Genomic DNA, 248008 nt, shown 5'->3' with positions numbered 1-248008 from the left:
AATAAAATCACGCTTTCTTCCTATAGGGCTAGGCAGAGACCAGAAAACATAGGAAGTTTGTAAGGCTCATACATCAAACTCATCTATGTATCAAATTATATTAATACTAGCGACTAACTTTTACCCGCGGCTTCGTCCGCCACCTGAATTTTCCCATGGGAATGCGTCATTTTCCCGGCGTAAAAAGTAGCCTATGTCCTTTTTCGGGTATCAAAATATCTCCATGCAAATTGGTTCAGTAGTTTAGGCGTGATTGAGTAACAGACAGACAGACAGAGTTACTTTCACATTTATAATATTAGTATGGATAGTATAATATAATATATAGTATATAGTATATTATAGTATATATAGTATGGGAGTGTGGATTTGCCGCTATCAAACACTAATAAAGGAATTTTTTGTTGAGAAAAGCTAATTTCGGAGATTAGTTCTATCAAACAAACAACGGAAAAACTTATTTTTTTAATTATAACCTCACTAATTAGTAGGAAGATAGATATAGATATAAAACTAACGTCTAATAGATATTTCTAGCAATATCAAGTAAATACCTTAAATGTTAACTTATCACTCGACTAGTACAAATCTTGAGTGATTATCGCTTTAAACGGAACAGATAATTAATATTAAACACATAGACTATGAAGTAAGGAGAATTTTTCACATCTAGGCAAAGGTTTTTTCCTACAAGGTTTCAAAACGATGTTCTTAACCAAAGTAGAGTTATAGCGCAACTTATGCCCGGTTTCTAAGTACATTTAGCGGTAGTTTATCTGTTCAATTGAATAGATAAACTACCGCTAAATGTACCTCAGAAACCGGGGGTTAGAGTATAATATAAAATGCCATAACGTCTCTGTCTGAATTTTCGCGATGAATGCAAAATTTGGTGCGCTAATTTTCAAGTCGTTTTTACCAAAAGCTAGAGCGGGTTAGAAAGAACGAACGAAGACGAAGTAGAAGTAGTATACCTAAGCATAATTTTGTATGGTTTTGTGTAAATTGTGTTCCATTTTAAGAAGGTTTGTGAAGATACCAATGTAAATAGAAACGCTGTGGCCAGGCCTCGAGTTTGCACTTTTCAGACTGCAAAAAAAAACGTAATTAATTATTTTAGGGCTAAGTCCTCCTTTCCAGGCCGAAAAGCGAGAATTCAAAATAAAAATAACTCAATATCAATCAATAAATATCAGATAATTTAATTGTCGAGCTCCACTCAGATAGCGATCGTCTTGAAAACACCTTTATCTTATAGATAACTCATAATCAGTAACCGTGTTTCACTTATTTCATAGCAAGGCGTATTAGTCACATTGTGTTCACAAACTTCTATAGTGTTTTGTGTTCGTTGTTATATAAAATGGATGTCCATGTGGTAGACGGTGATGGTGGTGTACAGGTATTCTTTTTATTTACATTTAATATTATATTAAACATAGTATAAATAATTATCATTTGTTCCAACGGCGAAGGAACACATCGTGATGCAACCTTGCATGTCTGAGAGTTCTTTAGAACAGTTCTTGAAGGTATGCAAAGTCCTCAACCTGTACTTGGCCAGCGTGGTCCCACTGCTGGGCAAGGGTCTCCTTCCGGATTTAAGGAGGGGTTATGCTTTGAGTCCACCACGCTGGTCAAGTGCGGGTTGAGGACTTTGCATGCTGTCAGGAGCTGTTCTGAAGATCTCTCAGGCATGCAAGGTTGCATCACGATGTTTTCCTTCACTGTTGTAACAAATGATAATTATTTCTAATACACACACAACCTCGAAAAGCGGCGTGATGTCTCGGGTTCGAACCGTGGATCACTAACATGGGTGCCAACTTATACCACTGAGCTATCACTGTTTTTTTAACAGTCTTACCCCCGGTTTAAGCGGTTTTAAACTTATATAAAAAAACGCTATTGAATAGATAAACTACCGCTGAATGTACCTCAAAAACTGGGCATTATAAAGCAACAATAATTAAATAATTTCAGGTTGTAGACGGCGTAAACGTAGTCGGGGGTGACTATGGGGTTACAGTTGTTGATGGCGACTACGGCGGCGTTCAAGTAGTTGACGGAGATGGGGGTGTAAATATCGTTGATGGGGTGCAAGTTGTTGAGAACGACTACGGGGGTGTAAACGTCGTAGACGGGGTGCAAGTGGTAGAAGGAGACTACGGCGGTGTCAATGTTGTTGAAGGGGATTACGGGGGTGTAAATATTGTTGATGGGGTCCAAGTCGCCGAAGGGGATTATGGCGGTGTCAATGTTGTTGATGGGGTGCAAGTTGTTGATGGTGTGCAGGTGGTGGGGGGAAGACCCCCTATGTACTAATGTGAGTATTTAAAGCTATTTTATCTCCCGTCTAACAGTCGAAAGCCAGTTTCAGAACGAACTTATTAAGGACTTCATCAAACTCGCAAGCGCAAAAATGCATACCTACTTGTATTTAAATTACGTTTAAGTTATGAATACTTATTTTAAATGTTGACACTTTTGGTAGGTTGTCGTTACAATGCCTGAATCTACCACTAGCTCGGAAAGGGGGTAGAGGGTTATGAGAAAAACTAGCAAGACACTCACGGTCACTTTTTTCAATCGCCTTATTGTTCTACAGACAATTTTTGACGTTTAAGGATGATTCATGATAAACAATATTGATGATGATATTTTTATCACAGTGATACTGAAATGTCACGGCTGCAAATGCAATTTCGAAGACGATTCTTATCTTATATTATTACTAGCTTTTACCCGCGACTTCGTCCGTCACCTGAATTTTCCCATGGAAATGCGCCATTTTCCCGGGGTAAAAAGTAGCCTATGTCCTTTCTCGGGTATCAAAATATCTCCATACAAAATTTCATGCAAATTGGTTCAGCAGTTTAGGCGTGATGGAGTAACAGACAGACAGACAGAATTACTTTCGCATTTATAATAATAGTATGGATCATGGAAATGTAAACAGTTACATAGAAATACGAAAATTAGGGTGTGTGTTTCTTTTCAAAATATTTACTAAGCCCTTGCCAGAATTGGGCTTAGTCCTTGGCGGTCTTAGGAATGGATGATGTACAATCTGTTTAAAGGAAAATGTCTAAAGGTGTACTTAAATATAAGCTATTAAAAGTCTAGGTTTATAACAAAGAATCAGATTACTAGAATGTTTTGAATCAGATTATTGGAATGCGTTCTTAATTTATAGTACACTAACGGACACGACAGACGTTGTCCTGTCTACTCGTCTTTAATTTGAAATTTTTTTACTTTTCTTAATAATCTAAACCATTCTCAGACCCCCTTGAACACACACAAAAAAAATCATCAAAATCGGTCCAGTCGTTTAAGAGAAGTTCAGTGACAAACACACTTACAGAAGAATTATATATATAAAGAAACTAATACCAAATTAATTGTTGCAGGTAATCTCAAAGAATCTGGAGGAAGAAATATAATATTTTTACTTTTTAAAAGCTGTTTTATTTCTACCTAGATTTCATTTTCAATCAATAAAACAAATTACAGGCAGACCTAATCTAGACCTAATCTATCTATATTACTAGGTAGATACTTATTTAGATTCGATTATTTTGATCATAAGGGATTTTAAGCCCGTATGTTCAAAATACGACAAAATATTATGAAAATACGACAACTACCAACGATGAAATAGTGGCCAGACGACATTAAGTGTCCCACAAACACCATCTTTAATATCTAAAAGCATCAATTTAAACCATTAATTATACAAATCTTACGCCACCAATTTGTTATTATAAATCTGGAGTTATTACGATTTCGTAAAGCATAAACAGAGTTAAATATATAACCTTATTTTATTAATAACTCTATGATTGCAACATACGCAACAGGAGGAACTGACATGGATCCAACCGCAACAAATATCAGTGAGATTCATCATTATTCTATTGAATTGTATTGTATTAACAACATTTAAATGACGTAAGTAGGTAACACATAATTTTTCTAGAAATATTATCTAGAAAATTTGAAATAGAAGGATGCCGAAAAGAGATTATATTATGAAGCGCCTACAAAATAAAAATAGCAAAATGACACTCGTCAACGAACATAACAATTTTGTCAGGCGCTATTGTAGAATATGAACAAAATTCTTCACATGGGAGATAACGATCTTTTTCTAATTTAAATCTGTTTTAGTTTTGATGTAATGGTGTATAATTCGCATGTTTATATATGCTGAATTATCGCGTGGCATTACAAAATAAGTGGAACCATGACTTCTTGGCCATACATTGTCTAACATAAGATCGGGAGAGACGCTATCATAGCTTTACAAAAATCTAGAAAACTATGCCTTGTGCCCATTAAAGGCTGAGCTTCCATTAAAAATGTCTAGCCAAATAAAGCAAAGACAAACTCTACTAACTAAATTATTTGAGTTGTAACCGTAGCATAATGTTTTTAAGAATCGCTTTTATTAAAGGACACATGTTTGGATACACACACTTATTGACACGAACAAAAGAGTTCAGTGACTTTTACTTTTAAAGTTTTACCTAAAATAAACAGATAATTATAATAAAATTCTACTTACCAATAACCAAAAAACTCGGAGAGATCCATACAGTCGACTTCCCTGCGCTGTTCAGTGGATAACTCGTCGGCGATGCCGGAATCTACGTCCTCTTCCGAACTTGACGCACTTTCCGTGTCTGTATCCGAACGCGCTCTGCTCATCTCATAGACAATTTGACGTTTTAACAAAATGGCGGGAGATTTAGTGATCGTTGTTCGTTTACGTTCTTTTTTATTTTATTTTCTTTAACTTCCTGTAATAATTTTTCAGATCCTTTGTTGCAATCAGGAAATCGAATTAAAAATTTCGTTATTAGAGTTAAATTAATTTCCCTGATTTATTTATAAACCATTTCCTTTTGCGAGGCAAGCAGTGTTTATTTAGGTACCTTCACCCCTACAGGGTGATCTAAGTTTAGGTTTTTCTCACGACGAAGTTTCCCAGAGAAATAAATAAAGTTATTTTATTACAAATCATGGGTTTCAATTACCTACTATGCTTTATAAAAGCCCTGCATTCAAACTCCTATCCATATGTCAAACCTAGTGTCTACTAAACGAACTTTAATGTAGTTTTCACCGATAGATAACGTGATACTCGAGAAAGGTTCCTCTACACATGAAACAATTATTTGTGCGATCAACAAATAGTTATATTAGGTCTGGTTGAACTTTGTGTTTGCTGTTTGTATGTTTGTAAAAGTCCCAGCGGCACAAGAGTAAACCTTAGTGCGAGAGATGTCTTTTAAAACACAAATTGCAGGCTGAAATTCATTTGAGAAAGTTGTCCTGAAAAATTATGCCTTTTTCAGGTTAATAAGTTCGGGCAATGTTTGTGTCAGTCTGACTCATCTAATAAGACTTCTACTATCTATTGCCAATAAAATATTGATCCTACGCGTTATTAATATAATACTAATTGCACAATGTTGTTTAATACGAAAGCTATAATAATTAGGCCATCGGCCAAATATATTTGTGTCAGTCGTTTATTTGTTGCTATGTTGATAGATGACACTATCAATTATTACTGCATTCATATTGTGACTGCCATTAGATATACCCCCGGTTTCTGAGTACATTTAGCGGTAGTTTATCTATTCAATAGTGTCAAAACTCATATAAACAAACACTATTGAATAGATAAACTACCATTAAATGTATTGAAACCGGGGGTTAGTAGTCTTCTTCTTATCGTATGGTTAGTGGTCAACCTAGTGTCAAAGTTGTTCGATCCCGAAGGACTTTGACGTGGCTTAACGACTGTTATCTTGATTGACAACAACCGGGACCGACTGTAAGCACAGAGACGCCCAGTTCAAATACCACTTCGTGGTTACCATCTATGGAATGACCGCGCCCAAGGTGCTTAACCCACAGATCTTTTACTTACCGGTGAGCGCAACTGGCTATGGGCCTATACCTACCTATTTTGGTTTAATTAAAATGAAGACATTAAATATTTTAGTCATTAATATCAATTAACATTATGACAGGTACATAATTATCGCGATGTAATTTGTAAGCAGGTGTTATAATTTACAATTGCAGCATTAAAATATCTGCCAATATATTAGGTCGGGGAAAAAGTCTTTTCGCATTATAGTATGCATGAACTTGTAATAAAATCTCTTTGGCTTCAAGAATCACAAATGAGTACACGGTTCATTAGGTTTCTTTCAGCGAGCTCGTGAGGTACCCAAATATCGAGCTTTTTTGTGTAGAGAAAATATTTTATTACAAGTTCATACATACTACTTATAATGCGAAAAGACTTTGCCCCGACCTAATATTATAGTCATTAATATCAATTAACATTATGACAAGTACATAACTATCGCGATATAATTTGTTAGCAGGTGTTATATTTTACAATCGCAATACAAAATATCTGCCAATATATTAACTACAAGGATTTGAAATAACTAATTAGTTTATTTATTATTTAAATGAGACGTAGTTTTATTCGGCATTCCTCTGTCATGTCAACTAAAATTGATTATAGCGATGCATGTTATTAGGTCTTAGGGAGCCATTTTTTTTCTGTTACAGGAAAGCGTGAGAGATGATAAGCTATTAGCAGAATCTTGTCTGTTTTTAGGTAAGTACTAATTAAACAATTTAACTAAACATTTTCTCATTCTTACGCGGCTGTAAACCGCTGAATAAATGTGTCCAAAAACATTCAGTGAAACGTGAATGGAGCTGAATAAATGTGAGTAGTCCCTTAAGCTCCATTTAACAATATCACGTTGTTCTGAAATTGGAACAAAATTGAACTGGTTATGTTTAAAATTTAGCTAACAGATAGGTACTTAGTATAGAACCTTAATTAATATATGCTAACGCTTCCCCGAGAAATCAAAAGTAAGTAGGTACCTACTTACTTATATTTCGAGATTTGGACTTCACTTATTTAAACTTTTGATTAAGAATTATTGGGATATAAAAGTGAGCCCTTCTAACGTCTACAAATCATAAAAATCGCCTCTAAACAAATATGAATACACAAGCATTCTTTCAGCCAAGCCGTCTCTCTTCGCCGTGCCCTCAAAATTCGATAATTCTATTTATCTGGCTGGCATCGAGCCGCTGACATTTTGGTTCGACGCTGCGGCCAACATGCATGGCCTGGGCATTATTTATAATGACCTACTTGCAACCATTGTTGAAAACTTCCTGGTTGATCGATCGACTATTGAGGTTCTCATCGGTCACGCATGCTACGATTCGCTGTTGCATTTTCAAGACTTTTTTTTGCGGTCGTTATGTAATGATTTTGGTTGCTTTTGTTTATTTACATAAGCTTGTTTATATTAGGTCGGGGAAAAAGTCTTTTCGCATTATAGTATGTAACTTGTAATAAAATCATTTCTCTTCACAAAAAAGCTCGATATTCGGGTACCTCACAAGCTCACTGAAAGAAACCTAATGAACCGTGTACTCATTTGTGATTCTTGAAGCCAAAGAGATTTTATTACAAGTTCAAACATACATACTACAATGCGAAAAGACTTTTTCCCCGACCAAATAAATAAATGAATTAATGTCCCACTGCTGGGCAAGGGTCTCCTCCTGTTATGAGGGAGGGGCTAGGCCTTGAGTCCACCACGCTGGCTAACTGCGGTTTGGGGACTTCGCGTACGTTCGAGAACTTGTCTATACTGAAAGAAAGGAAGGACTGATATACGCGCAAAACTTTATAAACAAGTAAGTATTTCAGTGCAGACTTTAAGATGTAACGAAAAATAAAGAATATGATAAAAATTTGATTAAAGAATGGAATTTAATAGACTTCAATTATTGAAATATTGTGGTGATGGTATTAGCAAACGAGCGCGTATGAGACACAATTAGTAAGTGTGGTAAAAGTCAAAGAAATTGGTGTTTGTAGTTACAGGTATCTAATCTATGCTTATTCCTTTTGTTTCGTAGGTTAATTTAAATCTACGGTGACTACGGACACTTAAAAATATAGCGAGAAATGGTTTTTCCGATATGTTACTCGCAAATCTCTTCTACCCTCTATTTATTGCTGTATTCCGACACACAAAGTAAAACGGCGCGTAATAACTATAAAAAGGTGTTTTATTATGTTTTATGTATGTAAGTTTCACAAACTGGTTTACATAGTATCGTTAGTACAAACATCTGTAAGATTTCTCGCATCGGTTGCATAAAATTAGATTCAATTATACTTGTAAGAGCGTTTACACACTCGCTATAAGTGACGCGTATAAACTCTTATTTTTAATGCTCTTCTGATAGGTACATACAACGCAACTGCGTCTTGGTATTTTACGCAAAAGCTAACAAAGAAACGTACCTACTTAACTTTTAAACTTAAATAAACTGTAAACAAATTATAAGCTGTAGGTTATATAAGATTCAATCTTATGCTAATCAAGCAACATTACCTAATACCTACTAGTATTTTCGCGGAGTCGGTTTCCAGTCTCACTGGATGCAGCTGTATGCCAGTATTTTACATGGAGCGACTGTCTATCTGACCTCCACAACACAGTTACCTGGGTTAACACGATACCCCTCGGTAAGACTAGTTGTCAGACAATCTTCTGACTACTGGCAACGACTGTCAAAGATCTTTGTAAATGACAACCGAGACACACAATTTAACGTGTCTTCCGATACTCGGAGAATCTCGGAATGTCTAATATGGTCACCCATCGACAAAACAATCTAAATCAAATAAAATCAAATAATTTATTGGTGTGATTTCGGGTACAGTAAGGCATTTTGTCTTTCCAAGAACCTGTCAATGGGCTTACACACCTAGCACATGATAATTATGAAAGAAAGAAATTAAACTAAGCAAAGCTTTCTTTCTTTCAGTTTGTATCAATATGGTGTTTAACAACGAACTAATGTTTAATGTATAATAGAATACGGGAATTAACGCGAACACGCGTCAGCCTGGGACCACGGCGAGTGCAACCTGCGCCGAAACGTTAGGCATTTTAAGGTAAAATGCGTGTTCGCGTTAATTCCCGTATTCTATTTATACATTAAACATGCAACGCGAGAGTTTAAAAGTAACGATCTAATGTGTAGTGTAAATACTCTACGCGTGCAATATGCAGTCATTTTTCAATGTACCGCAACGTTTCGCAATGTAACCCACTGAACTATTTAGCGCGCAAATAAATAATTCGGAGATTAGGGGCGGTAACAAATTGAAGCCGAAATGAACTAAAGACTTAAATATACGGGTGAAAATAATGCAGGTAACTAAGTTACTGATTGGTCTGTTTAAGTATGGTAGGATACTTGAAGATTTGGTATTTGAAATTCGTCATAATCCCTGAACATTTAGGTAAAAATTCACTCCTATATTAGCATTATGTAACTAAAACATAGTCTTTAAACCTAAGTAGGTAGTATTCAAGCCCACTGTTGTAAAATTGTAAAAGAAAGTTAAGGGTCTTTGGAACCGAATTTACACCTAAGCTTTTGTTTTTCTATTAGAAGTCATTAATTAGTCATCATTCATGACATTAGTAGGTAGAACTAAGTGCTTCAGAATTGTGACTTTTATGAAAACTCGTCTATTGATAGTTGCAGGATGTTACAGGATGCAAGAGTGGATGCATCAGCATTACTTAAATTTACCGATTGAGGCTGCCTCACAAACGTTTACTATTACTGCTTACAAAACAAGAATTAAACAAGCTTTTGCATATATTTAAAAAAACGTTTGACCTTCTCTGTAAAACGGAATGTATTGACGTCTTGTTGTACATTGACGAAATATTTCTGACGATGTTTTTAAAACTTCAAGGAAATGTTCTCCAAAAAAAAAAACCTACGACACTATATCTTACGATTGTCTTAAAAAATAACCGTTTGTCTTTATTTATTGTTAAGTACACAGAAAATCCAACCAAATTAGGTATACCGCGGTAACACATTTTTGCAATATTATGAATTATTAATGAAGTGTTGCTTTTTTTTAAATAATAGGTAGGTAGTTATAATATTATGTAAATAAGCATTATGCCTAGCTAATTAAAGGTATACTTATCTGTCTGATGACTGAAACATAACAATTGGAAAGATATTTAACGTCAATCAAAAAAAAAATTATTGTTTTGTTTCGAAAATATATTCGCTTACCTCACGATAGAAAATGGCGTGATGATAAAACTTAAAGTTACATGTTTCTTTACAATATTTTACACACTTTATCTTGACGTGTTTACGCAAATACTAAAATACCTACATAATAAATTAGATAAATAAAATATTTAATTACCCTCAGATATAGTTATTTCGATTGTTTACGATTTCACTGACCTAATTATTGCACTGCACTATTTTGTCACCATAGAGTACTTTTAACTTTTTTTTTAAAGAAAGCGCGGCAAAATTAATCAAGTTTTTTACAAATAAAAATTTTAAATATTTTTTTGTTTTTTTTTTATGATTTTTCATAACTAATATTACATTTTAGCAATATTATTATGCTCGTTTTAAAAAAAATCTAGATCTAAAGTAAACAAAAACAGCGTGTTCCCAAAAATAGCATGTGCTATTTTTAGAAACAATTAATGTTATTTTGTTATTATTTTTGGTGCGTTATTTTATTTTTGTTATAACGTTACGCGTTGGTTTTGTTAGCGCACGGTCTCATACTGGCTATGTTCTTCGTTTTACTTTGACTACTCGACGAATGGGATGAATGGAGTCGAATTTATTTTTCATTCATCATAATTTTTGCCACAACCGGGCAAAAACCTCCTTATTTCTTTGACAATGGCCCAATTATCTGCTTCTTACATATCTAACACTTTTTAAGCACTATAAATGCTGAGTCTGTTTGTGTTTCTCACAGATTTCTCGTACAAAAACACATAGGGACAAACTACCAAAATCTTTTCCTGAAAAATACACACCCTCGCTCAAATCAGCTTTGTACGTTTGAGTTAAGCTTGGTCATACAAACTTACACACGGAACCAATAGGTACAAATGCCTATTAACCCCCGGTTTTTGAGGTAGGTACATTTAGCGGTAGTTTGTCTATTCTATAGCGTTTTTTTATATGAGTTTAAACGCTATTGAATAGATAAACTACCGCTAAATGTACCTACTCAGAAATCGAGCATTAGTCTGCTTAGTTAAAAGCCTTGAATATTTGCACAAAGACCACAGATTAAACTCCAACTAACATCGTCTGCACCCCTTTTCTACTCTTGTCAACGCCAAGCGCGGTCTATTCTTAACATGGCCAGTTCGCCGCACTCGATAGTCATCTATTTTCTTTAATGTACCTGCACCTTTCAGGACATTATATGCAATAAATTAAGAGAGATTAAGAAATTGAGTTTAATTTGTTTAGTTCTTTGTTCTCTCTACTTGCTTGTCTAAATATGGCCAGACATTCTAGGTTAAGTTACTAAATAAAGTTATGTCGCACAATCGAGGAAATGTCTTGTCAAAAAATATGAAAATAATTAAGTTAAGCCTTGAGTCATTCACAATGTGCTAGAGTGAGGTTAAAGTTATCACTCTATCTCGCAAGTCATAATTATTCTTAAGTAGAAAATATCTACCAAAATAAATCGTTTAACCTATAGTTTTGATAGTTTGCTAAGGCGATTTAACACAAAGCAGTTTAATTTAGGCTCTAAATTGAGTCGTAATAATCAAATCCTCTGAAGCAAAGTAGTATATATAGCACAAGAACTTATAAAACTCCATTTTGTTACTAAAAAAATTGAATAACAATATCAGTAGGTGGACTATGAAGTATACTTAGCCAAAATTGTTTACCTATTTACGAGGGTTACCTAACATTAGAAAAATATTTGAACTATTTAACGCGTTAATGGATATCCAATGTCGAGCTGTCATCAGCCGTAGTTAAAAAGATAAATATTGAATATTGGCTTTCTAGTTATTTTTAGTAACCTGTCTTTTTCAAATAACTGAAATCTGGCGTAATGAGTTTTTGTACTGTAATTTTATACAAAAAGATACCTGTTTAGCGACCCTGCCAGGATTCGAACCTGGAATCTTCTGATCCGTAGTCAGACGCGTTATCCATTGCGCCACAGGGCCTAGTGTTCCTAAACGTTAAAGCTACTCCTAAGTTGCATTGCAATTGTTCGGAAACGTATCGATTTTTAAATGACATACCTAGCAATTGGCTTTTTCTCTAATGCACAAATTCAGGCATTGTTCGAGGGTAGACAAGACTAAAAACTTTTTACAACGATTTTAACAATTATCTATCTTTCGATTTAAAAAAATAAGGTACCTACCCTATTTTTCCGATAATGTGGTTCTTTCAATACCAAGGTTAAAAAAGCACCACATTATTTTTAAACTGTTATTAAACAGCACCCGCTATAAATAACTATAACGTAAATATTTTGATTAAACAAGATGTGTACCAGATACAGGTTTTTAAGATGCAATAAGCTATTTAGTTTAAGCAATATAAAATACGTAATAAAAATAAACTTTTCATTTGCTCGAAGTCGTATTGCATTCATTGCCAAATTACTGTTTTACGGAGACAGTTAAGTATATAATATACTTATTTACTTTGAACATTTTGTCTTTATTTTTATTTCTCTTTATTTAATAAAACAAAAAAAGATAAGACTTTTATATTCAAGTAATAAAACCGGCCAAGTGACAGTTGGACGTCCATTTGGAGGGTTCATTTAGTACCATTATTTACCTTATATATTTATTTATTTACCATAAAATTACGTTTGTTGTATACAATTTCCCTTGAATACTTTTTTCTGTATCTATTTATTGCTATAGCGGTAACAGAAATACAGCGACAGCGAAGACGGGTCTAGTTCTTTCTCCTTGGGTACGGAATTCTAAAAACCAGAGCATATTTTATTATTTTTTTGTGGGAATCGAATCAATGACCACTTATCATAGCCACTGCAGCACATACGCTATCTATAATATACATATAAGCTTACAGTTAGTAAATTTATCAAAAATAATTGATGTTGTTTTATCGTGCATATAATTATTACACAGGTGAAAACATAAACAGCTTCCTAATAGCTCATAACAAAGCTATAATTATAAAAGATAAATTATAAGCCCAGCTGTTGAGTTGGATCGCGGCCATTTTGTTACAATACTATTACTATTACGTTGTAATCTAAATACGGCTAAATGAAACACATTGTGTCAGGTGATTGCTCCTGCGTTGTGGCGAAAAGTAATCAACAGCGAAAGCCATTTTGGCTAGCCGCCGAATACTTAAAACCATATCTTTAACTCGCTTCTAAAATACTGTGACTTCGGCATGTTGCTTATTTTCTCATTATTACACCAAGTAAAATTAATATTAGTTAGTAATACGTTCGGGGACTGCATTTGGGTATATGCATGTAAAGACAATCTGGTCTATTTTTGAGTCAACTATATATTATTTTTTTTATTTATAAAGTTGGCACACTGTTTACTGTCGATTAAAAATCGAACATATTATTTATTACCAAATTATTAGGCAAAATAATTATGACTGCCGAAGTTTAAGAGATTGATAAACATACTACGAAAGCGTTTAATAAACTTGCAATAACAACACGAAACATCAAAATTGACAGATATCAACTGTCAGATTTCATAACACAGATCCTAACCTCCAAATATTTATAAAAGCAAGAATAAACGTAAAATCACAATTATTTACATAAAATGTCGGCTAAGAACTTGTTTTTGGCCTCCGGCTTCGTCCGGGCACCTTTACAGAACGGTGTCGGACGATACGTGGGTCAGTTACAGCGAATTGTGTTGAAATTCTGCAAAAGTAATGGATCTAGTCGAGGAATGAGGTGCGTACAACTATTTTAATATTATGTAAATAAAAATGTCCAATTTGATAGAACTCTTTTCCATTAATCTTTCTTTATGAAAGAGAGAATACAGTTTACTGTTTACTTCTCCGATAACTTGTAATTCAAAATTTTATCGTCCATCATTGTTTGAAAAGTTGTAAGTCTTAAATATTTCATTTGTAGACCAGAGACTTTATCATTCTATTGTACATTGCAGGGATTTCATAGAACAAGACCTAGTAAGCTTTGCTGAGCAGAACCCTGGTGTTGTGGTATACTTGAAGCCTAGACGACACAGGGGACCAGTTGTAGTCGGCGAATATCGTAAGTGTTGAAACATCTTTAGCTCTTACAAATATATAGCTTCTAGTTTCCATTAGTTATATTTTTGTTGTATACAGTTCGAAAGCTCTTCATTTATTGAATGGTTATATAAGGTATGATAACATTACAATTAGTCTGAAATGTATGTATGTAACATAATATTACACCTTTTTCCCAATGGTGTAGACAGAGAACTAAGAACGCCACTTTGTATGAAATCCTTACAAACTTCCCTTGCGTTATACACATACAAACACCTTGTCATACAGGACCGCGTTACGAGTAGTGCTCACCTAGTCTAGTCTGAATTGTGACAAATGAATTAACCAATGCTGCAGTACTTGTTTAGTTCTAGATTTACCTTTCTTTAGACATAGCTGTAAGTTAACCTGTTTATCATCTGCAATTGATACTATACCCTAGCCTCAATAATACATTTATATCTTATTCATTCCAGTAAACGGTGACCGAGTCTGGATGAGCATGCACAACAAAACACAGGCAGAAATAACCAAATGGATCGAAGTACTCCGCACACAACAAGGTGACGTGTCCGCAACACGACTCCGCAAATACCAGTACACCGATCACCCATCCATCCAAGGACCTTGGACACCATTCACCTTCAAGAATCCCGAGTTGAATACCGCAGAGTTACCAAACCCTGCTTTCGGAGCTAATGATAGATTACCAATGTCGGCTACAGAACAATTGAGGTTATTGTTTGAGAAACAAAAGCTAGCGGCCAAAACGGAAGATTTGAAGACTGGAGAATGAATGCAATAGTTTAATTTAGTTTTGTATAGTAATAAATTGTTAGTAAGTTATTGAGGTGTCTTATTTTTAGGAAAATAATATTTAACTGTGGTTTTAACAAGTATAAGTAGGAGGAATTAACAATTAAAAGGATTTAACAATTGTTTCCATCCCTTTGCAGACTCCTTATCCAAATACATACATACCTCATATCACACCTAACCTTTTTTTTCTAGGGAGAGATAAAGACCAGAGAACGCCACTTGATACAGTCCTCACCAACTTCCCTTGCCTCATTCACATCCATACATCTTGTCATACAGGACTTTTGATTACACACCGAACCTTTTTGAACAACAATATGATTAGTGTATGTCACTTTATCTACGAGGTAGACAATCCGGCACTTATATGTAGTGAAACTAGCATTCTCATTTGATACATAATACAGACAATATTCAGAACAATATTGGGATTTTAGTTAATAAATAAACTCATTGGTAAAATAATGAGAGGTCTTATAATCAGTATGAGACTTTCAAAGTCAACACTATTTTACGCATTTATCTATAGCATTAGTAATACTTAATAAAACATATAAGCAGAACATTTTACTTACTTCGACAGAGTAAGGCTTAAAAATAATATTTTCCGAGATATTGTCTCCTAGTTTTGACACAAACATATTATATTTCAGTGCAGTAAGGCCAGAAAACTATATCCTGCGGTCTCAGTGATAATATTTACAAATTATACGGGGTTTTAAGTCTCAAGTCAAGATAAAAGTATCATCTACAAGTAACTGGATACTTTTAGTATTTAAAATGCAAAGACATACTTGACAGAAAATAGCTATAAAAGCTGCCAAACAATTTGAACTGTTTTCTACCTAATATTTCAATAATAAAATAATATTTTTAACAATTAAAACACATAGCAAAACATCTCCTAATACGGGTTATTATTTGCTTACAGATTGGATTGAAATAATCATATTATTATTGTATTAAACAATCTTTAGGTAAAGTAATTGCAGAGTACAATAGCACAGGCTAATTGTGGTTGGGTAGTCTGATTTTTACAACAATTAACCAAGTCTTCTGCACTAGCCCCCGGTTTCTGAGTACATTTAGCGGTAGTTTTTCTATTCAATAGCGTTTGTTTTATATGAGTTTTGATACTATTGAATAGATAAACTATCGCTAAACGTGCCTCAGAATTCAGGGTTAAGTCTACATTCAGTTGGTTATCTAAAACACCGATGTACTTGTTTTCAAGTTTGGCGACACCTATGCTTAAACTATGTTATTTACCACAAACATGGAAACTTTATAATATATACACATTGACCTATAATATATACTATGGCACATTTAATAACACTTATAGTATGAAAATATAATATGGAAAGAGACATTTTAGAAACTAATAACACAAATGATTGGCAAAGCAACATTATGTAGCTATAGAGTGCAATAAATAATCAAATTTCTTTTCACTTATTAATCATATCAGCTTTTAAAGACAGGCATTTGTGGGTTCAATTAGATAGATCTCTCTAACTGTCTAAACAGCACTATACTTTAGAATGTTAACATATAAACACTGCAATGTTATGCCTATTACTATTTCAAAATTACTTATTTGAAATCAAGTCACCTTAAAACAAGTAGTAATAACTTTTAAATCTTATAACACTAAGCATATAACAGAAACATTGACACTTTGATTGAAAATAAAATACTGCAATACTCAATGCAGTTGAGTTTCTATCTACTTTCCAATATTTATACTTAAAGTAAACTTTAATCATTATGTGTCAGTTATACACATTTTATAAATGTATTCCTACAATTGTTTCAACTGAGGAATGTATGAAAAGTATTATAATAACAAATAATATTTTAACTCTAGTACTTAAACTATAACAGTAAAATAGATTACTAGTCCTTAAAACTAAACAAAAATAAAACATACTCCTAAAAATATATTTAGTCTTCAGCTCAGCATTTTGAAGTCAGAATATTTGTTCTAATCATCCCAATTTTCATCGTCAGCATCAGTTTTGCCAAAAATATCATTTTTAAATACAGGTGTTGGTTTCATAATCTTGCCTCTTTGAGAAAAATGATCATTGATCAGTGCTTCGGGCTGATCGGGGCACTTATCGCAATGGGCCCTCAATTTGTCCGCCGGGAACCGGTGACTGGCATTATACGGACATATTTCTAATTTTGGATGATTCTTCTGACATTTGACGATGTGCATTTGAATCCGACTGCGCGGGACTCGGTGAGAGGCCTCATAAGGGCATGTTACCCATTCGTCGGACATTTTCTAGAAAGCGAAATTAATAATAGATTATTCTGTTTTGTAATTACTTACGTTTTATGGCGTTTGCCTACTCCTTTAGGAAGCAGGCGAGATATTTTTATGTATGTATATAATATATAATACCTATAAAGCTTACTTGTTGAATATGTTTACAGAAATTGAAAGTATCAATAAGTAAAATAAATCTTTACACAATTCAATGGTAGGTAGGGATCATTGTAAGAACATACAAACGACATTATCCAAAGAATAACAATTAGTCTTCAATTAAGAAATGTTAATCAATTTCAATGAAATACGAGACGCGGCGAGTTTGCCGCTCTCAAATAATATTGTGTTGACTGCGCTGTCGTGCGCTTTTCTTTGTTGTTACTCCATTTTTTTCCCAATCTGTCGCCTGTCGGATATTATAAATTATTTAAATGCTTACCAATCAAAATGTATACAGCTCCTCTTCTAGAATTAAATGTTTCAAATTTTAATACAAATTGAAAAATATGAGCGCGCTGCGCTGAAAAAACTATTTGACAACTACACTTTCGTTCGGTAATCGTAGACAAGATAATATAATATTATTAAGCTTACACGATAAATACTATTTCAAGATTTTTCTGTAATTTCGGTATAGCATTAACCTTTTCACCGCCACGGACGTTAAGAGACGTAAAATTGAAAATCGCTCACGACGCCATCGACGTGATAGCACGTCAAAAATATCACTTTTTTATAGTTCAAAATAAACATACAACAATACGTTTCAAGTGTTTTCTTTCTCCTGTTATTATTACCTAAACATATTTATTACATTATTACACAAAGACATATAATAATTAGACAGTTGTACCTGAAAAAAAAACAAAGTAAATCATCATGCAAAATGTATAAATTTAGCCCGCAAATCCACGCCACAGACGTGAAGACGCGTCAACTAGTGATGTGCAAGGAAAAGGACTACAATCTAAACACTTTATGCAATATTTCGAAAACAAATTGAAATACTTCACTCCTTTCTGAAAAAAAAATTTTTTGTCTGATATGTTTTAAATTAGATTCAATACAAACCTAAATATGTAATAAAACTACCATATCTAGTGATAAACTCATGACTAAATAAGTGCAAATCGATCATTTTGTGGCAACTCTCGCGCATCTCTATTAGCGGAATCCCTTACAGTGCTTCGTACGCCACTGACGGAATGAGACGGCGCGCTCTGACGTCACCCGCGCTGCTGGACACTCGTAGTGTTGTTGCAATACGTTATTAATAATAGGTACATAAATTCTTGTGTATAATAAATTTTTCGTACACCATCTGCGCCACAAAAATGTCTTCAAGTCAAATGACGACAGAAGAGCTGTTGAGAGTGTTAGAAGGTGTAGAAGATGATGTTACATATTCTGAAGCAGAATCTTTAAGGAGTGACGATTTAGAGGTAAGTTATTGTTTGAATACATTAAACAAACAATAAAGGTATTATTAATGTTGTAGGACTAACAAAAAAACACAGTTATCATGCCAATACGTACTATCTATGTTTATTGTACCTTTTAGGTATAGTTACTACTTTTGTCGTTATTCAATATTAGAAATATGTTATCACTACATAGTATATTTGTATGCTTAAATCGTTAAAACTACGCAACAGATATTGATGCGTTTTTTTAATAGATAGAATGATTAAAAAGGAATGTTTTATGTATAATATTACATTCAAGAAATAGTGGAGAAATATTGTTATTAAATACCCGTGCTAAGCAGGAGCGGGTCACACTGGTACATCTCTAATATAAGGCGGCAAAATTTGAAATCGCAGCGCTGACCACGCCAGTGGCGTTTCTTAACGTCAAAAGGTGTCGTCACAACTGGGATTAGTGCTGTGACTTTTTGAATAAAATATTTGAATTAAGTACTTTTTTTATGCAAATTGTTCGTGTATATCATTGTTATTTTTGGGTAATGAGTACTGAGTAGTGTAAAGTTGACACATGGGAGAAATTCAATAAAATTTTGTGGTACTTTTATGCAATTTTTACTCATAATATAAGAACACGTAAAATTAATCGAAGTTTTATCGATATACACTTTTCCCGTGACTATTATTTTGTAGGTATAAACGAAGGAATTTATTGCTTGGCGTGGGGAACACCGATTTTCAATATTACTCTGGCGGTGAAAAGGTTAAATATAAGTAAGATTTAATAATAATTAAGATTTCACGACTAATCAAATAGATTTGTAATTGTTTTGTGTCAACGTCGTTTCGAAGAAGTTCGTTCAGAAATAATAAAATGCCGCTTATGGCGAGAGAATCAAATCTTGGCGCGAAACTTTTCTCTAAATAATGTATTGTATTTCAAATAAATAGTAAAGGGAAAAATTAATAATAGATAATTCAATAAATAATACTTTATTCATAATAAGTACGTTATACTCCTTATATACAAATAACAAGCGCTTACATTTTATAAAATATTGTTGGAAATGTCAGACATTTGCATTTCCATACAAAATTAAACAAATTAAAATCACACGCAAGCTTTAATTAAATGTGACAATACAACATTCCTGAAACGATTTCTACTTTTACTTAGATGTTACAATGATTTCTTACTTCATGTGTTACAATGGATTTTATTTACATCTTAGAATTCTCTCGCTCCAAAAAGTCTGTCATTTCCAACAATATCTCAAGATATGTGCGAAATAATAGCAGCAATAGTGCGAATTATAATTAAATATTATTTTATTTGCATTGGTTATAACAAAATTTATATAATATTTTATTTAAACATTTCATTTATCAGACTGACTTCAATACCTGCTATATTTTCCATCGTGAACTTAACAACAGCTATCAAATTAACTTGACTAATATTACCAGCAGATGTCATCTATACTATAAACATTATGATATAGCAGACAAATAAATCAGTATCTCCATACATTAGCCCCATTTGCACACACTCTATCGCGTATGAAACAACAATCGCGCGTGTAAGGGGAAAGGAAAGACCACGCGCCGCGCTCATCTGTCAAGTCCGCGAAGAAAATCGTGAGCGAAGAGCGCGCTGCTTTCCCGTGCGTAATCCTGTACGCTCCTAAGAACGTCCGATAGAGTATGTTTGTAAAGGCGGCTATTGTTACAGCATGCTTCATGTTTCTAGCTTGTCATGATTTCGTTCGCATAGTCCTTCATTGTAGGTACCTAATAAATTCTACACATGGATTTATGCCCGGTTTCTGAGGCACATTTAGCGATAGTTTATCTATTCAAACTGTCACGTTTATTTCAGCTTAAGCTCAGCAGGCAGTCGCTCCATGTAAAATATTGATATTCAGCTGCATCCGGTGAGACTGGAAGCCGACTCCAACATAGTTTGGAAGAAAGACTAGACTGATTGTTTGTCAGATTAAACGCTATTGAATAGATAAACTACCGCTAAATGTACCCCAGAAACCGGGGGTTAGTATAGCAATATCATCAAGCATAGTCCTTCGCAGGGTTAGCAGAGATATTTATTTCAATTTCGATGTCTTTTTCATGCCAGAATTTGTCATTAATAAATTAAATATTAATGAGAATATGTGGCTTTTTGTATCGACTAACAAACTGTTTTACTTATAAACGTGTTGTAATCTCTGATTAGTTATACAGTGTACACTTTCAATCAATTTTGAAACTGTATATAAGTGACAGATCTTTTTCTTTTAAAAGACAACTCCCGCTAGAATTGCTTTTGTGTCGCGGGGTCTTTTACAAACATACAAACAACGGACACAAAGTACCAGACCCGAAACAATAATTTGTGGATCGCACAAATAACTGTTCCGTGTGGGAATCGAACTCACGACCTCCTAACGCAATGGTAGCGGCGTGATGACAAACCACTGCGCCACGGAGGCAGTCTAATGTTATAAAACACTAATCAGAGCTGACACCACGTCTGTCAGTAAGACTAAAATAATAATCTCATTTTATACTAAGACTATTACTTATTAAATTAGTAAATTAAGCATGCATTTTGTTCTATATATTTTTAGTAGTATCCATGCTTCTTTTTTTTTATTACCTCTATAATTTCCTCAAGTAGATTTTGTCCAGCATTGGACATAATTATCATTTCATCTACAACAAGCATAACAGAAAAGAATGTGTACTATTTGTCCATATCTAAGAGCCCAGCAGTGGGCAACCGTAAAAGTGGACTTATTTCGAGTTTGATAACACTAATATCTCATTTTTAATACTAAAGCAAAGATTTTACATTCTAATATTTCAATTTAAGATATATTTTTATTTATATCAGTAAAAAATATGTTTATAAGCATTACTAGTTAAAATAACATCCTTAATTTCATTGAAACCAACTGTGCAGGACTTTGTTTATAGTGTCGTGTGTACAATACACAGGTACACTCTCTATTCCTTCACTCTCATAGTTTGGTGGGACGGATAACCGACACGACCAGTGAGAGGTCAGGCACAGGACCGACGGCGACACGTGCTCTCCGAGGCACGGAGGTCTACGATTTCAACTTCCCAACTACGGGCAATCTCTCAGAAATTTTCAACACAAAATCTTGGAAAATACTTTTTGGCCCGACTCAGGATTCGAAGCTGAGACCTGTACATGTACCATAAACTAGTGGTGGTTCTTACGGAAAAAAAATAGTAAGATAAAAAAAATCATGAGCCGGCTTTTAGGCGATACAAAGATCCCTAGGTCAGCTAGTATAATAGTAATAATAATTTTATATTTAACAATTTATCTACCATACTAGCTTTTACCCGCGACTTCGTCTGCTACCTGAATTTTCCCATGGGAATGCGTCAAGTAGCCTATGTCCTTTCTCGGGTATCAAAATATCTCCACACCAAATTTCATACAAATTGGTTCAGTAATTTAGGCGTGATTGAGTAACAGACAGACAGAGTTACTTTCGCATTTATAATATTAGTATGGAGGGATTAATAGTAATAATCATTTCATATTTAACAATTTATTTACCAATGTATATTGGCTATGGCGAACTCTCCTCGTTTAATAAAATATAGTAATCGTAGCTATATAACAATATTTTATTGATAGTAAGAAGTAGTAAGAAGATAAATTGATATATGAAATGAAAATGACTACTAATTATAAGTATGTCTTTGGAGGAACTAGGATGGCTGGACCTAACCTAACCTAAGTATGTCTTTCTCATTTATTTTACGTATTGTTAGCAAAAATGTGTACTAGTGGTCGCCCAGTGGTTAAAATTCGACCTAAATAAATTAACGTTATAATAAAAACTTCCTTTCTCATAAACACAATTGATAAAAGTGCAAAACTAAAATGAATCTTTATCAATTGTGTTGGTTTCATATGAAAAAATAATCGAAACTAGTTCAAATTCCCACGTTCAATGTTACCCAAATGATTCAAAGTTACCCAAGTTGACTGTACATCAAACAATCCTATTAGTTTCACTTTAAACTAGCGTTCAATCATGCGCTAGTTTGGTAGTTAATTCCGAGAGAAACCTGATCACTAACAACAAGAGTTTTCAATTTAATGTTGGACATAATAATATTTAACTAGTAATGCCTATATACGGGATAAATTTAGTACATATAACTAAGTTAAGCGGCGCACACAGTGTGGTCTAGTGGCCGCAGTTCCAGCTTTACATCGTCGGATTGCAGTTCGTTTACCAGCTCGCGTAATCTGAAATTAATGGATAACATTTAGAAAATACTATGTACATATTTATGTGGTATTGAAGTCATTTAGGGCAAGTTATGAAACATTAAAATTTTTAATTGTGACGTAAGTAAATAAAAAGAAAACCTTGAATATTTCTGTTATCTTATAAAATATCCCGTAGTGATTAAATTATTAGAATTATATATTATTTTTATTGAAGTTTTATTTTTCTACATAGCAATATCGGACCATTCATTAGAGCCCTATTGAATCTTGATCTAGACCGAGTAACCACTAGGTAGTCTGTCAAAAATATGACCAATTTTAAAAAATCTTATATTTTCCCCCAATTTTGTCATCTTCGACAACAAACAAATAGTTTTAGGGATATTTCCTTTAAGAAAATCTTAGATTTTTCTTGCATTGGATAACTTGTATAAAACTCAATATTTTATTTAGAATACTTACTTGGCTAGTTGTGTAGGTGTAACGAATATAGTGTCTTCGGCCGCTCCCTGCGTCGGCGCCGGGTACTTGATAGTGCCGATGTCTACCGACTTCGATGATAACACCTACAAACAATACAAATATCAGTATGAATTAAGAAATATTATTAATAGCAATATACTAGGATAGAGAAGTATTTTTGAAGTTTTTTTTTATTTATCGTTAGTAGTTTGCCATGGCTATTTCATGTGCCAAAACTGCTTCAGGGTGACAAATCAACATTGGGCTATGCTGCGCTATGGCTGCGCTGTGCTATGTTTGGTCAACTCGCTTGTCTAATATTTTAATGAGGATACAAACAAACCAAGCTGTGCTACGCTGTATGAGGCTGCGCTCTGTTTAATACAATCTCAAGCACAAACATAGCACAGCGCAGCATAGCTCGATGTTGATTTGTCACCCTCAATCTGTAATAATTATAATTTCATTATTTTTACCAGTAATATTTACATAGCGTGAGCATTTAAAATTAACCTTTTACGAGTACACGTTTGATAATTTTACAAGTCCATTTTTTCGGTAACCCAGTCTATTACCAAGTTCTTAGTTCGTGAGTTGCCATTAAAAAAATATAATAATGGTACAGTCAATCTGGGTAACTTAAAGTAACTTTGAATCATTTGGGTAACATTGACAGTGGGTATATGTTTAGTTTCGATAATTTTTTTCATATGAAACCAACACAATTGATAAAAGTTTGCAAAACTAAGATAAACTTTTATCAATTGTGTTGGTTTGTATTCCCACTGTCAATGTTACCCAAATGATTCGAAGTTACCCAGATTGACGTTGGATATATTAAGACTAGCTGACCCGCGCAACTTCGCTTGCGTCACATAAGAGAGAATGGGTCATAATTTCCCCCGTTTTTGTAACATTTTTTTTACTACTCTGCTCCTTTTGGTCGTAGCGTGATGATATATAGCCTATAGCCTTCCTCGACAAATGGGCTATGTAACACTGAAAGAATTTTTCAAATCGGACCAGTAGTTCCTGAGATTAGCGCGTTCAAACAAACAAACAAACTCTTCAGCTTTATAATATTAGTATAGATAATAAGGTTGTTTATCGTATCTTCAGTGTGTCTTGGAAGGAAATCTGAACTTTGAGTGTTTATTCGCTACTGACTGTGTTACTCGACACATTGACGGATGCAACACTAAGATAATATTTATTCTTGAAAAAGCTACTGAAGTTCTGGGAGGAACTAGGATGGCTGGAGTGAGGGTGAATCAACGCAACAATGTAAGAGGGTAGATACACGCACAAAGGCCCAATTAGGAGGCTAAGTGCGGAAAAAGCCTAGGAAACCTAACCTAAGATAATATTTAAGGTCTTACCGCAGCTAATTCGGGAGCTGGGAACTCTGCGAAGTCAGCTTCAATACAGCGCCATGGACGGTGAACTAATAGCTGTTGTTTCACTTCAGCTTGTAAAGTCGCGAGGCGAGTCTGTAATAAAATAGAAAGTTTGGTTATTCGTTACTTATTTATTTATTTTTTAATAATTAAATTTTTCACACGGTCATTTGATGCCAAACTAAGCAGAGCTTGTACTATGGTAACCAAATAACTGATAATCATATACTATTAAATACACACTTATCTAATATATAAAATTCTCGCGTCACAGTTTTCGTTGCCATACTCCACCGAAACGGCTTGACCGATTTTGATGAAGTTTTGTGAGCATATTGAGTAGGTCGGAGAATCGGCCAACATCTATTTTTCATAGCCCTAAGTGACACTATTTTTTTTTATATGGCAAAACAACGTTTGCCGGGTCAGCTAGTGTAGATATATTAACAAGCAGGCTCAGAACAGATACTCGTGATCCTCACACAATTATTTGTCCTGGGTGGGATCCAAACCCGCCACACGCATAATATGTTGTAATAAAATAATAACTACCTCTAATTGTCTCCTAATCTCCCTCTGTTTATCCTTGTGCAGCTGCAGTGCGCGGGCATACTGTCCCGGCTCTGAAGGGAACTTCACCAGCCCGGAGCGCGCCACGAACAACGTCCACTCCTGAAATGTGTAAAATTTACAAATATAATTGATGTCACAAAGAGACAAATATTTCGTTATTATTCAAGGTAAATTAACCCTGAATAAGATTTTTTTTCCCCGACTTCGAGATCGATATTTTAAATCAGAAATCACCCAAAATATGTAGTTTTGGGGATAATAGTTAGATTATTAACCCTATTTTGCTGCCTTTCGTTTTATTGTGTCGATTGTTTGGAAGTACAATCGCAATGCAAAAGCATGACCTCAATTTCCGAACTTAAATACTGAGAACCCGGGATTGGAGCCCGAGACCCCAGCGCGGCAGTCACAGTACTAACCGTGCTGCGAAGATATGAAATATCATTATTATTCTCTTCCGCGTTAAGTAGGGTCGGTAAATATACAAAAGTAAAATAAAGTATGTATGACTGACGTAGTCTATTATGGCTCAAAGTCTCTAAAAATAAAGAGAAGTAAAAAGTATGTATATCCTTACCGACTGTAACTTGGCGAGGTCCCTCTCGAGCTGCGCGGCGGCGTGCCTGCGGGCGAGCGCGGCGGGCGCGGCGGGGTGCTCCAGCGGCCGCAGCGCGCGTAATGCAAAGCGCTCTGCCTTGCGACACGCCGAGATACGGGCTGAACGTTCGCGGTCCACCGTCCTGGAGGATAGAGCATACAATACAAGGGCTTACTCGATCGGCAGAAACAGAACAAGTGCTTTGAGTTCACACTCAAAATTTGCTATGAAGATACCTTAGGAAGTGTAGAAGCGCTCTAAGAGAGGATTAAACTCAATTTTTTGGAAAATAAAACCCCCCTCCGAAGAGGTTGAAAGGGGGAAAAACTTGATATGCCTTGCAAGTGCCACAACATTAGGCTGAGTGATCAACATTGTTTTTGTGCAGCTGCGAAGTGCACCTTACACTTTTTGTTTTTCGTTTTGATCGCAGGCATGATCACCTCGCCTGGTCGGACGATCCTCCCTTTGTGTTAGAGGAACATGATCACCTCGTTCCTCCACATCCATACATACATAGTCACAAACCTTCGCACTTATAATATAGTAACTAGTTCACTCACCAACTCAACACTTTAATCTGGTGCTGCAAAGCCTCATTGACCTCTCCAACCGGCGCGCCCGCGGACACCTTCACCGGGGTCTCCTCTGTCATACAATGTTATATGTTATGCTATGTTATATTATGTTGTTACTTCATGTTAGTGCGGTGAAAGATCGAACATAGCTAGTGAAACAACTTGTACATAAGTGTTAAGTAAACTCTCTCTCTACTCTTGAGGTAGACTGGCAGAAAATGCCCCTGGCATTAAGCCTTTATACAACTTTGAATATCTAATATATAAAATTCTCGCGTCACAGTTTTCGTTGCCATACTCCCCCGAAACGACTTGACCGATTCTCATGAAATTTTGTGAGCATATTGAGTAGGTCTGAGAATCGGCTAACATCTATTTTTCATACCCCTAACACACACTATTATTTTTTATTTGTATGGCAAAACAAAGTTTTTCGGGTCAGCTAGTAAATCAATGAATAAATAAGTCTACAATCTCTTAAAAATTTTATGTAGCCATTAATATTTCGATCTTTCACCGCTGAATGTCAATGTTATTGCACAGCATTCACGTATAAATGCATGATAAGCGAATATTAAAGATGTTACAATGATAGTACTGTTTGAGTTGAACAAGTAAATAATGAAATACTTGAACTGTAGTGAACAATAAGTCACCAGAACAAAACTAAATTGAAATCACTGCATCCGTTCGGGAGTTATGATGCGACAGACAGACACGTCAAACTTTTAACACACTTATTTTTGCGTAGGAGGTTAAAAATAAAATGTATAGTTCATATTATGTTTACAACCAAATGTGTTAACTTTTAGGGTTCCGTACTTAAAAGGTAAAAATAGGAACCCTATTACTAAGCCTCCGCTGTCTCTGTCCGTCCGTCTGTCTGTCACCAGGCTGTATCTCATAAAACATAATAGTTAAGAAGCTGAAACTGGGATGATGGCTAATTTTGTTTTTTTAGTCCTTATAGTTGATTGAGCAGTGATAGCCGAGTGGTATAAGTTGACACCTCCTACGCAAGTGGTCGCAGGTTCGAACCCGAGGCAACACACCAATGACTTTTCGAAGTTATGTGTGTATTAGAAATAATTGTCACGTGCTCCAACGGCGAAGGAAAACATCGTGAGGAAACCTTGCATGCCTAAAAATTTGTTTAATACATTTATTGAGGGCATGCAAAGTCCCCAACCCGCACTTGGCCAGCGTGGTGGACTCAAGGCCTAACCCCTCCCTCATTACGGGAGGAGACCCTTGCCCAGCAGTGGGACAGTAATGGGTTAAATTTATTATAGTAGATTGTGAAAAATAATTACACACGTATTTGTCATTTTTGGACATAATCAAATTATTACCGCGATACATTGAGTTGAAAAGTCGCATGACGTCACGTTAGAGTACAAAATGTACAACACCGTGACGTCATTAGCCCCAACTCCATAACTTTAATGCTTTTTAAATAAGTCACTTTATTGGTTTTTAATGAAAAAAATAATACGTGTCTTATATTTTTATATTATATGACTGGCGGACTAATTAAAATTTCTGTTCTGTTACCTATTTTCACAAATTAAGTATTTATATAACAGGTTCAATTCAAACAGCACAATTAAGACGATACAATCATGCATAAACATGATAACACTTATAAAATAAAAATTAAATAATATTAAAAAACAATTAGTCACATTTTTGTTTAATTAAAACAAAGCTTAGGACGCATTCCCTTCACTATACATAAAGACGGATTTATTTTTGAACCTGAATTGTATTTTCAGTTACTTTTTTATTAGTTATGTTAGATAGTAATTTAAAGTTTATAATTAACTGTTAAAATATGAAGGATTTATATTTTATTAATACAATTTAGTGTGAATAAGTTGATTCTAGGACTATAGATTGCTTTTGTTTCTTAGGGTTCGAACCTCACGACTTCTTGGTCGTAAATTAAGTATTTTAAGTAGTTTAATGAAATTTTCTTCTTTTACTTAAAATATTACTACTCCTACTGTACTTTCCATAGAAAACTACTCAATTTTATTTTAATACCCACAGTAAGAATAATAATATGTGTGCATTTAAAAAAACTGTAGGTCCAAACTGAGAATCAAACTCAGGATATATGATAAAAACTCGCACTTGTTACGATATAGGTATTGTTCTCCATCAACCGAAAATATATTAATGAAATTTTTTCACTTGAAAAAGTTAGTAATTTGATTATTAATTCACAATTCAGGTCCAAAAAAAACTAAAAAAAAATCTAAGAAAAAAAAAATCTGTAATTTAAAAAAAAATCTAAAGGCCATGCTACACGGAATGATATAATATAAAACATATCTTATATATATCTTACGCATAGTCTCTTTGGGCGCGGCCACTGGCGTCGCCACCGCTAAAATATTTTACATTATAAACTTTTGATATCAATTTTGACAATTACAGCCCAATTTTTATTACCAATTATTGTGTCTTCTTTGCTTTTAAAATTGAACCAAACTTAATAATTGTTAGTTAAATTATTTAATTTTAAGTTTCTAAGTTCGCCTTTTGACGGACTATAAAATTGCACATCACGTACTAGCAGCCCGCCACGGCTTCGTCCGGTTTAAAATGTTTTTTTACCAAAAAACTCGCGTTTTAAACCCATTTAAAATTATTATTATTACCGCCGGATATTTTTACAATACCACATACACGACTAGGTTATGAGGCATAAAGTTCAAGCTTAGTATCTATACTAATATTATAAAATTGTAGTTTGTTTGTTTGGTTGAACGCGCTAATCTCAGAAACTACTAATGCGAATTTAAAAAAATATTTTACTGTTGTATAGCTTATTTATTGAGTAAGGCTTATAGGCTATATAACATTATTCTATGACCAATGAGAGTGGCGTAGCAACGAAAAATTTTGCACAAACGGGGAAAATGATGACCTATTCTCTCTTATGTGACGCAGGCGAAGTTGCGCGGGTCAGCTAGTATTATTATATTGCAGTTTGTCATGCATGTGCTCATTCGACATACATTTTAAAATCGGATAGCATGCTATAGTGCTTATGTTAATAGTAGGTGTATATTAGACCTAGGCTTAGAAAGTAAATTTTTGTATTTAAGTTTGGCTCAAGTTTTAAACGTTATGTTTTAATAGAGAATAAAAGATTAGAGACCCGAGACCCTGGGCGCAAAACAAGAACCAAAGAATATGAGATCCAACTTAACTGTATTCAAAGAAAACGATGACAATCTCAATATTTTTTTTTTTACCTTCGTTTAATCACTTTACTTTACTTAATTTTTTGAGATACTTGTCAAAATACCTTTGTTGCGCACCTAAACATTATATTTCAGTCACTCTATTTATTAAAAAAAAACGCAAAAAGATCTAAGCATACATACAGACAGGGACAAACGAGAGTAGCGACTTTTCTTTATACTATAGCCCATAGCCAGTTGCGCTCACCGGTCGGTAAACGATCTGTGGGTTAAGCAACCTTTGGCGCGGTCATTCCATAAATAGGTGACCACATAGTGGTATTTGTACTGGGCATCGCCGTGCTTGGGCACGTTAAAAATTAGTCCCGGTTGTTATCTACTACGATAACAGTCGTTAAGCCATGTCAAAGGTCTTCGGGCGGCTTGAACAACTTTGACACTAGGTTGACCACTAACCATACGATAAGAAGTAAGAAGACTTTGTAGTGATATAGCACCTTAGTATTATGAATATTTTCCGTCGTACATTAACTTGCCAAATAAGTAATTTCCTTCGATCTTTAATAAATTTAGAAAAGTCACGGTTTTATCTCAGGTTACCTAGGGTCTCAAATCTCGGTTAAATCTCTATTATACAAAGACACATAGGTCCCTATATTCACGACATGTATTTGTTAAAGGGAGTGCATGCTTGTATATACGCTTACTGTAGTCTCGGACCGCCGGCGGCGCCACGGCTGCGCACACACAACACACTTTATATTGTGTTTATATTATCATCGATAAAAAAGGAGTTTTTAACTTTATATAAATCTTCATATATTTATTAAAACCATTACTGTCCCACTGCTTGGCAATGATCTCCTCCCAAAATAGGGGATACTATAAATAATAATAATTGGACAATCCACACACGGTCATCTGATTCCAAACTAAGCAGAGCTTGTGCTATGGTAATCAAATAACTGATAAACATACTTATATACTTCTAAATACATACTTACATAGATAAATTAAGAAGCAGGCTCAGAACAATACTCGTGCTCATCACACAAAGATTTGTCCCGGGTGGGATTCGAAAAGATTTGTCCCGGGTGGGATTCGAACCCGCCACAGCAAAGTTTGTTTATCAAAAGTAACAGCCAAAGTATAGGGGTAAAATCAAGTTAAGTAACAGTGAAGGAAAACATCGTGACGAAACATTGCATGCCTAAAATTTGTTTAATACATTTATTTATTGTATCCAAAATCCCCAACCCGCACTTGGCCAGCGTGGTGGACTCAAGGCCTAACCCCTCCCTCATTAAGGAGGAGATCCTTGTCTTATGGGACAGAAATGTTTAAAATTTTACAATACAGTTAAAAACTCCTTAACATATTAATCTCATAGCATGTTATATTTATTATAACACACTGAAATCGAAGCCAATACACATTCTCTGTTAAAAATGGAATATTCAACTATTATTTTCAATTTTTCATGATTTATAAATCAGGCAAAATGGACGAAATATTTAAGTTGCAGTTTTTTTAATGCAGTTTGCGAGTTGAATAGAGTCATTAATGGAAACCAGGTTTCAGTCCTAAGCGCAGTTTATGAAATAAAAATATGCTATTAAAAATGATTATTATTTTCCGTTATTATTCTTATATTACCCTTAATATTATTATTAAATTGTTTAATAATATTTGTGTTAAATATCCATTATTAACATGCTAATTTCATTATCGACTTACTCAAAAACTCCAAATCTATAAGAGAAAATATTAATAGTTATAAACTAATTATAATACTTATAATTATTTTATAATTATAATATAATATAATTGTAATATTTTATAAGATTTTCAGTGGCCTGTTGACGAATAATTTATCTGACTTCAAAGTGAAAATTGGCAATATCTTTTTAACTCTATATAAGTATGAAATGTAACTACTTTATTTACGTATACTTTTCAACAAAATAATAATAAAATAGCAATTTTACGACAATACATTCTAAACTAGCTACTAATAAACGGCATATATCAGTCTAGCCTTTCTTCCAACTATGTTGGAGTCGGCTTCCAGTCTCACCGGATGCAGCTGGATACCAGTGTTTTACATGGAGCGACTGTCTATCTGACCTCCACAACACAGTTACCTGGGTTATAACACGATACCCTTTTGTAAGACTGGTTGTCAGACTTTCAAGCTTCTGACTACTGGTAACGGCTGGCAAATATCATCGAAAATTACAGCCGGGGCTAGGGTTTCTCATCGAGAAATCTCGAAGCGAGAATTCCCGGGAAATAGGGTTCTAGTCTTCCAGGAACAAAGAACATTCGAGACAGAAAACTCTGTATGTATAATATGGTTACCCATCCACTAACAAACCTCGGCAAGCGCAGCTTAACCGGTGAGGTCGCTCCTTATTTTTCTTAACAAATACACATACACATACGATAGATGCCTTTTTAGGCAGAGACTAAGAAACGCCAATTGGTACGTTTCTTATAAACTTCCTTTGTCCTTTACATTTATAAAAAATCGGTCCCGTTTGTTGTCTATTAAGATAATATAGCCACAAATGTGGTAACAGATAATTTTACTCGCCAAGCTTTCAAGCTTGTTGGCGAGAATACGCTCTTAACATATATATATAAAACTAAAAATTAATACCTACCTACTTAACAAACATAAGTATCTAAAATGTAATTCTTCTTCTTCTTGTCGTATGGTGTGGTCAACCTAGTGTCAAAGTTGTTCAAGCCGCCCAAAGGCCTTTGACGTGGCTTAACGACTGTTATCTTAATTGACAACAACCGGGACCGACTTTTTACGTGCCCTCCGAAGCACGGAGACGCCCAGTTCAAATACCACTATGCGGTCACCCATCTATGGAATGACCGCGCCAAGGTTTGCTTAACCCACAGATCGTTTACCGACCGGTGAGCGCAACTGGCTACGGGCGCCTCAAAAAAAAATGTAATTATTATAATACTATACTTATATCTATGACATATTTGAGCACCGCACATATAATGTAACGAGCTGGGTGACTATCAGTCTTATACTTATTTATTTTATGGCACTTTTCTTATGTTTTGAGCTGTGATGAGCCTCACTTATAGTGGGGTCAAAGGTCTTCGGGCGGCTTGAACAACTTTGACACTAGGTTGACCACTAACCATACGATAAGAACAAGTTATTCGTCAACAGACCACAGTTATATAATAAGTATATAAGTAACATACCGTGGTGAGTGCCTCCCCTCTTCGCGTACAGTTTGAGTTTCTCTCTAAGGGCCCCTCTTTCACTCTCTAGGGAGTCAATGTCTTGTTGCAAGTGGTCCATTGTTTCTTCAAACTCTTTCTCCTTTCTGAAAGAAATTAAATTTACTTAAGTAATTGTTGTATGTTATTTCTTATTAGCTGACCCTCTCGATTTAGCGTGTCGCATTTTTCGTTGCTCCTCCGCTCCTAATAGTACGTTATATTATATAGCCTATAGCCTTCCTCAATGAATAAACTATCTAACACAACAAGAAAGAGAAACGGAAGCCGGATTGATTGTAAACATCATTAGAAAAAAAAAACTTTCCCATAGTTTGAAATTATGAGCATTTAAGAATAACCTAGAAATTTGGTCAAGTAGTGCATTTCGACTGTAATTCTAGAAATTTTATTAAGGATTACGGTAAAAAGTGGAAACCTATTATATGGATACCTCCGTAGTCACCGTAGATACATACTGAGTCACCAAACAAATACAGGTTTTTTTTTATATAAACGTATAATAAACCATGATCTAAATATTCGTTATTTTTTTTTTATAACTATAACGTCAGTTGACTCATTACACTTAGGAGGTATCTATATGAAAGATCAACAATGAAAATGTTATAAAAAACGGGAAAACTGAAGACCACGTAGACAAAGTCGCGGGCGTCTGCTAGTTGTAAACAATATTGAGGAGTCAGCTAATTATTTTTACCTCTTAAGTTGATTATGCGCGTCCTCCAGCCTCCGCTGCAACTGTTCAGCTCGTAGCTCGGCGTCCCTCGCGGCGGCAGACAGCTTCCTCTCACCCAACTCGCGACGGATCTGCATCTCTGATAGCTCCTCTTGTTTAGCCTGCAATATGTTATAGTGAGTGATGTCATATATATTGAAGGGAAACTGCATTAAATAAATAATAATGTAAGTAATGTCCTCCTAGCCGATATACGGCTACGGCGGTCAGTTTCATTGAAACTGGCCATCTGTAGGACTTTGTTTATAGTGTTCAAGTGTGTGTACAATACACAGGTACACTCTCTATTCCTTCACTCTCATAGTCTGGTGGGACGGATAACCGACACGACCAGTGAGAGGTCAGGCGCAGGACCGACGGCGACACGTGCTCTCCGAGGTACGTAAAATAATAATAATAATAAAGACTCAAGGCCTAACCCCTCCCTTATTACGGGAGGAGACCCTTGCCCAGCAGTGGGACAGTAATGGGTTATGTGTTTATTTAAAAAAATAAGGAAGAATCAAGTTATTTGATAAAAAGTTGCGGGTCGATTTGCGTATTTTTTTTATCTGCCTTTGCAGATTTTTAGTCATATTTTAAAAAAATAAATATATTTTTTTTCAAAAGATTACGAAATAATGATTGTCTTTAAACCAAAATTCCTAATATGGTAGTAGTATAGTAGTTATTTCATAAAAAGTTGCGGGTCGATTTACGTAATATTTTTATCTGCATTTGCAGATTAATAGTTATATTTTTGAAAATAAACATGTGTTTTTTTTTCAAAAGGGTACGAAATTATGATTGTCTTTATACCAAAATTCATAATAATAATATTGTGTATATCATAGGTGCCTAAAATGACAAATGGTATAGGATATAATTTTATATTTTGAGTTATTTTTTCAGTTGAAACAAAAAACTAAAAACTGTATGTATATCTTTATATATATAATTCTTCTGTAAGTGTGTATGTCACTGAACTTCACGACTGGACCGATTTTGATGAAATTTTTTGTGTGTGTTCAAGGACAATGTTTTTTTAATTAATTTAAAATTTATTAGACAGGATAACGTCTGTCGGGTCCGCTAGTTATACTTAAGTTAGTGCATAAAAATAATAAACAAAAAAAAACACTCATCTCCGAACTTCAGAACCCTTTTTGCAATAAAAATACTAAATAAACACTATACCTTGAGTGCTTTCCTAAGTTCCCTGATATCAGCCTCCTTGTTCTCAAGCTTGATGGTCAAACTCTTCGTCTCTTCCAACTGCTTCTTCACGAGTTGAGCGCGAATCACTACCGGTGGCGTTGGCTGAGAATAAAACATAAATATGGTATTTTATTTCTGCCTTATGTCTTAAAATTTGTCTGTCTGCTTGTCTATTGTGTTTTTATAGTTAAATTAATTAATGAACCGATTGAGCTGAGATTCTCATAGTCCGGTGAGACGGATAACCGACACGACCAGCGAGAGTTCAGGCGCAGGACCGACGGCAACACGTGCTCTCCGGGCAATTTTTATGAAAGCCTTAACAGAAAACCTCAGATAATAATTTTTGGCCCTACCCAAGATTCGAACCTGAGACCTCCGCGCGCCAATCGTATCCACTACCGATCGCGCCACAGAGATAAAGTACACATAAATATGAATCAATAAACCTAGAGCACTATGCTTCAAACGTGTAATTACTTAATAATAATAATAAATTTATTTATTTCAGTAACGATACATATGAACAAAACAATAATCGTGGTTGAGGTCTCCCTTTCGGCAAATAATGCTTGTGTTATGAGACCTCGCCCTTCCTAACCAAATGTAACCTAAATATTACAACAAATTATTGAAATTTGTTGTAGTAATTAAATTAAACATCAGAAGTACATACATACAACATTTAGGTACTGACTACAAATATAAGTAAAGAAACTTTAATGAGAGAAAAAATTAAAGAAAATGATATACATAAAACCCGATTAGAAAACAAACAATAATGTATGGATATCTATACTAATATTATAAAGCTGAAGAGTTTGTTTGTTTGTTTGATTGTTTGTTTGTTTGTTTGATTGTTTGTTTGTTTGTTTGTTTGTTTGAACGCGCTAATCTCGGGAACTACTGGTCCGATTTGAAAAAATCTTTCAGTGTTAGATAGCCCATTTATCGAGGAAGGCTATAGGCTATATATCATCACGCTATGACCAATAGGAGCAGAGTAACAGTGAAAAATGTTACAAAAACGGGGAAAATTATGATTATCTTAAGTGACGCAAGCGAAGTTGCGCGGGTCAGCTAGTTATATGTATAAAATTATTGGCGATATGTTATAGGAACATAATTTATATAATTATTTTTTCATAGTTACCTTCTCAGACTGCACGTTGGTGAGCGACATCATGTCGTATTCCTTGTCTTGGGCGAAGGTGGCCAGTTTCGTGACGTCACTCGTCACTTGAGATAACGAGTGTTTGATCGTACGCACTGGGCCGTGGTCGTCCTGTAGAAAGAATATTAATATTAATAGAAGATATTGAGAAGGAAAATGAAGAAATAATGGCTAAGGTTAAGGTTATTTGTATTTTTATACTAGGGGACTGAATCGACTTCGTCCGGGGATAGTACAATTTTATCTCGTCTCGAAATTTTATATCCAAAAAAGGCTAATAAATTTTATCTATTACTTAGTGAAGTGTTTCCGTAGATATGCAAGTTTAGATTTATTTAAATTTTTCATTGTTTCACGAATATTCATCGTTTTCATTTTAAAATCGAGTTCTTTTCTATTTTATTGTATGTAGTGTGACTTTCCCTATGAGACCGACATAGCCTTTTGTTGGCTAAAGGCCTTGCCAGTCAACTTCACTTCGCCCTATCTTTGACGCATTCCTCAACCTCGCTTGCTTTCATATCACGCCGTAACACTTCTGTCCACGTGGTCTTGGGTCTCCCTCTCGGTCTTTTTCCGGGAACGGACGGTCCCAGTACTTGGTTCTCGACGTAATTGGGTGGTCTCTTTGTAACATGACGTGAACAGCAATGTGGCGGGGCACAGCTAGTGTTAGTACATACTAGTTATATATTATATATTACCTGCTGGTACACCTTGTCGACGGCGGCGGACCACAGCTGCAGCAAGGTGGCGTGTGGCAGCGGCGCGCCGTCCCCGCGCTCGCCCGCCGTGGCCGCGCATGCGCAGGCCGCGCGGGACGCGAGCGACGTGGCGCGGGCGCAGCGGGAGAGAGATGATGCACAGTCGCCGCGGATACGTTCTACGAGCTGTAGGGGGGAAAATATGGGGGTGAATAGGTGTTTATAGTAAAAAAATCTTTAATTTCTTTAATTACTAGAGGGATGTAGCGCAGGTGCAACGCGAGAGACGAGATACAGTCACTGCGAATATGTTCTGCTAGCTGTAGGGGGGGAAATATGGGGGTGAATAGGTGTTTGTAGTAAAAAAATCTTTAATTTATTTTATTGATAGAGGGATGTAGCGCTGGCACAGCGTGAGAGACGAGGTACAGAGGTACAGTCACTGCGGATACGTTTTACTAGCTGCAGGGGGGGAATATAGTGGGTGAAATGGTGTATATAGCTTAATCAAAATCATTTATTCACTTAGGTCCAATATTGACCCTTGTAATAGTCGTTACAATTACTGAATCAACCACTAGCTCGGAAAGGGGGTAGAGTCCTATGAGAAGAGCTAGCGAGAAACTTACGGCCACTCTTTTTAATCGCCAAAAGTTTTACAATGTGGTTTGATACAAGTAAAGCTGTGGAAGTAAAGGTAGTGGGTAAAAAAAACCCATCAATATCTTTAATTGCTAGAGGGATGTAGCGTGGGTAGGTACAGTGTGAGAGAGATGATGCACAGTCGCCCCGAATACGTTCTACGAGTAGGGGGGGAAATATGGTGGTGAAAATGGTGTATATAGCTGTAGAAGTAAATGTAGTGGGTAAAAAAATCTTTAATTTCTTTAATTGCTAGAGGGATGAGGCGCGGGCACAACGCGAGTGAGACGAGGCACAGTCGCCGCGGATGCGTTCTACTAGTTGTAGGGAGGAATAAATAATAGGTGTCTTTACACACACGCTCTTTCGCGTGTAAAAGAAAAAACAAGCCAACTTTGTTGAACATGCGTCTGCGTCGTGACCATCTTGGCCACTTTCCCATGTAATATTTATTTTTTTAAAGCTTTACCCGGGATGATATCGACATTAGGTGCCTTTACACACACGCTCTTTCGCGCGGGAAACAACAAGCACACGCCGCGCTCATCTGTCAAGCTTTTAAAAAATAAATAAATGATGTAAAAGTGGTCAAGATGGTCACGACGCAGACGCATGTTCAACAAAGTTGACTGGTTTCTATGAAACTAGCCGGCGTAGTCGAAATCGGCCAAGACGACATGGCTTTCGATGTCGATTTCTGCTGCGGCGGCCAATTTCAATGAAACGGCCAACTGTGCAGGACTTTGTTTATAGTATCCAAGTGTGTGCACAATATACAGGTATGCGATCTATTTCTCCACTATGATAGCACAGTGAGACGAACAATGAATATGATCAGTAAGTCAGACGCAAAACCGACGGTTTTACGTGGTCACCGAAGCACGTAGATCTACAACCTCAACATATTGACTCCGGGCAATCTTAGAGAAATTCTTAACAGGTACGGAAAATACTTTTTGGCCGGATCTTAGGTCAGGTCAACCAGACGAGATAAAAAACGTAAACAAGCGGACCGTTACTAAGTTACATTGCGATAGCGGTTATTATCTCTGTCCTTATCACTCGTACGCGCAGTAATGGCGACGGCAGATGTTGTTGTGTGTTTCGTGGTACAGGAAAGCAGTCAGTACCGTAGTTGTCAACATTTGATCCGCCATTTTGTGAACAAGTTCATTCCTTTTTGGATTGCGTTCGAAGTGACACATATTTTTTCGTCTTTGTATTAACTTGGCTTTTTGTTTAAAGATTCGAACTTTATAATAATTTAATCAAATAAAAATGTTTTCAACACCTGAAACTTTGTTTACATTCTTTATTTCGTCTGGTTGGACTTACTTTAGAACCCAAGACTTATATCGCCATAACTTTTTTCACACAGTGATTTGAAATGAGAGAAGAGAGAGAATGGGTCAAAAATTTCCCCGTTTTTGTAACATTTTTCGTTGCTGCTCCGCTCCTAATGACCGTAGCATGATGTTATATAGCCTATAGCCTTCCTCGATAAATGGGCTATCTAAAATTGAAAGAATTTTTCAAATCGGACCAGTAGTTCCTGAGATTAGCGCGTTCAAACAAACAAACAAACTCTTCAGCTTTATTATATTAGTATAGATAGATTATAAGATCTTTCTAATGACATATATCACGTCCTTATTGGTATCAAGGACCGTTTTGTCCGGTCCTCCTTTATATAATTAAACGTAAAACTTACACTTTATATTATTGAATACCTGTGGTTCCAATACAGCATGCAGCATAACACCGGGAGGTAACCGTCTGCGAATACTCTTGAGCTGCTGCTGCAGACTTGCCGTGGAAGTGCAGATCGCTTCGTGAAGGAGACCTAGTTCTTGTTGGCGGTCTGACGGCTGAAACAATAGAAGAAATGTTAGGTTTGAAGGTGTAGATGTGAGGTTGAGTATAAAAGGTGGGTGGATTTGTTATCAAAGGGAATTTTTAAGGTATATTTTAACTGCTAAGTTGTAATGATAAACTTTGATATATTTAATCTTTCACGCGGACTCTTCCGTTACCGACTGACTGATTGATGTACAGCGTAAAGAAATTGCAGCTTTGCCCCGGTGAAATTTCAACTTCTTCTGGGTGTAATTTTCAAAAATCTTCTCTTAGTGCTCCTCTACACTTTTTAAGGAATCTTCATAGCAAATTTAAAGTTTCTACGCTCAGTAGTTTCGGCTGTTCGTTGTCCATCAGTCAGACAGTCATTCAGTCAGTTAGCCAGTCAGTCAATCAATAATCCTACCTGCAGTATATGTGTGAGCGCAGACGAGTCCGCGTGCAGTGCGCGTGCGAGCGCGTCGAGCGCACTGCACGCGTGCAGCACAGGAGCGCGCGCCACGCAGTGAGTAACACACAGTAAGTGACACACAGTAGTGATCCTACCTGCAGTATATGTGTGAGCGCAGACGAGTCCGCGTGCAGTGCGCGTGCGAGCGCGTCGAGCGCACTGCACGCGTGCAGCACAGGAGCGCGCGCCACGCAGTGAGTAACACACAGTAAGTGACACACAGTAGTGATCCTACCTGCAGTATATGTGTGAGCGCAGACGAGTCCGCGTGCAGTGCGCGTGCGAGCGCGTCGAGCGCACTGCACGCGTGCAGCACAGGAGCGCGCGCCACGCAGTGAGTAACACACAGTAAGTAACACACAGTAGTGATCCTACCTGCAGTATATGTGTGAGCGCAGACGAGTCCGCGTGCAGTGCGCGTGCGAGCGCGTCGAGCGCACTGCACGCGTGCAGCACAGGAGCGCGCGCCACGCAGTGAGTAACACACAGTAAGTAACACACAGTAGTGATCCTACCTGCAGTATATGTGTGAGCGCAGACGAGTCCGCGTGCAGTGCGCGTGCGAGCGCGTCGAGCGCACTGCACGCGTGCAGCACAGGAGCGCGCGCCACGCAGTGAGTAACACACAGTAAGTGACACACAGTAGTGATCCTACCTGCAGTATATGTGTGAGCGCAGACGAGTCCGCGTGCAGTGCGCGTGCGAGCGCGTCGAGCGCACTGCACGCGTGCAGCACAGGAGCGCGCGCCACGCAGTGAGTAACACACAGTAAGTGACACACAGTAGTGATCCTACCTGCAGTATATGTGTGAGCGCAGACGAGTCCGCGTGCAGTGCGCGTGCGAGCGCGTCGAGCGCACTGCACGCGTGCAGCACAGGAGCGCGCGCCACGCAGTGAGTAACACACAGTAAGTGACACACAGTAGTGATCCTACCTGCAGTATATGTGTGAGCGCAGACGAGTCCGCGTGCAGTGCGCGTGCGAGCGCGTCGAGCGCACTGCACGCGTGCAGCACAGGAGCGCGCGCCACGCAGTGAGTAACACACAGTAAGTGACACACAGTAGTGATCCTACCTGCAGTATATGTGTGAGCGCAGACGAGTCCGCGTGCAGTGCGCGTGCGAGCGCGTCGAGCGCACTGCACGCGTGCAGCACAGGAGCGCGCGCCACGCAGTGAGTAACACACAGTAAGTGACACACAGTAGTGATCCTACCTGCAGTATATGTGTGAGCGCAGACGAGTCCGCGTGCAGTGCGCGTGCGAGCGCGTCGAGCGCACTGCACGCGTGCAGCACAGGAGCGCGCGCCACGCAGTGAGTAACACACAGTAAGTGACACACAGTAGTGATCCTACCTGCAGTATATGTGTGAGCGCAGACGAGTCCGCGTGCAGTGCGCGTGCGAGCGCGTCGAGCGCACTGCACGCGTGCAGCACAGGAGCGCGCGCCACGCAGTGAGTAACACACAGTAAGTGACACACAGTAGTGATCCTACCTGCAGTATATGTGTGAGCGCAGACGAGTCCGCGTGCAGTGCGCGTGCGAGCGCGTCGAGCGCACTGCACGCGTGCAGCACAGGAGCGCGCGCCACGCAGTGAGTAACACACAGTAAGTGACACACAGTAGTGATCCTACCTGCAGTATATGTGTGAGCGCAGACGAGTCCGCGTGCAGTGCGCGTGCGAGCGCGTCGAGCGCACTGCACGCGTGCAGTACTGGAGCGCGCGCCACGCCCGCTCCCGCCAGCGAGCTCAGGTTCAGTGCCGACCACATCGCACATAAGTATGTCCATACACGTTCGATACCTGACGGAGAGAAAATCAATGAAAATGTATTGTAGAATCATATAATTTTTTAAAGAAAGCACGTGTAGCGGATCGCTACATACAGCGACATCTACTGGGACCAGCGCACAACCAACCACCACGCACAGTGTGACTGATGTCACAAGTCCTGAATCGCGCTATCGAAGTTTGCACTGCAATTGACAATATATACAAGTTCCCGACTACAACAGTCGGGCAGCCTAGGCCCACCAGGCACGATCACCTCGCCTGGTCGGAGGATCCTCCCTTTGTGATGGAGGAACATGAACACCTCGTTCCTCCACACACACAATTTTGAGGGAAATTTTTCATAAAAATGTGTCGTAAATCAACATGTTTCAATAGTGTGGTACGTACCGTCGAGCGAGCAGTTCTCGTCGAGCTCGTTGGTCTTGAGCAGGTGCGTGAGCGCATCCAGCGCGCGCTCCTGCTGCGCGGCGTCGGGCAGCGCGCTGGCGCAGCGCAGCAGCAGCTCGGGCGCGCACGAGTCCAGCGCCGCGCTCCACATGCACACTATACACTGGGGGGGACATACATGATCATCAGTCTTCGGTTTCCACCGCGAATAATTCGTCTCAAAGACTATATCTTACATACAAAATGTCCATGTCACAATGTTAATTACCGTACTCTTCCGAAACAGCTTGACCAATCCTCATAAATTTTGTGAGCATATTGAGTAGGTCTGAGAATCGGCCCTAAGTGACACTATTTTTTATTTTTTATAAAAAATATAGCGTCACTAGCTGACCCGGCAGACGTTGTTCTGCCATAAAATTAAAAAAAAAGTGTCACTTAGGGGCATGAAAAATAGATTTTGGCTGATTCTCACACCTATTAAATATGCTCGCAAAATTTCATGAGAATCGGTCAAGCCGTTTCGGAGGAGTACGGTAACTAACAGTACAGTAACATGATATTTTATATATAAGATGACAAATGTTCTAATAAAAACAGCAAAATCCATCAATTAACTTGTCGAAAAAGACTCGGCCACATCCTACTGAAAATGCACAGTAATATTGTTAAATGCTACATCATAATATTATGTCGGGGAAAAAGTCTTTTCGCATTATAGTATGCATGAACTTGTAATAAAATCTTTTCTCTACACAAAAAAGCCCGATATTTGGGTACCTTACGAGCTCACTGAAAGAAACCTAAAGAACCGTGTACTCATTTGTGATTCTTGAAGCCAAAGAGATTTTATTACAAGTTCATACATACTATAATGCGAAAAGACTTTTTCCCGACCTAACACAATAACTTACTTGTATCATATGCAGCTGGTACTCCAGTTGACAACGGAAGCTGTACTGCACGGCGGTGTGCGTCTTCGTCACCACTTCCCGGTCCCACACGTTCACTGGTGGGAACCTGGACAAACGAACATTAAATTATGTTAATTTTGAGCTTCTTTAAAGACAACTCCCGCACTAAGAATTGCTCTAGCGTCGCTGGGACTTTTACAAACATACAAACAACGGATGCAGAACACGACCAGACCCGAAACAATAATTTGTGGGTCGCACAAATAATTGTTCCGTGTGGGAATCGAACCCGCGACCTCCCGGCACAATGAAAGCGCAGTGGCGACTTAAACCACTACGCCACGGAGAGAAACATTGAAGGAAATATTGTTTTAGACATGTAACCGGTACCAAAACGTCGTTAGCAAATCGACGCGAAAGTCAGAAAGTTTTAAAAGAAAATGGTTTATTTTTACATTTGAACATAGGTAAAAAATATAACTAGGTTTATTTAAAATTTAATTTGTGTGGGAATCGAAAATACGAGCGTGTTTAAATTTTTGTTGAATAGTTCTTACCTCTCTCTTATTTGTCCTAGTATGATATCTGCCTTAGTGTTCAATCTTTGCAGTAGAAGTATCAGCAGAATAGCATCGTGGTCACCTGTGAACAAAAAAAAATACAAATTGATAAATGTTATTCATGAAGAAAATTAAAACAAGTTTCTCAGTGCAAGTTTTTAATACTCATTATGAGGTAATTAACAGAAAAAGAACACATAGTCGAATTGAGAACCTCCTCCTTTTTGAAGTTGGTTAAAAAGTGTAGACATTAAGTATCCCGTCCATTAAAGTAAGTTGACCAGTCAAATCAGCTACTTTTTATGAAATATCAAAAACAAATTTTAGTATAGAAATACGGTGTTGTGACGTCACAGTTTTGTATTTGGCCAAAATCAAACTCAAATCATTTATTCATTTAGGTCGAATGCTGACACTTACGATAAGAGTTAAGTATCACAAATGAGTACACGGTTCATTAGGTTTCTTTCAGTGAGCTCGTGAGGTACCCAAATATCGAGCTTTTTTGTGTAGAGAAAAGATTTTATTACAAGTTCATACATACTATAATGCGAAAAGACTTTTTCCCCGACCTAATATTGGTACATTACCTGCACTAGTCATGAAGTGGTCAGGCAGGCAGGCGGCCAGCATGTCGGCGCGGGCCCTGGCCTGGGTGAGCTCCAGCGCTCTGAGCTGCAGGTCTATGGAGCGGGTGGAGGCCCTGGACGCGTGGACCAGGGACCCCAGCTCCACGGCCGGCGAGGAACGAGCTTGGACCGGCTCGGGAGTTGATTCTTGTTCTGATGCTGGCGCTGGAGAACCTGAGGAAAGATATTTTTAAAGTGATAGCACATAAAAGTTGGTACCTCCCACGTAAGTGGTCGATGGTTCGTACCCGAGGCAACACACCATTGATTTTTCCAAGTTATGTGTGTATTACAAATAATGATTACTTGTCCCAACAGTGAAGGCAAACCATAGCAGATTTGCCGATATATGCATTTTAAGAACTTTTCAGTATTACAAAGAGAAGTAAGAACTAACGACGTTAAAGTACATATAGCAGAATATACTATCTTTTACTATATTTCATTTATTATCTTCTATGATAGATCATATACGAAGAATCTGTTTATTTGTACGATTGTCGCAGTGGTTGACGTGGTTACCTCGCCACAATAACCGTAGCGCCGCGTGTGGTGACTTCGAATCCCACCCGGGACAAATCTTTGTGTGATGAGCACGACTATTTGTTCTGAGCCTGGATGTTAATGTATCTATATAAGTTTGTATTTAGAAGCATATAAGTATGTTTATCAGTTATTTGGTTACCATAGTACAAGCTCTGCTTAGTTTGGAATCAAATGACCGTGTGCGAGTTGTCCAATAATATTTATTTATTTGCTATACATACCTTGTTTAGACTCGAGCTGCGTTCTAATCTCGTTGTACTGTTCCGTCATCTTCTGGACCAGTTCTCTAAACTTCAATATCGTTGAGTCTCGGTCCATGATCGTTTCTAACGCCGCCTCTCTTTCCCGTACCGCCTAGAGAAATAACAAAAAAAATAAAAAATTATAATTCGCACAAATAATTTTTCGTGTGGGAATCGAGCCCACGACCTTACGACGCAATGGTAGCGGCGTGGCGACCTAAAACATTTCAACGTGTTTTTTTTTCGTAATTGGCACCACCACAGCATGCCCTCAATAAACATATTGTAAATCATGTTATTTGTATTATAAGAAATAAAGATCTTTAGTATAACTTACCTCTCTGGTGTTAGCGTGTGCCATCTCCAACTCTTCACGAAGGTCCATTTCCAACTCCCGGTTGGACTCCACCAGCTGTTCGTGGACCTCTTGAAGAGCTTCTAATTCAGACACGTCTTGTTTTAGTTGTTCCACCTTTAGAAGAAAAAGAAAAACATTTTATAATGCTGAGGGGATAATTGTTCAAACTGACGAAAGTTAAAATTATTGAGGGAAAATATATTCAAAAAGGACTTTGAAACCGCCATTTTTTTATATTATGAAAATATATTGCATGGAGGATACTATTAATAAAAATTATAATAAACAGAAGTTCATTTACCGAGTTCAGAAAAGAAGGAGGTTCTCAATTCAAATGTAAGATTTTATAGGAAATTTCTAAGACGCTAACTCGCACCGATTCAGTGGTCGGTACTCCGCGCCACACCCCGTTCCCCGTAGGGATGCGTGTGTAAACCATCACATTAACCAAGTTACCTGGTCTTCCAAGGCCATCTTCTTCTCGGCGAGCTGCTCCACCATCTCCTCGGCTCCTAGCACGGCGTCCACCTGCTCCCTGAGGTCTACCACCAGCTCCTCAAACCTTGAGGACAGCTCCTCTTAATAATAAATCAAATTAACCAAGTTACCTGGTCTTCCAAAGCCATCTTTTTCTCAGCGAGCTGTTCCACCATCTCCTCGGCTCCTAGCGCGGCGTCCACCTGCTCCCTTAGGTCTGCCACCTGCGCCTCTAACTCCTCAACCCTTGAAGACAGCTTCTCTTTAGTGCGAGATAATTCTGCTATCTCAGACTTGTACTGTTCTAGGTCCTGGAACGAAGAATAAATTTAGTGATATTTGTTTATTAAAGGCGCCTATAGCCAGTTGAGTTCAGCGGTCGGTAAACGATCTTTGGGTTAAGCAAACCTTGGCGTGGTCTTTCCATAGATGGATCACTGCACAGTGATTCAACTAAATCTATATCTATACTAATATTATAAAGAGGAAAGGTTTGATTTTTTGTTCGTTTGTTTGCAATGAATAGGCTCCGAAACTACTGGACCGATTTAAAAAAATCTTTCGCCGTTGGCAAGCTACACTATTCCCGAGTGACATAGGCTATGTTTTATTTTCAAAAAAAATAGGGATGCTTACTAAAACTTGAATAATCTAACCCAAGGTGTAAGTTGCGCGGGTCAGCTAGTAACTTATAATCTAAATTCCCCGGACTAAGAAAAAGTTGGGAATCTCTAGTCTAGTTAATCAAACTTTTATGTGTATTAGGTGTAGATTTACCTTATGCATCTTCTGCATCTCATGCTTATCATGCGCAGACAGGTCTCTGAGTCGCACGAGCGTGTCTCTCAGGCGCACGTTCTGCTGCTGCAGTTGCCTCATCTCGTAGCCCGTGGCGCCCGCCTCTGCGTACGGGTGCTCTGTTCAGGGCACACACGCACCGACCGTTATATGATGGTGGGGCCTCTGTTAGTCTGTCGTGTGTCAAGGGGAGGAGGATATTTTTGCGAAAGAGGGTAATATATTTGTAAAAGTAGGGGTATTTTTGTGTAAGAGGGGGAAGTTTTTGAGAAAAAGGGGATTATTTTTTTAATTAGGGGATTTATAGAATGTTTAATAATGCTTCAAAGTTTATAAAGTCATGGTTAGCGTGGTGGACTCAAGGCCTATCTCTCAGAGGACACCCTTGCCCAACAGTGGGACAGTAATGGGTTTAAAATGTCTAACAGTCGATCGGAAGTTGTTAAATAAATATAAATTTTACATCTAGAGGATTATTATTTTACAGAAAAATGGTGGAATGACCGGAATGATATTTTGATGTTTAAATTGCGGAAAAGGGCCACATTTTGCAATTGTTTGTAGAAAAAAACAAATATTGTTTATTGTTAAATGAAATTATGATTTATGAGAGCATTTTAAAGGACTCATTTCTTCAAAATAAATTATGTACTTAACGGAAAGAAAGTACGAGTCAAAATGTGCTCAAGTAAAATTTAGGGGTAATATTTCAAAGGGGTAGTTGTCAAACGTCATCGAGGGTTTTAAACACAAAAACATAAAAACAAAACAAAAAAATCATGCAACATTAAACAATATGTACAAAGACTTAACACATTCACAATATTATGTTTACTCAAAACATATTGTTTTGTTCAAAATATCTTATATTTCGTAAAATTCTTACAAAATATTTGAAATAGTCGTGTATTATATTTACTTAACGGCTAGAGGCTGTGGTTACAGCTAAGTTATGTAATTTAATTTACTTTTGCTATATATAAGCAATATATATGAAATGTATGGGAGAAAAGAAATAATAGGGCCCAATTTCACCCACAAATTCTCTTAAAAACTCATCAAATTGAAGGTTATTTTTATAGGGTACTTAACTACCAGTCAAATCAGCTACTCTTTATGAAATGTCAAAAACACATTTTAGTATAGAAATACGACGTAGTGACGTCACAGTTTCGTATTCTCTCGTTGGCATCAAATAAGTGTCTAATAAAATGTTTCCGTCTGTAGTAATTGCGGAGCATTTTAGATGAACCTTTTAGTACAAGTTTATATGAATAATCATCAGGCAGAACTTTGACAGTCGTGTTCCAACATTTTACTGTCATTCATTCATATCGTATGGTTAGTGGTCAACCTAGTGTCAAAGTTGTTTGAGCCGCCCGAAGACCTTTGACGTGGCTTATACTATCACTATATCGATATAAATATATACGATCAATGCCGACTATAATACATACATTACTTGGTCGCAAAATATGTTAAGAGAATCAAAACTATCTGTAATGGGTGAAATTGGGCAAGGATCTAAAAGAATTTTGCAAGATATTTCAATTTAGCTTAGTAAATAAAAGCCGAAATACTCAATCATTTTGTAATTACTAAGTAATTTAGTGATTACCCATTTTTTTTGTTTATAGAATAAATTTTAGCTCCAACATAATTTGGTGAAAGCTGATTTTACCCAGTCATTACCCGAATTACCCAAAGCAGTGAATGTGCCAAGTTCATGCTCAAAATCAAAATATAATGAAACTAAATGTGTCATATTAAATATTAATAATAATATATACATATAATGTTACTATATGTAGAAAATAAAATAAATAATTGAAAAATACGTACACACTTTAGCTGTGTATGTAATTCTATAATAAAAATAAATATATTAACTATCTTACTAATAAACGTATTGTAAGCTGTGATTAGTTATACAGTGTTTAGTCACTATTCATCAGTCTAACCTTTCTTCCAACTATGTTGGAGTCGGCTTCCAGTCTCACCGGATATGAATATCAGTATATTACATGCAGCGACTGTCTATCTGACCTTCACAACCCAGTTACCTGGGATATAACACGATACTACGTAAGACTGGTCGTCAGACTTTCAAGCTTCTGACTACTGTTAACGACTGTCAAAGATCTTTGAAAATTACAGCCCACAATTTAACGTGCCTTGCTAAACGCGGAGTTTGTATGTATAATATGGTCACCCATCTCCATACCGACCTCGGTAACCGTAGCTTCACTTTAGAGATCGATCCGCGCGGCTGTTGTTAACTAAGCCACGAGTTTTATTGATATACAGTTTCAAATATAAGTGACAAAACACTGTATAACTAATCAGGGCTTACAACACGTTTATTAATACAGAAATAATATATAAAAATAAATAAATATGTGTGATAAATGGCTTTCAATCTACGAATGCCCTGTTTCTGAGTACATTTAGCGGCAGTTTATCTATTCAATAGCGTTTTTTTATATGAGTGATAGCCGAGAGGTTTAAGTTGGCACTTCCCACACAAGTAGTCGTAGGTAATCCGAGGCAACACACCAATGACTTTTCCAAGTTATGTATTAGAAATAATCATCACTTGTTCTAACGGTGAAGGAAAACATCGTGAGAAAATCTTGCATGCCTAATACATTTATTGAAGGCATGCAACGTCCCCAACCCGCACTTGGCCAGAGTCGTGGACTCAAGGCCTATCCCTCTCTAGTTTGGGAGGAGACCCTTGCCCAGCAGTGGGAGTAATGGGTTTAAAAAATAGATTAACTGATAAACCGTAGGTTGACTGGTAGAGAATGCCATTGGCATTAAGTCTGCCATTATGCAACGTTTGTATATCATCAAGCTTAGCTATTCTTCCAAGCTATGTTGGAGTCGGCTTCCAGTCTCACCGGATGCAGCTGAATACCAGTATTTTACATGGAGCGACTGACTATCTGACCTCCGCAACACAGTTACCTGGGATAACACGATATCCTTCGGTAACACTGGATGTCAGACTTTCAAGCTTCTGACTACTGTTAACGACTGTCAAAGATCTTAGAAAATGACAGCCGGGACCCACAATATAACGTGCCTTCCGAAACACGGAGGAACTCGATATGTTCAAGATGGTCACCCATCCACAAATCAACCTCGGCAAGCATGGCTTAACCTCAGAGATCGATCCGCGCGGCTGTTGTTAACTAAGCTAAACTACCGCTAAATGTACCTCAGAAACCGGGGGTTTATAATGTAGATTTGTTGTGTGTGCGTGCCCTGTTATTGTTAGGTCTTTGCATTATACACATTGACTGGTCAAAAAGATTATTATAAATAGAAATTTATGATTTAAATAACAATTATTTCAAATTTTGTAGGTTAATGTGGGGCATAAAGTTGGCTTTAGCTCTATATAATTATGTGGGTAATGGGGACTTTGCAAATTGACCGGCCAATGTGGAATTATTAAATACTTATTTTATATTTGTAACATTAGAGTATAGATTAAGATTATGAATATCAATATAGGAATAAATAATGGTAGAAACTTTGTATTAGTTAAGTATTATAGATTTAAATATTGTAATTTTAATAGAAATATGCTTAGAATTTTTATATAATAAGCAGATTATGTAGTTTAATTTAACCAAAAGTTTGGTAATATCGTTATTTTTTGCCAAATTATATAAAAGGTCAAGTTTTATATGCCGTAAAAGGAGATTGAATCTTCAAACTTGTATAACCTGGTTCAAAGTGATCCTACAGGTTCTGTGCCATAGTAACTATTGCTTAAAATGGCTACCTTAATCGATATATGCCATTATTTTTTATGTTGGCCGGCACTTTAAAAAAAGGCCCATAATGGATGATCTCCTTTCACCAAGAAATATCCAAAAATAAGTAAGTTACAAATCTTATACAACGCTAACTAAACATACTTATTACAAAAGTTATACTTTTACAAGTTAGCGTAGTAAAACATCTGCTATCGAAATATTTTGCATGGCAACTGTAAAGTAACCAAAAATCATCCTTATACTCATATAAATAAGGCTCAAACTCACGTATATTCCCTCCAGCCTCCATCTCGGCCTTCATCAGCTGCAGGTCCAAGGTGGCCTCCTCTAACTTCTCCCTGCACTGCTCTAACTCCATCTGTAACGCTTCAGCTCGCTCTTCAGCCATCTCCTTGTCTAGAGCTGCCATTTCAGCTGCTTCTTGAAGTTCGGCTGTTTCCTCGTTGTGGGCTTCTAAGGCTTCTTGGGCTTCGCGGACCTGGGAGGTGATGGGTAGTATATTGTTATAGATGAGTATAATAATCGTATTTATAAAAAAATCATAGTCAAAAGCTTAAAAAATGAATGTTTTCCAGACCCGGAATACAGTATAACTCCCGCACGGAGTATTGCTCTTGTGTCATCCGGACTTTAACAAACATACAAACGACGGACACAAAGTGCAAGCAGACCCGAAACAAATATTCGTGGATCGCACAAACAATTGTCCCGTGTGGGAATCGAACCCAACATCCCGACGCCATGGTTGCATCGTGGCGAAATAAGCCACTGCGCCACGGAGGCAGCCTAAAGCCTTTCATTTAATCTCTGCATCACCCCAAGGTAGACTGGCAGAAAATGCCTTTGGCATTAAGTCCGCCTTTAAACAAATTTTATATAAGAAGTTTAAATAAATAAATAAAGCCCCAAAAAGCCCTTACTCTGTACATTAATAGGTCACTTATTTATCTTTATCTCACCTCCTGCTTAGCCCTCTGCAAGTCACGTTGCAGCTGCGCCTGAGACTCCATGATCTTTGACTTGAACTCATTAGCCTGGTCCAACTGCAGACGCACTCGTTCAAACTCTCTTAGTTTCTCTCTATCCTCAGCTCTGCGAACTTTCAGCGTCTCCAGCTTTTCCTTCAGGTCTTCCACTTCGGCCTTCAAGTTTGTTATCTGGGGGTAAAAAAAGATTTTTTAAGTAGTTGAAACGTTGAACAATAATTTAGTTTATTTAAGAAGAAGACAACTCCCGCATTAAGAATTTGTCTTGTGTCGCGGGGACTTTTACAAACATACAAGCAACGGACACAAAGCACAACCAGACCCGAAACGATTATTTGTGGATCGCACAAAGAACTATTCAGTGTGGGAATCCAATCCACGACCTCACGACGTAATGGTATCAGTGTGGCGACTTAAACCACTGCGCCACGGAAGCAGTCAAAAAGTTGCAAAAATATTTAAGTAACTTGTACTCGTAAAAGGTTCATTAAAGTCCTCATGCTATTTTTTTTTTGCTATTACTTTTGATGAAGAAACTGGCCTTTATATAATAAACATGCAACGCTAAAGTTTTGATAGACGAACTCTTAAAAAACAAATCTTTCATCTCATTCCTTCTCTCAGTATTTTACATACATAAGTAAGAGAGAACCGATACCACTCACCTCTTGCTGCGCTTGAATGTTGGCTAACTTATCCTCCATGGTGGAGGAGGCTGGCTGCGGGGACGTGATGCTCTGACCCGGCGTGTATTGAGGAGTCAGGGTCTCTACGAAGCCGGTCTGCAAGAACACACAGTTAATAGTATTTTTTTATTGATATAAATATTATTCTGCCGTCCTCTAACTATAACGCCGTTATCTACAAAAACAATGTTTCGAGATATTCGTGAAAAGGCGCGAGAAAAGTAAAATATTAATGAGTTCTGTACTCATTAAGACAATTTTTTTGATACCTTTAAGTCCAACTTATAGCAGATAGTTACAAAACAGCATTGCATAGTGGTATTTAAACTGGGTGTCTCCGTGCTTCGGAGGGCACGTTAAAAGTTTGTCCCGGTTGTTGTCTATTAAGATAACAGTCGTTAAGCCACGTCAAAGGCCTTCGGGCTTGAACAACTTTGACACTAGGTTGGCCACTAACGATACGATAAGAAGAAGAATATAATTAATTAATTTTGGGTACAATAAATTGTCTTCTAAAAGGTATATTTGTCTCTCCAAGAAACCTTGTCTAAATAATATTTTTTTAATATATTGTAATGAAAAAAGAAAAATGATTTCACTAAGAACAGTATTCAATCTTTTCTTGATTCATAATGAGGTTGGCCACTAACCATACGATAAGGTAGACTTACTTCAACAAAAGCAGCTCTCTTAGGCATATCGGGCGAGGCGGCTCGTTCAGTAGTAGGCGACGCGTAAGACGTGAGCGACTGACGGCTGCTCGCTAGCGACGTGCGAGAACTGTAATAGTTGACAGTTGTTGTTGAATGTTGTTGTAGTGTTGTTTGTGTTGAGTGATGGGTGTTGTTGTAGAACGAGAAAGATTTTGAGATTCTTTGTTTGCAATGGAGTTTTTTAAATTACTTTGATAATCTTGATATGGGTTTAAAGATAGTTTCAAGATGCTTTTGCTTACAAATTTTTTTCTTGTTTAATTGGAAATTATATTAATTAAGAGCTATAATTTCAACTACCTATCTGTTGACTATAATTCATGTAAAACACTTATATTCAGCTGCATCCGATGAGACTGGAACCGACTCCAACATATTTTAGGAAAAAGGCTAAGCTGCTGAAGAAACTAATTTCTATAGCATCAGAAAGTAATCTAATAAAAAGAAAATTTCTTTACAACTGATACACTTTTATTCGTCTCCTAAATACAGATTTAGGAACTAATAAATAAATAAAGTTAAATAGATTTTGGTCTCCTTCTAGAACATTCTACAACTTCGAACACCCATCACTACACAAACCACCTGTATACAACATAACCAAATAAATACACATACAAATAAGCACATAAGAAGCCGGACAAACAGACAGACAGACAAGCAGGTACATTGACATTCACAGGTATACACATCAATGTATTGAATAAACAAAAAAACATTTTACCATAATATTCTAATAGTCTGTTTTGGAACAACTAAACAAGAGTCGCCATCTATTGGGGACATTGTTAAACTTTTCTTCTAAACCATTACTATCCCACTTCAGGGTAAGGAAAGAACTCTGCTGGGCAAGTTAAAGAAAGAAACATTCCTAAACGAGGGAGGGGTTAGGCCTTGAGTCCACCACGCTGGCCAAAGGCGGGTTGGGGGCTTAGCATGTCATCAATAAATGTTTTAAACTTTAGGCATGCATATTAAAATTTACAATTAACTGTTTTAAAACCTATTTTAATGTATCAAAGTAACGAATAGGTATCGAGATATTCCCCTTTTTTGCCAATATATTATCAAATCCCTCATTTGCTTGTCCACAATATTAATTTAATAGTGACTAATAATCGTATAAAGTCACTTGTTAAAGAGTTTATCCAAAACAGACTATAGAATTAAACATAAAACATATCACCAAATAACTAATTTTTACACATTCACCATAACAAATACAATTATAATTATTAGATAGTCAACTGAATACATTCTTATATGTATTGTAATTTGTAATATCTTTCAGAATCCAAGATATTCTCTCAATAAGTACAAGTCTTTCTTCTCCAATAAAAAAAATACTTAAAGATTTAAAATTCAGCTTCTTTTAAAAACATGATGGTACAAATTATAGTCTTACGGGAGAAAGCCCAAGGTAACTTAAATATATTCAGTTGACAATCAATTAACTGATATTGAGAAAATGAATTAATGTGTCGCAATACAAAATCTAATTTTATCAATAAGTATTGACTTTTATTTCGTAAGATATCTTATATTCAAGTAGTATTTTTTACTCCCAATTCACGAAACATTAGAATCCAACTTACTTACTTCCCCCATAGTAAAGAGTATAATTTTAGATAACAGATTTATTATCAAGAACGTCAGAAGTAGTCTTCGAATTTACCCATCTAACAATTTATAAAATTGGTTCAAAAGTAATACGGTCACATTATTTCATTTTCTTCAATATCTATAAAACAATAAACCTTTTATATACTAAACATAACTAACACATAACATATTAACAATATAATGTAAGGTGCTGCGTGAAATGCTGTGTAATACTTAAAACTAAACACTCTCCCTCTTATTCATAAAAATATATGAAGTTATAAGAGGCTTATAAAGTGTTTTGTTTCTTTCACTCCTTAGCGAAATGATAGAGAGAAAACATATCTTAGTAGTTGTTTAACTAAAGTAGGTTTATAGATTGTTTATGAATAAGAGGGTCTTTATATAAGGTCTTCTTATAATAGCTGGTGATATTTAAGGAGGCGATACTGTCCATGAATCTGATCACGATTATACGAAAAAATATCAGATTTATGGGCAATATGAGCCTCCAATATATCACTAGTTATTATGAGAAGACCCCTATATACACTCAATAACAGCATCTCTTTCTTACATAAACGAAATGTCATAAGAAAGAGTGAGACAGAATATAGATACTGAAAATACTGTTATTTTCAGTGTATATATGAGTAAGAGTGTATGCATACAAAATAGCCTTTTTTAATGACCAAGTAATAATTTTAACGAAATAATACTTGGAAATTATAAACTAAGGCTAGAATGTGTTCTTAAACTGTGATATGTATACAAGAACAAATGAATTTGGCTTATTTGGCAATAACACAATAAAAAAACCGTAAAAAAACCAAGTTAAAAACTCAGTTTATTCAAATTCATGCTAAAAACAACACTCTATATACAAATCACAATTCCAAACATCCCTTATAACAATGTAAATGCAACACAAACTCTACCTTAAAACCAAGATAAAAATTAAATACATTTTAATTACTACCATTCATTAAGACTTGCTACATACAGCTATCCGATTCGGCAATAAATTGGACGTAGTTTGGCAAAAAGGACTCAATCCACACTTTGACCACAATGGAGTTAAGCATGCAATCATTCTCCTGAGGGTCAAATCTATACTAATATTATAAAGCTGAAGAGTTTGTTTGTTTGTTTGTTTGTTTGTTTGTTTGAACGCGCTAATCTCAGAAACTACTGGTCCGATTTGAAAAATTCTTTCAGTGTTAGATAGCCCATTTATCGAGGAAGGTTATAGGCTATATATCATCACGCTACGACCAATAGGAGCAGAGTACTGGTAAAAAATGTTACAAAAACGGGGAAAATTATGACTCATTCTCTCTTATGTGACGCAAGCGAAGTTGCGCGGGTCAGCTAGTCTATGATGTAGTGAAATCCCTATTTTTAAAATGTACTTGGAAACTACTTTTCCTACTACGTCGACTCAACCCACAGTATGAAGAGCAGACAAAATTTACCCTCAGGAGAATGATGGCATACTTAATTCCATTGTGGTCAAAGTGTGGATTGAGTCCTTTCTGCTTAACTACGACCTATTTATCGGTATATACCCATTTGTACCCTCTAACACTGTCCCCCGGAGTGACAACTGGGAATAAAGGTAGAAAGAAAATTCCCAGTTGTCACTCCGAGGCGACAGCATTGAGGAGACAATGGGAATATACCTATTTATCGAGCAACAAAACCGACTCGACTCACTTGTTCGGCTTGTGCCGATCGGGTTCATCTACACATATTCGGTTTTGTCGCCCGGCTAGACCGATTTATGCCGATCCAAAGTGTGTAGCAAGTCTTCCACATTCAATTAAAATAACATGCAGTTATATTGAACAAAACTAATAATATTATCATTAACTTAATTGTGCAAAATATATAAAAAAGAAACGTAGAATTTGTGCAATGTTCATAGTAAAATGTATAATTACCGAGCGTTGTGTTTAGGAACTAACAGCTCAACTGACAACTGTCAATTTTGACAGCTGTCAAAAGTGACAGGTGTCATATTTTATCATAACCATTATTGTGAAAACACAATATTATACTCGTACTATAACAAACATGAGAACTTCGTCATGTAATTATATAGCACTTTGTAATGGCACGAGAATAGAAATAATTGGACCTAGTTAGTTCCTAACACACGCAATAAATAATTTAAAATGTAACAATTTATATAACAAATAAAATCAGTGATATACACATGATCACACAACTACATATCTGACCAAATAAAAGTTACGCTAAGAATTGCTCTTGTATCGCGGGGACTTTTACAAACATACAAACAACGGACACAAAGTACAACCAGACACGATACAACTATTTGTGGATTACACAAATATTTGATGCATATGGGAATATAACTATATTCCGAAGCGCCCATAGCCAGTTGCGCTCACCGGTCTGACAACGATCTGGGTGAAGCAACCGTTGGCGCGATCATTCGATAGATGGGTGACCGCATAGTGGTATTTGAACTGGGCGTCTCCGTGCTTCGGAGGGCACGTAAAACGTCAGTCCCGGTTGTCAATTAGGATAACAGTCGTTAAGCCACGTCAAAGGCCTTCGGGCGGCTTGAACAACTTTGACACTAGGTTGACCACTAACCATACGATAAGAAGAAGAAGAAGATTTTATTCCCTTGTTTGTAATGGTATGGGAATATAACTAACTAAGCTGGTGGTGGCGTGACGACCTTAACCACTGCGCCATCGAAGTCTTCATAACATCTAAAGAGATTTGGTCAAATAAGTACGTGTATGACCCGTGTTGTAACAATTGATCGCAAATGAATGTACAAAGTAGAAGCTGTGCTAGTTTATTATGAAAAGTGAGATATGGTTTCTATGATGTGTTGGTTTCACTAGCGTGGCTAGAGGTTTTCTGACCGAATTAGAGGAAAGATCAATAGTTAACGTTTTTAAATTTTCACGACTTGTCTTCGATCGAATCGTCGGGTAAACAAATAGGGTATACTAACCTTTAATTTTCAATCGCGTTTAAGACCCGTTACATTATAATATTTATAATATTATGAAGATCAATATCTAGGTTCAGATTAGGATCATGACAGTCAAAGAACAAGTTCACAAAGGGAAATACCCCTTTTTTATATTTTGGTTAAATTATCTTCTAAATATTTAAAATTTAGGACATATATTTAACTACTCATTTAGATAAAATCCTTATACTAACTAGAAAAAAATAAGGAACTGCAAGGAAAGGAATCTTTTGAACGGTGGGATAAAAACGGTAACTAAAATAATGTCCCGATAGCGAAAGAAATTTTGACTCCTTTAGTAGACTCCCAAGAAAGGCCTATGCCTTGCAGTGTGCGTAACAAATATTTATATAATACGCGATAAGTGATTATAAAACCAAAGAAATAATACTTAAACTAAAAACTTTTTTAGCTATTTGTTTATTATAGAACAAAAAGGAAAACGGAAATTCGTAAACAAATTTTGTGGGAAATCTGGTTTTAAAAGCATTTAAGAACTTGGTCAAATCGGAGAAAAACATCGCCGTATTAGTAGTAAACATTTTGAGATAGTCCATCTAGAGCACCCGTTGGAATAGCACCTTGCCTAGTCCACGAAAAGAACCTATCATATAGGTGTATAACCTAATATAGGTGAGTAAAGCTTGTGGGGGAATCGGTCAGAAACCTCGCTGTTTTAGTAGTGAATACCAACAAACCGTAAATAACTATGTTACATGTATCGTTACCTCGACATAGAGAGGGTGCCAGCTTTGGTCTGCGCCGGCGACGGCTTGCGGCGCACCCTTTATAACCACCGTCGTTAGTACATACTTGTTATGTGATTCACTTTTATTTGTAGGAGAAGTGATGGAGTAAATACAAATATAACTTTAAAATTCTCTAAATTTAAAATTCTGCATGTTTAATGTATTAGGTCGGGGAAAAAGTCTTTTCGCATTATAGTATGTATGAACTTGTAATAAAATCTATTTGGCTTCAAGAATCACAAATGAGTACACGGTTCATTCGGTTTCTTTCAGTGAGCTCGTGAGGTAAACAAATATCGAGCTTTTTTGTGTAGAGAAAAGATTTTGTTACAAGTTCATACATACTATAATGCGAAAAGACTTTTTCCCCGACCTAATATAAATGTAACCCATTAACGTCCCACTACTGGGCATGGGTCTCCTCGCGTAATGAGCGAAGGGTTAGGCCTTGAGTCCACCACGCTGGCCAAGTGCGGGTTGGGGACTTTGCATGCCCTCAATAAATCGGACTCGACTTTAATTTACTCGATTATTTAATTATCTCGACGTATTATTAAAATATCAAATAAATAAATAAGTCGAAGACTTGTCGAAAGAATTGACAAAACCGACTTTTTAACTTGTTTAAAAACATTGTTTTTTCAGGCATCACTTCTCCTAAACACATACAAAATTAACATAATATTAATATATTATACAGTTTAAATAAATGACAATGGCTACAGAATTAAATACAATAATTTTAATCTCAAATATATTTTAGCCATTTTAACTTATAAGATCATGCAACACAAGTTACATTAGGACGAAAATCTCAAAACTGATTTCTTTAGCACACTTACAGAATATTGAAACACAACTTAATTTTGAGTAACACTTACATATTTCCATAGTACAAGTTTTAAAGGGACAGTACTAGATTTAAGGGTCGGCGCAAACGGGCCACCGACCACAGCCACTGGTGGCCAGCGACACCCACTTAACACGTTTTTCCATATATTTAACTGCACGTTTGGCGCAGTGGTTTAAGCGGTCACCTCGCCGCAACAACCGTAGCGCCGCGCGTGGTGGGTTCGAATCCCACCCGGGACAAATCTTTGTGTGATGAGCACGAGTATTTGTTCTGAGCCTGGATGTCAATTTATCTATATAAGTATGTATTTAGAAATATATATGTATGTTTATCAGTTATTTGGTTACCATAGTACAAGCTCTGCTTAGTTTGGAATCAAATGACCGTGTGTGAGTTGTCCAATGATATTTATTTATTTATTTATTATTTTGTATAGACACACCGCACACGTGTAGCCGGTGGCGGCCACTCGCTACAGGATACAAAATATATGGAAAAACGTGTTAAGTGGGTGTCGCTGGCCACCAGTGGCTGTGGTCGGTGGCCCGTTTGCGCGGACCCTAAGCTCCTTTAAAATTGAGAGACATTTCAAGCTTTAGTTTAGCGTATACGTGCGTATACGTGCACGTATGTTCACCCGTATTTGTTAAATTAAAGTAAAAAAAAAAGTGAAATATATCTACTTATTATTATGAAATATACAAAAACGCATTTTACCTTAGAGGAGTTAGAGGCTAACCTTCTTATTCATAAAAATATATGAAGTTATGAATGGCTTATAAAGAGTTTTGTTTCTTTCACTCTATAGTGAAGTGAAAAAGAGAAAACATTGTAGTAGTTTTTTAACTAAATAGGTTTATAGTGTGTTTATGAATAAGAGGGTAACTCTTTATTAGTTATATAATAAAAATACAACGCGAAATTTCAAAGTTTCGATAAAAAAATAAATAATTATTCTATTCTATTCTAATAAAAATGTGCTAAAGAAATCACAGTTTAGATTTTCAATATAATTTTTTTATTCAAATTGCGAAGTTAATTATTTATCTTAAGTCATGAAATTATTTACAAAAGAAACCCAGAGCCTTAGTTTATATATTCAATAGCATATTTTGTATGAATTTAAACGCTATTGAATAGATAAACTACCGCTAAATGTACCTCAGAAACCGAGGATTAGACAGTTAGTATTTAAACCCACATTTAGTATCAATAACTTTTAATACTAAGGGTTAAATAATATAGTATTGTAAAAAAACACCCCGAAATAATATTACTTATGCCGGTTTCATATAAAAATAAAATTAAAAACTAACTACAATAATAGAAAATAATATCTATTTGTATTTATAAATGATATAGTACTTTAAATAACGTAGTGTAAGCGCGGTTCATGTTGCTGAATAAATAAGCTTAACTACTATGCTTAGAAAATGTATAGTTTGTAAGAAAGTATATAATTTTATAGTTTATACATATAAAGTATAAAAAAGCAGAACGGATCCAACGAAAAGGGAAATAAGATGTTTTCAATACAATTTATAATAGAGAACAAATATAAGTCAAATAGAGAACCTCCTTTTTTGTTGGTAAAACTGCAAACTGCATTTAAATCGGTTCAGGCAAACGCAAATAATCGCAGACAACAATACATACAAACTGGTCACCAGAGAACCTTCATTTTCGTCGGTTAGAATACGAAAACTGTATCCTAAGTATAACAAATACTTTTCTGAAAATCGCATCAATATCGGTTTTGGCAAATGCGTGTGATAATCTGACTACCATGCAACAGGTCAAACAAAGGACCTCCTTTTTTGTCAGATAAAAAATATTCTGCTTACAGCCTTGTTACGTGTTTTTATAGATAGAAATTTCATAAAAAGAAGTAGATCCATCCAAAGTGGATCTAGAAGTAGTAGTTATAAAATATATTATGTGACTTAAAACTCAGTTGTTTTAGAACTGAGTGAATAAAAATATTCTTAGTACTTAGTTATTTTAGATCTTAAAGATAACTTCGTTTCGTATATTATGGATCCGTCCTTAAAGTTTATTGTAAAAGAGCTATAAGCATTATAAGCAAGTACATTGCTCCATTGCTTACTGCTTGGTAGTTTTAAAAACTTTTGCCGTATAGATGTGAAGCAAAGCATATTACAGAGTAGTCCTTAGACTTTTATGAAGACGGAAATGCTTTTATTTATACAGAAGAAAGAAAAGCAAAAATGAAGACAATAAATGGTATTCTTGAAGCAGAATTAGGCCGATAGTTCAAGCACATAAAGTTTGCGAAACGATAAAACAGCCAATTTGCGCGTTCCCTCAAAAAATATCAAAATGGTAGACCCCCACATCAGATAACGTATACGTACGTATACGCACTGCGTATACGCAACGCAAAACACACAGTTCTTGCACGCTTACCTACGTATAGAGTATAGATACAGTTAATAAGATATTTTTGAAAATGTTCAACTAATCAAAACTACTAACCCCGGGTTTCTGAGGTACATTTAGCGTAAGTTTATCTATTCAATAGCGTTTTTTTTATATGAGATTTAACGCTATTGAATAGTTAACTACCGTTAAATGTACTCAAAAACCGGGTGTAAGTCAGAAGAAATTAAATTTATATGACCCAAATAGCAGCTATTCCGCGTCGATTAAAGAAATCTAATCCGAACGGTACAACATAGCGGCCGAATTGAATACCTCTTTCTGTTAAAATCGCTTGAAAATTCTATAATTATTCAATTCCTCAAAAGTTCTTCAACAGGCCGCCAGATGGCGCTGTACTAAAACCCAACAACAACATGAACCGCGCACGCAGAACATATAAGTGCAAGAAGCGTCTACGAAAGCGGTGCGTTACTACATGTGCTTACTCACGTCGTAGGCCTAGATCTCTGCGCCACAGTAATACTAGCGAGGAGAGAAACACACTGTCAGTTAGGCTATATGGGTTAACGTGTTCAGATGTAATATCGACCTAATTTTGATAACAATAGAGTTGGTATTTGCTTGTGTTGTGTGTGGTACTTAAGTCGTTATAGATTTGAGATAGTTAATAGTATTTAGATGTTATATGGACCTAAAGTCATGTAGTAATAGAGTTGATGTTAGGTTGTGTTGTGTGCAGTTACTTAAGTCGTTATAGATTTGAGATAGTCAATAGTAATCAGATGTGATATTGACCTAAAGTATAGTAGTAATAGAGTTGATGGTAGGTTGTGTTTTGTGCTGTCACTTATGTCCTTTTAGACGGAGAAGGTTTAAAATGTTGACTTTTATTATCAACTTAAATATACTCAAAATATAGTTGAATTTTGCTTGTGCTGTCTAAGTCTAGTATGTAGATGTAATAACAATCTAAATCGTGTACAAATTAGGTTGAATTTTGGTTGTGTTATATGCTGTTACTTATGCCCTTTTAAAGTTAAGATAGCAATAATTATTGTTGATATTATCAACCGTAATAACGTAGTGATAAAGGTGCTTTAGTGTATAACCTAAGTGAAATAAGTTTATTTCAATAAGGCTGTATTTTGCTTACAGTCTGTGCCGTTATTAAACTTTATTAAGGTCAGCCTGGTGTGTCTTAAAATAAAGTGATGAATGTGGATGTGAAATATTGAAGATCTTAAATTATGTGTTATAATTTTTTTTTTATAAGACACCTCCCACACCTGAAATTACTTTGTGTCGCGGGGACTTTTACAAACATACAAATAACGGACACAAAAGTACAAAAAAACCTGAAACAACTTTGGAACACACAAATATTTGTTCCGTGTGGGAATCGAACCCACGACCTCCTGACACAATGGTGGTGACGAGGCGACCAGCTTAACCGCTGCGCCACGGAGGCCGACAAATAATGGCATATATTAAATTATGTGCAAAAAAGTGGTTTTGTGTAAGACTACTTATAGATGTAGACTTCATTTCAAAAAAGCTGAAGTCCTTTTACAATCTCGTATTGGTTGATTTATACTTAAATAACTAGTAGCGAGGCTGAAATTTGCGTGTCGTTTAAATATGAATCCTATTGCTCCTTGCAGTATGATTGTGATGCGCTCGTGTTATTGTGAAGCAGTTTTTCAAATGAATGTGATGATCAAAGTATGTTAAAGTTTTAATTTGGTTAATGTTTTATAGCTAAAGCAGTTTTTTAATGATATAAGGTCTAAACTCAATATTTCGATGTTCTGCCAAAGTTGTTTTCTTTTAAAAAATCCTTATGTTATTTAATTTTATCCTACATTGCTATTGTTTGTTGAAGCTTTTTCATGACGCTTGTACAACTTGAAAAGCTTGAAGTAGAGGACTGTAGACCATTTAATCTACTACATATGGTATCTTCGCCGAAGCATTTAGTAAAACCATGACTAACTCTTAACCGGCGGTCCTGTATGACAAGATGTATGGATGTGAATGAAGCGAAACTTGTGACTTTTCTGCCTACCTATATGAGGAAAAGGCGTGATTTTATCTGTTTTCATTAACCAGGACCCATAATATTATACTCATAATTCGCCAAAGCGCTTTTTAAGTCTGACAACCAGTCTTACCGAAGGGTATCGTGTTATAACCCAGGTAGGGTTGTGGAAGTCAGATAGACATGTGGAGGAACGAGGTGATCATGTTCCTCCAACACAAAAGCAGGATCCTCCGACCAGGCGAGGTGATCATGCCTGGTGGGCCTAGGCTGCCCGACTGTTGTAGTCGGGAACTTGTATATATAGTCAATTGCAGTGCAAACTTCGATAGCGCGATTCAGGACTTGTGACGTCAGTCACACTGCGCGTAGTGGTTGGTTGTGCGCTGGTCCCAGCAGATGTCGCTGTATGTAGCGATCCGCTACAGACAGTCAGCTTCCAGTCTCACCGGATACAGCTGAATACCAGTATTTTACATGGAGCGACTGCCTACCTGACCTCTACAATCCTACCTGGGTTATAACACGATACCCTTCGGTAAGACTGGTATAATTGAAATGCTAGGCTTTATATGATACCGCTCGTGTAAGCAAGCTTCAATAAGCTTGTGATAATATACGTCTTTGAAACTCACTGTGTCGGCCTAGACTTCGGCGCCGCTGTAATACTAGCGAAGAGAAAACACACTGTCAGTTGATTGGTTATTATTCAGCATGTTCAGATGTAATATCAACCTAATTCTTATATAAATAGAGATGAATTTTGTAAATTTGATTAGTGTACTTATGACGTTTTGAAGTTAATGAGTTAGAATCTTAGTAAAGAACATATCAACTTAAAGTGTATAGAGTTAGAGACGAAATTTGATTGTAAGTAACACTGCTGTTACTTATGACGTTTTGGAGTCAAGTCGGTTTGAACTTTAGTTTAAAAACTTATATGCTATAGAATTAGAGATTAATTTAGATTGTGGTGTGAGGTAACTTATGACGTTTCAGAATTTTTTAAAAATGATTTTAATGTAAGCTGACGGGTTAGATTTCAGGTCGCCTGGTTCAGAAAAGGATGAGATGGGCATAATGTGTTGACGACCAGAGAGGCTATTCTCTACGAATAGCTACGCTACTTGTGTACCTAATACGGAACTCCTTATTACTCTTAAATATTGTGTAACAGAAAGCCTTCTTCTGGACAAGTTTTGAATTAGAAATATTAAAGTATGATTTTTTTTTATTACTTAAGACGTTATGAATTTTAGTATATTGTACAGGTATTTGAAGAACGGTATTGACTTCTCTTTATGCTTATTGAAACAGATAAGACCAGATCATTATAATACTAAGATCGTGTTATGTATTATAAGTAAATTATTTAAAAGCTACAGATAAAAAGAAAACGGGCCCTAGTTCAAGGCTTAATAGCCATGCTGAGCGATGAAATACATCTAGAACAGTGGTTCCCAACCAGTGGTCCATGGAAGTCAAAATAATGGTCCGCGAATGAGTTTAAAATTTTAAATTTACAGGATTATTATTGCACTTTACTTTAATTATACTGACATAGTGGTCCCTGCTAACAAGAATAATATTAAAGTGGTCCCGGACTAAGAAAAGGTTGGGAAACCCTGATCTAGAACATTTACTGAGCATTTGTAAATTATTTTACAAATAATATTTTGAATACGTAGTTTTATTAAAAAACGTAACTCTTAAAAATATAACATTAAATTACTTGTGAATTAAATGTAGAATCGCTTCCTTTTCCATATTTTGGAAACTTATTTAATAATATTCTTGTGAAGTATTCTGCCAAAATTGACAAAATTAATAATGTGATGCTTGTGTGAAACTTACATCTGAACACGCGCTGAAAATACATCATGTTTTTGGAAAACTGATAAAAATATACTGCTTTACCCTGTAATTTTCAGGAATACCTACTCCTTTTAACTTTTAAGTTCGTTATACAACTTTTTCATTGCTTTGCAAACTTAATTTAGTAAAAGGATTATAAAACACATTTTTACATCATACTGATTGGTGATTCTGTACTTTTTTTAACCCATATTTGTCCCACTGCTGGGCAAGGGTCTCCTCCCAAACGAGGGGGAGAGATTAGGACTTGAATAGGACCACGCTAGCTTGGAAACTTTGCACGCCCTCAATAAATGTATTAAACAAATTTTAGACATGCAAGGTTTCATCACGATGTTTTCTTTCACCGTTGGAGCATGTGATAATTATTTCTAATACACACATAACTTTGAAAAGTCATTGGTGTGTTGCCTTGGTACGAGGTGCCTACTTAAACCATTCGGATATAACAGTTCTTATTTACTTATTCTAAGACTAGTAACTACTTAAAAGTAGCAAGAGGCAAGGCGGAAATGTCTAGTAAAACGCCTACTTAAGACTATAAAAGAAATTTTGGATTATTTATCAGTCTTCTAAAAACATAAGTCTTTGTAAATGTGATGAAAATTAGTATCTATCACATCCACTCAAAAAAAAACAGTGTTACTATACTAAAATATTGTCACTTACAACTATTAACTAATAACTACTCCTAATCCCCACTTAATTTATAAAAAAAACATGCCCCATTTCTCTTAAAAAAATCCAGTGCGAAAAACCTTTACCATATCTTTTTTGTAACCTAGCAACATTATAACAACCCTAGCATATTTTATGCTAGCAACATTTTTTTTTTTTTTTTTGTAACTGGCAACACTATATAAAACATTATTTATTACTTGCATTCTATAGCGTATGTATATTTTGTAGTTGTACCCATTTAACGGCTTGTGGGTTTGCTCGGGGCTTGGGCTTGAAGTCACCAAAATCGGACTTAAAAATCATTAGTATAGAAAATTTGACATATTATTACTAATAGACCAAAAAAGAAACAATTCTTTTTGTATATTTTTTGTTATTTCTATTCAATTATATTTAAATACATTTATTTTTCTTGAAAATCTATCTTTATTTAGAAAAATAAATGAAAGTAGATATAATTAATTATATAAAAACCCTAATAATTACTAAAAGATCTAGTGTTATTTTATTCTAATGTATTTTCATGCTTAACCCAGTTATTGCACACACCTTACTAAATAATATTATAGTGAAAAAAACCCACTTAAATGTACTATTCTGAAATTAAATTGCTTGTTAATTTTTCACACAAATTCTTAGTAATTACTGAGATATAATGATAGTACCAATATTATAAAAATCATCTCGACTTAAGACTTGTATACAGTAGTAATTCAAAATTCAAATTCCTAATTCTTTAAACCCTGGTTTCTGAGGTACATTTAGCAGTATTTTATCTATTCAATAGTGTTTAAACTCATTAAAAAAACGCCATTGAATAGATAAACTACTGCTAAATGTACCTCAGAGACCGGGCATTAGCTATCTTATTTAATCAGACTTGTAATGTGTTAATATCTTTGAGCAGATGGAAATCACATTCAATAAAAGTATATAAGGACAGACAGAAGAACCTTGTGCTATCTCTAAACACATAACAATTTTACAGGAACAAACATTTACCCAACATTTTTACATACCACATTCTTTTTATATATTTAAAGGTTATTCCCATATAATTTGTCACATAATATACAGTTAAGAAATCACCCATAGTTACTTACTGTCCACAGGAGTGGAGCAGAGAAATTAAACAAAAATAATGGTACAAATACACCCATTCTCTTCAATAGTTCAATACTTTTGGTTTATATTTTTCTTATTCTCTGCACCACAGTCACTGCTCTGGTGGACAGGTAGCCTATTTTACATCTAACTAATAAGTATCCAATAGGCTATTCAACAGACGAAGGGACAATTAACATTAGTTGTAACCTTCCTAGAGTTTATTTCAAAATAATAATTCATACCTTTATTGTCTTAATAAATTCATATTAGTAGTAGTTTTCAACCAGTTTGGACTACATACCCCTACACCCTTCTCATAGAAAAAATAAATTTCAGTGCCTCCTTTTACTCAATATTTATATAAATTTTAGGTGTTTTTGTTATTTTTTATTTGTCTTTGAACTCACTACTGCCCCTTACGAAATACTTCAGTGCCCACTAAGGGGTAGTATCTGTTAGGAAGTGATATGTCAAATGTCACCCTTATAAGTTTTGGTACTGGCAGGTTTTATTGTAACATAACATTACTTAGTTTGAATTTAGGCAGTTGTTTTAAAAAATAAAGATATTTCTTAACAGTATTACGTACTTTGATAACCTATGTTTAAACTATCATTATATCTCAGTGAAACACTCAATGTACACTTCAAAACGTACCTGCTTAATCGTCTATTGTTAGCTGAAGTCCGAGATTCAGACTCAGACGGTGTAGTCATGGACGTCTCCATCGGATTGTCTTCGGAGTCCAACAACTGTATCTGTGTTTGACGGACAAACACACCAAAGTTGTCTTCACACTGAAATTTGCAGAATAATGATTTCAAATCATTGGTGAAACAGATTTGGTCTTAAATTATTTGCTATGCTGTATACTTAAGTTCTGATTTAATAACTGGCCTCTGCTCACAAGTTTGTCGGTATGAAAAGATTTCCTGGGGTGAAAAGTATCCTATGTAATCTAGGTTATAAGCTACCTGTCTATCCTTCCATACTTGCAAACTTTCGCATTTATAATACTAGTAGGATAGGATTGGCGTTACTTTGATAGTTTGTTCCATTAGTTGTAGTAGTAACAAAAAATAATAAAAATTCACTAATGCTTAATTTAGGTTCTTAACTGACACTCTAGGTACATATTATTTCATGAATAATAAATGTAAACATTAAATTTCTATCTCAAATCAATGCACATAACATTGAACTTATAAAACAAAATATGTTGCAGATGAAAACAATGACAGATACTTTAATTACGTAGTCTATAATATAGTATATTTATCTTTAAACTTACAGTAAAATAAGCATGTCCCCGAACGGTACCATTATTCTTTCCCTTCGCCTCATCCAAAATCACTCCAATCCATTTTCCGGTGGCGAAGGTAGGATAACCGACGTAAGCAACGGATCCCTTCACGTCCTTCCCTACCACCATCACCCGCTGACCAAGAGTTAGCGGCTTGTTATCCGACATTTTTAACTCCTTATTCACATAAAAACTCTAAAACATTACATAAAAATAAAATAAGTAACACCAAAACGAATGCAACTTGCGAAAGTAATCACGAAAACTATTCTTTCACCTATTTCAAAAAAGGAATACGAGTTTTCAGTTGGCTATCTTTTTAATAAATTATAACATATTTTTACAAGCAAACAAATTTATAAATTTAGTTAATTTTTAACGGAATTTATAGAAATTAAATACTGCAGATGCAATGCAGAAATCCCGAATTTGTGTTGTCAATTTGACTGTCAAATTGGCAAATTGCTCATCGACGCGACGTTTCGTTGTTGCTTGTAACGAATAACAAAATCAATAACGAAACGCTAATGGCAATAATTTTAAGCAATTTATTATTTATGTTTTATAAAACTTTTAAAGTTTTATCATCATCTACAATAATATGACGTTACATTAAAGTACTAAATTTGTCCATAATTTATGAGAAATGCCACCAAACGATTAATCTTCAAACATTTTATTGTCATAGACCATTTTTAATGAAAACAACAATAAAAAAAAATTACAACTTGTAAGTAATTATATTCGTATAGGTACTACGTACCCAGTAAATATACAATATTTCCTCATGCAAATACTTTATTACGCCTACATATCAGACAAGACTAGTTCAGCACTGCAAGCTCTTTGTTCAACCATGATTCATTACAAGTCGATACTTATGTGTTTATTATAAATGCTTTGATTACTTCTCAAACGCACCCATACAAGAGTTAAATCATATAAGCAGCATCTTTATCAATCGGTAGAAAGGGGAGAACGTGAAGCTGAATAAAGTATTCTGTGGGCGAAGCTCCAATTTAAAAAAGAGAAAAATCTATTTTCTATTTCCGCTAATCGTTTTGCTATGTTTAATATGTCATGGTTTTAGATGGGCATTACCGGCGGTGGCTACTGTGAATTTCACCGGCGAAACTGACTACTAAGGTTCCTTATATTTGTATGATTAGAGAATCAACACCAACTTTACCAGCAATTTGCGCTCAGCAATCACAGATTGCTTGACTGCGTGTGAACCACAGACGTTCATAAACTTTAACACCTAATCAAAGTAAGCAAATAGGTAAAAGGAATCTGTAGCTAATTTGTACCTACCTATAAGATTGTATTCCTGTATGACATTATGTATGGATGTGAATGAAGCAAAGAAAGTTTGTAAGAATCGGATCTTACTAAGTAGCGTTCTGTGATCTCTGCCTACTCCTATGGGAAGAAGGCGTAATTTTACGTTTGTATGTAAGATTGTATACATTAGCTAAGGTGATGAAGATCTCTATAATAATATAATAAATGCGTCATCAGCTATAAATAAACAATTTACGTAGATGGTTATGAGTTTGACGTTTCACTGATGCAATCATTTACCCACTTACCTATGTATTCGTTTGCTGTTTATATTTTGAAAGTGTGGTGCAATATTATCTTTCTTGTAAGCAATCAATATGTAGGTCTAAATATTTACTTGTTATAATAATATGACTTTTCTTACACACGCTCTCGAAATATCAAGCAAGGAAAGCAAATTATGATTTTTTCATTACTCCACCATAATACCTTCCAGTAGGTAGTCTATCTTGTTTTTTTACCTGGCTAATGCAAGCATCTGCCTAATCTTTTGCTAATAATATATTTTGATAGTTCTAACACTTATTAAGTACAAAAGGCCTGTTTTCTCTTCTACTAAGCATACCTTAAATCCAGATTTCTACGTACTAAAGTCTTTCAAAGCAACTTTGAAAACAGACTCAGTCTTGCAAGAGTTGCAGAATCCTTAACGAAGCTCACCTCACCCTATACTGACGTCGTATCACAGACAATACGAGGTTTAATGCCACCATATTGAATTATTAGAGGTTAATGTCCTTCATAGTGCAAGGTGGCTTTGCCACACGCACCTTGGTTGATAAATATCATGTACGTCTAGTAAGTTATGTTTTCCTAGACTATTCCTACCTACCTAGGTATAAGTAAAAAAAAAAAAATAAGCCATCGTACATTTCAACCAAAGCGCTTGGAAGCAAAGGACTCATTAATTATTCATAGTATCAGAACTATGACTCATTACCTACAAAATATTATTACCTACAAAATATTATAGAGATTACTAAAAAATATTATACCTACCTAGGTATAAGTAAAAAAAAATAAAAATAAAATGTACGTCAGGCTGGTCCGGCCCCATGGAATTTAACCATCGTATATTTCAACCAAAATGCTTGCAAGCAAAAGACTCATTAATTATTCATAGTAGGTATCAGAACTATGACTCACTACAAAATATTTCAGAAACCTTACTAAATTGAATATCATCAAAGAATGTCCAATAGTTACTTAAATATAGCTAGAAATTCCAGTATAATGTCTATGCCTGGCCAGGAAACAAAACCTGAATGTAATAAAGCCCTATCACAACTAAAATAGCACAAGGATCGACGCAAACGAGTCCCCCTAATTTCCTCTATCTATTTCAAGGGTCACCCAACAACTTCCTAATATCATAATTTAAAAATTAGGTCTCAATTATTCTACAGTTAAACGGTAACTGATTCAAATGATTTTGTAAGGCTTTGGATTTTAAATGTCTATTTTGTTAAAAAAATTGGCGTAAACGCATTATAAACTAAACCGGCAAATTGCCTATTTTACCTACCGACCTATGTATTTCGATTATATACTTACGACTGCAAGAACAGGAAAGAAAGTATCAAAATCTTAATTTGCGATGCTGGAAGCTCGCTGACAGAATCCAACTTATTTGTTCCAAGTCAACACCAAACTGAAAATGATTTTATATGCTATATAAGGAAAAAAAATGCATCTTATGCCTACGAGGTATCTAGAACTACCTACCTAGGTATCTATTACTCTAACGTGTGCCGTAAGTAATAAAAGTACCTAATATCTTTGCTGTTTTATTTTATTATTCCCTCTTCTTTATTTACACCCCTCTTTCTTATGCCCTGGGATTATCTAGGTTGTCTTTGAACTCCTGCCATTTCGCCCTTAGTTCAAAGAACCTAGGTCAAACATTGTCCTGTCTAGGTCTACCTGAGTCGTGATAATGTAAAATTTATCTTATTACCGCGCAAGTACCTACCTACTCATCAAATATTCAAAATAAATAATGATTGAATGAATTCAATAGTTTAATGAAACAGACTGATATCAACTCGGAATGACCGCCAAAACAAACCATGACCTTGCGTTTAGTCCTACGATATCTTTTCATTACCTCTATACATTACGGTGTCTATAAAATGGTGGCCATTTAGTTACCTATTATAAATACAAATTAACATACAATATTATTAATTTTCACTTTATTTAGAACAGTTAGCGCCGTGGTGACCTCATGGTAATTCTCAATAGCCTCGCTGAAGGCGCAAGGCGCGCTAAAATGAGGCCATGACTCATTCCTATTCAAACTTTTCCGGCATCACACCGATAACCTTTATTACAACTAAATAAGACTCATATTGACAATTATTATTAGTAATAATAAATTCCAAGATTCCTTCCTCGTCTGGAGCGATATTCTCGATGTGTTATCAATAGTTTGTTATACATTACCCGGTTGGTTTGAAACGTCATGTTTGATAACGACAAGACAGCAGGAAATGTAAATAAAATTAAGCTTTTTATTGCAATAGAGAGCAGACTTTATTACCTGCGATAAAACATAATTTACTGTAAAATTACTAATTAATAAAGTCGTTTAGGTTAGTTTTGTTCTTTCCTTATACGTTTACAGATTTATTAGTCATCTCGTTCTATGACAATCGATTGTAACTAGTTATGATGCTAAAAAACAGAGTGTAGGAAAATTACTGACTCCGAACAAGCGAACAGGTGTGTCTAATGCAAATTGATCAAGAATATGGAATGCAAAGCAATTATAACGGGGTCGCACATGTTTTCGCAAATTTCGCCGGTAAACCGGACTGCATTACGAATCCACGAAAAGGAATGGCAACAACTCAGCAACCCGCCTACTTTCACTTACTGTAGTCTCGGCTGTCCCGTTATGCCTGTGCCACACAAGCACAAAATTTAGACGAAAAAAAAAACACCACATTTTACAAAAACATGTTTATCGTTTTATTTATTAATTGAATCATTACAGCAATTTAAAAAATACAATGTCGTAAAAAACAAAAAGCGATTATTTACTATTTCGATCAGAGTTTAATTGCAACTAAGGACGTGAGACGGCGTCGATATAATAGGTATATAAACTTTATACATGGGAGTTGCAAGGCACAGGGCGCGAGAGGCCTATGTGGCCGCGTAATCTCTTCTCTGTAAACGTCTGTGCTTTCTAAATACATATTCGATAGGGTATTACAATAACGCGCACGTTCTCTCATAATATAAGAAGACTATGAACGGTGTACATGTTACGTGTTTGCGAGCGCAGGCCTAGAAGCCGTGCACCTTCAGCTGCTCGGGCTTTACAAGGCCCGACTTAGTCAGCCACTGGCAAATGTTCTCGCGCTGGTCGCCCTGAAGCTGCAGCACCTCGCCGTACTCCGGGTGCTCCACGACCGTTCCGTTGCACGCGAACTCCTTCTTGCATGCCCGCACTATCTTCTTCAGGTCATATTCCGACGAGAGGCCTTGCACCGTTGTCAGCGTCTTACGCCCGTTCCGCTGCTGGATTCGGACGTGGACTAAACCATCTTGTACGTCGTCTTCCGAGCTTTTGATAGCATCGGCGAATGGGTCGAATGTGTTCAGATTCTGGATGGACATACGATTGAACGTAGGTTCTCTTTGTTCCACGAAACGCTGCGATACTACGCACGTACACGAATCAACTGTCACTGATAACGCGCGGTGGTGTGTGCTCGCAGACAAACGACCAATTTACGGTAACTCCAAAATGTAATGGCGGACACGACCGAAAAATGGAAATGTCACGCGGAGGCGGAAATTATCGATCGCATCCATAGACAAACGGATGTTCACAGACAAATAAAGCACTTTATACACTCTCACTTTTGACTTTTATCTAGCAAATAAATAGTAATAAATTATTAAAATAAACATTTTATCCCTTTAGTTTTGCGTATAGCTTCGGTACATAGTCATCGTATTGGGCAAGATAAAAATTACCAGCAACCGGCGTGCCAAGTTTATGTTGCTCTGCGAATTTAGCAATTGAAAATTTGCCTCTCTTGTCTCCCGAATTGTTAGGCAGTTTAGGTACTTTGGAAAAATCACATTTCCCAGTTTGCTTATAAATCAAGTATACGTAACGGTGCAATCCTGTTCCTTTCGGAGGTCCGGAACCAATATAGTCAGACAACACCTCACCTTTATTCATATCTGAACCTAGAATATTTCCAACCAACCAATGATGCCACTCACGAAACTTGGGACTCTCGCGACTTGGAGCATCAGGATCTACCATGGCCAAAGTATAGTATTCTTCTTCTTTAGCGGCCCATTTTACCGTAGGTTTGTCTTTCACTTGGGTAGGAGTCAATTCTTTACCCATTGTAATAGCTACACCACTTGGATACTGAACATTCAGTAACTCAGATGGTGCTATTTTGACTACATCGGGAACGATACAGTGTTCTTTGAACAAACTTTGAATATCCGTCATAATTTGCGGTTTTATATCAACGTTGTTTATGAAGCTTGGTCTTTCGTAATTGTAATAAGAATTTAGTGAAAAATACCTTACAGCTTTGAAGGGTAACGCCGATTTTATGCGGATGTTCACAAATAACAATATGACTTTACCGAAAATCATATTATCAACAATTTCGTCGTGTACGGTTGCTTAGTAACCATTACTATTAAAAGACGAAATATTTGTTTTTTTTACAAAATTCATTAAAAAATACATAATAATTGCTCAAAAATTCTTGAAATTATAAGTTAAAAGAATCTCCTAGTAAAAAAATGATTTATTGCAGTTTATTCTTACAATAATTATTTTGTAATCATTTACCAATATGTAACATGTAAAAGAGGCTTTATTTAAAAAACACTATTCATTTCTACTAGTCTATGACCAAACCGGAACTCAGATTAAAAATAACATGAATGACGCATGTCAGATTAACGTTTCGGTTTACGCAAGGCTAATACATATTACTTTAATTTTACAAAAATAAAGGGTTCTCCAAGCAGTAGTTACTTCTCCTATCAATACTTATAATTGATTTACAAGTACATAAATTAAATAAGTATATTAGTTGAGTTGTAATAAAAAAAACTCTTAAACGATTATGGTGTGATGATATACCTCAGTAATCAGTATAAGATTAGTAATTTTATTAGTTATTTCTGCCATACTCTAGGTTGCTACTTGTTATAAAACTAAATTAAATGCATTCTTTCGTAGTACGTTATGCCAACATCTAAGTTTTAAAGCTAAACCTATGTTTCACTTCAGTTGTTCACCAAAATACTATTATCCTACTCAGTTAAAATTTTTAGATACACTAAGTTCAGTACTTTCCTACAGTATAGGATTGATTTATCTTTATGTTGCAAAATTCTTGAGTAAAGATCTTTATTATATTTTTCTCCAGAAACCCTAGAAAACCAAGACCGCCTAATTTACTTTCCAATTAATAACTTTATAGGTACAGACAATATTTAAAGGCTTCTTTGACTTCATCAATGTCATGTCAGTAAAAGGACACTGTGCTTAAAGATATTGTTATGCACAACAACCCCTCTTTGGCCTCTCTTATCTAATAGACTCCAGTGACCATTTCAAAGTCATTGGTTCAACTTGCAAAGGCTATATCTTACAATAAAATTGGCAGTAGCTGGTTCTATGCTTCAGTAAAATCCTTATTTGTGTCTAAGTGCTGTAGGGACAAGTTAACACCAGGAGTGGCCATTGTGAGGCACCTAATTCAACTTTCTATTGTGCAAGACTTAACTTACTGTTATAAGATGTAACCGAGCAACCAATGAGGCATTTCAACTATAAAGTATGCACTATTTAACTGAAGTGTGTTTGCGGCATATGTAACATAGATGGCATCCCTCTATCACCTAGTTATTACCAAAATACGTTTGGCGCAGTGGTTTAAGCGGTCACCTCGCCGCAACAACCGTAGCGCCGCGTGTGGTGGGTTCCCACCCAGGACAAATCTTTGTGTGATGAGCACGAGTATTTGTTCTGAGCCTGGATGTTAATGTATCTATGTAAGTATGTATTTAGAAGTATATAAGTATGTTTATCAGTTATTTGGTTACCATAGTACAAGCTCTGCTTAGTTTGGAATCAAATGACCGTGTGTGAGTTGTCCAACAATATTTAAAAAAAAAAAAAATCTTGTAGCAACATTAGACTTTCGCAACAGGTTGTTGCTATTCTCAGCAAGGTTCAAGCTTACAATACTTTGTGAGTACCAACATCGACAAGTAGCTGCCTACTTGTCGATGTCTGTCTCATGCAGACGTCATTCATACTCATACAAAGGAAACCTTCTATATATTTATTAACTCACTGTACCTACAGTTGAGTATAAGCCGGTCCCGCAATACACCATTTTATTATGCTCCTGCACTTGTCCCATCCATTATATATAAAAATAAAGTTGTTGGACAACACACACATGATCATTAAATTTGAATCCTAACTAAGCCGAGCTCGAACTATGGTAACCAAATAACTGATAAACATACTTATATACTTCTATAAACATTCTTATAGACACATTGACAATCAGGCTCAACAGTTACTCATGCTCATCACACAAATATTTGTCCATATTTGTGTTTTATTTAGTGTGCTACTCTATATTAAAATTTAAAGAACATTGCTAGAAAGGCCTAGATCTAGATGGTTATGTGAAATGTGTAGACCTGCAATAGATGAGACAAGTACAAGACTCAAACCAAACTTAGCAATAAATAACTGAAACCAAATAACATAAAACACAATACATAAGTATATTAAATTAAATCTATAATATAATTACTAAGACTACAGTTTCTTTGACTTTGCTTTAGCCAACAAAGCTTCAGCTGTAAGAGGAGCGCGCAATTTTTTCCCGACGCCATCTCCTTCCAACTGTAAAATGACATCTTGAGTGTTTTTCAACTTTCGCCGCAAATCTTCAATGCGTTTTTGTTTCTCAGATATTTCGACGAGAAAGTCTTCTAGATCCTTCGATTCGTCGTCGACACTCGGCACAGCGTTCTTAGGTTTGAAACGATAGTTTGAAACAGTTTCCACTTGCAAATTCAACAGTTTGTTTTCCATCAGTAATATTTTTTGGTCGTAGTCTACGCATGTTTTTCCGAACCGTTTTCGGGATTCCACGACTATGTTCATGAGGTTTTCACATTTAGATTCTAATGAGAGGTCTCCTGTTTCTGAAATATTAAAGAAACGTTTAATATAATATTTTTTTTACTCGAAAACAATGCTTGCAAAAGTAAGATGTCGTATGTCGCTTTAACTTACCCATTTCGCCGCTCAAGTAGACAATTTTATCAAAACAAGTGTTATAAAATAGAAACCCCGGTATCCTTTTCACAGTAACAATAAATACAGATAAACAAACAGTAAACCTTTTACAATAATATTCAATTCAATGTAACAGTTTGTGAGAGAATCAAGAACAACAAACATTGAAATGTGACAGCCAGTAAAATTTTAAAATTCAAAATAAACATATCGCGTTCCAAAACCCAAATATTCATATTTCAAGCATAAACCTTATGTAGTTAAACTTTTTTTCTATAAACCCTAGAATTTTTAATTTGTGAAGATAAATAGTTTTTAATTTGTATTTTTTATATAATAACTTCAAAATAAAATAATTCAAATTATAAATCCAATAGAAATCCAATACAAAAGTTGCAATGTGAAAATTTATTTTCTACCATTTTAGTACAATAGAACAAGAAGACGAAAATCTTAACAAGAATTAAATTACAATACACAAAAGTACAATTTATAATTAAATTAACATGATAAAGTAACGTTTAGTAATAATCTATGGAGTAACAATATGCACTGAGTTTTTAATCATCTTCATAAATTCTTGCACGTTGATCTGAAACAAAAAACAGTCTAAATTTATAGGTACCCAATATTTGCACTGTATATTTGCAGATTTTTCTGTTTTATGAGTAGTTTTACATGGCAAAGAAAGTTTGTAAGGATCGTACCAAGTGGCGTTCTTTGGTCTTTGCCTACTCCTATGGGGAAAAGGCGTCATATTATGTATACATGCTTATTATCGTGTTAATCTATACTAATATTATAAAGCTGAAGAGTTTGTTTGTTTGTTTGTTTGTTTGTTTGTTTGTTTGTTTGTTTGTTTGTTTGTTTGTTTGTTTGTTTGAACGCGCTAATCTCAGGAACTACTGGTCCGATTTGAAAAATTCTTTCAGTGTTAGATAGTCCATTTATTGAGGAAGGCTATAGGCTATATATCATCACGCTACGACCAATAGGAGCGGAGTAGCAACGAGAAATGTTACAAAAACGGGAAAAATTATGACGCATTCTCTCTTATGTGACGCAAGCGAAGTTGCGCGGGTCAGCTAGTCTATACTAATATTATAAAGCTGAAGAGTTTGTTTGTTTGTTTGTTTGAACGCGCTAATCTCAGGAACTACTGGTCCGATTTTAAAAATTCTTTCAGTGTTAGATAGTCCATTTATCGAGGAAGGTTATAGGCTATATATCATCACGCTACTACCAATAGGAGCAGAGGACCAGTGAAAAATGTTACAAAAACGGGGAAAATTTTGACCCATTCTCTCTTATGTGACGCAAGCGAAGTTGCGCGGGTCAGCTAGTGACTTATAAATAGTGCCTTACATAGCCATCAAAATCTTTGTCAGCATCATCAATCATTTCTTCTATTTCTTCATCAGTTAGGTAGCAACCAAGGATTTTCGAAACGGCCTTCACGTTGTCAAAGCTAATGTGCTCTGAAAAAAAAAACTTGTTATGGCGGTTCAATGGGCATCTCTATTTTTTTTAAACTGTGAAATAAAATTTGTGGGAATTTTGACATTTAAAGACACACAGTTATTAAAAAACCTGATTTATTTTATTATTCACTGTCTGTTGCACAATTTATACAATAATGTCTGCGACGGAAACTGTAAATTATTTATACCATTCATATAGTTGTTAAGCAACTTTGCTTATAAAGTGGAGGGAACAGGCAGTTAAAAATTTTGTTGCACCGACTAATTCGCAAATAAGAGTAATAGTAGCGTGGCGATCTTAACCACTGCGCTACGGAGACAGACTAAGTAAGATAGGCATTATTTCGACAAAATTACCAGTATCATCAATATCAAAAAGTCTGAAACTCTTCATAATATCACCGTCAGTGTCTTGAGACATGATCTTCCTCATAATGGCGGTCTCGAAGTTCTCAAAGCTCAGTTTCCCTGTATCACCTTTATCTACGGCGTTTATCATTTTCTGAAGCTCCTCTTTCGTTGGCTCGTAACCTGTTTAATAATAAAATAAATAAATAAATATTGAACAACTCACACACGGTCATTTGATTCCAAACTAAACAGAGCTTGTACTATGGTAACCAAAACTGATAAACATACTTATATACTTCTAAATACATACTTATATAGATAAATAAACATCCAGGCTCAGAACAAGTACTCGTGCTCGACACACAAATTAGACCCGGGTGGGATTCGAACCCACCACAATAAATGAATAAATAATAAATGAATGCTTTACAAACACACACACTCTATCGCACGTTCTTAGGAGCGTACAGGATTACGCGCGGGAAAGCCTACGCGGTCTTCTCCCGCGATTTTCTTGCGCGGCGCGTGGTCTTTCCTTTCCCCTTGCAGATCCTTTATACGCGCGCTCTTTCAAGCAAGACACGAATTAATACTAACCATTTATGGTCAGAAATGAAAAGTATTCATTCGTCTTTTCTGAGCTAATGAAATTAAGATATAATAATTCTAAGTAATCAGATAATCAGTCTCAATTATTAATGTAATTAAGTAATCTGTAAGTATCTACCTACTAGAGGAGAGCATACTAATAATTATCTCACTTGACGAAAATATTTCAAATACAAAAACCGGATCCGATGGACCGGATTGCAATCCCTATTCACGAGCGATAAAATGTGTGTGTAAAGCTGGCTAATGTCTTTATTCAAATAAAAAGTATACAATTTACTATAGTCTAGTCTTACCTATGCAAAAATCGGTGAGAAACATTAGCAGCACTTACCAAGAGCTTTAATAGCAACACGAAAATCTTCCGACTTTATCTTCCCTTCGCCAGTGTAGTCGAGAAGGTTGAACGCTTCAAGCAAATCGCTTTGCTGTGAATTAAAACGTATTATTTAACTTGGCTCATCTATAATTCATAACCCATTGCATGTTTGTACGAAAACAACACCCATATTATTATTCGCGTTGGGATTATTTATAATCACAGTGAACCCCGAAAAAAAGCAACTGCGTATCTGTCGTAGGGCTATATTTATTCAAGTAGAAATCGAACCTACGGGCTCCTACACGCACTACTACTCCTTTCTACTCCCTAACATGTATTACATTACCTAACTACAAAAAACAGAAATCGTAAATTAATTTTCTCTTTGTCCCATTAAATTTTTTCCCATTCCGATTCAGATTATTATCATCAAAAATCTGTACACAGAACATCTTCAAAACACCAAAAAAGATAATAAAAAAAAACTTTACATATTTTTGTAGCTTCAATCGCAGTAAAAAATCATCATTACCATAAATTAATTTTAATTTTCAACTACCTGTCTTTTAGTCAACACCAATTTTGGAACTAAAGGGTTCACAGTCGCGGGTTCCGCCGGTTTCTCCTCCACTACCTCTTCTATAACTTCCTCATCTGAATATTCAGCAGATCCCGACCAAGTGCTATCCATTTTGCAATAAAATACAAACTATATGGCTTTGATTTAGATATCGATCTAACAACCCTTTAGCAACCCCTTCGCAATTAATGGCTGCATAAAAAAGCCATAAAGTTTTTTAACAGGTTTATTTAGATAGTGTTGCAAGTTAAGTTTGTTAGTTTTCCCTTCTTTCGTGTCCAAACAGACGCTACTAACTAAAGCAATTTTTCGAGCAGAATTAATTATAGGATATTCGCTGCTGTATCTATATCGCTAAAAGTTACTTATTTGTAGGTTTCAGTTTGTGCGTAGAATCTCAAGATGTCTTAGTAGGTAAACTGCAATATTCGGAACAGCTATGATCTAATATCAATTCCGTTCAGCTCTAACAGTAAGCATAAAGTTATATAAAACAATTAAATACTAAATTACAAATATAATCTACTGTGCTTTTTGTATAGCACCACGTTATGTATCTATGGGAAAGTTGTGCAAGTAAATTGGTGTTAACTATTTTTCAAATTCCTCTATTTCCTAAGTAATGTTCAAATTCATAAAAACAGAATAGACTGACTTGTGTTTTAGTTATTTACCTGCTCATCGGTAAGGACTAGTCTAGCAGAGACAGACTTTTCTTTTTCGACTTGTGTTTCGGCGTTTTCGTGCTGTGTTTCTAGCGTTCTATCCAAGCTTTCTTCAAGAAGTACGGTGTTTTGCATTTTGTTAGCGGTTAAATGTAATTAAATCAAAATATCGTAAAATAATAACAAGTTCTGTAAAATCAAGGCAGTCGTAAATCTTGACTTTATTGTCTTTGATGTTCTATGTTGAATCTTCTTTGAATTACTCCTCAAAAGAGATTGAACATCTAATACGGCCAGATTGTCACAATTAAAAAAAAATATTATTCTTGCTTAACACCTGTAAATACTTTTATTTTGTAGCAACTTACATGATTAATAAATAGATAAAACAAGGACATATTTATTTATTCTAATTTAATTGTAAGATGAATTGATAAATAATTCCTTTTTGTTACTTTTGGTAGAATTTCGAGTTTATAGGTCTTGCAACACTGTACCACAGATATTGATTGAAACCCGCCATCATTATTTTTGTTTAAAGAATTTGAGGTTATATTGGCGACTGACGCCGCCGCTTATTCTAAATATTCCAAAGTAAATAGTATTAGAAACCACTAAAATGAAACTCGTACGTTTTCTCATGAAGTTAAGTCACGAAACAGTGACGATTGAGTTGAAAAATGGCAGTGTTGTGCACGGTACAATCACAGGCGTCGATGTCGCTATGAACACACATCTAAAAGCAGTAAAAGTAACACTGAAAAACAAAGAAGAACTACAGCTGGAGACATTGAGCATCCGTGGGAACAATATCAGATATTATCTGCTCCCAGACAGTCTTCCATTAGAGACACTTTTACTTGATGATACACCAAAAGGCCGAGGAAAGCGGGAGGGTTTCCCAAGAGGTGGTGGTGCCCGTGGTGGTCGAGGAAGAGGTCGCGGAGGCCGTGGAGGACCTCGGGGAGGCCGTGGTGGACGTGGTCGTGGTCGTCGTTAGATTACAATTTAGTGTTAAGCTCCAATATTTGTGATTACAATATTTTTTTAAGGTCTGAATGGTTTTATTTTTCTGTAACCAGTGTTTGGATGAGTTAGCTCGTCTGCCAGTGACAGGGCAGGTGCAAAGCAGTCATTAGTGTATCTTAAGTCCTATGTAAATTTCATTTTATCGTCAGCATCATTATTATATTTTCATGTAGTTTAGAACATTATTCTTAAGTGCTGTTTTGCCTTAATTAAGATAATGTGTCAATATAATTCCTTGGGATTTTGAATATAGAATTAAATGTGATTTAAATATGGATTGCAATGACTTCCATAAGGCTGCGTTTCCACCAGAGATGTGCGAGGATGCGTAGCGAGGGATGTGTTTGTAAAGAACCAATAGAATCGCTTCATTTACCTCGCCTCGGTCAGCACAGCTCTGGTGGAAACGGCTCAGCGGAGCTAGATTTTTGCGCATACAAAACAAGCGAGGAATGTGTGCGAGGGATGTGTACGAGGGATGTGTGCGAGGGATGTGTTGAGAAGGATGTGTTGCGAGGTTTGCGCATACTGTACCAGCCAGTCCACAGACGGAGTTTGTTGGAAGTAGAAGTGCGTAAAATAGATATGGATAATTGGAAAAAGAAGATCCTTTTATATTTAACAATCGCAACGCATCCTCGCACCACACATAATGCGCATTTTCCCAGCTCCGCTACACATCCTCGTAGACACATTTTCATCGCACAGCTTTGGTGGAAACACCCACACATTTTCACAGCACAGCTAGACATCCTCGCACGACACATTTCCATCGCACATCTCTGGTGGAAACGCAGCCTAAGACTGTAGCCACAGTGTAACATTATAAGCTTAAAAGCAGTATGGCCAATATGAATGAACACTACTTTCATCTAAACAAGCTTCTAACATGAAGCTATTTTTGTTCATAGTTTCTGTGCTGCTTCTAACATACTGTGTAGAGTAGTATTTTACTATTAAAACTTTTTCTATCAATGTACTTTTTGTAGTATACTATAAGTATACATACTCTGTGACTATATATCAGTAAATTTATTGGGACTAAGTTGCTTGTTTGATTTCTCTGCTAACGCATCATTTTAGCAGCTTAGACAGTCTTTTAGTAATACAGCATGAGTCGTAGCTTAAACATTTCCCAATTTTAGTAGTATTATAAATTAATTGGAACTACCTACTATTTATTCTTTCATGAGCTGGCGTTACTAGTAGATGATAGTGTGCATTTATTGAAGTTGATTTCAGATATGATATGTCTAAATTTGGTAAAAGTAACAAATAATACACACATTACAGCTAAATTTATTAAAACATTTACCAAACATTGATTTATTACCAAGTCAAAATCTCTCAGTAATTCCTACTGCTCATGCAACACAATATTGTGTTTTGTTTGATGCTATACCATACATAATATTGTACATATAACAACTTCATCCCATAGAGGTAGACAGAGACTGAAGAATGCCACTTGGTATGATCCTTAAAAAATTACCTTGCCTCGTCCACATGCATACATCTTGTAAAGCTATAATTCCTATATAATTACATTATAAATTATGGTCTTACCTTATTATTATCTTGGATCTCGAAGCAAAGCCCTGATTTTACTAGGAACTTAAGATTTCGTTGTTGTTTGGGCTATTGTAGTGGATAGTAAGGCTCAATGTGTGCTCTAAAGTGCTCTAGCTGAAAAAAAAATTAAATGTTTTATTTTTTTTGTAACTAGATGTCGCTAGTTGCAATAGTTGCAAAAACTTCGCAGCAGTTTGTGGGAGTATAAAGATGTTTACCTACTCAAAGTAAAACTTTTTGGCGCCTAAATAAAGTAGGTAGGTTCTTAGTTTATGCTCAGCGATGCTCAGACAATGACAATCTGACAAGCACTAAACAACATCGGTCAAAGAAATAATTACTGTCAAAATTCTAGTGAATTTTACACAAAAAATTTTCGAAAATATTTAAAAACTGTAAAACATGATTTTTATTTTCATGTACAAATAGTATTTATCTTTATTTCGCTGAAAAAGCGTTTGTTTAATAACATTGGGAATGAGAATGCCTAAAACGGTGTACTGCGTCGCGAAAGAGCCCAATAATATAATAGAAACTTTACTGGATATCATGGATAAGGAGGGTCCGGAACCGATGAGGAATATGAAGCCAGCACAGGTATATAAGATACATAAAATAAAGTCTTATTTCTAGGGTAAGAGAGACTAATAGGTACTAAATGCACGGCATTTTGATTCTTACAATAAAATGTGGATTGTGTTATTTTTATCGGCGGATTGTGTTAATATTAACAAGTAGATAGGTGGAGATAAAGTAATGTCCTAATAACTTATGATTTTTGCCCATTGTACGAAGTCCTGATATTATGCAACATTGGTTTGGAACCAATTTGTTGTATTGTAGATTCGGTTCCTGCACAGATCAAATTCATTTGAGCCTAAGGCTTGTAAACGATCTCTAAACGAATTCCTTTGTACGGTTATTGCTGAAAAGCTAAGATAATTCCAGTAAGTAACATATACTTTTGCCTAGAAACAACGTACTGGCGCCGAGCAGTTCCAATCAGACCATCAAGGCGAGTACGAGGCGCGGGGCAGACAGAGCGGTGACAAAGTGAACCGCGTGCTTATGCACAACACCGCATATCCCAAGATGCATGATGAATTAGACAAGAAGCGCTCTATGGGAAAGGTTTGTTGAAAAAATACTTATTAACTAGCTGACCCGCGCAACTTCGCTTGCGTCACATAAGAGAGAATGGGTCATAATTTTCCTCGTTTTTTGTAACGTTTTTCGTTGCTACTCTGCTTCTAACGGCTGTAGCGTGATATTATATAGCCTAAAGCCTTCCTCGATAAATGGTCTATTCAACACGAAAATAATTTTCAATTGGAACCAGTAGTTCCTGAGATTAGCGTAGAGTGAATTTACCCTATAGGTGTCAGGCGTCAGCTGACGGTAATGTTATATAGTTACCCTCAAATTATATTTATTTTCAGCCCAAAGCGTTTACAACGAAACTGAGACTTACCCCTTCGGATTCAGGATCTTACTGCCCCAGATGTTCAAAATTATTGAAAGAAAATCGTTTGGCGCCAAAATTGTCCAGCCATAGGCGAAGCCATAAATATAAAACTTCTGCAAGAGTTTCTAAACCTAAACGATCAGTGAGGCAAAGACAACGCACTTCAAGCCGACTTTTTAAATTCTCCAGAATTAGGACGAATAAGTGTTGTCAGTGCACTAGTTATCCTAAACCGGTGCAAAAAAGAAGCGCGTCGACTTGCAATGACTATGATTCGATGCAATCAATTCATGAAAGAAATTGTAATACTGTAGATAATAATGATAGAAAATATACTATACAAGAAATACACCCGCCTAGGCCTATTAAAACTGCTTCTCCTAATAATGGAGAGCGAAAATCTGACGATTCTCGAAGCGAACAGACGCCAGAGCCATCTGTTAGCAGCTATAACAGTTACGCGTCTTTGGATCATGAACCAATGGTGGAATAATTCCCGCCTTTTTGCAGGTTTTTTTTTTTTAATTGTTATATTAATTTTTTAATTCTGTTTCCTTAAGCTCTATGTTTGATTATCTGTATACCTAAATAAAAGATTTGTGTTAGTAATATTGTAATCTTTTATTTACAAAAATATGTACAACTTAGGTGTAATAATGTTAGTTAAATTAACAATAATATTATAATTGATGATGTTTTTTTTATCGCAAAGTAAATAACTAAATCTAAAGTATTAATCTAGGAGTCAGAATATTGTGGTGAATCAACACTAAATTAATATTTCCCAATTTTAATAAGTGGAGTATTCTTTTCAAAGTATTCTTCATATTAAGAATACTAAGCTTTTGGCTCTTGTAAACACAAACACATACTAATTTGATAAATTCAGCAGATCTGGTTTAGGATCAGTAGGGCTTGCTACCCACATATTCGGCATGTCTGGTTCAGCAGTGGTTATCGAACAACAAAACCGACTGAAAGCAGTTACTGCACCTTTTCGGCTTGTATCGATAGTTCCTTCGGGTCCGATCGTTACAATTCGATTTAAATATTCAGGCGCGGCGATGTCGAGCGGCATTTTTTCGAACATTCCTCTACAATTCTACATAATTATAATAATATGCGGCTTTGCTATGCCAAATAATGGTAAAACGAATACATGCGTAGCAAGCCTTATTTACACAAAAGAAATTGTATCATTTTGTTGAAAGAGCAAATCAACAGCCAATACTCTTTCCTTCATAAAATACAATAAATTAGTAATATTTATCTTTACCAAGGTTCACACAATTCATATTTTTCTAAACATTCAATCAACCAGCCAATCGGCAAAGCTTTTAAATGTTGCATATTATACATAGGCTCGTACATATCTTTGAAAATTATATAATGTGAACAGTTATAAAGCTTGCTGTCTTTTCTCGCATGGTACGGTACAAGCTTCTCATTTTCCGGTATTAATTCTGGGTTGGGGACCCTTCGTAACACAATTCCACCTGCATCTGTTATCAATTTTGATAAAATTGCTTTATTAAGTACCAACGTTTTAGAAATCTCATATTTCGTATTGAAATTGTGTAAATAGAAGTGACAGCCGTTGAAGATTCCTGGTAGCTGTCTGTATTTATTATATCTTGAGTTTCTCGGACCGTTATTTGACTTAGCACCAACACCGGCAACTTCATACGGGTTGAACGGTTCAAGTTTCTCTTCTGAGGACTTAGTGACCCATTCTGAAGATATTATCCATAAGTTGGTGACGATTCCTTGCAAGACATCCAAGCTTGTTGAACAAACTCCATCTTCTGCGTCTACAATCATATGCGTCACTTTTTTTGTGAGTTTCGGTTCAATATGTACATTGCTGTGATGCTTAGCTAGTATCTTAAGTTTGTTAAGGACACTGCGGTACTGAGAAACGCAGTAAATTCGTACATCTTCAAGTCCTAGTTCTTCGTACAAAGCAGATATATTGTTAATGTTGACGCTTTGAGTATGTAGTATATTATCAGCCGCAGCTAGTAAAGTATTCTTCATATCACTTGATGCAAGCTGATACGGAGTTTCTCCCTTACAATTTCTTATATTTATATCAGCACCGTTTTTAACCAGTTCTTCAGCTATTTCCGCATGGTTGAATCGTACAGCTTCATGTAATGGTGTCTCATTGCCTTGTCCTGGTACATTAATTAATGTGTTGTACTGTAAAAGCAGTTTGACAAGGTCTAGACGTCCGTTTTGAACGACTTCATGAAGCGGTGTCCAGCCAGCATTGTCTTTAGTGTTCGTATTAGCACCCGAAGCGAGTAGTTCTTTAACTTTATCGATTTTACCGAGACGGCAGGCAACGTGAAGCGCTGTTTCACCTTTTAAATTGCGTTTTTCATTATTTTTGACTGAATTACTGAAATTTGAAGCTAAAGTTGAATTTAAATCGGGCCTGGAGTTAGTTTTATCTGATAGAGGCTTTTTAGCACTGGTTTTAACGCTCGCAGTCTCGGCTTTAGCGCTTTTGACTGATGATAACTCTTCATTCTTCTTAGGACGTTTGCTCGTAGTAGTTGTCACGGCTTTCGGCCTTAATTTCTCGAAAACTCGATCTAATTCTGTAGTGTACTCTATGCAACGTTTGAGGCGGTCGTCGACGAATGTTCCGCAGTCCTCTAAAGGTATCTTACAGTTCGGGCAATTGTTCAAACCCTTGTGTTCGCCGCAGATCCAATGAAAACACTTTTTTAACACAACAGGATCTTTGCACATGTTTCCGCAAACGCCACATATATGATCCTTCTTAGCTGCATCCAGCGCGTTCAAAAAGTTCTTTAAATCTGTCGCAGTCATATTTATAACAAAACTTTTAAGTTTTACGAAGTTTCGAAGCTTTGTCGCTTGTCGCGGGAATTTTCAGACATTTGACGTTTGACGTGACGTTGTTTGACAGATTATAGAAGTGACAAACAAATTTCAATGTTGCCAGTATTAAAAAGCATGTTTAAGTGACGTCCACCAGCTATGTTTATTAGGTAGGAACCTACCTACATAGACGAATAGCAAATATTTATTAGATACTAGCTGTCCCACGCAGCTCTGCTCACACATTTTTTCTATTTTTTTTATCCTGTATTACTGTGTCTAAAATACAATTGGTTCAGCTACTGCACGTCAGATGTCGCTACAACTTGTAAAACTTAAACTTTGTCTACGACCCGAACATTTAATTTCAAAAGATCTCTTTGTAAGTTACGCAAGCCAGGTACCTTTTCTAAATGTGTATTTAAGAAAGAATAATATCAAATGGATTGTAAAGTGTTTTTTTTAATTTATGGAAAGAAACGGTGGCATTGGGTAGACAATATTTTAAGTCCCAACCCAGGATTCGAACCCGAGATCTCCATGCAAATTCTCTATTCTACAGAATCACCGAGTCTTGAGTCAACTTAAAAAAACCTAGTGTCAGTGTGAGTCGGAGTCCTCTAGTAATAAATAGTATTTAAAGCGTTTAAGTCCTTTCATGAAAGGGAAATTGAAAATGGATGTAATAAAAACACATAACTTTTATAAAATTAATAAAATCATTTATTCCTTTTTTATCACAAATACTTTCAGCCTGTTTCATTACTTTCTGATAAGTACTTTTTAACCATTTTAAGTTTATCTTTTTACAAAAACGCACTAGGAATTGCTCTTGTGTCGCGGGGACTTTTATATACATTTGTATGTACACAACGGACACAAAGTACAACCGAGACAACTATTTGTGGATTGCACAAACAATTGTTCCGTGTGGGAATCGAACCCACAATCTCCCGACACAACGGTAGTAGTGCGGCAAACACCTTAACCACTGCGTCGGTGAGACCATCGAGCTTATCTTTATATTAAAGTTGTACCAATATACAGCATTTATCCGAAAGTTATGAAACACACTTACATACTCTTAAAATTATTCAGGCCCTACTTTTTCATCATTAGATAAATTTATTTAAAGTTACCTTAACATTTACAAATAATTTGTAGAGATTTTGTCAAAAAGGAAAGGAAATTTGTATATATAAGAATTATCTAAAGGTGAAAAAATCGGGCCGTAATCAAATTAATACCTATTTATTAAAAACGCGACTAGAGTTATCATCAGAACGACAATAGATGGCGTTACTTTGACACCAAAACTGCAAGTTTCATTCAAATTCAATTTTTCCAACGTCAATTCAAAATTATAAGGTATTTTATCAAACGGATGATGTTTCAAAATGGCGCTTGTAGCCAAAGTTTTAGTATTTGAGTGGAATATTACTTCCATTTCGTGGTTATATGCGCCATACATTGAGAACATAGCATTATGGAAGGGAGGATGTTTGCCAAATATTTGATCCATCTTTCTGAAGACGTTTATTATCTCGTGTTTGCGAACTTCTGTGATGTTGTTGGCTGCAAATATATGGCCAAGGTTTGACCAACTGATGGAGCAGTATTTCTTGTTGTCTTCAGGGCAGAGTGGGACTGTCTTGTTGATGTTTGGTGATTGTGATTGCGCTGAGGAAAAGAAAATAATTTAATACACACATACATACATATATAAAAACACGCCTTCTTTGGGTAAGCAAAGACCAGAAAACGCCACTTGGTACGATCCTTACAAACTTCCCTTGCATCATTCACATACATACATGTTGTCATACAGGACCGCCGGTTACGAGCGCAGCACCTGACCTTTCTGCAAGACATCAACGATATGATAATAGAATAATTTAAGTGAATAGTTAGAGTAACTTAGAGACTCTCTTAGAGTTCTAACTCACTCATTTATAAAAATATATGAAGTTATGAAAGGCTTATAAACAGTTTTGTTTATTTCACTCCTTAGCGAAATGAAAAAGAAAAAACATATTGTAGTAGTTTTTTAACTAATCTAGGTGTATAGTGTGTTTATGAATAAGAGGACTACAATATAGGTAGCTAGAAGAATAAACTGGACAATGACATGTTTTCTGTAGCCATGAAATCATCATCCATATTTATCACCAGATTTTTTAAATTACTTTCACAATAAAGGTAAACATTGTGCGCTTCGTAGCCATTATAGCCAAATACATTTAGTAAAATTGCCCAGAAGTTTAGGTTTAAGAAATTACAAATAAAATTGTCCAGTAGTTGCACAGGATTAAAGAAGTAATAATACAAACTTACTTTTAAAAGAATTGAAAGTATTCATGCTGACAAACGCGACATCAGTTTTGCCATCAACCAGCCATTTTAGTGCCTCTTCTTCGCCAGCCTCATAGCACTTCTTGCCATCCATTCCCGGTGCACAAATCTCTTTAAAATAACTATTTATATAGTTCCCACAAGTTATATTCTCTTTCTCAGTGACATAGCGTTTAACGGAATGCCACGCGACGCCGTCGTAGCGCGGGAAAGCCGCACGTTTCCCGCGCAAATCCGCCATCTTTGTGAGTTTAGCGTCACTGTTCACGTATGCGACTATTGTGTTTGTTTTTTCAGCGATTTGCGTTATTTCGTGTAGGACTGGAGTTAGGGACATTCTGAAAAGAGAAATTGTACTTTAGTAAGTTCCTATTTACTGATATTGGATCCTAATGAATATAAACTTTTGCCTGCAGCTTCGACCGCGTGGTTTGTGACTTAGGACAGAATTGTCATACAAATTTCATGCACTTGAGTGTAGAATATATCAAACTCCTAGCGGATGCCTACGTCATAACATGTACCTGCATGCCAAATTTCAGGCCGATCCGACCTGTAGTTTAGGCTGTGCGTTGATAGATCACTATGTCAGTCAGTCACCTTTGAGTTATGACTAGCTGACCCGCGCAACTTCGCTTGCGTCAAAAGAGATAATAGGTCTTAATTTCCCCCGTTTTTGTAACATTTTATACTGGCACTCCTATTGGTCGTAGCTAGATATTCTATAGCCTATAGCCTTCCTCAATAAATAGGGTATCCAACAGTAAAATATTTTTTCAATTCGCATCAGTTCTTGAGATTAGCACGTTCAACCAAAGAAACAAACTCTACAAAATTAAAAGTGTAGTTTAAAGTAAAGCCCGTAGCCAGTTGCGCTCACCGGTCGGTAAACCATCTGTGGGTTAAGCAAACCTTGGCGCGGTCATTCCATAGATGGGTGACCGCATAGTGGTATTTGAATAGGGCGTCTCCGTGCTTCGGAGGGCACGTAAAAAGTCAGTCCCGGTTGTTGTCAATTAAGATAACAGTCGTTAAGCCACGTCAAAGGCCTTCGGGCGGCTTGAACAACTTTGACACTAGGTTGACAAGAAGAAGAAGTAAATAATTGTCTCACCTAGCAGCAGGTACAAGGAAGTCACTGCTAGCAACAGCGACATCGGCGTGTCCCGCCGCCACAGTCGCCAGACACTCGGCCGCGCTGTTCCGGAGCGCGCACTGCAGCGCCGGCGCTATGCCGTACACGGCGGCCGCCTCGCTCAGCCACTCGCATTTGTTACGAGCTAGCGTCGATGTTGTGCATAGAGTGATGTGTCTGGAGAAATAAATACGATATTAAGATTGTCTAATTATATTAGCCTTTTTTAGGGGTTTATACCTAAAAACGGAACCTTATGATGATCCTCCAACACAAAGGAAGGATCCTCCGACCAGGCGAGGTGATCATGCCTGGTGGGCATAGGCTGCCCGACTGTTCTAGACGGGAACTTGTATATATAGTCAATTGCAGTGGAAACTTCAATAGCGCGATTCAGGACTTGTGACGTCAGTCACACTGCGCGTGGTGATTGGTTGTGCGCTGGTCCCAGTAGATGTCGCTGTATGTAGCGATCCGCTACAAAAGCCTACCTTGGTGGATCACATCCATTCTGACTATAAGCCTCCCTGAAGCCATCAGCTCGTGCCAGATAGTCAAGCGCCGTCTTCGCAGGCTGCAGGGTATGAGGCAAGGCCTGGTTGCACTCCAGCAGTGCGGCCAGGGCTCCACGCCAGCCGTGGTCTACCGTCACCGTTCTGTTGGTCAACGATTCTGCTAGGCGGCTTACTGCTTCAGCTGCTTTCCTGAAAAGTATGAAAATTGTGAAGAAATGGAGTCTTGAATGGATTTTCTGAAGGCTTTTACGCTGTGATAACCGAGTGGTTTAAGTTGCACCTCCCACGCAAATGTCGGTCACCTTAGTCAGTCACCTTCGAGTTATATTAGGTAAGTAAAATCTCTTTGGCTTCAAGAATCACAAATGAGTACACGGTTTATTAGGTTTCTTTCAGTTAGCTCGTGAGGTACCCAAATATCGAGCTTTTTTGTGCAGAGAAAAGATTTTATTACAAGTTCATACATACTATAATGCGAAAAGACTTTTTCCCCGACCTAATATATATTTAGAAAGTGTGAACAACCTACCTCTTGGCTACGATGATGTTCCACGGTCTCTGCAGCCAGACGCAGGGCTCCTGAGTCAGGTCGCGCCACGTACCGTCCCGGCAGAGGTACGCAAAGTTCTGAGTAGCTACATTCGCGATGCCTTTCAACTGTAATAGTAAATAAATGGGAATAAGTAAGTAGAATAAGTTAGTTTAATGGCCTCAGTGGCGCAGTGGTTAAAGTAGACGGCAACACACTTTTCCAAGTTATGTGTGTATTAGAAATACTTTATCACTTGTTCCAACGGTAAAGGAAACCATCGTGATGAAAGTTTTTTTTCGTAATATGGAATCTGATGAGTGTGTGTAAGTTAGTCGCCATGCTGCTACCATTGAGTAGGGAGGTCATTGGTTCCATTCCCACATGGAATGCAATTCAATGAATTGAATTCCAATTCTTACTGCGGGAGATTGTCTTCAATAAAATAAAATTTAAAAAATTTAAAATCCCCGTCTCAAGAACTTGATTACCCTTTCAAAATAAAAAAATATCTTAGTTAGGTTAAGCCCTTAGCTATTTGAGACCCCATCCGAATAAATTTGCAGACATTTGGTTAATCTTCCATTTCCCCCTACAACTTTTAAACGGCTCAACCGAATTTCATCAAACATGTCTAAAAACACTCGCACATAAGTCACCTTGGTCCCAAAAAAAACTAAATTGAAATCACTGCATCCATTCGGGAGTTATGATACCACAGAAAGACACACAGACAGACATGTCAAACTTAAAACACCTTTTTGCGTCGGGTGTCAAAAAAGAAGTACATAGTAGTTAAAATTTTCCCAACCCGCACTTGGCCAGCGTGGTGGACTCAAGGCCTAACCCCTCCCTCATTACGGGAGGAGACCCTTGCCCAGCTGTGGGACATTAATGGGTTAAATTTATTTATTTTTAGTTAAAGTTTTACCTTGAAGTAAGAGCTGATATCATCAGCATCGCCCCACGTGACGTCGCCAGTGCCTTCAGTGAGGCAGGTGAGGGAACCCACGCTGCCCCAGTAAGGGTCCCCCGCTGAACAAGAGCGGTACCCACACGCCGCGCAAAGAGATGGATACGCCATTTCTAAATTATAAATACGACATTATTTTAGTAAAATAAGGAAAATATTGTGCAAACTAATTATTGTCAACACATCTCTTTAAAAATTGACAATTTACTTTGCTAAATAGGCCTTGTTAATACTTTTTAAATATATTTTTAAAAGTGTAGTTAAAAGAAAAGACAAGTTCGCGATTAATTCAGGACGTTAATACGAACTAATTAATAAAAAAAAACAGTAGTTTTAGCATACGATTAACGTTGTTAATAATATATTACAAATATTCTTTTAGTAAAATTAAATTAAATACGATACTTCAAAAATAGTTGAAGTAAAATTAAATTAATCGAATATTTCATTGTTTTTCGGGGAACATTTGAACGTTAATCAATTTTCCAAAACATTGCATGATTAGTTACAGACATTTAGATAGCAATATTTATATTGCATATTACAACGCGCTACATACATACAGGGTGTGGCGTAAATAATGGATAATCCTTTACCAGCGGATGGGCGACTTCCCGCCTGATCTAAAAATTAAAATTTACCTCTGGCACAAGTATCATAGTTTTCGAGATTTTGGCCATTTTGTGTGTTTTTTAAGAAAGCGATCTACGCTCTTAGTTTTTGATGCTGTGATCACAAATGAAGGCTTTCTTTTAATCCGTTTTTTGCAAATAAATCCTGAATAGATGTGCTATTGAATCTAGAATCTTGTTTTGTTATTACTACTTGTTTTTTATTTAAATTATGCATTCAAAGTTAAATCTTATAATCTTTCACAACTTTCGTGCAACTTTGAGCACTTGTGGTGAAAAAAAAATGTATGGTGGCTTTACTGCCCACGCCATAAAAAAATTCTAAATTTTATTAGAATTCTAAATTGGTATAACATGCAGAATTAATACTGATTATTGTCAAAATATTACAAAGAACTTAAATTATTAACACTTTTGCCCGGTCGACTAATTTTATTTTTGCACGCGTTTAAGCTAAGTTTGCTTTCAAATATTCATGTCTATAGGGTTATTACACTATTAAAGATTATTTAGATGATAAAAAAGCTTGGAGCTGTGCGGCTTCTACCAAGTCTATTTCAAAATAATGTATTACAATTTGAAGAAAAATGATTTATTTGTCAACAGATTAGTTTTCTTTAGATTTCTAATTATCTTTATTATTTGAAGATTATTTATGTTTTGTATTTCTTTTTTTTTCTTTCTTTTCAACACTGCACACAAGTGCTGAAAGTTGCACAAAAGTGTTGAAAAATTATAAAATTTAACTTTGAATGCATAGTTTAAATAAAAGACAAGTAGTAATAACAAAACAAGATATTAGGTTCAATAGCACATCAGTTCAGGATTTATTTGCAAAAAATTTTGGCCATTATGTGTGTTTAAGAAAGCGATTTACGCTCGTACTTTTTGATGCTGCGATCACAAATTAAGGCTTTTTTAAATCCGTTTTTTGCAATTAAATCCTGAATAGATGTGCTATTGAATCTAGAACGCGCTTAGCGTGCAAAAATAAAATTAGTCGACCGGCAAAAGTGTTAATAATTTAAGTTCTTTGTAATATTTTGACAATAATCAGTATTAATGCTGCATGTTATACCAATTTAGAATTCTAATAAAATTTAGATTTTTTTTATGGCGTGGGCAGTAAAGCCACCATACATTTTTTTTTCACCACAAGTGCTCAAAGTTGCACGAAAGTTGTGAAAGATTATAAAATTTAACTTTGAATGCATAATTTAAATAAAAAACAAGTAGTAATAACAAAACAAGATTCTAGATTCAATGGCACATCTATTCAGGATTTATTTGCAAAAAACGGATTAAAAGAAAGCCTTCATTTGTGATCACAGCATCAAAAACTAAGAGCGTAGATCGTTTTCTTAAAAAACACACAAAATGGCCAAAATCTCGAAAACTATGATACTTGTGCCAGAGGTAAATTTTAATTTTTAGATCAGTCGGGAAGTCGCCCATCCGCTGGTAAAGGATTATCCATTATTTACGCCACACCCTGTATATACGACACGAAAAGGACCTTAATTTCAAAATTACTTAGTAAGAACCCTGCCTCACTAGGACGCCATGGCGGCGTCGCTGGCTACGTATTACCTAACTCACGTGGCGACGATGTGGCAACGTGACATTTCAATATTAACCGCTTGGATACTTAGCCAGCGACGCCGCCATGGCGTCCCAGTGAGGCAGGGCTCTTATAGTAGCTAAAACTCGTATTGTATGACTTACTCAGTTCCATATCCCTATCCTTGTCCGGCACCCAGGGGCCAGCCTTGCACGCCTTCCCGTAGAACTCAGACAGAGCCTTCAGCTTGTTCTCCGTGTCAGACAGTGTCGGGTCACACGATCGTTCTAGGACTAACGTCTCTAAATACTGAAAAAAAAACAACAACGTATTAATATCTTAGTTAACAATACCGCGGATAGATCTCTGAAGTTAAGCTACGCTTGCCAAGGTTTTTATGTGGATGGGTGACCGTCTTATACATTTCGAGCTCCTCCGCATTTCGGAAGGTGTGTTGAATTGTGTCCCGGCTGTCATTTTCAATAATCTTTGATAGTCGTTACCAGTAATCAGAAGTTTGTAAGTCTGGTAACCAGTCGTATCAACTTGTATCGAAGGGTATCGTGTTATAACCCAAGTAACTGTGTTGGGGAGGTCCGAAAGGCAGTCGCTCCATGTAAAATACTGGTACACACATCCGGTGAGACTGGAAGCCGACTCCAACATAGTTTGGAAGAAAGGCTAGACTGATATATACACAAGTCACAACTTACCCCAGACAGTGTCTCGCTAAGTGGCTTCAGTTCATCCATACTGTCTCCCGGATGACAGAGAGTGGTGTTCTTCAGAATGGCATGCAAGGACGTGGAACTGTCAGGCAGGATACGTTTGTTCACCACTGCTACTATCCTTCGGTTGAAAGGACCTGGAAACAGAAGAGTTTTTATTATTCGTCTGACTATCAGGCTGCCGTGCGGAGAAACGGAGAAATTTTAACCAATTTGATTGAACCACTGGGGAGAACAGAGATAATATATAGTTTTTATTATTCACCTGACTATCAGGCTGCTCACCCAATAGCCACTTTTACACACCTTAAGATGTATTCGAATATTTGGGATATATATTATTTCGTTTACAGATAGGTATTATATTATATTTGGAAACGAAATTTTCGGATAGCATAAAATGTATTATGCTATATTAATTGCTATATGATTAATTTGGAACGGTAAAGAAAACATCGTGATGCAACCTTGCATGCCTGAGAGTTCTTTAGAACAGTTCTTGAAGGTATACCAAATCCCAAACTCCAGCCAGCTTGGTGGACTCAAGGCCTAACCTCTCCGTCATACTGGGAGGAGACCCTTGCCCAGAAATGGGATCTTAAATGGGTTATGTAAAAAAACAAATCATTTATTCATTTAGGTCAAATGCTGACACTTATGATAGTCAATGGTACAGAGAGTGAATTTACCGCCAGTTCCGAAGATAGAGCCAATGAGAAGAGCTGCCAACAAACTCCTGGCCACTCTTAATCGCCAAATTGTTTTAACAATAGTTCTATTAACGAACACACTTTGGTCATAACATAAAGTAAATCACCATATTAAGGTAAACAAGATATCAAATAGTATTTTGAAAGCATGATGGGAGCATCTACCTACGTAACATTAGTATTGAAATTATATCAGCCATTTCAAAAGTATAATATGGTACAATTTATTATGAAGCTATACTCACGGTTCTTGAAGCGCACTTCATTGGTGACGAGGACATCGATGTTGGCCCACTGTGCCGCCACCAGGTCCTCAGGACTGAACACTCCGAAGTCGACCGTGCCTTTACTGATGCGCCGGAGACAGTCCAACCTGGGAAACAACATTATTTTCTTAATATTTGGCGCAGTGGTTAACGTGGTCACCTCGCCGTAATAACCGTAGCGCCGCGTGTGGTGGCTTCCAATCACACCCGGGACTAATATTTGTGTGATGAGCACGAGTATCTGTTCTGAGCCTGTTTGTTAATTTATCTATATAAGAATATATTTATAAGTATATAAGTATGTTTATCAGTTATTTGGTTACCATAGTACAAAGCTTAAGCTCTGCTAGTATGGAATCAAATGACCGTGTGCGAATTGTCCCAAAAATAAATTTGTTAAACCGCTTTGCATACTTCTTTTCTCGGGCCTTTTCGCGAATATCTCAAAACATTGTAATTGTAGATAACGGCATTATAGTTAGAGGTCGGCAGGATAGCTATTAATCATCGTAATTATGATGAAACATAGAAATCCGGCTTACGTCTTTCATTCGGCCGGTCTAGGCTAAGCCTGGATAACTAACCTGTCAGTTCCGACGACGCACTCGACGCCCGCATTCTCCTGGTCTAAGATGGGGCAGTGCGTGGGGGCGCGCTTGTATGACCCCCGGCCTTCTACTATACATAGACGAACTGTGAACAAACAGAAAACCATGTTATTGTATCTACTATTACATGGTTATTAGTAAATATTACGTAAGGCTTATTTGTGATTATAGGTAGGTATATTATTTATTTAAAACTAGCATAGGTACTGATCCGACTTCGTCCGGGTATAGAACAATTTTACCCCGTTGATTCCAATCCCGTGGGAATTTTGTCTGACAGTTATGAACTATTAAAAAAATAATTAAATAGATTAATTGTTCAAAAAATTCGGTGATTATTTTTTATTTATATTGTTAAAAACATTCCTAAACGCATATTTAAATGGCAATTAAATCTTAACCGAGAACAGAACTTGTGACCTCGTCACTCAACGTCAAACAAAGTATTGTTAGCAAGTTCAAAGCTCATTTAACTAACGACCTACGCATTTAACACCTATAATAATATTCACTTGACCTACATTATGTACAAAGATGAATAATTAAAACCATTTAAACCATTATTTTGTTACACAAAATAAAACTTAGCACAACTTAGTATCTAGTCAGTACATTAAATTAATCTATACTAATATTATAAAGCTGAAGAGTTTGTTTGTTTGAACGCGCTAATCTCAGGAACTACTGGTCCGATTTGAAAAATTCTCTGGTCTCTGCCTACCCCTACGGGAAAAATACGATACAATATGTAAGTATGTTATGTTTATGAGTAAAAGTTTTTTTTTAAACACATTAAATAAAGCATCTTTAAGAAAAAGCGGTCGCGACTTGTCACCGCCCTTGATTCGAACCCGGGGCGTTACGTCAAATAGTCATTACATCATACCATTATGCCGTCAAGGTGAAGGAACCGGTACCGAGATACATCAAAACTGGTATTTTAAATACTATAGCTTTCGCCCGCGACTTCGTCCGCGTGGTTTGTGACTAGGACAGAACTTTACAAACTTTTATAAATAAATATCATTGGACAACTCACACACGGTCGAATTTCAAACTAAGCAGAGCTTGTACTATGATAATAGTAACCAAATAACTGATAAAAACATCCATACTAATATTATAAATGCGAAAGTAACTCTGTCTGTCTGTCTGTCTGTTTGCTACTCAATGACGCCTAAACTACTGAACCAATTTGCATGAAATTTGGTATGGAGATATTTTAATACCCGAGAAAGGACATAGGCTATATATATTATCATCACGCTACGACCAAAAGGAGCAGAGTACCAGTAATTAATGTTACAAAAACGGGGAAAAGCGAAGTTGCGTGGGTCAGCTAGTACTTATATATTTCTAAATACATAGTAACATAGATACATTAACATCCAGGCTCAGAACAGATACTCGTGCTCATCACACAAATATTTGTCCTGGGTGGGATTCGTACACGCGGTTATTGCGGCGAGGTGACCATGTTAACCACTGCGCCAGACGTGCAGTTAGGTACCTATATATTTATTTTACCTCTGTATATAAGGAAAATATGTACACACTTATATATCTAGGACCAATTAAATGGTTATTTAACGGTAATTCACGTAATTAATAATACAATGATGATTTAAGGAAAACACTCAGGAATAACTTGTAATCACAATAATAATATTATACCTGGAATTCTTATCATTAATTAGTATCCGCTTCAACAACAAATACAAAAATAATAAAAGATATATAAAAAGGGGGCTCCCATATAATAAAAGTATTTTTTTTGCCGATTTTATAAATGAATATGGAAACTCTTCGTGCGCGAATCCAATTCGATTTGACATTTTTTCCTTTTCGTAACTTAACCTACACATTATTTACTTATAAATGAGACTTTCATAATACAAATATGACTTATGTTCATTTAAACATTTATTAAATACCGGTGGGTATACCTATATTTCAGTTGGCGAGGTTAATATTGCAAAGTAAAGATGCTACTGTTGACGGTACTACTTCGAAAAATCGTGCTCACGACGCTATATTTTTGTCGACTTTTGCCGACGAAAGCGTCGTGAGCACTTTCTGATTTGTCGAGTATAGCCGACCGTGGTGGTTAAAGGGTTAATAAATGCCCTATTTAACACAAAAATGATTTTTCGAACTAGTACAGTCTATCACGGCATCTTTACTTTAAGGAAAGCTATAGGCTAATTAACATCACGCTATGTCTAAAGGAGTGGAACAGCAATAAAAATGTTGCGAAAACGGGAAAACGCCCACGCAGTCTTACTAGTTGTCATGTGCGAACAGACTTATGTTTTAAGCAATATTTGTTCAAGGCGACATTGTATTAACATACTATTGACAATTGCAGCTCTGAAGTCATCTTTGTAAGGCCGTGGTTATATTTAAGTCAAACATTTTTCAATAAAAAAAAATCCTACAAATTAAAGGTAGATACATAACATAATATATTAGCATAACCTTTCTTTTAATTGCATTGAATCGGCTTCCAGTCTCACCATGGACCTTTCGGACTTCCACTATCCAGTACATTATTTGTTTGTCCTATGGTTAGTGGTCAACCTAGTATCAAAGTTGTTCAAGCCGCCCGAGAGGCCTTTGACATGGCTTAATCCAGTACATTGCTGCTTCGACGTAACGTGTTAATCATTATAATCTAATAGAGAAAACAATGTACGACATAGTGGCTTTTAAATAGTTCGTTTAACAATGTTTGTGTAACCGCGTCTTAAGCACCTATATAAGTATGTACTTAGTCATAGCTACAGAATTGATTGATAGCTCATTGTGATTTCTTATTGCTAACCCGCGCAACTTCGCTTGCGTCACATAAGAGAGAATGGTTCATATTTTCCCCCGTTTTTGTAACATTTTTTACTGGTACTCTGCTCCTGTTGGTCGTAGCGTGATGATATATAGCCTATAGCCTTCCTCAATAAATGGGCTATCTAACATTGAAAGATTTTTTCAAATCGGATCAGTAGTTCCTGAGATTAGCGCGTTCAAACAAACAAACAAACAGACAATCAAACAAACAAACAAACTCTTCAGCTTTATAATATTAGTATAGATAATGTTCCCCGTTTTTGTAAAATTTAGTATAGATAGCTACAGAGCTGATTGATTGCTCATTGTGGTTTCTTATTGCTACATACTAATGTATATAATGTACTGAAGTTTTTACGTAAACATATCTACTTTTATATTAACGGGGATTTTACAATCGTCACAAATGGAAAAAGAATCAGACTTCTGTCGTATGGTTAGTGGTCAACCTAGTGTCAAAGTTGTTCAAGCCGCAAGGCCTTTGACATGGCTTAACGACTGTTATCTTAGTAGACAACAATCGGGACTAATTTTTTACGTGCTCTCCGAAGTACGAACATGCCCAGTTTGATACAGTAACTTTATTTTCCTGTCCCACTGCATGGCAAGGGTCTCCTCCCAAACGAGGGGGAGGGGTTAGGCCTTGTGTCCACCACGCTGGCCAACTGCGGTTTGGAGACTTTGCATGCCCTCAATAAATGTATTAAACAAATTTCAGGCTTGCAAGTTTTCCTCACGATGTTTTTCTTCACCCTTAGAGCATAGATAGTTATTTTACTTAATTAGGTAATATTAGGTAATAATGTAATGCATACAAAAAATACCAATAATATAGTTCTCTCTACTATGTTGTTGGAGTATAGTAAAACTTCAGGAATAGAACCCACGTCATTCATTGCACTAGTATGACGTTTATAACAATTGCGTCAGTCGTCAGTCCGTCTACGAGATACACTTCCGTATTGCAAGGACTTTTTATAGTCTGTTCTGTTTCCGCAACTTATAGTAGACGCAATGCAAAAAATGGCTAGTATTGTATAGTTATTAAATAAGTATGGACTGATGTCACAATAGCTTCCGTTTCCAGAGAAAAAAATAACCCATGCCTTTTTTTAAACTAACACTATAAACAAAGTCTTTTAAGTTACTCAAAATCAAAAATCAAATCATTTATTCATTTAGGTCAAATGCTGACACTTATGATAGTCAATGATACAGTGATTGAATTTGCCGCCAGTTCGGAAGGAAGAGCCAATGAGAAGAGTATCGTATACTACCAAAAATATAAAGGCGAAAATCAAATTCGCATGGTTCGAACAAATGTCAAATCGTAGTTTTAATTTACAAACTAGCGCGTGAGCGTACACTGGTTTATAATGAAAACTATCTGACCCGGGAAACGTTGTTTTGCCATATGAATAAAAAAGAATGTCACTTAGGGGTATAAAAAATAGATGTTGGCCGATTCGCAGACCTACTCAATATGCTCATAAAATTTCATTAGAATCGGTCAAGCCGTTTCGGAGGAACTGGCAACGAAAACTGTGACGCGAGAATTTTATATACTTATTAGATTATCTACATCAAACAATCCTATAAGTTTCACGTTAAAACCTCATTTTGACATTTGTTCGAACCAATCTAATTTAATTTTCGACTCGATACTGCTTTCGGGAGTAAGCCTGCCGCACAGTTGGCTGGTTTCAATGAAATTGGCCGCCGTCGCCAAAATCGGCCAGAACTATATATTATTAACCCGACTATTTTTACAATGGGTAATCTAACCACGCGAACGCAGTCGCGGAAAAAGGTAGTATTTAATAATAACTTTCTCTCAAAAACGAGTTTCAATAACATAAAGTTAAAATACGGCCATATTGTTATAACAGGGGAATTCTTATGAGTCATCGTTTCGTAAGAAACGTTAAAAACATATTCTGGTTTCTTTAAATAAACATCAAGGTGGTATTTCCCCAGAGAGTAGACAGAACTGTTTTAAAATAAAGACGTATTTTCCTCTGTTCAATATCTGAGGTTAAGCTACACTTGCCAAGGTTGTTCTGTGGATGGGTGACCGTATTATACATTTTAAAATAAAGACGTATTTTCCTCTGTTCTCGTGGCTAGATAACAACAGCCACATGGATCGATCTCTGAAGTTAAGCTACGCTTGCCGAGGTTGTTCTGAGGAGGGGTGACCATATTATACATTTTAAAATAAACACGTATTTCCTTCTGCTCTCGTGGTTAGATAACCACAGCCGCACAGATCGATCTCTGAAGTTAAGCTACGCTTGCCAAGGTTGTTCTATGGATGGGTGCCCATATTATACATTTTAAAATAAAGACTTATTTTCCTCCGCTCTTGTGCCTAAGTAACCATAGCCGCACGGATCAATCTCTGAGGTTAAGCTACGCTTGCCAAGGTTGTTCTGTGGATGGGTGACCATATTATGCATATCGAGTTTCTTCATATTTCGGAAGGCACGTTACATGGTGTCCTGGCTGTCATTTATAAATATATTTGACAGTCGTTAACAATAGTCAGAAGCTTGAAAGTCTGGCAACCAGTCTTACCGAAGGGTATCGTGTTATAACTCAGGTAACTGGGATGTGGAGGTCCAACAAAGTAAGAAAATGGGCTGATTGATTTTCCTCTGCTGCCTTGGTTTAATAGGTAAAGAGAGCGACATTGGATCACGAGATCTCAGGATCAATTAAAATGCAAAAGTGTTTTGAGTAAGGTGTAAATTAAATACCTCTTAACAGGAAAAACCGCATCAAAATAGGTATATTTGTTTAGGAGCTATCGAGGTTAAGACGGACATTCCTTTAGTTATAAAACTATTGTCTACGTCTGTTTGGTTACGTAAAATATAATGTAAATGCAACGGGTCTTAAACATGGAAGTTAAAGGTTAGGAAACCTTATAAAATATGATATTTATTATAATTAAAGAAAATATTTACAATTACATTTTAAATTAACAACAACAAACTTACTATATATACAAATAGATAAAAGAAACAAGTATTAAAATAGAAAAAAGAAAAAAAAAAAAAAAAAAAAAAAAACATGGGAAGCGCACTACGCGTCGTAGTACTCTTCCACATCGCTGTCAAAAAAATAAAATAATAAATAAATATAAAATATTGAATTATAATATTATGTGTACAAGTCGCGAGAGTTTAAAATCGTTAATGTAGATTGTATTAAAGATAGTTAAGTTATTGACAAGACCTTCAGGCATGAAGAAGTTTGACATTAACTTGACCACTAACTAAACTTGATCATTGCGTCGATTCCCACACAAAACAATTATTTGTGCGATTCACGAATTGCTGTTTCACGTCTGGTTGTACTTTGTGTCCGTTGTTTGTATGTTTGTAAAAGTCCCCGCGACACAAGAGCAATTTTTATTCTGGGAATGGTCTTAAAAATAAAAATTTGACAAAGCTAGTGAAAAACAAATGAAGTACAAAGTTAGTTTATAACCTGGACACACAGTATTTCTTTTTCGAAATCTTAAACGCGAATGAAGTCACGTGCTGACGTTATTATAAAAATAAAGAACAACCGAAGCTCAATAGTAATTAAATAACTTAATTATCTACAAATAACAGCAAAATATATCATTATATCTATCAACGATAATATCGTAGCATTAGGGTCAGCGCAGACCGGGAGGAGCGCAGCGGAGAGGATTTTCTTAACGCACTTGAAAATCAACTTTAATCTTCTTAAAATAAAGTGCATAATTGCTTGAAGCTGACAAAAAATGCTCGCGCGTCCTCGAGGATGCGCGGGTATCCCCGCGCGGCATCGCGTCGCCGCCGGCATCGTACGAAAAATTTCAATGTTGTTACTGAGTTTAAAGAGGGAGAACGTCATTTTTATTCTTCTTCCGCCAAAAGAGCAATTATAATCATGGCCCAGACCACCATCGTTGACGAACTTTCACGAAAAACGGGCATGTTTAATGTAAAGTGGTAACCCAGAACGCTTCCCTCGCGCAGGCTCGCGCGGTCGCGAGCATGCTCGAGCATCCGCGAGCCGTAAAGAAAATGCTCGAGACCGCGCGAGGATTATTCCGGTCTGTCTGCGCTGGGCCATAGTCTTCAAATCATTTTAATAACTTCGAAACGAGTTTCAACACAACAAAGAATAATTTTAACTTGTAGGGAAATACGTCTATTTTTATTTACTTTGAATCCTTCGCAACTGGTCTACGGGTTGTACCCGAGGATTTACACCAATTACTTATCCAAGTTATGTGTATATCTATACTAATATTATAAAGCTGAAGAGTTTGTTTGAACGCGCTAATCTCAGAAACTTCTGGTCCGATTTGAAAAAATATTTCAATAATAGATAGCCCATTTATCGAGGAAGGCTATAGGCTATATATCATCACGGTACGACCAATAGGAGCAGACTACCAGTAAAAAATGTTACAAAAACGGGGAAAATTATGACCCATTCTCTCTTATGTGACGCAAGCGAAGTTGCGCGGGTCAGCTAGTTAGAAATAATTATCAATTGTTCCAACGGTGAAGGAAAACATCGTGATGAAACCTGCATCTTTAAACACACCTTCAAATTGTTTAATACATTTATTGAGGACATGCAAAGTCCCCAACCCGCAGATGGCCAGCGTGGTGGACTCAAGGCCTAACCCCTCCCTCATTACGGGAGGAGACCCTTGCCCAGAAAAGGGACATTAATGGGTTAAATTTATTTCTTTTATTTATGTATTTTTCTATTCAACATAGCAAAGGCAACCTTACAAGCAAAGAATAGGTACACGTGGATATTATTTTTCCTGTTTTCACAACATTTTTTATTACACCTCCATTTCTATTACTCATAGCGTGATGTTATTTATCCTGTAGCCTTCCTCAATAAGTAGACTATTCTATACAAAAATATTTTTCAATACAAACCAGCAGTTCCCGAGATCAGCGTGTTGAAACATACAAACTCTTCAACTTTGTATTATTACTATAGATTTTAATTATAATTGGTTTCTTACAAAAACACACAATGACAGACCGGTCCGTAACCTTGTGGATCAAAAGATTTATTCTTTTTTGTATATATTTAAATGTTCAAGTTCATTTTCAAAGCAAAATACAGCTTTGCTTTCAAATATTTTTAAAATGCATCATAATCTTCGCTTGCAAACAAACAAGTAATAAGTTAAGCAACTATAGCGCGGACTGTACATAGATGGGTGACCACTAAATTTCGAGTTTCGAAATTACCACCGAATTTCGGGTTGAACATTTCAATGGGCTCTTCATCACATTATTCTTGGGTACGGACACTAAGTCCTCATGTTCAACGGCTACATAATCCGCACCTTATTACCGCCAATAGTAATTAAAATTTAATTAGTTTCATACTTGTCCAATTATCAAGTAATTAGCTAAGATAAATAAGAATGTTTAAGATTAGTCAGAATTAATTCCGTTCACGACAATGTACTTAACGTTTCGTAAGTAAAATATTAATTAATTAATTATTTTGTTTTATGTCAGCTTAGCCTTTCTTCCAAACTATGTTGGAGTCGGCTTCCAGTCTCACCAGATACAGCTGAATACCAGTGTTTTACATGGAGCGACTGCCTATCTGACCTCCACAACCCAGTTACCTGGGTTACAACACGATACCCTTCGGTAAGATTGATTGTAACACTTTCAAGCTTCTGACTACTGTTCACGACTGTCGAAGATCTTGGAAAATGACAGCCGGGACTCACAATAGCACAGGTGACTGGATTGTGGGGGTCTGATAGGCAGTTGCTCCAAGGAAAATAGGTACTAGTATTTTGTTGCAACCGGTGAGACTGGAAGCTGACTTCAATCGAAGAAAGGCTAGGCCGATGATATTGGGAATCGTTTTTAAAATTACTTAATGTCATATTTTTGTTACAGTCATTCCATGTATGCTGGCATACACGTTTGCGAGTCATCACCATGCGCCCCACGACATCGAGCATGACGAAAAGGCTCAACACATAGACATTATAAAAACAATACAACTTATACACACACACATGAAATCACCACAGACTATCACAGATGAACTCCGATCAAATAACGGCAGTAAAATTGACAACAATGAGGACCACCTCAGACAATTATTTTTAGCTAAAAAACCAATTCTTAAGAAGAAATTATCGAAGCTAAAGAGTCTTCTCAAGAAGGAACAGAAGAAATCCAAAGAAGTCCTAACAGCAAACGGCGAGGTTTACAACATGTGGGCGAAATTCTTCGAATGGCGATTGAAATTGAGAACTCGTGAATTTTTAACCGGCGCCAGGACTAACAGACGTAAAATTGAAGATATTTTACGAAGTTTCGATGCAGAACCTGATAATGAAGAACTGCTGAAAGCTGCGATTAAAATGCTGAAATGGTTCGATGTTCATGGTAGCAAGAAGAAACCAATATCTTAGAAACTGAAGATTTCTAACCCCCGGTTTGTGAGGTACATTTAGCGGTAGTTTATCTATTCATTAGCGTTTAAACTCATATAAAAAACGCTATTGAATAGATAAACTACCGCTAAATGTGCCTCAGAAACCGGGGGTAAGAGATTGCGTGATCAATTATTGTATCAACCACATTGTAAATCTTTTGGCGATTGAAAAGACGCTGTGAGTTTCTTGCTAGCTTTTCTCATTCCCTCTTCCCGAGCGTGGTAGATTCAGTAATTGTAACGACTATCATAAGTGTCAATATTTGATCTAAACGAATAAATGATTTGATTTAAATGGATTTAGCTTCCTTCTTTCATAAGCTACCTCTAGATATTTTATCAGCATCACGAAATAAACATGACTGTATCATCTGTAATTCTTTTAATAAAGATTATAAAACGGAAAATTTGTTGTTTAATAAACCCTGCGGAATAAATCTGCCGAATAAATAAGTGGTTTTAACCGACTTGAGATAGGGTGGAGATTCGTAATTCGCCAGAATAATTAGAAAAAAATTATCACTTATTCCAACGGTAAAAGAAAACATCGTGATGTAACCATTCCTGAGAGTTCTTTAGAACAGTTCTTGAAGGTACGCAATGTCCCTAACCCGCACTTGGTCAGCGTGGTGGACTCAAGGCTTACAACCATATCTAATTACGGGAGGAGACCCTACCAAAAGTCATTGTTATTGTGTGTTGCCTCGGGTTCAAACCGTAGTTTATTTGCGTGGGAAGTGTTAAGTAACACCACTCGGCTATAATTATTATAGCTTAACAATTGGGTACTTGACTATCAGTCAAATCAGCTACTCTTTATGAAATGTCAAAAATAAAAAATATAGTATAGAAATACGGCAAAGTGACGTCACTGTTTCGTATTTTCGTTGGTATCAAATGAGTGTCTAGTAAAATGTTTCCGTCTGTAATAATTACAATTTTAACATTATATTTAAAAGAAAAATACAGTCTGAGCATTTTAGATGAACCTTTTACGAGTACAAGTTTAATAATTTTTCGTTAACATAGTCATTTCTCAATTATTGAGGCGGTACTTTATCAAAAATATAATTAAATTTCAAAATTGCTGTGTTAATTAGAACATAGGAATATTATAATTAGTGATTGTGTTAATTTCACGCTTGCTATAATAATGAGCAATTATTGATTTGTAATGTATATAATACATGTCCATTTGTTGATAATTTTCATAATTTTGTGGTAAATAGTTTCAAATATACAAAAGCCATGTTCTCCGCAATTCTATGTGAGTATATTCATTAACTATATTTAATTAAACGATTATTGTATCAACGATATTGTAAATCTTTTGGCGATTGAAAAGAGTGGCCGTGAGTTTCTTGCTAGCTCTTATTATGAGGCTCTATCCACCTAATATCTTCGTAGGTGTGATAATTTTTCTAAATTCGTGTCTTAAGTCCGATTAAGACACGAATTTAAGGTAGTGAAATGCATAGTTTGGAAGAAAGGCTAGGCTCAAAAAAACTCAAACACGTTATTATTTATTTCCAATCATAAACTGTACCAATCTAAGTATGTTTCACACTTATCCCTTAATTTTTGAATACATTTATTGAGGGTATGCAAAGTCCCCAACTCGCAATTGGCCAGCGTGGTGGAGTCAATGCTTAACCCTTTCTTCCACATCTGGGAGTAGACCCTTGTCCTGCAGTGGGACAGTAATTGGTTAAAAAAAACCTTTTCTTATAAGACCCGTTACATTATAGTATTTCGTACAAATCGCGAAAGTTTAAAATCATTATCTGTTTCAGTTATATGCATAATCTCGACTGTTACGTGTACAGAACGCGAGGACAGTTATGATGAGCAAAAGGTCGAAGAGGAAGTGCCTCCAGCCATATCGAACGAGGTACCAATAGCTCGTCAGTACTCAAAGTCGCGACTCTCCAGAAAAGAGAGTATTGCATTAGTGAACAAGTTAGAACAATTGCTAGAATCTGACATGAAGAAATACGAAAGGTCTGAGAAAGATGAGAAGGGGGACAAGAACCATATACATACTGTCAATGTATATGGAACTTGGATCCAACAATTGCTAGGACGCCTACAATACAGTACGCTCGGCATTGCCAAATTGAGCAAGAAGCAAGGGAAGCAATTGAAAGCAATTGATAGTATCGTCGATATCATTTCTCGCGATACATCAAAAAATAAGATACATGTAATTGCTACTGCTATGAAGTTATTTTATAAGTCAATGGTGGATTCGGCTGACAAAATTAAAAATACAATTGGCAAAGATGAATAATAGAAATTGGTGTTTTAAATTTATCTGTGTAAAGTAAGTTGCTTGTTTCACTGATCCCCGGCTTCTGAGGTACATTTAGCGGTAGTTTATCTATTAAATAGCGTTTAAACTTATATAAAAAACGCTATTGAATAGATAAACTACCGCTAAATGTACTGAGAAATTAATTATTAATAGCGACTTACACATACGCGATGGCTGTCATCGCGCATGAAACAAAAATCGCGCGTGAAAAAGCATTTTGTTTTTGACAATCATAATAACCAGTATTTGATCTAACTAATTAAACGGTTTGATTTTTGATTCACGAATAAAACATTTGAAATTACATGATGGAGTTTTTTTTTCGCCTTTACGAATTTAAGATTACAAAATTAAATTATGATACGTAAGCTAGCCTAACCCCTACCACTTTCGAGACATCTTAGCCCAGCAATGGGACAGTAAAATAATCTATACTAATATTATAGAGCTGAAGAGTTTGTTTGTTTGTATGTTAGAACGCGGTAATCTCAGGAACTACTGGTTCAGATTGATAAATTATTTTTGTGTTGAATAGACCATTTATTGAGGAAGGCTTTTGGCTATATAACATCACGCTGTGTCCAATAGGAGCAGAGTACCAGTAAAAAATGTTACAAAAACGTGGAAAATTATGACCCACTCTCTCTTATGTGACCCAAGCGAAGTTTCACGGGTCAACTAGTAAAAAATAAAAGTTATCCATTAATATCCCACTGCTGGGCAAGTGCGGGTTGGGACAGTAATGGAATAGAACAGAGATAAGGCTAACCTAACCCTCATTTCAATATATAGACTAAGAAAACTACAATCGAAACATCTTCAATATTTTATATTTTTTTGCTAGGAAGACCAACAGCACATAATTTAATCTTATAAATAAAAATTACAGGTCTTCACCACTAGTTACAAGATAATTTAGTTAGAAGTAAACATCATATACAGGTGTGGCGTAAATAATGGATAATCCTTTACCAGCGGATGGGCGACTTCCCGACTGATCTAAATATTAAAATTTATCTCTGGCATAAGTATCATATAAATTAAAAAATAAATAAATGAATTTAACCCATTAATGTCCCACTGCTGGGCAAGGGTCTCCTCCCGTAATTAGGGAGGGGTAAGGCCTTGAGTCCACCACGCTGGCCAAGTGCGGGTTGGGGACTTTGCATGCCCTCAATAAATGTTTTAAACAAATTTTTAGGCATGCAAGGTTGCCTCACGATGTTTTCCTTCACCGTTGGAGCATGTGATAATTATTTCTAATACACACATAACTTCGAAAAGTCATTGGTGTGTTGCCTCGGGTTCGAATCTGCGACCACTTGCGTGGGAGGTGTCAACTTATACCACTCGGCTATAGTTTTTGAAATTTCGGCCATTTTGTGTGTTTTTTAAGAAAGCGGTTTACGCTCGTACTGGCCGAAATATGTGCCAGTTGGAGCACTGGGAACTTGAGTAAAGCAGTAGGATACACATACGGCGGACTGCGGAGATAATATGTGTGACGAAATAATCATTATTGTTAATCATTCACTTTAATTAACGTATTTACTCAAACTAAATCTTAATTGCTTGACTTGTTTAATTAATTTTTAATAACAGTTAATTAAGTTTGAGTATAAATGAAGTACACGTAAGGTTTCTGTGGAAGTCTACAAGAGAGACTTTTGCCCAGCAGTGGGACACGACGCACGACACAACAACAAACAAGCTTTCTCAAACACACAATACTACACTCGTATCAGACATGTGCAGTATTTTAATAAGTAAGTCATTTAACTAATTAACTAATTCTTTGTATTCAAGTTCGACTCCTGTTTCCGTCAAATTAGTAGCCACTATGTAATACATTGCTGCTTTGACGCAACATGATAATCATCATAATCTAATGGCTGCCACACACAAGCCGCGCAGAGCTGTCGATACCCAAAATTACCGCTCGAATTCTAGGAACAAATGACGGCAGCAAGCCACGTAACACGCGGGCACAACCAGCAGCCATGTTGCTGGCATACCTATTATGTAGGAGCCCTAAGGGAGAAAACCATGTACAGCATAGTGGCTTTCAAATACTTAGATGTTAATTTAAATCGTTCAATCGCGAACGACACATCCCTTCTCATGATGCACGTTTGTGTCGTGGTGCTAATAAGGTGACATTTTGTATTGAATTTGAATGTTCTGTAACAATGATTAAATGTTCAAACCTTTATTTCAGTTCTTGAGTGTTTCTTGTTCGTGACATATGCTATAGTTTCAAGTCACCAATACGAAATCAGAAATGGCGTCACCGATGTCGAACCAAAAGACGTACAACGGACGGAATTTCGTAAAAAAAACTATGTTCCGGAACACAACCGATTCAGGGAATCGGAATGGTCGAACATTCTTCGTGGCAACCCAAAGAAGATATCGAAAAAGCTATCATCCTTGTTGAGACAGAATATGAAAATAGAGAAACAATCGAAAGACAAACTGCACGCCCAGATAAATAATGTTCATATTTACGGTACGTGGGTGTCACAGCTGTTAAGAGGGGTAGTAAAACCTAGACCTAATGTTAGGATACCTCCAAAAAGAGCGAACAGACTGACAGAAATAGATGACATGGTACACACACTGGAGACTAAATCTACAGACGTAGGGCAAGTAGCCAGAGCAGTCAAGTTACTCGTGTGGGCAGTGGCTGGCATAGTTGGCCCTTATGTTGTAGAAAAGGTGGTAAAAATAGCGAAAGATAAAATAAGTAAAGGCTAGATTTATAAATAAACTAGCGGACCCGACAGACGTTGTCCTGTCTACACGTCTTTAATTTGAAAATTTTAATCTAAACCATTCTCAGATCCCCTTGAACACACACAAAAAATTTAATCAAAATCGGTGCAGTCGTTTAAGAGAAGTTCAGTGACATACACACTTACAGAAGAATTATATATATAAAGATAATTCGTTTATAGAAGCACCGCTTAGTAGAGACCCTTGGTAAGCCTTTATTTAGATTAAAACTAATATTTCTGGGTATTTCCAAAATAATTTGTTGTATTTAATGGACCACTGTCAGTTGCATAAGCCTATGAGTCGCAGATGTTCTAAATTCTGCCTATTTTATACATTCTTCACCTGCAAATCTTATACAAAGGGACTTTATTAAGTGGTTGGTCTATAGTTCTATATATCATATATTTACTTTATATCATCATACTAGTAGACCCAATTTAAAAGAACTCGCATTTAAACTTTCGTCCTATGAGTTTCAAATCCCCAAGAAATAAATTTCTAAAAATCTATACTTATAATAAATCTGTAGAGAGGCCAATTCTGTACATTGAATATATTTAAAAAAAACCAATGGGGGATGTTTAGTAACGGATACTGATACCGAATCTGCAATTTATAATTTTCTTTTCTGTCTGTCTGTCTGTCCTCCGTCTGTATGTTACGCTGCCACGTAAAAACTACCGGATAGAATGCACTGAAATTTGGTATCTGCATAGAATAAGTAGTGGAGCAACTTATAGGATACTTTATATCTCATAAAAATTCTTAGTTTTCTAGAAAATTGCAAATATGTAGTAAAAATCGTACACAGGTAACATAAAAATATAAGCGATAATTTTGGCTTAATTCATAAGCGTCGCTGTGGCGTATTGGTTTATAGATCCGTTTTAATTATTAATCATTTTGGTGAGGGATCGAACCTCATCGGAGACAGTACTTTTTGTGACTGTTTTACGTTTTAAAGTACTTTTTGAATATTTTGTATGGATTTTGTTAAGATTTTTGTGGAAATTGATATAAATTTTATTTTTTTGGTGCATTATTTTATTTGGGATCAAACCTCATCTGATACAATGACTTTTTGTGACTATTTTACGATTCAAAATACGTTTTTAGCATTTTTTATACATTTTGGGTAGAGTTTTGTATAATTTTAATATTAATTTTATTTCACAGTACATTATTTCATATGAATCTGAGTTTACATAATTATAGGTACACATAATAGATGGCGTTGCAATCCATTTTATTTCAAAGTGCATTATTTCATATGAACCTGAGTTTACACATACACATCATAGATGGCGTTGCAATCCATTTTACAACATGCACCAAACTTATTTGTTTTTGTTTTAAAAAAAATAATGTCAATCAAAATTTTTATGCATTATGTATCATATGACGGGATGACAGGTAAAATTAAATTATCTACAATATCTTATGAATATAAAATGGTCGCGGCGCTCGCGCCGGCCGTATCATCGTAGATACCTACATGATTTCGCGGGTAAAGAACTTTAGCGCGGTTCGATACGCGTACGCTATATAGCAGGTAGGTACGCGGGCGCCGACAGGAACATGAGAGAAGACGGGTACGGAGTGTACGGACAGAAGGATAGGTCAAAGCGAAAAAGTTGTTAAAGCATTTGCATGTAGGTAGGTATATTATTTTGAAAGTATCTAGGTCTAAGTCAGCTGCAACGAATGCAACAGCACGACATTCACGCGAGCGGAGCCGCACGGGTCAGCTAGTAGTTAATAAATTATTAATTAACTGTAATTTAAGACCTACTTAGCAAACTACAACCTCCAAAAACGAAAAACTTACTTAACTTTTAGTGTGAATTTTCCACCAGTTTGGCAGGTAGGGCCAATGAGAAGAACTGGTAAGAAACTCTTGGCCACTCTTTCGCCAAATGGTTTTAACAATATTTCTATTTAGTATAAATATTTGATTATGTAAGGCGCTGCTATCAACACTACCTACTATAAAACAGCGATAATTATAAATATAACAGAAATGAACCTCATGTTTTATTTCAAAAAAACATTTATCTTTTGATATAAAAAGAAGCTCGCCTAGTTGCGCTCACCGGTCGGTAAACGATCTATAGGTTAAGCAAACCATGGTGCGGTCATTCCATGGATGGGTGACCGCATAGTAGTCTTTGAACTGGGCTTCTCCGAGCTTCGGAGGACACGTAAAAAGTCGGTCCCGGTTTTTGTGAATTAAGATAACAGTCGTTATGCCACGTCAACGACCTTCGGGCTTGAACAACTTTGACATTAGGTTGACCACTAACCATACGATAATAAAAAGAATCAAGATTTGTTATTAGTATTCTGTACGTTGCTCCAATACCTATTCTATAATCGTAACAAATTTCAGTGCAATCCATTTAGCAGTTTTTACGTGATGCGGGAACATACAGACAGAAATGCATACAGACAAAATTATGGATAGCAGATTCGGTATCAGTATTCCTCCAATACTATTTCTTCAAATATATTAAATATACAGCATTGGTATCGTGTTATAAGACAGGTAACTGTGTTGTGGAGGTCAGAAAGGCAGTCGCTCCATGTAAAATACTGATATTCAGCTGCATCCGGTGAGACTGGAAGCTGACTCCAACATAGTTTGGAAGAAAGGTTATCTAATGATGTCTGGATGTAGGTATTCTTAATAGTATACCAGTAGTTTTGTAACGAGCTTGGAAAATTGCAATGGCCTTACATGGAACCAACATTAAAACGATGAAACGTGGGTGTCTTTTCTAAATATCTTCAGACACCTTCGATTATAGTCAAAGTCAAATATTCTTTATTTCATAAACTTTAACAAGTATTTGAAATCGTCAAAACATTTTTTTATCTACCACCGTTTCGGAAAAGCTGTTGCTCGTGAGAAGAAACGGCAAGAAACTCACGGCTTGCTCTTTTTAAATGTCCATATTTCCGTAAGTGGTCCATAACTGGCGTAATGATATGAGTATGGGAAACGGAATGTAAGATGAGTGTGAAAGGGACGGAAGTATGGAAAGGCAGGGATGGAGAGAGAGGAATATTCAAAAAGATGGCGGTTCCTTTGAAAAGAATTCTGTAACGAATAAATGGTATCAAAAGTAATTTTCTATGTTTCATTCTCAGCCACTATTGTATATAACTGCACGTTAGACGCAGTGGTTAACGCGGTCACCTCGCTGCAATAACCGTAGCGCCCGTGTGGTGGGTTCCAAACCTACCCGTGACAAATATTAGGTCGGGAAAAAAGTCTTTTCGCATTATAGTATGTATGAACTTGTAATAAAATCTTTTCTCTACACAAAAAAGCTCCATATTTGGGTACCTCACGAGCTCACTGAAAGAAACCTAATGAACCGTGTACTCATTTGTGATCCTTGAAGCCAAAGAGATTTTATTACAAGTTCATACATACTACAATGCGAAAAGACTTTTTCCCCGACCTAATATTTGTGTGATGAGCACGAGTATTTCCTCTGAGCCTGCTAATGTATCTATATAAGTATGTATTTAGAAGTTTATAAGTATGTTTATCATTTATTTGGAAACCGTGGTACAACCTCTGCTTAGTTTGGAATCAAATAACCGTGTGTGAGTTGTCCAATGATATTTATATATGTACTGTACGTAGAATATTTCTTGATCAGGGAATGCCTGGGTACTTGAGTAAAACAGTAGGACACACATACCACGGAGATAATATGTGTGACAAATTAATCATTATTGTTAATCATTCACTTTAATTAACATATTTACTCAAACTAAACTCTTAATTGCTTGTCTTGTTTAATTATTTTTCAATAACAGTTAATTAAGTTTGAGTATAAATGAAGTACACGTAAGGTTTCTGTGGAAGTCTACGGGAGAGGCATTTGCCCAGCAGTGGGACACGACGCACGACACAACGACAAACAATCTTTCTCAAACACACAATACTACACTCGTGTCAGACATGTCCAGTATTTTAATAAGTAAGTCATTTAACTAATTAACTAATTCTTTGTGTTCAAGTTCGGCTCCTGGTTGTGCCATTGTTCAGTCAATAGAAATATCTTCAAACATTTATATGAGGAGCTTAAAAATACGTAGGTTTGTCTACATTGATGATATGCTCACGTTTGTGTCGTGGTGCTAATAAAGTGACATTTTGTATTGAAGTCGAATGTTCCGTAACAATGATTAAATGTTCAAACCTTTATTTCAGTTCTTGAGTGTTTCTTGTTCGTGACATATGCTATAGTTTCAAGTCACCAATACGAAAACAGAAATGGCGTCACCGATGTCGAACCAAAAGACGTACAACGGACGGAATTTCGTAAATATTTCGTAGATATTCCGGATCGGGACTGGAAATGGTCGAACATTCTTCGTCGCAACCCAAAGAAGATTTCGAAAAAGCTATCATCGTTATTGAGACAGAATAATAGAATAGAGAAAAAATCGAAAGACAAACTGCACACTCAGATAAATAATGTTCATATTTACGGTACGTGGATACAGCAGCTGTCGAAAAGTGTAGGAAAATTGAAGCCTGTTAAATTGCCTGCGATACAAGTGAAGAGACTGACAAAAATAGATGACATAGTTCATACACTGGAGACTAAATCTACTGACGTAGATCAGGTAGCCAGAGGAGTGAAGTTGTTTGTCGGCGTAGTCGGTAGAATAGTTGGTTCAATTGTTCTGGACAAGGTACTAGAAAAAGTAACTGGCTAGAGGCTCTAGCCATTTCAAACGTGCGAATTAATTCATCTATACTTGATATTATAAAGCTGAAGAGTTTGTTTGATTGTTTGTTTGTTTGTTTGAACGCGATAATCTCAGGAACTGCTGGTCCGATTTGAAAAATTGTTTCAGTGTTAGATAGCCCATTTATCGAGGAAGGCTATAGGCTATCATCACACTACGACCAATAGGAGCAGAGTACCAGTAAAAAATGTTACAGAAACGGGGAAAAATTTGACCCATTCTCTCTTACGTGACGCAAGCGAAGTTCATCTTAGGTGTCAGCATTTGACCTAAATTATTAATGATTTGATTTTGATTTTAATGTATGAATAAGGTAAAAAAACCGGTCAAGTTCGATTCAGACTCGCGCACGTAGGGTTCCGTACCAAAAAATAGGAAAACATCACGTTTATATAGGGAATAAAATATCCTGTTATTTTAAAAGGACTCTGTTTTATTTTTAGTGTTTGCCTATCTATATTAACAAAAATTGTGCATAATTTTTGAATAACTTAATTAAACTGGATAATCCTTTTTAATATGTTTGTAACTGTCGGGACAACATTTGTATCGATGGCATCAAAATTCCTATATGAATGAAGTAATGTGTTTCGTGGTTCACGAAAGCAGTCAGTACCGTAGTTGTCAACATTTGGTCCGCCATTTTGCAAACAATTCATTCCCTGTTTAGATTGCGTTCGAACACATATTGTTTCGTCTTCGTATTACTTGGTTTTTTGTATTAATATTTAAATAAAAATGTTTTGAACCGCTGAAGCTTTGTTTCCTTTCTTTATTTCGTCTGGTTGGCTTTACTATACTGCTTTTTATGTATTTGGAAATGGAGGTGCTGGTCTAAACCGCATCAGAGTTTTAATCGCTCCTTTCATAAGTTCTATATTATTCGGTTCAGCTTCAATACTCCTGATAATATCCTCAATTTTATCTCTATTACTCTTAGCGTCCGTTAAAACTGTACGGTTTTTTACCTTCAATCTCCATTCTAGAAATTTCGCCCATCTTCTATATATAGCTCCATTGGTTGAACGAACTTTGCTAGACTTTTTCTCTTCCTTTTTTAATAGATTTCTTAGTCTTTGCAACTTATATCTGCCTTTGGAATTTGATGCTGCAATAAAATATAAATTTTGTTGTCTGCGTTTGGGAGTAAAGTCGGCCATATTGGTTTCAAAATGGCCGTCGTTTGAATTTGTTTGCTCAGTGACGTTGCGTCGCGATTTCTGATGGTTAGATTGTAATATTGTTTTGATAATGGGTATATGATCTGTCTTTTCATCATGCTTTATGTAGTCGGGCGCATGTTCACTCGCTACCGAATATGACAGCAAAATGCAACAAATAGCTGAAACAGAGAACAGAGTCGTGCTCACCGGTCTGTAAACAATCTGCAGGTTAAGCAACCGCTAGCGCGGTCATTCTATAGATGGATGACCGCATAGTGGTATTTAATAAAATAATAAATAAATATGATTGGACAACTCACACACGGTCATTTGATTCCAAACTAAGCAGAGCTTGTACTATGGTAACCAAATAACTGATAAACATACTTATATACTTCTAAATACATACTTATATAGATACATTAACATCCAGGCTCAGAACAAATACTCGTGCTCATCACATAAAGATTTGTCCCGGGTGGGATTCGAACCCACCACACGCGGCGCTCCGGTTGTTGCGGCGAGGTGACCGCTTAAACCACTGCGCCAAACGTGCAGTCTGTCCGTCGTGCATTTGTGCTGAGCGTCTCCGTGCTTCGGAGGGCACGTAAAAAGTCGGTCCCGGCTGTTGGCAATCAAGATAACAGTCGTTCAGCCATGTCAATGCCTTTCGGGCGGCTTGAACAACTTTGACACTAGGTTGATCACTAACCATACGAGAGATAGAGATAGATAGATAGTATGTGCAAGTTTTATTTATTTATTTTAAACTTCATATACATAGGTGTATAAAGGCGGACTAAATGCCAAAGGCATTTCTACCAGTCTACCTTGGGATGATGCAGAGATTGAGAGACTACGAATTCACTGCTCACTTATACTTAAATCTATGCATAGCAACACAATCAAGCCTTTTTCTCATGAGGTAGGCAAAGACTAAAGAACGCCACTTGCAACAATCTGCTCAGAAGATTCTTTAAAATCCAATTCCCGGCTGTAATTTGCCAAGATCTTTGACACTCGTTAACAGTAGTCAGGAGCTTGAAAGTCTGACAACCAGTCTTACTTAGTATCGTGTTATAACCCAGGTAACTGGGTTGTGTAGGTCAGATAGACAGTAGTTCAGGTAAAATACTGGTATTCACATCCAATGAGACTGGAAGCCGACTCCAACATAGTTGGAAGAAAGGCTAGGATGATTGAGGCAAATTTTCCACATAAAAAAATGGTAAATTATGATTTCTACTCACGAATCGTTCTGAAGAGCATTATGTCGACAACTAAGTAATATTTGTATTAATATTAGTCACGTAAAATATATGATTGTAATCAAAGTAAATTAATTTATAATTGAACAAGTATAAAATAAATTAAATTGTTAATTATTTAATGTTAGTAACGGGCGCTCTGGGCTGCAGATTATAATACCAATTTGGCATTTCATGAAAATGCATTTCATTTCATAAAAATGCAGTTAAATTAATTTATTTATTTGAATGCTTGTACTTTCAAACATCGTGATGCAACCTTGCATGCCTGAGAGTTGTTTAGAACAGTTCTTGAAGATACGCAAAGTCTCAACCCGCACTTGGCCAGCGTGGAAGACTCAAGGCCTAACCCCTCCCTTATTACTGGAGGATTACTCTTCTTAATTAATTCTTTAATTCGCACCAGTAGCTCCTGAGATTAGCGCGTTCAAACAAACAAACTCTTCAGCTTTATAATATTAGTATAGATACACACTTAACTTAGTAGTCATTGGTGTGTTGGTCAGGTTCAAACCATCTATCATCGACGTGGGAGGTACCAACTTATACCATTCGGCTATCACTGCTCTTAAATAAATAAATGGCAAACATAATTTCTCATGGCTTAGCCTTTCTTCCAAACTATGTTGGAGTCGGCTTCCAGTCTCACCGGATGCAGCTGAGCACCAGTGTTTTACATGGAGCGACTGTCTATCTGACCTCCACAACCCAGTTACCTGGCATATAACACGATACCCTTCGGTAAGACTGGTTGGCAGACTTTCAAGCTTCTGACTACTGTTAACGACTGTCAAAACATAATTTCTAAAGCTATCTTAATAGGAAATAACCTCATTTAAATACGATCACTTTGAAGCACAATACGAGTACATAACATCACTCCTTTTTCCAATAGGGGTAGGCAGAGACCAAAGAACGCCACTTGGTACGATCCTTACAAACATCCCTTGCTTCATTCACATACATCCATGTTGTCATACAGGACCGCCGGTTACGAGTACTACGCACCTGACCTTTGATCGTGTTATATACTTAGGATATGTGTTATAATAATAAACGAACACAATGTAACTTAATTTTATTTATTAAACTAGTATATAGACAAGAAAACTACTGTTTCGCGTATCTCTTAATTTAATTACAATCTTTGAAATCGACAGCCGGGACCCACAATTTAACTTGCCTTGAGGAGCTCGAGAGGTATAAGATGGTCACCCATCCACAGAACCTCAGAGATAGACCCGCGCGGCTGTTGTTGACACAAGCTACCACAAGCTACCATTATTCATTTTTAAAATTATGCCTTGTATTTTGAGTGTACAACTAGTTTTTTCTGCACCAAGCCCCACACTACCTAGCTACTACACTACCAGGCGTGGCTTATATGTTTAAATGGAGGTGTTCACATATAGAACGACACGACTTACTGTCGTCTACGACATTTACAGTGACGACAGATTATCTTGACAGTGGGGACGGCTAGATACGACAGTCACTAAACGATATTTTTTTTGACGACAAACAATCGTTATAATGGGAACAACTAGAGACGACAGTCGTCCAACGATAAATTAATCGTTACGACATTGGGGAATCGCGACCTTACTGCATATATTGTCGTCTGCGCTGCACCTATATAGAACTAAACTATATTATTTATATCAATAGTCATAATAATAATAATTATAATTGTAGTTATAATTGTTATTTTCGTTCCATTCGAAATGACCTTTGGGTGTTTTTGTGGTCGGTTTTGGTGGTTTTGTTGTTGGTCTCGGTGGTTTTGTTGTTGGTCTCGGTGGTTTTGTTGGTCTTGGTCTGCGTTTGAATAAAAGGGCAATCTTTTTGCCTGCTGAGCTGAACAACTTGACAGCTCTAGCTACTTGCCCTACGTCTGTAGATTTAGTCTCCAGTGTGTGTACTATGTCATCTATTTCTGTCAGTCTCTTCCATCGTGGCGAAGGTATAGGAAAACGTTTTATATCTGCAATACTTTGCCACAACTGCTTTATCCACGCATTGTAAATCTGAATATTATTTAACTGAGTGTGCAGTCTGTCTTTTGATGTTTTTTCCATTTTAATGTTCTGTCTCAACAAGGATGACAGCTTTTTCGAAACCTTCTTTGGGTTGCCACGCAGAATGTTCGACCATTTCGAGCGTCGATTCGGAATATCTACGAAATATTTACGAAATTCCGTCTGTTGTACGTCTTTTGGTGCGACATCGGTGACGCCATTTCTGATTTCGTATTGGTGACTTGAAACTATAGCATATGTCACGAACAAGAAACACTCAAGAACTGAAATAAAGGTTTGAACATTTAATAATTGTTACAGAACATTCGACTTCAATACAAAATGTCACCTTATTAGCACCACGACGCAAACGTGAGCTTATCATCTATGTAGACATGGTTATATATTTTTAATGACATCTCATGAAGCACTCGTCTGATGTGGATGTTTAAATGTCTCCACACGGGAAGCATCAGCTATCAAATTAAAAAGAGCCACCGACTTTTTACTGCACGTTTGTCGCAGTGGTTAACGTGGTCACCTCGCCGCAATAACTATAGCGCCGCGTGTGGTGGGTCCGAATCCCACCCGGGACAAATATTTGTGTGATGACCACGAGTGTCTGAGTCTGGTTGTTAATTTATCTATATAAGTGTGTATTTAGAAGTATATAAGTATGTTTATCAGTTATTTGGTTACTATAGTACAAGCTCTGCTTAGTTTGGAATCAGATGACTGTGTGTGATTTCTCACAAAAAAAAATAACGAAATATTTATATTCAATAAATAGTTATGAGGTGAACAATGTACAAGTAATTTATTTGACATGGAGATGAAGACCCAGAATTATAGACTACTAAGTCTTTAAAAAAACGGTAAATTATAATTTCTACTCACGAATTGTTCTGAAGAGCATTATGTCGACAACTAAGTAATATTTGTATTAATATTACTCACGTAATTTATAATTAATTTATAATTGAACAAGTATAAAATAAATTAAATAGTTAATTATTTAATGTTACTAACTGTACTGTGGCTAGCAGATAATAATGACAAATTGCCATTTTTATAAATAATAGAACAAAAATTTTGGTGCAGAAGTCCGACTCGTATTTGCCAAGTTTTGATTATTTATTTTACTAGCTGACCCGCGCAACTTCGCTTGCGTCACATAAGAGAGAATGGGTGAAAATTTTCCCCGTTTTTGTAACACTTTTTACTGGTACTCTGCTCCTATTGATCGTAGCGTAATGATATATAGCCTATAGCCCTCCTCGATAAATGAGCTATCTAACACTGAAATAATTTTTCAAATCGGACCAGTAGTTCCTGAGATTAGCGCGTTCAAACAAACAAACAATCAAACAATCAAACAATCAAACAATCAAACAATCAAACAATCAAACAATCAAACAATCAAACAATCAAACAAACAAACTCTTCAGCTTTATAATATTAGTATAGATAATATTAGTATAGATATGCAACCTTTGCATGTCTGAGAGTTCTTTAGGACAGTTCTTGAAGGTATGCTAAGTCCCCAACACGCGTATTTGCCAGCGTGTTGGACTCAAAGCCTAACCCCTCTTTCGTTCCGGGAGGAAACTTTTGCCCAGCAGTGGGACATTAATGGGTTAAATTTATTTCATATACGTGCCTTGATCTTTAGGTATAACAGGCGTCATGCTATGTACATACATAATCTAGCGGATCGCTACATACAGCGACAACTAACGCGACGAGCGCACAACAACCAACTCGCATAGTGACTGACGTCACAAGTCCTGAATCGCGCTATCAAAGTTTGCACTGCAATTCGATATATATACAAGTTCCCGACTAGAACAGTCGGGCAGCCTAGGCCCACCAGGTACGATCACCTCGCCTGGTCGGAGGATCCTCCCTTTGTGTTGGAGGAACATGATCACCTCGCTTCTCCATAATAATACGTGTTTATATGACTGTATGTAAACTCTTTTCCAGTCTTACCGAGGGGTATCGTGTTATAACCCAGGTAGCTGACTTGAGGAGGTCAGATAGGCAGTCGCTCCATGGTACTGGTATTTGAAATATTTGGGAGCGCTCGTGCGCGGAGGTGCTTGCGTGAAGGCAGAACGAGCGCACTTCACAGAACTCTCGTCACTTCGCATCGAGCCTTGCAGGCGCCAATAACAAGGTAACCAAATTGATAAGTTTTTATTACGTTTTTAAGAAAAAATATAACATAGATTAAAAATCATTTTAATTGACAATATTACTGATTCTGCACATACTAGTTTCGGCTTTAGTGTTCAAGAAAAATAATGTTGTATAGAACTAAACTATATTATTTATCAATAGTCATCATCATCGTCATCGTCGATATCGATGTCAAAGTTGCTGTCTTTCCCGCTCCCCTTCCCTGAACCTTTACCAGAGCCTTTACCGGAACCTTTACCAGAACCTTTACCAGAGCCTTTACCAGAACCTTTACTAGAACCTTTACTAGAGCCTTTACCAGAACCTTTAATCCAACTTGGTATGCGTTTGATTAAATTGCCAATTGTTTTTCCTATTCCACTGAACAACTTGACTGCTCTAGCTACTTGCCCTACGTCTGTAGATTTAGTCTCCAGTGTGTGAACTATGTCATCTATTGCTGTCAGTCTCTTCTGTTGTGGCAGAGGTATACGAGGAAAAGGTTTTATATGTTTAATATTTTTCCATAGCTCCTTTGTCCACGCATTGTAAAGCTGAATATTATTTAACTGAGTGTGCAGTTTGTCTTTCGCTGTTTTTTCTATTTTAATGTTCTGTCTCAACAAGGATGATAGTTTTTTCGAAACCTTCTTTGGGTTGCCGCGAAGAATGTTCGACCATCTCGAGCGCCGATTCGGAATATCTACGAAATATTTACGAAACTCCGTCCGTTGTACGTCTTTTGGTTCGACATCGGTGACGCCATTTCTGATCTCGTATTGGTGACTTGAAACTATAGCATATGTCACGAACAAGAAACACTCAAGAACTGAAATAAAGGTTTGAACATTTAATCATTGTTACAGAACATTCGACTTCAATACAAAATGTCACCTTATTAGCACCACGACACAAACGTGAGCATAGCATCAATGTAGACATGGTTCAAGCTCTGCGCTTAGTTTGGAATCAGATTAGTGTGTGAGTTGTCACAAAAAAACTAAAGAAATATATATCGCACGCTTAATAAGAGACTGGCCTAACTCAAAAAACTTTGTAGGAAACCGTTTAAAAAGGTTTTCGAAATCATAGTAATAATTGTGAAAACGCATGAGAGTGAAAGAGACCGATATAGTAGTAACTCGGTCTAGGAATGAGATATCGTAAAGAAACCGAGATAGAAAGATAGATGGTGTTGAATCGAGTTCCTTGGTTTGCTTGAGTCATTTTGGACTTACACCGTAATCGGTCAGATTATTATTGAACGTGCGATATCTATACTAATATTATAAAGCTGAAGAATTTGTGTGTTAGTTTGAACGCGCTAATCTCAGGATCTACTGGTCCGATTTGAAAAATTCATTCAGTGTTAAATAGTTCATTTATTGAGGATAGCCTATAGCTATATATCATCACGCTACGGCCAATAGGAGCAGAGTAACGGTAAAAATGTTACGAAAACGGGGAAAATGATGACCCATTCTCTCTTAGGTGACGCAAACGAAGTTGCGCGGGTCAGCTAGTATTCAATAAACGACAAAGTTATGAGGTAAATAATATAAAATAAATAAATAAGGAATGGATATGAAGACCCGGGATTAAAGACTATTCTTTAAAAAAATGGTTAATTATAATTTCTACTCACGAATCGTTCTGAAGAGCATTATGTCGACAACTAAGTAATATTTGTATTAATATTACTCACGTTAAATATATGATTATAATCAAAGCTAATTAATTTATAATTGAACAAGTATAAAATAAATTAAATCGTTAATTATTTAATGTTATTAACTGGTACTACGAGGCGCCCGTAACCAGTTGCGCTCACCGGTCGGTAAACGATCTGTGGGTTAAGCAAACCTTGGCGCGGTCATTGCGTAGATGGATGACCGCATAGTGGTATTTGAGCTGGGCGTCCCCGTGCTTCGGACGGCATGTAAAACGTCGGTCCCGGTTGTTGACAATTTAGATAACAGTCGTTAAGCCACGTCAAAGGCCTTTCGGGTGGCTTAAACAACTTTGACACTAGGTTGACCACTAACCATACGACAAGAAGAAGAAAACTTAAATCGCGGCTAAATACTTGCCTTCTTAGTCATAAAAATATATGAAGTTATGAAAGGCTTATAAAGTGTTTTGTTTCTTTCACTCCTTAGCGAAATGAAAGAGTGAAAACATATTTTAGTAGTTGTTTAACTAAAATAGGTTTATAGTGTATTTATAAATAAGAGGTGAAGTATTCACAAAGTTAACCTTAGCCGGAGTTTTTACCTGTGTATTGTACACACGACACTATAGCAAGACCTGCTTAGTTGACAGGTTTCAAAGAAACTGGCCGCCGTGGCCGAACTTCGACCAGGAGGACATTAATTCCTGGTCTCTGAGGTACATTTAGCGATAGTTTATCTATTCTACCTGTCATGTTTATAGCAGCTTAAACGCTATTGAATAAACTACCGCTAAATTGTTACTCAGAAACCGGGGGTAAGAAATTCAACGGATGATACATACACCGATTCTAATATTATAAAGCTGAAGAGCTTGTTTGTTTGTTTGAACGCGCTAATCTCAGGAACTACTGGTCCGATTAAAAAAATATATCAGTGTTAGATAGCCCATTTATCGAGGAAGGCTATAGGCTAAATATCATCACGCTACGACCAACAGGAGCAGAGTAACAGTGAAAATGCTACAAAAACGAGGAAAATTATGACCCATTCTCTCTTATCTGACGCTAGCGAAGTTGCGCGGGTCAGCTATATATCATAAAATCACGCCTTCCAATAGGGGTAGGTAGAGATCAGAGAATGCCACTTGGAACAATCCTTACAAACTTCCCTTGCTTCATTCACATACATGCATGTTGTCATACAGGACCGCCGGTTACGAGTACTGCGCACCTGACCTTTGCTTGTGTTATATACTTAGGATATCTATACTATAATATAATAAAGCTGAAGAGTTTGTTTGTTTGTTTGTTTGAACGCGCTAATCTCAGGAACTACTGATCCGATTTGAAAAAATCTTTCAGTGTTAGATAGACCATTTATCGAGGAAGGTTATAGGCTATATATCATCACGCTACGACCAAAAGGAGCAGAGTACCAGTAAAAAATGTTACAAAAACGGGGAAAATTTTGACCCAATCTCTCTTACGTGACGCAAGCGAAGTTGCGCGGGTCAGCTAGTGTGTTATAATAATAAACGAACACAATGTAATTTAATTTTATTTATTAAGCAAGTATATCCATGTTTATAAAAGAAAGTCGTGTTAGTTACACTATTTATAGCTGAAGAACGGCTGAACTTATTTGGCTAAAAATTGGTGGAGAGATAACTTAGAACCAGGAGATGATCACAGGACTGGAAGCCGACAACATAGCTTGGAAGCCTTTCTTCCAAATTATGTTGTCGGCTTCCAGTCTCACCGGAAGCAGCTGAATATCAGTATTTTACATGGAGCGACTGTTTGTTTGTCGTATGGTTAGTGGTCAACCTAGTGTCAAAGTTGTTCAAGCCGCCCAAGAGGCCTTGTGCGACTGTCTATCCGACCTCCACAACCCAATTTATGGGTGTATAACACGACATTCTTCGGTAAGACTGGTTGTCAGACTTTCAAGCTTCTCTCATTCATCCACAGACCGACCTCGGCATGCCAAGAGCTACCATGACCGATGATACATTTTATAAATTGTCTTTTTTCTACACCAGTCCCCACACTACCTATAAAGCTACTCCACTGCGTGGCGCCTATATAAAGAACTAAACTATATTATTTATCAATAGTCATCATAATAATTATCGTTGTAATTAGCATTATAATTATAGTTATTGTTATTATTATTGTTAATATTTTGATGAATATCCACGTTGATATCGAGTTCAAAGCTGTCTTTATCTTTCCCTTTCCCGCTCCCCTTCCCTGAACCCTTACCAGAACCTTTCCCAGAACCTTTACCAGAGCCTTTACCAGAACCTTTACCACAGCTTTTACAAGAACCTTTAGAGCCTTTAGAGCCTTTAGAGCCTTTAGAGCCTTTAGAGCCTTTAATCCAACCTGGTATGCGTTTGATGAAATCGCCAACTTTTTTTCCTATTCCACTGAACAACTTGACTGCTCTAGCTACTTGCCCTACGTCTGTAGATTTAGTCTCCAGTGTGTGTACTATGTCATCTATTTCTGTCAGTCTCCTCAGTCGTGGATCAGGTATACGAAAACGTTTCATATTTACAATACTTTGCCATAGCTGCTTTATCCACGCATTGTAAATCTGAATATTATTTAACTGAGTGTGCAGTCTGTCTTTTGATGTTTTTTCCATTTTAATGTTCTGTCTCAACAAGGATGATAGCTTTTTCGAAACCTTCTTTGGGTTGCCACGAAGAATGTTCGACCATTTCGAGCGCCGATTCGGAATATCTACGAAATATTTACGAAATTCCGTCTGTTGTACGTCTTTTGGTTCGACATCGGTGACGCCATTTCTGATTTCGTATTGGTGACTTGAAACTATAGCATATGTCACGAACAAGAAACACTCAAGAACTGAAATAAAGGTTTGAACATTTAATCATTGTTACAGAACATTCGACTTCAATACAAAATATCATCTTATTAGCACCACGACACAAACGTGAGCATCATGAGAAGGGATGTGTCGTTCGCGATTGAACGATTCAAATTAACAACTAAGTATTTGAAAGCCCCTATGCTGTACATGGTTTTCTCCCTCAGGGCTCCTACATATAGGGCCGGCGGCATGGCCGCCGGCTGTGTCCGCGTGTTAGGGCGCGTTCCCACTATGTCGTAACGATTATTGTTTGACGACTGTCGTCTCTAGCTGTTCCCATTATAACGATTGTTTGTCGTCAAATAATTTTATCGTTTAGTGACTGTCATATCAAGCCGTCCTCACTGTCACGATAATCTATCGTCACTGCAAAAAATATCGTAGACGACAGTAGGTCGTGTCGTTCTATATATGAACACCTCTATTTAAACATATAAGCCACGACACTTTAAACTACACGATTATCTGTCGTCACGACATAGTGGACGCGCCCGTGGCTTGCTGCCGTCATTTGTTCCTAGAACTCGAGCGGTAATTTTGGGTATCGACAGCTCTGCACGGCTTGTGTGTGGCAGCCATTAGATTATAATGATTATCACGTTGCGTCAAAGCAGCAATGTATTACATAGTGGCTACTAATTTGACGGAAACAGGAGTCGATCTTGAACACAAAGAATTAGTTAATTAGTTAAATGACTTACTTATTAAAATACTGGACATGTCTGATACGAGTGTAGTATTGTGTGTTTGAGAGAGCTTGTTTGTTGTTGTGTCGTGCGCCGTGTCCCACTGCTGGGCAAATGCCTCTCCCGTAGACTTCAACACAAACCTTACGTGTACTTCATTTATACTCAAACTTAATTAACTCTTATTGAAAAATAATGAAACAAGTCAAGCAATTAAGAGTTTAGTTTGAGTAAATATGTTAATTAAAGTGAATGTTTAACAATAATGATTAATTTGTCACACATATTGTCTCCGCGATATGTATGTCTCACTGCTTTGCTCAAGTTCCTAAGTTCAATTCCCTGGTCGGGTAATGTCATAACACAACATAGCCCGAGACTTGCTGATCACCGTTGTGGCGCAGTGGTTTTGGGGGTCGCCACGCCACTACCAATACTTCGGGAAATCGTGGGTTCGATTCTCACACGGGACAATTATTTGTGCGATCCATAAATAATTGTTTCGGATCTGGTTGTACTTTGTAAAAGACCCCGCGATACAAGAGTCTTTCTTGAAATTATGTTGGAGTCGGCTTCCAGTCTCACCAGATGCAGCTGAATACACCAGTATTTTACATGCAGCGACTGTCTATCTGACCTCCACAACCCAGTTACCTGTGTTAACACAGTTACACGATACATCTCGGTAAGATTTTCAAGCCTCTGACTACTGGCAACGACTGTCAAAGATCATTAAAAATGACAGCCGGGACCCACAATTTAACGTGCCTTCCTAAACACGGAAGAACTATACATGTTTTAAAATGACCACCCATCCACAGAACCACCTCGGCAAACGTAGCTTAACCTCGGAGATCTATCCATGCGGCTATTGTTACTCTATTTCACTAGTAAGATAAACTTTTTCCTTAACTTATTTGAGTTGTAAAATATAATGCTGTTTTTAACATTTTGTGATAACTTGATTTAAAGGTTATTTTGCGGTTGGCCAGCCTTGCAGGATTGTGTAAACTAAATATCTCATCATTTGTATACTGACACTAGTATTTGCCCGCGAATTCGTCCGGTATAACTCAAAGGTGACTGACATACCCTCGGTTTCTGAGGTACATTTAGCGGTAGTTTATCTATTCAATAGCGGTAAAACTCATATAAAAAAACGCTATTGAATAGATAAACTACCGCTGAATGTACTCAGAAACCGGGGGATAGTGATCTATCAACGCACAGCCCAAACCACTGGATGGATCGAGCTGAAAGGAGATCATCCATTTTGAGCCTTTTATTAAAGTGCCAGCCAACAAAAAAAATAGCATATATTGATAGAGCGATCCTACAGGTTTTGTGTAGTACTAACTATTGCTTGAAGAAAGGCCTAAAAATGTATGGAGCCTGTATGATCTCCTTTTGCATGCAGTTAGATGTTATGACGTAGGTATCCGCTAAGAATTTGATCAATTCTACACCCAAGGGGATAAAATAGGGGATGAAGGTTTGTATGAAAATTCTATCCTTAACAAACCACGTGGACAAAGTGGCGGGCAAAAGTTAGTGTAACGTTAAACATGACTAGTAGGCTTTCGTACTTTGAGAGGAAGCACTGCTCTGTTTGAGTCGCTCATAGCCAGTTGCGCTCACCGGTCGGTAAACGATCTGTGGGTTAAGCAACCCTTGGCGCGGTCAATCTATAGATGGGTAACCGCGTATTGGTATTTGAACTGAACGTCTCCGTGCTTCGGAGCACACGTAAATAAATCCCGGTTGTTGTCTACTAAGATAACAGTCGTTAAGCCACGTCAAAGGCTTTTCCAGCTTGAACAACTTTGACACTAGGTTGACCACTAACCATACGACAGAATAGAATAGAATAGCTGCTCTCTCGACTCCATATTGTAAGGACCTTGACAGTAGTTCAGAGATTAATATAATCGCATTATTAGTAATACAGCAACGGATAGCGTGGGCTTGAAACCACGCCATATCTCTACTAGCTGACCCGCGCAACTTCGCTGACGTCACATAAGAGAGGATGAGTCATCATTTTCCCCGTTTTTGTAACGTTTTACACTAGTACTCTGCTCCTATTGGTCGTAGCGTGATGATTTATAGCCTATAGCCTTCCTCAATAGATAGGCTATTCAACAGTAAATGCAGTATGCAAAGTCCCCAACCCGCAATTGGCGTGGTGGACTCAAGGCTTAACCCGTCCCTCTTTCCGAGAGGAGACCCTTGCCCAGCAGTGGGACCTTAATGGAGTCTTTTTTATATACTGTCGTAGATTCTCAGTAAAATACTCCGGGGAAGAACATAAATACAAGTCATTATCGTTTTACGTTACCTAGAAAATTCCTAGGCCGATGTTGATAGGGTTTTTAGCTAACTTCAAAACCAAAAGTCGTTGTTCACAATTCACAAATAACGAGTTTTGGCAAGGTTTGCACTTAGTTACTGTAATAAATGTATACTAGCTAATCCGCGCGAGTTCGCTGGCGTCACATAAGAGAGTATAGGTCATAATTTTTCCCGTTTTTGGAACTGTTACTGGAACTCTGCTTCTATTAGTCGTAGCGTGATGACATATAGCCTATAGCTTGCTCAATGAATAGACTATCCAACAAAAAAATAATTCTTTAATTCGCACTAGTAGTTCCCGAGATTAGCGCGTTCAAACAAACAAACAAACTCTTCAGTTTTATAATATTAGAAGTATAGATTAGCTGACCCGGCAAACGTTGTTTTGACAAACTGACCATTTAGGGGTATCAAATAAATGTTGGCCGCTCTCAGACCTACTCAATATGCTTACAAAATTTCATGAGAATCGGTCATGCCGTTTCGGAGGAGTAAAGTCATTCGTGTGTTGCCTCGGGTACGAACCCTCGACCACTTGTGTGGGAGGTGCATACTTAAACGACTCGGCTATCATTATTTTTTTCTTATAAGTATACTTGAATCGTTTTTTCATTACGTTTTTACATGTCACTTTTGACATTGAATCTGTTAAAATTGACATAAAAACAGTCGTTTGTATGACGAGATGAAACCGGTTTGATGAATTACGTATATCAGTGCGTTTTTTGTTACTGATTCTCAGTAGTAGTCACGGATTTCAGAAATATGCTTTGGATATACAAACAATTATTTTTTTTACCCATTACTGTCACACTTTGGCGACTGAAAAGAGTGGCCGTGAGTTTCTTGCTTGCTCTTCTCATAAGGCCCCCCTTTCCTAGCTAGTGGTAGATTCAGTAATTGTAACGACTATCATAAGTGTCAATATTTGATTTAAATGAATAAATGATTTGATTTGGATTCACTGCAGGGTAAGGGTCTCCTCCCAAACAAGAGGGAGGAGTTTGGCCTCAAGTCCGCTACGCTGCCCAAGTGCGGGTTGGGGACTTTGCATGCCCTCAATAAATGTATTAAACAAATTTTTAGGCATGCAAGGTTTCCTCACGATGTTTTCCTTCACCGTTTGAGCATGTGATAATTATTTCTAACCCACACATAACTTCGAAAAGTCATTAGTGTGTTGCCTCGGGTTCGACCTGCAACCTGCGTAGGAGGTGCCAATTTAAACCACTCGGTTATTTATTTCATAACTATAATCTAAATGCACCCGTTTCTTTACAAAGTTGTCGAACTATAAATTCGCTTCCCCTTTCAGGAAATATTTCGTATTACGTTCACTCTATTAAGTTGTCTCAAAATTTAATTCACATTACCTTGATATAAATCTATATAAATAAAAATAAATAAGTATATCTATATAGTTAAAAATAAAATAGTATCACCGAAATGTACCCACATAACTTTTGAACAACTAAATTGGATATATTTTTTTAATATGTTTGAATCTGTCGGGAGTTTGTATGGGATCAATATTCCCATGGGAATTATATCAATGGAATAAAATTGTACTATACCCGGACGAAGTCGGGCCAGTCCGCTAGTAAGAAATAAAAGCAGACAATTAAAATGAATAAATTAATTTGCGGTTTTAAACACTCACTTTTGTCGTTGAAACGCAGTATTTTTTTCATTGCACGACTATTTTCCGAACACATTGTCTTTTTTGCCGCCATTGTAGTCGAGTATAAAAATAATAAGTTAAAACCAAGTTGCCTGCAGTTTTTTCATCCTATTTCTATATCTAAAGATAACTAAAACTAGTTTTTATAAAGTTAGTGATAAGAAAAAAAAAACTCACGATTTCCATCTTTGCCCGAACCAGTTCCTTGTGCTAAAACACAGTGTAAACAAAACAGAACAGAAAAAAACACACGCACGCACATTTTAAAAACCATATTTAAAAAAAAAAGTCACACCATAACCTAAAAAATTTCGCGCCAAAAGAACTGTCACTTGACAATTTTGTGATTTTAATTCATGATTTTTTTAATACTTTATCGAGTTTTAATACGTTTTAAAGATGAACGTCTTGTTTGTATGTAATACACGCGCGAACTGAACCTTCAAGGCTTTATCCCATACATAATATACTTACTAAAGTTGTATGTTACCCGACCGGTTTGAAACGTCATTATGTTTCTCGTAATTCATTGCGTGTTCGTGTTATTCTAATTAGCCGGTTAGCATTAAGAAATAATTTAGATAATGACCTTTTTGATGGCCGTTCGGTCAATGGGTCATTATGTTTGCAATTATAAAGTATTTTCGAAAATGAATATTAATATTATAGAAGCGATAGTTTGAACGATATTTTACACAATCACATCCAAAACATTGGGTTGTTATAAATTATTAATCTTGTCTCCGTAAAAGGTTCATCTAAAATGCTCAAACTATGTTATTTTCGTAAATAATGTTAAAATTGTAATTATTACAGACTGAAACATTTTATTATGCTGAGTGCATAATAAAATGTTTCAGTCTGTTAATCAGATTCAGTCAGTTTTAATATTAACGATAATACGACGTCACTACACCATATTTCTATACTAATATGTGTTTTTGACATTTCATAAAGAGTAGCGGATTTGACTGGTAGTTAAGTACCCAATTGAATGGTATTTTTTTTAAAATTCGGTACGAAGATAATTGAAAAACCTGGAATAAGGCTTCATAAGGTACTTATTATCCCGGGAAATTGTTTCTTGTGAAATCGCGGTTAAAGCTGACTTAATATTTTGTTTTTAAATGTGTATAAATATACAATTAGGAAGAATTTATTTTCAAGGGCATTTTTTGAAAGTCGTGTTTAAATAATTAATGTCCGCAAGTTATTCTTTACTGATGTTTTTAGAGAAACAATATAATATGTTTGTGAACCTTTAGCAGATGTCAATAGTTTTACTATTCCTACTTTTTGACCTGAAACTTCTTACTAGCGGACTGACCCGACTTCGTCCGGGTATGGCACAAGTTTATCCCGTTGTTTCCACACCCGTAGAAATTTTGATCCCATACAAACCTTGTCTAAGAAACAATATCAAGACACGCTTGTCAAGGTTGTTCAGTGGATGGGTGACCATAATAAACATACTGAGTTCCTCTGTGTTTCGGAAGGCACGTTAAATTGTTGGTCCCAGCTGTTAATTTCAAAGATCTTTGACAGTCGTTAACAGTAGTCAGAAGCTTGAAAGTGACAACCAGTGTTAATAAGAGGTATCGTGTTATATCCCAAGTAACTGTGTTGTGTAGGTCCGATAGACAGTCGCTGCATGTAAAATACTGGTATCCAGCTGCATCCGGTGAGACTGGAAGCCGAATCCAACATAGTTGGAAGAAAGGCTAAACTGACTGGTACCCTATTTTTGCAAATTACCTAGGTATCATTTTTAAATCGTTAGTAGATCATTATGACCAGGTGTATGTGGAAATGCTCATTATTTCGCTAATTTACGAGACAAAATTACATTAATTAGATAAGTACTTAATTAACTTTGTTGAACGCAATAATCTAATAGTTTCCGGAAAAATTACATTTAATTGCCTCTGTAGCGCGACAGTTAGTGTATTGGACTGCTGATCGTGAGTTTTCGGGTTCGATTTCCGGGTCGGACAGATAGCTATTGGTCTTTCGTGCTTTAAAATATTTATAAAACTAGATTTTACCCGCGACTTCGCCCGCCACCTAATTTCCCATGGGAATGCGTCATTTTCCCGGGGTGAAAAGTAGCCTATGTCCTTTCTCGGGTATCGAAATATCTCCATACCAAATTTCATGCAAATTGGTTTTGTAGCTTAGGCGTGATTGAGTAACAGACAGACAGAGTTACTTTCGCATTAATAATGTTAGAATAGTATGAATAGTAGCCCGGAGTTTGGTGGCTTGTCAATATACTATAAGCTATATGGCAATAGTATAGAGCATATTGACAGCCTCCGTGGCGCAGTGGTTTAGGTCGCCACGCCGATACGACTGTAACGGGAGGTCGTGGGTTCGACTCCCACACGGAGCAATTTGTGCAATCCACAAATAATTATTTCGGGTCTGGTGGTGCTTTGTGTCCGTTGTTTGTAATTAGTTAGCGGGAGTTGTCTTTTATAAAAAAAATAATAATAAAAAAATAGGTTCGCCTGAATTTACATGGGACTAACATTGCGGCTAAACGCATAATATATGTAATCTCTCTCTCTCTCTCTCTCTCTCATCGTATGGTTAGTGGTCAACCTGGTGTCAAAGTTGTTCAAGCCGCCCGAAAGGCCTTTGACGTGACTTAACGACTGTTATCTCAATTGACAACAACCGGGACCGACTTTTTACGTGCCCTCCGAAGCACGGAGACGCCCAGTTCAAATACCACTATGCGGTCACCCATCTATAGAATGACCGCGCCAACGTTTGCTTAACCCAAAGATTGTTTACCGACCGGTGAGCGCAACTGGCTATGGACGTAATATATGTTATTTCATACACCTTTATCTACGTTTTCGGTTATAAAAGGCGTGATATTACCTATGTATGTATTAGTTCTTCCTTAAATGAGTAACAAACATACATACATATATTCGCACTCATAATAGGCAAAGTTCGGGCGTTTAGGCAGCGATAGCCGAGTTGTCCAAATACCAGTTGGCAGGCAAGGTTTTATCACGATGTTTTCCTTCACCGTTAAAACAAGTGATGTCCCTACTTTATAAATATTATAAATGCGAAAGTAACTCTGTCTGTCTGCGTGTATGTTATGCTTTCACGTCTAAATTACTGCTCCTAATTTAGTATAGATTTTAGAGATAAATAAATAAATATCATTGGACAACTCACACACGGTCATTTGATTCCAAACTAAGCAGAGCTTGTACTATGGTAACCAAATAACTGATAAATATACTTATATACTTCTAAATACATACTTATATAGATAGAGTTGACCTTGTGAAAGAACATAGGCACAACTTTTTATCGCGAAAAAGATAGATAGGGTTATAAGAGGGGATTAATGTTTGTTTGGATATTCTGTCATAAGTCATTATACCACGCAGACGAAGTCGCGGGCAAAAGCTTGTTATTTCTAATACATACATAACTTGGAAATGTTATCGGTTACTGTTTAATTTCGTGCGAAGTTACGTCGCTGTCAATTACAGTAGACTCCTATAAAAATAGGTACTTTAAAGTAAGTAAAACTGAATCAATCAATCATAGCATTTCTTCCAACTATGTTGGAGTCGGCTTCCAGTCTCACCGGATGGAGCTGAATACTAGTATTTTACATGGAGCGACTGCCTATCTGACCTCCACTACCTAGTAACCTAGGTTATTTCTTTATCCCTTGGTCAGACTGGTTGTCAGAGTTTCAAGCTTCTGACTACTGTTAACGACTGTCAAAGATCTTCGAAATAATTAACAGCCGGGACTCACAATTTAACGTGCCTTTGTGCCATAAGTCATTATACCACGTAGACGAAGTCGCGGTTTATAATACACACGTAACTTGGGCAAGTCATAGGTGTGTTGCCTCGGGTAACTGTTAATTTCGTGCGGAATTTGCTATCTGCCTAATTACAGTAGACTCCTATAATAGTAGGTAGTAAAAATAGATACCTTATAGTAAGTAAAGTTGAACTGTTTCAAAATAACAACGTTCAAAGTTCAACATTCTAATATCTTTCAAATATCGCGAATTGACATTTAAAGGTAAAACCTAGTTATTTCGTGAGAGCGTTTGTATTTAGGCCACCTGTCCTCCGAAACGAAGCGAGGCTGAGAAAGCTTGTAACATACACGTACTTATTCGGTTCGATATAAACCAGATTTTCCGGGCAGCAAAACCGAATGTACTGTCTCCGTGGCTTAGTGAACAACAGCCGCGCGGATCGATCTCTGAGGTTAAGCCATGCTTGCCGAGGTTGATTTGTGGATGGGTGACCATCTTATTCATATCGAGTTCCTCCGTGTTTCGGAAGGCACGTTAAATTGTGGGTCCCGGCGGTCATTTTCGAAGATCTTTGACAGTCGTTAACAGTAGTCAGAAGCTTGAAAGTCTGACAACCAGTCTTAACAAAGGGTATCGTTAACTGGGTTGTGGAGGTCAGATAGGCAGTCGCTCCATGTAAAACACTGGTATTCAGCTGCATCCGGTGAGACTGGAAGCCGACTCCAACATAGCTTGGAAGAAAGGCTAAGCTGATATAATAATAATGTCTCCGTGGCGCAGTGGTTAACTTCGCCACCCCGCTACCATTGCATCGGTAGGTCGTGGCCCGTCGTGGGTTCAATTCCCACACGGAACAATTTATCGATCCACAAACAATTGTTTCATAATGTGTATTGGTCTGGTTGTACTTTATGTGTCCTACCACTCGGTTTCTGTTAGTTTATCTATTCAATAGCATTTAAACTAATATAAAAAATGCTATTGAATAGATAAACTACCGCTAAATGTACCACAGAAACCGAGCATTAGTGCGGGAGTTGTCGATTTAACAAAATATAAACTTATATTTACAATACTTAGCACTTTGTTTGACCCGAGGATCAAACCCGAGACCATTATCAACAGAAGGATACACTAACAACTGCGCCACTGAGCAGTCTACACAAACAACATGTCATATTATCACAATTCGTCAAAATTCCACGTTCATTCAATAATTTATGAATAATTTGTCAAAATTTCTCGAAATTTGTTCAGTAATTTATGAGTTTACTTCGAACAGTCGCAGTAGAAATGGACAAGTAAATAAAATAATAATATGACCTCATTTTCTATGCTTTTTCCTTTTCGATATAGTTAGTTGTTTTTCTACTTGTTATAATTATAATACCACAATCTGCAGGTAACCTTATTTCTGACAATAATAAAGGTTTTACCTTATACTTATTTACCCAGCTACAGCCAGTTGCGCTCACCGGTCGGTAAACGATCTGTTGTTAAGCATACCTTCGTGCGGTCATTACAGAGATGGGTGACCGTATAGTGGTATTTCAACTCCGAGCTTCGGAATATGTAAAAAACCGATCCCGGTTGTTGTCAATTAAGATAACAGTCGTTAATCCACGTCAAAGGCCTTCGGGCTGGAACAACTTCGACACTAGGTTGACCACTAAACATACGATAAGAAGAAGTGACAGAGTAATACATTTTTAATTATTTATTCAAACCTTTTCGTGCGGGCGAAGTCGCGGGAATAAGCCAGTATACTATGTAGGTACGTTTCAATTTCCTAAAATCAAGGAGGTAGCCTAATAATTGGAAACAATAGCGAAATATGTACGAAAACAATATTTAGGATGACTTAATTAAAATTCCCATAAAGGATTTAACAATAAATTGATAATTTATTAATATTTACCATGAAAACAATGATCATGTAATAAACATGTTTGTATGTAGGTAAATATATGATGTATCTAACTAACTGCCTGCCCACAAACATATGACGGCATTGACGGCCTCCGTGGCGTAGTGGTTAAGGTGACCGCCACAATACTACCAATGTTTCGGGAGGTCGTGGATTCTATTCCCACACGGAGCATTTTTTTCTTTCTTCTTTTAACAAGACAACTCCCGCTAAAACTGCTCTGGTGTCGCGGGGACTTTTACAAACATACAAACATACAAACAACGAACACAAAGTACAATCAGACCAGTGAGTATGAATGCTATTCAACTGATCGTCATCGGCCTAGCCTTTCTTCCAACTATGTTGGAGTCGGCTTACAGTCTCACCGGATACCGCTGAATACCTGTATTTTACATGGAGCGACTGTCTATCTGACCTCCACAACCCAGTTACCTGGGTTATAACACGATACCCTTCGGTAGAACTGGTTGTCGGACTTTCAAGCTTCTGGCTACTGTTAACGATTGTCAAAGAACTTTGAAATTGACAGCCACAATTTAACGTGCCTTCCGAAACACGGAGGAACCCGGTATGTATAAGATGGTCACTCATCCACAGAACAACCTCGGCAAGCGTAGCTTAACCTCAGAGATCGATCCGCGTGGCTGTTGTTAACTAAGCCACGATTTGACATTTCTTCGAACCAATCGAATTTGATTTTCGACTCGATACTGGAGTAAGCCTACAGACCTCCGTGCCTCGGAGAGCACGTAAAGCCGTCGGTCCTGCGCCTGACCTCTCACTGGTCGTGTCGGTTATCCGTCCCACCAAACTATGAGAGTGATGGAATAGAGAGTGTACCTATGTATTGTGCACACACTTGGACACTATAAACAAAATCCTGCACAAAGTTTCAATGAAACTGACCGCTGTAGTCGTATATCGGCTAGGAGGACATTAAGCCTACAGACTCCCTCAGACGTGAAGGACTATTGCGCTTCGATCACTCGATTGTTACAACACTCAACCGAGAGTCCTCTGCACTGTGTCTACTTTCAGTTTGCTTGCACCTACTTGTGTCCAAGTTATTAAGCTAAGTATTAAAAGATTTGTCTTTTTAACTAATTTATAACTTAAAATTAATTTATCCTTATCAATTCTCCATAAAAGTTTACCTGCGTCGCAAAACGGCTATTTAATGAAAACATAATACTAATTATTTTCTGTAAAGTTTTAATTTTGTGAAATTAAGTTAATTAGTTATGGTTCCGGCCGTAACTAATAAAGGAGAGGACATTATTTTCAGCTGAAACTTCAGTCTTCGAGATGCTTTTGACAACGTTACGTAAGTAAGACTTGCTACACACATATCAACGGTATAATGGGAAAACTAAATAACTCTGAATTTGGCCAAATTAACCTTTCACCATTTTTGTGATCCCCAATATATGCCGCATCTTTTGGTCTAACAAATATTTGTATACCTTAACCCAATATATAAATATGGCCGTTTTTGTAGAAATGGATAACTCGGTTTCTGTTTTTTTTTTGGTTCATTAGGAAAATTACATTGATCCATAATAAATTTGAGAGCAAACTAAAGCATATAAAATTGTAGACATTAAAAATGTTCCCCATTTGTTAGTTATGTCAAAAATAGGGGTAAAAAAACAGGACCAAAATCGCGAATTTCTCGAAACTTCAAATATTGAGTTATATAGTTCTCCCATTATACCGACGATATCCGAATTCGGTATAAAGGCCTGTTCAAACCTGAGCGATTTTCGCTGCCGCTGTGGGTAAAGGTACCTACCGCGCGGGTTTCGCTCAGGTATTTGACATCAAGTACCGCGGCTAGAGCGACCTGAGGAATATTTACTACCGCTGTGAGTATAGATACATACTGGTTCGAATCCCACCCGGGGAAAACCTTTGTGTGATGAGCACGATTATCTTTTCAGAGCCTGGTTGTCAATGTATCTATATAAGTATGTATTTAGAAGTATATAAGTATGTTTATCAGTTATTTGGTTACCATAGTACAAGCTCTGCTTAGTTTCGAATCAAATGACCGTGTGTGAGTTGTGAATAAAATTTATTTATTACGTTATTCCTCAATTATTAATAATTTCTGTTACAGTAATCGGTAGTGTAATATCATTATCTGCATACTCTTCAGCGAGTGACAGACACGCACTACACAATGAAGTAAGGTACAAACAAGACCAAAACACACACGACGATTGGGCCCAAGCCTTTCCACCCGAAACACGCTCCCGTAAGAAAGACGGAAAAAAGTTAATAAAAAAATTAAACGCAATTATAAAAGACAGTCATAAATTTGCGAAGAAATCCCGGAATAAATTGAGTGCAGAAATAAGCAATGATCAAGTATTTGGGGTGTGGATTCAACAATTCTTAGAAATGTTACAAGGAATGACTGGGTCTAAAGTTAATAAGTTGTCTGGAAAACAATCGCAATTGCTTTCTGAAGGCAACGAGGTTGTTGAAGAGATCGAACAGACAGATGACATGTCAATTATAATGAAAGCAATTAAAATTTTGATAGAATACATCGGAAAATTGAAACCTTGATCATAGATTTTGAGAAGTGTTATATTTAATTAAATGGTTAATTCTAATGTGTGTTTTATTATATTGAATATTTTTTTTTAACCCATTAATGTCCCACTGCTGGGCAAGGGTCTCCTCCCGTAATGAGGGGTTAGGCCTTGAGTCCACCACGCTGGCCAAGTGCAGATTCGGGACTTTGCATGCCCTCAATAAATGTATTAAACAAATTTTAGGCATGCAAGGTTTCCTCACGATGTTTTCCTTCACCGTTGGAGCATGTGATAATTATTTCTGATACACACATAAATTCGAAAAGACATCGGTTTGTTGCCTCGGGTTCGAACCTGCGACCACTTGTGTGGGAGGTCTCAACTTATACCACTCGGCTATCACTGCTTACTTTTAAGAAACATGCATATATTATTTGATCGCCATTTTTCAATCGATAGAATTGTGATAAGCAGCAAATGAAATTTCAACTGCCATTCGTTTTCAATGATTATAATTATAGTATACATGTATCAATCAATGTAAAATTACGTAGAGAGCAATTGTTTGTTACAACTTAAACTAAGTCTACTGTAGACATAGTTAAGGATGTCATGTTCTCTCATCAAGTACCCCACTTTAGTATATCTATACTAATCTATACTAATATTATAAAGCTGAAGAGTCTGTTTGTTTGAACGCGCTAATCTCAGGAACTACTGGTCCGATTTGAAAAATTCCTTCAGTGTTAGATAGCCTATTTATCGAGGAAGGTCAGATAGACAGTCGCTGCATGTAAAACACTGGTATTCAGCTGCATCCGGTGAGACTGGAAGCCGACTAAAACATAAGTAGTTTGGATAATAGGCTAAGCATATATTTACGCAAAAAATTACATAGCTTGAGCATTTTAGATGAATCTTTTACGAGTACAAGTTTAATAATTTTTCGTTAACCCAGTCAACAACCCAATTGAACACATACAATACGGCGTAATTAAACCTAACATGCTACTAAATACATTCAATTATCTTAACAACTATATTAATGATAACCGTTTAAAAAAACACTAATTTGCTGCTGTTTTAAAATTGAAAAATTATCAATTAGTTATGCAGTGTATATGAAAATGTGGAAGAACTTTTTATATTAGCTTATAATTATTTTGAACTCCGCTGCGACGATGTCGTTTGCAACAATAGGTAAGAAATCATTTAAAAAATAGGATTTTATATTTTAGGCCTAACCTCTCCCACATTACGGGAGGAGACCCTTGCCCAGCAGTGGGACAGTAATGGGTTAAATTTATTTATATTTTGTCAGTTTTTGTGTCAGACCTACAAGTCATTGTTTATTTAAAACTTTAAACGCACTTATGACTACCTCCGTGGCGCAGTGTATAGGTCGCCATGCCGCTGCGATTGTGTCTGGAGGTCGTGGGTTCGATTCCTACACGGGACAATTATTTGTGCGATCCACAAGTGTTTCGGGTCTGGTTGTACTTTGTGTCCGTTGTTTGTAAAAGTCCCCGCAACACAAGAGCAATTCTTAGTGCGGGAGTTAAATATGTATTTAAAAGTATATAAGTATGTTTATCAGTTATCTGGTTACAGTACAAGCTCTGCTTAGTTACGAATCAGATGACCGTGTGTGAGTTGCCCAATCATATTTATTTAATTTTTAATTAAAATCATTTTTCAGTATGTCTACTATCACTGATATATTCATGTACCGGCGAACATCATCACGACGCCATCGATCAAACATCAGCAGAAAATGACGGCACATACGACATAGTAAAACAAACGAAATCTCTGGATTCCTACAAAATGGCGCTCGCAGTATTGAATACGAAGAAAAATGATGAAAAACTGTATTTACGCAACAATACATTGACACGGCAACGAAAGCCTAAGCCTAGTAAAATGAATAAGGCATCGAAAGAAGTAGTCGCGTGGACTTTCGACTTGATTCTTTACCTTAAAAAAGTCACGGGTTTAAAGATTAAACTAAGTAGTGAGGAATCTAAAACTTTGATAAGTGTTTTCGCGATGGTTAAACGTACGTTCCCTAAGAAACCATCTTTGTATGTGACTGGTATTATACAGGAGTTAGCTAAGCGATTCCGTGAATTATTTTCGGATGAAACTGGATAATTGTCTTGAAAGAACTTGCTGAAATATAAAATATATGTATTTGAAACGTTCAAATATTTTTATTTTAAACTAGCTGACCCGCGCAACTTCGCTTGCGTCACATAAGAGAGAATGGGTCATAATTTTTCCCGTATTTGCAATATTTTTCGTTGCTACTCCGCTCCTATTGATCGTAGCGTGATGATATGTAGCCTATAGCCCTCCTCAATAAATAAGCTATCTAACAGTAAAAGAATTCTTCAATTCGCACCAGTAGTTCCTGAGATTAGCGTGTTCAAACAAACAAACAAACTCTTCAGTTTTATAATATTAGTATAGATAGAGACCGTTCACGAATTCCTTCGCATGGAAAACCTTTCCGTGTTAATCCCGATCCCTCGGGAACTCCGGGATAAAAAGTAGCTTACGTATTACCTATTCTGGGTCTTCAGCTACCTATACACCAAATTTGATCGTAATCACTTCAGTAGTATTTGCGTGAAAGAGTAACAAACATCCATACATACATTCTCACAAACAGTCACATTTATAATATTAGTAGGATAGGATGTGCAGTTGTACCTACCCTAGTACTAACCTAAGAGATGACACTAAAAGCACGTAGATAGAATTCCGACATAAAGCACAAAGTATTAGTGCAAAACACGACTCTAATGTCATTGAAATATGGCTGGTCATATTAATTTGTAATAGTCGTTTATTCCTTTTAATATTAGGTCAGGGAAAAAGTCTTTTCGCATTATAGTATGTATGAACTTGTAATAAAATCTATTCTCTACACAAAAAAGCTCGATATTTGGGTACCTCACGAGCTCACTGAAAGAAACCTAATGAACCGTGTACTCGTTTGTGATTCTTGAAGCTAGAGATTTTATAACAAGTTCATACATACTATAATGCGAAAAGACTTTTCCCCGACTTATTAATATTTCAGTGTGCGTTAAATGTCATCGGCTGAGTTTGGCGACAATCATCTTCAATGAGATAGTATGACATGCCTTTTTCTCTTGTGTTAGTTATTTCGCGGTAAGTATAGTCATACTAGCTTTTACCCGCGACTCCGTCCGCCGAATTTTCACATGGGAATGCGTCATTTTCCCGGGGTAAAAAGTAGCCTATGTCCTTTCTCGGGTATCAAAATATCTCCATTCCAAATTTCATGCAAATTGGTTCAGTAGTTTAGGCGTGATTGAGTAGCAGACAGACAGATTTACTTTCACATTTATAATATTAGTTTAGATTTAGTCATTCTATGTGTCATTGTATCGTCATATTATTATGTATGTACTAACCACGAAATGAACCAAAGAATTCCTACTAGTTAAGGAAAAACCACTCCTAACTAACTCACCAATAACTAGTATTGGTCTAAAATGTAGGTCTTTTAAATAGGCCATGAGTAGTACCTATAACCCCATTTACGAGCATTTTTAGCCAACTTCAAAAAAAGGAGGAGGTACTTAATTTGTTAGTATTTTTTTGTTACCTCGTAACAAAAACCTAAACCTACCTTTCTATTGGATGAATAAATTCTGAAGAATTTTTTAGGTTTTTAGGGTTCCGTACAGAAAGCGTAAAAATGTCTGTCTGTCTGTCATAAGGCTGTATCTCATGAGCCATGATAGACAGTCGAAAATTCCACAGATTAATTATTTATTACTGTGCGGCAACATTAATAAATAATGAATCTGTGTGTATAACAGCAAATAGTAAAGGTTTTTCACTGTCCTATTACTGTCCCACAGCAGGGCAAGGGTCCCCTCCCAAACGAGGGGGAGGGGTTAGGCCTTGAGTCCACCACGCTGGCCAAGTGCGGGTTGGGGACTTTGCATGACCTCAATAAATGTATTTAACTAATTCTAGGCATGCAAGGTTTCCTCACGATGTTTTCCTTCACCGTTGGAGCATGTGATAATTATTATTAGAAATAATTATCACACCTACTTATATACTACTTATTTACTTATATACACACCTAACTTCGAAAAGTCATTGGTGTGTTGCCTCGGATTCGAACCTGTAACCACTGGCGTAGGAGGTGTCAACTCATACCACTCAGCTATCACTGCTCTCACAACAAATAATAAAGATAAATAAAATAAATTATTTAAGGGGCACTTATAACTTATTTTCTAAATAAAACAATCTTGTAACAGAATAAATTTATTTATTTGAAAATAAACCATCAATTTTATGTACATTTACAAATCACATGTTAATACTTTAGCTAGCGATCTATTTACAAATCTGAGGAGCTAGAATATCTCATTTGACAATCGTTAACAGTAGTCAGAAGCTTGAAAGTCTGACAACCAGTCTTACCGAAGGGTATCGTGTTACAACCCAGGTAACTGTGTTGTGGAGGTCAGATAGACAGTCGCTGCATGTAAAACACTGGTATTCAGCTGCATCCGGTGAGACTGGGAGCCGACTCCAACATAGTTGGATGAAACTAGCTCTATTTTTATAAATTATTTTTTTACATTATTATTTCCTTCATTTGCGTTAAGAATCGCGCCAAAATATATATATTATATCGGGGAAAAAGTCTTTTAGCATTATAGTATGTATGAACTTGTAATAAAATCTTTTCTCTACACAAAAAAGCTCGATATTTGGGTACATCACGAGCTCACTGAAAGAAACCTAATGAACCGTGTACTCATTTGTGATTCTTGAAGCCAAAGAGATTTTATTACAAGTTCATACATATTATAATGCGAAAAGACTTTTTCCCCGACCTAATATTTCTATACAAATTAATGCCATCAAAAACATTCTGTAAAAAACCTCAAGTCTCGCCGTAAAAAGTTGTGAGATCTATATAATACCAAGTCGATTAATCTATTTAGTCTCTACTTAAAGGACCTTCTGTCTTAAGTTATTACGTATGTTATTATCATGCCAATTAAAAAAAAAATACCTCTAAAACAAATAGACCGACCTGGCCATCGCATGATTTGATTATTAGTATGTATCACACTACACAGCACGACGAGAAGTTAATTCTCCTGAAATGTTAATGGCGAATTTGTATTTTCTTGCGATGACCAAGTCGATCTATTTGTTTTAAAGGTATTTTTTTTTTTATTGGCATGATAATAACATACGTAATAACTTAAGACAGAAGGTCCTTTAAGTAGAGACTAAATAGATTAATCGACTTGGTATTATATAGATCTCACAACTTTTTACGGCGAGACTTGAGGTTTTTTACAGAATGTTTTTGATGGCATCTCACTTCTTTTTGTAGAGCAAACATAAGTCCAATTTGTATGGAAAGACGTTTTTTTTTTTTTCATAATTCAACATATTTTCCTATGGGAATGTTGTTCAGTTTCATGGGCTAAACACCCTTACCCACCCTATATCCCCTCCCGTTATGCCTCATATAGTAGGTACCTATTTACACCTATTTATTTTTATTTTATTTTCTACAGTAATAATAATTCATTAACTGCAAATGTAACCTTGTAATCTTATACATTTATATGGGATTACAAAGTTATTGTTGCAGTTGTTGTATTTAGAAAACTGGACCGAAATTAGAAAATATTAAATTTTTCCCATGATTAAGACACTAAACCCTATTTGTATTCTAAATTTTAAGCTTCTAAGTCTGCTAGAAGTACCTTAGACTTTTGATGATCGGTGAGTCAGTGAGTCAGTGAATCAGTGAGTGACAAAATTCAAAATTTCAACAAGTTGTCATTCTTAAACTACCGGTTCAAATTGACTGAAATTTTAAATATACCGTGTTTATACAATGACTGATTAGTTGCTGAAAATCCAGGCTTCTTGTTTTATCCACAACGAAATTATGGGGGGGTCAAAAATAGCCCGAATTGCTTCGAGAAAAGGATGTTACGGCCGTGCCGCTTTTTTTTTGCTCGACTTGCGGGGGCACTTCCGTGCCCCCAGATAATAATACAATATTTAATTATACATACATAATATCTCGCCTTTTCCGCATAGATGTAGGCAGAGACCAAAGAGCGTCACTTGGTACGATCCTTACAAACTTCCCTTGCTTCATTCACATACATACATCATAGGCGAAATATTATGTATGTTTGTATGTATGTTAATAATACTAAATAAAAAATACTAGTTGTAGTTTCAAAACGCGCCTGGTTTTATGGAAACCAGCAAAAGAGCGCCAACTGAGAATAAATCAATTTAAAATAAATCTACACTCCTTATTTTTATTATCGTATGGTTAGTGGTCAACCTAGTGTTAAAGTTGTTGCCGCCCTAAGGCCTTTGACATGGCTTAACGACTGTTATCTTAATTGACAACAACCGGGACCGTTTAAGCACGGAGACGCCCAGTTCAAATACCACTATGCGGTCACCCATCTATGGAATGACCGCGCCAAGGTTTGCTCAACTCATAGATCGTTTACCGACCGGTGAGTGCAACTGGCTATGGGCGCCTCGATGAATTAAAACGATATTAAAGTTCAATTATAACGCTCGTTAAGCTGCCATATTTTATACTATATGTTAAAGGAGTCACCCCCGGTTTCTGAGGTACATTTAGCGGTAGTTTATCTATTCAATAGCTTTTTATTTGTATGAATTTTGACGCTATTGGATAGATAAACTACCGCTAAATGTACCTCAGTAACCGGGGGTTAAGGTTTAAATTAAATTGATTGACCTGGTTTAGAGACACAAAGTTCAATTGCGCGTACTAGAAATGTTTCAACTAACAAAAGTACTACAACAACCATGTTTTTAAATTGATACGTGACGGAACAACCATTGGTTGATGCGGTCACATCATTCATTGGTTGACGGTGATGACATGAACCATTGGTTGACCGTCATTACATAAAATATTGGTTGACACGGTCACATCATTCATTGCTTTCCTGTGGAGACGACAACCATCACGAGTTGATACGTCAATCATTGGTTGAAGGTGGTTACATAAACCTTTGGTTTAAGGTGGTTACATAAACCTTTGGTTGACTGTAATAACAACAATCATTGGTTGATGTTGTCACTTCAACTATTGGTTGACGGCGCCCCATCAACCATCAGTTGACTAAACATGTAACAACCCGAGCGTGTAACCCTACATTAAGTATATTGTCAGTCTCTATGTTTGTTCGCGTGTTTTGTTAAATGTCAGGTGTCGAAACTACGAGGCATGTATCTGTGAACAAAAATAAATAACAATTATACATAAAATACATAATAAAGACATTTCACCAATATAGTTGGCGAGCAAGTTGGCCAACATGGTCGGACAACACGTTGGCAAACACAAGAAGGATGTGATAGACTAGCATGTTGGCGCACATGTTGTGTTAGTCACAATCACACCAGAAACAAAATTTTATTCAATTCAATCATTTTAACTATAAAGCCTATGAAAATTACTATGTTGATCGTAAAACATATTTAACAACATATTGGAAAAACACGTTCGCCGAGCATACCAACCGACCAACCAAGTTGATCCAACAAATCATCCAACAGATCATCCAACCAAATCATCCAACGCACCTGACACTGTAATCGTGCACGCTGAACACGGCGTAGTGTTGGTTACTGAACACCCGGTAGAAGTGTTCTACTCTCTCGTTGAGCAGCACGCGGCAGGTTGACGCGCGGGCCGCGTGCCACGGCGTCTCCGCGTCCCATATGTCTTGGAATGAACACCCTTTACTGTAAAACAAATAATAATTTATTATAATAAATATTTGGTTTGGAGCAGTGATGAGTGGTAAAAGTTGACACCTCCCACGCGAGTGGTCGCTGGTTCGAACCCGAGGCAACACACCAATGACTTTTCGAAGTTATGTGTGTATTAGAAATAATTATCACATGCTCGAACGGAGAAGGAAAACATCGTGAGGAAACCTTGCATGCCTAAAATTTGTTTAATACATTTATTGAGGGCATGCAAAGTCCCCAACCCGCACTTGGCCAGCGTGGTGGACTCAAGGCCTAACCCCTCCCTCATTACGGGAGGAGACCCTTGCCCAGCGCTATTATTATTATAAATATTTTACATTATTATTGAATCGAGGCGCCCATAGCCAGTTGCACGGTCGGTAAACGATCTGTGGGTTAAGCAAACCTTGGCGCGGTCATTCCATGGATGAGTGACCGCATAGTGGTATTTAAAATGCGTCTCCGTCCTTCGGGGACTCGTTTAAAATAAATAAACAAGTGTTTCAGTGTTTTTGGAAAATCATATCTTACCCACGGTTTCTGAGGTACATGTAGCGGTAGTTTATTTATTCAATAGCGTTTAAACTCATATAGAAATGACAGTTACTTACCGGTAGTTTATCTATTCAATAAACTACCGGTAAAATGTACCTCAGAAACCGAGCAATAATTTGGTACTTGACTACCAAAACAAATCAGCTACTCTTTATGAAATGACTAAAACACATTATAGTATAGAAATACGACATAGTGACGTCACAGATTCGTATTTTCGTTGGTATCAAATGAGTGCCGAAAAAAATGTTTTAGTCTGTAATAATTACAATTTCAACATTTACGAGAAAAATAACATAGCGTAAGCATTTTAGATGAACCTTTTACGAGTAAAAGTTTAATATTTTTTCTTTAACCTAGACAATTCAGTCAGGTCAGAGGGACAGTCAAGTCTATCTATCTATCGTATGGTAAGTGGTCAACCTAGTGTCAAAGTTGTTCAAGCCTGAAGGCCTTTGACGTGGCTTAACGACTGTTATCTTATTTGACAACAACCGGGACCGACTTTAAGCACGGAGACGCTCAGTTCAAATACCACTATGCGGTCACCCATCTGTAGAATGACCGCGCCAACGGTGATACCCACAGATCGTTTACCGACCGGTGAGCACAACTGGCTATGGGCGCCTCACATATATCATAGCGTAAGCATTTTAGATGAACTTTTTACGAGTACTAGTTTAATATTTTTTCTTTAACCTAAACATTCATTTAGGTCAGAGGGCAACATACCTGCTTCGTCCGTAGCAGTACTTAGTCTCAACGACGAGATGCGTCGCTCTCAGCTTGTTCAATTCTTGATACAGTTCATGAGGAGTGAACCGCCCGTATGTCTTGTACACCGCATACGCACGCTCCCTGCACAAATACATATTATTAGCTTAGCCATTCTTCCAAACTATGTTGGAGTCGGCTTCCAGTCTCACCTGATGCAGCTGAATATTAGTATTTTACATGCAGCGACTGTCTATCTGACCTCCACAACACAGTTACCTAGATTTTAACACGATACCCTTCGGTAAGACTGGTTGTCAGACTTTCAAGCTTCTGACTACTGTTAACCGACAAAAATCTTTGAGAATAACAGCCGGGAACCACAATTTAACGTGCCTTTCGAAACACGGAGGAACTCGATATGTGTAAGATGGTCACTCATGCACAGAACAACCTCGGCAAGCGTAGCTTAACCTCAGAGATCGATCTGCTAACTAAGCCACGAGCTCCTCCACACAAGGTGATCTATCAACGCGCAGCCCAAACCAAAGGACGGATCGAACTGAAATTTGTCATGCAGGTAGATGTTATGACGTAGACATCCGCGAAGAAAGGATTTTGATCAACTCTACCCTACCAAGGGGATAAAATAGGGGATGAAAGTTTGCATGAACATTCTGCCCTAAGTCACAAACCAGGCGAAGTCACGGGTAAAAGCTAGTTTTAAATAAAATTCTAGTATTTAAATCCCTTACCTGGCTTCTTGGTGTTCGTAATGTGGGTGTGCAACTATAGGTCTCCTAGTGATCAACATGATACTGGCTAAGATGGGCATCGAACCCGCGAACGCCGCGGTCACAGGCGTCTCCGCTTTGATCCACTCCATCAACTGCTCTTGGGAGACGTCACTGAATTCACCTGCAACAACAAATATTAAATTATTTAACTTTATTCTATACTAACTGCTTCGCTCACGCTTTTTTTCTCTCTATAAAAACCTTTTCCGTGTACTAATCGTATGGTTAGTGGTCAACCTAGTGTCAAAGTTCTTCAAGCCGCCCGAAAGGCCTTTGACGTGGCTTAACGACTGTTATCTTAATTGACAACAACCGGAACTGACTTTTTACGTGCCCTCCGAAGCACGGAGACGTCAAGCTCAAATACCACTATACGGTCACCCATCTATGGGATGACCGCGCCAAGATTTGCTTAACCCACAGATCGTTTACCGACCGGTGAGCGCAACTGGCTACGTGCGCCTCACACACACTTCCGTGTCACAAATACAATTTTACAAAAACAATTCATTGGTCGAGCCGTTCTGAGGTACATTTAGCGGTAGTTTATCTATTCAATAGCGTTTAAACTCATATAAAACATGCCTCAGAAATCTTGCATTGTCATGTCAAATCTACAGAACCGATTTCTATGAAACTTCATTTCTATAATCAAAATCAAAATCAAATCATTTATTCATTTAGGTCAAATATTGACACTTATGATAGTCGTTACAATTACTGAATCTACCACTAGCTCGGAAAGGAGGTAGAGCCTTATGAGAAGAGCTAGTAACAAACTCACGGCCACTCTTTTCAATCGCCAAAAGTTTTACAATGTGGTTGATACAATAATTATTGATCATGCGGGGCGCTGCCAACAATCAATATAGAAACCTTACCTATATGAGAGAGTTCTTCAGTAATTCCATGAAACATTTCATGTACTAACGGAGACATGCTGATTATCCAGAAAAATGGTATAAAACGCTTGTACGATTTCGGTACCCTGAAAACAAAATATACATTTTTTAAGTACTTATAAAATAGGCAATGCAACTTTGCATGCCTGACAGTTCTTGAAGGTATTCAAAGTCCCCAACCCGCAATTGACCAGCGTGGTGGACTCAAGGCCTAACCCCTCCCTCATTACGGGAGGAGATCCTTGCCCAGCAGTGGGACATTAATGAGTTAAATTAATACTCACATATAATATGAAGTGTTCATCATCAGTCCGGACACGACACACATTTGCGTCACAAACAACAGCTTCAGCCTCATCACGAGCAAAGCCATTATCCCAAACACGACCATCTGAGATATACTATAAAACACACCCGGGTCCACTCGCAAATTCTTCAAGAACAACAACCAATAATCTTCATTCTCAACTCCCTGATCGATTTTAGACTTTAAATCTCTATCAATAAGGTCTAAATCAGTAACTAGTTTTCGTTTTCTCAATTTCGTGTCCGAATTTTCTATACCACTGTCTGATTCGTCTGATATGTTTTCTTTCTCGATCGTCGGTGTTGCCGTCTCTTTCTTACATAGGGAGATAGAGCAGGACACCCAATATGTACACATGTTCACTACACTCAATAATGCGAACGGAATAAGGCAAGATTTTAAAAGTTTTTTAACAGAAGACCAAGGAAGGAAATCGAAAACTTCAGAACACGTATAAATCATTGTGTGAAACGATTTGAAATTTGTAAATTTTGAGTATAAAATATCCCAAATATGAGAGTCTTCTTGTACCTCCAAGAAATTACTAATCAATTTCTTCGTATAAATAGAAGCGAAAATAACAATGGCTATTCGTAATAACACTAGCCAAGCTTCAACAAATATATCTATACGATTTTGAACCTTAATCCTGAAAGAACTGAAAAACAGACAATAAACCGATACTATTAAGAAAAACGATGCATATAAGGATGATTTTAGCATATCATTTCCTTGTAACAAAAGTACGGCCATATGTAAGCCACAGAAATGTGAATGAAGGAATATACAAAGAGATTTTATGTCAATTATTCTAAGTTGTTCCATAACGAAGAATATTGCTGTTTGTGTTAGAAATATAAATTGTGTGAATTGCCAGAATAAGAGGCAAAGACAGTTTAGCACGAATATGGAGACCTGAAACAAAGAAATTAATTAAATTAGCTAGTTAACTGGGTTAAGGAAAAATTATTAAACTTGTGCTCGTAAAAGGTTCATCAAAAATGCTCAGGCGATGTAATTTTTTCGTAAATAATGTTGAAATTGTAATTATTACAGACTGGTTTTTGACTTAGGACAAAGTATTCATACAAACTTTTATCCCCAACTTTTTCCCCTCGGGGGTAGAATTGATCAAAATCCTTACTTAGCAGTCAGTCCCTTTGAGTCAAATATTATATATGTAGATGTTTCTCAATAGTAGTTCGAAGGTTGGTAACGTGCCCGGTATATAGCAATAGGTTGCCCCCTATTACATGGTACATACATTGTTATTGACGAAACGTGGGTGTATTTCATGAACCCCGGTCTCCGGACCCTGGAGCCTGGAGCCTAGCTGTTATAGAGACATACCTGCAGCTGGAAGGTGGTCCTGCGCTGGTGGTCTCTGAGCTGCTGCGTCACGAGCCACGTCTGCAGCAGCAGCAGCGGCGCCGCGAGGTTCTCTCGCTCGTTGTACTGTGACTAGTAGACCCTGGAGCCTGGAGCCTGGAGCCTAGCTGTTATAGAGACATACCTGCAGCTGGAAGGTGGTCCTGCGCTGGTGGTCTCTGAGCTGCTGCGTCACGAGCCACGTCTGCAGCAGCAGCAGCGGCGCCGCGAGGTTCTCTCGCTCGTTGTACTGTGACTAGTAGACCCTGGAGCCTGGAGCCTAGCTGTTATAGAGACGTACCTGCAGCTGGAAGGTGGTCCTGCGCTGGTGGTCTCTGAGCTGCTGCGTCACGAGCCACGTCTGCAGCAGCAGCAGCGGCGCCGCGAGGTTCTCTCGCTCGTTGTACTGTGACTAGTAGACCCTGGAGCCTGGAGCCTGGAGCCTAGCTGTTATAGAGACGTACCTGCAGCTGGAAGGTGGTCCTGCGCTGGTGGTCTCTGAGCTGCTGCGTCACGAGCCACGTCTGCAGCAGCAGCAGCGGCGCCGCGAGGTTCTCTCGCTCGTTGTACTGTGACTAGTAGACCCTGGAGCCTGGAGCCTAGCTGTTATAGAGACGTACCTGCAGCTGGAAGGTGGTCCTGCGCTGGTGGTCTCTGAGCTGCTGCGTCACGAGCCACGTCTGCAGCAGCAGCAGCGGCGCCGCGAGGTTCTCTCGCTCGTTGGGAGCCCACTGCACGCGGGTCGCTTCAGAGTGGTTGGCTAAGTATTGGGCCACGGCTAGCAAGCCGCCTAGGAGACTCTCACTGGAATTGGAAAAACGAAAAAAATATCTTTGAAAATTTTTGGCAGTTTATCTGCACGTGTCTTCCTAGACCTGTGGGCTCTAGACCCTGGGAGACCGTGTAGATATGTGGGTCCATGATCATACCTTAGAAATTGTATAATAATATGTCAAGTTGTTGGCCTGAAAATAAATGCCAGTAAGTCAATGGCCGCCTATACACACACACACTCTATCGCACGTTCTTAGGAGCGTATAGTATTACGCGCGGGAAAGCAGCGCGCTCTGAGAGAGCGGTTTTCTTCCAGGACTTGATAGATGAACGCGGCGCGTGGTCCTTTCCCCTTACATACCCTTTACAAGCACGCTCTTTCACGCGCGATAGAATGTGTGTAAAGGCACCTAATGCATTGCAAATTTTATTCTATTTATTTATAATGGTGTGACTAAACACATAATATGTATGTATGAATGTATGTATGAAATACATATGTTTATTTTTTTTATGATTTTGTTTTGTTTCTTATTTAAGTATCTACGTACTTTGTGCGCTCAAACATGATAATCAATTTAAAATTATTGTTTCTCAGTAAGTGAATTATGTATGCAATTCTTAATGAGAAATAAAAGTTATTCTTTAACTAAACTAAAAAAAATTTTACCTTAAAGCAGCAGCATAAAGGAACACAGCAGCAAGAGTCAGGCCCGCAAGCCACCATATTGTCTCCAAGTAGAAGTAGACTGGGTGTCCGATGCCCACGCAGCTCTCCACGGGAGCCAGGCCTCCGCCACGGTCTACCATGTGACACTCACGGTGAGAACTCGTGTTGATGTACGGTTCTAAGTAGCGGTATAATGCACCGATTATTACCTGAAATTTTATGAAGGTTAGTTAATATTATGGCCATTATTCTTTGGACTTAATACCTTAACGAACTTTTTAAAATGAAGTACTTGGTGAATAAGTTATTGGAAAATATTTGAGGGCGCAAGCAATATCGATAACGGCAAAAAATATGTGTTTATAATTTCCCAAAAGCTATGTCTGAATGGACTTTATGTACTATTTTATTGCTTTTGAGAGCAGTGATAGCCAAATGGTTTAAGTAGCGCCTCCCACGCAAGTGGTCGACAGTTCGAACCCGAGACCACACACCAATGACTTTACCAAATTATGTGTGTATTTGAAATAATTATCGCTTGTTCCAACGGTGAAGGCATTTGTGCAATGCATGCCTGAGAGTTCTTTAGAACATTTCTTGAAGGTATGCAAAGTCCCCAACCTGCACTTGGCTAGCGTGGTGAAATACCCCTCCTTCATTAAGGGAGGAGACTCTTGCCCTACTGTGGGACATTAAAGGGTTAATTTTATTTACTTAATTATATAGATGATTAGAAATCTCACCTCAGGATGTATATTAAATCTATTAAAAGCATTCACATCTTTTGGGTACTCGACAAGCCGATCGTACATCAACTTTGATATCCCAGCTATAAACGGTCTTTCTTCAATAACAGTCTTGTAGTATGAGTAGTAGAAGCCCATCTCTGTACGGAAAGACATCTCTCGTTCCATTTCGGATAAGTATGAGAAGTTACGGTCATTTTCAAAGAGGTGGGACACGTAGCGGTAGTGGAGGTAACCGATGGAGAATGCTGGAAATTTAAGAAACACATGAGTTATACATTTATTAAGTTAGAATAGTAATAGGCAAGCTGAGCAAGCACCTTGCATTTTTGTTGACAGTTTCTACATAACAACACCTCCCAAGTATACTGAGTCATCTGACAAATTTAATTATTTTTCAATAAACATACATAATAAACCATGATCTTAATGTTAGTGTTAATTTTTTTTTTAAATATTGTTTTCTGAGTAGGCATTAATAACAAAAATCAAATCCTTTTATACCAAAGGAAGAGGAACAATTTGTCTTCAAATGGCTCTTGTGTAGTATTACTATAATGTCAGTTGACTCATTATACTTAGAAGGTTTCATTAAGACAACATACAACATGCTATGTGAACATTAGATATAATATCATGTAATATATTACTGCACGTTTGGCGCAGTGGTTTAAGCGGTCACCTCGCCGCAACAACCGTAGCGCCGCGTGTGGTGGGTTCGAATCCCACCCGGGACAAATCTTTGTGTGATGAGCACGAGTATTTGTTCTGAGCCTGGATGTTAATGTATCTATATAAGTATGTATTTAGAAGTATATAAGTATGTTTATCAGTTATTTGGTTACCATAGTACAAGCTCTGCTTAGTTTGGAATCATATGACCGTGTGTGAATTGTCCCAAAATATTTATTTATTTATTTATTATTTGTTTAATATTGATCAAGCGCTGCATAAATGTAAGTTATTTACACAGTTCTTGAATTAATAGCAACATAGATTAACACATTATTGTTTTGAAATCTGAGAATCTTTTACATAAAAGTTGCTTGTGGAAGCTGGGTAGCTTTGGTATAAATTATACAAGCAGTTTATGGTAAGGCAAAATACACACAAACAGCGTAATATAAGGTAAGTAACATTAAATATCTAACATTTCTTAAAATTACTAAATTCAATAATAACTACAGATATTTCATTAAAAGTTGTACAACTTTTGTTACTTTAGGTAGTAAAAAGTATCCCATGCAGTTATTATGCCAGTATTATGTCATAGTATACGCGAAACTGTAATAAATATTAACTTTATAGCGGAAATCGTGCACAATATGACAATTGCCATAAAAATATTTGTGATTCATTTTTTTCGTTATTCTGCTTGTAAATCCGGTTACAATGACAATTAGAACGACTTAAACGTATCAGAGATATAATATGACCTTTAAAATGCCGAACCTTGAGAGAAATGAAGTGTTTTTAATATAAATAATCGTAAAATTACCAATTGTCGCGATTAGACATCCTTTAGCAAATTTCTTAGTCGGAAACTTTCTTTTAACCTCTGCTTTAGGTTCCACTTTATTCTCCTCCATTTTTAATTGTAACTTTTACATTCCACTTTGTAAATAATTAATAATTTTAATACCAAAAAAATCAAGTGCAATTTACCAATGTTGACAATTGGATATCATTTGCTTACTAGTGATGTGCAAGTTCCATTGTCAGTGTAATAGTAACTAATGCTCGCGTTAGTCGATAAATTTATTTGAAGAATTGGATTTGTGATTTGCTTGCAATAGTAATAATTGAGTTACTTTATGAATTATTAATTTAAGAAGAGATATAAATAAGTTAACTTTAACAAATACATTAAAACACTTATTCAATATTATTTCATTACGCTGCTGTGTAATAGTGTAAATATTGAAAAAAATAAATTAAAAAAAAACATAATTTTAATCACAATACATAATCTAAGAATTAGGACTATAAAAAATTTACAGCTGAGAGTCGATTATAGTATTAGTCAGTTCTAGCACATCATTTAGGTCACACCGCGCTGTCAATCACAGCTGATAGTTAGTAAATACTTGCCAATTAAAAAATAGAATTATGTTATCATCCTCAACGCTCCTTCTTTAACTAAAAAAAGGTTTTATGATGTAGGTACGTCGCAGATATTTTTGTTGAAAATCCAGACTGTCTCGTCCAGTATTCTATTGCATAAATGTGTAAGTATTGTATTGCCTTGGATTGTTTTCCTTTATGATCGCACTCAGACACTACATTGTTTATTTCTATTGATACCGCTTACAAGATAACGCTTATCGCGTTTTTGCCTAAAACGGCTAAGCCCATTTTGGATAAAATTCGCCAGAAGATAGCACAGAGAAGGACATATTGGACTTACGTATTATTTAATAAAAAAAAATCAACGCGAGCGGAACCGCAGACAAAAGTAAGTATTGATATAAAAACAACTGATTTGAAGTCAATTATCGCTCTGCCGATTGTTGTCGTAACCTCACAACCCGTATTGCTGTCATTAAGATAATTATTGCCAGATTACAAAATTTAACCTGAAATATGAGTACCTACCTATCACATACAAGCAGTTTGAATCGTTAGCGGCTAAAATAATTCTAAGTTCCTAAGCTAATTTAATTTGTTTTCCTTATTGAAAATTACATAATTACATAATTTGGACTCATCTTGAGTTACATATATTTTATCTTAAATAACAACAAACACAATGGATATAAAACTATTTCTAGATCGCACAATAAAGTTTATCGAGTGGGAATCGAACTCAGGAACTGACTTCATCATATTCCGTTTTTTAGTCCGAAAAAAACCCTAGCGGGTTCACTATTTTTTTGCAAATTATCATCAAATCGAGTCAGCAATTTAGCAGTGAAACGCAAATACCGTTTGAATGAATTTACAATGTCAACTAAGTATGTATAATAAATATGAATAATTAATTATGAATTGGTCCTGTAAAAAAAGATATAAGGATGTGAATGAAGCAAGGGAACTTTGTAAGGATCGTACCAAGTTGCGTTCTTTGCTCTCTGCCTACTACCTACTATGGAGAAAAGGCGTGATATCATGTATATATGAAGAACTAACGTATAATTAGTAAGAAATATAATATAAGGTAACACGTTATAAATACTGGCATCACTATTGATACTGGTTTTTCCGAGATGACCGCAGTTCACCGCGCACATCGTTCAATAGAACGAAAAAACTAAAATGACGTGTTTTTAGTTAAGAACTGCCATTAAACTAGTCAAGTTAACGTAAATAAAAGTGTTTAGAACTTAGTGTAGTGCAAAATGCTGTTTAACGTGTTATTTTTGTTAATTCTAGGTAAGTATTATCTTATTTTAGACAAGAAAACAATATTTTTTATGCATATATTATGTATATATTTTTTGTGTGAGTATCAGCTGTTTTCAGACCAAAAAGTTAGCAGAAACTTTTTTCACAATTCTAAAATAAACTTTTTTTTGTTTTAAAAATTGAAAGAACGGGTTTCAAATTTAAATATTGTTTTTTTATTATGATTTTTTAAAATGCATCTTTTTTTTTCTTTTTTGATTAAGATGGCTGTGTTTTTTTTATTACCTATACCTATATTTGAATTAAATACGCATTTTGCTTCATAATTACGTAGATGTTCGAGGAAAATGATTCATTATTATGCTTTTATTGTAATCGGGGATGTTTTGAAGCAAAACAAACAATATTATGACATTAACGACCGTGAACTTTTTATCGGAACTTGCAACAATAAAATATACTGAGTAGAAATGCAGTATATGAGAGATACCTTATTAAATGCATCTGAAGTCATTATTACCTACCTGTTTTTAATTGAAAAGGCTTGTGTTTGTCCTGGATCCAGTCTGACTAGAATAAACTTAGCAATCAATTTATTTACGTAGCAGTTTAGGTCAATGACCTTAAGGGATTGCGGATCGCGATTTTATGAAGATTAGATCTGTTGTTTTATAGGTATTTGCGCGCTCATAGCCAGTTGCGCTCACCGGTTGGTAAACGATCTGTGGGTTAAGCAACCCTTGGCACGGTCATTTCATAGATGGGTAACCGCATTGTGGCATTTGATTTTAGCATCTTCGTGCTTCGGAAGGCTCGTAACAAGTCAGTCCCAATTATTGTCAGTGAAGATAACAGTTGTTAAACCATGTCAAAGGCCTTTCGGTGAACAATGCTTGTAAATCTATCATTCGATATTCAGTTTTTCACGAATAAACAGCCAAACGCGGCGATGGGACTTTGTTTTATAAATAACCTAACGAAATACAACAAATAATTGCCAAATTGTTGGAAAACTGGTTTAAATATAACTCGCAAATATCCGTATCTAAGTAAATAATTAATCATCAAAGATTCTATACTAACATCTTAAATTCCAAACCACATGTTCTTACGTCATCAATGCAATCAAATGGCAAAAAATCTCGAGTAGAAACGGGAAAAAACATCAATACTATAATTAAATATGGCCGAAGAATTACTAGTTTAGAGGTCACGTGTAAATATTATTAGAATTGAGTAGTTTATCAAATAACCAAATAATATAATTAACAAGTGATAGCCGAGTGGTATAAGTTGTCACCTCCCACGCAAGTGGTCGCAGGTTCGAACCCGAGGCAACACACCAATGACTTTTCGAAGTTATGTGTGTATTAGAAATAATTATCACATGCTCCAACGGTGGAGGAAAACATCGTGAGGAAACCTTGCATGCCTAAAATTTGTTTAATACATTGAATGAAGGCATGCAAAGTCCCCAACCCGCACTTGGCCAGCGTAGTGGATTCAAGGCCTGACTCCTCCCTCATTACGGGAGGAGACCCTTGCCCAGCAGTGGGACATTAATGGGTTAAATTTATAATTTACTAGCTGACCCGCGCAACTTCGCTTGCGTCATCTAAAAGAATGAGTCAAAGTTTTCCCCGTTTTTGTAACATTTTTCGTTGCTACTCCGCTCCTAATGATCGTAGCGTTATGTTATATAGCCTATAGCTTTCCTCGATAAATAGACTATCTAACACTGAAAGAATTTTTCAAATCGGACCAGTAGTTCCCGAGATTAGCGCGTTCAAACAAACAAACAAACAAACAAACTCTTCAGCTTTATAATATTAGTATAGATAGCCTATAGCTTTCCTCGATAAATAGACTATCTAACACTGAAAGAATTTTTCAAATCGGACCAGTAGTTCCCGAGATTAGCGCGTTCAAACAAACAAACAAACAAACAAACAAACTCTTCAGCTTTATAATATTAGTATAGATTAATTAACTAGTGAACCCGCGTGGCTTCTCTCGCGTATATCTTAGGAAAAAAAAAAGTTAATTTTTAACCACCTATTCAAACCCGCTGGGAAATTATTGATTTTGATCTATGTTTCTCCGATGACTGCCTCCATGGCCCATGGTTAAGATCGCCACGCCAGATCGTAGGGCGGGAGTGGGTTCGACTCCCACATGGGACAATTATTTGTATGATCCACAAATAATAAGAATATCGGCCTTTTTAAAAGTCGCCTAAAGAGGTATTCTGCTTTTAATTTAGTATTTTTCCTGAGGATATAGTAGAATTTATCAATAATAACTTTTCGGTTCGTTAACGACGATGACGTATAACTTAATAGTTTAAACATTAATAATCAATTAATACAAGTTTTCACGCAGTTTTGTCTTAATGTCTGTCGTAATTATACAGGTAATAGATAAGGTTCGATTTGAACACAATGACACAAGTATTATTGATGCTTGAAATGTTGTTAAATAATGTAGGCTCATCGCTAAGCTAGCCTTTCTTCCAACTATGTTGGAGTCGGCTTCCAGTCTCACCGGATGCAGCTGAATGCTTTACAGTAGCCGGGCCGGCCCGATAGTAAAGTGATAATTATTTCTAAAACACAAAACTTAAAAATAATCGCAATATTTTCCCTATAAAACAAAGGTAGATTTGAATTACACACAATTTATTGTATAAATCAAGACATATTTTAAGTGTCATATAAATGTATTTTGAAAGCCTGACTCACGAATACTCACTACACACTATATCCTTGAATGTTCGTATTGGAAAACCCAGTCGGTAAAAATCCCCTATTTTAGTTACACTATTCTTAAAACTTTGTTGACGAGTAAGCAATTACCGGTAAAACGCAGTTACTTTTTATACTGGGGTTACCATAAAACGAAAAGAAATGGGCATGTTGAAGGTCAAATATACTATTTGAAATGCTACAATTTTAAAGATATATTATTTAGTACCAAGAACCGGAAAACTGAACTCGTCGCGAACTTTTACATATTTTTTTAATCAAATTAATCCCAAATTTTCCTAAAGTATCTTAAATTGGATACCATACCCAGCAGTGGGACATTAATCGGTTAAATTAAGCCATGTCTAAGGATTTTCGAGCTATTTGGACAGCTTTGACACTAGCTTGACCACTAAACATACGATAAATAAAATAATCTTTATATATCTTCAAATAGGGTAAAAATAATTATAATGTTTACATTTTTTCTTTCAGCTACCTCGCCGGGCATCACGAGAGTAGCCGATCAATCACAACTTACATGCAGGTAAATAAATACTTTATCGGGGCCCACTAACAATTCAACCTTTAAATATTTTTTACATAAGGTCTCGGGTTTGATTTCCGGGACGGGTACTATTTAGTAATTTCATATTTACATGAAATAATCGATTTATATTTGGCGTGTAGTTTCTGAGATAATCTAAACTTGTATAATTTTGTCTATATATCAATCAATCTAATATATAAAACTCTTCCGTTACTGACTGACTGATGGACAACGCACAGTCGAAACTACTGAGCGTACAAACTTGACATTTGCTATGAAGATTTTTAGTAAGTGTAGAGGAGCACTAAGAGAGTATTTTTAGAAACTACTCCCGTAGGGGGTGAAATAGCACGCGAGCAAAGCCGCGGGACAGCTAGTTTGTATATATTAATATAGTTTAGTCAATCTAGTGTCAGAGTTATTCAAGCCGCCCTTGTAGGCCTTTAACGCTTTTAGTTAAGTTAAAACACCTTCTGCTTATTGTAAATATTCTTGTGTAAATACTTAATTAAGTAGGTATGTATATTGTAATTTCAGTCACGATGACTACAAATGCGCGCACAGCGCTCAGTGTATTGAGCTCTCTCGGGTGTGTGACGGTGTCAACGACTGTGATGACGGCAGCGATGAAGCCTGCTCCATCCTCGGTGGAAGGTCAGTATAGAACTACTGTCTATCTTGTAGTGGCTTAGTGACTTCTATATCAGCCTTTCTTCCCAACTTTGTTGGAGTCGGCTTGCTACCATTGGAGCGGTGGCAGCCTAATACCAGTGTTTTACATGGAGCGACTGTCTACCTGACCTCCACAACACAGTTATCACGACACGTTTTCGCTTAGACTGGTTGTCAGACTCTCAAGCTTCTGACTACTTTTAAAGACTGTCAAACACCTTCGAAAATGTCAGCCGGGACCCACATTTAAACGTGCCTTCCGAAACACGGAGGAAGTCGATATAGTATAAGATGGTCAATTTGGTCACTCATCTTGGTAGACGTATCCGTAGACGTATCCGTAGACGTAGACGTATCCGTAGACGTAGACGTAGACGTAGACGTAGACGTAGACGTAGCCGTAGACGTAGACGTAGACGTGGACGTAGACGTAGACGTAGACGTAGACGTAGACGTAGACGTAGACGTATAGACATACATTTATTGCATCACTAGCCGACCCGCGCAACTTCGCTTGCGTCACATAATAGAGAATGGTTCAATTTTTTTCCCGTTTATGTAACATGTTTCACTGCTGCTCTGCTCCTATTGGTCGTAGCGTAATGATATATAGCCTATAGCCTTCCTCGATAAATGGGCTATGTAAAACTGAAAGAATTTTTCAAATCAGACCAGTAGCTCCTGAGATTAGCGCGTTCAAACAAACAAACAAACAATCAAACAAACAAACTCTTTAGCTTTATAATATTATATTAGTATTAGTATATTAGTATTAGTATTAGTATATTAGTATATTAGTATATTAGTATATTAGTATTAGTATATTAGTATATTAGTATTAGTATATTAGTATTAGTATTAGTATAGATAAAACCTGTCTACATACATCGTTATTACAATATAATTAAATACTAGTCCCAACGGTTACCCGTTTCGGGTCTTGCAATTTTAAGGGTACATACTACATAGGTATTTATTTTATGATACTATTCATTTATAAACAATGTTATGAAAGCATGCATTACTAAAGTATTGTATCATAATAATAATTATATCGAAGCATTCCCGCCACTGGATGTACTAATTTGATATTTCTTTTAATTTTCAGCAGTCCTCATGAATCCGACTTAGTTTTAAATAGAGACAAGAGACAGTCCAACTGCAGGTAAGTTGATAACAAACTAGTTAGCACAATCACGCGATACAATGCACAAGTATCTGTTCTGAGCTTGGTTGTTAATGTATCTGTATATAAGTATGTTTATCAGTTATTTGGTTACAGTACAAGCTCTGCTTAGTATAGAATCAAATAATCGTATGTGAGTTGTGAAAGAAAGAATGATTGCATAAAGCCAGTAAAGAAATTCTTCTCTAAATAGATAATGCATTTTTCAGGAGAGATCAGTGGCAATGCCGGGACGGTAGTTGTATATCGTTCGACGGCAAATGTGACGGTATGGTGGACTGTCCTGACCGCAGTGACGAAACACACGCGCTTTGCCGGAAAATGCCGTGAGTAAAACAACTATTTTATTGATAGCCAGTTGCGCCCACCGATCGGTAAACGATCTGTGGGTTAAGCAACCGTTGGCGCGGTCATTCCGTAGATGGGTGACCGCATAGTGGTATTTGAGCTGGGCGTCTCCGTGCTTCGGTGGGCACGTAAAAAGTCGGTCCCGGCTGTTGTCTACTAAGATAACAGTCGTTAAGCCATGTCAAAGGCCTTTTCGGGCGGCTTGAACAACTTTGACACTAGGTTGACCACTAATCATATGACAAACAAACAAACAGCATTGATAGTTGTTATGTGGTCTAGTGTCCAAGTCCAAGTTACCGTAGATAACAACCAGTAGGTACCGACTTTTTTAAGTGCCCTCCCAACTAGCACACAAGCTGCTTATACAGTCGTTATACAGCCTGATAGTTGCATAAGAGTCGTTCAAATGCTGTACAATTCTCTATAAGTTGTATACTAGCTATTTAAAAAACCCTTTAACAGCTAGGCGGGACAGTAGCCGTTTAGTAGGAAACTAATGACTTATAGTGATATATGAGCATGTAATTGCATCGCTAGACAGCCTAGGGAAGTATAACTGAGTTAATGGAATCTTCTATAACACCGTAAACTGTATAAGGGGACTTTAGGAGATAAAGGAGTTTAAACGGAGTTATGCGTTGCGCTTATAGCGCTTAAGAGCGTAAATAAGCTTTTTGTAATGCCTTAGGTTCTATAACAGATTTTTTTAGGGCTAGTGTATTACTCATCTATAAAAGAGTTGCGTAGGTCTTGAATAGCGCCTTGAGCGTTATATCAGATATTTATATGGCTTCTGTACGGCAAATAGATGTATAAGGTATCATTCGAAACATTTTTACAGCCATGGGGATTACAGAATTATGTTAAGCACCTAAAGCGCTATAACCGAGTAATATACCTTTATACTAAAGCTTAAAATTATTATCATAATATATTTACATAGGTGCAGTGGTGGTTCAGTCTGTCAACTGTTTTTAAAGAAAAAATAAAATAAAATAAAATAAAATAAAATAAAATAAAATAAAATAAAATAAAATAAAATAAAATAAAATAAAATAAAATAAAATAAAATAAAATAAAATAAAATAAAATAAAATAAAATAAAATAAAATAAAATAAAATAAAATAAAATAAAATAAAATAAAATAAAATAAAATAAAATAAAATAAAATAAAATAAAATAAAATAAAATAAAATAAAATAAAATAAAATAAAATAAAATAAAATAAAATAAAATAAAATAAAATAAAATAAAATAAAATAAAATAAAATAAAATAAAATAAAATAAAATAAAATAAAATAAAATAAAATAAAATAAAATAAAATAAAAAAGATTTTCAAACTATTTTAATATTCATCGACTGACCCCTAAAAGTACGAGTAAAATGCTGGTGTGCGACCAAAACAGTTATATTGAAGCACTCCTATGCCACAACTGCAAAACCTTGAGGTCTACAACAGCAAACACTAGAGCCTTTGTACAGCTTAAGGCGCTAGAGCAGATGTAACCAACTCTGAGAGCTGCTTGATCGAGACGCCATTATAGCATTTGGTAAACATATTTTTTGAGGTTATTACGATCTTTTGAAGATCATATAAATCTATAGCCTCGTAACGTTAACATAATTAAAATCATTTTTTATTACCTATAACCCTAATTAAATTATCTGTAACCCTCAAAGTCTTATTTATGTTCAAAATACAATTTCCAAATCCACATATCTATATAATTTTTGCACTTAAAACTGAATATTTTGAGGGCGCATGAAAATATTGACGATAATATACATATATATTGACAGCAAACTTGAACTCGCACTTTCATATCACGTACACAAAGAAATAAAAGCGATAGACTACTTGTTATTTTAATAATCCAATCCGTAAAAATAAAATGTCTCCTCATTTGTCACTGATGATTCATTTTAAAAAAATATATTTAGTTTACACCATAATAAACCGACTATATTACTAATTTAGAGCGTTAGCATTTATAACCGTTACACAGTAGCGCTAAAATAAGGTAAAGGTGGTATAATCGCGCTGCAAGAGCTTTTTCGAACGCTCGTGGCGCTAACCACCTCTGTACAACAGCTGGTAAGCGCCACGAAGCTGCGAAAAAGCTCTTGTAGCGCGATTATACCACCTTCATCTTATTTTAGCGCTCCTGTATTACTACTATACTACGTACTATTATAATTACTATTTACGACCACTGTAGATCCAATGTCGAGCTATAAGCTGGACAGTATGGGCCTATTTGACGCTACAAGAGCTCTGTAGCCGCTTATAGAACCACTATACTTCTTACTAAGGAGCCTAAGGCGTTATAAAAATCCTTTAACCGGCCATTGTACAGCTTGTTATAGCGCTTGTGTGCTAGTTGGGCTGCAAAGCACTGCGACGGCCAGTTCAAATACCAGGAAGCGGTCATCCGTCTATGGAATGATCGTCTCACCTTCCAACTATGTTGGACTTGGCTTCCAGTCTTACCAGATGCAGCTGAATACCAGTATGGAGCGAATGCCTTATAGACCTCCAAAACCCAGTTACCTGGGTTATAACACGGTACCCTTGGGTAAGACTGGTTGTCAGACTTTCAAGCTTCCGACTGCTAGTAAAGACTGTCAAAGATCTTTGAACGAGACCCACAATGTAACATGCCTTCTGAAACACGGAGGAACTCGGTTTGTTTAATATGGTCACCCATCCACAGAACAACCTCGGCAAGCGTAGCTTAACCTCAGAGATCGATCCGCACGGCTGTTGTTAACTAAGCCACGAGCTCCTCTCCAATGATATTTATTTATTAAAATGTGCTATTGTATAGTTGTCAAGCGAATTGGTTTCGTTGTACGTACGGCGCGTGTGTGGACGGCACGGCTCCTTGTAACGGCGTGACGGAATGCGCTGACAACTCGGACGAGTTACTGCCTAGATGCAGGAACGAAACTATGGAGGTCAAGTGAGTATTACATTATTAGAGATTATATTTGTGCCTCTAATATTATAATGTCTTTTTAAATAGAATAGAAAATAGTATTTGCATATTGACACATTTGGCATAAAGTCCGCCTATATACACATGTATATGAAGTTTAAAATAAATAAAACAAATAATAATACTTATATTAAGATGACCAGCGCAACTTTGCTTGCGTCACATAAGCGAGAACGGGTCATAATTTTTCCCGTTTTTTAAACAATTTTCGTTGCTCCTAATGTTTATAGCGCAATGATATATAGCCTATAGCCTTCCTCAATAAACAGACTATCCAACAGTAAAATAATTCTTCAATTCGCATCAGTAGTTTCTAAGATTAGCGCGTTCAAACAAATAAACAAACTATTCAGCTTTATAATATTAGTATAGATATAGATAGTATAGATTATAATATTAGTATAGATAATATATTGATTAATTTGCAGGGGTAGATTCCGTTGCAAAGACAGCAGTTGGATATCAGCGTCGGACCACTGCGACGGCAACCCGGACTGTCCCGACGGGTCGGACGAGACGGTGGCCGCGTGCGCAGACAAGAGTTGTCCCTCTTACCTGTTCCAGTGTGCTTACGGCGCCTGCGTCGATCGAGGAGCTGACTGTAATGGAGTAAGTACAATAAAGTGTGAAACAGACATTTTTTAACTTAATTTTAAAGCTTTAGGCACATAATATCACGGAATAACTAACACAAGAGGAAAGGGCTCATACTATTTCATGGAAGATGGCTGTCGTCAAACTCGGCCGATGACATTTAACGCACACTGAAATATGAAAAGGAAACGACTATTACAAAGTAAACTGACAAGCCATATTTCAATGACATTACAGTCGTATTTTGCACTAATATACTTTGTGCTTCATGTCGGAATTGTATCTACGTGGTTTTAGTGTCATCTCTTAGGTTAGTACTAGGGTATGTATAGCTGCACATACTTCATATGGCACGCGCGCCACGCCCACATGCCCCTTTCTCTCGTGTTAGTTATTCCGTGCATAATACAGCACACTATTGGTAAATTTACCCATTAATTATTGCACAACTGTTTAAATTTTCAGTTCAATTTCTTACCTGTTAGTGTTCCTAATTAATAAAATTGAAAACTATGATATGATGTTGGTATTGAATTGCTTAAATATTTGCTGCCTGTAGAATTAAATTGACATAGCCGTTAGGAAAACGGACATAAAAAAACGATGAATTGCAGTCGTTTTATTCGTTTCAAACCATTTCGCAAAAGGTTCTATGTCTTCTGAACTGAAAATATTTATTTTTGAAGTCGATCAGATGTAAACTAAATCTCTTTGTCAACAGAAAAGAGAATGCGCTGATGGATCAGACGAATCGGACGAGCTCTGCAACAGAATGTTGACTCCAGGCACTAACACTAACACTGGTACTACGACTGGTACTACCAGCGCGTAAGTATTTCTGATCACTTAGGTATTGATTTAGGTCAAAAACTGGCATATTTTTATTTTATATGAAATCATTTAGGTCAAAAACTGGTACATTTTTATTTTATATAAAGACAACTCCCGCACTTAGAATTGCTCTTGTGAAGCCAGGACTTTTACTAATATACAGACAACGGACAAGTAGAACCAGACCCCTAACCACTATTCGTAGATTGTTCTAATATTTTTTCCGTGTGGATATCGAACTCACGATCTCCCACGCAATGGTAGCGGCGTGGCGACCTTAACCACAGCGCCACGGAGGAAGTCAAAACATTGGGTCGATTTTTGCATTAAAATAAAATCTAATGATTTATTCAATTAAGTAGAATACTGACATAGATGGTAGTGGACTAATACCCCTCTTTAATATATATTTTTCTTGAATTTTTAGCATTTGTTGTTATAGCGGCAACGGCAATCCATAATTTGTAAAACATTCAGTGTCCTAGTTATTACAGTTTATGAGATACAGCCTGACATACGTACAGTACTTTGTAATAGGGTATAATTTTCCCTTTTAGGTACATAACCGTAAAACCGTCTCAATGCTCCGACTGCCTCCGTGGCGCAGTGGTTTAGGTCATCACGCCGCTACCATTGCGTCGGGAGGTCGTGGGTTCGATTCCCACGCGGAACAATTATTTGTGCGATCCACAAATGATTGCTTCGGGTCTGGTTATACTTTGTGTCCGTTCTTTGTACATTTGTAAAAGTCCCCGCGACACAAAAGCAATTCTTAATGAGAGAGTTGTCTTTTAATAATAATTAATGAATGCTATTTTTTTCCAGTCCCCCACCTCCGGGAGCCTGTGTCCTCCCTCCGTACCCAGACCACGGCACCTACGAGATCTCCAATGTGCCGTCAGCTCGTCCAGGACAGAGCTTCCAGTCCTTCGTCATGACGGTCAGCTGCCAGCGAGGGTACGGCCTGGTCGACCCTGGCGTGGACAACAACGGGACCTTGCAAGTGTATTGTGTTAATGGAGTCTGGTATACGAATATGCCTAAATGCGTTCGTAAGTATATGATGAAAATTCTGGAGTATTTTTTTGGCCGTAATTGTCTCGATGCCGGGTAAAAGTCTCCTCCCGTAATGAGGGAGTTAGGCCTTGAGTCCACCACGCTGGCCAAGTGCGAGGACTTTGAATACCTCCAAGAACCTCTAAAGAACTTTCAGGCATCCTCTCAAACGGGGGAGGAGTTAGCCCTTGAGTCCACTACACTGGCCAAATACGGTTTGAGGCCTCTACATGCCGTGAAGAAATGTATATTCTAAAGTCATTGGTATGTTGCCTCGGATTCGAACAGTCGACCACTTGCGTGGGAGGCGCTACTTATACCATTCGGTTATAGTTTGTAGTCATGTAAAATTCTGGATCCAGCTGCATCTGATGAGACTAGAAGCCGACTCAAACGTAGTTGGAAGAAAGGCTAGGCTGATGATGAATTGAAAAAATCAATAGACTTCAGAAAACTGCCCGGAGTGAGATAAATAAGGTTTTGTTATTTATAAATGTAACTCATTAATGTCCCACTGCTGGGCAAGGGTCTCCTCCCGTAAAGAGGGAGGGGTTAGGCCTTGAGTCCTCCATGCTGGCCAAGTGCGATGACTTTGCATACCTCCAAGAACCTCTAAAGAACTTTCAGGCATCCTCCTAAACGGGCGAGGGGTTAGGCCTTGAGTCCACCACGCTGGCCAAGAGCGGGTTGGGGACTTTACATACCTTCAAGAACTGTTCTAAAGAAATCTGAGGGGTGCAAGTTTGCATCAAGATGTTTGCCTTCACACAAGTGATAATAAATTATAACTTATACACACATAACTTCGAAAAGTCTGTAATGTCCCTCTGCAGGGCAAGGGTCTCCTCCCGAGCAGGGAAACGGTTAGGCATTGAGTCAACCACGCTGGCCAAGTGCGCGTTGAGGACTTTCTTATCCTGAATAATCTTAAAGAAAAATTTAAAATCTTATTTTAATTTCCCAGGGTTTTGCAAGCTGGATCCAGATCCAAGCGTCCGCTACATATGCCAGCACAACACTCCATGCAAGAATTACATCGCTCCCGGGGCCACAGTCAACCCAGTCTGCAACAGCCCAAACTACTACTCTTCAGAAGTGCTCAAATACATGAAATGCATCGCCGGCTCATTCGATTACGTCGCCATTTGCAAAGCAGGTTTGACACTCAATGCTACCAACATTACGATCATAATCAAAGATGTCATCAATGTGTACATTTCGAAATTCCCTTTTGCTAGTGAACGAAATATGACTGAAGTTAGTGGTGTTAGTCTAGGATTTAATGGGCGAGATAAAGTTACAGTTACTATTGAAAATGGTGATAATATTAGTAATAATAATGTAGTTAGTAATAATAATGTAGTTAGTAATAATAATGTATTTAATAATCCTAGTACAGTGAATCCTTTAGATTACGAAATCAGTGAAGACGATTGGCGTATGGGTCCTTTACCCAGTAAGAACAAAAATACAGTTAATTTAAATATTTATAATAGTAGTGTTGCTGTTAAAAACGGTGACAGAATAAATATTAGAAATTGAAAAGAAATTATTACATTTTAGTAAATGTATAGATGTGAATGAAGCACGAGAAGAACTGTAGGGATTGTGGCAAACGTTCTATTCTTTTCTATTTAAAAAACCCGTCGCACTAAGAATTGCTCTTGTGTCGCGAGGACTTTTACAAACATACAAACAACGTACACAAAGTACAACCAGACTGGTGTAGGAATTGAACCCACGACATCCCGACGACAAAGGTAGCGCCAGCGGCGTGGCGACCTTAACCACTGCGCCACTGCGCGTTCTGTGGTCTGTGCCTGCCCGGGAATTGGATATAGGAATGATATAAATACATAATATGTATGTACCAAACTTACAATATCTCAGGTACAGCTATCCATACAAACTTCCCTTGCCTCATTCACATCCATACATCTTGTCATACAGGACCGCCGTTTACAAGTACTAGGTATTGTTAATTCCATTCCTAAACTTGTTTAACTTTGCCTTAGCTTATAAAATAGGTGCTATTATTTTAATAAGCATAAATAATATATTTGTACTCATAATTTAATAACAAATTTCTGTGAACAGTGCCATCTCTCGGTAAATATAGACACTAATGTATGTAATAGTTGTTTTAGAACACAATAGATGTCGCTATGTTCCTATTAGTTTCAGCCGCCAAAGAATCTGTTAGTATACCAAATAGTGCAATATTTTCTATAGCAGTGCTATGTGTTATCTCTTTCTAATATATGTTGAATGTTCCACGAGGAAAAGAGACGTTATGGTGGGTTCGAATCCCACCTGGAACAAATATTTGTGTGATGAGCACGAGTATCTGTTCTAAGCCTGGATGTTAATGTATCTATTTAAGTATGTATTTAGAAGTATTTAGGTATGTTTATCAGTTATTTGGTTACAGTACAAGCTCTGCTTAGTTTGGAATCAAATGACCGTGTGTGAGTTGTCCAATGATATTTATTTATTACATACTTTAAAAATACGTTCCTTTATTATAGTTTATTATACTAAGTATACTTAGTTCCTATATTTAGTTTTAGTTATGATATTATATTTACAGGGAATTAGGTTAACTACACACATATTCGGTACGGCAATATTGATCGAACAACAAAACCGACTCGACTCACTTGTTCGGCTTGTATCGAGTTCATCTACACATATTCAGTTTTACCGCCCCGGCTAGACCGATTAATGCCGAACCGAATATGTGCGTATACACTGCCGGTCAAAAGTTTGAGACCACTTGTAAGAATCTTCGTCACCAACAAATTATTTCAAAAGTACATATGGTAAAGACCTAATTTGAACATCTGTGTATTCTATTGTTATTAGAGAATTTCTAAGAACCTTTTCTTTATATATTTTTATCTTATCGTCCTAGAAAGGTCTATTGTTTCAAAACATCAATGAACGCCGCGCAACGACCAAATGGTAAATCATTGTAATTTTTTTATGAGCCGACCAAAACATTGCATATTTTGCTTTTGTTTCTTGTTAACTGGAATTAAGGATTATTTAAACGTTTTAAAACATATTTATTACCTGAGTTTTCATGAAGTTAATCTTTTTTTATCTCGTTTAGTCTGAGCTCATCCTTGTGACAGTGAAGACATCTTAAAATGGGAAAAGTGCACGAAATTAGCAGTGAAACTCGTGCTGTCATAGTTGTTTTACACAAAGAAGGCAAATCTGAACGTGAGATTGCCTCTCAACTTAAGTTGTCGAAGACTTGTGTTCATAACGCAATAACCCGATACAAGGAGACTGGCACTAATCAAGATCGTCCGCGGTCAGGAAGGCCGAGAGCTACTACTTCTAGCGAGGATAATTTTATCGTCGTTACCAGCAAGCGGAATAGACGCCTAACAGCACCAGAAATCTGCGCTGAAGTGAATAAAACCCGATCCGAACCTGTGTCAGTGACTACAGTAAAAAGACGATTGAGAGATGCCAAGTTGTTTGGTCGCGTCGCTGTACGAAAACCACTACTAAGGCCACAAAACAAACGGAAACGGATGCAGTGGGCCCTTACCCATCAAGACTGGTCTGAAGAAGAATTTAAAAAAGTTCTTTGGACAGATGAATCCAAATTTGAAATATTTGGATCAAAACGACGAGTTTTTGTTCGACGTAGCGCCGAGGAAAAGATGATGCCAGACTGTGTGGTGCCAACAGTCAAGCATGGAGGTGGTTCCATTATGGTCTGGGGATGTTTCTCGAGCCACGGAACCGGAGATTTGGTACGAGTCGACGGAATTATGAAAAAGGAGCAATATAAAGAAATACTAGAGCAAAATGCCGTTCCGTCTGGTTTGCGATTAATCGGCGATGGATTTATTTTCCAGCAGGATAACGATCCAAAGCATAGTTCAAAATTATGCAGGGGCTTTTTGGAACAAAAAGAGACAGAAGGGGTGTTAAAAAACATGGTGTGGCCTCCTCAGAGCCCGGATCTCAATCCAATTGAGCTTTTATGGGAAGAGCTGGACAGAAATGTCCACAATTGCTGTCCCTCCTCCAAAGAAGACATGTGGAAGGTGTTACAGGAGAGCTGGAATAATATTTCACCAGAGACAATAAATAAATAAATTGCTCGTATGCCGAGACTAGTGAAAAAAGTGATAAAGTGTAAAGGTGGATTTTTTGACGAAAAATCAGTTTAAGATATGAAGGGCATTTTTGATGTATACCATTGTAATTTCTCTACTGTTTTGTTTTATTTTAGAAGTATGTATATTAGTTAATAAGTATTTTAAATAATAATTAAACATTTTGTTTTATATTTTGAGTTTTATTCCATTTTCCTTCTTTTATGTAGGTGGTCTCAAACTTTTGACCGGCAGTGTAGGTGCCGCCAAACAACTTGAACAATTTCGCTACATCTTAGTGAACGATTTTTAGGTCAGTTTAGGAATAACAGTTTTGCGCAAAGGCGAGAGCGTTTCAGCTTCGACCACCCGACTGGTATAACAGCCAACCAAGTGTCCTCTGCACTGGGTCTACATTCTGTTTAATTTTTTCTGCCTTTATTTGACTGCCTCCGTGGCGCAGTGGTTTAGGTCGCCACGCCGATACCACTGCAACGGGAGGTCGTGGGTTGAATGTGCGATCCACAAATAATTGCTTCGGGTCTGGTTGTGCTTTGTGTCCGTTGTTTGTATGTTTGTAAAAGTCCCCGCGACACAAGAGCAATTCTTAGTGCGGGAGCTGTCTTTAAAAAAAAATCTAATACAGCAAATTATGTTCAAGTTGTTTGGCGCCGTCTATAGCAAGCCGTATATGTATAAAGTGTATTTTAAAAAATATTTTTAATGAAAAATAAAGTAATGCTAATAGGATGGATATTTGTATAATGTTAGAATTTTAAAATAAATTTTATTTATATTTTCTAAAATATTGTTGTTTAATTTCACCCATCCGCCATCCTATTAACATTACCTTACTGTAATTAAACTGGCTGGACTACTAGGTCGTGGGTTCGACTCCCAAGTCAGAATTTTTCCTGAGGTTAGCGCGTAGCTACAAACAATTTTTTTCACTTTCATATCGTTAGTATAGATAATACAAAGTTATGTGTAACTCATAAACTACACGCCACATATGAATAAAATCTGTAGGCACATATAAAACTATTGTAGTCAGTACAAACTGACTCAGCCTAAACTATAGAAAGTAGAAACATGAAAATTGAACAAGGAGTGCCTTTTATGACGTAGGCACCCCTTCAAGAAAGGAATTTTTAGCTATCCACCCCTAAGGGGGTAAAATAGGGAATTAAAGTTTGCATGAAACTTCATTTTAAATAAATAAGTACATGTTTCAGTCTTTTCAGTAATGTGTTGAAATAATTATTATTTTGTTAATTTTCAAAGTTCGAAGTGTAAAACTGGTAAGTCTTCAAATAGAAATAAACGGTTAATTGTGTTTTAAAGTGTGGAACTGTTTGCGAGTCTTCAAATAGAAATAAATAGATATGGCCTATGGGTTTTTTTTTAGAAAATCATCCGCTAGTGGTTTAAAATATGTTTCGAAAATCAACTTTTATATTTGCGATTAATTATACGCAGGCCAAGCGCGGGTCCACTAGTTATCTACATAAGTATGTATTTAGAAGTATATAAGCTACTAGCTTACTAAATACAAGCTCTGCTTAGTTTGAAATCAAATGACTGTACGTAGTCTAAAAAAAAGTCGTACCTTATTTCAGAGTGTGGTCGAGTAACGCCGGAGGGCGAGCAGCTAGTGGTGGGGGGTAAGCTGGCCAAGCGAGGGGAGCTGCCGTGGCACGTGGGCATCTACCGGAAGACTACCAACCCTTATATGCAGATATGCGGCGGTTCACTGGTTTCTAACAAAGTGGTCATATCGGGTAAGTGAAACACTATCTACTATTAAATTATATTTTGACTGCCTCCGTGGCGCAGTGGTTAAGGTCGCCACGCCGATACCACTGCGTCCAGAGGTCGTGCGTTCGATTCCCACACGGAACAATTATTTATTTGTGCGATCCACAAATAATTGTTTCGGGTCTGGTTGTACTTTGTGTCCGTTGTTTGTATGTTTGTAAAAAGTCCCCACGAAACATTCTTAATGCGGGAGTTGTATAAAAAGAAAAAAAAACAGCCTAGCCTTTTTTCCAACTATGTTGGAGTCGGCTTCCAGTCTCAACGCAGCTGAATACCAGTATTTTACAGGCAGCGACTGTCTATTTGACCTCCACAACACAGGGACCTGAGTAACACGATACCCTTCGGTAAGACTGGTTGTCAGACTTTCAAGCTTCTGACTACTGTTATCGACTGTCAAAGATCTTCGAAAATGACATCCAGGACCATAAATTTAACGTGCCTTCCGAAACACGGAGGAACTCGAGATGTATAAGATGGTCACCCATCCACATAACCACCTCGGCATGTGTAGCTTAACCTCAAAGATCGATCCAACTCGACATGTATAAGATGGTCACCCATCCTCAGAACAACCTTGACTAGCGTAGCTTAACCTCAGAGATCGATCCGCGCGGCTGTTGTTAACTAAGCCTAGCTCCTCAAGTATTCTTACTTATTCTGTGCTAATGATGATATGTTGTCAGCGGCCCATTGTTTCTGGAACGACGTGTCCAAGGCGCTCCCGGCGTCGGCCTTCGCCGTGGCTATAGGGAAGCTGTACCGACCGTGGAACAACGACCGAGACGTCGACGCGCAGAAGTCTGATGTAAGTGCTGTTTTATTTATTTGGGAAAACTAACAATTACACACTAATTATAGTATTAAGTCTTGTTACTAGTACCTACTATGTATTATAGTTTCTAAGGAGCTCCGCATATTCTGTCTAGGACTCTTATTGATGCTCGCAGCAAAAAAAATAGTTATTTTTTTGCCTCGTCCTTAATCCAAACTGAGGCGGGGGTTCGCGCCACAGTTGCTTGACTTTAGGTAATTAATGCATATGAAACAGTTCGCAAGCGAGACCAAGACAGGAAATAATGAATCAGTCTAGCCTTTCTTATAACTATGTTTTAGTCGGCTTCCAGGCTCACTGGATGCAGCTGAATAGCATCTACCAGTATTTTACATGGAGCGACTGTCTAACAGACCTCCACAAGCCAGTTATCTGGGTTATAATCATCTTCGGTAAGACTGGTTGTGAGACTTTCAAGCTTCTGACTACTGGTCATGTCAGATTTTTGAAAGTCAAAACGCGACATAATTTAATGTGCCTTCCGAAACACTCGAAATGTATAATACGGTCACCTATCCGCATAACAACCTCGGCAAGCATAACTAGCTGTTGTTAACCAAGCCACGAGTTCCTCGGGCGAATATAAGCAAAAGGACAGTTTGATAAAAGTGTATTTCTGTTTGTCAGGTACAAGAGATAAGACTGCCTCCACTATTCCAAGGATCTGCTGCGAATTTTCAAGAAGACATAGCAGTCTTAGTCCTGGTCACTCCGTTCGTATACATGACGTATGTCAGACCTGTGTGTCTCAACTTTGACACTAACTTTGACAGAAGACAATTGCAGCAAGGCAAAAATGGCAAGGTAATAATAAAAGTTTAATTTCTCTCTCACACAGAATAGTTACAAAAAATTGATCTTAATCTAAATATCATTTATACTAATATTATTTATACTAATGTTATTTATACTAATATTATAAAGCTAAAGAGTTTGTTTGTTTGATTGTTTGTTTGTTTGTTGGTTTGAACGCGCTAATCTCGAGAACTACTAGTCCGATTTGAATAATTCTTTCAGTGTTAGATAGCCCATTTATCGAAGAAGGCTATAGGCTATATATCATCACGATACGACCAATAGGAGCAGAGTACCAGTAAAAAATGATACGAAAACGGGGAAAATTATGATTCTCTTATGTGACGCAAGCGAAGTTGCGCGGGTCACCTAGTATCATATAAATGTCGTAATCGGCAGTGATAGCCGAGTGGTCTAAGTTGGCACCTCCCACGCAAGTGGTTGCAGGTTCGAACCCAAGTAACACACCAATGACTTTTCCAAGATATGTGTGTATTGGAAATAATTATCACATGCTCCAACGGTGAAGGAAAACATCGTTAGGAAACCTTAAAAGCCTAAAATTTGCTTAATACTTTTATTGAGTATGCAAAGCCCCTAATCCGCACTTGGCCAGCGTGGTGGACTCAAGACACCTCTCCCTCATTACGGGAGGAGACCGAATTTTTGGATTGGATCAGTAGTTCCTGAGATTAGTGCGTTCAACAACAAACCTCTTTAGCTTTATAACATTAGTATAGATTGTGCGAGTGTGCGGCAGAGACAAGAGAACGCCACGATCCATACAAACTTCCTTTGCTTCACGTTCATACTTCACGTTAATGGCAGGTGGCTGGCTGGGGTTTGACAGCGGCGAACGGCAACGCCTCCCAAGTCCTGAGGGTTGTGGACATGCCGTACATCAACGTAGACACGTGCATCAACACTCTGCCGCCTGCCTTCAGGGAGTACATCACTGGGGATAAGTTCTGCGCCGGGTATACTAATGGTTAGTTTTATACATTTTGAAATATTATTCTATTCTTTATTCTAAGACTCCTACAATGAGAATTCGACTGCCTCCGTGGCGTAGTGGTTTAGGTCGCCACATCGAAACCTTTGCGTCGGAAGGTCGTGGGTTCCATTTCCACATGGAGCATTTGTGCGATCCACTAATTGTTTCGGGTCTGGTTGTTCTTTGTGTCCGTTGTTTGTATGTTCGTGGAAGCAAGAGCAATCGTCTGGGAATCGAACCCACGACCTCTGGACTCACTGGTAGTGGCGTGACGACCACTTTAACCATTGCGCGACGGAGACCGTCATTTCTGCCTTTATGGCCCGATCGATAGTGTATTTCGGGCCAAAAGTCATTGTGTTCATATTAAAATATGCTCAGGCTATGTAATTTTTTTCCTAAATAATGTTGGAATTGTAATACTTAACGACTAAAACATTTTATTAGAAACTCATTTGACACCAGCGAAAATACGAAACTGTGACGTCACTATGTCGTATTTCTATACTAAAATGTGTTTTTGACATTTCATAAAGAGTAGCTGAACGTTTACTCATATTTTTTTACTGTTTTCAGGTACGGCTTTATGCAAAGGTGACAGCGGCGGTGGGTTAGCGTTCGCAGATACCGAACTGGGAATCGAACGTTACTACCTCAGGGGCGTAGTGTCCACGGCACCGAGCAACGAGAACAAGTGCAACGTTGATACTTACACTACATTTACAAAAATAACTAAACATGAAGATTTTATTAAGGAATTTCTATAATATGTCGTAAGAAAAGATGCCAACGAGATTATAAAATAAAGTCTGTTTTAATACAAACAAAATGTGTATAGTATTATCGTATTGCATCCGCAAACGCGGAACATTCGCATTCATTCAATTGGTAGCATCCGTAATCGTGAATATTTGAATAACAAGTATAAACCAGCTACTTCTAACAGTTTTTTAATAAAGTGGGTGTTTATAACAAATATTATATTTAATATGGGATTTTTAATATAATGAATAAACATATATGGGATCAGAAGACTAGGTGTCCAACTGTAATGGTAGTGTTTAGTAAATTGTAATTGGCAACATTCTACTGAACCGTCTTTACGTGTAGGGATGTGAATATTTAAAACCGGTCTGTTTCGATCCGATTATAGAAATTATTGTGCAAGAATTTATAAGTTATTTAAAAGGCTTTTACAATTCAGTAAAAATGTAGTAATGTATTATACTAATATTATTAAAGAGAGGGTTTCTATATTACTTTGAATGTCTCAATAATTTAAAAAATAAGTTGGTAATAATAAAAGCAATTGTGTTATTTAATTAAATAAATATAATTGATAATGTACAACTTGTACAAGTTTATTAAGTTCCGATATCCTTTTGTCACATCGGATCGGAATGCAAGGAACAACCATCCCTAGTCATAGCATAGACAACTAAATAAGGCTCCTGTCAAATGTACTAAAACTACCAAATCTACCAAGCGCCGGTATATGTCACTTATGTCAGTTACAAAATGGATACCGATCTTTCGTAGTTTTACAAAAGTCTCTTTACATTGGTTTGCATTTATAATTTTATTACGGCTAGTTGTTGGTTCGTTATTTATGTCGTTCTGTGATAAATTAACTTTTGCATAGAGGTTTATAGGTTGTTGAGCCGCGAAGTCGGGATCGGCACTTGTAGTTATCAAACGAAATGAAAGTGGTCGCGTGTTTGTTAAAATTTCATAATTTGTATACAAAACTATTACTAAACCACGAATGAAATGAATAAGTAATTGTGTTGATAGTTTTTTTAATAAATTTAGGTTAGATGAGACATTTTGTCATAATAATGTTGTGAAAAATGGTGATTGTTGTATATCGATGTTCGCCCTTGTGAAAAACTGGTTCGATTGATAGTCGTCTATTTTGTCTTGTTAAATATGTCTTGTTGTATACTCTCTAGTGTCAGTCGTTATGTTCATGATACTTTATGTGAATGAACTAAAGTAACTTGATCATTTTGTTCTCTCTTGTTCGTTATTTCATGTTGTAGTAGGTACAAGTCATGTTGTCAAGGGTATAGAGTTGTTTGGTGATGTAGATAATTGTGTTGTGAGTGTAGGAGGCTGTGTGTAGTTAGCACAATACTTCTTCTTCTTAGCGTGTTGATGACAACCTAATTGTAGTATTAAAACTTAGTATAGTGTATGACACTTTCTGTCTGCACAGTATTGTGAGGCTATCACGTATCTCAGTTGACAACTATTTGAAAGGCACTATGCTGTACATTGTTTTCTCTCTTACATTACAGATAAACAAATTATAAGCAGCAATGTACTGAATAGTGACCATCAAATTGACTTAATAGTTGCTTGTACACAGTGGTGTAGGCAGAGATCAAAGAATACCACTTGTTACAATCCTTACCCACTGCCCTTGCTTCATTCACATCCATATCTGAAATATAAAAGAATATTAATATTGATATAGAACCATTTTGAGCTAGTCTGGCTTGCGCTTGGTCTGTTTTCTTTAAGCATGAGTATCTGATCTGAGCCTGGTTGTTAATGTATCTATAAAAGTATGTATTTATAAGTATATAAGTATGGTTATCAGTTCTTTGATTACCATAGTACAAGCTCTGCTTAGTTTAGAATATTGACTGTGTGTGAGTTGTCCAATAATATTTAATTATTTATAAATAATTAACCATGGTGATATATTAATTATTAATCATTTTTTATGAGAACATTTTTAAAGCATGGGTGCCAATCATGCTCTAAAATAGTGCTTTCTCATGTACAATGATAACTATATCAATACTGAAATGATACTATATCTTCTAAGTCTTCTCTAGTTTTCCCTAAATCAGTGATAACCGAGTGGTATAAGTTGGCACTTCCCATGTAGTTGCAGGTTCGAACCTAAGGTAACACACCAATGACTTTAAGAAGTTATGTGTGTATTAGAAATAATTATCACTTGCTCTAATGGTGAAGGCAAACATTGTGAGGAACTTTGCATGCCTAAAAACTGTTAAATACATTTATTGAGGGCATGCAAAGTCCCCAACCTGCACATGGCCGGGATCAAGGTCTAACCCCTCCCTCTCTAAAGAACAGGAGTCAGGCCCCAATCCATACTTGGCCAGAGTGGTGGACTAACGGCCTAACCCCTTCATTGTTTGGAAAGAGACCCTTGCCCAGCAGTGGGACAGTAATGGGATAAATTAATTATTCACTAAGTTTTACCTGCAACTTTGTCCGCCACCTGAATTTTGTTTTTATTTACATGATGTCTTGTTTTATCTTATTTGCTTTCCTTACTTTCTTCTTATTCTATACTTACATTTAATTTTATTTCTTGCTCTATTTTAACATTAACGAGTAACTCAACGAGTACTGGTCCCCAGAAAAAATCCCGCGTCGATACGACGACCAGGGCCGGAGATATGGCGATTTGAAATTTTTCAAATGGCGGCTAAGATAGCCGCGCAAGTGTCAACTTATTTTCAATTTGCGATATCTCAGCCCCCAGAGGCCGCAGAAACACGAGGATTTCGCTGTTCACTCTGGAAACCCCAGGCACAGCCAGCGGGAAAGGGATTTTCCGGAAAATGTTTTCCGCGAATTTTCATACATTTTCCACGCAATTTGTCACGAATTTTGCGACGGTTCGCTAGCTCTAGCCGAGCGCACCCTAGGGATACCAAACACGGGGCAATTCGGTTGAGAAATTCCGGAGTTACGGGCAGTGGAAATTTCCAAGATGGCGACTGTTGGATTTTTAAACCGTTGTTTTTCCGGCTTCCCTTGCCGCAATTTCCTCGTGCTTGGTATCGTTGGAATCGTCTCGACGCTCAACCACCGACGGGCAACCACCATCTTCTCATATATCTTGCCCAGAACGGGCAAGAGGCCGATTGGCCTGTGAGATTGGGGGTGGCGTAGTCGGCTTTGCTGGGTTTTCTGAGGATTACGACGGTTACCTTTTTCCAGGCTTTGGGAAGAGCGCCAGGCATCTATTTAATATGCCTAGTAATAGCTCGGGCGCTTTCCCAATTGCTTGGCTACATATATCGGAGGTCAGACCGACGGCTCCGGGTGCTTTTTTGGGGTTAAAGGAGGAAGCCCTAACTAATTCCTGCAGGGTAAAGGGAGGTTCGTTGCAGCTGCCGCCTGCTTCCACCAGCTGTCTGGCCTTGGTCCTTATCTCCTAGTGATCGACGGAGTCTTCTTCGGTGCCGTCTTTTGGGTAGAAGGACACAGCAAGCCATCTTGCTGATCCTTCTGCATCCAGCGCTACTCCGCTTTTCACGATGGGGATGTCCTCCGTCCTCTTGCTGGTCCTGTTCAGGACCCGGTAAATTCCTTCCCAGACCTCCTCCGTGTCCTGTTTCCCGCAGAATTCCTTCCAACTCTCGACCTGAGCCTTTACGACCGCTTCCTGATATTCTACCTTTTTCAGGAGATACTCCTGAACAACCTTTGCCCTTCGGATCGGCGCGGCGCAGCGGATCCTCCTCTTCCTGGTCGTGGCTTCTTTTTTCAGGTCCGCTAGGTGCTGGGACCACCACGGTGTGCTCAGTTTCTCCACCTGTCCCGCTTTTGGAATCGTCTGGTTGCAGGCCTCCTTGATGGCCAAGGTGTACCTTTCGACGATATTGTCGAGGTCTCCTCCATCGTTCACCTTGGCCACTTCCTCCTTCGTGAGGACTCTTGCCAATACTGGCCCAGTTTCTCATGAAACTGAGGCCAGTTTGCCTTCCGCGTATTGTAGGTCCTTGTGGTGCGGTGTACTCTACAACCAGACGATTTCTGCAGGTTTAACACTATTTCTAGCGCGTTGTGGTCTGAGCTTGTTACGCCATCCTTCACGCTCCAGTCGTCGACCAGTTCCAGGACATCTTCCGTGCACGCCGCGACGTCGATGTGGCTGCTCAGGTACCTATTTCCTCGGACAACTTCGAAGGTAGGTTTTCTTCCTCTGTTTAATGTGTGAAGGCCCAGTTCGTCGAGAGTTGATAGGAGCTCCTCGCCCCTGCTGTCGGTCTCTGTGCCACCCCACTAGATACTCTTCGCGTTTACGTCGCCTCCCAGGAGCACTTTTCTGGTTTCTGTGGCGAGTACCTGATTTCCTGGAGGTACGGCTCTATTGGCTTATCCGGCTCGAAGTAGAGGGAGCCTAGCGTGATCTCCCAGGCGCTTGTCGTGGCGTGATCCCCACCACAACAATGTTGTTGCTAGTGAGTTCTGGGTACTGAACCACATTAAGGCTCTGATCGAATACTGCGATCGCGGCCTTAACAGTACCCTCCCCGGGACTTGCGTTCTGGAAGATTCGAACGCCTCTAAACTCCTTCATACTTTTAGCCCCGCCGACGTACGGCTGTGCGGCTGCGGCTCGGCTGTTGGTGGCTTCCATGGTTCCAGGTTTGCTTGGTGTAGCTGGTATGGCTTCCTGCCGGTCTCCGAGACAATCTTAGCAATAGGCCACTGTCGCCCGCGCTATGTTGTCCCAGCGTTTCCTAACGCGGCATTCGGGACTGAAAGCGTTGTGGCCTATGTTTTGCTCCTTTGCCTTTAAGCAGTTTCTGTTTCGGGGGTTCGCCTGCCAAATGTTGTGGGCATTCTGCTCTCAGGTGCGGGCCGCCACAGTTCCTGCACAGGTCCACCGCCTCCTTGCACAGTCGTCTCCCGTGTCCGTAGCCCAAGCACCGGGTGCATTGGATCAGGGGCGACTGGTTTTCCACAAGGGCTGAAGGTCAACTCCCAAGCGCCCCTTCTCCAATGCTCTCCTCCTAACAGCTGGTGACGTGCTCAGGTTGCTGGTGTGCAGATTTCGTGCTCTTCTTCTGTATCTAAAAGAGATACATCCTCTCCGTCGAGGCTACGGAAAACATCCCCATTGTTGCTTCCTAGAGCCGCCACTATCTCCTCGTCACTGAGGACCTTTATGACGCCCCTGAGCAGCATCAGCGGGTCCCTGTTTTTCGCTTCCTCCACGTGAAGGTTTTGCCCGGACCTCTGCGTCCTGCTTATCATTTCCTTTCTTCCTTCTTTGGTTTTACAACCAACTATCACCTTCCTCTCTCTTCCTTTTCTCTCTCTTTCGATGATTTTTTCTCCACCATCTGTATTTGCGGCCTTTCTCACTTTGTTTAGGACCTCGTCCCCAGTCTCCTCGGTGTCATTGGAGGTGATGATAATGGAGTGCAGCGCGGTCCGTGTGGGGTTCTTGGGTTGCGCAGCTGCTTATGCTGCGTCTCTATCGCGCTGCGCAACTCCTCTATCCTCTTTCCGTTTTCTTTTATTAGGTCGCGCTGCTCCCTCTATTTTTCTGAGGAAGAGGTCATCCAGTTTTGCTGGTTTGGGTTCCGCGTCCCGCGCGGTTGCGGCAGTCTCTCTCGTTCCTAGACTAGGGCGACCCTCGTGTTCCCCCGCTCTGCCTCATTGTATATCCTCTTCATGTTGTTGAGGACTTGTTTTAGTATCTCCTTGAAGTCATTCCTCATGTTTTTGGAGTCGGTTGGGGCCGAGTGACCCTTTCCGAACCACGAGTTTATCCGCTCTGTCCGAGTTTTTGGAGAGGAGGGCATCAACCTCTTTGGTACCAGGTCTTCCTTTCCTTAAGTTGTAATACAGGTCTTGGTCGCAAGTGTTCTTGGGTTATGTACTAGAAATCACTGCTGTAAATATCTATTACAATATTTTCTTATGTTTTCTGTATGTCACTAAGGTTAGGATGCTATTTTAAGTTGTTGGCAAAATTTGGAAGTTGAAATTTGGAATATTACCTAACTGCGTTGTGGAGGTCCGATAGGCCAGTCGCTCTATGTAAAATTCTGGTATTCAGCTGCTTCCAGTGAGGCTGGAAGCCGACTCCAACATACTTGGAAATAAGGCTAGGCTGATGATGATGGATTTTATTAGGTCGGGGAGGGGAGGGATGTCTTTTCGCATTATAGTATACATGAACTTGTAATAAAATCTCTTAGGCTTCAAGAATCACAAATGAGTACACGGTTCATTAGGTTTCTTTCAGTGAGCTCGTGAGGTACCCAAATATCGAGCTTTTTTGTGTAGAGAAAAGATTTTATTACAAGTTCATACATACTATAATGCGAAAAGACTTTTTCCACGACCTAATATTTTACTTACCGTCTATTATACTTACTAGTAGGTGGCTTCCTCCAGTTAGAATCGTGCTCGTCTCAAATTGTATTAAATTGAAGGTACGCTGGGCAGGGCAAGGGTCTTCTCTCGTGAGGCCTGATCACGTGTGCTGTCACATGATTGACGTTACTCTACGCGAGTAGGCAATGGTGGCGACTATTTCAGCAATTTGTTAGTCTTTGAAGTGGCTGCTGCTAGGTTATAGAAAACTAAAGGTAGTTCGCAATTGAAACCGAGACAGTGACTTACGATCATTACTTACGATCTGTCTCCTGTCTTGGGTTCCACTTGCGAACTGTTTCATATGCATTATAGGTGCCGCCAAACAACTTGAACAATTTCGCTACATCTTAGTGAACGATTTTTAGGTCAGTTTAGGTATAATAGTTTTGCGAAAAGACGAGGGCGTTGCAGCTTCGACCACCCGACTGGTATAACAGCCAACCAAGTGTCTTCTGCACTGGGTCTACATTCTGTTTACTTTCTAATACAGCAATTTATGTTCAAGTTGTTTGGCGGCGTCTATGCCTTAAGTCAAGTAAGTAACAGTCGCTGTCTCGGGTCTCGGTCTCCGGCAACCGCCGTCGGACTCTATTGACTCAGCGTAGAAGGTGCTAGGAGCTTTAGATAGCGAGAGTATTTGTAATAGGTAGGGTAGGTGAAGTCCAAGTCAAGGTGGAACAACACGTATGTACACCTCGGCGTACACCCCTGCGTGGCTAGGAAAGAACCTAGTCACTAGTATGAGGACTCAGAATTCCAGTAGCTCGATTCTCCGCTACTATCGACTACCGATAACCAGCTGTCGAGAAATTTTGCACTAACATTTGATCAACGCCTCTACAGCAGAACTGTTTGGCAGTACATTTTTTATGTCAAACTCTGGATACCGACGGTAGAGAATTGCGCTACAGGTTACCTTCCAGTACAGGATCCCGCTATACAACAACCTTCACCGAGCTGGTTAATGAATGAAATGTATTAAGATATGTCTTCTTATCGTATGGTTAGTGGTTAACTTAGTGTCAAAGTTGATCAAGCCGCCCGAAGGCAAATGTCAATAAATATATTGTTAATGGGTTGTCGCTGAAAAAATATATTTCATCCATTAACCCGAAAGTCGTTGCATAGCGGAATCTTAGACCATTTTATTTTACTCACCGTTGCCATGGTGACACAGGACTCCACAGTCGACATTTAGTTCCCTAGCTACTGGTGTAAAAACTGGAGACTAATACTGAAACATACTAAAAACATTGATGCTCAGTTATCGCCGGGAAACATTCGCAATCAGTTCTAAAAAAAGCTACTCTAATGGATAATTTATCAATCAATCAAGCCTCATTGTCTTCATATAAAATGTCTTCAGATCCCGAAACATTAATATCTAACCGCCCATTACAAGCAAAGAAAATTGCAAAAAAAGTCACGTTTAAGGAAACTACGTCCAATGTTAAAAAGGACAGACTTCCCAGTTTTACGACAGAAATGAACGAATTCATCCTTCGTAGTTACCTTCAGATAACCAATATGGGCACTGTTAATGCTTACAGAACAGCATTGCACTACAAATTTATAGAAAACTACCCTACAATGCAAGTAAGCTCAGAAAACGTTGCGAAACAGCGAAGATCTATAATCAGTAAAAAGTTATTGCCAGAAGAAGCAATAGAACGAATTTTTAATGAAGTTAGAAATGAGTTAGAAATTAAACCAGAAAATATATTATTATCTAATGAAGTACAAAAAGAATTGGAAATTAATACTGAGAATACATTATTATCTGAAAATGAACAACCATATGTACGTATTAAATGGACAAACGAACACAATGAAGCAATTATCAGATTATATTTTAAATTAACGCGATTAGAAGCTAATAAAACAAAATATAGAAAACGTTTGCATACAGAATTTATTACTTTATTCCCGGAGTTAGCAAATGTTACTGGACAGCAAATCGCAGCTCAACGTAGCAATATAATAATACACAAATTAATAAGTGACAGTCGTATGGAAGAGATTAAATATGAAATGGCTAAAGAATTGGGTTTCATACCTTATACAGAACTAAGAAGTAAAGCTGAAAGCAAATCTGAAAATGCTATTTTAAATGATAGCAATGAAAGTCTTTCAAAGCCTAATGTAGAAAAAAATAATTCAAATATAGATGAAGACAGCGATTTGAACAAACAAGTTATATATACATACACACAAGCTTTTAAATTCTACGAAGACATTCCTTCTGATAACAGGTACAGAATCCCTTATCAAGTTATTTCAAAGAAGCTAATACAAATAATTGATTGTGTAAATGAGAATATATTAATGAAATTTCTACAAAAAGATACAGATTTGAAAACTGTCGAAACTATAGTGTATTGTGCTGCGTGGACTGTTGCCAAAGTGAATGGTACAAAATTAACCCTAAGGCCTAAAATAAGGAACCAATCTTCGAGCGATACTTCAACACCTAGATGGCAAATAAGATTAGAACGCAAGCGAGATGACTTAAGGACCAAAATCGGGAAAGTTACTCAATATTTACAAGGCAATAGGAACTATCTGCTGGTACAATATGTGTATAATTTAGTAAAACAAACTAAAGGGTACCCTCAAGAAGAATTTGATTTGCAAGTGATAAATGTTAAACATATTCTTATAAAAAAACTAGTTGAAGTACGAAATAAACTGAATGCGTTCTTGAAATGTACGTCTTAATCTAAAAATTTATACTAATATTATAAATGCAAGAGTAACTGTCTGTCTGTTAGTTACTTAATCACGCCTAAACTATTGAACCAATTTATATGAAATTTTGGTATGGAGATATTTTGATACCCGAGAAGGGACGAATAACACTATTCCGTTACTGACTGATGGACAACGCACAGCAGAAACTACTGAGCGTACTAACTTGGAATTTGCTATGAAGATTCCTAAAGAAGTGTAGAGGAGCAATAAGAGAGGATTTTAGGAAAATCTTCTCTGAAGGGGGTTGAAATGGAAGGCGTCTTCTTCTAATCGTATGGTTAGTGGTCAACGTAGTGTCAAAGTTCTTCAAGCCGCCCGAAGGCCTTTGACGTGACTTAACGACTGTTATCTTAATTGACAACAACCGGGACCGACTTTTTACGTGCCCTCCGAAGCACGGAGACGCCCTGTTCAAATACCACTATACACCCAACGATGGAATGACCGCGCCAAGGTTTGCTTAACCCACAGATCGTTTACTGACCGATGAGCGCAACTGGCTACGGGCGGCTCGGGCGAATGAATGCAGCTGGCATATTTGTGACGCATTTGCGACTGTCTAGCCCTAATTACTTTTATGTATTAACTATTCGTGTATATATAAATATATGTATTAAGTATTATCTTAATGAGTCTTTCATTACCCTTAATCCTAGAATACTAATATAATTTATGCTGCATCTTAATACTAGTGATCGCTTGGGAGGCTCTCTTAAACAGAAAAGTTTGTTTTACATTTTTTAAATAAAAAAATATTAAATAAACAAATTATAAAAACGTCTTTAATTGTAATCAGTTCTTAAATAGAGCCTTAATCTCACTTACCTACTTAGGCGACATAGACATTTACCCTCTTATTCATAAACACACTATAAACCTATTTTAGTTAAACTACTATAATATTTTTTCTCTTTTTCATTTCGCTAAGGAGTGAAAGAAACAAAACACTTTATATTAAGCCTACATATTTTTATGAATAAGAAGGGTAATTTATTAACAAATGTACTAAAAATTAAATAATTATAGAAACAAAATTTAACAAACATGTTCTTTGAGAACCATTCTTTGAAACTATAACAACAATAAATATTCTAACAATCACATTTTCAGTGCACATAAGTTTAAAGTTAGTATTTTTTATTGACAATTCTTCATTGCTCTATACATTTTCACCACCTAACTACCTAATTGTCTGTTTCACTCTCTAAGTCCGCTTCCCACAAAATATTTTCATTATTCTTGTTGTCCATGTTTATCTGCAAATAAAGTATTTACAGTCAACTTGGGTAACATTGAACGTGGTAATTTGAACTAGTTTCGATATTATTTTTTCATATGAAACCAACACAAATAATAAAAGTTTGAACTAAAATGAATCTTTGAAATCTTTGAAACCACGTTCAATGTTACCCAAATGATTCAAACTTACCCAAGTTGACTGTATTAAAATTATTTTATTAAGGTGCTCCCACACAGCAGTTATATAACGTTAGAAACTGACTTATAACATTTATTTTTAAACAAATTTGTATTAAAATTGTTTTGTTATCGTGTTGTATAACGTTATAAAACTGCTGTGACGGAGCACCTTTATATTAGTTATTTAAATTAAACAAATAGTTTAAAGTTTAATTTCTTTACATAATTTTAATTAACTCAAAACAACTTAAATCTACATTGGTCAAACTGAGATCAATCGTTGCACCTAAACGTAAATTTCAATAAAAAAAAATTATAAACCCACATGAAAATTGAATGTCTCATTTAATATTCTGGGAACCGTCTCGGTTTCTATAAAATAACATAAATCACAATGAGATAGTATAAGTAAACAATGAACTGTGAAAGTCTACAGGTTTTACTAGACGATAACATAAAGTAATCGTCTAGTAATTCAGAAATGTAGTATTTTTCTATATTTTTTGTTCGGTTTAAAGTATCTCTGCAACCTATTAGTGCACTTTTCGAATCTAATAGACCCCTTTTACTTACGGGGTACCCTAAGTCCTTACCCCTAATACTTACCCCTAATAGATTTTTCCTTTCTTGGAACAAAGAAATACATTGCATTTTGTACATTTCACAAAACTTTGCAGCTTACATCCAGGCCTCATGCTTCTTAAGAGACTTCCAGTAATTACTTGGTAGTGACCAAGATTATCACAACGTTTTTTGTTTTGTCGTATGGTTAGTGGTCAACCTAGTGTCAAAGTTGTTCAAGCCGCCCTGGCCTTTGACGTGGTTTAACGACTGTTATCTTAGTAGACAACAACCGGGACCGACTTTTAACGTGCCCTCCGAAGCACGGAGACGCCCAGTTCAAATACCAATATGCGGTCACTCATCTATGGAATGACTGCGCCAACGGTTGCTTAACCCACAGATCGTTTAACAACCGGTGAGCGCAACTGGCTATGGGCGCCTCACCGGTCGGTAACAGCCGGTAAAACTTGGCATCCTTTTTTTCTTTTTGCTTGAGGTCTTGCGGCATCGATACTACTGTTTGTCATGGGATGCTGAAGCAATGAAAAAAGCGGTTGAAGCTGTAAGATCGAACGAAATGGGATATAAAAAAGCAGTGAAGTTATTTAATGTTCCAAGATCTACTTTGAAAGATTACGTAAAACAATCTAATACATCTGCTGACAATTTGATCTCAGGAAAAATTGTATGTTTGTAAAAATCCCCGCGACACAAGAGCAATTCTTAGTGCGGGAGTTGTCTAAAAAAAAATGTGATGCATCAAGACAATTGTGGTTTTTATATTAAAATCAATAATGCAATTTGTTTAATTATCCTCGCTAAAGCCGGATAAGTTTTCGCAGTCGAGAAATTCGACATCATGAACATTGGAGTTGCTTGTAGATAGTTGTGGACTGGAAGGCCGTGGAGGGCTGTATAAAATAGAATCTTCAAACGCACAGTCACAATCATTCATTAGCACATCCATCTGATGATAAGCATCAGCAGCAACGTCCAATTATAAGTAATAAAAGTGATTTTGGCTGCATTGTCAGTAGTGAGTCTGTTTCTTTTTTTGCTGTGTATATTACTGTGAGCGCTGAATGATCGCTCAACTGCAGCAGAAGTGCACGGTGCTGTTAATATCCGAACCGCAACTTTGCTCAAAGAGGTGGACGTGCAAATGCCACTCCACCAATTTACTGCACTAATTTCGTTAAGATTTTCCTACAAAAACCTTCGGCTCCAATAATTATTGCGAGCTCTATATGATGATAAGTCTGGCACAACATTAACACCAACATTTCTTCCTGTTTCATATATGTATTCCACGGCATCTAATTCTTGATTTTGATCTAATTCGACTCCTAGAGATGTATTGGCTTTAAGCATATTTTGACCCTCTCATCAACCTTAAAAAGAATTTAATTTTTTGTGGTGTTATCTATCATTGTGACTTCTGGTAGTGAAAATAGTAGCGAAGATTTCATATTTTGAAGCGTAATGAAGACTTTGTGAATATTTTGTTCGTTTGATTCTAACTTGAAAATTGCATCTGACATAGGTTCTAAAATAAGAATACATTGTTTAATCATAACCCAAAAAGCATCATCCAATAATGCTGATTTTTCTTCTGCTGGTAACAGTGCCGCTTGTTCATGTACAGCTAGTGTCTGTAAGGCAGTTTTTGTATACTCAATACTTTTAAAGCTCGTGCAATAACTTCCCCACCTGCTGTCGCATGGCAGCTTTAAGGTTTCACCAGCACCCTTTTCTTTTACTATTTTGTTCAGAAGAGACGAGAGAACTTGGCTTTTCTTAATAGCTTTGATCACATGTACTGCTATATCTTTGAAATTTTTTATCACTGGGATTCTGATAATGTCTTTACAAAGCAAATGAAGAGTGTGTGCAGCGCAATTCAACAATGTCACATGTGGATGTATTTCTTTCACTAGACGAAAAGCACGTTGCACATTAGATGCATTGTCACCAATCAATGTTGCAAATTTTTCTACTCCATACTCAGACATTGTGGTCAAAATTTGTTCAGAAATATATTCGCCTGAGTGCCTATTTTCTTCTGTTGCTATACTTTTTATAAACACAGGTTCTGGTTTCGAAATTAAGATGTTGAGAACACCCTCATTTCTACAGTTCGACCATCCATCTAACTGCAAGTGTAAACATTTACAGGACGTCATTTCTTCTTTTAGCTCGCGATGCATATCTTTATAAGTCTTCTCCAATAAACTCGTCGATAAGGTTTTTCTAGTCGGCAGTTTATACAAAGGTTGCAGCTGGTCAAAAAAGCTTATCCAGAGCGGATGTTCAACTATTGACAACGGTGTCCCCGATACATAAATAGCTTTAGCTAAAGTTGCGCGCAAATTTTGTTTTTCTCCATCTGACATGCTGCGTTTTATTAATGGTGTTGAAGAGTTTTCAACTGACGAAGAGTTAAATTCAGGTTCTGGATCCATGTTTTCTTTGTTTCTAGTAACTATCTGCGGTGGCGGCTCACTTGTACCTGCAGATGTTGACGAGCTATGTAATTCTTGTTTGCAAGTTTGGGGGCAGTTGGCGCATTGTAGTAGATGTCTAGCCATTTCCGCAAATTTGCTATTTTGTAACGCTTTTCACAATATTTGCATGTCGCTGATTTGTTTTCGGTTTCTTGATAATGCGCCCATATTATTTGATTTTTTGGTCTCACCATCTTGATCTAAAAGAAAAAGAAATAGATCACTGAACTTGTTTCGAAATGCAATAATGGACTGTGCGCGCGCGAACTGAATGCAGCTCTGAGGAATGCGGGTAAGACAAGGACAGCACTTCACTGTAGGCGTGCGAGGGTGGTGTTCGGGCGGCGAAGGGAGATGCGCGTAGGGTTCGAAGTATCGGCCTCGGGTATCGATACCGAGTAATCATGTGGTATCGAAGGACGGGTATCGATACCCAAAAAGTATCGGTCTCAAAGTATCGGTACTACTCAGTATCGAGTATTTGCAGAACTTTAAAACATAATTATTTCAACGAAATATTAAGCTATGGGAGATGTAAGCAAATAAAACATTAAATACAGAAGTACAAAATATATTTAAAAAAGCAATTTAAAACCACTCCTCATCTGGGCGGCCGCTTAAAAACAATAATTCATTTAATCGCTTCGGCTTTAAACGATTGCGTGTTTGAGTCATTACGGCCCCAGCTTTTGAAAAAAGCCTTTCGGCAGGGACAGAGGTAGCCACAACCACAGCGTGACGCCTAAATTCCCTATAAAGACCAGGAAAAACTTCCTTCATATCTTCCCAGGTCTCCATGGGGTTGGATTTTAAAGGAGTTACGGGGCTTTTAATATAGTGAGACAGCTCGTCAGCATCCCTATGTCCCGTGTTCTTCCTACATTTACATGCCAATTCTTTATGTGCACGCCAAAAATTTTATGTATCTGCATCAGAAATACTATCAGTTTCCGATTCTGACGAGACAATATTAGAATTTTCAGCAATGCTCCTACGCAGAATGCTTAAGGCACTTGCACACGCTTCTGCGTTTTTAAAATGTAAATTTTTGAAGCGCGGGTCAAGCAATGTGCTAATTGCAACAATTGAAATATGCTCGATTGCACCAAATCTCTTTTGTAACTGCCGTTGAAGCAATTCCTTCGCTTTTAGTAATACAGGCGATGTATATTCTACCATATTATTGACCTGACTTATCACGCAGTTTATTAGAGGAATAACTTTTTGTTAGAATATTATGGCAACACAAATAATATTGTTATGTTGGCTAATTGATAGTTCATAAGTTTTCTGTTGTTACGGTTGGCTGCAATGAATGTGTGTGTTCACTCTAATACATTCCTGCCATGTGCAAATACCATTCTGAATAAAACAAAGTTATAAAACAGTTAAAACGGTTTCATTAATTATTAGTTTTCTACAGGTTATGGGCCCAGAAAGCGCATACCTGTTTAAAAGTAAAAGTAAAATCGAGCGTAATTATTTCATATCGGCGAAAAGTGAGGTTAGGTCAGAACGCGCCATTAAAATTTTCGTCGAGAAGGATATTATTACTTGCTCTAGCAAGGAAGGACAGCACGATGGATATCACAAATAATGTAATGAAACTGGAAGGAGCTCGAAATTGGAATATATGGAAGTTTCAAATGACCGTACTTATGAGGGGTCAAGGATGGTTGGACATTGTAGAAGGACGGACTGTGAAACCGGAGGACGCCACAGAACGAAATATTTGGGAGTCGAAGGATGCGAAAGCTCAAACACTTCTAGTGACAAGAATGTCCGAAGATGTTATGATACATCTTGTCACATGTACAACTTCTTCTGAAATGTGGAAGAAGCTCCTTAGTGTCTACGCACAAAAGTCAGAGACCAGCATACATATCATCCAGCAGCGATTTTCCAGTATAAGTACGAAAAAGGAGTGGAAATGTCTGTATTTTTGTCTAAGATACAAGAAATACAAAACCAGCTAAAACAGTTGGGTGAAGAAATTTCTGATAAGTTCGCTATAACTAAAGTGTTAATGAGTTTACCGGACGAGTATAAACACTTTGTGTCGGCCTGGGAGTCAGCACCAGAAGACAAACAGACATTTGATAATTTAGTGACCAGGCTGCTCATCGAAGAGGGGAGATTGAAAGAAAAGACAGAAGAAAAAGATAGTACACCGTCATCGTCGGCGTTTGTAGCTAGAAGGAACATAAAGTGTTTTAAGTGCGGCAAATCCGGACATTATCAAACAGACTGCAGAAGTAATAAAGACAGTGAGAAAAAGGTGAACGATAATAAATGTTTTTACTGTGGAAAAGTCGGACATTACAAAGCACAGTGCCGGTTCAGAATGTCAAAGGACAATAAGAAAATAAGTAATGCGTTTATTGTATCGGACTCAGTGCATAAACAATACGTAGAATCACAGTGGCTAGTTGACTCGGGAGCCAGTGAGCATATGTGCCGCAATCGTTCGTTGTTTTCATCATTTCAAAGTGTATCGCAAAAATCCGTCATAGTTGGCAACGGTACGACCATTAGTGTGTTAGGATGTGGACAGATGGCGGTGCAAGTCAATAACGGGAGTGATTGGATAAACACAACTATAGACAATGTGTTGTATGTTCCCGAACTAAAAACAAATCTTTTCTCTGTGAACCGCGCTGCTGATCGGGGATATGCCATAATGACAGATGACAGCAAATGCAAGTTTCTCAAAAATGGCGTTGTTTGTGCAATTGGAAAAAGACTTGAGAACTCATATTATTTGGACTTTCGTTACAAATGTGATGTTGCAAGTGTTGCAAGGGTAGCTACCAATGATTTGAACGAGTGGCATGAAAAGTTGGCACATCAAAACTTTGATTATGTGAAGAACGTGTTGAAACAAAATAACATTGAAATAAAACAATCTTCAGTTCCTCAATGTGAAAGCTGCTTAAAGGGAAAGATTCACCGGCTACCATTTAAGAAAAGTGACAGTGTAACCTCCAGGACGTGTGAAGTAATACATGGGGACACATGTGGACCCATGGAAGTAGAATCAATTGGTGGTTCGAGATATTATGTTGTGTTGAACGACTATTCTAACTTCAGGACTGTCTATTTTGTCAAAGCAAAACATGAAATCAAACACTGTCTGGAGGATTTTTTGAACAAAGCAGAGAATGCAACCGGGAATAAGGTGAAGACTTTTAGGACTGACAACGGATTGGAATTTATAAATAAAGAAGTAATGGAAATGTGTTCAAAGAGAGGGATAATACATGAAACTACTGTTACTTATACACCGGAACAAAACGGGAAGGCTGAACGTGAAAACAGAACTCTTGTCGAGGCAGCAAGAACAATGTTACATGCTAAGAATTTGCCTAAGAAACTGTGGGCTGAAGCAGTCAACACAGCTGCTTTTGTGTTAAACAGGACAGGAAAAGGCAAAGATAGAAAATCTCCATATGAAATATGGACGAACAAAAAGTATGATATTCATCAACTGAAGGTTTTTGGTTCCCCCGTGTTTGTACACATACCAAAGGAAAGGCGGAGAAAGTGGGACTCAAAAGGGGAGAAAGGATTAATGATTGGCTATGGTGAACATGTGAAGGGCTACAGAGTATATTTTCCAGAGAGAAACTGTATAGATACAAAAAGATGTGGTATTCTTAAACCAAGATGAATGTAAAGAGAATGAATCAACAGTTATGTTGGGCTTGAATGACCTACTTATTCAAGATGAACATCAGGAAACAAAGAAGGTGAGTGAGATCACCGAAGACAAAGAAACTCAAAGTAATAGTGATACTCTTACTACGCTTGAAGACGTGTCTACTGAGGAGAGTGAGTCATTTAGTGAATATGAACCCTGCGAGGATGAATCATCTGAGGTGGAGGAAACAACAGTTCAGAATGAAAGAAGGAAGAGAGTGAGGAAACAGACATCGTTCTATCAGTGCCACAATGTTGTTAGTAAAATGAGTGAACCAACTACATACAAAGAAGTTATGGGAAGGAAGGACGCAAGTAAGTGGAAAGAGGCAATTAAGAAAGAATTACAAACACTAAATGATAATAATACTTGGACATTCTGTGAAGCACCTGTAAGTGAAAATATTATTAGTACCAAATGGGTTTTTAAGCGCAAGGGAAATAGTAACGACCAGTACAAAGCTAGACTAGTGGCTAGAGGTTTTGAGCAGGTTAGTGACTTTGATTTAGGAGAAATATATGCGCCTGTTGCAAAGTTATCTACTTTTCGAGTCTTTGTTGCAATAGCTACTCATTTAAATTTACCAATTTATCAAATGGACGTTACTGGGGCATTCTTATATGGGGATATAGATAGAGAGGTTTATATTAAATTGCCAGAAGGGGCTTATTCTGGAGAGAAAAATATTGTAAAACTAAATAAGGCATTGTATGGTCTGAAAAATTCACCTAAGTGTTGGAACAATAAATTCACTCTGTGATTAGTAGAGAAGGCTTCATTAAGTCTAATAATGATTCATGTTTATTCAAAAGGTGCAATGGTATAGATAAAATGTATGTACTACTGTATGTTGACGATATTTTGTTTTTTGGTACTAATAAGAGACATATAGAAGAATTTAAGAATGTGTTGAATAACGAATTTGAAATGAAAGACATGGAATTAATATCAAATTTTCTGGGCATAAATGTAAAGCAAAATTTAGAAACAGGTACTACTGAATTGGATCAAACAAGCTATTTAGAAAGTGTGCTAAGAAAATTTAATATGGAAAACTGTAAGGATATGTCGACTCCTATGGAGATAAATTTTAACACTAAAATACTTACAAATGAAACTGTTCATAAAGATAAAAATATTGAGAAGTTGTGCAGGCAGATAATAGGTTGCTTGATGTATGCAGCATCAGGCACAAGACCCGATCTTTGTTATCCAATTTCTTTGCTGAGTAGATATCAATCAATCGCAAGTAATGAGTTACTTAGTGCATTAAAGAGATTGTTGAGATATACCAAACATACATTAAATTACAAACTAGTTTTTAAGTGTAAAGATATTAATTTACAAGGTTACTGTGATGCCGATTGGGCAGGTGATGTATTGGACAGAAAGTCCACTTCAGGTTATATGTTCAAACTATCAGATTGTTTGATTCTGTGGTGCTCTAAAAAGCAAGCCTCAGTTAGTCTGTCTTCCACAGAATCGGAATATGTATCATTGAGTATGGCCGCTAGTGATGTATCTTGGCTTATAAATTTGTTAACTGATTTTAGTTATGAAAATGTTTGCCCTGTTAATATTTTTTGTGATAACCAGTCAGCAATAATAAATGCTAATTCTGATACTATAAAAAGACTGAAACATATAGATATTCGCTACCATTTTGTTAAAGATCTAGTGAAAGATAATAAGATATGTATTAAGTATATTAAGACTAATGAACAGCCTGCTGATATGTTAACCAAGATTTTAAGTAAGGAATTAATTGTAAAACATTTGAGCAAAAGTGGTGTAACTTTGAGTATAAATTAATGCTAATCTGTTATCTAGATAAAATCTTTTATTATAAATATATATATTTGTGTTGAGAAGGGGTGTTAGAATATTATGGCAACACAAATAATATTGTTATGTTGGCTAATTGATAGTTCATAAGTTTTCTGTTGTTACGGTTGGCTGCAATGAATGTGTGTGTTCACTCTAATACATTCCTGCCATGTGCAAATACCATTCTGAATAAAACAAAGTTATAAAACAGTTAAAACGGTTTCATTAATTATTAGTTTTCTACACTTTTGACAAAGTTATGTATTGCTCTCCAGACAGCTCTCGTGTGAGGCCGCGCCGACGGCTCTCTTTGATTGATAGTTCGAGCAATTCGCTCGCGGAAGACGGAAGCTCTTCACCGGTGTCGTTCGTTATGTCCTACTAGCTGACCCGCGCAACTTCGCTTGCGTCACCTAAGAGAATGGGTCAAAATTTTCCCCGTTTTTGTAACATTTTTCGTTGCTACTCCGCTCCTAATGACCGTAGCGTGATGTTATATAGCCTATAGCCTTCCTCGATAAATGGGCTATCTAACACTGAAAGAATTTTTCAAATCGGACCAGTAGTTCCTGAGATTAGCGCGTTCAAACAAACAAACAAACAAACTCTTCAGCTTTATTATATTAGCATAGATTCGTCGTGTCGTGTGTGAACTGTTGTTTATTATTACTTGTTATTGTTCCGGTTTTGAGTTGTTAGTGTTTTTATTGTTATTGTTTTCGAAGAGCAGTTGTGTTCGTAAATAGGAAGAAATGTTGATGTGCTATGTATGGTGAAGCACGTGGAAGTGCACGGCGTGCTCTGCACCTGTACGTCCGGATCCAAAGGTACCTACTCAAACTCTCGCCATACACCAGGTAATTGCGTGTTGATAGACATTGATAACAATTCGTTTTAGCACTTTCTTAATAATGGTTACTGGCTTAATAATGGTAACGCCGCCAGAAATCTCGTAGGCATGCGCGGAGATATATCGCGTTGTTCACTATACATTGAATGCTCAAAAATGACTAACTCGGGAACCAATCATTTCCGAGAAATATCGTTGAAGTAAATTTCGCGCATTTAGTGTCACAAAATTAACACTGAAGTTTTCGGTTAACCGTCGTTTACACCTTGTATTTATGTGGGAAAGGAAAAGCCTTACGAGACTAATCCTATTGACACTGACGAGACTAATCCTATTATCACTGACGAGACTAATCCTATTATCACTGACGAGACTAATCCTATTGTCACTGACGAGACTAATCCTATTATCACTGACGAGACTAATCCTATTGTCACTGACGAGACTAATCCTATTGTCACTGACGAGACTAATCCTATTGACACTGACGAGACTAATCCTATTGTCACTGACGAGACTAATCCTATTGTCACTGACGAGACTAATCCTATTGTCACTGACGAGACTAATCCTACTGACGTTGACGAGAGACCTGATGACACAGACACGACTGAAGATGTCACAGCTGGCAGTAGCGATGTACGTCCCAGCAACGCTACTGCTAAGATTGTATACGACTTAGTTGAGCCTCTACTTCACCGTGGACATACGCTAATAATGGACAATTTTTATAATAGACCATTATTAGCACGGTGTCTAAAACGACAACAGACCGACTGTTACGGGACGTTACGACTGAATCGGGAATTTGTTCCCGATTCATTAAAGAAATTGACTAAGACAGAACTAAGACAAGGTGAAGTTTTGGCCAGCTACTGTTCCGATTTGTCTGTAATGGTATGGCGAGATGCTAACCTAGTTAGCATGCTCTCGACATACCATTCCGTCCAAATCGGCACCCGACAGAAATATGACAGACTGACTTATAAGCCAAGCGTTGTCCTGGACTACAACAAGTCTATGGGAGGAGTGGACAAAAAAGACCAAATCCTATCTGGTCAGCCCATGGAACGTTCACGAAATAAAATTTGGTACAAAAAAGTCTTTAGACGACTTTTTAACACAGCCATATTTAATTCGTTTGTTATATTTAAATCTGCCAATAAATCAATTACACACAGGCAGTTCAGGATAACTTTGGCGGAAGACTTACTAAAATTACATCGAAATATTGACCTTAAGACAGAACCGAGACTACTAAATGCTAAAACCGGACTTATGAAGAAGACAGATTCAACCACTACAGCCAGGCCTAAGGTCGAGCATCGACACTTCCCTGTTAAAACTGACTTTAGGCAAAGTCGCTGTTGGATGTGTGCCCAGCGAAAAGTCATTGCGAGGACAGTGTGGAAATGTCTGGAATGCGACAAAAATTTGTGCATAGAGAAATGTTTTATAGAGTACCATACATAACTTTTTTATTTATTTACATTCATTTTTTTTATTATTTCCATTTTTTTATTTATTTATTTTAATTGTTGTTTATTTTAATAAAACCCAAACAAAAAAATAACCAACTTAAATTACAAAGTGCGAATGAGACCTTAGATGAGCGGCCATATTGCTTATATTTTGCCTTCGCGGGCGAGTAAGACACTCGCGACGCCGCGATAATATTATGAAGAGTAGTGTTTTGTTTCGATTAATTTAAACTACTTAGCGTTAATTAAAAATTAACATTTATGCATCATATGAAAGGGTAATTCGTCTAGTTTGTTGTGACATTATTTAGTTTGTAAAATAAACAGTATTTTTTCGATGTAGTGTAAAAGAACAAAATTTCAATGTTCATTTTCCTCGCATTTAATGTTTACATTTGTTTTTAATATCAAAAATGAAATTTATAGACAATAAAACATACCTACATAGTTTGAATCGCTATTCTTCTATAAATTTTTTGTAGTTTTTTTCTTTATTCTAGCTATTATAGTTAAGAAGCTATGTAGGTTTTTTTGTTACAATTGCGTACACGGTAACAACCGAGTTCTGACCGCGCGTGTTCGGACGTGCAAAGGTATACCAATCGCGCAGGCCGGACGTTAAAAAGGTTAGGCATGCTCATCGTAACGTGTATCCTAATTACAAATTTCTCGCACCAGTTGCGACATCGGTGCCCTGCGAACGAATGCAGCAAAGCGGGGCGAATAATATGCGACCGAAGAGCTAGTCTTAACAGTAGCAAAGTGCGGCAACTTATGTTTTCAAATGTTAATTTAAACCAAAACAGATTTAACTTGTAAATATTTGAATTGATTGTACTTAGTGTAAATATTGATATCATGTACATAAAATAAAATGAAATGTTAAATGTGCCTGTTATACATTACAGCCAACATGGAAAAAGTATGAATTAGGGAAGTTCTTTGTATGTAACAGTGGCGAAGGGTGACTTTTGTTAAAAGGCAAGCCGGAGCTAAAACTGCTAACGTTAAGCAACTCTTGGTGCGGTCATTCCATAGGTGGGTGACCGACGCGATGGCGGCTTGAACAAATTTGACATTAGGTTGACCACTAACCATACGCTTTTACTGGTGGTGGCAATATCTATGCCACCAACATTTTTATTTTTTTTCTCGTACGGCAATACTACTACTTAAAAAGTAACCGATTCTGCGTGATAAGGAACGCATCACAGATTATTAAAAAATAAAACATTGGCACATTTGACATATGACAAAGTTTTGATTGAAGGTATTTTTAAAAGGTTCATAAGTTGACGATCTATATAAAAATCTAAGAAAATCTTCATATTGCGACGTAGCCACGGTAAGATTTTATATTTATTGTAAAGTAAATGGTATTCTAATTATGCTTTACTATATATTTTCTAACAATAATTACTATTTGTTCTCAAAATTGGCTCCGAACATGGTGGCAACATATATGCCATTACCAGTTACCATTACCATTGCACTTGTCTGGTTTGTTTTAGATTTGTATAGAAATGTATAAGTAACCTTTACTTTTCACATTTTTTTTAGACAATGAGTAAGCGAAGACAGGTTTTGGCGGACAAGCAAATAGAAGAAGAGCTTGAAAATCTATTCGGTATACCAGATGGCTTTTTATCTGAAGATGATGAAGAAGTGACAGCTACCGAGTGCGTTGAAGATTCAGACTTGCTTTCTGTGTTATTAGGTGAAGATGTTCTGATTAGCTCAGCATCGGAACAAGTACGAGAAAGTCCCGGCCTAACAAATTTACCTGTACCTTCTACATCTAGAGCAGAAGTTCAAAATTCTCCTTTGGAAACTGCAAGATTTCAGTCATCTGTGTCTGAAGACGGAGAAATCCCAAACCTTTCAGACTTTTCTTCTTCGTCAGATGATGAATCAGATGCAGATGAGGTCGAATGGAAAAAGCAATCTTGGCAACAAAGTCCTAACTTGGAAAACTTCGATTGCCCACCTTTACGCTGTACCAAAAATCTACCAAATAGAACAAGACCGATTACATATTTTGAACTGTTTTTTGATAACAAAGTAATGGAAAATATAATAACACAGACAAACAGATATGCCGAACAACAAAATGCACGAAACTGGACATCCATAACTATACCGGAATTAAAAGCATTTCTTGGCATCATAATACAGATGGGTATTCATGTACTCCCTACAATCGAGGACTATTGGTCAAGTGATCCACTATTACATGTAGTAGAAATAGCTGAAACTATGACATTGCAAAGGTTCCAAAAGATATTAAGATTCTTGCATATCAATGATAATATGACAATGCCGAGCCGTAATGACAATAACTATGATAAATTGTATAAATTGCGGCCTCTTATTGACCGTTTGAACAATCTATGTCAAAATAATGCAAATACAACTAATTCTCAGTCGATTGATGAATGCATGATTAAATTTAAGGGTCGCTCTAGCCTGAAACAATATATGCCAATGAAACCCGTGAAACGCGGGTACAAAGTATGGTGCAGAGCTGACAGTAATACAGGGTATCTATATCAATTCCAAGTTTACACAGGCAAGACTGATACTGCAGAGACAGGACTGGGAAGGAATGTCGTAAAATCATTATGCGAGCCCTTATTGAGAAATGGTTATTCTGGTCATGTGGCTTTTGATAACTTCTTTTCAAGTTTTGACCTTATGCAAGAATTATATGAACAAGGTGTCTACAGTACAGCAACAATTCGAAGTGATCGGGTCGATTTACCACTTTTGGTAAAGAAACCAAAAAAGACTGGAAACAGAGAAGAAGATCAGAAGATAGCGGAAGCTTCTATTAGGGCAACCGCAAAGCTCAAAAAACTGAAGAAAGGAAAATGGAAGTGGAGGGTCAAGAAGAACGTAGGATTTGCTGTTTGGAAAGATACCAAACAAGTGAATGTTGTAAGCACAGCATTCCATCCTAAAGAAAAAAGAAATTGTAATAGAACTCAAAAAGACGGTTCAAAAAAGACTATCAAATGCCCATTACTAATACCAGAATATACAAAACGTATGGGTGGTGTCGATCGTTTCGACCAAAAAAGAACATCATATTCCGTGGGTAGAAGAAGTCGCAAATGGTGGACCCGAATATTTTATTTTTTGATAGATGTTGCAATAACCAATGCCCATATATTACATCAAACGAACACCCGAGTGCACAATGTTATGAGCCAAAAAGAATTCAGAATTGCACTTTCAAGGGAGCTGGTGGATAATAAAACCTTTAAAAAAAGATCATTCCAATCAATGCCAAATTATGTAACTAAAAAAAAGAAACGAGTGGAAGAAAGTGATGAAAGACAAAAAAGAATTTACGGTGTACCTGAAGAAATCAGATTTGAAAGATTAGGTGAACACTGGCCTATAGAAATAGAGACTTATAAGAGGTGTCGCTACTGCAGCACTAAAGGAAATAATAAGAGGTCTAAAATAGAATGTGAACGTTGTAAAGTTGCACTATGTATACATCCATGTTTCAAATTATTTCACCAAGAAAAGCAATGAACGACGAAGGCCGAGACTGGTGCTGGCAAGGATATTGCCACCATGTTTTTTTCTTATTATAAACATGTATATTTTTTTTTCTTGAACATTAATTATTAAACTACCCACAATGATTCCATAAAACGAGAATTTATTTTTCTGACATAAAAAAATGCTTCTACCAGTTAAAGGGTTCTTGCGTTGCCTAATATGATGACGGACTTCAGGGTTACTGCTGCACTAATTAATGCAACACGACGTCCTTACGAAGATAGCGTGTACGTAGAGCAGTTTATAAATATTATAAATGAGAATCTATACTAATATTATAAAGCTGAAGAGTTTGTTTGATTGTTTGTTTGTTTGTTTGTTTGTTTGAACGCGCTAATCTCAGGAACTGCTGGTCCGATTTGAAAAATTCTTTCAGTGTTAGATAGCCCATTTATCGAGGAAGGCTATAGGCTATATAACATCACGCTACGGTCATTAGGAGCGGAGTAGCAACGAAAAATGTTACAAAATCGGGGAAAATTTTTACCCATCCTCTTAGGTGACGCAAGCGAAGTTGCGCGGGGCAGCTAGTGAGAATATAAATAGAGAGAATGAATTGGCACAATATGTACAAGAAAATAATATGAATAGGCAAAGAGTAGCCTTCGTGCCTATTGATGGTAATGATCCATCGTTCGGTGATTTCCCTCAACTAACATATGAGGAATTGACTTTGTTTACATTGGGGAGTTATCACTTGAGATTAGCCAGATCTTACTGCCACGAGCACGTGCGACCAAATAGTCTGAACACATTAGAAGTGTACAGACACCGCATGTTAGTTGACAACAAAATATTAATTAGAGGGAGAATTCAGTCTCGACATGTCAGGAGTAAACAATATTATACTGATGTTTTGGTGAATCCAACACGACATGGTCGAGAGAGTATCGAGGGATACTACTGTTCATGTATTCACGGCCGCCGCACTATAGGAAGTTGTGCCCATATTGCAAGCGTAGTATACTTTTTATCCTGGGCCAGACATCAAGAAAATATTGATACACCTGCTGCTTTCTTGGACAATGTAATAGATATTGATGAAGCTGAATAAACATTAAAAAAAAACATGTATTTTATTTTCTCTTCCCTAAAACCACAAGTTATAAGTTAAGTTTTCAATTAAAGTAGATTACAATTTTTTATTATTATTATTTTATGATCCCCATCAGCCACAATAATGCGCCAGTTACCATTGAAAAGTACAATCATTTGTCTTTGATACCCGCCATATTTCATTTCTGTACGCCGTAGGTATAGTTTTCACACTAAATGGGCCATGACCTTTCAAAAATAAAAACGAAATTAAAAAAGCGGTTCATGGTTTACAGCTGTCTCGAAATACTGTGATGCGCCGTATAGAAACAATAAGTAAAAATTTAAATGAACAACTACAAGAAGATATCATCCGCTGCGTTGCTTTTTTGCTTCAATTTGACGAGTCAACAGATATCACTGATACTGCACAATTACTTGTTTTTATTCGGATGGTTTTCGAAGATTTCTCAACCAAAGAAGAACTGCTAAGTATGATTTCCTTAAAAGGAAAAACTAGTGGCCTTGATATATTCACGGTATTCAAAGCATATATTTGCCAGATTAAGCTACCCTTGTATAAACTAGTATCAATGACAACTGATGGAGCTCCTGCAATGATAGGTATTCATAATGGTTTTATTAGTCTTTGTCACAAAGACGAAGATTTTCCAGACTTCATTAGTTACCACTGCATAATTCATCAACAAGTACTGGCTAGTAAGAGATTAAACACGAAACATGTGATGGATATTTCTTTCAAAATTGTAAATTCCATAAAAGGAAAAGCCCTCCAAAGGCGGCTCTTTAAACAGCAATTAGATGAGAAGGAACCAGAATTAACATTGCACACGGATGTAAGGTGGTTGAGTCGAAGCAAGTTTTTGCAAAGATTTCGAGATCTATTGGACGAAATAATAAAATTTCTTGAAGAAAGGAGTGATGATTATCGGCAATTGCGTGATTTAGACTGGCAATGTGATTTAGCTTTCTTGGCCGATTTTACTGGAAAACTGAGTACATTAAATCTGAATCTACAAGGCAAGAATAAAACATTAACAGAAATGATGAGTTCTATTGCAGCATTTCAAAGTCAAACAGCGTCTATGATAGTTGACATAGAGAAGAAAAAATTTGAACAATTTATAAACATCAAGGATCATATGGAAAAACATCCTACCTACAATTTCATTTCTGAGAAGTACACGACAGAAATTAGGGCAGTGATAGCAGACGTCGAAATTCGCTTTAGTGATTTAAAAAAAATTGAGAAATTGGTTCAATTCATCAGTTATCCGTTTAATGATTCCTGTGCGTGGTGGCGCCACTGAGCACGACACTTAGCATTAAGTTTTAAAAATTGTTATGTTATTTTCTAATATTCGACTGATTGTATTTTTATAAGGTAGATAATAAGACAAGAATTGTAAATATATATACTTTATTTAAGAAATTGTACAGAAATACACTAAAAATTGTTAATTAATGTAAGCGGCTCTCGTCGCAGTCAAGTTTCCTAGTACTTAAGCTTTTGTCCAAAATGTCTTACTGGAATCCTATTGGCTAAAATGCGGGGATTCTAATTGGTCCATTTTTATCGGCCAATAAGAGGGCCTACATTAATTTGAGGATTTTGTATAAATATGGTGGCCATTTGTACTAGCAACACAGTCCACAGCTAGCATCGAAACAATAAGGATCTGAAAATAAACTTTCTTCAAACCGCAAGAAGTCTTCTTATTTACCGGCACAGCATAATGTACCCAGTACATTAAATGGTCCTTCGAGCCGGATACAGGAAGAAAACATTGAAGAAAGAAGCCTGAAACATTATTGAAGAAAGGATCCTGAAAAAACAGTGAAGAAACAAGCCTGAAGCATTATCGAAGAAAGGATCCTGAAAACAGTGAAGAAAGAAGCCTGAAACATTATCGAAGAAAGGATCCTGAAAAACATTGAAGAAAGAAATTATTAAAACTGAAGATAGAAACGTGAACAAAACGAAAACATGCCGACTACGCGTTCAGAAGGAAAGGGGCGCAAGACGACCGCACAAACACCGTCGTCGTCCGAGGGCACGGCCAGCACCTCGGCGACCGGTGCTACCACCGAGGCTACGGGCACCAGCGTCACAGGAACGACCGACAACACAGAGAACACAGCAGCCACCACATCGGTCACCGCGACGACAGCGCCCTCGGGACGAGCCTCGGCACCGCTTGCGCCACCAACAGACGAAACACCTTCGGTAACCGCTTCAACAGCACCGACGCTCCGGATGGACGCCGCGTGCATGCAGCCGCCCGGCGGGAGGACGGACCCTCTTCCGAACCGCAATAAGGAAACTACGAAACCAGGTGAGACAGTGACAGTGCAAAGGAAAGTGAACATTAGTGTGCAACCGAACAAACCACAGTGCCCCTCCCCCCCGCCAGTGCTAAGGGCGCAAGGGGGATCAACCGCGAGTCGTGTTAAAGCTATTAAAATCGCAAAAGCGCGGGAAGAGTTGTTACGCTTACAAGTGGAGTTGGCTACCGCGCGCTTAGCCGTCCTAGAGACTGAGGACTCAGATGAAGAACAAGAAGAGATATCCGTGTGTACGAAAGAGGAAGTGAACGAAAGGGTTGACAGCTGGCTAGAGAGGCAAAACACGCAACCAATCTTGGCGATCACGAACGAACCACATCAGCCGGAAGAGCCGTCAGTTATCAGAACCACTATGCAAGGAGATCAACATCAGTCGCACGGGACACTCACACCGGCGGGAGCTCGACAAGACTTCAAAGAACTTGCAGAGGCCATAACGTCAGCAGTGAGAGCGGGTCAACGACCTAAGTTCATCGAACTACCTATTTTCAATGGTTCGTATCAAGATTGGCTACCTTTTCGCGCCGCTTACTATGAAACGGAAAGTGTGTATAGTACAGTAGAAAACATAAACCGCCTGAGAAGAAATCTTAAAGGAAAAGCCAGGGAAGCAGTTGAGGGTCTGCTTATCACCGACGCTCACCCATCCGAGATAATGCAAGCACTCGAATCTCGATTTGGACGACCAGAGTCAATAGCGATGATGCAAATGGAAGCGCTACGAGTTTTACCACGTCTCACGGAATCGCCCCGCGACATATGTATATTCGCCACGAAAATCTCCAATATCGTCGCTACATTAAAAACCTTAAGCTGTATCAACTACATGTACAACCCGGAAGTGAGCAAGACAATAGTGGACAAGCTGACGCCTACCCTGCGATACAGATTCTTCGACTTCGCCGCCGCGGAACCCAAAGAAGACCCAGACTTGATGAAGTTAGACAAGTTCCTGAGAAGAGAATCAACGCTATGCAGTCCTTACGCGCTACCTGAGCAAATATCAACACAACCGCCGTTCACCACACAGAAGAGGCCACAGAGAGTTCACAACGTCACGGAAAAACCGTACACACCGAGATGTCCGGTATGCGAACAAACAGGACACTTGGTGACAGAATGTGGACGTTTTAAGAAGATGAATGAAGATGAACGATGGGACATAGCCAAGGCCAAACGACTCTGCTTTCGATGTTTGAGATATAGGAAAGTTACTCACCGTTGTGCTACGAAACAATGCGGCGTGAACGACTGTAAATACACTCATCACGCGCTTCTACACTGTAACAAGAAAGAAGATAAGAAAGAGTCCGAAGCGTCGGAAATCATCACCTCTACGTGGACGCCTAGAAAGAAACAGTCTTTCTTAAAAATCATACCAGTGCAAGTAGAAGGTTCTACAGGTCTAATCAACACCTTCGCGTTAATGGACGACGGTTCTACAGTGACCCTGATCGACAACGACCTAGCCAAGCAAATAGGAGCGACAGGACCCGTCGACCCGTTGAAAATACAGACAATTAGTGACGTCAAAACGTCAGAAATAGCCTCTAGAAGAGTCACATTCTCGATTAGAGGTATGAACGGCTTTGAAGACAGAATACAGGCTCGTACAGTAAGAAACTTCCAAGTATCGTCGCAACGCGTATCTAGGGAACACATCAAGGCGTGTCAACATCTGAAGGACATACAGGGAGAGTTGACATATGAAGACGTGAAGCCGAAGCTACTGATCGGACAAGACAACTGGCATCTCCTACTGACATCGGACGTAAGAAAAGGAAACAAAGACCAACCTGTGGCATCTCTCACGTCACTAGGTTGGGTACTCCATGGCAGTTTGCTGAAGCACAAAACCCAGAGCATCGACTTCGTATCCCATATGACCGAAACAAATGAAGACCACATAGAAACCTTAGTCAAGCAGTACTTCGAGATGGACGCGATCTGCCTGAACCCCAAGAGACCTAGATCAGACCCAGAGGAACAAGCTCTTCGAATCCTAGACAACACTACGAAAAAGACTGAAGATGGAAGGTATGAAACAAGTCTGTTATGGCGTAAAGAAGACTACAACTTACCCAACAACTACGAGAACTCCTTGAAGCGTCTACACAACATCGAGAAGAAGATCGATCGAGATCAAGTTTTGAAGACGAAGTACAAGGAACAGATGGAAGCACTCGTACAGAAGGGATACGCAGAACCTGCACCTCGAGAAACAACACCCGGTAAAACTTGGTACTTACCACACTTCGCGGTCATCAACCCCATGAAGCCAGAGAAGTTACGAGTGGTACACGACGCAGCAGCCAAGACGAAGGGAGTGTCTCTCAACGACATGTTACTCAAAGGTCCGGACCTCCTACAGTCTCTACCAGGCGTCGTGATGAAGTTCAGACAACACGCTATAGCCGTCACAGCCGACATCAAGGAAATGTTCATGCAAGTGCAACTACGAGTTCAAGATAGAGATGCGCTACGTTACCTATGGCGAGGAGATAGAAGAGACGACAATCCCCCCGAAGAGTACAGGATGAAGTCACTAATATTCGGCGCGTCGAGCTCACCATCAACAGCGATCTACGTCAAAAACTTGAACGCGAAACAATACGAAGTGTCAAACCCAGAAGCAGCGTTAGCCATCAAGAACAAGCATTACGTGGACGACTACTTGGACAGTTTCGAAACATTGGAAGACGCTATACGTATAACAAAGGACGTGCGACAAATCCATCAAAACGCAAGCTTCGAGTTGAAACAATGGAAGTCGAACTCACCATCACTATTAGCCGCATTAGGAGAACAAGAACAAAGGGAAGATCTCGAGTTATATACGTCGACAGAAACCACAGAACGAGTGTTGGGAGTCATATGGAAGATCACTACAGACGAATTAACGTTCAATCTCAACTTGGCGAGAATTGAACCGCCACTACTGAAAAGGAAGACGCCGACGAAGAGGGAAGCACTCAAGATCGTTATGTCTCTATTCGACCCACTAGGACTCGCATCACCAGTAACTATCAAGGCGAAACAAATACTACAAGAAGTCTGGCGCAGAGGAACAGGCTGGGATGCTGAAATACAAGAGGATCTCGCAGAGGAATGGAAGATATGGATGGAACATCTACAAAGACTTCGAGACGTGACCATACCACGGAGATACCTCGGCTACAGCGATGCGACTAAGCTTCAGCTTCATGTCTTCACCGACGCGAGCGAGTCTGCCTACTCAGCGGTCCTATATTGGCGAACGGAGACGCCGAACGGGGACGTAGCGGTGTCACTCATCATGGCTAAGGCGAAGGTAGCACCTCTTAAACTGACGTCGATACCCCGCCTAGAACTACAAGCAGCAGTGATGGGAACCAGAATAGCTGAAACAGTCATAGAAGAAACACAGTGAAGGACCCGAACTGGAATCAAACAACGAAGAGAGAGGTGGTCAAGAAAGCAACTTCCTTACGCAGCTACGACAAGATTATCCCGGTAACAGCTGAAACACTCAAGAAAGCAGAAGAACTTCTCATGTGTGCATCGCAAGTAGAAGCTTTCGCAACAGAAATAGAAGACTTAAAAGACAACAAACCGATCAACAAAGAAAGCCGTCTACATCACCTAAGCGTCGAGCTAACCAACGACGTCATCAGACTCAGGAGCCGAATCGACGCGATAGGAGCAGCCAACGAAGCCATCAAAAGCCCTATGGTGTTAGACGGAAACCATCCGACCGTAAAGTTGTGGGTCAACTCAGTACATCGACAGTTACATCACGCCGGAGTTGAAGCTACAGTGAACGAGTGCAGACAACAATACTGGGTCATACGCATTCGTCCAGTGACCCGAGCTATACTGAAGAGATGCCTGTTCTGTAGAATGAAGACACAAGTACCGCCACACCCAAGGACCGGAGACCTGCCAGCCTGTCGCCTCGCGCATCATCGACGACCCTTCACGTATACAGGCGTGGACTACTTCGGACCTCTCTCGGTAGCTGTTGGCAGAACAAGACAGAAGAGATACGTCGCAATCTTCACGTGCCTCACCACACGAGCTGTACATCTAGAAATAGCGGGTTCACTCACAACCGACTCCGCTATTATGGCGCTACGCAGGATGATCGCGCGACGTGGGTGTCCAACAGAAATCTGGTCGGACAACGGTACCAACCTGAAGGGAGCAGACAAGGAACTCAGACAAGCAATCGACGCAGGGACATCGCAGGAAGCAGCGAAGAGGACAATCTCCTTTTTTTTTTTTTTTTTTTTTTTTTTTCGTGGGGAAATGCGTTACGCATACCCTGCGCCCTGGGTGGAGCGCAGGGTTATGTGGGACTCTCCCGCTAGAAGGGCGGGCATACACCACTAAAACCCCACGAGTGCCTGCCTGATCCGCGTATGTGACGTGCGACGGGATAACTGCTTTCGCTTAGAACCGCAAGTCGCACGCCACGCGGTTGCCCCTTCCACAGGGGCCCTTTCTAGACCGATTGGCTCGATGGCCGGACACTACGGCCATCGACCTTCTTTGGAGTCTCTCCTCCAAGTTGACAGCAGACGCCCAGTCCACTGTCAGAGACCCAATTTAGGGTGGGCGGCGGTCATGCGCCGCTCTCCTCCGTCCGACACGGCGTTGACGCATCGGGTGTGCATTCGGGTCTAGCTCCCGGACCCTCTCCGCATCCTCCTTTTGCGCCATTACGATTTCGCTGAAGCATCGCATCGCGCTCCAGGCCTCGTCGCTACCGAGCATGGAGCGAATTACGGCCGGTAGCGACAAATCGAGCCCTATTGCGGTGATCAGCGCTCCGCGCTCTGTCGCCCAAGCCGGGCACTCGGCCAATGTGTGGGCGGCCGTATCTTCGATATGCCCACAGTGGTGGCATGCTGGGGAAGGCTCTCTCCTTGCGACTACAAATAGGTATCGGCCGAAGCAGCCGTGCCCCGTTAGGATTTGCGTCAGTCGGTAGGTCACCGTTCCATGACGTCTGTGCAACCACTCCTCGAGGACCGGTTGGATGGCGCTAATGAGTAGAGCACTAGCGCTGGGGTGCTCCAGCCGCTCGGACCAGATCCGAAGGATGTTCTGGCGTGATTCGCGTCTCCACTGCGCGATAGCCTCCGGGTCTGGACCTGTCCCCCGTGTCCGAGCCTCTGAAGTCTGGCGGTATACATCCGCCAAAACTCGGGCTTCAAGGTCCCACGGGGGAGTCCCTGCCAACACACACGCCGCCTCGAAGAGGACAATCTCCTGGCGCTACATACCCCCCGGTGCACCATTCATGGGCGGCGCATGGGAGAGATTAGTGAGGTCAGTCAAAGTGGCCCTCACAGCGACACTGCACGAGCGAAACCCTACGGAGGAAGTCCTGTCTACTCTACTTAGCGAAGCCGAGTACACCGTGAATAGCCGACCGCTGACTCACGTATCAGTTAGCGCAGAAGACCCTGAAGCTCTCACGCCCAACCACTTCCTATTGGGCGGACCCGGCCGAGTACCACAACCCGGTACATTCACAGAACGAGACGAACTTTCAACATCAAAATGGCGAGCAGCGCAACGACTAGCCGACGTTTTCTGGACGCGGTGGCTGAGAGAATATCTACCGGAACTTCAAAACCGGCGGGAGCCCCACGGACGCGGACCTGCGGTACGAGTCGACGACCTAGTGCAGGTCGTTGACCCCAACCTGCCACGCAACATCTGGCTACGAGGACGTGTGACAGCTGTCTACCCAGGCCCGGACAACGTCGTGAGGACCGTGGACATCCTGACCAAAGGAGGAGTTCTTCGCCGACCCGTCCGCAAGCTGGTGATACTGCCGCTCAGGGGAGACGACGCACCCGCACCGACAGAAGATGCGACGACCTCGCACGGCGGGAGAGATGGATCTCATCGTCAGACACTGAAGAATGCCTTCATGGTCAAGCTAAGGTTCGTGCCCGAGGAGATCAACCAAATGTGACTCCCACTCCAGAGGTCATGGAGATCATGATGCTGCCAGGGAAGCTCACTAAGATCAGCACAGCCCTAGAGCGCGTCTCTGACAGCAAGGCTCCAAATTTTTCGACCACTTCAACGGAGCAAAAAGATCTTGAAGCTCCAACTCAAATCATCAAACAGTACACTAGCGCAGACATGACAAACTTCATAATGTGCTGTAAGAAAGTCATGGATTCCACCAAAGCTACAGACACACCAGGAGACGCCTTCTTTGTATTGAGGTCCCTCCTGAATTATCTGGCTCTCACTTTTTTACGATTTACAGTAAAAGACGAAGAGCAGATGGCTCAGGCATTTTCTAAGACTCAGTATAGCACGAACATCTCAAACCTGATATTTGGAGACGATCAGGTTTACTATTGTCCTCCTTGTAACGAGGCCCTGACCAGGGCCCGATTAGCAATCAACAAGAAGAATCGGGACACTAGTAGTTTGATTGCCAAGCTAGTTGTCACCTGGCTCAGAGCTGCCGAGGCTTCGGAAGAGACAGTGGCTGCTATCATTACTGCCTCAGTTCTCACCCACACTGCTCACAACGGAATGGGGATCCTAGAAATCATTGCTCAAATCACTGATCATTATGAGACTGTCTGGGATGACCTAGCAGACATGACATGTACTGCTAGAACTTTCAAGTCCTGGGATTTGATCTCCGGGTTCTTCGTTAAACATCTCCCTAAGGGTGATGCTGACCAGACTTACCCGTGGGCTCGTGTCATTCATGACGGGTATTTCACTGAGTTCAAAACTATCAAGCACGCCTCTCTCGCAGCTATTCTTGCCCCCTCTCTTGCTGCTTGTCAAGAAGATGAGGGAATTTACGAAGCAGCCTGGGCAATCAAGAGGAAGGCCACTGTTGATGATCTACGACCTCTAGGAATGGAGGTCTTGTCAGAGCTGGCCGGTCACTTGGCCAAGCTTGAGGGAACCACTGAAAGAACCCAGACGCTGATTAGGAGAGCAAAGAGTAAGGCAGAGCGATCAGTGCCCAAAAATCCGGTCCCAACCAGAAGGTTTGATGAGTTCTAAGGGCACATCTTGAGGTTACATTAAAAAAAAAAAAAAAAAATAAAAAAAAAAAAAAAAAAAAACATTTAATGTACTGGGTACATTATGCTGTGCCGGTAAATAAGAAGACTTCTTGCGGTTTGAAGAAAGTTTATTTTCAGATCCTTATTGTTTCGATGCTAGCTGTGGACTGTGTTGCTAGTACAAATGGCCACCATATTTATACAAAATCCTCAAATTAATGTAGGCCCTCTTATTGGCCGATAAAAATGGACCAATTAGAATCCCCGCATTTTAGCCAATAGGATTCCAGTAAGACATTTTGGACAAAAGCTTAAGTACTAGGAAACTTGACTGCGACGAGAGCCGCTTACATTAATTAACAATTTTTAGTGTATTTCTGTACAATTTCTTAAATAAAGTATATATATTTACAATTCTTGTCTTATTATCTACCTTATAAAAATACAATCAGTCGAATATTAGAAAATAACATAACAATTTTTAAAACTTAATGCTAAGTGTCGTGCTCAGTGGCGCCACCACGCACAATTCCATTGATCATAGTGATATCTATGAATTGGCTACAAAATTCGCAGATATATTTCAAATGGAGCACATGATGTTACAAAACGAAATTATTACTCTGCGCTGCGACATATTTCTAAAAGCAAGGTCATCATCAAGTCAAGACTTCTGGGCATTGGTTTCCAACGAAAAATATACAAACTTGAAGAAATGTGTTGAACAACTTCATTCGTGTTTTGGTTCACCATATTTATGTGAGTCAGCATTTTCCTACTTAAAACAAACAAAAAATAAACACCGTTCTCGCTTGACAGACGCTCATACATTGGATTCTTTAAGGTTGACAATTTCCAACTACAAACCTGATTATGCTAAACTAGTGGAAGATACTGCGACGCAATGCTCACACTAATATATAGATAGGACCTATGAATGTTGATTAAACATCAACTTTCATTCCAAAGTATTAAGTAAGAGTAAGGAAACAATTTCACATGTGATACAAAAATTGTAGGACTGTAATAAAAAATGTTTTATGATTATGTACTAAACACTATGCTGTTTCATTAAAGATTTCAAGAAGTATGTAAGTGGTAGATCGCACAGGGTTTCGGTAGTAAACAGTAGATTTTACGCCTGATCAAGTTGGCCACCCCTGATATAGACCAACCTCTCAACTGTTTTGTCAAGGAAGGACACGACGAAACTTGTGAATATTTGTTCAAAAATAAATTTATGCGATATACTGAAGACTTTTATTTATTTAAAACGTTTCCGAACGAACGAATGAACCATAGTCAACGGTTACTATTCATATAGCTCCTAACAACGCGCCAATATGACAGTTTCAAAATTTTGAACCTAAGTTTCGCGCGTCGAAAGTGCACCGCAGTGAAATTCACGTTTTTTAAAAAAATTAACTAAATAAGGTGAGTGAATACTATTTTATATTGATATTTATTCAGTTTTGAACATTTTAGGTAAAGAGTTATTCAAAATACGTAAGAATATGTGAGGATTTCGTCTCCTAAAGTTAGGTCTAACACTAGCCGTTAGTTAGCGCAACATATTTCAATTTTTTTTCTTAATTTGTTTACACCTATTCGAAGGTTTTATATTATTTTGAAGATTGAATTATCTAATTGCTACAAATAAAATAAATAAATTTAACCCATTAATGTCCCACTGCTGGGCAAGGGTCTCCTCCCATAATGAGGGAGGGGTCAGGCCTTGAGCCCACCACGCTGGCCAAATGCGGGTTGGGGACTTTGCATGCCCTCAATGAATGTTTTAACAAATTTTTAGGCATGCAAGGTTTCCTCACGATGTTTTCCTTCATCGTTGGAGCATGTGATAATTATTTCTACAAGTATTATAATTTATATGCAACAATATGGAGATAATTTTATAAACGTAATTTTGCAATGGCATATCTATAGCGTCACACACACATACACAATGTCAATGGCCGTCGGTCGTGTACATGAACACGGCAGGTGGCCATGTTGTTTTTTTCTATATACATATGCACATTTTTGTTTATTCGGTTTTTTGTCATTTATATTTCATATTTATGTTTTGCTCCATATTAATTGTATAAAAATTACATTATTTATAATGCCTTTACAAAACACTATCTATATCTGAAACTGTTTACAGAATGGCAAGTTCACGTAAACTTGTGGAGCGCGGAGTAACTTCAGGGTTGGTCATGGGCATGGCCGTCGAAGCCACCCCCCACGGCTCTCGCAATATTTTGGGTGACCACGTCATATTGGAGAGGAGTGACTCAGGACAACTTAGGGTAAGTATATGAGGGACGCGGAGTATCCAACTGGAGGTACCGCGTCCCGGCCACTTTATGGTGACTGTTGAACACCGTCAGGTTTTTAGTCGGTATGCCTAAATTTAAAAGCCGGAACGCCTTGCCGGCGGGAGCACCAGACAGACCCCCGCTTCCTCCCTGGAGCGGGACATGCAGTAATGCATTTTTCCAGAAGAGAGAAAAAAAAACAAAAAAAAACTGGGGTAAAAAGTATATGAGTATATATGTACATGTGTGTGTGCGTGTGTATGTAGGTAACACAAAAAAAGGTTGATTTTTTTAAAAGTTATGTCAAATCTTGAGATCTAGTTTTTGTTAATGTGTAAGTACCCTCTTAACAAATCATATACGTAAAAATTTCACACTTTTAAAGAGCGGTGACAGGTTTTATGGTTCTTTTAAGAATTTGCTGACATCGAGTGTTTTTATTGTTTCTGATGAGAACTTTGTTGGATGCTGTATGTGGTAACTGTGGTTCATTTGACTGTTTGCTTTCAATAGAGCATTGTTCATTTTATTGTTCTGAAACAAAATGAGTGATTTACCAGCAACTTCAGTGGCTAGGGCAGTAACCATGATCGAGGAGGGGCATTCCTAACGTTCGGTCAGTCGCGCATTGGGTGTTTCGACATCGGTAGTTCATCGCGTTGTTCGACGCTACAGGACGACTGGATCTTACGAGCGGAGGCGAGGACAAGGCAGAAATCGATCAACCAGTGCCGTAGATGACCGTTATATCGTCATGCAGACATTAAGAAATCGTCGACAAACTGCTGTTCGGACCCGAAATCAATTGCAAGAAGTCCGTAACGTAAATGTAAGCAGTGTGACCAGATTTAATTTTAAGAAAATACCGAGGCACCTCAAAAAAATACTGAAATATACCGACTAACATAGGACAGATATACCAATAAAAATACTGATTTTCTTAAAACGTTTTATTTATTCATGCTCACAATAAATGTTAGAATTATATTTTAACATCCTTTTCGAAGGATTAAAATTTACACAACCTCCTTCATCTTTAATACCTTGCTTTGTTTTTAAAATAGCTGACACATTTTTGTTTATAAATCTGTTTCTTTGGTCCGTTTTTATTAAATTTATCTTTGAAAATATGCGCTCGCATGCAGCATTCGACACCGGTATACATAGAAGAGATTTACTAAAACTAGTTATATTTTTGTATCTCCCGAGTCCCGATAAAGAAAAAGAAAGATAAGAAAGTCCCGATATTCGAACATTGTCGCAAAGACGTTCACTCACTACGGTGTTGCCATAACTTCAACCAAAATATACCCAAAAATACTGACTACCAGCAATATACCTGAAAATATACTGATGTTCGGCAAAATCGATGAAATATACTGAAAAAGTATTAAAATACTGAATCTTCAACCAAAATATACCCAAAAATACTGACTATCAGCAATATACCTGAAAATATACTGATGTTCGGCAAAATCGATGAAATATACTGAAAAAGTATTAAAATACTGAATCTGGTCACACTGAATGTAAGTGAACGTACAGTAAGGAGACGACTGGCTGCAGTTGGGCTAGGTTCTTATGTGCCAGCAAAAGCTCCAAAACTCGAGAGAGCTCATCGTGCGGCATGATTAGTGTTCGCTCGCTAGCATCGAAACTGGACAACTGAGTGGAGACACGTTTTATTCACTGATGAGAGCCGTTTTTGTGTTAATTTCGTGGATGGAAGGGAGAGGATGTGGGGATATCGAGGGGAACGCTATAACCAAACCAACTTTACTGAAACTGTGTCATATGGTGGAGGGTCAGTAATGGTATGGGGTGGCATATATTTGGGAGCTCGCACAGAGTTAGCGATCATTCAAAATGGATCACTTACTGCACATCGGTATGTAACAGAGATCTTAGAACCTTATGTTATGCCTTTTACCCCATTCATTGGAGATAATTTTATTTTTATGCACGATAACGCGCGGCCTCATACTGCTCGCATAGTGCATAGGTACCTTAATGAGGTTGGTATTACTCAAATGAACTGGCCAGCACGGTCGCCTGACATGAATCCTATAGAACACGTCTGGGACATTCTGGGAAGAAGAGTTCGACAGCGAAATCCAGCTCCCAGGAATGTTCATGATTTAAAACTCGCATTGGTGGAGGAATGGGACAATTTGCCTCAAGAATCAATCGACAACCTTATTTAGAACATGAGCAATCGTATACAAGCACTTCTATGAGCTCGCGGGGGCAATACTCGTTATTGATTTTTATTTTTTTGTGTGTTAATTTTAAAACTGAACCGACAGTAACTTAAAGGAAAAATTGCATAAATCGCTTATTTTTCATAATTTTCGTATAACTTTTCAGAAATTAATATTTTGCAGTTAAATTCATTATTTTTTTTTAGTTATTTGAGCAGAGGTTGAGATTTTGTATAAAACAAGTCGATAAGAAAGTCTCGTATCGGCACGCGTACGGTCGAGTCGTTTCGCAGAACTCGTTAGCTCTTATCGCAATCCTTTTGTTCTCACGGTTGCCAAGTGGCCGCGCCGGGCGGCCGGCTACCTGAGCCAGTGCGCAGGCACTTACCTCGTGATATTGTTTATAACATTATTACGAACGAATTATGGAATGTTCACAATCTTCAAATGAGGATGTAGATCTGGAGGTGAATGCTATGGTGGGCAACCAGTATTACATCTTGGTGCAAGAGGAAGAGGGTCGGGATGGGACAAGGAAAAGGAATCGGGAAGCTAGGAAATCGGATGAAGAGTGGACAGTTGTAGGAACCGAAAAGAGAAAGCGAAAGCAGGAATCTGAACACGAGCCACCGAAGTGGGAAGTAACTATATCTTGTAAAGATAAGTTACCTAAGTCGTTCGCATTGGCTAAGATGTTGAAAGCTCTGTCAATAAATAACATACTTAGGGTGAAGTATGTAAACGCATATCGCGTTCGTATCCAATTCAGAGAGGTCACCGATATGAACAAACTTTGTTCGTGTGATTCACTCGTGGCAAAAGGTTGGCGCTTTAGCAAAGACCTAGAAGTGGGCTACTCATACGGTGTGATCAAAGACGTGGACCTGGAACTAGAGGATACAACCGTCCAACAAAGCATAACTTGTCCAGAAAACCTAGAATTGATATCGGTGAGAAGGCTGAACCGACGAGATAAGGAGAATGGCGGTTGGACACCTAGCGAAGTTGTAAGGCTATGTTTTAAGGGGGGATTGTCTACCGGAGTATGTACATGCCGACGGACTGAGAATCAGAGTGGAACCCTATATCTTTCCCGTCTCCCAATGCTCGCGGTGCTGGAGACTAGGACATACAAATAAAATGTGCCCTTCTGCCAGAATTGTATGTCCTAAGTGCAGAGGGCCGCACGCTAACTGTGAGACGAAAAGTTACAAATGTGCAAACTGCTCAGGTCGTCATATGGCACTATCAAGGATATGTCCGTCATATATTAGAGAGAAAGAAATTCGTGACATAATGGCTGATCAAAACTGCACCTACAAGAGAGCGTTAAACTTGCATGCGGCGGCTGTGGCAACCGAACCCCCCAGTCAGAACAGAGTGACTGTTAACACCACATCTAAAGACAGTAAGTCTTTGGATGTAACAGAGGACCACCCATTAACTTTGAGTACAGAAGAAAGCCAAGAAGATTCATCGGAAACTGGGACAACACATAAGAAAACCAGAAACGGCAAGAAAAGAAATAATAGACAATATAAGACATGGAGCGACCTTTTCAAGGATGAGTCGGAGCGCCCAGCGGAGGAGAACACGCCACAAACACACGCAGAGGAAAATACCGATGATCAGTCGTATCAGTTTAAGGATTTATTAGTGCGGGTGAAGGAAATTATTTTCCTTTAACCGATTCATGGCCAATGACTCAACAGTTGAGTCATTAAAAAACCTTTAACCTCGAATGATGGCGAAAAGCATTAAATCATTACAAGGAGCCAATGACTCATCAGTTGAGTCATCCTTCAGGGAGGCCGATGGCTCAAATGGTGAGCCACCGACCAATGAATGGGGCCTGGCTGAAATGTTCACGAAAATGAAGGTGGCAATGAATCGGTTAAAAGACTTTCATTGATGGCGAAAATCAAAAGTATTTTTAAATTATTTGTTGAGTGGATATTATCGGTGGTGGTAGAAAACGTGTCAGATAGTCCTTTGTTACAGTTAGCATTAAGTGTTTTTAATGGATAGTAATAGTAAACGTATTAAACTGAACATTATGCAATGGAATGCACAAAGTCTCAAGCCTAAATTAACTTCATTTACACATCTATTATTTACAAGTAATATTCATATAGCAATAATTTCTGAAACATGGCTGGAACCCGATAGTTATGGGCGATGGGCGCCCAATACCATCAATATTGATGAGACGCTAGAATTGTTAGACGATGGTGTAGCTGTAGGTATCTTTATAGTAGATTTTATATTTATGTTTTATATCAATAATCCTAACAAAAAACTGTTTTTCAGCCTTTAGCAGCTGCATCTTGTGCAGACGCATTCGCACCAGTCGATGAAGCCAATGTATGTATATATGTTTAAAAGATTTCAAGTATTTAGATTATTGCAAAGATATTATTTTCAGGCTGCAACTGAGACCTGAGCCCGTGTGCCATTGTTGCCACTGAGAGATGGTCAGTATATATATAATTACGATGAATGGTAATCAAAGAGCCTGCTTACATTGAACTGAATTGCATTGTGTACCTTGCGTGCTGCATGACTGGTGCTGATTTTTCTTTACGAAAATTAAGTTCTTACTATCATTTTTCGATAAATAATGGCTTGTTTATATTTATCGGAAAAATAAAATGCTAATTAACAATATCTTGCGTGAAGCATGAGTGAGGTTGGTTTTAATTGTGTGATTATAATCAACATTTACAAACTTTTTTTTTAGGGGAATTGCTTATTACGCTAGGAAGGTATGGTGTTGTGTTTTGTTTGCGCTTTGGGTGTTGGAACTATTTTTTTTTTAATAGGATGATGGACAACTCTTCGGCCCGTCGGCCGCTGGTCGAGTCTGGAAGTGAGGTTGACGAAGACGAAAACCTCACTCTAGAGGAGCTGCAGCAGCTTCTGCAAGATGACGACGAGGATGGCGAAGACGGCGGGCTGGATGCAGACTACCTCTGGGGTGACGATTTCGGTACATTCCGCGGCGAAAGGTCAGCATTTCGCGAGGAGGTAGGTCCCAAAATTGAGGGAACGTGTCCACTGGACATTTTCACTCAAATTTTGGACCTGCCAATAATGGACCTTATTGTCGAGGAGACGAATAAATACGCACAACATACCATCGATACGGCTGTTGAAACAGATACCCTTCCACCAACATCAGGGGTGAATGGGTGGGTGGAAACATCCACCGATTAAATTTATCGCCTCATGGGCATAATGGTGCTGATGGGTATCTGTGTCAGGAACCGTATCGATGAGTACTGGAGCACGGGCATTTTGGGCATGCCAGGGTTTCGTAGCCTCATGTCACTACAACGGTTTTGGCTACTCATGAAATTCCTGCATTTTGCCGACAATGGTTACTTGTTTCCGACAATGAGTGGGGAGGAAAGAAAACTATTTAAAATAAATTCAGTTTTGGAGTATCTAAATTCAAAATTTCAGTCCATTGGCTCGCCTAGCAAAGAACAGTCTATTGACGAGTCGTTGCTGCTTTGAAAAGGGCGGCTGAGTTAGCAAATCCACTCAAACGTCCGTGGAAACTATTGTAGCCAAAAAAAAAGTAGCGTTGTACGTCCCGGATACTAAACCATCCATAGCGTCAAGTATTATAAAACCGCCACCTATGAGGGATTATGCGGATGTTTTGAGAGTGTCGATAGCTGAATCGATAGCTGACAAACTACTTTACAAACCAAACAAGAGATGGCGGTGTAACAAGCTTTGACAAATGAATAAAAAATATTTTTCACCAGTCAACATTTCGTTGTGATTTGTGTTTATGCTTTGGCAATACAAAAATTGGTAGAAAATACAATTCTTTATACTGGCAACTCTTCGTTTTGTCTCAAACGTCAACCATCTTTCTTTTACAGCTGTTTCAAAAATGTGTTGCGTTGAGTCTGCTATAAATTTAAGAAAAGTTAAGGTTTAGTGGCTAGATTTCGATGCAAAAAAGTTATTTTGAGGTAAGTCTGGATGCAAGTTTTTATTTATCCATAATAAATACAGTTATTTCAAGGCTTTTTAATGTTTTTTAGCTTTTCCAAATAAAAGCAACAGTTTTATTAGCAGTGCCAATAAATGATTTTTTTTTCTTTGATGACATAGTGATTGGCATAGGTGCCAATCACTATACTTTCTGATTCTTGTATTTTAAGTGTAGAAATCTCAGGCAAAGGATATTTTGATAGATTTTGAACTTTATTTCACAGTCATTTAAGTTCTTTTTCATACAGAATCAATTCTTAGCACTGCCAATGACTATAGTTTTTTGGATGTGCCAATGACTGTACTGTGACTGTAATATATTGTTATATTTTAGATTTACGGAAAATGCCGAAGGTTAAGGAAGGAAAGATATATTCGAAAGGGTATTCAGAATCGGAGCTGGATAAAGCTTTCGAAGCTATAAAAAATGGCATGGGAAAATTAACTGCTACGAAAAAATTTAATATTCCACGCGCAACTTTGCAGTTTCGGTTGTCCAAAGAATTCGTCAAAAGTCGACCTGGTCCTGACACAGTTTTATCCAGCCATGAAGAAAATCAGCTGGTACAATGGATAATTGAATCTTGTCGAAAAGGTTTCCCGCGGCGTAATGTCATACAAAGTGTGAAATTATTTTTGATTGCGAATCCCAGATCGAACAGCTTTATAGAAAACACTCCAGGTGAGGGATGGTATAAGTTGTTTTTAAAAAGGCACCCTGAGGTTGCTTTAAGAACATCTGAAGCTGTAACTTCCGCTAGTTCAAAAATCTCAGAAAGCAATATTCGAAGCTGGTTCACACAGATAGAAAATTATTTGAAAGAAAATAATCTTTTTCACATTCTTAGCGACCCGTCTAGAGTATACAATGGAGACGAAACTAACTTTATTTTGTGTCCAAAAAATACAAAAGTAATAGCTCCAAAAGGGGAAAAAAATGTTTATGAGGTAGACCATGCCCCATCAAAGTCCTGCATCACGGTCATGTTTACCTTTGGAGCTGATGGTGATACAACACCACCTATGATTATTTTTCCGCTGAAAAGGATGCGACCAGAGATTCGAAAGTCTGTGCCTAAAGAGTGGGGTATTGGATTGTCAGACAATGGGTGGATGAAAGCAGAGGTTTTTATTCAATACATAAAGAACGTTTTGCATCCCGCCCTGCAAAAAAAGAATGTTACTTTTCCAGTTATTCTTTTTGTAGATGGCCATAAAAGCCACACTACTCTTGAGCTGTCACAACTTTGCCAAAGCCTAGACATAATACTCATAGCTCTATATCCAAATGCAACCCGACTTTTGCAACCAGCTGACGTAGCTGCATTTCGGCCCATCAAAGTAATGTGGCGCAAAGCTGTTCTTGAATGGCGGGCAAATAACCTGACGAAAACATTGCTTAAAACTGATGTTGGGTCCATCTTAGATAATGTTTTACCAAAATTAAAAAAATCGACGCTAATAAATGGTTTCAAGGCGTGTGGGTTGTGCCCATTTAATCCGGACGAAGTAGATTACTCAAAATGTCTGATGCCCGCCAAACCCCAGCGTGCCATTCTAGATGATAATAGTTCTGTGAATATGAATTACCAAATATTTCAAGAAATAGTCGGACCTCAGCTAATCAGGAAAATGAAGGCTCAGGTAGTGGCTAAATCCGTTGAAGCGAAAAAGCTATTTGAAATTTACAAATATTTAGCACCAAAACATTCGGCGCAAAATTCATTTTCACTGGCGGAACCATCAACCAATTCTGACGAGATACCCATTGATTGCAGTATGGATGTCTCAGATATCGTGATACATGAAGATTATGAAGTATTCAACCAAAATATTGCATTTGCGCCTGAAATGGAAATATGTACATCAGAACCTACAATAACCCCTGAGGCTATTTTTGAGTATCAAAAGGAAAATGTACCTAATGACGCCTCAGTAAATAATTTAGATAATATCTTAATAAAGACTACTGAATCAGAAATACCTGTATCAGATTTACCTTATGCACTTTCGACAACTAATGATTCATCAATGGATAGAAATACAAAAACACCTGAAGTTATTTTTGAGAATCAAAAGGAAAACAAACCAGATAAAGACGCTTCACTCACAGCTGCATATTGTATTCCATCGACTAGCCGACAAAATATAGAGTTTGTTGGAGGTGAATGGGTGCTCGTGGACATCACACCAAACGAAAATCTTGAAACGCAACAAATACAAACTAAATTGAAAGACTTTCTGCCTATCCCAAAAACACCTATTAAAACGCACAAGCAACATGTAAGTAAACAACACCAAACTTTTGTATTGACAAGTAAAGAGTGGGAAGATATGGAACTAAAAAAACAACAAAAAAAGATAGAAGAATATCAAGAAAAAGAGGATAAAAGAAAAGCTAGGCTAGAAAAAGCAGAATTGACGCGTTTAGCCAAAGCCAAGAAAGCAATTGACAAACAAAATAAAAAGTACAGACCCAAAACTGATAACCAAAATAAAAACCTAATTAAAACAGACAGCCAAACTAAGACAGATCAAGCTAAGAAGTCAAGTAACATCAAAATTATCTCAAATGTTGTAATAAAAACAGCAAACACCACTTATTCGGAAAAAAATGAAGGATTAATTAGTGTAGAAAAGAATAAAGAGAAAGAATGCAACAAAGAAATTATGGAACAGGAAAAACTACTGCCTTCAACTACTAAATATCAAGATAAAACAAAACATTTAACTAAAAATGAAGAATTTACAGAGGAAATAGAAGATCGTCAGCCCATTGAACTTATTAAAACAGAATCAGAAAGTAAAGCAACAAAAGAAACGAAACGTCTTATGAAAAATGAACATATAAATAAAACAAACAAACCTATTACGGACGAAGATCTTCTTAAAATTTTATTAGAAGATTAGGTAGGTACATTAAGAGTTTATAAAGATTTAAGTGGGTACCTAGGTAGGTGTTAGAAAATATTTCAAAAAGTGCCAATGATTAGAAGACTGCCAATAAGTGCCAATGACTATATATAATTTATAGTGCCAATCTCTATGCTCAAGTGCCAATGACTATAACATTACGTAAAAATAAGTTTAATTAGATTTTTAAGTTAATAAAACATATTATTTTAGATTCAATGTGGTATTTTATTGATCCCTATATTTCTTACTTCCCGTTAAAACAATAAAAAATAAAGAAACTATCGTTTATTCACGAGAATTAAGCTTTAATTTGTTAAGGTCAGCTTAGAGTGCCAATCATTGTACTGTTTACCCAGCTGGATTATGTCGTAAGTACTATAGTTTTATTAATTTTTCATAGATAATTATACATAAAAATAAACTAGATGATTTGTGTTTTCTGATTACATATATATTATGTACGTATGTAATACATTCTTTATGTGTATAAAAGTCTTATTTGGAATTCAAAGTACAACTGTGTCGAAAAAATGGCGGCTCGCTTCGCGCCGATTTTAGTTATGTTTAAGTTTGTTTTTTAGTAAAATAATATTTAAACAACGCGTAACATTTCACAGTAAACATAATAATGCACATTACAATTATAAATACTATATTGTTTATCTGAATATTTAAAATGTACAGAAATTTATTAGAATAAAACTTAACTATAAGTAACTTTTAACAACTAAACTAAACTAGAAATAATTTTAAAAAACAAAATATTTACAATTATACAATATATTTACAATATAAAATATGGATACAAAAGGAGTGCGTCACGCGTCGTAGAATTTCTCCTCACCATCGTCGACTGGTAACGTACCCAGAATGCTGGCAGCATTGCCATTTTATTTTTTAAATACTTACACAATATTCAGCGATCCATACTAATATTATAAATGCGAAAGTAACTCTGTCTGTCTGTCTGTCTGTCTGCTACTCAATCACGCCTAAACTACTGAACCAATTTGCATGAAATTTGGTACGGAGATATTTTGATACCCGAGAAAGGACATAGGCTACTTTTTACCCCGGGAAAATGTCGCATTTCCCGGGAAAATTCAGGTGGCGTACGAAATCACGAATATTCAATATTATAATGACACTGAATTAACAAACTTCCGTTGTCATGGCAACTGTTTTAATGGCGGATATGCCTTAGCGCGATTTCGTTATATTAAGAATAGAATTAATTTTGAAAATATTTTTCGTGAAAAAAAAAAAGCATTATATATCATCACGCTACGGCCAATAGGAGCGGAGTAACAGTAGAAAGTGTTACAAAAACGTTGAAAATTCGGACCCATTCTCTCTTATGTGACGCAAGCAAAGTTGCGCGGGTCAGCTAGTGATTAATAAAACAAGACAATGTGTTCCTCAGGTTTATTATTGTGGATAGATTTGTTTCCACGGACGTAACAACAATGATTCAAAATAAGGTTTGGTACAGACAGAAAAATATGTTTGCAATATTTCTCTTATTTTTTGTGGGTTTGGATCAGAGCTTTTTTTTGCTTGGGGGTGTTTAATCATACTCTTATCTTTTTGTTTTTGTGATATAATAATAATAATAATATACGTTTGTTCATGATTGTCGATTCCTGCACTCTTTTTTTACCTCACTTTCTTACATGGGGGATGTGTTCTACAATTTCATCTTACTATATTTTCTTTGTGATGTAGGTATTAACAAAAATTGTCTAAATCAAACAAAATTATTTATTATAAGGTATATGGTTTTGCGCTTATTTGTTTCGTGCTATGGTTTTGAAAATGTTGATGTCTTGTGCATTTTATATATTATTTGCTATGTATGATTTTTATATTTTAAGTGAATGATTTTTATTAGTCACTAGCTGGTTTCTTTGATGAGATTAACGCTTTAAACTAATACATACTAACAACAATAAATTATAGATCACCGACCGAAAACAACTATTTCCTTGAAACTCCTAGAGGCCGAGGAGTTCGCACTAGAGGAGGAAACATAAATAGGTATTTTTTTATTTTGTTGTCTACGTTTGTACATTTTATTATGTTTAACACATCTTATGTAGGCGGTTTTAAAAAGATACCTGTGTAATATTCGCAGAGGCCGAGGTCTTCGGACAAGAGGCGGGGGAACACCAGCTAGCAGGTATTTTCTAATTATGTTAAAAATCTACTTTCGTACATTTTATTTCGTTTGACTCGTGTATATAATGTTGTATACCACGTAGTGAATGTGATCTGCCGTCTGACCACTTAAGCCATAGAGGCCATGGCAGTCATGGCGACCGTGGCAGCCAATTGGAAGGACGCGCTAGCTCCCGAGGACGTCGAGGAGGCCGAAGAGGACGCGGTCGAGGTCGTGGACAGTTGGAAAGCCGGGGAAATAGTCAGCCGTCACAAGAGATGCAAGCATATTTTACAAAGATGTATTGTTGCACTGTCATTTTGATTCTGTTATATTGAATATTATTATTTTTTGCAGTGAACTAGAACTAGTTCGTGCTCAGCGGCAATTGACGCATAAGCGTGTCGCAGCGTTGCCAGCTGAGGCGAAACATGAGCTGATGGCTCGTAAACGCGAGGCCCAAGTCGCACGGTTAATAATGCCTGATGCGCCACCTCGCAAAAGACGTTTTTTTATATTATTTTCAAAAATATAACAATTTTATTTTAATTGTTGGTGTTTAATTTGAAACCCAAACAAAAAAATAACCAACTTAAATTACAAAGTGTGAATGAGACCTTAGATGGAGAGACGCGGGCGAGACGAAGACACGCCGCGATAATATTATGAAGAGTAGTGTTTTGTTTCGATCAATTTAAACTACTTAGTTATGCGTCCCAGTCCCATACATCATACGATACTAGTAAACTGAAACGCATCACGCCACTCGCCATAGCAACGCAAGCTGATCCATTTCTCAATAACTAATAAGACTAATAAACATTCGATTCTTGCTACTGGTCATATTTCTCCATAACTAATAAAACTAATAAACATTCGATTCTGGCTAATGGTCATGAGACTCCATGAGGTGAGGTCTCACCGATACACACATGTAAAGCTCGTAATCGAATATAAGTGCATGTCTTTTAGACCTAAGGGTTCTGTTCCGCATCTCACGTTCGACTGTACACTCGTTTAGTATTAAGATATTTTAAATAAAGTATTTTTTATTAAGAAACGCGAGTGTTAATATTTGACTGGCGCAGTCGGGTCGGATTGTTCAAGTCGCGAAAAGTCGTCGTTTAACGTACACACGAATCGGTCGTAACGTCGTTCTGATCGCATAGACTACAATCCGTATAAGAATCTACAAATTAGTCAAAAACGCAAGGCGAGCAGCGGCAGCACCGGCATGAGATCGAGCGGTATATTGTGAGTAGACCCTTTATTCACTCCGTTCCCATGTCTATCCATCCATACGTTTAACTGGACTGAAAATTGCCATAAACGTATTTTTAAGTGAAGTTCTGCCCAAATCGCGAGCTTTCACTAGTAGAGTAAGTTAACAAAAATATTTCCAATAACTCAGATATTTATTTATTTGCCTTATTATTTTTGTGTGTGTATAATTTTGTGTGTTTTTGTGTAATATTATTGTGTAAAATGGCTCAACAAATTACACTTATCCCTAAGGAAATTCAATGCATTATTCCACGATATGATGGAGATGAGAAACTATTGAATCTTTTTATTAACAAATGTGAGTACGTTATAAGGAGCTTTAGGGGAGAAAACAATCCCGTTCAGGCAACTTATTTATACCACTGCGTAACGAGTAGGTTAGTAGGCAAAGCAGCTATTTTAGTTAGTGAACGAGAAAATATCTCCACTTGGGAGGAATTAAAAGATCTATTAATTCAACATTTCGGAGATCCTAGATCCGAGGCTTGTATCGCCATAGAATTAGAAAATATTAAAATTAAACCAGGGGAATCTTACATCGATTTCTGTCATAGGATACAAAATGTTAGGAGTTCCTTAATATCTAAAGTGAATCTTTTAACAGACGAAGGCATAAAAGCCGCTAAATATATAATATATAATAACACGGCATTAAACGTTTTTATTTATAACCTGCCCGAAGATTTACTTAAATTTGTAAGATTAAATAAATGCACAACACTAGAATCCGCGCTAAGTGTTGTCACTGAGGAAGTTAATTTCCAAATGAGATATAATTGTAGAAACAAAATAAAACCTTCTTGGAAAGTTTGGAATCCCACAAAACTCGTTTAAACCTCAAACGAGACCTTCTTTTATTCCACAAAAGCCTTATTTTAATAACAATCAAAGGTTTGGTATGCAGCCAGCTTTTAGCCCTAGGCCAAACTTTAATAGGCCACAATTTCCAAATCAACAACAGCAGTTTCCTAGGACAGTAAATAACTATAAGCAATCGGGTTTCTTTAAGCCGAACCCGAACAACCAATTTAGATTTGGTTTAAATAATAATCAAGCGCAGTATAAGCCTAATACCGACGCAACTATGCGCACCGTGCGAAATAATATGTTAGCTGAACCGGAAGAAACGTACTACGCATCGGAACAATATTCTTGTGAAAATTTTCAGGAGGAAGCCCCTCCAGAAGACGTGAAATAATAAAAATTAATTATTGCGATGCGTTGCGTTTACCGCACATCAGGTTACCGGAGTTAGACGCAATATTTTTCGCTCAATCTTCTTCTACTATATAAAAATAAGTCGGGTTTTCCTTCCTGACGCTATAACTCCAGAACGCACGAACCGATTTCCACGGTTTTGGATTCGTTGGAAAGGTCTCGAGCTCCGCGAGGTTTATAGCAAAGAAAATTCAGGAAAAAATTAAACAGAAAGGCGAAAAAACAGAGAAAATCATTTTTCTCATACAGCGCCATCTCTGATACATAGCATGTACTACATACCAATATCTCATACAGCGCCATCTCTGATACATAGCATGTACTACATACCAATATTTGTATCGTATTTCTTTTAATATTTTTATTTGACAGCTACTCATTGTAGATGGTGCCGGTGCGTGATATATTGTTTGACAGAGAATTTCATGTGAAAAAACGGTATTGTGTTCAAAAAAGTAAAAAATATAAGTTATTCGTTTCCTAACATTTTAATTGGAAACCAACAAATCAATTACGTGTATTGTTCAGATTTTTATTCGATTTCAACAGCAGGCATTTTGTCTTTAAGGTGGTAAGTTAAACTGTGTAAATTATGTGGATCGTGCATTTGAGGTTAAATTCACTACTCTGTCCATAGTCCAAAATGCCTAGAGGACGACGTGCGAACATCGGCCGCCGCACAAGACATGCAAGCCAGCAACAAGTGTATTCACAGAACTTAAGCGAAGTAAGACAAAATATAATAAGAGAAAATGCCCGATTAAGACAGCGCGTGAGCACACGAAGATCATTGGCATCATACAATCGCTTGGCATTCCAATATGATCCCACTGCGAACTACAGTAATGATGAAAATTTAGATATTGGACCAATGACGACTGTATGCCGATATTGTAATGCGTTAAAGTTTAAAAGAGAAACGGCTGGATTGTGTTGCGCAAGTGGAAAAGTCAAACTGGATCCATTACTTACACCACCACAGCCACTGAAACAATTGTTCGATGGAAGTGATCACGATTCCTACCATTTTCTTCAACACATCCTTGAATACAATAACTGCTTTCGCATGACTTCCTTTGGAGCTAATATCATTCGAGAAGGCGGCTTTATGCCGACTTGCAAGGTAAAAGATACAACACACAGAACCAATCACTCACACTAACAAAATGAATTGCAACAATAAAAACTACATATACACCAAACACTACACCATCACACGATCAGAAGTTACACCGTATTCTTCAACAAATGATTGTTTGCAATTACAGATACAAGGACAAATATATCATTTGCATGGTTCAATGGTGCCATCACCGGATGAGCCGCATCAATTTCTGCAAATATATTTTATTTCGTCGATGGTGGATCAGCTGAATGTGCGTTGCAATATACAGGGAACACAACAGTTAAAGAGACGAATTATAGAACAGTTGCAAGCATTTTTTCACGCTAATAACGCTGTGGTTAATATGTTCAAAACAGCATTGGAACAAATGCCATCGGATACGCACAAATTTGTCATAAGAGCGGATTGTACCCCAACAGGTGAACACGTGCGAAGATTCAATGCACCCACCGTTAATGATGTTGCTGCAATTATTGTTGGCGATCCAACTAAATCGCGAGACATTGTCGTTCAGCGAAGAAGCAATATCATGCATCGTGTAAACGAGACACATCGTTTGTACGATGCGTTACAATATCCAATCATTTATTGGCAAGGGCAAGACGGATACGACATCACGTTGAAGATGGTCGATCCAATTACAGGTAAAATATTCACACACTAATTATATTGCTATTATTGGTTTCTATTAACAATTCATTTAATTTTGCATTTTCAGGTGTATCAACGAATAAAAATCTAAGCGCAATGAATTACTATGCGTATCGTTTGATGATTCGTACACATGAGGAGAATGTCATTCTGAAGTGCCGTCGGCTATTCCAGCAATTCGCTGTCGACATGTATGTCAAAGTCGAGACCGAACGTTTAGCGTTCATCCGATACAATCAGGCAAAGCTACGATCTGAGGACTATATACACTTGCGTGATGCTATTCATTCAGATGGCGATGTTCAGAATGTTGGACGTCTGACGATTCTTCCATCATCATATATCGGAAGCCCACGCCACATGCACGAATACGCTCAAGACGCTATGACGTACGTGCGAAATTATGGAACTCCGGATTTGTTTATTACGTTCACTTGCAATCCGAAGTGGATGGAAATTGAACGTGAGATGGAACCGGGACAAAAACCGCAAGATCGCCATGACATAATCGCCAGAGTATTTCAGCAAAAACTCAAGGTTATGATGGATGTGCTTACTAAGTATCGAGTTTTTGGTGACACACGTTGTTATATGTACTCGGTGGAATGGCAGAAGCGTGGACTACCGCATGCTCATATCCTAATTTGGTTGCTGAACAAATTACATTCAAATGAAGTGGATGACATCATATCAGCTGAAATTCCTGATCCAGTCACTGATCCCCATCTACACGACATTGTGACGACGCAGATGGTGCATGGACCGTGCGGTGCTTTGAATCCATTATCGCCTTGCATGGCTGATGGAAAGTGCACAAAACGATATCCGCGACCGTTAGTTGCTGAAACAGTCACAGGGCACGATGGATATCCAGTTTATCGTCGGCGTTCAAAAGAAGATAATGGTCGAACTATTAAAGTCAAAGTTCAAAATCAAGAGATTGAGATCGGAAATGAATTCATTGTACCATATTGCCCGCTGCTATCACGAATTTTCGAAACACATGCAAACGTTGAGAGTTGTCATTCGGCCAAATCAATCAAATATTTGTGCAAGTACGTCACAAAAGGCAGCGACATGGCTGTGTTTGGTATTGCGTCGGAAAATGCGAATGACGAAATCAGCAACTTCCAAATGGGCAGATACGTCAGTACTAATGAAGCACTGTGGCGATTATTGTCATTTCAAATTCATGAAAGATATCCCACAGTTGTACATTTAGCAGTGCATTTGGAAAATGGCCAAAGAGTTTACTTCACTGAGGCTAATGCCGCACAACGAGCTGAGAGACCACCATCGACAACATTGACTAGCTTCTTTTCAATGTGTGAAACAGATCCATTCGCAGCGACGCTGATGTACGTTGAAATGCCCAAGTATTACACTTGGAATCAATTAACAAAGAAATTCCAACGTCGCAAACAAGGCACCCCAGTTCCAGATTGGCCACAGGTGTTTTCCTCTGATGCACTAGGTCGTATGTATACTGTTCATCCTAGAAATGATGAATGTTTTTATTTGCGACTGCTGTTGGTAAATGTACGTGGACCAAAATCATTTGCGCATTTGAAAACTGTGAATGGCCACCAATGCCAAACATATCGAGAAGCATGTCAACTATTGGGTTTGCTGGAGAACGATTCTCATTGGGATTTAACACTTGCCGATTCAGTTGTTTCATCAAATGCGTACCAAATACGAACGCTGTTCGCAATTATCATCACCACATGTTTTCCTTCACAACCAATGCAGTTATGGAACAAATACAAAGACGACATATGTGAAGATATCTTGCATCGTTTGCGCATTCAAACGAATAATCCTGACATGCAAATAACCGATGAAATCTACAATGAAGGATTGATTCTGATTGAGGATCAATGCTTGACTATTGCAAACAAGCTACTGATTGAAGTAGGAATGATTGCGCCAAATCGATCGATGCACGATGCATTCAACCAAGAATTAAATCGAGAGCTGCAATACAATGTTGATACATTTCAGGAATTTGTTCAAAATAATGTGCCGTTACTGAATGAACAGCAAAAACAAGTATACGAAACATTAATACAAGCGGTGGACAATAATACTGGTGGTCTATTCTTCCTGGACGCACCTGGAGGGACAGGGAAAACATTTGTCATTTCATTGATTTTGGCCACTATTCGATCAAGATGTGACATAGCTTTGGCGTTAGCATCATCTGGAATTGCGGCGACTCTTCTAGATGGCGGTCGTACTGCACATTCTGCGCTTAAGTTGCCACTCAATTTAAACACAATTGATACTCCAACATGCAATATTTCCCGATCCAGTGCAATGGCAAAATTGTTGATGCAATGCAAGCTCATTGTTTGGGATGAGTGCACAATGGCACATAAGAAATCACTTGAAGCACTTAACTTGACACTGAAGGATCTTCGGCGAAATAACAACATCTTTGGCGGCTTGATGATATTGTTGGCAGGCGATTTCAGGCAGACTTTGCCAGTAATTCCCCGTGGAACGCCTGCAGATGAATTGAATGCTTGCCTGAAGGCATCACCTTTATGGAATAACGTAAAAACATTATCGCTAACCATTAATATGAGAGTTCAACTTCAAAATGATCAAAGTGCTGCACAATTTTCCAAACAATTGTTAGCTGTTGGAAATGGAAAAGTCCCAGTTGATGCGACATCTGGATTAATTACTCTTACCAACGACTTTTGTCGATTTGTAGACTCTCAATTAGCTCTTATTGAAAATGTTTTTCCAAACATTAGTGAGAATTATCAGAATTATGCTTGGTTAAGTGAACGAGCAATTCTTGCCGCAAAGAATAATGATGTACACGCACTGAATTTCACCATTCAATCAAAAATAGCAGGCGATTTGGTGACATACAAATCCGTTGATTCTATAACAAATCTCGATGAAGTAGTAAATTATCCGACGGAGTTTTTGAACTCTCTGGAGTTACCAGGATTTCCACCACATAACTTGCAACTCAAAGTTGGTACAGTTATTATGATATTGCGTAATTTGAATCCACCGCGACTTTGCAACGGTACTCGACTTGCGGTAAAAAGACTTATGTCGAATTTGATTGAGGCAACCATCATTAACGGAAAGTACGCAGGTGAAAATGTATGTATTCCTCGAATACCAATGATTCCGACCGATCTTCCGTTTGACTTCAAACGATTACAATTTCCAGTTCGCCTTGCGTTCGCAATGACAATTAACAAGTCGCAAGGCCAATCGCTTAGTGTTTGCGGGATAAATTTAGAGAATCATTGTTTTTCACATGGACAGTTATACGTTGCGTGTTCACGAGTTGGTAAACCATCCGCTTTGTTTGTGTTAACGTCAGACCAAAAAACAAAAAATGTGGTTTACCAAAGAGCACTTCAATGAATCTTCGAATAATTTGCGGACACGTATAACGCTTCGATTCAGTATTTACTTTGGATTCACTTTCATATACTTAGAGAAGTTCAACTAAATTACACTTCATTTTTGTATTCAAAATGAATTCATTACTGTTGTGAAATGCAATATTTTTTTCCTTATCAAATATAAAACATAAAAAAATGTTTCTTCATCTCTTAATCACAAAACGAAATGTTACATAAAACGAAGCCATTTGGTGGCGAAACGGAGTTCGCCGGGTTTGCTAGTTTAAAATAAATAAGCCCTTCGAGATCTATAGTACACACGGTTGTAGCAAACACAACGAGGTTATTTCCATTAAATTACCTCAAACTTTTTGTGCTGATTTACAACATACATTTTATATATATAATGTAGATAACGCTTATGACGGTCTAATCGGTATAGATTTATTAAAGAGTTTAGAAGCTAGCATTGACATGAAACGTCAAGTATTAAAAACTAAGTTTACTGATATACCGATATGGTATAACTATTTTCATTACATTAAAATTCCGAAACGCTCAGAAACAAGAGTAAAAATCCCTACTTTGTTAGAAAACGGTAGCGGAATGTTCAAGTTTACGGAGTTTTGCCCAGGCGTTCGTATGCCGGACGCGATCATTACGTGTAAGGATAATTTCGCGCAAACAATCGTGCAAAATACTACAAACGAAGATGTCACCATAACTTTCGATAAACCAGTAGACGTAATTAAGATAGAATACGTGAAATGTACGTTAAATAAGTTAGATAGTAGTATAAATTATGAACAAATATTAGAGGAAAATCTCTCCAAATTACGGTTAGATCATTTGAATTCTGAGGAAAAATCGTGTATAACAAATCTATGCACAGAATTTAAAGATATTTTCCATTGCGATAAAATCCCTCTATCATTTTCCAACCAAGTTAAACATAAGATTAGGACCAAAAACGAGGATCCAATCTATATTCGTCCCTACCGACATCCCATTGCCCAAAATGAGGAAATTCAGCGGCAAGTGGAAAAACTTCTAGAAAATAATGTTATCCAGGAATCCCACTCTCCGTGGAGTGCACCTGTACATTTAGTACCGAAAAAGGTAGACGCATCAGGCGAAAAGAAATATAGAATGGTAATCGACTACCGTAGACTCAACGAAATAACGGTAGACGACAAATACCCATTGCCAAACATTTCCGATCTTTTCGATAGATTAGGGAAAGTCACTTATTTCTCTACAATCGATTTAGCAAGTGGCTACCATCAGTTAGAAGTCAGTAAAGAGGATATTCCTAAAACTGCATTCACTACACAGGCTGGACATTACGAATTCACTCGTATGCCCTTTGGCTTGAAGACGGCACCGGCTACTTTCCAAAGAGCCATGGATAATGTGCTTAGAGGTCTTCAGGGCATCCATTGCCTGGTCTACTTAGATGACATAATTGTCTATTCATCTAGCCTTCAGGATCATGTGGAAAAGCTTCGGAAAATCTTCAATAGATTAACCTCTCGTATGCTTTGACGTAAATCTGCGCAACCCCATTCAACTGCTTAAGCGTAGATCTGCGTCAAGATTATATAGGTCATTATTTTCGCAAATATAAATTATATTACAACACATTAACGTCTATTATTGATTGTTTTCGATAATAACGTAAAATAATCTACCACAGACAAGATTCACTACTTCAAAATAAACCGCGATATGGCCCAACGGCCGTTTTCAAATTTCAATATCGTTGGTGAAACACAGTTTAACGTGTAAGTGCGAAAAACGTGAAATTTAATTGTGTTTGTTTACGAAAGGTAAGAAAATGTTACATTTTATAAATATTTGTGTATTTTACTACCTGCATCACGTAAAATTTCCTGAAGATTTTATTTGTTTATTGATATAAATGATAAATAAAATTTGAATGTTCATTCAGTTCAGTAAGTAAGGTAAAGTCAATAGAGTTTTTACGCGTATATAAATTGGTTTTCAATAAGATACTTTACTAATTTTGAAGAAAATATTATTCTTTTCTTATTTTCATACATTTTTTTTTCATAATAAATACATAAGAATAGTCAAAACCGTATTTTTTCATGAAGTGGCATAGCGCTACACGCACACATGCACAAGAAGTCCACCATTTTTATTGTATAAATACACCGTTTGTTGACCGGCCGTTACGAATATACAGAGTGATTCTAAAATAATATCTATATTGTTTTTATTTTTTCATATTTATACGATACTTGTTTTGAACGCTAAACAGGTAAGGTATTTTGTTAACTGAACCACGACTTTGTCATGATTTGCTGCTGCAGCTTTTATGATCTCCTCAATAGCGAACAGCTCAGACACCAAATTTTGTGTAGGCGTTCAATTTAGGTAGCTAAACCAGATTTCTGCCGTGATATTGCCCTGCATCCAGGATTGTCTCCTCAAGGGGCAACTCTTCAACGGCGAACAGCTCAGATACCAAATTTTGTGTAGGCGTTAAATTTAGGTAGCTTAGCCAGATTTCTGCCGTGATGTTGCCCTGCATCCAGGATTGTCTCCTCAAGGGGCAACTCTTCAACGGCGAACAGCTCAGACACCAAATTTTGTGTAGGCGTTCAATTTAGGTAGCTTAGCCAGATTTCTGCCGTGACGTTGCCCTGCATCCAGGATTGTCTCCTCAAGGGGCAACTCTTCAACGGCGAACAGCTCAGACACCAAATTTTGTGTAGGCGTTCAATTTAGGTAGCTTAGCCAGATTTCTGCCGTGATGTTGCCCTGCATCCAGGATTGTCTCCTCAAGGGGCAACTCTTCAACGGCGAACAGCTCAGACACCAAATTTTGTGTAGGCGTTCAATTTAGGTAGCTTAGCCAGATTTCTGCCGTGATGTTGCCCTGCATCCAGGATTGTCTCCTCAAGGGGCAACTCTTCAACGGCGAACAGCTGAGACACCAAATTTTGTGTAGGCGTTCAATTTAGGTAGCTTAGCCAGATTTCTGCCGTGATGTTGCCCTGCATCCAGGATTGTCTCCTCAAGGGGCAACTCTTCAACGGCGAACAGCTGAGACACTAAATTTTGTGTGGCTGTTCAGTTTAGGTAGCCGCACCAGATTTCTGTCATGATGTTTTGCTGCAGCCAAGATTGTCTCCTCACGAGGTAACTCCTCTACGGCGAAAAGCATAATAAACAAACTGTGTGTTTTGACCTTCTGCCTAATAGACGATGATTTACTGAACCAGTTAATCAAGTTTATATTATTATAACTAAGTTTACACTTAAATATAATACTTTTTGTATTTGTAGTTTTAAAAAAATGGACGCTACGCCTAGCACGAGTGAAAATAACACACTAGTGATCGGCAGGCAAGTGGTCATTACGCCGAATGGAAGTCTGAGGGTAACCGACGAAGGAGCATTATTGGAAAGAACTGCATCGGGGAGGCTTCGAGTACGTAATAAATAAAACACCTTTAACATTTGTCCCTCAACATAGGCAAGCATTCGCATTTATAAAGATTTTTAAATACAGTGTTAGTGATCACGACTTTTTTGAAATAGAAATAGTTTTATTTTCATCTCTCAATAACAGGTTTTACTGAAAATAAAAGTGCTATTGTTTAAATAATTCATTGAACCATATTTTACAGAGTCATCGCCCTCAAAATATCAGCGTCGCCGACGGAATAACATTTACCGATCACATACAGCCTTCCCTAAGACCGCGTAAGCTGTTTCCTGCGGCACAAGAAAATGAACCAGTAAGCATATTTCTTTCCTTAGACCTCGCAATCTTTTTCCTGCAGAACAAGACCATGATCTAGTAAGCGTGTTTATTTTATTGCTACGAAAGTATGTTTGTTTGTCCTTGTTTCATGTCACAACAGAGCATCGGCATGGTATGATTTTATATTTATGGGGCTACTCAAAAAAACACTCTCCAACCCATTACTAACTATTATGGGGGTTGGAGAGTGGCTTTGGCTACATTTTACCGTGGGAAAATATGCCATTTCTATTGAAGAATCTAAGGCAGCATGTGAGTTGAGGGGTTAATTTAGGAAATGTTGTGTCAATTGTGTTTTGCATGTTTTTTGTTTGCGATTATTAATTACTTAACTATGCAACTAACTATGTTTTCTAACTACTATGCTACTATGTTTTGGGGGTCTTGATTTAACAGTGTTTGAGTTGTTTGATTTGGATGTATAAAACTAAATGGTTGTTGTGCAATTAACCGTGTTCTGGGTGCTTTGGCATGATCTCTTTGCATGTTTACTAGGATGAAGACGTTATTTTTGACGGACCTCTTGCTGCGTCTCTTGCCGTGGATTCGGGGAGCGAAGACGAGGAGAACGTGCCCTTGACTCTAGAAGAGCTGCACGAAATACTTCAGCCAGAAGAAGACGAAATTATTTTAGCTGATACTGAGGACACAGCGGCAAATAATAATTTTGAATGGACGGACGATTTTGCTAGTTTTAGGGGGACTCCAGAAAATTTTCAAGAGAATGTTGGTCCCAAAATTGAAGGAACACGCCCTATAGAGCTGTTCACTCAATTTTGGGACGAGACTCTAATGAAAATGATCGTAAAAGAAAGCAATAGGTTTGCCGAAGATCACATAGCATCTTATTTTGAATTTGAAGATGAGTTACCACCGCATAGCCGTTTGCACCAGTGGACTGAAACTACGGTAGCCGAAATGTACCGCTTAATAGCAGTAATTATTTTAATGGGCATGTGTGTCAGGGGCCGCATTGACGAATACTGGTCTACTGGAATCCTGGGAATGCCAGGATTTCGGCAAATACTGCGAAAAGACCGGTTTATTCTATTGATGCGGTTCCTGCACTTTGTCGATAATAAAACAATTGAATGTCATGGTCCCGAACGCAAACTTGCGAAAATCAAGCCAGTCCTAGACTATTTAAATACAAAATTCAAAGCCGCTTACACGCCTCGCAGAGAAGTAAGTATTGACGAATCGTTGCTGCTTTGGAAGGGGCGTTTAAGTTGGATCCAATGTATTCGTACCAAAGCAGCACGATTCGGCATTAAAAGCTACGAACTCTGCGAGGCGGTAACCGGCTATGTATTAAATATAATTATTTATACAGGCAAAGGAACATCAGCTGAAACTATATTTGGATTTACATCTGCCACAGCCAAGATAGTTCTTGAGCTTTTTAAGGACTATCTTGGGAAAGGTTATAAACTATTTATGGACAACTTTTATAATTCCATTTCTTTGTCTAAATTTTTAAAGTCTCAGAAGACGGACGTCGTCGGAACATTAAACCGACGGCGTGTCGACTGTCCTCTGGACATAAAAAATCTAAATGAAAAGCGGATGCAAAGAGGCGCTGTAGTAAGCCGACACTGTGGTGATGTTTCCGTGGTCGCCTGGAAAGATGTTAAACTGGTTACAACAGTATCGACTTGCCACAACGCCAATTTGGCTCCAGGTAGGCGAGCAGGGGAGAATATTGAAAAACCTGAGGTCATCCATGAGTACAACGCATTTATGGGTGGTGTTGATCTCAAGGATCAAAAACTATCGATGTATTTATTAGAAAGGAAACGTGGAATTAAATGGTACACAAAAGTCTTTCGCCGGTTATTAAACATATCTATTCTAAATTCTTATATTATATATTGCTCCAACATTGGCCAAAACAGAAAAATTACGCACCGGCAATTTCGTTATAAACTCGCGGAAGAACTTTGTGTTGAGTTTGGCAACAATTTATCGATTCGTTCAGAGCGCCGCCAGGGAAATCCCTGTGCCCGATTAAACACATCTGTTGCTCACTTTCCTGAGCACAAAGAAGTTCCTGGTGAACGAAACACAAAACAAGTGCGCTTTCAACGAGGACGTTGTGCCCGTTGCTCAGCAAGAAAAGAAAGAAAGGACACCAACATTCAGTGCAGCTACTGCAAAGTTTTTCTTTGTGTTGGTCAATGTTGGAAAGAATTCCACACTTTAGAAACTCTATAATCTATTTATATATTTTATAAACTCAATACTTAATCTATTTTATTTATTTTTTGCTTCCTCATTTGTATTTATGTGTTATTATGTAATATATATTATATATTTATTAAAAATCATTATTGTTACATATTTATATCACTAACACATTGTTTCTGTTACTTGAGATCAACACCATTCATCAACATGCATCACCATTCATCAGCATGGATTCCAGAATTCCGAGATGTTAAACCATGTTTGTGATGTTTTCCACTGCATATGTGTCGTAGATAAATGTAAATCTAGGAAGATGACGAAAATAAAAATATTTTTTTCAATTACCGCTGCTTATAATTGTTGAAGAAAGTCTTTTTTAGGTACAGATGCGAGCTCAAAAATGCGTTGGTAAATGTAAATAGCTATGAAAGCTCAGTCTTATGTAGATTCTTTTAAAAATAAGTTCTGTTGTAATTGATTGTTCACTTTACATTTTAGATATTTAAATAATTCATTATTTTATAATTACTTGAAAAATTTTTAGATAATAAATATCTAAGACATCGTAATATTATTTATGATAGATTTCTATTATGTATATTACATTGAATATAAATTCTGCATTCTATGCAAACGATGGTTTTCTTTTGCTCCTAAGTGATCCTATATGTGTGCCTTCGCCTTCTTTTAGGGCGGTGTTGGGTGGGAGCAGTGTTGGAGCAGTCGTATAAGTGGGCTATGACCTTTACAGGAGAGCTGGAATAATAATTCACCAGAGACAATAAATAAATTAATTGCTCGTATGCCGAGACTAGTGAAAAAAGTGATAAAGTGTAAAGGTGGATTTTTTGACGAAAAATCAGTTTAAGATATGAAGGGCATTTTTGATGTATACCATTGTAATTTCTCTACTGTTTTGTTTTATTTTAGAAGTATGTATATTAGTAAATAAGTATTTTAAATAATAATTAAATATTTTGTTTTATATTTTGAGTTTTATTCCATTTCCTTCTTTTATGTAGGTGGTCTCAAACTTTTGACCGGCAGTGTACATGTAAAGCAAATAAATGAATCTGAATACATTCGACTCAAACCTTGGTTCCTGGGCACTTGTTCTTTGATCGTTTCTTTACCTCAACTAAACTGTGTGACGAGCTATTGAAGAGCGAATTCCATGCCACAGGTACAGTTATGGAAAATAGAGTCCCAAAATATTGCGTTTTAACAGGAGAAAAAGTATTCCGAAAGAATGTAAGAGAAAGTAGCGAAATTTAAGTCAGAGAAGATGTTAACATCGCTGTTACTATGTGGCTAGACAACAAACCAGTCTTGATGATGTCCACTTGCTATTGCGATAAAAACCACGACGAATGCGAGCGATGGTCAGAAAAAGACAACCGATATGAAAGAGTCCGGAACCTGAGGTTATTAAGAATTGTAGTTATCACTAAAACGTCAAACTGATGAACATCGCAGGCAATATTGACTGACAACAGGAACTAATATACACCTGACATCGTATAAGAATTGTAGTTATCACCAAAACGTCAAACTGATGAACATCGCAGGCAATATTGACTGACAACAGGAACTAATATACACCTGACATCGTATAAGAATTGTAGTTATCACCAAAACGTCAAACTGATGAACACCGCAGGCAATATTGACTGACAACAGGAACTAATATACACCTGACATCGTATAAGAATTGTAGTTATCACCAAAACGTCAAACTGATGAACATCGCAGGCAATATTGACTGACAACAGGAACTAATATACACCTGACATCGTATAAGAATTGTAGTTATCACCAAAACGTCAAACTGATGAACATCGCAGGCAATATTGACTGACAACAGGAACTAATATACACCTGACATCGTATAAGAATTGTAGTTATCACCAAAACGTCAAACTGATGAACATCGCAGGCAATATTGACTGACAACAGGAACGAAGCAGAGACCATCTACAAGTCAGGTAATTAGTGAAAACTCACTTACTCGTCGATCTGGTATGTGGCAGCAACCAGCCTTCGCTGATAAGAACCATAACTTCCCTAACCCACCATCGGGACCAGTAAGGACGTGTAGTGAATACATTCACGACTACTTTGACCAGGACTATTTTGAAATGAATGCTCGTTGTTCAAATATTTATAATTTACGTAGATATAACGTACGTAGAACAACTCCGATAGAAATCAGAAGGTTATTCGCTATACACTTGATAAATTGTAGTTATCACCAAAACGTCAAATTGATGAACATTGGACGCAATATCGATTGATAACAGGAACGAATATACACCATTGTAGCATCGTATAAGAATTGTACCTATTCAGTTACTGCTGGACCGAAGATGAATATGCAAAGGATTCAAATCTAATTTCATCTGCTGTTTTTTATCGACTTTGTAATACTGAATTTACACCTGAATGTAATATACTTCGGATTATGGCTGATGGATGCGCCGCACAGTGTGTTAAACCCAATTTTTGTTTCGTCTTTTTAATGAATTAATCGATAGAGTATACCATTCTGAGGATTAGAGTAAAACTCCGGGCTCGCTAAGACTTATACTTTTTTTTTATTCAGTGTCAAAGTTCCGGAATATCCGACTATTGAAAAACGAAAAAAAAATAATTACAATTTAACGGTCGTACTTATTCCAGAATTTATTGATTCTATCGAAAGAAGATATAATAGCCGACCATTCCACCAATTCCTGAAGCTTTAGCATGAATAGGTCGAGAGATATGAATTTTTTTCTCATTTTTCGTTTTTATTTTTTTATTCATCTAAACCGCCGTAGTATAGGTGGTCATTCCTACATCAAAAAATTGCTGATACTTTCTTTTATTTGCAGTATTATTTCTAAACAAGTATCTCTGAACAAGCGGCTGAGTCACGCAACAAATTTTGGAGGTTTGACAGAGAGCGCCATACCAGAAAAAAATCTCGTGAAGCAGCGATGTTTGACCTTTTTCACAGAGCTTTAGTTTCGTCAGACCCAATTGTCTCTGATTACAATCTCGTGGAAAGAAAAAAGAAGGCTAAAAAAAATCCCATTGCCACCGGCCGCATTGTCTATGTTAAGACCTGTCAATGAAGAAAACTTAGCCATAGATGATTATTCGCACATTTAATTAATCGTAACTAACAATGAAAGTGAATTTTAGTTCGGTTAGTTAATATTCTACAAATTCAAATGCATTTTCCTTTCGAATAGCCAACTCTTTTTTTTTTTCAAATAAAGTTTATACTTTTTTTTTTCGAATAAAGTTTATAATCTAATATAATTTTCGGATACTCGAAAGTGACAACCCTAAGTATAATTTAAAATTTGAAATATCTCCTGGAAACCAACGAGTTAGGTTTTAGAAATAATACTGCAAATAAAAGAAAGTATCAGCAATTTTTTGATGTAGGAATGACCACCTACTACGGCGGTTTAGATGAATAAAAAAATAAAAACGAAAAATGAGAAAAAAAATCATATCTCTCGACCTATTCATGCTAAAGCTTCAGGAATTGGTGGAATGGTCGGCTATTAGGGTAGAACCGGGTAATACTGGTCAGAAGGTATTACCGGTCATCGCAAATTACTTATTTTTTTACACTGACAATAAGTTGCCACTTGTGTCAAAACTCAAATGCTTATATGCCTCGTTGAAACTGCAATATTTATGTATTGCAGTAAAAACTAGGCAGTATTTTTTTCATTTTGGCTATGGGTTTGGATTATATACACGACTGTACAATTAAAAATGGTTAAAGTAGACGTGGCGGTAATAACAGGGACTTTTTTAAAGACTCGACATGGCGGGAATTAAAGCGGTCAGTTTCCGAAGTAGACGTGGCGGCAACTCGACGTGACGGGACTCGACGTCACGGTAATAAATCAAATCTTCCATACTACTACGTTCCGCACACGCACACATACACAGCGCGTCGCATGATGTAGCCGAGCGCGAACGCCCCGGCCCCCGCTTCATTCCAAGCCGCCATTTGCAATGAACGCACGTCACTTGTTTTCGCGCCCAGTTGAAGTAATTTTTCGGGTTAAAACAATAAGAGGTGAGTATTTATTGTTTCACATTTCTAACATTGTTACTGGTGATTATTGTAGCATAAATGCTAAGCATTCAAAGTAATATTCTTTTTTGAACTAATCTCGACGAGTTTTTAACCTAGAATTTTATTTACGGAAATGTTTCTAGTCGGGCAATGCCGGTCGCGCTGACCGGTATTACCCGCATGTAAAATAAGTAAAAAATATTGTTATTTATGTTTGTTTATTATTTAAGAATGCCTAAAAGAAGAAGCCAACCAGTTTCAAAGGCGTCATGGAGCCAAGATCAACTACGCAGAGGGTTCAACCTGGTGGCGGATGGAAAACCTATTCGAGAAGCAGCGCGATCTTGTGGTGTACCGTTTTCTACGCTTCAAGAAAGGATAAAGAACAAGAACAGTAATAAACCACAACTGGGACGAAACACTGTCTTCACGAGGGAGCAAGAAAAAGAAATGGCTACGCAGGTTAAGTTCCTTGGTAAAATATTTTACGGGTGCACTTTGCTTCAAATTAGGAAAATGGCATACGAATATGCTGTAAAAAATAACATTAAGCATAATTTTAATGACACTTTTGAACTTTCTGGCAAGGATTGGCTCAAAGGATTTATAAAAAGAAATCACTTATCTATCAGGAAAGCTCAAGGTATGGCTCTGAATAGAGCAACTGCTTTTAACAAAAACGGAGTTGGTATGTTTTTCAAACTTCTTACAGAGCTAATGGATAAATACAAGTTTCTGCCAAGAAAAATATGGAACGTAGACGAAACTGGGATTTCCGCAGTGCAAGACCCCGGAAAAATTGTGGCAGAGAAAGGACAGAAACGTGTAGGTTCTATTACTAGCGGAGAGAGAGGAAAGACTGTGACAGCTGTGTGTGCTGTGAATGCTACCGGAGTCTACGTCCCACCAATGCTAATTTATCCACGACAGAGACATTCATCTGCTTTAGAAACAGACGGCCCTCGAGGGGCAGTCTATCGGTGCTCGAAAAATGGCTGGATTAATGAAGATCTCTTTGTAGATTGGCTTAAGCATTTTGCAGAATTCACCAAGCCTTCAGAAAACGAGCCCATAATGCTGGTCCTGGACAACCATGCAAGCCACATTTCTTTGAGAGCTTATGAATTTTGCAAAGGCAACAACATAGTGATGTTATCATTACCACCACATGGCTCGCATAGAATACAACCCCTAGATGTTTCCGTCTATGGTCCATTGAAAGCAGCCTATAAACAAGAATGTAATCTTTTTATAAAGAATCAATTGGGAAAAAAGATAACACAAAATGATCTCGCTTCACTGTTCAGAAAAGCTTTTCAAAAAATAGCAACCATTCCAAAAGCTGAAGCAGGTTTTGCTGCTACAGGAATATATCCTTTAAACCCCGACGTATTTACAGACGAAGATTTTGTGGCTGCTGAAATTTTAAATAGTAACGAAGTTGTAGTTTCGACAGAAG

At 37.5% G+C, this 248008-nt stretch overlaps 18 protein-coding genes, 5 long non-coding RNA genes, 1 other non-coding gene and 1 pseudogene across 28 annotated transcripts in view; 15 read left to right on the top strand and 10 right to left on the bottom strand.

Moving 5' to 3' along the window:
• Nucleotides 1–1251: 1251 nt before the first annotated feature.
• On the top strand, nucleotides 1252–3464 carry LOC142985151 (uncharacterized). Its single transcript, XM_076133149.1, has 3 exons — nucleotides 1252–1402; nucleotides 1984–2326; nucleotides 3414–3464. Exons 1-2 carry the CDS (start codon nucleotides 1364–1366, stop codon nucleotides 2323–2325), a joined length of 381 nt encoding a protein of 126 aa, XP_075989264.1. The 5' UTR covers nucleotides 1252–1363; the 3' UTR covers nucleotide 2326; nucleotides 3414–3464.
• Nucleotides 3465–12058: 8594 nt separating this feature from the next.
• TRNAR-ACG (transfer RNA arginine (anticodon ACG)) lies at nucleotides 12059–12131 on the bottom strand. The gene has a single exon. It is a non-coding gene; the product is annotated as a tRNA-Arg (tRNA).
• Nucleotides 12132–13659: 1528 nt separating this feature from the next.
• On the top strand, nucleotides 13660–15039 carry mRpL43 (mitochondrial ribosomal protein L43). The gene is made up of 3 exons (XM_076133195.1): nucleotides 13660–13885; nucleotides 14106–14212; nucleotides 14670–15039. The coding sequence occupies exons 1-3, from the start codon at nucleotides 13749–13751 to the stop codon at nucleotides 14987–14989; spliced, it is 564 nt and encodes a 187-aa protein (XP_075989310.1). The 5' UTR covers nucleotides 13660–13748; the 3' UTR covers nucleotides 14990–15039.
• A 4655-nt stretch (nucleotides 15040–19694) lies between these two features.
• On the bottom strand, nucleotides 19695–68827 carry DCTN1-p150 (dynactin subunit 1). Its single transcript, XM_076132920.1, has 33 exons — nucleotides 68653–68827; nucleotides 68364–68570; nucleotides 67730–67869; nucleotides 64045–64077; nucleotides 61861–61893; nucleotides 58095–58151; nucleotides 52704–52812; nucleotides 52012–52128; nucleotides 51320–51517; nucleotides 50628–50838; nucleotides 46549–46688; nucleotides 45903–46082; nucleotides 45274–45408; nucleotides 44916–45048; nucleotides 44110–44322; nucleotides 43517–43601; nucleotides 42960–43065; nucleotides 42046–42208; nucleotides 41498–41667; nucleotides 39285–39422; nucleotides 36913–37098; nucleotides 36188–36319; nucleotides 35014–35136; nucleotides 33799–33938; nucleotides 33060–33184; nucleotides 30530–30559; nucleotides 28961–28999; nucleotides 26593–26677; nucleotides 26009–26171; nucleotides 25411–25530; nucleotides 24841–24951; nucleotides 23462–23565; nucleotides 19695–23014 (listed from the first exon to the last, which is right to left on the bottom strand). The coding sequence occupies exons 2-33, from the start codon at nucleotides 68541–68543 to the stop codon at nucleotides 22930–22932; spliced, it is 3984 nt and encodes a 1327-aa protein (XP_075989035.1). The 5' UTR covers nucleotides 68544–68570; nucleotides 68653–68827; the 3' UTR covers nucleotides 19695–22929.
• Nucleotides 68828–72668: 3841 nt separating this feature from the next.
• eIF1 (eukaryotic translation initiation factor eIF1) lies at nucleotides 72669–73496 on the bottom strand. Its single transcript, XM_076133065.1, has one exon. It carries the CDS (start codon nucleotides 73344–73346, stop codon nucleotides 73014–73016), a length of 333 nt encoding a protein of 110 aa, XP_075989180.1. The 5' UTR covers nucleotides 73347–73496; the 3' UTR covers nucleotides 72669–73013.
• Nucleotides 73497–73639: 143 nt separating this feature from the next.
• LOC142985104 (protein D2-like) lies at nucleotides 73640–74347 on the bottom strand. Its single transcript, XM_076133064.1, has one exon. It carries the CDS (start codon nucleotides 74203–74205, stop codon nucleotides 73645–73647), a length of 561 nt encoding a protein of 186 aa, XP_075989179.1. The 5' UTR covers nucleotides 74206–74347; the 3' UTR covers nucleotides 73640–73644.
• Nucleotides 74348–76496: 2149 nt separating this feature from the next.
• Nucleotides 76497–77232, bottom strand: LOC142985185 (uncharacterized). The gene is made up of 2 exons (XM_076133201.1): nucleotides 77038–77232; nucleotides 76497–76946 (listed from the first exon to the last, which is right to left on the bottom strand). The coding sequence occupies exons 1-2, from the start codon at nucleotides 77039–77041 to the stop codon at nucleotides 76555–76557; spliced, it is 396 nt and encodes a 131-aa protein (XP_075989316.1). The 5' UTR covers nucleotides 77042–77232; the 3' UTR covers nucleotides 76497–76554.
• A 183-nt stretch (nucleotides 77233–77415) lies between these two features.
• Nucleotides 77416–80596, bottom strand: LOC142985278 (uncharacterized). The gene is made up of 5 exons (XM_076133349.1): nucleotides 80363–80596; nucleotides 79816–79909; nucleotides 78879–79052; nucleotides 78406–78518; nucleotides 77416–77632 (listed from the first exon to the last, which is right to left on the bottom strand). The coding sequence occupies exons 1-5, from the start codon at nucleotides 80492–80494 to the stop codon at nucleotides 77573–77575; spliced, it is 573 nt and encodes a 190-aa protein (XP_075989464.1). The 5' UTR covers nucleotides 80495–80596; the 3' UTR covers nucleotides 77416–77572.
• Nucleotides 80597–81541: 945 nt separating this feature from the next.
• Nucleotides 81542–82103, top strand: SmD1 (small ribonucleoprotein particle protein SmD1). Its single transcript, XM_076133243.1, has one exon. The coding sequence runs from the start codon at nucleotides 81668–81670 to the stop codon at nucleotides 82046–82048; it is 381 nt and encodes a 126-aa protein (XP_075989358.1). The 5' UTR covers nucleotides 81542–81667; the 3' UTR covers nucleotides 82049–82103.
• Nucleotides 82104–83928: 1825 nt separating this feature from the next.
• LOC142985277 (uncharacterized) lies at nucleotides 83929–85719 on the top strand. Its single transcript, XM_076133348.1, has 3 exons — nucleotides 83929–84246; nucleotides 84622–84780; nucleotides 85089–85719. Exons 1-3 carry the CDS (start codon nucleotides 84127–84129, stop codon nucleotides 85605–85607), a joined length of 798 nt encoding a protein of 265 aa, XP_075989463.1. The 5' UTR covers nucleotides 83929–84126; the 3' UTR covers nucleotides 85608–85719.
• An 83-nt stretch (nucleotides 85720–85802) lies between these two features.
• Nucleotides 85803–88041, bottom strand: LOC142985276 (uncharacterized). Its single transcript, XM_076133346.1, has one exon. The coding sequence runs from the start codon at nucleotides 87953–87955 to the stop codon at nucleotides 86387–86389; it is 1569 nt and encodes a 522-aa protein (XP_075989461.1). The 5' UTR covers nucleotides 87956–88041; the 3' UTR covers nucleotides 85803–86386.
• A 645-nt stretch (nucleotides 88042–88686) lies between these two features.
• LOC142985234 (transferrin-like) lies at nucleotides 88687–133521 on the bottom strand. The gene is made up of 11 exons (XM_076133272.1): nucleotides 133269–133521; nucleotides 97953–98061; nucleotides 97348–97475; nucleotides 96378–96529; nucleotides 95829–95973; nucleotides 93430–93584; nucleotides 92499–92626; nucleotides 91946–92158; nucleotides 91434–91631; nucleotides 90302–90657; nucleotides 88687–89647 (listed from the first exon to the last, which is right to left on the bottom strand). The coding sequence occupies exons 1-11, from the start codon at nucleotides 133363–133365 to the stop codon at nucleotides 89208–89210; spliced, it is 2121 nt and encodes a 706-aa protein (XP_075989387.1). The 5' UTR covers nucleotides 133366–133521; the 3' UTR covers nucleotides 88687–89207.
• Nucleotides 106262–107602, top strand: LOC142985259 (uncharacterized). Of its 2 annotated transcripts, none has more exons than XM_076133322.1 (2): nucleotides 106262–106317; nucleotides 106757–107602. In XM_076133322.1, exons 1-2 carry the CDS (start codon nucleotides 106302–106304, stop codon nucleotides 107278–107280), a joined length of 540 nt encoding a protein of 179 aa, XP_075989437.1. In that variant the 5' UTR covers nucleotides 106262–106301; the 3' UTR covers nucleotides 107281–107602. The 2 variants fall into 2 exon arrangements, with proteins under 2 accessions (XP_075989437.1, XP_075989438.1); XM_076133323.1 differs by lacking the exon at nucleotides 106262–106317 and adding an exon at nucleotides 106362–106498.
• Nucleotides 108502–109923, top strand: LOC142985202 (uncharacterized). The gene is made up of 2 exons (XM_076133234.1): nucleotides 108502–108570; nucleotides 109097–109923. Exons 1-2 carry the CDS (start codon nucleotides 108552–108554, stop codon nucleotides 109591–109593), a joined length of 516 nt encoding a protein of 171 aa, XP_075989349.1. The 5' UTR covers nucleotides 108502–108551; the 3' UTR covers nucleotides 109594–109923.
• Nucleotides 111114–113434, top strand: LOC142985165 (uncharacterized). The gene is made up of 2 exons (XR_012960188.1): nucleotides 111114–111383; nucleotides 111836–113434. It is a non-coding gene; the product is annotated as an uncharacterized LOC142985165 (long non-coding RNA).
• LOC142985152 (uncharacterized) lies at nucleotides 116259–117211 on the top strand. The gene is made up of 2 exons (XR_012960186.1): nucleotides 116259–116390; nucleotides 116624–117211. It is a non-coding gene; the product is annotated as an uncharacterized LOC142985152 (long non-coding RNA).
• Nucleotides 123801–125497, bottom strand: LOC142985196 (uncharacterized). Its single transcript, XM_076133227.1, has 2 exons — nucleotides 125444–125497; nucleotides 123801–124627 (listed from the first exon to the last, which is right to left on the bottom strand). Exons 1-2 carry the CDS (start codon nucleotides 125460–125462, stop codon nucleotides 123954–123956), a joined length of 693 nt encoding a protein of 230 aa, XP_075989342.1. The 5' UTR covers nucleotides 125463–125497; the 3' UTR covers nucleotides 123801–123953.
• A 6505-nt stretch (nucleotides 133522–140026) lies between the features above and the next one.
• On the top strand, nucleotides 140027–141453 carry LOC142985220 (uncharacterized). Its single transcript, XR_012960190.1, has 2 exons — nucleotides 140027–140156; nucleotides 140952–141453. It is a non-coding gene; the product is annotated as an uncharacterized LOC142985220 (long non-coding RNA).
• Nucleotides 141454–142455: 1002 nt separating this feature from the next.
• Nucleotides 142456–143583, top strand: LOC142985227 (uncharacterized). The gene is made up of 2 exons (XR_012960192.1): nucleotides 142456–142575; nucleotides 143075–143583. It is a non-coding gene; the product is annotated as an uncharacterized LOC142985227 (long non-coding RNA).
• A 2093-nt stretch (nucleotides 143584–145676) lies between these two features.
• On the bottom strand, nucleotides 145677–157741 carry LOC142985204 (protein C-mannosyl-transferase DPY19L1). The gene is made up of 10 exons (XM_076133237.1): nucleotides 157549–157741; nucleotides 156048–156298; nucleotides 155305–155513; nucleotides 154481–154664; nucleotides 152470–153407; nucleotides 152165–152271; nucleotides 151242–151404; nucleotides 150505–150630; nucleotides 149047–149208; nucleotides 145677–148693 (listed from the first exon to the last, which is right to left on the bottom strand). The coding sequence occupies exons 1-10, from the start codon at nucleotides 157637–157639 to the stop codon at nucleotides 148666–148668; spliced, it is 2259 nt and encodes a 752-aa protein (XP_075989352.1). The 5' UTR covers nucleotides 157640–157741; the 3' UTR covers nucleotides 145677–148665.
• Nucleotides 157742–159236: 1495 nt separating this feature from the next.
• Nucleotides 159237–189491, top strand: LOC142985005 (modular serine protease-like). Of its 4 annotated transcripts, none has more exons than XR_012960176.1 (16): nucleotides 159237–159422; nucleotides 162635–162686; nucleotides 163227–163343; nucleotides 164470–164526; nucleotides 164757–164873; nucleotides 167730–167864; nucleotides 168329–168509; nucleotides 169216–169322; nucleotides 170151–170377; nucleotides 171346–171537; nucleotides 176122–176283; nucleotides 177007–177128; nucleotides 177783–177959; nucleotides 178779–178938; nucleotides 179521–180493; nucleotides 187289–189491. XR_012960176.1 is itself a non-coding variant. In XM_076132916.1 (15 exons), the coding sequence occupies exons 1-15, from the start codon at nucleotides 159389–159391 to the stop codon at nucleotides 179709–179711; spliced, it is 2031 nt and encodes a 676-aa protein (XP_075989031.1). In that variant the 5' UTR covers nucleotides 159237–159388; the 3' UTR covers nucleotides 179712–189491. The 4 variants fall into 4 exon arrangements, 1 of the variants encoding a protein (XP_075989031.1); XR_012960175.1 differs by having other exon boundaries at nucleotides 179521–180507; XR_012960177.1 differs by having other exon boundaries at nucleotides 179521–180542.
• A 17651-nt stretch (nucleotides 189492–207142) lies between these two features.
• On the top strand, nucleotides 207143–214263 carry LOC142985097 (uncharacterized; annotated as a pseudogene).
• A 9402-nt stretch (nucleotides 214264–223665) lies between these two features.
• LOC142985164 (uncharacterized) lies at nucleotides 223666–229256 on the top strand. Its single transcript, XM_076133161.1, has one exon. The coding sequence runs from the start codon at nucleotides 224095–224097 to the stop codon at nucleotides 226657–226659; it is 2565 nt and encodes an 854-aa protein (XP_075989276.1). The 5' UTR covers nucleotides 223666–224094; the 3' UTR covers nucleotides 226660–229256.
• A 10639-nt stretch (nucleotides 229257–239895) lies between these two features.
• LOC142985299 (uncharacterized) lies at nucleotides 239896–243450 on the top strand. Its single transcript, XR_012960195.1, has 2 exons — nucleotides 239896–240252; nucleotides 243157–243450. It is a non-coding gene; the product is annotated as an uncharacterized LOC142985299 (long non-coding RNA).
• Nucleotides 243451–246225: 2775 nt separating this feature from the next.
• Nucleotides 246226–248008, top strand: part of LOC142985337 (uncharacterized) — a 2919-nt gene continuing 1136 nt past the window's right edge. Inside the window, exons 1-2 of the mRNA XM_076133446.1 lie at nucleotides 246226–246549; nucleotides 246780–248008. The exon at nucleotides 246780–248008 is cut by the window's right edge and continues 1136 nt beyond it. Coding sequence (XP_075989561.1) covers nucleotides 246781–248008 — 1228 coding nt within the window. The 5' untranslated portion in view covers nucleotides 246226–246549; nucleotide 246780. The remainder of the gene's footprint in view (nucleotides 246550–246779) is intronic.

Source organism: Anticarsia gemmatalis, chromosome 29 (assembly GCF_050436995.1).
Source record: "Anticarsia gemmatalis isolate Benzon Research Colony breed Stoneville strain chromosome 29, ilAntGemm2 primary, whole genome shotgun sequence".
Lineage (NCBI taxonomy): Eukaryota > Metazoa > Arthropoda > Insecta > Lepidoptera > Erebidae > Anticarsia > Anticarsia gemmatalis.
Note: the sequence above shows the minus strand (reverse complement) of the source record. Positions and strands in the feature narration are given on the sequence as shown.

Bases quoted from the DNA above. Each gene is read 5' to 3' on its own strand.
- LOC142985151 (XM_076133149.1), top strand. From the start codon at position 1,364: ATGGATGTCCATGTGGTAGACGGTGATGGTGGTGTACAG. The intron at 1,403-1,983 runs GTATTCTTTTTA...AAATAATTTCAG, and splicing joins ACGGTGATGGTGGTGTACAG to GTTGTAGACGGCGTAAACGT.
- mRpL43 (XM_076133195.1), top strand. From the start codon at position 13,749: ATGTCGGCTAAGAACTTGTTTTTGGCCTCCGGCTTCGTCCGGGCACCT. The intron at 13,886-14,105 runs GTGCGTACAACT...TGTACATTGCAG, and splicing joins GGATCTAGTCGAGGAATGAG to GGATTTCATAGAACAAGACC. The intron at 14,213-14,669 runs GTAAGTGTTGAA...TATTCATTCCAG, and splicing joins AGTTGTAGTCGGCGAATATC to TAAACGGTGACCGAGTCTGG.
- DCTN1-p150 (XM_076132920.1), bottom strand. From the start codon at position 68,543: ATGTCGGATAACAAGCCGCTAACTCTTGGTCAGCGGGTGATGGTGGTA. The intron at 61,894-64,044 runs GTGAGTTTCAAA...TCTCCTCGCTAG, and splicing joins CCGAAGTCTAGGCCGACACA to TATTACTGTGGCGCAGAGAT. The intron at 51,518-52,011 runs GTGAGTGGTATC...TTTTACCCCCAG, and splicing joins ACATTCAAGCGCAGCAAGAG to ATAACAAACTTGAAGGCCGA.
- eIF1 (XM_076133065.1), bottom strand. From the start codon at position 73,346: ATGTCCATCCAGAATCTGAACACATTCGACCCATTCGCCGATGCTATC.
- LOC142985104 (XM_076133064.1), bottom strand. From the start codon at position 74,205: ATGACGGATATTCAAAGTTTGTTCAAAGAACACTGTATCGTTCCCGAT.
- LOC142985278 (XM_076133349.1), bottom strand. From the start codon at position 80,494: ATGGATAGCACTTGGTCGGGATCTGCTGAATATTCAGATGAGGAAGTT. The intron at 79,053-79,815 runs GTAAGTGCTGCT...ATTATTAAACAG, and splicing joins TGTTGCTATTAAAGCTCTTG to GTTACGAGCCAACGAAAGAG. The intron at 78,519-78,878 runs GTAATTTTGTCG...TTTTTTTTTCAG, and splicing joins TTTTGATATTGATGATACTG to AGCACATTAGCTTTGACAAC.
- SmD1 (XM_076133243.1), top strand. From the start codon at position 81,668: ATGAAACTCGTACGTTTTCTCATGAAGTTAAGTCACGAAACAGTGACG.
- LOC142985277 (XM_076133348.1), top strand. From the start codon at position 84,127: ATGAGAATGCCTAAAACGGTGTACTGCGTCGCGAAAGAGCCCAATAAT. The intron at 84,247-84,621 runs GTATATAAGATA...ACTTTTGCCTAG, and splicing joins GGAATATGAAGCCAGCACAG to AAACAACGTACTGGCGCCGA. The intron at 84,781-85,088 runs GTTTGTTGAAAA...ATTTATTTTCAG, and splicing joins AGAAGCGCTCTATGGGAAAG to CCCAAAGCGTTTACAACGAA.
- LOC142985276 (XM_076133346.1), bottom strand. From the start codon at position 87,955: ATGACTGCGACAGATTTAAAGAACTTTTTGAACGCGCTGGATGCAGCT.
- LOC142985234 (XM_076133272.1), bottom strand. From the start codon at position 133,365: ATGGTTTTTAAAATGTGCGTGCGTGTGTTTTTTTCTGTTCTGTTTTGT. The intron at 93,585-95,828 runs GTAAGTCATACA...TTTATAATTTAG, and splicing joins GGATAGGGATATGGAACTGA to AAATGGCGTATCCATCTCTT. The intron at 91,632-91,945 runs GTAGGCTTTTGT...TTATTTCTCCAG, and splicing joins AATGGATGTGATCCACCAAG to ACACATCACTCTATGCACAA.
- LOC142985204 (XM_076133237.1), bottom strand. From the start codon at position 157,639: ATGGAGGAGAATAAAGTGGAACCTAAAGCAGAGGTTAAAAGAAAGTTT. The intron at 156,299-157,548 runs GTAATTTTACGA...TTAAATTTCCAG, and splicing joins ATGTCTAATCGCGACAATTG to CATTCTCCATCGGTTACCTC. The intron at 148,694-149,046 runs GTGCGTTGGATG...TTTTGTTCACAG, and splicing joins GTGCACGATTACAGTGTCAG to ATACATGCCTCGTAGTTTCG.
- LOC142985005 (XM_076132916.1), top strand. From the start codon at position 159,389: ATGCTGTTTAACGTGTTATTTTTGTTAATTCTAG. The intron at 164,527-164,756 runs GTAAGTTGATAA...TGCATTTTTCAG, and splicing joins AAGAGACAGTCCAACTGCAG to GAGAGATCAGTGGCAATGCC. The intron at 177,960-178,778 runs GTAATAATAAAA...CGTTAATGGCAG, and splicing joins AGCAAGGCAAAAATGGCAAG to GTGGCTGGCTGGGGTTTGAC.
- LOC142985164 (XM_076133161.1), top strand. From the start codon at position 224,095: ATGCCGAAGGTTAAGGAAGGAAAGATATATTCGAAAGGGTATTCAGAA.